Source organism: Rhinoderma darwinii, chromosome 2, assembly GCF_050947455.1.
Source record: "Rhinoderma darwinii isolate aRhiDar2 chromosome 2, aRhiDar2.hap1, whole genome shotgun sequence".
In the NCBI taxonomy this organism is placed as follows: Eukaryota; Metazoa; Chordata; class Amphibia; order Anura; family Rhinodermatidae; genus Rhinoderma; species Rhinoderma darwinii.
In genome coordinates, this window is record NC_134688.1 from 378467535 (window position 1) to 378755892 (window position 288358).

At 43.2% G+C, this 288358-nt stretch overlaps 1 protein-coding gene, 5 non-coding genes and 1 pseudogene across 8 annotated transcripts; all 7 read right to left on the reverse strand.

Annotated features, from left to right (window-relative positions):
* Positions 1-17055: 17055 nt before the first annotated feature.
* Positions 17056-146550, reverse strand: LOC142743296 (amine oxidase [flavin-containing] A-like). 3 transcript variants are annotated; one of them, XM_075853916.1, is made up of 15 exons: positions 146340-146549; positions 116863-116957; positions 98813-98950; positions 91102-91206; positions 77813-77904; positions 75948-76089; positions 74544-74693; positions 72441-72600; positions 71589-71685; positions 64376-64429; positions 41641-41698; positions 40625-40722; positions 34374-34485; positions 28781-28843; positions 17056-19296 (listed from the first exon to the last, which is right to left on the reverse strand). In XM_075853916.1, exons 1-15 carry the CDS (start codon positions 146383-146385, stop codon positions 19141-19143), a joined length of 1566 nt encoding a protein of 521 aa, XP_075710031.1. In that variant the 5' UTR covers positions 146386-146549; the 3' UTR covers positions 17056-19140. The 3 variants fall into 3 exon arrangements, 2 of the variants coding, with proteins under 2 accessions (XP_075710031.1, XP_075710032.1); XR_012881538.1 differs by lacking the exon at positions 17056-19296 and adding an exon at positions 32998-33120 and having other exon boundaries at positions 28792-28843; positions 146340-146550; XM_075853917.1 differs by lacking the exon at positions 116863-116957 and having other exon boundaries at positions 146340-146550.
* A 96643-nt stretch (positions 146551-243193) lies between these two features.
* On the reverse strand, positions 243194-243408 carry LOC142747788 (small nucleolar RNA U3). Its single transcript, XR_012882032.1, has one exon. It is a non-coding gene; the product is annotated as a small nucleolar RNA U3 (small nucleolar RNA).
* Positions 243409-243996: 588 nt separating this feature from the next.
* On the reverse strand, positions 243997-244209 carry LOC142747790 (small nucleolar RNA U3). The gene has a single exon (XR_012882033.1). It is a non-coding gene; the product is annotated as a small nucleolar RNA U3 (small nucleolar RNA).
* A 585-nt stretch (positions 244210-244794) lies between these two features.
* LOC142747785 (small nucleolar RNA U3) lies at positions 244795-245008 on the reverse strand. The gene has a single exon (XR_012882031.1). It is a non-coding gene; the product is annotated as a small nucleolar RNA U3 (small nucleolar RNA).
* A 586-nt stretch (positions 245009-245594) lies between these two features.
* Positions 245595-245785, reverse strand: LOC142747794 (small nucleolar RNA U3; annotated as a pseudogene).
* Positions 245786-251433: 5648 nt separating this feature from the next.
* LOC142747784 (small nucleolar RNA U3) lies at positions 251434-251647 on the reverse strand. The gene has a single exon (XR_012882030.1). It is a non-coding gene; the product is annotated as a small nucleolar RNA U3 (small nucleolar RNA).
* A 3135-nt stretch (positions 251648-254782) lies between these two features.
* Positions 254783-254993, reverse strand: LOC142747795 (small nucleolar RNA U3). The gene has a single exon (XR_012882034.1). It is a non-coding gene; the product is annotated as a small nucleolar RNA U3 (small nucleolar RNA).
* Between the last annotated feature and the right edge of the window lie 33365 nt (positions 254994-288358).

Below are 288358 nucleotides of genomic sequence, written 5' to 3' on the forward strand. Positions count from 1 at the left end.
CAAACCCCACTTGGTCGGGCATAATTAAAGATGGCAGAATAGGTGCAAGTCTATTTGCTAGGAGTTTCGCATATATTTTTAGGTCCGAGTTCAGTAAGGAAATAAGTCTGAAATTTTGAGGGGAGTCCAGAGTTTTATCTGGTTTAGGTATGGTGACAATTAATGCGGAAAGCATTTCTGGCGGGAAGGGGGTACCTTGCATAGCCCATTGAAAAATTGTTGTAAGGTGGTGAAGCAGTATTGTATTATAAAGTTTAAAGTAATCATTCGAGAATCCGTCAGGCACAGGTGCTTTATCCTTAGGTAGGGAATTAATGATAGCAGAAATCTCCTGAGAAGAGATAGGTTTGTTAAGGGCTGATAAGTGCTCAGAGGTAAGAGAAGGTAGGGAGATATGCTCCATGAAGGCGTTAAATAAGGTCGAGAAGTTTTGATTCGGAGGAGTTTGGTCTTCCAAATTGTAAAGCACAGCGTAGTAGTCTTTAAATTTATTTGCTATCTCCCTCGGATCTATTATTTTTGAGGAATTGGAGGGATCCACCCAATAAGGGATTCTGGACTTGCTTTGTTGTACTTTAAGCCTATGGGCTAATAGCTTACCTGCTTTATTATTCTGAGAGTAAAATGTGGCTTTGTTTTTTTTTAATGCTTTTTCATAATCTAGTAGCAAAAGGTTTTTCAAGCGGTTTCTAAGGGTGGAGAGTGTGGAGGAATGGGCGAGGGAGGGGTGGGCTTTATTTAGGGTTTCTAGGGCCTGAATCTCCGCAAGTGTCTCAGAAACTTTCATTTCTCTTTGCTTTTTATCTCTATGACCTATTTTTTTGAATCAAACCAATTTTATTGATACGAACACATAAAAGAAATAACATAGTAACATTCACATTACAATTTTCCAGCATCGTATACAATAATGACAGCATATCAGGAAATCCCCAACTTCCCCCCTGTCCCCCCTCCCCGCACGGCCCCCCACTATATCTCTGCCCGTTTCTAGCACCAATCCTGGCCAGAGCACATTTCTCTTATCAAGTTTCCCCACCACCCCTTTTTGCTCCAGACTCTACCTTCTCCAGTTCCTCAGACAACTCTCGCCCTTATTCTGTTTAGTTCAGGTGACAGCACCTCAGGGCAGGCCATCCATCTGCTCCATTGTTTCTCAAATTTTTTTTCCGTGCCCCTTTTAGAAAATATCTTATGCTCCATCAGGATATTATAGTTCACCATTCCTACAATTTCCCTCATCCCTGGTGGCTCCTCATCCAGCCAGTGTTTAGCAATACATTTCCTTGTTTGATATAATATCTTGGCAATTGCCATGCTTGCCATTCTGTCACTCTCCAATTCTCCCACTACTCCCAACAACATAACTTTAGGGTCTGCCGCCAATTCCCGACCATATACCTGTTTTATCAGATCCAATATTTCCCCCCATAGGGTCCTCAGAGCCTCACATGACCAAAACATATGCAGTATATCTGCTTTCTCTTCCGTGCACCTAGGACATTTAGCATCCGCTCTAATACCCATCTGCTTTAATACCCACGGGGTTCGATACACTCTATGTATCAGGAAGAGTTGTGATCTCCTCTGCGCCAGACTGAGCGATAAGTGACATGTGGATGCTAATATCTCCTCCCACTCCTCCTCAGTCAATGGACCAACATCCCGTTCCCATTTCGCTTTTACCAGCATCATTGGGTTTCCCAGGTGTTTGGACAGCAAGCTCCTGTACGCCATTGAGATCAGGCCTTTGGTCGTGTCAGCCCTTCCCACATACTCCAGGACCCCAAGAGCACAAACCGTTAGGTCCACTACCTGCGCCTGCGCCTGTAGGGCATGACGGATCTGCAAATATTGATAAAACATATTGTGCTCTAGTGGAAATAGGTCCTTCAACTGCTGAAATGATCTCAGCCCGTTATCATCATATAAGTGTTGTATTCGTCTAACCCCTGCCAACTCCCATTTTTGCATGCCCTCTAATTGGTATAATTCCCACAGGACCAGATTATGCCATAGGGGAGTATATTTGGTGCACATTCCCACTCCCAGGATCTGTTTGCATTGCCACCATACTTTATGTATCAGGAGTAACGTTGGTTTAGCACTCGCCAATCTCTTAAAGGTATGCGCTTCCAGACTCTCTAGTGGATTATGTCCTCCCCCCATGTATGACAATAAACGTGCACTGGCACCCCAAGTCTCTGTGTCCTCCCATCCCTTAAATTGTTGGCTCTGGGCAGCCAGGTAATATATCCAGGCATTTGGCAGCGCGACCCCCCCTTCATCTTTGGGCAATTGCAATTTCTCCAATTTAATCCTTGGAACCCCTTTTTTCCATACCAGATCCCGAAAGAGATTGTGCAATCGTCTGAACCATTGCTTAGGTATCCATACTGGGGAGTTATGAAGAATGTATAAAACTTGAGGCATAAGGATCATCTTGATTAAGTTAGTCCTCCCCAGAGCAGAGAGCGGGAGCCTGTTCCAGGCATCCACCTTTTGTTTCACTTTAAGCAGCAGTGGTGAGACATTCAAAGACATATAGTCTTGGACCCTAGCTGTCACCTTAACCCCTAGATACGTAAATTCAGAAACTATCGGAATCCGAATCCCCCCTCCAGTATCTACAATATTCACTGTATCAAGTGGCATCAAAGCAGACTTGGTCCAGTTAATATTTAATCCCGAGAACTCCCCAAACCTTGTGATCGTATCCATTACTACCTGCAGTGTATTCTCCGTGTCCGTCATATATATTAAAATGTCGTCTGCATATAATGAAATTTTTTCCTCCATTTCCCCATATTGCAAGCCTCTTATACGTTCCTCCTGTCTTATGAGGCACGCCAGTGGCTCCACCGCCAAGGCGAATAGTAATGGTGACAATGGGCACCCCTGTCGTGTACCCCGGGCCAGTGAAAATTTCTCAGACATTGTACCATTCACCCGTATGCGGGCTGTAGGGGCCACATATAGCAACTGTACCCACTTTACGAAGTTAGGGCCGAATCCCATCTTTTCTATTACCCGCCATAAATACCCCCATTCTACGCAGTCGAACGCTTTTGCAGCATCTAACGTTAGCACCGCCCTTCCTCCTTGCTCATCCGGTGCCGCCTGAAGATTTAAAAACAGCCGCCTGAGGTTGACCGCTGTCGATTTGGAGGGCATGAACCCCGATTGGTCTTCATGCACAACATGCTGTACCACCCTGTTCAGCCTCAGTGCCAATATCTTTGCCAAGATCTTGACATCCGATGTCAACAAGGATATTGGTCTGTAGGACTCCGGTAATTGACTGTCTTTCCCCTCTTTTGGGAGAACCACTATCGTAGCCTCATATAGGGAGTCTGGTAGTTTACCTCTGACAAAACTATCCTGCAAAGTACTCAAATATTCTGGCGCTAGTTCCGTCCCATATTCCTTATAGATTTCCCCCGGTAACCCATCTGGACCCGGAGCTTTCTCATTTGCCATATGTCTTATCGCCTGTTCCAACTCCTCTAGTGAAATAGGGGTCTCCAAACTTTCACGGTCCTCCCGGCCCAAGGTAGGCAAATTAATGTTTCCCAGGTACTCGTCCAATTGCTGTGTGTTGTAATGCACTTTGGATGTATATAGGTCAGTATAAAACCGCTGGAATATTTGCAGGATTTGCCCCGTGTCTGTCTCCACCCTCCCCCCCTCCCCCCTAATGCCATGAATGAAATTATTGCCCCCATGCGGTTTTGCCATCCTAGCAAGTAATCTCCCCGCCATTTCCCCTTCCTCATAATATTGCTGTTTAAGGAATAGTCGTTTATTATCCGCCATTGTTAGTTGGTGATTTTTTAACAGCGTCTGCGCCTCCACCCAATGTCGAAGTGTCTCCTCGGTTCCCTCTTCTACATGTCTCCCTTCTGTTTCTGTCACCCGCTCCTCTAAACTTTCTCCCAACTGCCTGGATTTAGTTTTAATTCGTTTAATATTTTGAATGAATACTCCTCTCAACCAGGCTTTCATGGCATCCCACAACACTCCCCGCGGCACCGACTCAGTATTAAAATTAAAATATTCTTTTATCAGGTTCCGTATTTCCCCTCCATCCATCAATCTTAACCAAAACGCATTCAGCTTCCAATTCCCGGGGTTCCTGGTGTGCCTTACACCCACTTCCAGCGTCACCGCCATCGGAGAGTGGTCTGACAACGCCCTCTGTAGGTATTCTATTTGCGCTATGTACGGCACCGCTGAAGCTGAGCATGCCACCATGTCTATTCGGGAAAGTGACTGAAATGTGGATGATGCACACGAGTATTGCCTCACCCCTGGATGTTTATCTCTCCAAATATCCCGCAGACCCAATTCCTCCATTAGTCTTCCAAAGGCGGTCAGATCTCTTCTTTGCCCTCCTCCTCCTCTATGAAACCTGTCCAACCCTTCAGACATCACAGCATTAAAATCCCCCATCACAATTAGCGGTACCTCAGGCCACCTGGAGAGTTTCTCCGTAACTCGTTTCAGTACAGTGCTAGAATAAGGCGGAGGGATATACAGCACTACCAGAATACACTCCCAGTGATATATAGTACAATGCACTCCCACATACCTCCCCTCCTCATCAGAAAAGGACGAATGACAGACAAAGGGAAGACTCCTGTGTATCAGCAAACTCACCCCCCTGGAATAAGTCGTGTGAAATGAGTGAAACCCCTGTGCGATCCACACTCTCTGCAATAATGATACAGACTCTCTAGTCAGATGCGTTTCTTGCAGCCCCACTATCAGGGCATTTTGTTGTTTAACCCAGTTAAAGATTGCCTGCCGTTTCCTAGCTTCCCGTATTCCCCGGACGTTCCAGGATAGACATTTAACCGATCCCATCAGGCGTCATATCTTTAAGAAATCTGTTACTCCTCCAGCCTGCTCCAGTCAAGATATTAGGCCGTGCGTTCCCTCCCTCCTCCCCTCCCCCCCCAACAAAACCTCCCCTCCGAAAAGGGTCAGAGCGACATGTACTGTCTCTCCTATCCAGCAGAAACGCACCATAGTGCGAACTTTTAACATGCCCTACTGGCATCTCTCTTTGAACCATTTAACTTTCTCACCACTTCCAGTGAGCGCTGGCTCCCACTGCTATTCGCATGTATTAAACAATCCCACACAATCAGCAGAGTTTACAGATACATTAGGTACCCAGTAACATTCCCTCCATAACATTGCCGTCAGGTGCGGCCATTTTGTTAAAAGGATACCACCCTGCGGTGTTTCAGACAAGGGTGTTCACACACCAGAGAACTGCATAATAACATATAATATGCTACGGTCCCATAAACGCCAACATGGCTCCAGACTTCACCGCCCAGGCGGGCTTTCACGCATCCTCTTCTCCAGCCGGTCTCCGCAACCGTGCCTCATTGCTATCCAGCCATCTTGCAGCCTCTCTGGGGTTCTCAAAGAATGAAGCAGTCCCAAAAGCAACCACCCGCAATTTGGCCGGATACATCATGGAGTACGGTATGGACAAGTTCCTCAGACGGTTCTTTACATCCCAATATGGCAGCCGCTTCTTCTGCACCTCCGCGGAGAAATCCGGATAAAAGGATATTTTGGCGCCATTGATGGAGATATCCTGCCGTTCCCTTGCCTTCCTCAGGCTCTTATCTCTGTCCTTGTAATGCAACAGCTTCACTAAGACCGGCCTCGGGGGCCTCCCCGGTGGTCCCGGTCTGGTAGGCACTCTGTGCGCTCTTTCAACCGCATATAAAGGAGACAATTCATCCCGGCCAAACTGCTCCAGCAGCCATTTTTCAAAAAACTCATCCGAGTTATTGCCCTCCGTTTTTTCCGGCACTCCGACCAAACGCACGTTGTTTCTGCGTAGCCGATTCTCTAAATCATCCGCCTTAGCCTGCAGGGCCACCACCGCCAAGGACTGAGACTGCACATCCCGCCTGAGCTCCGGCAGAACATCCTCCACTTCAGACACTCTCCCCTCAATAACTGTGGTTCTTTCTGCCACTTTCTGTAAGTCATTACGTAACAGCAGTATATCTTCCTTCAGGCTTCCCACCTGCCCGGTCAGCACAGATAAAATTGAGGAGTTCTGCTTTACCGCAGCGAATATATCCGCAAGGGAAGGCTCCTTCACCTGGTCTCTCCTGCTATGCGTTCTGCCGCCATCTTCCTCCACATGCCTGTCCCGCCGCTGACTCCCCAGCTCTTCCTCCTCCTCACTCACCGTGTCCTCTCCCAGCACGGAGTATCTGGAACCGGAGGCCAAGTTGTCTGCCTTCCCACTGCCAGCCATCGGCGTCTTGCCTGCTGCAGATCCGCTCGCACGAGGGGTTCTTGCAAATCTCTCCAGCCTGTCTGCCGCCTCAGACCGCATGTGCCTGCTCCTGCATTCAGTCTCCTCGGCGCCATCTTGCCTCCTCGGCCCCGGACTCGCCGGCGGCGTTTTTTGCTTCTTAGAACGAGTCATTGTAGCTGTATTAAGCGGTACCGACTCCTCCAGCCTCCCAGCTTCCAGATCGGTGAATATTACCGGGTAATTCAGGGATAATCTGTACTTTCAGGATGAATACAGCAGGAGCTCCAGCCACACACGTCCTCTTACATCTGCTGCTAGGCCACGCCCCCCTCTATGACCTATTTTAATCAGAACACCCCTCAGAAAGGTGTAAAGGATCTGCCAGGCACAGCTTCTGTGTCAACGCCCATAGGTAATCAGTCTGCACCTGCTTCTATGTCTGTGAGACTGACTCCATCTTCCACCACTCAGGATGGCAGGCTTAGGAGTGGGAGAGCCTATCACAGCCTGGCCAGACGGAGCTAGCTCCCGCCCTCTGTCTATTTATACCTGCCTTTCCTGTTCCTCCTTGATTGTGATTCTTCTCGTTTGGTTTCCTGGCCCTGCTGCAGCTTCTTGTACTATTTGACCCTGCTTCATATTGACCCTGGCTTACTGACTACTCTCCTGCTCTGCGTTTGGTACCTCGTATACTCCTGGTTTGACTCGGCTTGTTCACTACTCTCCTGCTCTGCGTTTGTTCACCACTCTTGTTGCTCACGGTGTTGCCGTGGGCAACTGCCCCTTTTCCCTTGCTTCTGTGTACCCTTGTCTGTTTGTCTGTCGTGCACTTATTGAGCGTAGGGACCGTCGCCCAGTTGTACCCCGTCGCCTAGGGCGGGTCGTTGCAAGTAGGCAGGGACTGAGTGGCGGGTAGATTAGGGCACACTTGTCTGTTTCCCTACCCCCATCATTACTTAATCACAAACCCATATACCTTGTCTACCCTGGTCCCTCACACTACTATGGACCCCCTTGAGACCCTGGCTCAGCAAATGAAGGGTCTCTCCCTACAGGTCCAGGCCCTGGCTTAGAGGGTCAACCAGCCTGATGCTACCATGGTAGTGCCCCTCACCTCACCTCTTGAACCCCACCTCAAGTTGCCTGACCAGTTCTCAGGGGACCGGAAGACTTTTCTCTCCTTTCGGGAGAGTTGTAGGCTCTATTTTCGCTTAAAGCCCCACTCCTCAGGTTCTGATAGCCAGCGGGTGGGTATAATTATGTCCCGGCTCCAGGAAGGGCCCCAAGAATGGGCCTTCTCCTTGCCTCCTGACGCCCCTGAACTTTCCTCCGTTGATATTTTCTTTTCTGCTCTCGGACTCATTTATGACGAGACTGACAGGACTGACTTTGCCGAGAGTCAGCTGGTGACCTTACGTCAGGGTAAGAGACCTGTTGAGGAGTATTGCTCTGACTTTAGGAAGTGGTGCGTAGCTTCTTGGTGGAATGACCCTGCCTTAAGGTGCCAGTTTAGGTTGGGTCTGTCGAACGCCCTGAAAGACCTGCTAGTTAGCTATCCCTCTTCTGACTCCCTAGACCAGGTTATGGCTTTAGCGGTACGACTTGACCGACGTCTCAGGGAACGACAACTTGAACGTTTTTGTGTTTTCTCCTCTGACTCCCCCATGATGCCTCCCGAGGTTCCGTTGCTTCGTTCTTCCACGGAAGACTCGGAGGTACCTATGCAACTCGGGGCCTCCGTGTCCCCCCAACAACGTAGAGAGTTCCGCAGGAAGAATGGTCTCTGCTTCTATTGTGGGGATGACAATCATCAAGTGAACACCTGTCCTAGGCGTAAGAATAAGCAGACGGAAAACTTCCGCGCCTAAGTGATCATCGGGGAGGTCACTTGGGCGCACAGGTATTTCCCGTAAATATGAAACGTAATAAAATCTTGCTTCCCTTTCAGGTCTCATTTGGTGGTAGGTCTGCTACCGGCAGTGCCTTCGTGGATTCAGGGTCTTCTGCTAATATCATGTCTGTGGAATTTGCTATGTCTCTAGCTATGCCTTTGATTGATTTGCCTAAACCTGTACCGGTAGTGGGTATCGACTCCACTCCTCTTGCTAATGGTTATTTTACACAGCATACCCCTGTTTTTGAACTCCTTGTTGGCTCCATGCATTTGGAGCAGTGCTCTGTACTGTTGATGCAGGGATTATCATCCGATTTGGTTTTAGGCCTTCCCTGGTTGCAGTTGCATAATCCCACGTTTGACTGGAATACTGGGGATCTTACCAAATGGGGTAATGAATGCTTGACGTCATGTTTTTCTGTTAATTCTATTTCTCCCCCTGAGAAGGTGAACACGCTACATGAGTTTGTTCAGGACTTCGCTGATGTTTTCTCTAAGGAGGCCTCCGAAGTGTTACCTCCTCATAGAGAATACGATTGCGCTATCGATTTGGTACCAGGAGCTAAGCTCCCTAAGGGTAGGATATTTAATCTCTCTTGTCCCGAACGTGAAGCCATGAGAAAGTATATCCAGGAATGCCTGGCCAAGTGTTACATTCGCCCCTCTACTTCTCCGGTAGGTGCTGGCTTCTTCTTCGTAGGGAAGAAGGATGGTGGTCTTAGGCCATGCATTGACTACCGTAACTTGAATAAGGTCACTGTAAGGAACCAGTATCCCCTTCCTTTGATTCCTGATCTCTTTAATCAGGTTCAGGGGGCCCAATGGTTCTCTAAGTTTGATCTACGGGGGGCGTATAACCTTATCCGCATCAAAGAGGGGGATGAGTGGAAGACTGCGTTTAACACGCCCGAAGGTCCTTTCGAATACCTCGTAATGCCCTTTGGGTTGTGTAATGTTCCCGCGGTCTTCCAGAATTTCATAAATGAGATTTTAAGAGATTACCTGGGGGTATTTCTTGTAGTGTACCTTGATGACATACTTGTGTTTTCCAAGGACTGGTCCTCCCACATTGAGCATGTCAGGAAGGTGCTCCAGGTCCTTCGGGAAAACAAACTGTTTGCGAAGACCGAAAAATGTGTGTTTGGGGTGCAGGAGATACCATTTTTGGGTCAAATCCTCACTCCTCATGAATTCCGCATGGACCCCGCCAAGGTCCAGGCTGTGGCGGAATGGGTCCAACCTGCCTCCCTGAAGGCGTTACAGTGCTTCTTGGGGTTCGCTAATTATTAAAGGAGATTTATTTCTAACTTCTCGGTCATCGCTAAGCCTCTTACGGATCTCACTCGCAAAGGTGCTGATCTCCTCCGCTGGCCTTCTGAGGCTGTCCAGGCTTTTGAGGTCCTTAAGAAGTGCTTTATATCGGCCCCGGTGCTGGTTCAGCCCAACCAAATGGAGCCATTTATCGTGGAGGTTGACGCGTCCGAGGTGGGAGTGGGGGCTGTCTTGTCCCAGGGTACCAGGTCCCTCACCCATCTCCGTCCCTGTGCCTACTTCTCCAGGAAGTTTTCGCCCACTGAGAGCAATTATGATATTGGAAACTGCGAACTCTTAGCCATTAAATGGGCATTTGAAGAGTGGCGCCACTTCCTGGAGGGGGCTAGGCACCAGGTAACGGTCCTTACCGACCACAAGAATCTGGTTTTCCTAGAATCTGCCCAGAGGCTAAACCCGAGACAAGCTCGATGGGCGTTATTTTTTACCAGATTCAACTTTTTGGTTACCTATAGTGCTGGGTCTAAAAATGCTGATGCACTGTCGGGTAGCTTCATGGCCAGCCCTCCTTCGGAGGAAGATCCTGCTTGTATTTTGCCTCCAGGTATAATCATTTCCTCTATTGATTCTGATTTAGTCTCTGAAATTGCGGCTGATCAAGGTTCAGCTCCCGGGAACCTTCCTGAGAACAAGCTGTTTGTTCCCCTGCAATTCGGGCTAAGGGTACATAGGCAAAATCATGACTCCGCACTATCTGGTCATCCAGGGTACCAAGCACCTCATTGCCAGAAACGATTGGTGGCCTGGGTTGCCTAAAGACGTTAAGGCCTACGTCGCCGCTTGTGAGGTTTGTGCTAGGTCCAAGACTCCCAGGTCCCGACCAGCGGGCTTACTACGTTCTTTGCCCATTGCCCAGAGACCTTGGACCCATATCTCCATGGATTTTATCACTGATTTGCCTCCATCTCAAGGCAAGTCTGTGGTGTGGGTTGTAGTAGACCGCTTCAGTAAGATGTGCCACTTTGTGCCCCTCAAGAAACTACCCAATTCTAAGACGTTAGCTACCTTGTTTGTCAAACACATCCTGCGTCTCCATGGGGTCCCTGTCAATATTGTTTCTGACAGAGGGGTACAATTTGTTTCTTTGTTTTGCAGAGCCTTCTGTAAAAAGTTGGAGATTGATCTGTCCTTCTCCTCTGCCTTCCATCCTGAAACTAATGGCCAAACTGAGAGGACTAATCAGTCTCTAGAACAATATTTAAGGTGTTTTATCTCTGACAGTCAATATGATTGGGTCTCATTCATCCCCCTCGCCGAATTTTCCCTTAATAACCGGGTCAGTAACTCATCAGGGGTCTCCCCCTTTTTCTGTAATTTTGGGTTTAATCCACGGTTCTCCTCCGTTTCACCTGGTAGTTCCAACAATCCCGAGGTAGAGGTCGTTCATCGGGAACTGTGCACAGTCTGGGCCCAGGTTCAGAAGAACCTAGAGGCGTCCCAGAGCATACAAAAAACTCAGGCAGATAGAAGACGTTCTGCTAACCCCTTGTTTATGGTCGGGGATGTGGTGTGGCTATCGTCAAAGAACTTGCGCCTTAAAGTCCCGTCCAAGAAGTTTGCTCCCCGGTTTATAGGGCCGTACAAGGTCATTGAAGTCCTCAATCCTGTCTCCTTCCGACTGGAGTTGCCCCCATCTTTTCGAGTACACGACGTGTTTCATGCCTCCCTCCTTAAACGCTGCTCCCCGTCCTTGGCTCCCTCAAGGAAACCTCCTGTCCCCGTTCTCACCCCTGAGGGGGTAGAATTTGAGGTGGCCAAGATTGTGGACAGCAAGATGGTCCAAGGCTCCCTCCAGTACCTGGTCCATTGGAGAGGATACGTGCCTGAGGAGAGGACTTGGGTACCCGCCCGGGATGTTCACGCTGGAGTATTGGTCAGGAGGTTCCACCTTCGTTTCCCCAATAAACCAGGTCCATCTAGAAAGGGTCCGGTGGCCCCTCATAAAAGGGGGGGTACTGTAAAGGATCTGCCAGGCACAGCTTCTGTGTCAACGCCCATAGGTAATGAGTCTGCACCTGCTTCTATGTCTGTGAGACTGACTCCATCTTTCACCACTCAGGATGGCAGGCTTAGGAGTGGGAGAGCCTATCACAGCCTGGCCAGACGGAGCTAGTTCCCGCCCTCTGTCTATTTATACCTGCCTTTCCTGTTCCTCCTTGCTTGTGATTCTTCTCGTTTGGTTTCCTGGCCCTGCTGCAGCTTCTTGTACTATTTGACCCTGCTTCATATTGACCCTGGCTTACTGACTACTCTCCTGCTCTGCGTTTGGTACCTCGTACACTCCTGGTTTGACTCGGCTTGTTCACTACTCTCCTGCTCTGCGTTTGGTACCTCGTACACTCCTGGTTTGACTCGGCTCGTTCACCACTCTTGTTGCTCACGGTGTTGCCGAGGGCAACTGCCCCTTTTCCCTTGCTTCTGTGTACCCTTGTCTGTTTGTCTGTCGTGCACTTATTGAGCGTAGGGACCGTCGCCCAGTTGTACCCCGTCGCCTAGGGCGGGTCGTTGCAAGTAGGCAGGGACTGAGAGGCGGGTAGATTAGAGCTCACTTGTCTGTTTCCCTACCCCCATCATTACAAAAGGCCTTATGTGCATTCCATATGACATATGGATCGTCTACAGAAGAGGCATTGAAATGAAAGTATTCAGTTAGTTCCCTTTCAATCTCCTTTCTATAAGTGGAATGTCCCAAAATATAAGTGTTATTCCTCCATAACCTATTAGTGTCTCTATTGAATTGCTCTTCAATAGTGAGTGTAATAGCCGCGAGGTTTGACCATTTAATAAGTTCAATCGTGTATTTTTTAGCTTGAAACAAAAGATGTCTATCCAGTAAAAACATGTCAATACGTGAATAAGAGCGGTGTACATTAGAAAAGGTGAAGTCCCTCTCAGCCCCATGTTGTGCTCTCCAGACATCATACAATTCCTCTTTATGGATGAAAGCTGAAAGAATAGAGGAACGTGACCTGTTCACGTTAGTGGTGTCCATTCTGTCATCCATAATGTTATTAAAATCTCCGCTAAGTAAGAGTGATCCCCGTTTCACCTTTGCTATCAACCGGGAAAACGTATGTAGAAAACTCAATGATGTCGAGTTCGGGGCATAAAGATTCACAATTGTGTATGTAACATTATTTAGAGAGCAGACTAGGATCAGAAACCTCCCTTTGTCATCAGTAGTTGTGGAGATCATCTTAAACGCTATGGAGTTACGAATAGCAATCATCACCCCCCATCTCTTTCATATGTCATGGGCTTGATAAACAATGGGGAATAAGCGGTGTTTAAGTCTATGGGAGTCTTTTTCTATAAGATGCGTTTCCTGAGCACATAGGACAGCGGAATGTAGAGACAGTGCCTCTTTCCATAGGAAAGAGCGTTTTTGTGGACAATTCAGTTCCTTTACATTAAGTGAGGTAAAGTGTATTGCCATTTTGATACAGCAGAGCATAAAAGCATTTCACCAATCGCGTAATGTGTGTATAGAAAACATTGGAAAGAAAGAAAACAAAAAGAAAACATATATAACAGTAAACATGCAAATTCGATAAGAAAAATGCACATAGGTGAATTACCCAAAACAATTGTGTCGGTTTACCAGTAGGGTGAGAGTCTGGTCTGAGGCCGACTTATATCGGAGTGCGTCCGGTGAAGCACACCAGAACATATAGCCTTCAGGGACTTGGTTTTTTTCTTGAAGGGGTCATCCTCCATTCCGTCTGCAAGTGTTGAGGAGGTGTGTTATCTGGTAGTTGTACATTTACAGGTATATTCCATGACTCAAGCAGTTCCTCCCCTTCTTCTACCGACCTAATAATGTGGGTGGTGCCTTCTCGGGTGAGAAGGATTTTTACCGGGAAACCCCATCTGTACAATATCTTAGCATTTCGCAGTGCCTGCGTTATAGGAGTGAGCAATTTGCGTTGTCTCAGCGTGACTGCCAAGAGATCTGTGAATAATTTCAGTGTGGAATGGGTCAGGCAATATTTTACACCGACGGGCACCATCCATCAATTGCTCTTTAATGTGAAAGAAGTGGAGTCTAGCGATGACATCCCGTGGTACATTCTCTGATAGATGTTTCGGGAGCCTGTGGGCTCTGTCAATGATTAAATCAGCAGAGGTACAGGTTGGAATCAGGGCCTTGATAAGATCTTTAAGATAGTGTTGTAGATCCGATTGCGCAATCGACTCAGGGATCCTCCGAAAATTTACATTGTTGCGACGGGACCTGTCTTCGATGTCAGCCATTTTAGCTTTGAGCACATCAAAGTCGTCGGCAAGTGCATTATGAGCGTCAATAACACGATTGTGCGAAGAGGCAAAATCCCCCAGCTTCGTCTCAATATGTTGTACTCTATCCTCCAATTCTCGAACTGAAGTCTGAAGAGATAGCAATAGCTGAGTAATGCACATATGTATGGAATTTCTGAGAATTAAAAGCATTTCCTTTAAGGTGTGAGCTGATGCAGGGGAGTCAGAAGTATGCACATCATTAAATAAGTAATTTCCGTCACTGCCCAAGTCAGACATATGGTCTGAGAAGTGATCCTCACTCACCCTTGCAGAAGCAGGAGCTAGTATCCTCGGTGTCTGTTTGGCGGGACTGGCAGAAAGAGAGTCAGAGGGAGAGTGCGGCGGTGTGTGCATGCGGCCAGGCGAGGAATCCGCCATTTTTGCCTCCAGTTTCCATGACAACCATCGGCAGCCCCCGCGATTGCATGTGGGGGTGGCCGATCTGCTCTAAACCCCTTAAATGCGGCGATCGCAATCGACCGCCGCATCTAAAGGGATAATTGCTGAAATTAGCAGCGCGTGGTGGTTAATTGTTAAAAGTCCTGACTTTAACTGCACGTCAGGGTGCGCAAAGTTAATGCTCACCTTGACATGCAGTTACGTCAAAGTACAGGAAGGGGTTAAGATTTCTCTTCACTGGAACTGTGGGGCTTAGGACAACCCCTGAAAAACAACCCCATAGCATTTCTCCTCCACCAAAATTTATAGTTGGCACAATGCAGTCAGGCAGGTTATATTCTCCTGGCATTCGCCAAACCTAGACTTGTCCATCAGACTGCCACAAAAAGAATGGTGATTTGTCACTCCACAGAACACGTTTTTACTGCTCCTGAGTCCAGTGGCGGCGTCCTTGACACCACTCTATAATACACTTGTAATGGTGCTGTCATATAAGGCTTGCATGCAACTGCATGGCCATGAAAACCCATGAGATAAAGCTCCTGGCGTGCAGTTTATGTGCGAATGTTAATGCCAGAGTAGGTTTGGGACTCTGCAGAGCGTTGGTGAATTTTATGCACTATGCGCCTTAGCACTCGGTGACCTCGCTTTGTAACCTTACGTGGTCGTGGCTGAGCTGCTGTGGTTCCTAAACTCTTCCACTGCAATAATTCATCTCACAATTGATCGTGGAATATTTAGAAGGGAAAAAATTTATAGAACTGACTTGTTGCAACGGTGACATCGTATTACAGTACCACACTCGAATTCAGTAAGTAAACTCATTAGAACGAATCATTCTCTCACAACTGCTTGTAAAGGCAGACTGCATGGCTAGGTGATTGATTTTATATACCTGTGGAAATGAGACTGAATAAGACGCCTGAATTCAATGATTTAGAGGTGTGCCCCAATATTTGTGACCATATAGTATGTTATACATTTTTCTATCACTTAAAATGGTGCCCCTATCCTCGCCTCACATATGCTACTATAACAGCTTCTACTCATATAAGAAGGTCCTCCAAAAAGATTACAGCCCTAAAAATGGAGAGATGTGGAAATATATCATCATTGCTTAGCATACATCTTCTCTTCCTTTACATCTCTAGCAGCAGCACAACAATGGGGTAATTCTACCCCACTGAACTAATAGGACAGATGGATTTTTTTTAAATGTAATAATTAATTAGCCCCCTCTATACTATAAAGGCTCAGCCCTTCCTCTAGTGTATTTTTTCTGTCCTGTTGGACTTGGACAGTTGGTGTGTCGGAGTGTTCCTGTTACCCCCCTTTTTTGTGCTCATGTCTATTGAGCCTAACTGCACTGCAGCATGCACCTTTTTGTAGAAGGGGGATGGCGTGCTTTAAATTATGCGTTGGTTCAGCGAGTTATTGCTGTGCATTTCAGTGATCGCTGGTTCAAGTCCCCTAGGGGAACTAATAAAATGTGTAAAAAATAAAAAAAAAGTTAGATACATTTTCAGGAGTGTCATAAAATATTAAAAGTTTTTAAAAAAAACTTTTCCCATTTTTCCCCAAGCACAATGTAAAAAATAAAAAAAAAGGAATGAAATAAAAAGTGATAAAAAAAATCGTATGTACCAAAAAATGGCTCTCAGAAGGTGGTGAAACGGAACAAATTATTTTTTTTAACAAATAGTTTTTGCTTTGTCAATGTAGTAAAAGATGAATTTTCCCCCAATATTTTGTGGTCTAAAACCTGGGTGCGTCTTATAGTCAGGTGCGTCTTATAGTCCAAAAAATACGGTAATCCTTCGTTTTAGTATGTGTTTGAATTCTGCAGGTTCTTTCTAAGGGCATGGCCACACGTGGCGGATTTCCTCCGCAACTGTCCGCATCAATGCCGCACAGAATCTGCGTTGCAGATTCTGCTGCGGATCTGCCCAAAAAGTGCAGTAAATTGATGCAGACTAGCTGCTGCGGACTGCGGTAAAAGTACTTCCCTTCTCCCTATCAGTGCAGGATAGAGAGAAGGGACAGCACTTTCCCTTGTGAAAGTCAAAGAAATTCATACTTACCGGCCGTTGTCTTGGTGACGCGTCCCTCCTTCGGCATCCAGCCCGACCTCCCTGGATGACGCGGCAGTCCATGTGACCGCTGCAGCCTGTTATTGGCCTGTGATTGGCTGCAGCCGTCACTTAGACTGAAACGTCATCCTGGGAGGCCGGACTGGAGACAGAAGCAGGGAGTTCTCGGTAAGTATGAACTTCAATTTTTTTTACAGGTAGCTGTATATTGGGATCGGTAGTCACTGTCCCGGGTGCAGAAACAGTTACTGCCGATCGCTTAACTCTTTCAGCACCCTGGACAGTGACTATTTACTGACGTCTCCTAGCAATGCTCCCGTCATTACGGGAGCCCCATTGACTTCCTCAGTCTGGCTGTAGACCTAGAAATACATAGGTCCAGCCAGAATGAAGAAATGTCAAGTTAAAAAAGCAAAACGCATCCGCAGCACACATAACATGTGCATGACAGCTGCGGACTTCATTGCGGAAATTAGAATCTCCATTGAAGTCAATGGAGAAATTCCGCCATGAGTCCGCCACTGCTCCGCAACAGACAGAGCATGCTGCGGACACCAAATTCCGCTCCGCAGCCTCTGCTCCGCAGCGGAATTTTACGCATCGTCTAAACGAACACTGCTAAATTAAAGTGGAAGTCAATGGAGAAACGGCTCCGCTGCGGATTAACGCTGCGGAGTGTCCGCAGCGGAATTTAAGTGAAATTCCGCCACGTGTGAACCCAGCCTAAGAAAACAGATACGACTTAATTTCATAATACTATTTTTTTTATTGAAATTCATTTGTTCATAATACTGTGAAGTATATATTGATTGTCAATGTGAGACTATAACACAATATATTTAATATAGTAAAAAAATTATATCTCTATTATGTTTAAAACCTCTATTAAACACAAACAACAAATACTAGTAGTAAGAATGAAACCTTGAGTCATCATTATCTTCAAGTAAACTTAGTTGACCTCCTGGTGGAAGCATTGATTATCTGTTCCTATTCTGAAAGATCACATACATTAAAAAAAATAAAGCAACGTATTCCAAACTATAAACGTATAAAAGGACACATGGGTTAAATCACTGCTGAAATTATTGATAAACTGGAAATCACATTTAAAATGAAACTGCACACAAATTTCTTACTGAATAGTTCTACACCACAGCTATAAGCAAATGTATTATCAATACAAAAATAACAAGGTATAGTTGTGCTTTTTGTCCCCTAAACTCTTTGATGGCCTGGAAAATTCAAATGATGAGTGATTTAAAGAAAATACAAATTTTTATATATATATATATATATATATATATATATATGTTAATGGAGGGACATTTACTAATCAAATGTGCTAAATTATGTCTTTTAGACACTTTTTGTGCCTAGCTCGACAGTTTTGAAAACATTCTAGAAAAGAATGTTTGGCTAAGAAAAATCGTAACATGAACAAAAATTCATGAAAGACGTGCGCGTTTGCATGAACAAAACACTAGCATACTAATACAACCGTCATGATGGCATAAATAGGAGAAGCGTATCTAACACGCTTTAGCAAGCTGTGCCAGTTTTATCATGCCATGTGTGCCATTTTGATAAATTTGTCAGGCACCTGCAACTGTTGTAACCTAATACTGTTGCTTAAGATATAATGATATATCAGGAGAAAAAGGCCTAGCTCTTGTGGAATGTACATATGGTATTGATGACTGCTGTGAGCGTTATCCACAGTACTGATGTCATTTTGTTTTAGTTATACATTATATTACACATTAAAAAAACAAGTAAAATAAACGTTAAAGAGGCTCTGTCACCAGATTCTCAAATCCCTATCTCCTATTGCATGTGATCGGCGCTGCAATGTAGATAACAGTAACGTTTTTTTTTTTTTTTTAAAACGTTCATTTTTGGCCAAGTTATGACCTATTTTATATATATGCAAATGAGGTTTCAAATGGACAACTGGGCGTTTTTTTTCCGTTATGTCCAACTGGGCGTGTATCACATGCAATAGGAGATAGGGATTTGAGAATCTGGTGACAGAGCCTCTTTAAAATATACTTCAAGGAGACAAACAAACTCTTCAAAAGACTACAGTCTGTTTTGTACAATAATTAGCCTGTGCTCTGTACGTGGTCTATATTTTTTTTTATGAGAGGTTCCAGAGTAAAATGTGGGGAATTTAATTAATCAGGGACATCCTTTTTCTATATTCAGTCTAGTGCTGGGTCTGAGGGGGCGGTGCATGACAAGGAATTCAAAGAGCACCAAAGAGAGACTCATGCACCGCCTCCTCGCACTGCATTAGGCTGAACACAGTATCAGTTTTGTCTGGAATTTTTTTTTTTATAAAATCATTGCTCATCACTGTGGGTAGGCTCATCACGCTACCGTAAAGAACTATGGTAATGTGTGTGACCAAACATTCCTGGTACATAGTAACTATTCTAGCTTCTGGTTGAAGGGCCGGGAATTAAACATATATATATATATATGCACAGAACCTAATCCCTTGTCAATCTTGAATTTATGTATCATGCTTCAGAGTTCCCAGTATTTCTGAATTTAGTACATAAACCTGAGGCAATGTCACAACAACTGGAAGAAGCATGGGTATAGCTTATATTAAAAATGTAAAAATATAATTACCTATTTTTACATTTTTTAGAAAATATTACTTTCACAATCAGTATTAATCAACTCTCTATAAGAGGTTGAAGAGGCGTGCGGCTTTTAGTTAGTTTAACAAAAAGATAATAATAATCAGTATGCCAAATAACACAACAGAAACAGCTGATTGTCATCATTCAAAGAAAAATGAGAACAGCATCGTGAACTGATTAAACACGAGCGATGAAGCCTTTCTTGTATGCGAAGAGCCCAAGAGCAGCTGCAGAAGCAATGAATGTAGAGCAGCCAATGAACATAACAAATCCTTTAGCTGATGGCAGATTTCTTTCCAAGAAGGATCTTTTAAATGGTAGTGCAGGAACATCCTGAAAGGGAAAGATCACAGTGTTAGATGACAAGGCACCCCCCAGGACTTCATAAAATGTTATTGATTGTTAGGCTACGTTCACACCGCCTTTTTGTATCCTGCCTTTGGCTCAAAAAAACTGCATCCCAATCTGCACCAAAATCCGCAACAAAAACTCAATGTGTGTTTCCAACCGAAAGGTTATGTTTATTTTTTTAAGCTTAAAAAAAGGTACTTTTAAACATGGATAACTAAGGGCTCATGCATTAACAGATTGCACACTGACGTATTCATTTCTATGGTCCCATTCACACGATTGGTTTTCAAGGATCCATGTGGGGACCGTGGGAGCGAGCTGCAAAACTCAAAACAGGTCCTATTCCTGTCCGTGTTTGCGGCTCTGTCTAATCCATTCAAGTGCATGGCGATGTGAAATCCATGGACAGAACACGGATGCCATTCGTGTGCTGTCCATGTTTTGCAGATGCGTTGTTTACGGACCAAAAAATACAAACGGCCTTTACTCTGTTACGGTTTTGGCTTAAAAAAAAATCTTTCAACTGTTGGTTTTACAGTATGGCAACGTCTATGAAGGGATATAAAACAGATTAACAAATTTGTCCAATATTTTCTGTTTTGTCAGTATGTAAGCTCGCTTGCTTTGTTTGTTGCTTCTATGCTGAACTTTGACTTTATTATTAATGAGAATGTGTTATACTGTACTATTTGCATTTGCTTGTTTATAGTTTTTTTACTAGATGAATTTTGTGGATATTTGGCCATACACAGTACAAGTGTTTAGAAAGATTCAATATTTTCATACATTGGAACTATGGTAACCAGCATGATAATCATGCCAAAAACTACTGAGATGTTTTGGAAGTTTTATTTAAAATCCCAAAAAAAACACCATACCTAGTGAATGCTGAACCCCCCCCCAAAAAAAAAACCTTAAAAGCTACAAGAACTAAAAAATATAATGCTAAGTATGTAGTCATTGTCATATTTCAATATAGACTTTAAACTAACATCTGGCTGGAGCGTTTTAGACCAAAGAAGAAAACACGTGCATTTTCCCCCCCCAAAAAAAAATAATGACATTGTGTATGAAACAAGTCTAAAAGGCATGAATAAGCTGTGATAGTTTTCTTTCATGGTCTATATTGCTTAAAAGCACCATTGGTTTGTATGTTTTACCCTTTACCACATAAGGATTACATTAAAGCTTGAAGTGTATGTCTACCTTTTAACAATCTGTTGTTTTTCGGTCAAATAATGGCGCCATTAAAAAATACAACTCATCCTGCAAAAACAAGCACCTTATACAACTACATTGATGGAAAAATAAAAAGGATTCTTGGAATGCGACGATGAAAAAACAAAAAAAACAAGAAGTCCCAAAGGCCCAAAATAGATGGTACTGTAAGGAGTTAAACAGTATCCAGTGTGCTCCCTCTAGTGGTGGCTACAGGCAGCCAGAATTTTATAATTTAACGCGACCCGTCAGTTCCAGGGCAACATTTGTGAGCAGTTCCATCCAATCCGTAAACACGGGGAGTGCCTTAGACAGCGCTGCAGCCATTTTGAGGCAAAACAGATGGAACCCTAAAACAGCAGATCCATGGCAGAGGAGGGGGGGGGGTGCAATTGGAGGGCACCAGGTAATATTACTCCATGTACCCCATCACATTTAGAATTGTGTCCTGAAACCGGAGGGCCACTTTAACTCCATGTCTATGTAGATTATTTGGTGCTCTGCATCAGAAAAACAAAACTCTGACTGCTTTAAATGCTATATACACCTATGAAATATATATATATATATATATATATATATATATATATATATACACTACCGTTCAAAAGTTTGGAGTCACCCAGACAATTTTGTGTTTTCCATGAAAACTCATACATATATTTATCAAATGAGTTGCAAAATGACTAGAAAATATAGTCAAGACATTGACAAGGTTAGAAATAATGATTTTTATTACAAATAATAATTTTCTCCTTCAAACTTTGCTTTCGTCAAAGAATGCTCCATTTGCAGCAATTACAGCATTGCAGACCTTTGGCATTCTAGCTGTTAATTTGCTGAGGTAATTGGGAGAAATTTCACCCCATGCTTCCAGAAGCCCTTCCCACAAGTTGGATTGACTTGATGGGCACTTCTTGCGTACCATACGGTCAAGCTGCTCCCACAACAGCTCTATGCGGTTGAGATCTGGTGACTGCGCTGGCCACTCCATTACAGATAGAATACCAGCTGCCTGCTTCTTCCCTAAATAGTTCTTGCATAATTTGGAGGTGTGCTTTGGGTCATTGCCCTGTTGTAGGATGAAATTGGCTCCAATCAAGAGCTGTCCACAGGGTATGGCATGGCGTTGCAAAATGGAGTGATAGCCTTCCTTAGTCAAAATCCCTTTTACCTTGTACAAATCTCCCACTTTACCAGCACCAAAGCAACCCCAGACGATCACATTACCTCCACCATGCTTGACAGATGGCGTCAGGCACTCTTCCAGTATCTTTTCAGTTGTTCTGCGTCTCACAAATGTTCTTCTGTGTGATCCAAACACCTCAAACTTTGATTCGTCTGTCCATAACACTTTTTTCCAATCTTCCTCTGTCCAATGTCTGTGTGCTTTTACCCATATTAATCTTTTCCTTTTATTAGCCAGTCTCAGATATGGCTTTTTCTTGCCACTCTGCCCTGAAGGCCAGCATCCCGGAGTCGCCTCTTCACTGTAGACGTTGACACTGGCGTTTTGTGTGTACTATTTAATGAAGCTGCCAGTTGAGGACCTGTGAGGCGTCTATTTCTCAAACTAGAGACTCTAATGTACTTGTCTTGTTGCTCAGTTGTGCAGCGGGGCCTCCCACTTCTCTTTCCACTCTGGTTAGAGCCTGTTTGTGCTGTCCTCTGAAGGGAGTAGTACACACTGTTGTAGGAAATCTTCAGTTTCTTGGCAATTTCTCGCATGGAATAGCCTTCATTTCTAAGAACAAGAATAGACTGTCGAGTATCACATGAAAGCTCTCTTTTTCTAGCCATTTTGAGAGTTTAATCGAACCCACAAATGTAATGCTCCAGATTCTCAACGAGCTCAAAGGAAGGTCAGTTTTATAGCTCCTCTAAACAGCAAAACTGTTTACAGCGGTGCTAACATAATTGCACAAGGGTTTTCAAGTGTTTTCTAATCATCTATTAGCCTTCTAACACAGTTAGCAAACACAATGTACCATTAGAACACTGGAGTGATGGTTGCTGGAAATGGGCCTCTATACACCTATGTAGATATTGCATTAAAAACCAGACGTTTTCAGCTGGAATAGTCATTCAGCACATTAACAATGTATAGAGTGTATTTCTGATTAATTTAATGTTATCTTCATTGAAAAAAACTGTGCTTTTCTTGCAAAAATAAGGAAATTTCTAAGTGACCCTAAGCTTTTGAACGGTAGTGTATATATATATATATATATATATATATATATATTTATTTTAAATCAGTGTGTTTTGTGCAACTTTCTAAATACTTTTTGAGATACAGTTGCTTTATATCCTACCCACATTCCAAAAGTCATAACTTTTTTTTATTTTTCGATCGATATAGCCATTTGTGGGCTTGTTTTTTGTGGGACAAGTTGTAGTTTTTCACGGCACAATTTATTGTACCATATACTGTACTGGGATATTGGAAAAAAATCTTTGCTGGGTGGAATGGGAAAATGAGCTTTGTTTTTACGGCGTTCACCGTGCGTTAAAAATGACATGTTAACTTTATTCTTTGGGTCACTACGATTACAGAGATATGTTTTTTATTTTTTTTACGTTTTATTACCTTTACAAGGAAAAAAAGAATTATTAAAAATAAAAATTGATTTGTGTCACTATATTCTGAGAGCCATAACTTTTTATTTTTTCCGATGATTGAACAGTGTGAGGGCTTGTTTTGTGTGGGGCGAGCTGTGGTTTTTAATGGTACCATTTTGGGGTACATAAGACTTTTTGATAACTTTTTATTGCATTTTTTGTGAGACGAGGTGATCAAAAACAGTGATTCTGGCGTATTTTTTATTTACTGCGCTCACTGTGGGGGTTAAATAATGTTATATTTCTCTCAAACAGCTTCATGCGGTAGTCACCTGGAAGGGTTTGCCAACAGTCTTGAAGGAGTTTCCAGAGGTGATGAGCACTTGTCAGCTGCTTTTCCTTCACTCTGAGGTCCAACTCCTCCTACAAACCATCTTAATTAGGTTTAAAGGGGTTGTCCGAGATACCAACATTTTTTCAAAAACTCTGTCATACATTACCCCTTATACAGACAACCTAAATAAAGCATTATTTGAAAAAAAAATTCTACTTAGCACATTTCTTCTTTGAATTTAGCACGGTTTGTTTACATGCAGTTCAGGTCTGGTTTGTTGATCTTTCCTTGTTATGAAACTTTTTTCCCGTGCACGCTCATTGCAGGCTGCAATGAGCGTGCACGTACCTTCCAAGAGTTCACGTGAGCTGTCCTTGCTCCTCCCCGCTGACCTCCTTCACTGGACTTGTCTTCTTGCTGACATTCTTGAAGGATGATGAGCAAATGTTCTCCCCCCATTATGTTTTTCACATTTATGTTTTCTTTCTCTTTTCAGGGCTATAAACCTCTTCGTGTCTCCCTCACCCTCGTCCACCCTCTTCTATCTCATGTCTCTCTCCACTAAGGCTATGTTCACACAGAGTTTTTTTGCCGGAGGAATATCTGCCTCAAAATTCCGTCTTGAAGTTTGCGGCAGATATTCCTCTCCCTGCACGTTGATTTTTGCGTCATTATTCCCGGAGTTTTTTGTGCGCTGTTTGCGGCTTTGGTTGCGGTTTTGTTTGCCGCTTTGTTCGGGCCGGTTTTCGCTTAGTTTATCTTGGCGTTTTTTGCTTGTTTGTTTGCGTCTTTTTTTGCTGTGTTTTCCGTTGCGTTTATCGTAGCCTTTTTCGTATCGTTTCTTTTTTTGCATCGTTGTTTGCGGCTATTTTTGCTGCGTTTTTCGTTGCGTCTTTCGTGGCGTTTTCCCAGTAGTTTTTCGCGGCGTTCTTTGCCTCTTTGTTTGCGGCTTTTTCCGCGATGTTTTCCGTGGCGTTTATCGTAGCCTTTTTTGCGTCCTTTTTCGCCTCTTTTTTTTGCGTCGCTGTTTGCGTTTTTTTTTCTGCGTTTTTCGTTGCGTCTTTCGTGGCGTTTTTCGCCTCTTTTTTCGCGGCTTTATTTGCGATGTTTTTCGCGGCGTTTATCGTAGCCTTTTTGGCCTTGTTTTTGCGGCTTTTTTTGCTGCGTTTTTCGCGTCGTTTTCCGTCATGTTTTTCGCCCACGGCAATTGAGTGCCGCGGGCATAAAACAACGGAAATACACTTTCTCTGCCTCCCATTGAATTCAATGGGAGGTCAGAGGCGTAAACGCCCGAAGATGGAGCATGTCGCTTCTTTTTCCCACGAGGCAGTTTTACTGCTCGCGGGAAAAAGATGCCGACGCCTCCCATTGAAATCAATGGTACGCATTTTCGGGCCGTTTTTTACAAGTTTTGCTACGCTGTTTCCGCTTAAAAAAAAACAGGCGGAAACATCCCCGTAATTTCAGCAGTTATGGACACCCTCGTGTGAACATACCCTAACAATGTAGGCTTAGATACAGGACCCCAGAAGATCTTATCCAGTTCAGGACCGGGCTATTTTGCGCCTTCAGGACCAGATACCGTTTAGCCATTTTTAGCACGTGTTCGTTAAATGGCTATAACTTTTTTATTTGTTGGGCTAACGACGTGATTTTTGCGACGTTTTTTCCGTAGACAATACAGGTTTCATTTTTTATCGTTTTTATACACACCTTTTTTGCCATTTTAGAATTTTCTTTCATAAAGTTTGAAAATAATAGTAAAAAAAAAAGCTTTTTTACGTTTCAGCTATTTTTTTTTTTGCGTAATAACATAGTTTTACCCTAAAATAGACCTTTTATTTGTGATCGTCATTGTCTACCGTAAATTTTTATATATTACATGTCTATATTAGGGTAATTGGGTCAGCGCTAGCGTTACAACAATGATTGGCGGGGGGAACGGTATTTTATGTGTATTTATTATTGTATTTTTTTTTGCACTTTACTTTACTATTTTTTTTTTACTATGGTCTGTCCCCCAAAGGTCAGAAAAGACCTTTGGGGAACTTTATATATTTTTTTTCTTTCTTTTACATGTTTTTCCACTGTAACTGGAGCTGCACAGCAGCCCCAGTTACAGGGGAAATCAGCCCTCTCATAGTGACCATTGTCACTAATAGGGCTGTGCTGGGTCTAGTAAGACCCAGCAGCAGTCTGTCAGTAACGGCACCCGGTGATCATGTGACCACATGTGATCACATGATCACCGGGAGGAATAGAGACAGCGCCGCTGCTGCTGTCTCTATTCCTATACACAGCGTTCATTGAGCGCTGTGTAAAAAGACATCGGAGAAGACAGAAGCAGCTAAAGCTGCTTCTATCCTCTCCTCAGGGTCCCCGGCAGTCACTGACAGCCGGAGACCCGACATTCAGCTGCCCGATCGCGCGGGCAGCAAGTTAAAACCCGAGCCGTAGAAAGTCTATGGCTCGGGTTTTAAGGACCCGTCCCTGACTGCTGGCCGTAAAAATACAGCCAGCGGTCGGGAACCAGTTGTTAAACAGTGCACGGTGTCCCGCGGGCCGCAGATAACAGCCTCAAGGGCTGCATGCGACCCGTGTGCTGCATAGTGTTGTATAATTCCCTATCAAAGCCTACTATGTGTAGGCTTTGATAGGGGAAGAACTAAAAGTACAGATGCCACTGTACCTCTCTAGTCCGCGGGTGCCGTCCCTCTTCACTTTTTTCACTGTGAACACGCATAGGCGCGTTCACAGTGAAAAGATGCATAGGCTGGGCGGGCGGGCACGCGCAGAAATGTCACGTCTCCAGTGACGTGTCGTGTCCCATCCGAGGTCTCGCTGGGGCGAGACCATGTGATCGGGACACGACACGACAGTGGAGGAGGAAGAAAACGTGACGTCAGAAGACATGTGATCGGCAGAAAAGAGCTGCCAGAACGGAGAACAGAAGCAAGATTGCACAGGTAAGTATATTAGGGAATACTTAATGTGTGCATTGTGTGTTTAACTTTAAAATAAAAATATATCTCGGACAACCCCTTTAAGTCAGGTGATTGTGGAGGCCATGTCATCTGACATAGCACTGCATCACTCTCATTCTTGGTCAAAAAGCTCTTACATAGCCTGGAGGTTTGTTTGGGGTCATTGTCCTGTTGAAAAACAAGCGATGGTCCCACTAAACGCAAACCAGATGGGATGGCATGTCGTTGCAGAATGCTGTGGTATTCATGCTAGTAAAGTGTTCCTTGAATTTTGAATAAATCACCAACAGTGTCACCAAGAAAGCACCCCCACACCATCTCCATGCTTCACGGTGGGAATCACGCATGTAGAAACCGTCGGCTCACCTTTTCTGCATCTGACAAAAACATTGCGGTTGGAACCAACAATCCAAAATTTTGACTCATGAGACCAAATTATTGATTTCCACTAGTCTAATGTCCATTCCTTGTGTTTCTCAGTCTAAGCAATTCTTTCTTCTTGTTGCGAAGTGGTGGCTTCATTGCAGAAATTCGACCATAAAGTCCTTATTCTCGCAGTCTCCTCTGAAGAGTCGATGTTGAGATGTGTCTGGTACTTGATCTCTGTTAAGCATTTATGTGGCTCTAATCTGAGGCTCTGTTAATTTGCGATTTCTGAGACTGGTAACTCTAATAAACTTCTCCTCTGCAGCAAAGGTAACACTTGGTCTTCCTTTTCTGGGGCGGTCCTCATGAGAGACAGTTTCATCGTAGCGTTTGATGGTTTTCATGACTGCACTTGAGGATACCTTTAAAGTTCTTGACATTTTCTGGATTGATTGACCTTCATATCTGAAAGTAATGATGGACTGTTGTTTTCCTTTACTTAGTTGAATAGTTCTTGCCATAATGTGGATTAGAACAGTAGTTGAATAGGGATAAACACTATATATATAAGTGTATACCAATCCTACCACTGAAGGCAAGAAATTCAACAAATGAACTCTTGACAAGCCATACCTGTTCATTGAGAATTATTCCAGGTGACTACCTCATAAAGCTGATTGAGAGAATGCCAAGAGTGTGCAAAGCGGTCATCAAAGCAAAAGGGGGCTACTTTGAAGAATCTAAAATAAAAAACTAATTCGGATTTGTTTCAAAGTTATTTTTGAAAGGTGTGTCCAAACGTTTGACTGGTACTATATGTCCTATCTATTCCTGTGTCTGTCTGAGTCTCTCTCTCTTGTCTATATCTCTGTGTCCACTTCCCGAGTGCAACAGTATAGAACTGGAATACTGATTTTGCTTCCGTATTGCTGGCTTGCTTTACTTGCTGAGCTAAACAAATACTTCTGAAGGCCCTTTCATACATCATAGTTGTGCTCCCCTCCAGATCAACATAATAGAAGTTTGCCAGAAGAGGAGTATGAGATTTCATAGGTCTGTTCAGCCACCTCCACATTACAGAGTTTAACGTTATCTCGTCCTGTCTCCGAGATCTGACTAGTAATGCTCCGTTTTCCGGTCAGTAAAAGAGTCATATGCTTACAGAAGAGAAAAGAATGCTACTAGTCAGAGACAGTACGAGATAACGTTACACTCTGTGATGCGAAGTTGGCTGAACAGACCTGATACTCTTCCTCTGGCAAAATTATTTTATGTTGCTCAGGGAGATCACCTGTACATGAATTACAATACCTTGATGTGTGACAGGATTGTCAGAGCTACTTGCTTAGCTCTGGCAGTCACACACCACGCCAGCAGCAGTATAGGACAGCTCCACGGCTAATACACATGCCTGAGAGCTGTCCTATTCATTTCAATTGAGCACCCGAGAGGCGACCGGGCCAGTAGCTACTGTGCATGCTCCACAAATGTGCACTTCTGGCCAAACTCAGCAAAAAAGAGCAAGGAGCATCCGCGCAAGCATCTGGGGATAGGGGATACATGTGTTTGTGGGAAAACCCCTTTAAGCATTATTCTTGCCATCAAAAATACCAGAACCCCAACGATTCCCATTATAAGTCAATAGGGTCAGCTAGTGCTAATCTTGAGTCAGAAAGAAAGTAGGAAGCTTAAATGTGGGGCATTGCATCCTGGGTAAAGTTGGCCATGTCAGAATATCTGAAACTGAAAAGGGATCAGCTGCTAAGTGTTTGTAATACGGACTCGCGTGCTCATGATAAAGTCATATCTTATTTACAAATGATAATCATTAGCCCAATTTCCCTACAGCTGCATCCCACCAGCTTCTATTTTCATCAGCTGTCCCTGCAGAGCGCAGCTTATATTGTTCAGCTAGAGGGAATCTGTAGATAATGAATTTTTTTTTTCTCTTGAGTTAAGCACAGTCATTAATTATATGAATTGTAGGCAATGCAGAACTTACCACAGATTCTGGTTCAGGCAACCATATTTCATTTTCCGGAATGAGTCCCATTTTGCACATTATCTGTAAGTATTAGTAATGCATTTTACCGTTTTATAATTTCACAGTATGAAAGCACATAATGATTTCAATAGAACAGTTTTTACTAAATGTTGATTAGGGTTGAAAATGTAAATGATAGATTAGCAGAATAAAAAAATAACTTTTTGGAGAATATTTAAAAAAAGAGTTTTAAGCTTAGCATATAAAACAAATCATCCTTCCTTTCCCAATTAAAATTAAGATCCACCTTTGCAGCAACTTAAAAGAATATATTAGGGAATTACTTCTACCGCAATTCCTTAATAAAATGTTAGTACTGGAAATGCTCTCCAAGGCGTGGAATGTGAAATAAAGACAGCTATTTATGTTCTGTGAATAGACAACAGACATATAGGTGTAAAACAGATTAAAATCTGCTGATTGTCCTGCAGGCATAAGATGGCCGGGTTCAGATGGAGCGGATACGCTGCGTAAAAATCATGCAGCATGTCCAACCTGGAACCCGAGGTACATTCCGCACAATGTGGTGCGGTTTTTTTCAAACGGAATATCCGCTGTGGAAGAAAGCCGTTCATACTTACTCCCCCCTCCCTCCTCTGACGTCCGCTCCGGCCTCCCTGGATGACATTGCAGGCCATGTGACGCTGCAGCCTGTGATTAGCTGCAGCAGTCACATGGGATGCAACGTCATACTAGGAGGCCGGACTACAGGAAGAAGGAGGGTGTTCTGGATAAGTATGATTTTTTTTCCCCCAGTAGTTGTGGTTTTTGCAGCGTAATCGCTGTGAATTTGCTGCAAAAGTCGCAACACTTGACTTTCTGTTGTGGGTTTTGCATCGCCATTGAATTCAATGGGGAAAACCTGCAACGGATAATCGGCAAAAACACATCCTAAATGGACATGCTGCGTAATTAAATTCTGCACCACAGGTCAATTTATTAACGTTTACGGTGCGTTTTGTTTCCACAGCGTGGGCATGAGACTTTCTGAATCTCATCCACTTTGCTGCTACTGTAAATGCTGCGGAATTTCCGCACACAATTCCGTTGCGGAAATTCCGCAGCATTTACTCTACGTGGAAATCCGGCCTAAGAGCTTGTCCACACGTAACGGAATTGCTGCAGAAAATTTCTGAATCATTTCAGTTGAAACTAGCAGACAAAGGGGTGGATTTCAGCCATTCAGTCCACTTTCCACAGCAGGAATTGTCTTGCTGTGGTACGAAATATATGCACCGCAGGTGAATTTCTGGATGGAAATTTTATGCAGTATTGTGGATGACATATGTTAAATCTCACCCACTTTGCTGCTACTGTATTCTGCTGCGTGTTTTCCGCCCGCAATTCCGTATGGAAAAAACGCAGTAATTCCGTTACGTGTAAACAAGCCGTAAGAGGAATTTTCATGCATTTTTAAAATTAGCTTTGTGTTCAGGTCTGGGCATTTTTTTTTAAATCGCTTGTATCTGTAGAAACTAGAAAAAACGAAAGTATTCAATTTTCCATAAATAGTTATGTAAAGTCACGCGACAGCTGTCCGATGATTTCTGAGGGAAGTTACGTCACTATAGATGCAAGGTCACCATAGCCTAGTCAGCACATGGCTTAAACGGAAACAAGCCGCAGGGGAAAAAAAGAAGAAGTATATTACAAAGTTTTTTATTTTTCTATTTTTTACACGTAAAAGGTTTTTGAAAAATGCCCGAACCCTGGACAAACCTTTTCAGTTTTAGTACACAAATATAGAAAGAGATGCACCCTAGTTAATTCCTTAATATATTGCTCTGACCCGGAGGTCTGTATGGGAGCTGTAAGATATGGGTATGGGTTCAGCTATCTTGACTTTGTTGTATAGGAAAGCAAATTGTGAGAGAAACTGAGCTCTGATCCTTATAACAAATTTGAAATAAACATACATTTAGTTAACACTGGCCTATATCTAGGATTAAAAAAATCTGTTATAGATACACATGAAGCACAAGATCAGTGTTACTCCATTGTGAATACTTCACATGTATACTTCATCTATAAAATTATTACTTTACTCTACCTGTTAGGCTTCATTCACATCTGCGTTGAAGGCTCCGTTAGGGGCCTCCATCACAATTCTGGTCAAAAATGGCAAACAAAATAGTGCAGAATGCAGAGTTCAGTAAAACAGCAGACACCATGGAGGAAACTCGACGAAACCGATTAAAGTCAACGGGTTCCCTTGGGCGCCGATGGTGTCAACAGATACAGTGCTTCCGTTTTTTGTTGCTCTGCTCCCATGACGGAGTAGAGCAACTGAAATACTGAATGCAGATGTGAGCGAGGCCTTAGGCCGCGTTCCCACGTAGCGTAAAAACACTGCAGAATTTCCGCAAAGGAATTGTGTACGGAAATTCTGCAGCATTTACAGTAGCAGCAAAGTGGATGAGATTTAGTAAATGTCACGCCCACGCTGCAGAAAAAAACAGCAGCGTAAATGTTTATAAATTGAGCTACGGTGCGGAATTGAAATCCACAGCATGTCAATTTGTGCTTTGTTGTCGTTGATTTTCTGTTGCGGGTTTTCCCTATTGAAGTCAATGTGGATGCAAAACCTGCAACATAAGGGCAGATTCAGACGAACGGTGCGTTTTTGCGCGCGCAAACAACGCAGCGTTTTGCGCGCGCAAAAACGATTTGACAGCTGCGTGTGTCATCCGTGTATGATGCGCGGCTGCGTGATTTTCGCGCAGCCGCCATCATAGAGATGAGGCTAGTCGACGGCCGTCACTGTCCAAGGTGCTGAAAGAGCTAACTGATCGGCAGTAACTCTTTCAGCACCCTCGACAGTGAATGCCGAACACAGTATCGAGAAACCTGTTAAAAAAAAAAGAAAAAGTTCGTACTTACCGAGAACTTCCCTCCCGGCCGTTGCCTTGGTGACGCGTCCTTGGTGACGCGCCTCTCTTGACATCGGGCCCCACCTCCCTGGATGACGCCGCAGTCCATGTGACCGCTGCAGCCTGTGCTTGGCCTGTGATTGGCTGGAGCTGTCACTTGGATTGTCATCCCGGGAGGTCAGACTGGAGGAAGAAGCCGGGAGTTATCGGTAAGTCAGAACTTCGTTTTTTTGTACAGGTTCATGTTTATTGGGATCGGTAGTCACTGTCCATGGTGCTGAAACAGTTTAACTCTTTCAGCACCCTGGACAGTGACTATCTCCTGACGTCGCGTACCGGAAATTTTGCCGGGTTCGGCCAAAACGAGTTCGACCGAACCCGGTGAAGTTCGGTTCGATTGTCCGTGTTCGCTCATCTCAAAGACACTCCATTTGGATGTTTGGAAACAGAAAAGCACGTGGTGCTTTTCTGGTTACATTCATCCTTTTGACAGCTGGTGCGCTGTTTCAGTCGGTTCGCACGGAAGTGCTTCCGTGCGACCTGCGTGGTTTTCACGCACCCATTGACTTCAATGGGTGCGTGATGCGCGAAATACGCGGAGATATTGAATCTGTCGCGTTTTGTACGCAGCGAACAAACGCTGCGCACAAATCACGCACTGTTTGAACTGCCCCATTGACTTCTATAGGGCTGTGCGTGGCGCGCGAAAAATACGCGGCCTGCACGCACGAAAATCACGCTCGTGTGAATCCCCCCTAAAGCCAAGTGTTGTGATTACGCCGTAAAAATCACAACTCTGGAAAAAAACAAATACATACTTAGCCAGAACGCTCTCCTTCTTCCTGTAGTCTGGCCTCCTGGGATGACGTTTCATCCTATGTGACCGCTGCAGCCAATCACAGGCTGCAGCGTCACATGGCCTGCAACTTCATCGTAGGAGGCCGGAGCGGACGTGTAATGAAGGAGGGGGTAAGTATGAGCCCTTTTTTTACGCAGCGGAAATTCCGTCCGAAATACAGAACCAAAATTTAGTGCGTTTTTTCGGACGGAAGGTGCTACAGGTCGGATACACTGCGGAACCCGAACTTAGAAGTGTTAATAAATGGTGTATTCAGATTATCAATAGACATAAGAAAACATTTATCATCCCTGTGACATTAAAGTTTTCATGTTTTACGTAAATAAAATGTATTCCCTGTATAACAAAAACTTTACACAAGTTTCTAATAAACTTCAGGAATCAACACCTCACAGGTCTCAATTATTGAAAACATTTCTGTATTCTACATTCAGAGGTTGAAATACCTGTCCTGAAAATATGTTGCTCACACAGGAGCCAATCTTGTTACAGTACAGGTGAGCTGTGTGAGCAGGACAGGGTCAGGACACCTTTCCAGGGACTGAATAAGACTTGAAAACTGTGAGAAACTGATACAAAAAGTATAATAGATAGTTGCATAAAGTTATACAACAAATAAGCTTTAGTTACATAAAACCTTAAATAATTGAAGTGAGAGAGGAACAATGAAGATATAAGAAAAATAAAAGTAACAGGGTACAAGTCGGCAAAAGAAAAATAACAATAACGGATACAATAAAGTGACCATAAGTTCAAAGTGTGAACAGTATGAGGCCTCATTCACATCAGTGTATTTCGTGTCTACATTCATTCTGTATTTGGAAGATCCTAAAAAAGGAGATAAATACGCGGCATGTTCTATGGTTAAAGGCGCTGTCTTCTACAGACAATCCCTGTCTATATATTCCGCATTCATGTATTACCTGGACAGCCTTTCATTTGAGCAAATGTATAGCCTGACGTGACTTTGCCTTAGGATAACAGCTGATTGCGGCTGACAGAGAAGCCATGGCTTCTTTTTAAAAATAGGGTCGTCTTTCTGTGACAACCCTCCCAATGTATTGATACTCCCCACAGAAGTAAATAGACATAAAAAATATGGCTTAACATTATGTATTTAGATTTTTCTGTCTCCATTGACTTCTATGGAATGAATATAGTCATAATACGGCATCTAATGGAGCAGGCCGCATATAGAAAAATACAGAAAGCATGTAGAAATATTGCCGTATAGAAATATTGATGTGTGAACTGCTTCATAAAAGAACTTGGGCTCTGTATATGACAAATATTCTGTATGGAAAAGAATAAGCAGTAGATTCCAAATAAACAAGTGTGATTGAGGTCATGCAAATTTGTAATGTGCAATTGGCTGCAACCTCCACTAGAGGGCTCTAAAGCATTAAACGGTCATGATAATTGCAATGGTATGAAGTTAGCTGAGAAGTTTAACCAGAATAAAACACCATCTAAATGGAATCACATCCTCATTAAAACATTTGATTTAGATAATGAGAACAATGTCTGTAGATTCATGCGTTTCATTTAATTTTAATCAACATCTTCAATATTCTACAAGATGTTCCTTTCATACCATAAGGTCAGAAGAGCAGCAGAAATGCATGTTGAGATCTTCTGTGGATGATGGTCTTTTAACGATAATTAGAGAGACACGCACATTACACCACTCACCTCTAGGAATATCTATTACAACTTTCTGCTGCTGTTGTAATTGTAGGTGTCTCCGCCACAGCAAACATTTCTTCTTTTATTTTCAATTACTTCTATAATTATTTTACAAAAAAATGTGGAGTAATTGTACCTCTCTGGCTGCTCTCTCCCCAGCTTGCACTGCTCCTTCCATGTATCCACTCCACTGAGTAGCAGTTTCTGTTCCAGCAAAGAAAAGCTTCCCAACGGGCTGCCGAATGACACTTTAGACAAAGGAGAGGCTTTATTGTATTGCTACTCAATCCCTGATTATCTCAAACACCATGTTTTACATTGTATTTCTACACATTAAGTATTTTAACCCCTTCCCTCTTTAGCCACTTTTGACCTTCCTGACCGAGCCTCATTTTTCAAATCTGACATGTGTCACTTTATGTGGTAATAACTCCGGAATGCTTTCACCTATCCAAGCGATTCTGAGATTGTTTTCTCGTGACACATTGGACTTTAAGTTACTGGCAAAATTTGCTCGATATGTTCAGTATTTAATTGTGAAAAACACCAAAATTTAGCGAAAAATTGCAAAAATTAGCATTTTTCTCAATTTAAATGTATCTGCTTGTAAGACAGGCAGTAATACCACACAAAATTGTTGCTAATTAACATCCCCCATATGTCTACTTTAGATTGGCATCGTTTTTTGAACATCCTTTTATTTTTCTATGACGTTACAAGGCTTAGAACTTTAGCAGCAGTTTCTCACATTTTCAAGAAAATTTCAAAAGGCCATTTTTACAGGGGCCAGTTCAGTTGTGAAGTGGCTTTGAGGGCCTTATATATTAGAAACCCCCAAAAAGTCACCCCATTTTAAAAACTTCACCCCTCAAAGTATTCAAAACAGCATTTAGAAAATGTCTTAACCCTTTACACATGTCACAGGAATTAAAGCAAAGTAGAGGTGAAATTTACAAATTTCATATTTTTTTGCAGAAATAAATTTTTAGTACAATTTTTTTTATAACACAGAATGTTTTACCAGAGAAATGCAACTCAATATTTGTTGCCCAGTTTCTGCAGTTTTAGGAAATATCCCACATGTGGCCGTAGCGTACTACTGGACTGAAGCACCGGCCTCAGAAGCAAAGGAACACCTAGTGGATTTTGGGGCCTTATTTTTGTTAAAATAAATTTTAGGCACCATGTCAGGTTTGAAGGGCTCTTGCGGTGCCAAAACAGTCAAAATCCCCCAAAAGTGACCCCATCTGGGAAACTACACACCTCAAGGAAATTATCTAGGGGTACAGTGAGCATTTTGACCGCACAGGTTTTTTACAGAAATTATTGGAAGTAGGCCGTGAAAATTAAAATCAACATTTCTTCAAAGAAAATGTAGGTTTAGCGATTTTTTTTCTCATTTCCACATGGACTAAAGGAGAAAAAGCACCGTAAAATTTGTAAAGCAATTTCTCCCGAGTAAAACAATACCCCACATGTAGTAATAAACGGTTGTTTGGAGACACGGCAGGGCTGAGAAGGGAAAGAGCGCTATTTGGCTTTTGGAGCTCAAGTTTAGCAGGAATGGTTTGCGGAGGCCATGTCACATTTACGAAGTCCCTGAGGACACAAAACAGTGGAAACCCCCCACAAGTGGCCCCATTTTGGAGACTACACCCATTGAGGAAATTATCTAGGAGTATAGTGAGCGATTTGACCCCACAGGTTTTTTGCAGAAATTATTGGAAGTAGGCCCTGAAAATAAAAATCAACATTTTTTCAAAGAAAATGTAGGTTTAGCTTATTTTTACTAATTTCCACAAGGACTGAAGGAGAAAAAGCACCACAAAATTTGTAAAGCAATTTCTCCCGAGTAAAACAATGCCACACATGTGGTAATAAACGGCTGTTTGGAGACACGGCTTGGCTTAGAAGGGAAAGAGCGCTATTTGGCTTTTGGAGATCACATTGAGCAGGAATGGTTTGCGGCGGCCATGTCACATTTGCAAAGCCCCTGAGGGGAAAAAACAATGAAAACGCCCAAAAAGTGACACCATTTAGGAAACTACACCTCTTGAGGAATTCATCTAGGGGTGTAGTGAGCATTTTGACCCCACAGATGTTTCATAGAATTTATTAGAATTGGGCAGTGAAAATAAAAACGATCCTTTTTCTTCAATAAGACGTAGCTTTAGCGCAAATTTTTTAATTTTCGCAACAAATAAAGGAAAAAAATGAACCCAACATTTGTAAAGCAATTTCTACCGAGTACGGCAATACCCCATATGTGGTCATAAACTGCTGTTTGGGCACACGGCAGGGCTCAGAAGGGAAGGACCGCCATTTGGAGTGCAGATGTTGCTGGATTGGTTTCTGGGCGCCTGTGGGCCCAAAACAGTGGAAACCCCCCAGAAGTGACCCAATTTTGGAAACTACACCCCTCAATGCATTTACCTAGGGGTGTGGTGAGCATGTTAACCCTGCAGGTGTTTTGTAGAAATTAGTGTGAACTCGATGTTGCAGAGTGAAAATTGGATTTTTTCCACAGATATGTGGACAATATGTGGTGCCCGGCTTGTGCCACCATAACAAGACAGCTCTCTAATTATTATGCTGGGTTTCCTGGTTTTAGAAACACCCTACATGTGGCCCTAATCTTTTGCTTGGACAGTCGACCAGGCTCAGGAGTGAAAGCGTACCATGTAAAATTGAGGCCTAATTTGGCGATTTACAAAGTATTGGTTCACAACTGCAGAGGCTCAGATGTGAAATAATAAAAATAAACCCCTGGGAAGTGACCCCATTATGGAAACTGCACCCCTCAAGGCATTTATTAAGGGGTGTAGTGAGCATTTTCACCCCACAGGTCTTTTCCATAAATGAATGTGCTGTGGATGGTGCAAATTAAAAATTTATATTTTTCCCTAGATATTGTAAAGGATCTGCCAGGCACAGCTTCGGGGTTAACTCCCAGAACTAATCAGTCAGCACCTGAGAATACATCCCTGAGACTGACTCCTGCTTCCACCATTCAGGCTGGCAGGCTTAGGAGTGGGAGAGCCTATCGTAACCTGGCCAGACTCAGCTAGCTCCCGCCCTCGGTCTATTTAAGCCTGCACTTCCTGTCCCTCGGTGCTTGTGATTCTTTCCTTGTGGTTTCCTGGCCCAGCTACAGCTCCTGCTATTTTTGATCCTGCTCCATACAGACCCTGGCTTACCGACTACTCTTCTGCTTTTCGTTTTGTACCTCGCACACTCCTGGCTTGACTCGGCTCGTTCACCACTCTGGTTGCTCACGGTGTTGCCGTGGGCAACGGCCCCTTTTCCTTGCTTGTGTTCCTTTGTATGTTTGTCGTGCACTTACTGAGCGCAGGGACCGCCGCCCAGTTGTATCCCGTCGCCTTGGGCGGGTCGTTGCAAGTAGGCAGGGACAGAGTGGCGGGAAGATTAGGGCTCACTTGTCCGTCTCCCTACCCCCTGCCATTACAGATATGCCATTCAGTGGCAAATATGTCTTGCCTAGCTTATGCCACTGGAGACACACACCCCGAAAATTGCTAAAAGGGTATGACGGTGCCATATATGTGGAAGGAAACTGCTGTTTGGGGACGCTGTAGGGTTCAGATGGGAGGAAATGCCATTTGGCTTTTGGAGCGTGGATTTTGCTTGGTAGTAGTTTTGTTTGGAGTCTTACTGTTGTTTCCGTTTATAATGTAGGGCATATGTAAGCCGGGCGGAGTATATAAGGGGCATAGTCAGGGGGTATAATAATGGGGTAAAAAAAAACAATAAAATAATCCATAGATGTGTGTTACGCTGTGAAGCAATCCTTTCTGCACAGGCCGGTGTCGCACTGATATATGGCGTCCTTTATTATCCCCCTTTTGATCCACACTCCGCGCCTTTGTAGTTTGGGGAATTTTGCTAGGAAGTGTTGTCCTGGTATAATACGGGCACCGTCGCTTCCAGCGGATATGTTTGGGCCCTCCCTTTCCTGGTTCCCTAATTTTAGGTCCTTGATAAATCGCCTCTTCAAACAGAAGAAATGTTCCCCTCGGGCACAACTGCATATTTTTTTATTTCCTGACTTATTGGAGCCATAACTAATTTTATTTTTCATAGACGTAGTGGTATGAGGGCTGGTTTGTTGCGGGACGAGCTGTAGTTATTATTGGTACCATTTTGGGGTACATGCAACTTTTTGATCACCTTTTATCCTATTTTTTGGGATGCCAGGTAAACAAAAAAGCGCAATTCTGGCACAGCTTTTTTCGGTTTTTTTTATACAGCGTTCACCACGCATTATAAACTACATGTTAACTTTATTCTGCGGGTCAGTACGATTCCGGCGATACCTAATTTATAGCACTTTTTTATGTTTTACAACTTTTTGCACAATAAAATTACTTTTGTAAAAAGAATGTATTTTTTCTGTCGCCAAGTTGTGAGAACCATAACTTTTTAATTTTTTTGTCGACGGAGGTGTATGATGGCTTGTTTTTTGCGGGACGAGCTATAGTTTTTATAGGTACCATTTTTGGATACGTGCAACTTTTTGATCTCTTTTTATTCTAATATTTGTAGGGCAAAGTGACTAAAAAACAGAAACTCTGGTAACGTTTTTTACGGTTTTTTTTACGCTGTTCACCGCGTGCAATAAATAATATAATATTTTGATACCTCAGGTCGTTACGGTCGCGGCGATACCAAATACATATGGTTTATTATTATTTTTCAATAATAAAGGACTTGATAAGAGTAAAAGGGGGATTGTGTTTTATTTGATTACTTGAAACTTTTATTGTTTTCAAACTTTTATTATTTGCACTTTTTTTTACACTTTTTTATACTTTTTTTACACTTTATCTCAAGTCCCACTAGGGAACTTGAAGGTCCAACAGTCAGATTTTTTTTTTTCTAATACATTGCACTACCTATGTAGTGCAATGTATTAGATCTGTCAGTCATTCACTGACAGCAAGCCGATTAGGCTTCGCCTCCCGGCGGGGCCTAAATCGGCTTCCGTAATGGCAGAGCAGGAGACCATTGTGTCTCCTGTTGCCATAACAGCAGTCGCCAGTCCTGATTGCCTGTCAGGGCTGGCGATCTGCTAGTAACCGCTACGATGCAGCAATCGCTTTCGATTGCTGCATCGAAGGGGTTAATGGCAGGGATCGGAGCTAGCTCCGGTTCCTGCCGTTACAGGTGGATGTCAGCTGTACAGTACAGCTGACTTCCACCGCTGATGACGCCGGATCAGCTCCTGACCCGGCGCCATCTTGCCGGCAGCTACGGAAGCCGATCAGGCTCCGCCGCCGGGCGGATTTTGACCGGCTTCGGTGCTAGGCAGACCGGGAGGCCAGTATTAGGCCTCCGGTTGCCATTGCAGCCACCGGAACCCTAGCAATTTCATTACTGGGGTTCCGATGAGCTGCAAACACCGTAAGTGCAGCGATCGCGTTTGAGCGCTGCACTTAAGGGGTTAATGGCGGGGATCGAAGGTAATTTCGGTCCCCGCCGTTACAGCCGGATGTCAGCTGTAAGATACAGCTGAGATCCGGTGATGATGGCACCGGCTCAGCTTTTGAGCCGGTCCCAAACATTCGGCGTACATGTACGGCAAGATGCGGGAAGTCAATGCTTTCCATGACGTACATGTACGGCAAATGTCGGGAAGGGGTTAAAGACAATTTGTCAGCAGTTTTGAGCCCTGTTGTGTCGATAATGCGAGTGACATGACTGAGAAGTCGATGATTTCATTCCCCCGGCGCCACTATTGGGACTAAGTCAGCCCCTTGATGTTAAAGTGCTCCTGGCTCTCCTCAGGGAATTCTGCCAGCCCCTCCCCTCTGCTCTGAGTGACAGCTCTGGCGGTCCCTTGATTTGGCGGAAACGGCGTAAAAAAGAGAGCTATGATGTTTCCGAAACTCCCATAGAAGGAAATTGGAGTTACAGAAACAGCCTAGTTCACGTCCCAACCTGTGTCAAATGTAGAATGTCAAAACCTAATGACATTGCGTGGTAACAGAATTACTTTTTTGATAATACACACCGTCATGGTTCCCTTATGAATTGGTTAGCCAACCAAAATTAAACAGCACTTCCACATAGAAAAAAATAGATCACCAGTAAATATAAACTTATGAGATATTCTTTCACTCAAGCTTTTTAAACAGTCTACACTAGATAAGCTTTCCAAAAGTAATGTCAGGAAATGGCAGCCATTACAGACCCCATGGAGGCTGTCTCCTGGAACGGTATAAGGTTCCATGCACAGGACATGGAGTCACTACAGACCCATGTAAATATTTTTGCACACTGTCAACCTCTTCTGCGGTATTTTTCTCAGTGTAGTCTCACTCAAGAGGAAAAAATTATCTGATTTCATCCTGTTTTGCTCTGCCTTACCTCCCATACTGTGTCATGACTCCTGGTGGGAAATAGGCGGTGTAACAGCCACCAGAATACTGTTCTTCACACCAGTTCTTCTCCTCATAATGTACAGGCTATGAGATAACAAAGAAGTCAAAAGATTATAAACATAAAGAACTACGTAGACAAAAATTTAGATCACTATAGAACCCTATGTTGTTCAATAGAAATGTGGAGGAGGCCAGATACTGCGACTGTGCATTGTATGACAGCTTACTACAGCTTTGTTTTATTCAAGTGAATGGGACTGAGCTGTAATACCATGCACAGCCACTACTAAAAGTACGGAACTGTGTAAACTATGAAGGGGACCTGTTGCTCTCTAAAGCGCCGCAGCCACTTCAAACAGCAAATCGGCAGGGATACTTAGAGTCGGACCCCCCACCGATCTAATATTGATGGCCTATCTTAAAGAGGACCTGTCACCTCTCCAGAAATAAAAATTCTGAAGCACCTTTTCCTAGAACTCTACATTGTGCTGTCCCTCTTTATTCCTCCCAGAAATGTATTAATAAATTAAAAACTAAGTGTTACCTGTTGGGAGATGTGTCACTAAAGAGACTGACAATGTCCAATCAGTGCTGACAGAGTGAGACTGTAGGGACACACCCCTTTCACAAGGAGAATGGTAACAGCCAGTTGGCAATTTATTTATAAATCTCTAGGAGGAACAACAGAGGAATGGCACAATGCCAAATATATGTTCCGTAATTTTTATTTCATGGAGAAAACAAGTATTTACTGAAATAGACATGTTAGGAGAGGGCACAGGTCCTCTTTAACTATAGGCCATCAATTTTAAAGAACCTAATAACCCCTTTAACATCTAGAAAACTGTTCTTAAGCATAGACGTATGCGACTGCATCGACAGATAGTGTCACACTTTAAGAAGTAAAAAATAAATACATTTTATGATCATCTTATTTTCAATATATTTTTTCTTATACTGAAGCATTATTCAAATTTTGTGTAGTAATAATTAATAACTTACATGCAATGCTTTTTCAGTGCCCATTGCCTTGGCATAGTACTCACATATTCTTTTCTTCCTAAGTATAGTAAAACAAATAAATCAAGAACATAATACTTAGTCCTACCCCACATTCATATAAATACAACTTATTATTTAAGAAGGTTTTCCAATGTTAAGGCCATTTAAGTGGGAAATCCACCATGGATTAACCCCTTAACGACCGATGTATAGTGTTTTAACGGTGGCTGTTAGGGGTAGTTCTTCTGAAGTGCCGCCTTTTCACGTCGGCACTTAGGAAGTTTTCCCGCATCGGGAAGTGTGATACTGAAGCCCAGGCTGTTGCTAACAGCCTCAGACTTCAGGGCATCGATCGGAGACCACTAGCAGTGGTCTCCGATCATGTTAAACCCCTCAGATGCGGTTGTCAATAGCGACTGCCGCATCGGAGTGGTTTTAGAGGGAGGGTGCTCCCTCTCTCATTCCACTGGTACCCCGCGATGTGATCGCGGAGTGCCGCTGGTTTCTATGGCAGCCAGGGGCCTAACAAAGGCCCCTAGATTTGCTTTTAGTAAATGCCTGCTAACAGATGCCTGTCCGCTTTACACTGACTGGCAATAATACACTGCAAGGAAGAATACCTATAAACATATATGTAGACATGTTTATATCCAAATCAAAAAATAACTAATACCACACAATTTGTACCATAGAAAAATTGAATACTTTATTAGAAGTAGAATAAAAATATGTTGGCCATCAAGGCCTAAAATAACACAATTAAAAACATAAATGTAGGGGTAGTTAGGGGAACACAGTATACACAATAACAAAACACTGTGAAAATAAAGTATGGTACAATATTATACACTCCAAGGGAAGGTAAGGGTACACACTCAGTATAACTCTATATACCAGTGTGCTTCCGAAATAGAAAGATATATGTATATCGGAGGCCCAAACCCTGAGTCCTAAAGTAAATACCAACCAGTATGCTGCATGTTGTCCACTATTGCACACAAGACCACCACACTGAGAACCACGACACACGTTTCGCCGTCAGCTTTTTCAAGAAGTGCTCCCGCATCGGATGGGTTGCTCCTGAGGCCCAGGCTGTTGCTAACAGACATAGGCTTCAGGGCATCGATCGGAGACCACTAGCAGTTTCTTTGATAGCTGGGGACCAGGCCTGCCTTTAGTAAATGCCTGTGTCATGGTCTGTGGGTATGTGGACCCACTAGGCCGCACCGAGGTAGGGAGGAGGCAGCTGGCCACAGAGCACCCAAGCAATACAAAGTCCCGCACTAGGGTACCTGAATAGTCCAGACAGTGGCCGAGGCTTTAGCACGGATGGAGGTGGGTGCAGCAGGTTGCGCCAGACGTGGCGGATGACACTGGACGTGGTAGATGACACGGGACGTGGCAGAAGACAGCAGGTGCAGTAGGACACGACTCCAACACTAACAGGCTCAGGAACAAGGACACAGCACGGGATACAGGTAGCAGGGTACGGGAAACAATGGGAACAAAATAACGCTAGGGACCATTTGCAAGACTGACATGGGAATACTAACAACACTCAGGCAATGAGCAAAGGGGCAGGGCCCTTTTTATAGTCCAGGGGAATAATGGGCTAATTGATGATGATTCCCATGTGCACGCACTGTCCCTTTAAAGCATGAGCGTGTGCGCGCAACCTACAGGACACAGCGGAAGTGAGAACTGATGTCTCCTGGGAAGGAGATGCGAGCCAGCGCTCACAGATCCATGGCTGCGACCGCCAGGGGGTGAGTAATCCCGATGGTCCACTGCCAAGGACGTTACAGCCTGTTTGGCCAATATAAAACTATTACATTATTTAACCCACATGGTGAACGACGTAATGCTAGAATTGCAGTTTTCTTTTCATCCTGCCTTCGAAAAAATGTGATAAAAAGTGATTACAAATTTGCCTGTACTCCAAAATGGTACCAATGGTACCAATAAAAACTACAAGTCGTCCTGCAAAAAAAAGCCCTAATACAGCTAAGTCAGCAGAAAAATAATAAAGTTATTCAAAATATAGCGACACAAAAACAAATAATTTAGAAAAAAAAGTGTTTTAACTGTGTAAATGTAGTAAAACATAAAAAACAAGATAAATTTGATATCGCCGCAATCGTAACGACCCGCTGAATAAAGTTATTATGATATTTATACCACACGGTAAATGGCGTAAATTTAAGACACAAAAAAAGAGTGGAGAAATTTCAGGGTTTTTTCCTATTACCCCACCAAAAATGGTAATAAAAGTCAATCAATACATTATAAGTACCCCAAAATGGTGCTATTAAAAAATACAACTTGTCCCGCAAAAAAAAGTTATTATACAGTTATGTCAAATAAAAAAGTTATATTTGTAGCTCTTTGAATGCGACGATGGAAAAACGTAAAAAAATTGCTTGGTCATTAAAGGAACAGTGTCACGAAAAAAAATTTTTTAACATCAGTTTGATTTTAGTCTTTTATTAAAAACTTTTATATTTATTTGTGTTTGTTTTACTTTTTTTTATCTTTACACTTTTTCTTCCCTATGGGGGCTGCCATTTTTTTACTCCATTTCTGTATGTGTCGATTAACGACACATACAGACATGGAGTACGGCAGCTACAGTCCCATAGTGAATGCGAACGGGGCCCGTTCCATCCACTATGGTGTACGCCGTCTGTGTGGGAACGGCGCATGCGCCGCTCCCACACAGTCAAAGTTGAACTGTGCGCCGTCCGGCGCCATTTTTCTGTGGACCGGAAGTCGCGGCCGGATAGTAGGATTACTACTTCCGGCCGCGGCTTCCGGACTTGTGCACTTGGAGCAGCGGCAGCAGACGGAGCGGACGGACCGGAGGGAGCGGCGGCGACTGGAGCAGGTAAGTGATTTCTATGTATGTTCGTGTTTCAGTGTGTGTTTACTACTGTATGTAAACCTACTACACTGTGTGTTAGCTCAAAAAATGGCGACACACAGTGTAGGAGGTTTGACCGTTCAATCCCCTCGTTTCTAGCCAGGATAAAGGAGGGGGGATTCTGAGAGCTCACTAGAGCGAGTGAGTTTTTCCCAATTTTGCAGCATAAAGCAATGCACATGCAATGCTGCAATTTTGGGAATTGCTCCATCTAGTGACCAGCACTGGGAAATATTATAAATTAGAATCTAATTTATAATATTTCCTTACTCGTGAAAAAAATAAAAAAAATTAGAACAATGTTTAATCACCTATACACTAATTGTTTAACTAAAAAAAAAAAATACCTTCAGTATTAAGGGGTTAAAGTGGAACATTCCTAGTCCACCCAGCCTCCAGAAATCAGTAAGCAAAAACAAAACTGAAAATACATTCACCTTATAACATCAACTGATGCACGTTAACCCCTTAATGACCAGCCTATTTTAGACCTTAATGACCAAGCTATTTTTTACGTTTTTCCATCATCTCATTCAAAGAGCTATAACTTTTTTATTTTTGCGTCGACATAGCTGTATAAGGTCTTGCTTTTTGCGGGACAAGTTGTGATTTTTAATAGCACCATTTTCGGCTACATAGAGTTTATTACTTAACTTTTATTAACTTTTTTTTGGGTGGGGGGGGGGGGGTTAGAAAAAAATCCAGCAATTTAGCCACACCTTTTTGCATCCTAAATTTACGCCATTTACCGTGTGGTATAAATAACACAATAACTTTATTCAGCGGGTTGTTGCTTTTGCAACGAGAACAAATTTATATAGATTTTGTATGTTTTACTACTTTTACACAGTAAAATCCCTTTTTTTTCCAAAATTATTTGTTTTTGTGTCTATTTGAAGAGTCATAACTTTTTCGCCGATGCAGTTGCATGAGGGCTTTTTTTTTTTTGCAGAACGACTTGTAGTTTTTATTGGTTCCATTTTGGAGTAGATGCGACTTTTTGATCACTTTTTATCACATTTTTTTTAAGGCAGGATTCAAAGAAAACAGCAATTTTTGTATTGTTTTTATTTGATTTTTTACGACGTTCACCGTGCGGGTTAAATAATGTAATAACTTTACAGTTGGGGTTGTTACGGACACGGTGATACTTAATATGTGTAATTTTTTTACTTTATTTTGTCTTTTAATAATAATAAAGCAGTTTTTTTAAATTTGATTAAACTTTTTTTTTTTTACTTTTTTACTAGTCCCACTAGGGGACTTCACTATGCGATCCTCCGATCGCATTTATAATGCGCTGCAATACTTTTGTATTGCAGTGTATTAGTGCCTGTCCGTTTAAAATAGGAATGGCCTAGCAGGCATAACTAGGGGCGGTCACTAACAGGTCAAAGCATTATAAGGTTGTCACGATACCAGAATTTGGACTCCGATACCGATACTTTGTGTAGTATTACGATTCTCGATACTTTGCCAACAATAAAAAAAACAAAGTTCTTCCATTTTCTGATGTGAGGCACGAGGTGTGATGAATTTTGACCCTCCATGTGCCTCACATTAATAATAATTAACCCCATCATGTACCTCACAGTCATAATGAACAACATTGGGTTAATGTGCGAGGTACATGATAGGGTTACTATTAATGTGAGACACATGGAGGTACTAAATTCATAACACCTCGTGCCTCACATTAATAAGTGAAAGAAAGCAGTTTTTATTTTATTTTTTACAGTGTACACATAAATGACGCAATAAATTTGTTGTGCAGGTTATTACAGTCGCGACAATACTGAATATGTATATTTTATGTATTGAGACTTTAATGTTTATTGTAAAAAATGTGTATGTGTATTTTTTTAATTTAACATTACTATATATTTTTTTATTTTAAGTTACGTTTATTTTTAAACTTTAATGTACTGGTATATATCTATATGCCAGTGCCTTAGCCTGTGTACTGATAGTACAAAGGCAGTTGTTAGGACACACCTAAGTATGCCCTAACAACAGGAAATATGGTCAGACAGCCCTGGGGTCCTTCAATGGACCCTGAGCTGTCTGCCCAAATATGGTATGTCCCTTGATCACATCACAGGGATTCCCTGTGATGCCATCCAAGGGGCATCCCCTTTCTAATTTTCCCCTTGAATGCTGCGATTATCACGATTTAGGCGTATGTGGACCCACTAGGCCGCTCCGCCGTAGCGGAGAGGTAGTCGACCAATTCACAGTCTATGCAAAAGTCTATGGAAGGAGTGTAGCACAAGGGTACCTGGGATAGTCCAGACGGCAGCAAGGGCTCTGGCACAGATGGGGCTAGATGTGGCAGGTTGCGCCAGACGTGGCGGATGGTATCTGGGATGGCACGTGACACCAGACGTGGTGTATTTCAGCAGACGTGGCAGGTTGAGCCAGATATGGCGAATGGTATCCAGGATGGCAGCGGACACCAGACGTTGTGTATTCCAGCAGGCAAGGCACGGCTCAGGTACTAAACGGGCTCGGGAACAAGACACAGCACGGGATACAGGATCGGATAGAAAGTCTATGAGCCCGCACACCACTTGCTCGGCTTTCCAAGAAAAGCTGATCAGAAACTAAGAAGCACAGTGCAGTGCTTCTGCTGCTTCATTTTAGCGATCGGTGGGGGTCTCAGTCACTATGACATGTCAGAAGTTTTTTAAACGTTTATTTACCCTTTAAGCAACAAGAACTGTAAGGCCACCTGCAAACATTGCAGATTCTGTTGCAGAAATTTCTGTGACTGAAACTTAGTTCCATTCATCTGAATAGGGTAGTTTCTGCAGCAATCACAAAATCTGAAACAAAATCAGCAATCTGTGCAGCAGCATAAACATCCATCTTGGTTCTATGTGTTCTTTTTATCATTCATTCACAAAAGTTAGGTGCCACATAAAATTTTACTTTGCCTATTTACTAAGTAATGAACAATAATTATGTTTGCCTTATTCCGACCATTATTTTTTCTAACAACTCTTTTTATTTTTCATTTTCAAGTAACAAAAGAAAGCATGAAACAGATGACACTCAACCATTGCCAAGTATAGAAACAAATTCTGCCTGTTAACCCGTATCCGCACGAGTCAGTAACTATACGTAGTCGCGGGGGGTTACTTCCCGCACGAGGACGTATAGTTACTGAGTTGGCTTGGCCTCCGTGTCTGCCATGGACGGAAGCCAATCAGGACCAACCTCCGGCTGGTCCTGATAGGCTTCCTGTCAAAGTGACAGGAAGTCACTGTGTCGTTTCCGATGCACACTGTCGGCGACAAGGGGGGTTTGTAGCACATCGGCAGCCCCCATGCAATTGTGGGGGTTGCTAATGCTTGTGATGGCATCCGGAGGCCAGGCAACGGCCTCCGAGTCTGCCATGTATTGAAGTCTATGGGGACCAGCCTCATGGACTATGGGTATGTTCACACGTCTTAACAAATTACGTCTGAAATTAAGGAGCTGTTTTCAGGCGAAAACAGCTCCTAAATTTCAGACGTTTTTGCAAGTACTCGCGTTTTTTGCGGCGTCCATTACGGACGTAACTGGAGCTGTTTTTCAATGTAGTCAATGAAAAACGGCTCCAAAAACGTCCAAAGAAGTGACATGCACTTCTTTGACGCGGGCGTCTTTTTACGCACCGTCTTTTGACAGCGACGCGTAATATTACACCTCGTCTGAACAGAACATTGTAAAACCCATTGCAAGCAATGGGCAGATGTTTGCAGGTGTAATAGAGCTGTCTTTTCAGGCGTAAATCAAGGCGTAAAACGCCCGAATTACGTCTGAAAATAGGCCGTGTGAACATACCCTTACTGTCAGAGTGACTGTGACGTCACACTGACAGTTGGAATATATTACACTACCTAGGTAGTTTAATGTATTCTAGCATCGATCAGCGCTGCAGGTAAAAAAATAAAGTGTAAAAAGTAAAGAAAAAGTAGAAAAAAAATTATAAAAATGTTTTATAAAAGTGTAAAAAGAAAAGTTTTTTTTCCCTATAATAAGTTGATTATTATAGGGAAAAAATTAAAACGTTCAAAAAATACACTTATTTGGTATCACCGCGTTCACAACGACCCAAACTACAAAACGATAATGTTGTTTTTCCCGCACTGTGAATGCCGCAAACAAAATAAATGAAAAACGATGCCAGCATCACTATTTTTTGGTCACCACCCCTCCCAAGATATAGAATAAAAAGTGATCAAAAAGTCGCATGTACCCCAAAATAGTACCAATAAAAACTACAACCCATCCTGCAGAAAACAAGACCTCCCACAGCTTTTTTGATTCAAAAATAAAAACGTTATGGCTCTCAGAATATGGTGACACAGAAAATAAATTAATAAAGTTATTTTATTGTCCAAACGCTGCAAAACGTTAAAAAAACACGATATACATATGGTATCGCCGTAATCGTACTGACCCGCAGAATAAAGTAAAACATAATTTATTGCACACGGTGAACGCCGTAAGAAATAAAGAATTTAAAAATCGCAGTTTTTTTGGTCAACTTCGCGCTAAATTTTTTTTTAATAAAGTGATCAGGAAGATGTATGTACCATAAAATGGTACCAATAAAAGCTACAGCTCGACCCGCCAAATATAAGCCCTCGCACCACTCAATCGACCAAAAAATAAAAAAGGTTATGGATCTTAGAATGTGATGATAAAAAACTATTTTTTGTTTTTAACAAATAGTCTTTTCTTTCTAAAAGTAGTAAAATATAAAAAAACCTATATAACTTTGGAATCACCGTAATCGTATTGAATAAAACTAAAGTTGTCGTTTTTACCGCACAGTGAAAGACGTAAAAACAAAACCCCAAAGACAATGGAGGAATCAGTTTTTTCCAATTTCAGACCGCAAATTATTTTTGTTCAGTTTCCCAGTACATTTTATGGTACTTCAAATGGTGTCCCTAGAAACTACAACTCCTCCCGCAAACAATAAGCCCTCACACCGCTCTATTGATGGAAAATAAAAAAGTTATGGCTCTTGGAAGGCTGGGAGTGAAAAACGAAAATGAAAAAGCAAAAAAGGATCAGTCCTGAAAGGGTTAATTAATTTCTAATAAAAAAACCATTTATGACCACTTGTGGGTACACAGGAGAAGTTGCTTTACAAATGTTGGATGGCTTTTTCTCTTTTATCCCTTGTGAAAATTAAAAAATTCAACACTTTAGTAGACAAAAATGTTGATATTAATTTTCATCGCCTAATTCCACTAAATTCTACAAAAAAAACCTGTGGGGTCAAAGTGCTAACTATACACCGAGAAAAATTCCTTGAGGGGTGTAGTTTCCAAAATGGGGTCACTTTTGGGGGGTTTCCACTGTTTTGGTCCCTCCAGGGCATTGGAAACGCGACATGGCACTGAAAACCAATCCAGCAAAATGTGTGCTGCAAAATCCAAAAGGCGCCCCTTGCCTTCTGAGCCCTGCTGTGAGTCCAGACATCAGTTTATGACCACATATGGGATATTGCTGTAATCGTGAGAAATTGCTTTACAAATGTTGGAGTGCTTTGTCTCCTTTATTCCTTGTAAAAATGAAAAAATGCTATGTTTTCGCAGAAAAAAAAGGTGATTTTCATCTTCACAGACTAATTCCACTAAATTCTGCAAAAAAAGTGTTGGGTCAAAATGATAACTATACCCCTAGAAAAACGCCTTGAGGGGTGTAGTTTCCAAAATGGGATCACTTTTGGGGGGTTTCGACTGTTTAGGTACCACAAGACTTCTTCAGACCTGACATGGTGCCTAAAATATATTTCTAAAAAAAAGAGGCCCCAAATACTTTCTGAATGATGTTTTGAATAATTTGAGGGGTGTCGTTTTCAAAATGGGGTGATTTATGGGGACTTTTGTAATATATAAGGCCCTCAAAGCCACTTCACAACTGAACTGGTCCCTGAAAAACTTTTTAAACTTCCTTGAAAATATGAGAAATTGCTGCTAAAGTTCTAAGCCTTGTAACGTCCTAGAAAAATAAAAGCACGTTCAAAAAATGATGCAAACATAAAGTAGACATATGGGAAATGTTAACTAGTAACTATTTTGTGTGGTATTACTATCTGTCTTAGGCCTCATTTACACGAGCGTATTATACGCGCGTGCGACGCGCGTGCTTTTCACGCGTGTCGTATGCACCTATAATAGTCTATGGGGCTGTTTAGACGATGCGTGAATTTTGCGCTGCGTGAGTGCGTTGCGTAAAACTCACGACATGTTCTATATTCTTGCGTTTTTCACGCAACACGCACCCATTGACTTCAATGGGTGCGTGAAAACAAAGCATGCCACACGGACGGTCCTGCGTTGCATGCGCGAAAATCACGCAAGAGCTGTCAAACTCCTGAATGTAAACAGAAAAGCACCACGTGCTTTTCTGGTTACAAACATCCAAACGGAGTGTCAAATTCGAGATGAGCGCACCGAACTTTACCGGGTTCGGCCAAACTCGTTTTGACCGAAACCGGTAAAAAATGTTCGGGAACGCGACGTCAGGAGACAGTCACTGTCCACGGTGCTGAAAGCGTTAAACTGGTTCAGCACCATGGACAGTGACTTCCGCTCCGAAAATCCATGAACCTGTAAAAAAAAAGACGTTCTGACTTACCGATAACTCCGGTCCGACCTCCCGGGATGACAGTAAAGTCCAAGTGACAGCTGCAGCCAATCACAGGCCAAGCACAGGCTGCAGCCAATCACAGGCTGCAGCGGTCTCATGGACTGCGGCGTCATCCTGGGAGGTGGGGCCGGATGACAAGAGAGGGACGCGTCACCAAGGCAACGGCCGGGAGCCCGGACTGGGGGAAGCAGGAAGTTCTTGGTAAGTATGAAAGTCTTTTTTTATTCACAGGTTGGTGTATATTGTGATCGGAACTCACTGTCGAGGGTGCTGAAAGAGTTACTGCCGATCAGTTAGCTCTTTCAGCACCTTGGACAGTGACGGGCGTCGACTAGCCTCATCTCTATGATGGCGGCTGCGCGAAAATCACGCAGCCGCGCATCATACACGGATGACACACGGACCTGCCAAGTGCCTTTTGCGCGCGCAAAACGCAGCGTTTTTTGCGCGCGCAAAACGCACACGCTCGTGTAAATGAGGCCTTACAAGTAGATACATTTAAATTTAGAAAAATGCTAATTTTCGCTAAAATTTGAAGTTTTTCACAAATAAATATTGAATTTCTCTTTTATCGTCCAAATTCTTTCACTAACATAAAATACAATATGTCACGAGAAAACAATCTCAGAATCTCTTGGATAGGTTAATGCATTCCAAAGTTATTACCACATAAAGCGACACATGTCAGATTTGAAAAAATCATCTTTGTCCACAAGGCCAAAACAGGCTGTGTCCTGAAGTAGTTAAAGGGGTTTTCCCATAGTTATTATTTATTACCTATCCACAGGATAGGTGATAAATATCTGATCAGTGGGGTTCGTGACCACTAGGACCACCACCGATCACGAGAATGGCTTACCTTGCTATTCCTGGAAGCCCCATAGAAGTGGAGCGGTAGTGCGCATGCTCGGCCACTGATCCATTGATTTCTAAGGGGCTCCTGAAGATAGCGCTCCATAGCCTTATAGAAATGAATGAATGACACTACTGCATCCCATTTTTGTGATCGTATGGGTCCCAGTGGTCGGACCCCCACCGATCAGATATTTTTTACTCATTCTGTGGACAGGTGATAAATAATGAATATGGGAAAACCCCCTTAAGGTTCCTATATACATTACATGAAACTCATCGGAACCTGCCGATTTTGATGGGACTTGTGGACTAACTAATGTGTATGGGAGTCTCCCCACTTTCCCTCAACAGCAGATTAAGGGAAAGAAGGATGGGGTATGTTGTATTTAGAATGCCTAATCCTTTGTTCCCGCAAGAGATAAGCCGCTGCAGGGGTCTGGTAGCAGCTTATTTTTTTTTTACCATTGAAATAAACATGCACGCTCAGAGTTTGGCCAAAAGCTGTCTGAGGTGTTCGTGCACCTGTTCACATGTGGCAAATTTGTTGCTTAAATATCTGAGACTGTCCAATAAATCTGAAAAAGGTTTGCAAAAGTCCACGCACATGCTGCAGAAAAAAACCCCATTGAGTTGTAGAAATTTCTGCAACAAATCTACCACATGTGAACATACCTTTAGGGTGTATTCAGACGTTGTACAGTGGAGGTGTGGTAAAAACCGCATAAAAAACCACATGCATTTTTACCGTGATTTGATGCCTTTTTCATTGTGGTTGCGTTTTTACTGCAGCGAAAAAACATCAAATCACTGTAAAAATGCATGGAGTTTTCTGATACTTTTTGTTTCATGTGACTCATGTGGTTCTGACTGCAGCTCAAACGCAATATCTGAATACACACTTAGGCCTGATTTACACGAGCGTGTGTGTTTTGCGCGCGTAAAACACACAGCGTATTGCTTGCGTTGCCATTGCGTTTGGCATGCGTATATGCAGCATTGTTGCGTTTTTAACGCGTGCGCGACCTGCGTTTAAAATGCGTGTAAAAAACGCAGGGGTAGTTAATGCGAGGCCAGCCTACAAATAGGCAGGCTGGCCCAACCCCTGCTTGCTGGGTGAACAGGTTGTGCGCCTTATTGTAGCCTCTGCAGAAACCCCAGTGTGTGTTTAACCCGTTAGTGACCGGCCCATCGTGTTTCTACGTCGGTCACTAACGGGCCTTATTCCGATGCCATAGACTTTTTACGTCGCGGCATCGGAATAAGTTTACAGAGCAGGGAGCTGTCAAATCTCCCTGCTCTCAGCTGCTAGAGGCAGCTGAGGGCTGGGAGCGTCCCTGCTCTGTCGTGTGAGATCGATATTAGTATCGATCTCACACGTTTAACCCCTCAGATGCGGTGCTCAATAGCGAGCACCGCATCTGAGTGGTTTTGGAGATCTCCCCCACCGACACCCGGCGATACGATTGCCGAGTGTCTGTGTCTGCGATGGCAGCCAGGGGCCTAATAAAGGCCCCCAGGTCTGCCTGTAGTGTATGCCTGCTAGGTCATGCCTCTGGCATGACCTAGCAGATGCCTGTCCGTTTTAAACGGACAGGCATAATACACTGCAATACAAAAGTATTGCAGTGTATTATAATAGCGATCGCAGAATCACATATTATAGTCCCCTAATGGGACTAGTAAAAAAAGTTAAAAAAAAGTTTAATAAAGTTAATTAAAAAAAAAATGTGAAAAAAAATGAAAAACCCAGCTTTTCCCCTTACACAATGCTTTACTATTAAAACAACAAAATAAAGTTAAAAAGTTCCACATATTTGGTATCGCCGCGTCCGTAACGACCCCGACTATAAATCTATTACATTATTTAACCCGCACGGTGAACGCCGTAAAAAAATTAATAAAAAACTATGGAAAAATTGCTGTTTTCTGTGAATCCTGACTTTAAAAAAATGTGATAAAAAGTGATCAAAAAGTCGCATCTACTCCAAAATGGTACCATTAAAAACTACAAGTCTTCCCGCAAAAAAAAAGCCCTCATACAACCGCATCGGCGAAAAAATAAAAACGTTACGGCTCTTCAAATATGGAGATACAAAAACTAATAATTTAGAAATAAAAGCATTTTTACTGTGTAAAAGTAGTAAAACATACAAAAACTATACAAATTTGGTATCGTTGCAATCGTAACAACCCGCTGAATAAAGTTATTGTGTTATTTATACCACACGGTAAACGGCGTAGATTTAGGACGCAACAAAGAGTGGCGAAATTTCAGATTTTTTTCTATTCCCCCCAAAGAAAAGTTAATAAAAGTTAATCAATAAATAATATGTACCTAAAAATGGTGCTATTAAAAAATACAACTTGTCCCGCAAAAAACAAGACCTTATACAGCTATGTCGACGCAAAAATGAAAGAGTTATAGCTCTTGGAATGCGACGATTGAAAAACTTAAAAAATAGCTTGGTCATTAAGGTCCAAAATAGGCTGGTCATTAAGGGGTTAAACAGTTGACACATGTTTTGACTTGCAAGCCACATTTATGCCTTCTTAGTCGCTGGCACGTGGGCTGCTTGCGTGGATGATTTTGCGTCGTTTTGGCGAACGGCGACCCATGCTGCAGCACCAGACGCGTAGAAGAAGTCGCATTTGGGTTCATCCACTTGTCGCCCAACGAACCTCCAAAGGGCACTTTCATACTCTCTATGAAAACTTACGTCGTCACCCTGAAAAATGTAGAGGGTTCTGCCGCATGTCTGTGTCCACCTTTGATCTTCTGCTTGCGCAGATTCGCCCTGGAATCACCTACCAGAATACCAACATGAGACGCTGCATTTCCCCAGAGGAACGCCTGCTTGTGACCTTGAGGTATGTGTGCAGTTGCAATTAGTTCTTCGAGGAAGCTGTATGTTTTTTTACAAGTCCGCCCTAACATGTGTTGTTTATTGTTTCGGTTTTATCTTGCCTTTAGATTTTTGGCCACAGGCAATAGTTACCATTCGTTAAATTTCTTTTGGGAGTGACCACCATTTCCTTCATTGCGACATCCAGCTGTGCTGTGCTGTGGCAGAGATTAAAGACCACGGTCATGCCTCAGCCCACGACAGAACAGTGGCTCCGAATTTCGGAGGGATTTCTTCGAGCAACTCAATTTCCGAATTGTATTGGTGCCCTAGACGGCAAGCACATTCGTGTGAAGAAGCCCCCACGCAGTGGCTTGCGATAATATAACTACAAACAGTTTTTTTCAATGGTATTGTTGGCCTTGGCGGACACTAATTATTGTTTCACATATTGGTTCACATATTCCGTTCATCAAGAATGGGTAAACGACTTTGGAATAATCAACTGGCGGTGCCGGAACCTTCCATCCTCCCTGGCTCCAGCGGCCCACCAATCCCATATGTCATAGTTGCAGATGAGGGGTTTGCCCTGACAAGGCAAGTATTGCAGCCTTTTGCAAGAAGGGGCTTGGATGAGCGTCGCCGCATGTTCAATCTCCGCCTATGCCGAGCTCGAAGATGTGTGGAATGTGCCTTTGGCATTATGTCGAACAGGTGGCGGGTGTTTCTGTCTACAATGCAATTGGCCCCGCAGAATGTGACACGTGTCATACAAGCGTGTGTAGTTCTGCATAACTTCTGACGAATTCATGATGCTACGTTTGATGCTGAATATATACTAAGACATGCACCCACCAGCGACACTGACCCGGCAATTCCACTAGGGAGATCTCTCACATCCGGTCTCCGAGTGCGGGAAAGTTTGGCGGCATATTTTGAGAGCCCATCAGGAGCCGCACCATGGGGGCTTGATGTCATTTAAAGGGTCGCATATTTCTTTGTTTTTCTGTCCACAGGTCCCAAGTGGCCAGTGTTTGTTGTTTTAGGTTAGGGGCTTGTAGTGTTAGGGACTCACAATACATGAGGACCCTTGACGTGGGTTGCGAGCTTACATCTGTTGGGGTTTGTACTTGCCATTTGCCATTCCTGAAACAGTTTGCATGAGAAGGAATTATGGTCGCCAAAATTTTAGTCTCCTCCAATCGCGACTGTCCTTTCTGTGGCTATTGTCACATGACAGCACGCCAACATTCACATCTCTTACAAACAATGGCAAACCCCTAAGGATGAACTAATACCTAATAAGTGATGGTATTGGTGACCCGGGGAAGCGTATGCGGGCATTTCAGCACCACTATGCTGGCCATGGAGCTGCTGAGGATGTTCCTCTCCAGCATAGTGGTGCTGATGATGAGCCTGGTAACTGGGTCCAGGGAAAGGGGGAGCGAAGGGTTCTGGACCTCTGCTGTATTGCGGCAAATACTGCTCGCGGGCAGGCAAAGGACCAGGGGAAAAACTTCAATAGGTGCGTGATGCGCGAACAACGCACGAATACAGGACATGTCGTGAGTTTTACGCAACTCATTCACGCTGCGCAAAATTCACGCACTGTCTGCACTGCCCCATAGACTAATATAGGTGCGTACGACACGCGTGAAAAGCACGCGCGTATATCACGCTCGTCTAAATGATGCCTAAAGGGATTGCATAACATTGCAAAAAAATTGGTGTTCCAGATGTTCCTAACTTTTATTTTAAATAGGGGTAAACATTATCATGTGTATGTGTGGACCTATATGACAATCTCTTCTCTAGTAACAAAGCTATTATAATATACTTTATTTATTTGATTTCTGAATGTATCATTCCAAAATCATCCCAAAGGCAAATTAGATTGCGGACACACATGGCTGAACTGAAATATTTATCACAATTAATTTGTGGACAGCAGCACAATCTTAACTGAAACAGAAGGCTGAGAAATCTGTCTGCTATTTAAGAATGCAGTTATTAAACACTAAAAATCCCATACATAAGCGTAATATTATAGTAATTATATGACAGATACTCAGTGATTACCAAAAATAATTAGCTCTAATATATCTTATATTATGTGTATTTTGCTTTTGTTTACAATATTTCTCTGTAAAGTAAACTCATCATACGGGTAGATGACTCAAACGTGTAATTCTCCAATATACTGTACTTCCATAAGCAACATTGTCTCAATGGAAGAAAAGAATCCGAGCATGGAGAAGGACAGTGCAGGGAACTGTCCTGAGGCCCTTTTCCCCAAACAGTATTCTGACGAATTTTCAGTGGTGTTTTTCGCTGATTTTTTTAACATTTCGAGTCACAGGCGTTCTTGCAGCTGTATAAACAGCAGCTGTATAAACGTTTTGTGTCATTTTGTTGGAATGTGCTGTTCAAATTATTGTGTTGTTTATGTGATTCATATATGTGGGGTTAGTGACTGCCTCCATTTTTTGTTCTTGCACTCCTCCCAATCTGCCCTGGGTGATTTTAATTAGTTTAATGCTGGTTCCTACCATCCAAGTATATGTAGGCTTAGTCCCAGTTCTGGGTGTATGTGCAGCATGGGTTCCCATCTCATAGAGGTTGCCTTGGCGTGGCAGGTGCGCTCACATAATTTGATCAAAATGTGCACTAAGAACACCCCTATTGTAAGTAGATTTAGCAGTAATGCACATTTATTTATATTTAGTAGCTTAGGTGGCATTAGTGTGCGTAGAGTGCTGTAGCCATTTTCCTGTGTGCTATATATCTACATATATCTATATATAGATATATACAGATATATATAGATATATATGTAATCATTTTGTTTATTTAAAACTCAACCCCTTGAGGACAGCCAATTTATGAGACTTTATTTTTTTGCGGGATGAGTTGTACTTTATGTAGGTGCCATTTTTTGGTACATTTATATTATGGTTTAATTCATATTAATTTTTATCTTGTCAAAAATGCAGTTCCGCTGCAGTTTTTATTAAAAAAATTGAAAGCACACACCAATCATTAATGATGCCATCAATTTGTTGTCCAGGTTTTCACGTTCGTGACGATACCAAATATGTAATTATTATTATACATTTTGGGACTTATATTTAATTAAGTTTAATTTTTGTAAAAAATGTGAATTTGTGTGTTTTTTTAATTTAATAGTAATTTTTGCATTTTCTTTAATCCCATAGGGGGGTTCCATTTAGATTTTCTACCTTTAATGTACTGGCATACATCTATATGCCAGTACATTAGCCTGTGTACACTGGCAGTTGTTAGGGCATACCTAAGTGTGCTTAGGGCCGCACCTTCCATGAGGCGAGATGAGCATCTTGCCTCAGGTGGCGACCTGCTGCCTCTCTGAGGGGGCGACGGCACCACTGAAACCAGCCGCCGCCACCCCCTCCTGCACTATAATTGTACCTGCGTCTATAGGATTTAGATCCAATTACATCCATAGGCGCTGAATGGTGGGACATGTTCCGTGTCCCGCTATTCAGCGCCTTTCACTAACGTAAGCGACGCGATGTCGACATCGCGTCGCTTGCGTCGTTGAATGACAGGGCAAGGCAGCCTGCCAATCAGCGCCTTTCAACGCAACGTTGAAAGACACTGATTGGCCGGACAGAATGACTTGCCCTGCCACTCAGCGCCGCGTCGATCATCCCCAGCAGACCTGCATTGGAAGAAGACTGCACGGGAACAGGGGTAGGGCTGTATGTGGGGGGCTATATGTGCAGCATTATCTACAGGGGATAGGGCTGTTTGTGGGGGCTATATGTGCAGCACTATCTACAGGGTGGTAGGGCTGTATGTGGGGGGCTATATTTGCAGCACTATCTACAGGGGGTAGGGCTGTATGTGGGGGCTATATGTGCAGCACTATCTACAGGGGATGGGGCTGTATGTGTGGGCTATATGTGCAGCACTATCTACAGGGGGTTAGGGCTGTATGTGGGGGGCTATATGTGCAGCACTATTTACAGGGGGTAGGGCTGTATGTGGGGGGCTATATGTGCAGCACTATTTACAGGGGGTAGGGCTGTATGTGGGGGCTATAGGTGCAGCACTATCTACAGGTGGTTAGGGCTGTATGTGGGGGGCTATATGTGCAGCACTATTTACAGGGGGTAGGACTGTATGTGTGGGGGGGCTATATGTGCAGCACTATTTACCGGGGGTAGGGCTGCATGTGGGGCTATATGTGCAGAACTATCTACAGGGGTTAGGGCTGTATGTGGGGGCTATATGTGCAGCACTATCTACAGGGGGTAGGGCTGTATGTGGGGGCTATATGTGCAGCACTGTTTATAGGGGGATAGGGCGGTATGTGGGGGCTATATGTGCAGCACTATTTACAGGCTGTAGGGCTGTATGTGGGGGCTATATGTGCAGCACTATCTACAGGGTGTATGGCTGTATGTGTGGGCTATATGTGCAGCACTATCTACAGGGTGTATGGCTGTATGTGTGGGCTATATGTGCAGCACTATCTACAGGGGATAGGGCTGTATGTGTGGGCTATATGTGCAGCACTATCTACAGGTGGTTAGGGCTGTATGTGGGGGGCTATATGTGCAGCACTATTTACAGGGGGTAGGGCTGTATGTGAGGGGGGGGGAGCTATATGTGCAGCACTATTTACCGGGGGTAGGGCTGTATGTGGGGGCTATATGTGCAGAACTATCTACAGGGGGTAGGGCTGTATGTGGGGGCTATATGTGCAGCACTATCTACAGGGGGTAGGGATGTATGTGGGGGGTATATGTGAAGCACTGTTTATAGGGGGATAGGGCGGTATGTGGGGGCTATATGTGCAGCACTATCTACAGGGTGTAGTGCTGTATGTGGGGGCTATATGTGCAGCACTATCTACAGGGTGTATGGCTGTATGTGTGGGCTATATGTGCAGCACTATCTACAGGGGGTAAGGGCTGTATGTGGGGGGCTATATGTGAAGAACTATTTACAGGGAGTAGGGCTGTATGTGGGGGGCTATATGTGCAGCACTATTTACAGGGGATAGGGCTGTATGTGGGGGCTATATGTGCAGCACTATCTACAGGGGGCTATATGCACAGAACTATCTACAGGGGTTGGGGCAATATGTGGAGCACTATCTACAGGGGGTGGGGGCTTTATGTGGAGCACTATCTACAGGCGCCTATCTACAGGGGGCTCTATGTGGGGCACTATCTACAGGGGGCACTGTGTGTGTGTATGGGATGCAGTGCATGGAACTATTATATTTAGGGGCATAGTGTGTGGCACTATAAGAATTGTATCTTCGTTTATAGGTGCAGAAATGTTTGAAAAGTGAGAAGTTGACGACAACTGAGTGGAAAACTGCAGAAATGGGCTGTGGCCGGGATAAGTCCTCATAGAGGTCTGGACCGGATGGAGAAGAAAAGAGAAAAAGAACAACTAGAATCTGAGACATCACCAGTGAGTCACTTAATGTAAATGTTTATGCCTCTAATCAGTACTGTAGTCACTGTATGATCTGCAGCGAGATGATGGGCGGTATGATTTTTTTTGTTTTGTGAGGCTGCTAGTGATGTAGAACAGGTGGGGGGGGACAGGACATTTCAATTTTCACCTCAACAGCAAAAAAGCTAGAATCTTCACTGAGTATGCTCTAACAGGAAATATGGTGGTCCTTTAATGGACCCTGGGTTGTCTGCCCATGAAAGGCATGTTCCTCGTTCGCGTCACAGGAATTCCTTGTGACGCGATGAAAGGGGGTGCCCCCATCTAATTTTTCCTTTGAATGCCACAATCAACTTTGAGCTAAAGGTTTCTCTCATCTCTGCCGTTTGAGTGGGGCTGTGGCTGTGTATTGTAGCCGTTGCCCCACTCCTAAGAACATGGGCACACTTACTGTGCCAGTGCAATCAGCATAACGAGTATGCTCATCATGATGCAGCAACATCCTACCGCTTATGACGAGCACACATGTCATACATCGTCAAGCGTTTGAAAACAAGAGGCATTTTCTATTCCATTCACCAATAAGGCAGCTGGCAATTATGTATCATAAAGCACAAAGAACAACATTATTTATAGTTGTACAAGCAAGTCATTAACCCAAATTTATTAATAGCATATTTTGCACCAATTGAATTGGAAAGGGCAGTTGGCCCATGTTTCTTAAAAAAATCTGGTGCATTTGGTCTGACTATTGAATTTCTCTTTATACCTGCTATGAGTAGCTGTACTTTTGTGCCACTAATTTGAATCTTTTTCAACCTTTTCCTTTACTAAATTAGTCTCAAAGTACATTTACAGCATGACCACTTTTTGCGCCTGTTTTGTTTTTTAAAAAATGTTTGCGCAATTTTAGATGAAACTTTTTAACCTGTACAATTTCCATCAAAATCAGGTGTAAACTAAATATTAAATGTGGGGCACTGATTTGATACCATCCTAAAGAAAAATGTATGGCACGAATACATAGTTTACATGAATCAAAAGATATATTTTTTAGCTCAAAATAATAAAAGTTATTTTAACAAATCTATTCTCACAAACATGAAAGCAACAATTGTATGTAACACTTCATCGAGTGGGTCAGAATGGTTTACAACAAAAGGAGGGGAAAAATATATAACGTCAGAATGACAGAAGGGTATCCACCAGTTCCTTTAGTAGTAATGTCAGATTTGGAGGATGGCAGTGAGAGTAAGAGTATGTTCACACGCAGTGTTTTCAGATGTAATTTGGGCGTTTTACGCCTCGAATTACGCTGAAAAAACGCCCCTAATACGCCTACAAACATCTGCCCATTGCTTTCAATGGGAATTACGATGTTCTGTTCCCACGAGCCTTTATTTTACGCGTCGCTATCAAAATACGGCGCATAAAATGACGGCTCATCAAAAGAAGTACAGGACACTTCTTGGGACCTTTTTGGAGGCGTTTTTCATTGACTCCAAAATCGGCCGTAAAAAACGCTGCGAAAAACGTGAGTTGTTAAAAAAACGTCTGAAGATCAGGAGCTATTTTCGCCTGAAAACAACTGCGTATTTTCATACGTTTCTGGTCATTGCGTGTGAACATACCCTAAGGCTGGATTCACACGAGCATGTTCGGTCCGTAAAGGACGGAACATATTTCGGCCACAAGTCCCGGACCGAACACACTGCAGGGAGCCGGGCTCCTAGCATCATAGTTAGGTACGACGCTAGGAGTCCCTGACTCTCCGTGGAACTACTCTCCCGTACCGAAAACATGATTACAGTACGGGACAGTTGTCCCGCAGCGAGGCAGGGACTCCTAGCGTCGTACATAACTATGATTCTAGGAGCCCGGCTCCCTGCAGTGTGTTCGGTCCGGGAAATGTGGCCGAAATACGTTCCGTCCATTACGGACTGAACATGCTCGAGTGAATCCAGCCTTAGAAGAGACAGAAACCAGTCTGTCATGCAGTACAAGGAAGTGTAGAAACGACTGATCTATCATCATATAGTGTATTGTCTTTTTTTCTAGATGCTTTTCACATTTTTAAATTTGTTCGGGACATCTTCTGTTTTAACATACTTCTGTCTTGGGATCATGCTATTGACTAACTGATTCAAAATCCTTAGTGTGCGTGACTCATACAATGTATCGCTATTGTCTTGTTAGCCATACATAATGCTATGTAGCTTGTTCAATATCCAAAAGAGACCAACTGTAGGCTTTTCTGATAAAGAAGTATGCAGTAGATCTGACAAAAAGGCAAAACCAACATGCCAAAAATGGAGGACACGGCCATATCAGATGCGAAAAGTCAGCATTCATCCAGAATGGATACATGGTAATGATAGGAGAAAATTCAAGTAAGGGGTGTATCATAAAGGCATTTCTACTATTTCCACCTTACTAAGATACTGAGTGAGACAATCTGTATACCAAGGTTGAGCTGAAGAACAGTTCTCCAGGTACCCAAACAGACAATTCCCATTAACTAAATGAGCCAGATGTTACTTACTGACCCACCAAATAACCAACCAAATCAGGTAAAGCTATACCTGCTATATTTTTTGGGCTTTAGCGTGGATAGCTTAGGACTTGAGTTTCTTCAATTGAAGGGTGCCCTATGTCTTTTCCTGCCCGCTAAGTTGTTCACTGCTCAGCGGGCATCTGTGTAATCGTTGCCTGATTGTTATTGTTTTTTCTTTCCAGACTCTAATAGCTAAACTTTAAACTATGCCCATTATCTGGTATCCCTGACTGCTTGCTTCCTCCCCGATTCCGGACTTGTCTCTTCCCTTGGCAGCAAAGGAGAACGCAGGTTGGAAGCAATAAAACCACATGATTCCTTATCATGGCCTGTTATTGATCAGATGTATCTAAACATATTGGTGGATATATATATATATATATACGCAGTCGAGTCACATTATTATGACTGCCAGCTAATATCCAGAGTAACCGCCGTGTGCAGAACAGACAGCAGCTAGATGGGCTGGGAGTGACTCAATAAGGTGCTGGTAGGTTGTCTCTGGTATCTGGAGCCATGCTGACTGCAGTGCATTCCACATTTGCTGGAGGATGCGTGGGGGAGGATCCAAAGTGTGAACAAGACGATCGAGGTGAACCCCACAGATGCTCAATTGGGTTCACGTCCGGCGAATTAGGGGGCCAGGGAAGTACTTGAAGGTCTTCATCGTGCTCTTCCAAACACTGTCGGACATTTCTAGCCATGTGACATGTCGCATTGTCTTGCTGTCAGATGCCATCTTCCCCAGGAAAGATAAACAGCATGTATGGGTGGACGTGATCTCAACGATGGATTCATACCCAAATTGGTTCAAAATGCCTTCCACATGGATGAGTGGGCCCAGAGAACGCCATGAAAAAATTCCCCAGACCATAACACTGCCACCACCAGCTTGTGTTCTTCCAGCAATGGTTGCAGGGTGTTTATTCTCTGATGTAGCTCGCCTGACATGCCAACGTCCATCCGTTTGATGAAGCAGAAAATGTGACTCATCGGCGAAAGTAACCCTTTGCCAATTATCGGTGGTCCAAATCCGTTACTGCCGTGCAAATTGAAGCCTTTTTTTCCGATGCACCTTTGTTAGAATAGGAGCAGTGACCATCCGTCTGCTTCGGTGCCCCATACACAGTAGGGTTCGGTGAACTGTTGTTTTAGACACACGTCTGGGAGTCCCCTGGTTAATTTTCACAGTGAGCTGCTCCACTGCAGCGTGTTGTTTGGCCCTCGCACACATTCGTAACCGACGTTCATCTCTCACATCAATTGCACGTGGTCCTCCACAGTTTCTTTTTTTTTCTTTATCAAAGTGCTCCACAGTTTCCACGTCGGTTATTCCCATAAATATATATATACACACACACACACACACACACACACACACACACACACACACACACACACACACACACACTCATCAGTAAAGTATATGATGACACAGTGAAAACACAATTTTACCTTTCTTCCTTAGTAAGATTTGTAAGTGCAGATGCTCGTCTCGATAAAATAAAACTAAAATAAAGAAAAATATTTGAGGTCACAGAATATCTGTACAAGCTTAACATTGGATAAATGTTCAGATTTTTTTATTCTTTTACATAGTACATTCCATTTGAGCAACATTTTACAGATGCCAGAAAGAAAGATAATACAAAAACCCAAGAGGTAGCATGGGATTTGAACAAACTGCATCAAGACTAAAAGGTTCTGCCGCAGGTCAAAGAGTGGAGCATGGCAAAAAGTGTATAAAGAGTATAAAGCAGATATGAGGCAGTGATTAAACACACTTGAATATAAAATTTATCTTAAAACCTTTGAACAATTTCTAATATGTATGCACAATGGTAACAATTGGTATGCATCAAATAACAGTATTTAGGTAGTGGCATCACATGACTGGATCAGGAATACACTAAGGCAGGTACCATGAATACTACTAAATGTATGTGAATTTCAAGAGCCAAGCTGAGAAACAAAATGGGAAGGGCTATTTTCCATAAGTGACTCATCAATTAAGGAAGCGCTCCCATGAAAATTTTATTGCTTTGCCCGTTTGTAATGGGCATGTTGTACATGTATATGCTATGTATTTGCTCACTGAGCGTCATGTTTTCAAAGCACATGCTCCGTTCGGCTCCCCCGTGCGGTCACAAGATCTCTAATCTGGCTGGCCGATTCACACGTTGTCTTATGTGTGGACTGGAAGCAGGTTTCTCTATGTAAGTCTATGAGACTCAGAATGTCTCATAGACTTACATAGAAAAACTAGCTTCCGATCCACACATAAGACGCTGTGTGAATCGGTCAGCCAGATTAGAGATCACGTGACTGCACGGGAAAGCCGAACGGAGCATGTGTTTTGAAAACTAGACACTCTAAAGCTTTTTTTCACTAGAAGATCGGAAAGGATGTAAGTGTTAGGGCAGTTGTTGATGCTAAACAAGAGTAGATCCTAAACAGGAAATCTTTTAATTATAGACTGACACTCTTTTCTCCTAACTTTGGCTTAAAAACACAAGCAAGAACTACAACAAATCTGCACTGTGTGAACAAAGCCTTGAAGGGGTTGTCTCACGAAGGCAACCCTGGTCTATATACTCTTTTATCATCTGGTTTTGTAATGATGGGGGTAGGGAAACGGACAAGTGAGACCCTAATCTACCCGCCACTCTGTCCCTGCCTACTTGCAACGACCCGCCCTAGGCGACGGGGTACAACTGGGCGGCGGTCCCTACGCTCAGTAAGTGAACGAGACAAACACACAAAGGGTACACAAAGCTAAGGGAAATGGGGCAGTTGCCCACGGCAACACCGTGAGCAACAAGAGTGGTGAACGAGCCGAGTCAAACCAGGAGTGAACGAGGTACCAAACGCAGAGCAGGAGAGTAGTCAGTAAGCCAGGGTCAGTATGGAGCAGGATCAAATAGTCAGAAGCTGTAGCTGGGCCAGGAAACCACACGAGAAGAATCACAAGCAAAGGAGGAACAGGAAAGGCAGGTATAAATAGACAGAGGGCGGGAGCTAGCTCCGTCTGGCCAGGCTGCGATAGGCTCTCCCACTCCTAAGCCTGCCATCCTGAGTGGTGGAAGATGGAGTCAGTCTCAGAGACATAGACTCAGGTGCAGACTGATTACCTATGGGCGTATACACAGAAGTTGTGCCTGGCAGATCCTTTACAGTACCCCCCCTTTTATGAGGGGCCACCGGACCCTTTCTAAGTGGACCTGGTTTATTGGGGAAACGAAGGTGGAACTTCCTGACCAATACCCCAGCGTGAACATCCCGGGCGGGTACCCAAATCCTCTCCTCAAGCCCGTATCCTCTCCAATGGACCAGAGACTGAAGGGAGCCTTGGACCATCTTGCTGTCCACAATCTTGGCCACCTCGAATTCCACCCCCTCAGGGTTGAGAACAGGAACAGGAGGTTTCCTCGAGGGAGCCAAGGACGGGGAGCAGTGTTTAAGGAGGGAGGCATGAAACACGTCGTGTATTCGAAAAGATGGGGGCAACTCCAGTCGGAAGGAAACAGGATTGAGGACTTCAATGACCTTATACGGCCCAATAAACCGGGGAGCAAACTTCTTGGACGGGACTTTAAGGCGCAAGTTCCTAGACGATAACCACACCAGATCCCCGACCATAAACAAGGGGTTAGCAGAACGTCTTCTATCTGCCTGAGTTTTTTGTATGCTCTGGGACGCCTCTAGGTTCTTCTGAACCTGGGCCCAGACTGTGCACAGTTCCCGATGAACGACCTCTACCTCGGGATTGTTGGAACTACCAGGTGAAACGGAGGAGAACCGTGGATTAAACCCAAAATTACAGAAAAAGGGGGAGACCCCTGACGAGTTACTGACCCGGTTATTAAGGGAAAATTCGGCGAGGGGAATGAATGAGACCCAATCATATTGACAGTCAGAGACAAAACACCTTAAATATTGTTCTAGAGACTGATTAGTCCTCTCCGTTTGGCCATTAGTTTCAGGATGGAAGGCAGAGGAGAAGGACAGATCAATCTCCAACTTTTTACAGAAGGCTCTCCAAAACAATGAAACAAATTGTACCCCTCTGTCCGAAACAATATTGACAGGGGCCCCATGGAGACGCAGGATGTGTTTGACAAACAAGGTAGATAACGTCTTGGCATTGGGTCGTTTCTTGAGGGGCACAAAGTGGCACATCTTACTGAAGCGGTCTACTACAACCCACACCACCGACTTGCCTTGAGATGGAGGCAAATTGGTGATAAAATCCATGGAGATATGGGTCCAAGGTCTCTGGGGAATGGGCAAAGAACGTAGTAAGCCCGCTGGTCGGGACCTGGGAGTCTTGGACCTAGCACAAACCTCACAAGCCGCGACGTAAGCCTTAACGTCTTTAGGCAACCCAGGCCACCAATAGTTTCTGGCAATGAGGTGTTTGGTACCCAGGACGCCTGGATGACCAGATAGTGCGGAGTCATGATTCTCCCTAAGTACCCTTAGCCGGAATTGCAGGGGAACAAACAGCTTGTCCTCAGGAAGGTTCCCGGGAGCTGAACCTTGATCGGCCGAAATTTCAGAGACTAAATCAGAATCAATAGAAGAATTGATTATACCAGGAGGCAAAATACAAGCAGGATCTTCCTCCAAAGGAGGGCTGTCCATGAAGCTACGCGACAGAGCATCGGCCTTAATATTTTTAGACCCAGCCCTATAGGTAACCAAAAAGTTGAATCTGGTAAAAAATAGCACCCATCGAGCTTGTCTCGGGTTTAGATTCCGGGCAGATTCTAGGAAAACCAGATTCGTGTGGTCGGTAAGGACCGTTACCTGGTGCCTAGCCCCCTCCAGGAAGTGGCGCCACTCTTCAAATGCCCATTTAATGGCTAAGAGTTCGCGGTTGCCAATATCATAGTTACTCTCAGTGGGCGAAAACTTCCTGGAGAAGTAGGCACAGGGACGGAGATGGGTGAGGGACCTGGTACCCTGGGAAAAGACAGCCCTCACTCCCACCTCGGATGCGTCAACTTCCACGATAAATGGCTCCAATTGGTTGGGCTGAACCAGCACCGGGGCCGAGATAAAGCACTTCTTAAGGACCTCAAAAGCCTGGATAGCCTCAGGAGGCCAGTGGAGGAGATCAGCACCTTTGCGAGTGAGGTCCGTAAGAGGCTTAGCGATGACCGAGAAGTTAGCAATAAATCTCCTGTAATAATTAGCGAACCCCAAGAAACACTGTAACGCCTTCAGGGAGGCAGGTTGGACCCCCATTCCGCCACAGCCTGGACCTTGGCGGGGTCCATGCGGAATTCATGAGGAGTGAGGATTTGACCCAAAAATGGTATCTCCTGTACCCCAAACACACATTTTTCGGTTTTCGCAAACAGTTTGTTTTCCCGAAGGACCTGGAGCACCTTCCTGACATGCTCAATGTGGGAAGACAAGTCCTTGGAAAACACAAGTATGTCATCAAGGTACACTACAAGAAATAACCCCAGGTAATCTCTTAAAATCTCATTTATGAAATTCTGGAAGACCGCAGGAGCATTACACAACCCAAAGGGCATGACGAGGTATTCGAAATGACCTTCGGGCGTGTTAAACACAGTCTTCCACTCATCCCCCGCTTTGATGCGGATAAGGTTATACGCCCCCCGTAGATCAAACTTAGAGAACCATTGGGCCCCCTGAACCTGATTAAAGAGATCAGGAATCAAAGGAAGGGGATACTGGTCCCTTACAGTGACCTTATTCAAGTTACGGTAGTCAATGCATGGCCTAAGACCACCATCCTTCTTCCCTACGAAGAAGCCAGCACCTACCGGGGAAGTAGAGGGGCGAATGTAGCCCTTGGCCAGGCATTCCTGGATATACTCTCTCATGGCTTCACGTTCGGGACAAGAAAGATTAAATATCCTACCCTTAGGGAGCTTAGCTCCTGGTACCAATTCGATAGCGCAATTGTATTTTCTATGAGGAGGTAACACTTCGGAGGCCTCCTTAGAGAAAACATCAGCGAAGTCCTGAACAAACTCAGGTAGCGTGTTCACCTCCTCAGGGGGAGAAATAGAATTAACAGAAAAACATGACGTCAAGCATTCATTACCCCATTTGGTAAGCTCCCCAGTATTCCAGTCAAACGTGGGATTATGCAACTGCAACCAGGGAAGGCCTAAAACCAAATTGGACGATAATCCCTGCATCAACAGTACATAGCACTGCTCCAAATGCATGGAGCCAACAAGGAGTTCAAAAACAGGGGTATGCTGTGTAAAATAACCATTAGCAAGAGGCGTGGAGTCGATGCCCACTACAGGGACAGGTTTAGGCAAATCAATCAAAGGCATAGCTAGAGACATAGCAAATTCCACAGACATGATATTAGAAGAAGACCCTGAATCCACGAAGGCACTGCCGGTAGCAGACCTACCACCAAAAGAGACCTGAAAGGGAAGCAAGATTTTATTACGTTTCATATTTACGGGAAATACCTGTGCGCCCAAGTGACCTCCCCGATGATCAATTAGGCGCGGAAGTTTTCCGGCTGCTTATTCTTACGCCTAGGACAGGTGTTCACTTGATGCTTGTCATCCCCACAATAGAAGCAGAGACCATTCTTCCTGCGGAACTCCCTACGTTGTCGGGGGGACACGGAGGCCCCGAGTTGCATAGGTACCTCCGAGTCTTCCGTGGAAGAGCGAAGCAACGGGACCTCGGGAGGCATCATGGGGGAGTCAGAGGGGAAAACACAAAAACTTTCAAGTTGTCGTTCCCTGAGACGTCGGTCAAGTCGTACCGCTAAAGCCATAACCTGGTCAAGGGAGTCAGAAGAGGGATAGCTAACTAGCAGGTCTTTCAGGGCGTTCGACAGGCCCAACCTAAACTGGCACCTTAAGGCAGGGTCATTCCACCGAGAAGCTACGCACCACTTCCTAAAGTCAGCACAATACTCCTCAACAGGTCTCTTACCCTGACGTAAGGTCACCAGCTGATTCTCGGCAAAGGCAGTCCTGTCAGTCTCGTCATAAATGAGTCAGAGAGCAGAAAAGAAACGATCAACGGAGGAAAGTTCAGGGGCGTCAGGAGCCAAGGAGGAGGCCCACTCTTGGGGCCCTTCCTGGAGCCGGGACATAATTATACCCACCCGCTGGCTCTCAGAACCTGAGGAGTGAGGCTTTAAGCGAAAGTAGAGCCTACAACTCTCCCGAAAGGAGAGAAAAGTCCTCCGGTCCCCTGAGAACCGGTCAGGCAACTTGAGGTGGGGTTCAAGAGGTGAGGGGCACTACCATGGTAGCGTCAGGCTGGTTGACCCTCTGAGCCAGGGCCCGGACCTGTAGGGAGAGACCCTGCATTTGCTGGGCCAGGGTCTCAAGGGGGTCCATAGTAGTGTCAGGGACCAGGGTAGACTAGGTATAGGGCTTGTGATTATGTAATGATGGGGGTAGGGAAACGGACAAGTGAGCCCTAATCTACCCGCCACTCTGTCCCCGCCTACTTGCAACGACCCGCCCTAGGCGACGGGGTACAACTGGGCGGCGGTCCCTACGCTCAGTAAGTGCACGAGACAAACAGACAAGGGTACACAAAGCTAAGGGAAATGGGGCAGTTGCCCACGGCAACACCGTGAGCAACAAGAGTGGTGAACGAGCCGAGTCAAACCAGGAGTGAACGAGGTACCAAACGCAGAGCAGGAGAGTAGTCAGTAAGCCAGGGTCAGTATGGAGCAGGATCAAATAGTCAGAAGCTGTAGCTGGGCCAGGAAACCACACGAGAAGAATCACAAGCAAAGGAGGAACAGGAAAGGCAGGTATAAATAGACAGAGGGCGGGAGCTAGCTCCGTCTGGCCAGGCTGCGATAGGCTCTCCCGCTCCTAAGCCTGCCATCCTGAGTAGTGGAAGATGGAGTGAGTCTCAGAGGCATAGACTCAGGTGCAGACTGATTACCTATGGGCGTATACACAGAAGTTGTGCCTGGCAGATCCTTTACTGGTTTACTTATTTATCCTTTTACTATATCTGCATTCGGGAAAGACCAATACAGAAAAACAAATACAGTAAAATGCGTGAGTGTTCTTTACCTCTATCTGGCTTTTAAAAATATATGTAAAAGTTTATTTTAATGGTATGTGCACACAGAGCGGATTAGCGGCGGATTTTCCACAACAGATTTCATTGCTGTGTATTACAGTAGCAGCAAAGTGGATGCGATTTCAACAAATTTCAATCACACGTTGTAGAAAAAAAAATACCGAAATGAAGTGCGGAAATTGACTTGCAGTGCGGATTCCAAATTTGCAGCGTGTCAATTTCTCTTGCGAAAACGCGGCGGAATTTCCACACAGAAAAATCTGGTAGGTAATTCTGCAGTGTTTCCGCAGTCTGTGGATGTTCCCTAAAGGGGTTTTCTCGCCAAAGAAAATGATGGCATATTTATAGGATATGCCATTACTGTCTGACCAGTGTGGGCTGTGGCCGCCTCCGTTTTGAGACAGTTCCACTCCCAAACTGGTGCTGTGTTGGAACTGCAACTCCATTCATTTGAATATGGCTTTGTTGCAATTCTCTATACACCGCCTTAGACAAATTATTAGGATCCAGAGCGATGCTAAATGAAATGTTCAGTCATGTGAAGGGGACGTCATAAACCATAAACAATCTGCAATATGTTAGATTATTAAAATTTTCTTACCCCATGAGAGCTGGGGATGAACCATCAGGCTTAGTATCATCTAATGCAATCTCAACAGGGGTGTTTTCATCATCAATAAACATAGCTCCGCAGTAATCTTTTGAGAAAAACAAGGAGGGAAATTTTAGTGAGAGACAAACACTTAGTTAACAACTAATGTAAATACTGGGAACTGTTGAGTCTTTCTTGCCATTTCTACCAGGTTTAAAAAGCATCAACATCCCAAAGCAAAAGGATTCAGCCCCAGTAAAATGTTGGATTACTGCTGCAGTATTGCCAGCAAATAACATACAGCTTCATGTGCAATTGCCCTCAAACTGCCAATAGCGCTCCTATAGTAACCCTACACCACCTCAGTCACTTTTACTAATAAATAAGGGAACTGACCAATTCACTTCTGTATATAATTCAAAAATAGTAGAGATATATTACAATGCCATCAGCAGAATAAGGCCTCATGCACACGACCGTGCAGTATTTACGGTCCGTAAGCACTGCACGGACAGGCCTCGGGCGGTCCACGGAGTGTCACCCGCATTTGCAGACCATGCTCACATTAAAAAGTATAGGAGCACAGTCCATAAATGCAAAAAATAGGACATGTCCACTACGCTATTTATTCTGCCGGAAAAACTGAAACCTTACAGAACGGAGATGAACGGAGACAAACGGAATCCATTAGCAAAGGAAGCGTTACCATTGAAAACAATGGTAATGCAAACACAGAGCTCTTGTTTCCCTTCATGGGTTCCCCTGACGAAAAGGTCTGACGGAACCCATGAACGGAACCCCAATGAAGATGTGAACGAAGCCTACAGCATATAAACATAAAGCAAATATTTGTATATTTACCCATTTTTTTCCAAAACGCTTCCTTGTAATACATCATGGTCTTTATTACGGATCCCATTGGAAGCCTCTGAATTAACTGATTTCTAATAGGTGGCAGCTCAGGATTAAAATGAATCTTTGTAGTTAAACCTGGTGGTATAGCGCTTATAACATACTTGGCCTGAAAAGAACATATTAAAAAAAGATGAAAACTACTAGTAGTGCTATTATTAATAAGATACAGTGAAGGAAATAAATATTTGATCCCTTGCTGATTTTGTAAGTTTGCCCACTGTCAAAGTCATGAACAGTCTAGAATTTTTAGGCTAGGTTAATTTTACCAGTGAGAGATAGATTATATTTAAAAAAAAACAGAAAATCACATAGTCAAAATTATATATATTTATTTGCATTGTGCACAGAGAAATAAGTATTTGATCCCCTACCAACCATTAAGAGTTCAGCCTCCTCCAGACCAGTTACATGCTCCAAATCAACTTGGTGCCTGCATTAAAGACAGCTGTCTTACATGGTCACCTGTATAAAAGACTCCTGTCCACAGACTCAATTAATCAGTCTGACTCTAACCTCTACAACATGGGCAAGACCAAAGAGCTTTCTAAGGATGTCAGGGACAAGATCATAGACCTTCACAAGGCTGGAATGGGCTACAAAACCATAAGTAAGACGCTGGGTGAGAAGGAGACGACTGTTGGTGCAATAGTAAGAAAATGGAAGACATACAAAATGACTGTCAACCGACATCGATCTGGGGCTCCATGCAAAATCTCACCTTGTGGGGTATCCTTGATCCTGAGGAAGGTGAGAGCTCAGCCGAAAACTACACGGGGGGAACTTGTTAATGATCTCAAGGCAGCTGGGACCACAGTCACCAAGAAAACCATTGGTAACACATTACGCCGTAATGGATTAAAATCCTGCAGTGCCCGCAAGGTCCCCCTGCTCAAGAAGGCACATGTACAGGCCCATCTGAAGTTTGCAAATGAACATCTGGATGATTCTGAGAGTGATTGGGAGAAGGTGCTGTGGTCAGATGAGACTAAAATTGAGCTCTTTGGCATTAACTCAATTCGCCGTGTTTGGAGGAAGAGAAATGCTGCCTATGACCCAAAGAACACCGTCCCCACTGTCAAGCATGGAGGTGGAAACATTATGTTTTGGGGGTGTTTCTCTGCTAAGGGCACATGACTACTTTACCGCATCAATGGGAGAATGGATGGAGCCATGTACCGTCAAATCCTGAGTGACAACCTCCTTCCCTCCACCAGGACATTAAAAATGGCTCGTGGCTTGGTCTTCCAGCACGACAATGACCCGAAACATACAGCCAAGGCAACAAAAGAGTGGCTCAAAAAGAAACACATTAAGGTCATGGAGTGGCCTATACAGTGTCCAGACCTTAATCCCATCGACAGCCTCGAAATCTTAATGATTTACAGATGATCTGCAAAGGGGAGTGGGCCAAAATGCCATCTAACATGTGTGCAAACCTCATCATCAACTACAAAAAACGTCTGACTGCTCTGCTTGCCAACAAGGGTTTTGCCACCAAGTATTAAGTCTTGTTTGCCAAAGGGATCAAATACTTATTTTTCTGTGCACAATGCAAATAAATATATATAATTTTGACAATGTGATTTCCTGTTTTTTTTTTTTATATATAATCTATCTCTCACTGGTAAAATTAACCTAGCCTAAAAATTCTAGATTGTTCATGACTGTGACAGTGGGCAAACTTACAAAATCAGCAAGGGATCAAATACTTATTTCCTTCACTGTATGTGCCACTGCTGTGTTTAGCTCGCAGACGATTGCCTAGACTGATATATTGTAACAAACCCATTAGGACTACATCAGGATAATTTTTAGCCTCAATTCACTGACAGCAAGCAGAGAACTTGAAAACAGATAGAAACTGACACACAGCTCATATTAGTAAGTTGAATAACTTCATTATACAAACATTTACTTCTTCTATATATAGTAGGCACAATAATAAAAAAAGAATCTGTCATTGACAACCTGCACTTAGTCCACAGTTCGGGTCACTTTATCAAGAGATTATGCTATATATTAGCCCAAAATGAAATCTTGTTTACTTACATGATAGACTTCATGATTTAAGGTCTCCACAATGACATTTTCACCGGTCTGATCAAGCCTGACCACTGGTCTCTGTAATTTTACTTGATCCTTAAGAAGCTCCATTATCTTCTCACTAACCTGGCCAGCACCTCCGACAAATTTTCTCTCCTTAAAAAATAAAATATATAAAATAAATAAATAAAAGCTAGAATTGCTGATTTTCGGTCACCTTAGTCCCCCAAAAATTTAATTTAAAGAGGCTCTGTCACCACATTATAAATGCCCTATCTTCTACATAATGTGATTGGCGCTGTAATGTAGATTACAGCAGTGTTTCTTATTTAGAAAAACGATCATTTTTGACGGAGTTATGACCTATTTTTAGCTTTATGCTAATTAGTTTCTTAATGGACAACTGGGCGTGTTTTACTTTTTGACCAAGAGGGCGTTGTAAAGAGAAGTGTATGATGCTGACCAATCAGCGCCAGACACATCTCTCCGTTGATTTACACAGCACATAGTGATCTAACTAGATCACTATGTGCAGTCACTTACTCACACATTAAAGTTAGCGTCATACACTTCTCTCCACAACGCCCACTTGGTCAAAAACTAAAACACGCCCAGTTGTCCTTTAAGAAAGTAATTAGCATACAGCTAAAATAGGTCATAACTCCGTCAAAAATTATCGTTTTTCTAAATGAAAAACACTGCTGTAATCTATATTACAGCGCCGATCACATCATGTACAAGATAGGGCACTTATAATGTGGTGACAGAGCCTCTTTAAAGTGTTTCTAAAGTCAGACATACTCCAAAATGGTATTAAAAAAACTACAACTCGCCCCGCTAAAATTAAGCCTTCACACAGCTCCATCGACCGGACTGGTCTCAGAATATGGTGACAGAAAACACTTTTTTTTCTAACAATTTATTTTTATTTTGTAAAACAAGTAAAGCATAAAAAAAATACACAAAATACACAAATTTAATTTGGTATTGCTGTAATCGTATTGACCCACGGAAGAAAGTTAACATGTCACTTTTACCGCACGGTAAACGCCATAAAATAAACCCAAAAAACAATGAAGGAATATCTGGTGGGATTTTTCATTCCACCCCACAAAATATTTTTTTTTTTCAAGTTTCCCAGTACATTTTATGGTACAGTAAATGGTGCATTCAAAAACTACAACTTGTCCCACTAAACAAAAAAGCCCTCATACTGCGGTGTCAAAGGAAATGTAAAAAGCGTTTGGAAGGGGGGGTTGACGGGACAAAAATGAGAAAAAAAAATGGCTGGGCGGGAAGGAGTCAAACTGTGACATGGTTTCAAAGCAATGACTCCTGTCATTGCCATTTTTTTTATTTTGTTTGTTTTAGGCATTTAATCTGTTATTTAAATAATAAAACATTCATTACCTGTCCTCCATTCTCCACTGAAAACATTCGTTGTGTTCCGCCACAAAGTTTTGTATACCAGAGAAACCATAGAGCAGAAACATGCTGCGTTTCCGAAGTGACATTCACGTTCACAAAAAGCTGAGCAAATCTTTTAGCTGTCCTGTTAAAAATATAGGCATGTTTACATTTACAAATAGTCTTAATAAAATAATAATTCTTCATCTCCAAATATTAAGGCCCTGAGGCCACTGCCCTGTCAGAGAACTACATGATAGATTAATCTGATAAGTGTAAAGTTGACCACAGTTGGGTGGATATCTCACCAACAGCAAAGGAAAAATCTACCTTCTCAGGCCCCATGCACACGAACATAAAAACGCCCGTAATCACGGGCCGTAATTACGGGCCCATAGACTTCTATTGGCCACAGGTACCTCCCCGTATGCTTACGGGAAGGTGCCCGGGCCGTTGAAAAATATAGAACATGTCCTATTTTAGGCCGTAATTACGGCACGGGTAGGCCCATAGAAGTCTATGGGGCTCCCGTAATTACAGGTGACTACGTGTGTCCCCCGTAATTACGGGAGCGTTGCTAGGCGACGTCAGTGGATAGTCAGTGTGCTGAAAGAGTTAACTGATCGGCAGTAACTCTTTCAGCACCAGGGACAGTGACTACCGATCACAATATAAATCAACGTGTAAGTTCATACTTACCCAGAACTCTTGCTTCTTCCTCCAGTCCGGCCTCCCGGGATGACGTTTCAGCCCATGTGACCGTTGCAGCCAATCACAGGCTGCAGCGGTCACATGGACTGCCGCGTAATCCAGGGAGGTCGGACTGGATGTCAAGAGAGGGAAGCGTCACCAAGACAACGGCCGGGTAAGTATGAATTTCTTTTACTTTTTCTGCGGAAAGGGCTGCCCCTTCTCTTTATCCTGCACTGATAGAGAGAAGGGCTGCCGATTACTGCAGTGCAATTTTGCAGCGAAAACGTAAATACGGGTGGAATACTGGTGACACTGGACCCGTATTTACTGGCACGGGTCCGTAAATACTGGTGCAATACGGGTCGAATACGTGTGACCAAAGACACGTATTTACGCCAGTATTTACGGGAGGACAAAAATACGTTCATGTGCATGAGGCCTCAGAGCAGGATCAAGTAGTCACACAGATTTTACATCTACATCAAGAGTCTAATTTAAAGGGTTTTCCCACTAAAGACATTTATCGCATACCAACTGGAGATGTTAGTGAAGGATCTGACTACTGGGACTCTAACCGATAAGATATTTACAGTATGTCATATTTAAGGCCGTCCACATTCTTGATCCCACCTGCAGACTACAGACTGCTCTATGTAGAAAATGTAAGGGTATGTTCACACTGAGTTTTGTGCAGGCTGAAAATTCAGGCTCAAAATTCCGTTGGCTGCGTTTTTCGCACGAGGCCATTGAGCACCACGCGGGCAAAAACGCTTTCTCTACCACCCATTGGGAGGTCTGAGACGTAAACGCCCAAAGATAGGGCTAGCCGCTTCGTTTTCCCCCGAGCCGGTTTTACCGCTCGCGGGAAAAAATTTAAATGGGCAGCGCTTTCGGACGTTTTTTGGCGTGTCAACGTGTCAAAAATCTCGGTGTGAACAGGGCCTAAAGATTAGTGCCATTAACCGTTTTTTGGTGTCAACTCCTAGAAAGAACATCCGAGTTTTCACCAATTATAATTGTTGTGTTTTTAGATTTACTTGATTGACAGAATCAGAATTGACAAAATACATTCTCTGTTGTTAAATAATACAGATATCGGGCCTTCATATAAACCGGAAACAGCTTCTACATTTTTCAACTATTGTGTTACAATATACTAAACACTTAAATATTACTTTGTCCAACAAACTTTGTCTATAAACTCCTTCATTGTCATTTTGTCCCATTCTTCTGCATGTGGTGCTTTCCATGGAGCGTCAGCTGGAATCTGATGAAAAAAATGTAAACAAATAATATAAGATAGAAAAACTTTCTATATCAAGGAAGCATGATAGTTAAAATTTCCTCTACCATGGTTTACAATTCTGGTTATTAATAGCGGCTGGCAATCTAATTGCTTGTTTTTTACCGTGTATCGTTGATACTTTGCATGCGAATGCCGTTGAACTTTATAGCGTTCCAGTGCAAATTAGTAGCACTTTTTACCTGTAGTCATTTGATAAGTAGCAACTGGGAGATTGTTAAATACGACAGCAAGGAAAAGGTTGGAGATTTACTAGATTTTATTACCAGATTTTTTTAACAGGTTCACAGAAAAATATTGACTTTTGTTGAAATGAAAAAATATTCTCTAAGTTTACATCATTTTTTTACATACATATGTATTAAAATGGGAATATTTGTTTTGCCTTTTTTCTAAATGCAAAAAAAATTCTGTGCTGATTAAATTATATATCTAGCAGCCATCAGCGGGAGCTTACTAAAGATGTATTATTATGAGTGCAATATACATGTACATCAGTCTTCAGTAAGCTCCCTCTAGTGGTGGCCGCAACCAGTCAGAATTTATATTACATATTTCTCTGCTCTCCAGCGCTGTCCTCCTGCGTCCTGTGATGTTACCAGTCAGGGATTTTGGTTGCCAGGGTAACCGGATACAATTCACTCTTGGTGGCCTATTTAAACAAGCAAGGACCTACCTACCTATTGCCAGACTATCAATTGCTCTTCTTGTCACTGGCTGTAAAGGATCTGCCAGGCACAGCTTCGGGGTTAACTCCCATAATTAATCAGTCAGCACCTGAATCTACATCCCTGAGACTGACTCCAGCTTCCACCACTCAGGCTGGCAGGCTTAGGAGTGGGAGAGCCTATCGCAACCTGGCCAGACTCAGCTAGCTCCCGCCCTCGGTCTATTTATGCCTGTCCTTCCTGTCCCTCGGTGCTTGTGATTCTTTTCGTGTGGTTTCCTGGCCCAGCTACAGCTCCTTCTATTTTGATCCTGCTCCATACAGACCCTGGCTTACTGACTACTCTTCTGCTCTGCGTTTGGTACCTCGCACACTCCTGGCTTGACTCGGCTCGTTCACCACTCTGGTTGCTCACGGTGTTGCCGTGGGCAACTGCCCCTTTCCCTTGCTTGTATTCCCTTGTATGTTTGTCGTGTTGTCGTGCACTTACTGAGCGCAGGGACCGCCGCCCAGTTGTACCCCGTCGCCTAGGGCGGGTCAGTGCAAGTAGGCAGGGACAGAGTGGCGGGTAGACTAGGGCTCACTTGTCCGTTTCCCTACCCCCCGTCATTACATAATCACAAGCCCATACCTAGTCTACCCTGGTCCCTGACACCACTATGGACCCCCGTGAGACCCTGGCTCAGCAAATGCAGGGTCTCTCCCTACAGGTCCAGGCCCTGGCTCAGAGGGTCAACCAGCCTGATGCTACCTTGGTAGTTCCCCTCACCTCACCTCTTGAACCCCACCTCAAGTTGCCCGACCGGTTCTCAGGGGACCGGAGGGCTTTTCTCTCCTTTCGGGAGAGTTGTAGGCTTTACTTTCGTTTAAAGCCCCATTCCTCAGGTTCTGAGATCCAGCGGGTGGGTATAATTATGTCCCGGCTCCAGGTAGGGCCCCAAGAGTGGGCCTTCTCCTTGGCTCCTGACGCCCCTGAACTTTCCTCCGTTGATTGTTTCTTTTCTGCTCTCGGACTTATTTATGACGAGACTGACAGGACTGCCTTTGCCGAGAGACAGCTGGTGACCTTATGTCAGGGTAAGAGACCTGTTGAGGAGTATTGTTCTGACTTTAGGAAGTGGTGCGTAGCTTCTCGGTGGAATGACCCTGCCTTAAGGTGCCAGTTTAGGTTGGGTCTGTCGAATGCCCTGAAAGACCTGCTAGTTAGCTATCCCTCTTCTGACTCCCTAGACCAGGTTATGGCTTTAGCGGTACGACTTGACCGACGTCTCAGGGAACGACAACGTGAACGTTTATGTGTTTTCTCCTCCGACTCCCCCATGATGCCTCCCGAAGTTCCGTTGCTTCGTTCCTCCCCAAAAGACTCAGAGATACCTATGCAACTCGGGGCCTCCGTGTCCCCCCAACAACGTAGAGAATTCCGCAGGAAGAATGGTCTCTGCTTCTACTGTGGGGATGACAAGCATCAAGTGAACAACTGTCCTAAGCGTAAGAATGCAGCCAGAGAACTTCCGCGCCTAAGTGATCATCGGGGAGGTCACTTGGGCGCACAGGTATTTCCCGTAAATAGGAAACCTACTAAGATCTTGCTTCCCTTTCAGGTCTCTTTTGGTGGTAGGTCTGCTACCGGCAGTGCCTTCGTGGATTCAGGGTCCTCTACTAATATCATGTCTGTGGAATTTGCTATGTCTCTTGCTATGCCTCTGATTGATTTGCCTAAACCTGTCCCGGTAGTGGGTATCGACTCCACTCCTCTTGCTAATGGTTATTTTACACAGCATACCCCTGTTTTTGAACTCCTTGTTGGCTCCATGCATTTGGAGCAGTGCTCTGTACTGTTGATGCAGGGATTATCGTACGATTTGGTTCTAGGCCTTCCCTGGTTGCAGTTGCATAATCCCACGTTTGACTGGAATACTGGGGAGCTAACCAAATGGGGTAATGAATGTTTTACGTCATGTTTTTCTGTTAATTCTATTTCTCCCCCTGAGGAGGCGAACACGCTACCCGAGTTTGTTCAGGACTTTGCTGATGTTTTCTCTAAGGAGGCCTCCGAAGTGTTACCTCCTCATAGAGAATACGATTGCGCTATCGAATTGGTACCAGGAGCTAAGCTTCCTAAGGGTAGGATATTTCATCTTTCTTGTCCCGAACGTGAAGCCATGAGAGAGTATATCCAGGAATGCCTGGCCAAGGGTTACATTCGTCCCTCTACTTCTCCGGTAGGTGCTGACTTCTTCTTCGTAGGGAAGAAGGATGGTGGTCTTAGGCCATGCATTGACTACCGTAGCCTGAATAAGGTCACGGTAAGGAACCAGTATCCCCTTCCTTTGATTCCTGATCTCTTCAATCAGGTTCAGGGGGCCCAATGGTTCTCTAAGTTGGATCTACGGGGGGCGTATAACCTTATCCGCATCAAAGAGGGGAATGAGTGGAAGACTGCGTTTAACACGCCCGAAGGCCATTTCGAATACCTCGTCATGCCCTTTGGGTTGTGTAATGCCCCTGCGGTCTTCCAGAATTTCATAAATGAGATTTTGAGAAATTACCTGTAATGGCAGGAAGGAGGTGAAGGGAAAGTGAGCCCTAATCTACCCACCGCCCTGTCCCTGCCTACTTGCAACGACCCGCCCTAGGTGACGAGGTACAACTGGGCGGCGGTCCCTACGCTGGCTAAGTGCACAGGAAGACAAACAGGGAACACGCAAGGGAAGGGGCTGTAGCCACGGAACGCCACGAGGAAACGGGGCGGCGAACGAACAGTCAGGACCAGGACGAAGTGAGTACACCCGAGCGGGCACGGAGACAGAAGCAAGCCAGGGGCAAAGCAAAGCAGGTCAAGAAACTGCAGCAAGGCAGAAGCACGGCAGAAGCAGGCTGGAGCAAGCAGCAGTGGGGCCAGGAATCCAAAAGAATTACAAGCACTGAGGGAGAGCACAGGGCAGGTAATAAAGGGCAGGGGGCGGAGCTAACTCCGACAGACCAGGCCGCGATAGGCTCTCCCACTCCTGAGCCTGCCACCCTGGTTGGTGGGAGATGGTGTCAGTCGAACAGGTCTGGCCTCAGGTGTGGATAGATTAATCCCAGGAGTATAGCTAGATGAAGTACCTGGCAGATCCCTAACAGTACTCCCCCTTTTATGAGGGGCCACCGGACCCTTACTAAGGGGACCCGGTTTAGTGGGGAAGAGGAGGTGGAACCTCCTGATCAATACCCCAGCGTGAACATCACGGGCAGGTACCCAAGTCCTCTCCTCCGGCCCGTATCCTCTCCAATGGACCAGGTACTGGAGGGAGCCCTGGACCATCCTACTGTCCATAATCTTGGCCACCTCGAATTCCACCCCCTCAGGGGTGAGAACGGGAACAGGAGGTATCCTCGAGGGGGACCAGGACGGGGAGCAGCGTTTAAGGAGGGAGGCATGGAAGACGTCATGTATGCGAAAGGATGGGGGGAGCTCCAGACGGAAGGATACAGGGTTGAGGACTTCAATGATCTTATAAGGTCCAATAAATCGGGGAGCAAACTTCCTGGACGGAACCTTAAGGCGCAAGTTCCTGGACGACAACCAGACCAGATCCCCGACGACAAACCGGGGGTTAGCAGAACGTCTACTATCCGCCTGAATCTTTTGTGCGCTCTGGGACGCCTCTAGGTTCTTCTGAACCTGGGCCCAGACAGTGCACAGTTCCCGATGAACCTCCTCTACCTCAGGATTATTGGAACAACCAGGGGAGACGGAGGAGAACCTTGGGTTAAACCCGAAATTACAGAAAAACGGGGAGACCCCTGACGAGTTACTGACCCGGTTATTCAGGGAAAATTCAGCAAGGGGAAGGAATGAGACCCAATCGAATTGACAGTCAGAGATGAAACACCTTAAATATTGTTCCAGGGATTGGTTGGTCCTTTCCGTTTGGCCATTAGTTTCGGGGTGGAAGGCGGAGGAGAAGGACAGATCAATCTCCAACTTTTTACAAAAAGCTCTCCAAAATAAGGAAACAAATTGTACCCCTCTGTCAGAAACGATATTGACTGGGGCCCCATGGAGACGCAGGATGTGTTTCACAAACAAAGAAGCTAACGTCTTGGCGTTAGGTAGCTTCTTAAGGGGCACAAAGTGGCACATCTTGCTGAAGCGGTCGACTACCACCCACACCACCGACTTGCCCTGAGATGGAGGCAAATCGGTGATAAAATCCATGGAGATATGGGTCCAAGGTCTCTGGGGAATGGGCAAGGAACGTAGTAGGCCCGCAGGTCGGGACCTAGGGGTTTTGGACCTAGCGCAAACCTCACAAGCGGCGACGTAAGCCCTAACATCTTTAGGCAACCCAGGCCACCAATAGTTTCTGGTAATGAGGTGTTTGGTGCCCAAGATGCCAGGATGACCAGACAGAGCGGAGTCATGGTTTTCCCTGAGTACCCTCAGCCGGTATTGCAGGGGAACAAACAGTTTGTCCCCAGGGACGTTCCCGGGAGCTGCACCCTGATCAGCCGCGATATCAGAAGCTAAATCAGAATCCGTGGCAGAGACGATTATACCAGGGGGTAAAATACAAGCAGGATCCTTCTCGGAAGGAGGATTGGCCATGAAACTACGTGACAGAGCGTCAGCCTTAATATTCTTGGACCCAGCCCTATAGGTAACCAAGAAATTAAATCTGGTAAAGAATAGTGCCCACCGAGCTTGTCTAGGATTAAGCCTCCGGGCCGATTCTAGGAAAACCAGATTCTTGTGATCCGTAAGGACCGTTACCTGGTGTCTGGCCCCCTCCAGGAAGTGCCGCCACTCCTCAAAAGCCCATTTAATGGCTAGAAGTTCGCGGTTGCCAATATCATAGTTACTCTCCGTGGGCGAAAACTTCCTAGAGAAGTAAGCACAGGGGCGGAGATGGGTGAGGGAGCTGGTACCCTGGGACAAGACGGCCCCCACTCCCACCTCGGAAGCGTCAACCTCCACAATAAATGGCTCCCCTTGGTTGGGCTGAATCAGCACGGGGGCCGAGATAAAGCACTTCTTGAGAGTCTCAAAGGCCTGGACGGCCTCAGGGGGCCAATGGAGGACATCGGCACCCTTGCGGGTAAGGTCCGTAAGAGGCTTAGCGACGACCGAGAAGTTGGCAATAAATCTCCTGTAATAGTTGGCGAACCCTAAAAAACACTGTAACGCCTTAAGGGAGGCAGGTTGGACCCATTCCGCCACAGCTTGAACCTTGGCAGGGTCTATGCGGAATTCATGAGGAGTGAGGATTTGCCCTAAAAATGGTATCTCCTGTACCCCAAAGACACATTTTTCAGTCTTAGCAAACAGATTATTCTCCCGAAGGACCTGGAGCACCTTCCTGACATGCTCCACGTGGGAGGACCAGTCCTTGGAAAACACCAGTATGTCATCAAGGTACACAACAAGAAAATTACCCAGGTACTCTCTCAGGATTTCATTAATAAAATTCTGGAAGACAGCAGGGGCATTACACAACCCAAAGGGCATGACCAGGTATTCGAAATGACCCTCGGGTGTGTTGAACGCAGTTTTCCACTCATCCCCCTCTTTGATGCGGATAAGGTTATATGCCCCCCGTAGATCGAACTTAGAAAACCATTGGGCTCCCTGAACCTGATTAAAAAGATCCGGAATCAAAGGAAGTGGGTACTGGTTCCTTACGGTGACCTTATTCAGGTTACGATAATCAATGCACGGCCTAAGACCACCATCCTTCTTCCCCACGAAGAAGAAGCCAGCACCTACAGGAGAAGTCGAGGGGCGAATGAAACCCTTGGCCAGGCATTCTTGGATATACACCCTCATCGCTTCACGCTCAGGACATGAAAGATTAAATATCCTACCCTTAGGAAGCTTGGCACCAGGCACCAAATCGATAGCGCAATCGTAATCTCTATGGGGGGGCAACACCTCGGAGGCCTCCTTAGAAAACACATCGGCGAAGTCCTGAACAAACTCAGGAAGCGTGTTTACCTCCTCCCGGGGAGAAATAGAGTTAACAGAAAGACATGACATAAGACATTCATTACCCCATTTGGTGAGATCCCCAGTATTCCAATCAAATGTGGGATTATGCAACTGCAACCAGGGAAGACCTAAAACCAGATCAGACGATAATCCCTGCATCAACAGTACAGAGCACTGCTCCAAATGCAAGGAGCCAACCAGGAGTTCAAAAACAGGAGTATGCTGAGTAAAATAACCATTAGCAAGGGGGGTTGAGTCGATTCCTACTACAGGGATAGGATAAGGTAAATCAATACCAGGCATCTTTAGAGACATAGCAAATTCCACAGACATGATATTAGCAGATGAGCCAGAATCCACGAAAGCACTGCCCGTGGCAGACCGGCCAGCAAACGAGACCTGAAAGGGAAGCAAAATTTTATTGCGTTTCACATTAACGGGAAATACCTGTGCGCCCAAGTGACCTCCCCGATGATCACTTAGGCGCGGAAGTTTTCCGGCTTCTTATTCTTGCGCCTGGGACAGGTGTTCAGTAGATGCTTGTCGTCCCCACAGTAGAAGCAGAGCCCATTCATTCTGCGAAACTCCCTACGTTGTCGAGGGGACATGGAGGCCCCGAGTTGCATAGGTACCTCCGAGTCCTCCGTGGAGGGGCGAGGAGACGGGACCTCGGGGGGGATCGCAGAAAAGTCAGAGGGGAGCAGACTGAAGCGTTCTAGCTGACGTTCCCTGAGACGTCGGTCAAGTCGTACTGCTAGGGCCATAAGCTGGTCAAGGGAGTCAGGCGAGGGGTAGCTAACCAGCAGATCCTTCAGGGCGTCAGATAATCCTAACCTAAACTGGCACCTTAGGGCCGGATCGTTCCACTGAGAAGCTACGCACCACTTCCTAAAATCAGAACAGTATTCCTCAACCGGTCTCCTACCCTGACGTAAGGTCACCAGCTGACTCTCGGCAAAAGCAGTCCTGTCAGTCTCGTCGTAAATGAGTCCGAGGGCAGAGAAAAAACGATCAACAGAGGAAAGTTCAGGGGCGTCAGGAGCCAAGGAGAAGGCCCACTCTTGGGGCCCTTCCTGGAGTCGGGATATGATGATACCCACCCGCTGGTTCTCGGAACCTGAGGAGTGGGGCTTTAGGCGGAAATACAGTCTGCAACTCTCCCGGAAGGAGAGAAACGTCTTGCGGTCCCCTGAAAACCGGTCAGGTAGCTTGAGGTCGGGTTCTAGAGGTGAGGTGAGGGGTACTACTAAAGCAGCGTCACCCTGATTGACCCTTTGGGCCAGGGCCTGGACCTGTAGGGAGAGGCCCTGCATCTGCTGGGTCAGGGTCTCAAGGGGGTCCATGATAGCGTCAGCGTAGGAGAAATGGTAGACTAGGTAAGGGCTTGTAATTATGTAATGGCAGGAAGGAGGTGAAGGGAAAGTGAGCCCTAATCTACCCACCGCCCTGTCCCTGCCTACTTGCAACGACCCGCCCTAGGCGACGAGGTACAACTGGGCGGCGGTCCCTACGCTGGCTAAGTGCACAGGAAGACAAACAGGGAACACGCAAGGGAAGGGGCTGTAGCCACGGAACGCCACAAGGAAACGGGGCGGCGAGCGAACAGTCAAGACCAGGACGAAGTGAGTACACCCGAGCGGGCACGGAGACAGAAGCAAGCCAGGGGCAAAGCAAAGCAGGTCAAGAAACTGCAGCAAGGCAGAAGCACGGCAGAAGCAGGCTGGAGCAAGCAGCAGTGGGGCCAGGAATCCAAAAGAATTACAAGCACTGAGGGAGAGCACAGGGCAGGTAATAAAGGGCAGGGGGCGGAGCTAACTCCGACAGACCAGGCCGCGATAGGCTCTCCCACTCCTGAGCCTGCCACCCTGGTTGGTGGGAGATGGTGTCAGTCGAACAGGTCTGGCCTCAGGTGTGGATAGATTAATCCCAGGAGTATAGCTAGATGAAGTACCTGGCAGATCCCTAACATTACCTGGGGATATTTCTTGTAGTGTACCTTGATGACATACTGGTGTTTTCCAAGGACTGGTCCTCCCACATTGAGCATGTCAGGAAGGTGCTCCAGGTCCTTCGGGAAAACAAACTGTTTGCCAAAACCGAAAAATGTGTGTTTGGGGTACAGGAAATACCATTTTTGGGTCAAATCCTCACTCCTCATGAATTCCGCATGGACCCCGCCAAGGTTCAGGCTGTGGCGGAATGGGTCCAACCTGCCTCCCTGAAGGCGTTACAGTGTTTTTTGGGGTTCGCTAATTATTACAGGAGATTTATTGCTAACTTCTCGGTCATCGCTAAGCCTCTTACGGACCTCACTCGCAAAGGAGCTGATCTCCTCCACTGGCCTCCTGAGGCTGTCCAGGCTTTTGAGGTCCTTAAGAGGTGCTTTATCTCGGCCCCGGTGCTGGTTCAGCCCAACCAAATGGAGCCATTTATCGTGGAAGTTGACGCATCTGAGGTGGGAGTGGGGGCTGTCTTGTCCCAGGGTACAAGGTCCCTCACCCATCTCCGCCCCTGTGCCTACTTCTCCAGGAAGTTTTCACCAACTGAGAGTAACTATGATATTGGCAACCGCGAACTCTTAGCCATTAAATGGGCATTTGAAGAGTGGCGCCACTTCCTGGAGGGGGCTAGGCACCAGGTAACGGTCCTTACCGACCACAAGAATCTGTTTTTCCTAGAATCTGCCCGGAGGCTAAACCCGAGACAAGCTCGATGGGCGTTATTTTTTTTACCAGATTCAATTTTTTGGTTACCTATAGGGCTGGGTCTAAAAATATTAAGGCTGATGCACTGTCGCGTAGCTTCATGGCCAGCCCTCCTTCGGAGGAAGATCCTGCTTGTATTTTGCCTCCAGGTATAATCATTTCCTCGATCGATTCTGATTTAGTCTCTGAAATTGCTGCTGATCAAGGTTCAGCTCCCGGGAACCTTCCTGAGAACAAGCTGTTTGTTCCCCTGCAATTCCGGCTAAGGGTACTTAGGGAAAATCATGACTCCGCACTATCTGGTCATCCAGGAATCCTGGGTACCAAACACCTCATTACTAGAAACTATTGGTGGCCTGGGTTGCCTAAAGACGTTAAGGCCTACGTCGCCGCTTGTGAGGTTTGTGCTAGGTCCAAGACTCCCAGGTCCCGACCAGCGGGCTTACTGCGTTCGTTGCCCATTCCCCAGAGACCTTGGACACATATCTCCATGGATTTTATCACCGATTTGCCTCCATCCCAAGGCAAGTCGGTGGTGTGGGTGGTAGTAGACCGCTTCAGTAAGATGTGCCACTTTGTGCCCCTCAAGAAACTACCCAACGCCAAGATGTTGGCTACCTTGTTTGTCAAACACATCCTGCGTCTCCATGGGGTCCCTGTCAATATTGTTTCGGACAGAGGGGTACAATTTGTTTCATTGTTTTGGAGAGCCTTCTGTATGAAGTTGGAGATTGATCTGTCCTTCTCCTCTGCCTTCCATCCTGAAACCAATGGCCAAACTGAGAGGACTAATCAATCTCTAGAACAATATTTAAGGTGTTTTGTCTCTGACTGTCAATATGATTGGGTCTCATTCATTCCCCTCGCCGAATTTTCCCTTAATAACCGGGTCAGTAACTCGTCAGGGGTCTCCCCCTTTTTCTGTAATTTTGGGTTTAATCCACGGTTCTCCTCCGTTTCACCTGGTAGTTCCAACAATCCCGAGGTAGAGGTCGTTCATCGGGAACTGTGCACAGTCTGGGCCCAGGTTCAGAAGAACCTAGAGGCGTCCCAGAGCGTACAAAAAACTCAGGCTGATAGAAAACGTTCTGCTAACCCCCTGTTTATGGTCGGGGATCTGGTGTGGTTGTCGTCTAGGAACTTGCGTCTCAAGGTTCCGTCCAAGAAGTTTGCTCCCCGGTTTATTGGGCCGTATAAGGTCATTGAGGTCCTCAACCCTGTCTCCTTCCGGCTGGAGTTACCCCCGTCTTTTCGTATACACGACGTGTTTCATGCCTCCCTCCTTAAACGCTGCTCCCCGTCCTTGGCTCCCTCGAGGAGACCTGCTGTTCCCGTCCTCACCCCTGAGGGGGTGGAATTCGAGGTGGCCAAGATTGTGGACAGCAAGATGGTCCAAGGCTCCCTCCAGTACCTGGTCCATTGGAGAGGATACGGGCCCGAGGAGAGGACTTGGGTACCCACCCAGGATGTTCACGCTGGAGTATTGGTCAGGAGGTTCCACCTGCGTTTCCCCAGCAAGCCAGGTCCACTTAGAAAGGGTCCGGTGGCCCCTCATAAAAGGGGGGGGTACTGTAAAGGATCTGCCAGGCACAGCTTCGGGGTTAACTCCCATAATTAATCAGTCAGCACCTGAATCTACATCCCTGAGACTGACTCCAGCTTCCACCACTCAGGCTGGCAGGCTTAGGAGTGGGAGAGCCTATCGCAACCTGGCCAGACTCAGCTAGCTCCCGCCCTCGGTCTATTTAAGCCTGCATTTCCTGTCCCTCGGTGCTTGTGATTCTTTTTGTGTGGTTTCCTGGCCCAGCTACAGCTCCTTCTATTTTGATCCTGCTCCATACAGACCCTGGCTTACTGACTACTCTTCTGCTCTTCGTTTGGTACCTCGCACACTCCTCGCTTGACTCGGCTCGTTCACCACTCTGGTTGCTCACGGTGTTGCCGTGGGCAACTGCCCCTTTCCCTTGCTTGTATTCCCTTGTATGTTTGTCGTGTTGTCATGCACTTACTGAGCGCAGGGACCGCCGCCCAGTTGTACCCCGTCGCCTAGGGCGGGTCGTTGCAAGTAGGCAGGGACAGAGTGGCGGGTAGACTAGGGCTCACTTGTCCGTTTCCCTACCCCCCGTCATTACACTGGCTCTAGCCTTTTATATTATCAGTCAGCCTGTGTTATCGGTGACAACTCAGAGACCCACGATCAGTGGATCCAACCGGTGAAGCCCAAACTTCATTGCGGGGGACCCATGTGAAGAACGGAAGGATCCCTTAGACTCAGCACCGCGGTTTAGTCAGCATCAGACTGATTGTAGTTCCCAGATTCCACTTTCCAAGCTACGCCAGTTTAACAGTATACTAAGGCCATGTACTGCCCTGCCAGTACATGTCTATGACCTATCTGATCAAGTAGTGAAAGAAGAGAAGTGTCAGCAAGAGATTATCCAGTTCCTTCAGTGAATTTCCTCCCACCTAGATGCCCTTCAGATTGCACCTGGTCCTGCTGTATCCGCACCTGCACCAGCAGTTTCTCCAGCTTCTGCCACGGGACCTGTTGCACGTCTTCCAGCTCCTCAGTTATACGATAGTCAATAGCGACTGCGGCACACCTAAGTGGTTTTACGGAGAGCTATCTCTGTAAGCCCATTGCCGCCCACCAAAACAAAGGCCCCCAGGCCCGCCATGTATGTGAGCCAATTAGGACCTGCCTAAGCAGCTGTCCTTGAATAGTATTTTATTATGGAAAACCATAATTTTATTTCCCACTCTACTAATTCTAAGCAACATTAGAAACCATGAAAACCCTTGTTTGCTCTAAGGTCTATGAGGACTAAAAAATGAAATCATGTGGAGAACAATAACCTGAGTTAATTCAGCACTGCCAAGAGCCAAGTAAAATATTACCCTCTAAGGGAGTTTTATCAATGTATTTACGTCAGTTTCCTGGCATAAACATGTTGAAAAACATGGCGTTTGGACCAAATTACATATTTACGAAGTCCCTGTGCCACTTTTTCCAACGAGTGTGTCTGTGTCTGGAAACGTAGGTGGGACTTTAGAGTCACACTTGAGGCTGGGTTCACATGACCTATTTTCAGACGTAAACGAGGCGTATTATGCCTCGTTTTACGTCTGAAAATACGGCTACAATACGTCAGCAAACATCTGCCCATTCATTTGAATGGGTTTGCCGACGTACTGTGCCGACGACCTGTCATTTACGCGTCGTCGTTTGACAGCTGCCAAACGACGACGCGTAAAATGACTGCCTCGTCAAAGAAGTGCAGGACACTTCTTTGCAACGTAATTGGAGCCGTTCTTCATTGCATTCAATGAAGAGCAGCTCAAGATTACGGGCGTCAAAGACGCCTCGCATAATGCGAGGAGGAGCTTTTACGTCTGAAACGACGCAGCTGTTTTCTCCTGAAAACAGTCTGTCTTTTCAGACGTAAAAGACAGTCCTTGTGTGCACATACCCTAACATGACACAACACATTCTTTTGCCTTTTTTCTTATCAGAAAATTTAGGCTTGATGTTATTTTAAGCCTGCACTATATAATTAAACAGGCCATGCACTATGCATTAGGTTAATAGAGTGGTGCACAGCAGCATTGACTTCTACCCATAAAACTAGACAGATAACAGGCACATGTAAGCAATACAGAAAATAATTGTGGTGCCCTTAAATGAATGTAAATTAATCCCTCATCCAAAAAAAAAACAAAAAGAAAACAACAGCTTTAAATTAGCATTTTAAGTGCTTATTGCTATGATGCATATATCTTGCATTCGTAAAATATAAATTTGCTAGAATCTTTACCTCTTTTCCCCATTTATCAATTGTCCTCCATAGATGGTTGTAATCCATAATCACTAAAAAGTTCCATGATGGAGGAAAAGCTCCATGAAATGCATAGGTTTTTCCCTTGAAAATAAAAGTCAGAATAATTAATTAAGAGACATATATAATGGAAAATACTTTTTTAAAGTTAATAAAGAGATGTTACTATTTTTATGCAGAAAAGATAGCAGAACAAAAATATTCCTAAAGTTAAAGGCTATATAAACCTTTGAAAACTTTTTTTTTAACAAAACAATGTATTATGCTGTTTTAAGCAACTTTTTAATTGTTTTTATTTAAAAAAAATATATATATATTTTTGAGATACAGATTCTATGTATCCTGGATACATAGAAGCTGTATCTTGCGCTCAAAGCCGAATCCGTCAGGTCAGTTTTTTTCGATCACATCTACCTGACAGATTCCGGGTTGTGCGCAAGATACAGCTTCTATATATCCAGGATACATAGACACCGTATCCAAAAAAGTAAAACAAAGTAAAACATTTTTTTAATAAAAACCAATTAAAAAGTTGTGTAAAACACCATAATACATTGTTTTATTGTAGAAAAAAAAAAAGTGTTTAAATGTTTACATAGGCTTTTAAGCAAAAAATGGATCAAATGGGAAGTGTGCTTGTCAAAGTTTCAATGGCAATGACAATTCAATGTTCGTCATTGCACACAGGAACTAGGGCCTCTTTCACACTTGCATATTTAGGTCAGTATTTTGCATCAATATTTGTAAGCCAAAACCAGGAGTGGGACATTAGCAGAGAAAGAAAATATGGAAACATTTGTACAATATTATTTGGTTTTGGCTTACAAATACTGATGCAAAATACTGACGTAAATCCGCAAGTGTGAATGAGGCCTAAGATCAATGTGAAAATCACTGCCTATTGAAGGATTGTGTAAAGGATCTGCCAGGCACAACTTCTGTGTATACGCCCATAGGTAATCAGTCTGCACCTGAGTCTATGTCTCTGAGACTCACTCCAGCTTCCACCACTCAGGATGGCAGGCTTAGGAGTGGGAGAGCCTATCGCAGCCTGGCCAGACGGAGCTAGCTCCCGCCCTCTGTCTATTTATACCTGCCTTTCCTGTTCCTCCTTTGCTTGTGATTCTTCTCGTGTGGTTTCCTGGCCCAGCTACAGCTTCTAACTATTTGATCCTCCTTCATACTGACGCTGGCTTACTGACTACTCTTCTGCTCTGCGTTTGGTACCTCGTGCACTCCTGGTTTGACTCGGCTCGTTCGCCACTCTTGTTGCTCACGGTGTTGCCGTGGGCAACTGCCCCATTTCCCTTAGCTTTGTGTGCCCTTGTCTGTTTGTCTCGTGCACTTGCTGAGCGTAGGGACCGCCGCCCAGTTGTACCCCGTCGCCTAAGGCGGGTCGTTGCAAGTAGGCAGGGACAGAGTGGCGAGTAGATTAGGGCTCACTTGTCCGTTTACCTACCCCCAACATTACAGATTGGTGAAATAAAAAAAAAAGAGACAAAGACAACTGAATCTTAAGCTGGTCAATATCAAGCAAAATTCCATCCCTACATAATGTGTCCTAAGATTTACAATGTATTAATCTTCCCTGCTAGTTGAGGGTATGTTCACATGCAAACGTAAAATACGTCTGAAATTACGGAGCTGTTTTCAGGCGAAAACAGCTCCTGAATTTCAGACGTTTTTGCAAGTGCACGCGTTTTTCGCGGCGTCCATTACGGACGTAATTGGAGTTGTTTTTCAATGAAAAACGGCTCCAATTACTTCCCAAGAAGTGACATGCACTTCTTTGAGGGTATGTTCACACGAGGGCGTCCGTTACGGCTGAAATTACGGGGATGTTTCAGCCTGAAAACATCCCCGTAATTTCAGCCGTAGCGGCATGTGCAGGCGCTTGAACGCCGCGTCAATTACGGACGTAATTGGCGCTGCTATTCATTAGAGTCAATGAATAACGGCTCCAATTACGGCCAAAGAAGTGACAGGTCACTTCTTTGACGCGGGCGTCTATTTACGCGCCGTCATTTTACAGCGGCGCGTAAATTACGCCTCGTGTGAACAGACAAACGTCTGCCCATTGCTTTCAATGGGCAGATGTTTGTCAGCGCTATTGAGGCGCTATTTTCGGACGTAATTCGGGGCAAAAACGCCCGAATTATGTCCGTAAATAGGCCGTGTGAACATACCCTGAGGCGGGCGTCTTTTTGACAGCGGCGGTTTGACAGCGGTTTGGAGCCGTATTTTCGGCCGTAATTCGAGGCGTAAAATGCCTGAATTACGTCCGTAAATCGGGCGTGTGAACATACCCTTACTGTTCTTCTTTACAACTTCTGCCAGCTTTACACATGCATGTCTACTTTTAAAAATAGCTTTTAGAGAAACTTGAGAATATTTTTTATATGTAAATCCCGGCAAAGTCCCCATAACAACAGCCAACGAGCTTCATCAGAGTGACTCTTAATAGCGCCTGTAGAGTGCCCCAAATAACCTGTGCCTCCAGACTGCCCCTCATAAACAATAGTGTCAGTAAAGAGTCCCCAATATGGCTAGTAAAGTGCTTCCTTTCACACACCCATAGACTTAAATAGTAAAAATGATCTGCCTGCAGCCTCCACAAGGGGCATCTCACTATAGACATATTTATAGAACTCATTAAGTGATAGGAGCAATAAAAAAAAACATATGCTGCAAGAGCCCCTAGTGGCTCCCAGATGCTTTCGCGCTTTCTAGTTAAGGAGACTCCCACACAATCTGGGAGAGTAGGCAAAAACGGCAGGTTAATGGGCATGTTCAGACGTGGCGGAATTGCTGTTAAATTCTGCTGCGGACAGTCCGCAGTGGAAATCTGTAGCAGATGTTTTTTTCATTGGTTTCTATACCTTTTTAGGTAACTTAGTTCAGACGTTGTGGAAAATAACTGCAGAATTTCCCCTCCGCAGCATGCACTGTCTGTTGCGGAGAAGCAGCAGAATTTCACTGCAGATTTCAGCCTTTGCAATGCAAAGGCTGAAATCTGCGGCAAGTCCACTGTGATATCTGCAACATCTGAATTATCTGTCAAACATGAAAATGTTGCTGCAGATTTGATGTGTATTGACGCACAGAACGGCATCAGGCCTAGGGTTCCGCCACGTCTAAATCTGCCCTAAGGCCGGATTCCCATGTAGTGTAAACGCTGCGGAATTTCCGCAACGGAATTCTGTTCGGAAATTCCGCAGAGTTTACAGTAGCATCAAAGTGGATGAGATTTAGAAAATCTCATGCCCACGCTGCGAAAAAAAACCGCAATTTAATTCCGCAGCATGTCAATTTATGCTGCGTTTTTTTTTTCATTTTCCATTGCGGGCTTTCCCAATTGAATTCAATGGGAATGCAAAACCCACAACAGAAAGCCAAGCGTTGCGGTTTTTGCAACGTAATCACAGCGTTTACGCCGTAAAAATCTCAACGACGGTAGAAAAAAAACCTAACATACTTACCCAGAACGCCCTCCTTCTTCATGCAGTCCGGCCTCCTGGGATGACGTTGCGTCCCATGTGACCGCTGCAGCCAATAGCAGGCTGCAGCGTCACATGGCCTGAAATGTCATCCAGGGAGCGGACGTCAGAGGAGGGAATTATGAACGGCTTTCTCCGGCAGCGGAATTTCTGTATGAAAGATTGCACCACAATGTGGTGCGATTTTTTTGGATGGAATGTCCTGCGGGTTCCAGGTCGGACACGCTGCGTGATTTTTTTCGGAGCGTATCCGTCCCGTGGGAACCCAGCCTTAGGCCTTATTCACACGAACGTGTCAGTTTTGCACGCGTAAACAACGCAGTTCCGTGTGGCATCAGTGTACGGTGCGCGTCTGCGTTTTTTACGCTTGTAAAAACCAATCACTGCAGTAACGTTAATCTCTGTGTATGTGGCTGCACATCGCTGCTGTGTAAATCAATGGAGAGGAGTGTATGACGCTGACTGGTCACTGATTGGTCAGCGTCATACACGTAAACACGCCCAGTTAAAAACACAATACACGCCCAGTTGGACATAACAAAAAAAAAACGCCCAGTTGTCCATTTCAAACCTCATTTGCATATATATAAAATAGCTCATAACTTGGCCAAAAATGAACGTTTTAAAAAAAACAAAACATTACTGTTATCTACATTGCCGCGCCGATCACATGCAATAGGAGATAGGGACTTGAGAATCTGGTGACAGAGCCTCTTTAAATAAACGTGCATTTCTGTCCTTTACAAACATTCCTCATTTAAAGTAGCTTACGTTTTATACATTGCACTTTAGCAAATAGAATAAAAATATAAAGACATAAAATGCTCAATAAATCCCTTTTTAAGATGCAACTTTGTTTCCCGATATGAACAATATACTGTAATTTGTATCACTGTGCCAAATGTCTCATGTCTAGTTCCAGCTCAAATGCTTTTTGTGATTGATTAAAAACGCTGCAAATGTCAATGAAGTTCTACAGGAAAGACGACTTAGCGACAGCCAGAGATCAATGTGCAGTATACTGACTATCTTACGAAAGGGTTAATTATTATTGAATGTTGAAATCTAAGCAGCGAAAGAAAAGATAGATGACAGGCTGGTTAGATCTGCAGTGTACGTGACAGAGCAGAAGTACAACAGTGCATATATAATAAACCGCCTGTGCTTGTTGTTTCCATAAAAGCGTTGGCTGCATATTGGAGCCATTAATCATTATATCTTGGAAAACTTGCTGTGAACTATAATGCTTCACATCACAATCTTTTCTTCTTATCTTTCTCACAAAAAGCTCTAGAGGAAAGGTTATAAAAGGGAGAGAATATGAAAAATGAACTTTTTCAACCTCTTTATAAAATCGATTGCACTTCTATAAAATCACGAGAAGAAGGAAACAACTTGTATGTTGCGTTTAAAGAGAAACCACTTGTTAAAGGAAGAAGACAAAAAAGGTTAGCAAAAAATGATGTTTGCACAGACTTAGTTCCCCATCTCTATCGTTCAGCCTAGACGGCGGTTATTTTATGTTTAAGATTTAAAGTGATACCGCAGTTCTGATGGTTCCTATTTACGTGCCTTGAGTCTTTTTTAATGCTAATACTTAGGAGATATATAGGCAGTCCTAACTGTGCACCTCTGTGGCACAACCCTAGGCCTGATGCCGTTCTGTGTGGCCCACAATCACCGCGCAGGCATGCTTGTTTCACGAATACACACAAACAGCTGTCCGCCGCAGGTCCGGCTTCTGTAACCCTCAGCGATTAGTGGGTTCTGGAGTTGGCCGTGTCTGGACATAAAATTCCCCTGCATGGGGATAATGTAACATTACACACTAGCCATTCAAATGATTGTGCTTGTACATTGCAGCTCTAAGTCCGGACCCATAGATGAGGTCCTAAGCTGGGGACCCCCCTCTATGACGTGCATATGCCCTATTATGACGTACATATGGCTTCTCCACGTGAGACAACCCCTTTAACCCCTTGATACAACATGACGTGCCGGTACGTCACGGTGCAGGGGGAGAAGTCTGGAACAGGCTCACGCGCTGACCCTGCTCCATGCACTGCGGGTGTCAGCTGTGTATTACATCTGACGCCCTGCACTAACAGCCATGGACAGTGATTGCGCTGTTTCTGGCAGTTTAACAACTTAGATGCCGCAGGCAATAGCGTCCATAGCATCTAAGCCGATAGAAAGATGGGGGCGGTCCCCAAAGGCAGTCCAACGGCCCCACCGCGTCTTGATCTCTAGGTGCTGATGGTTGTCATGGCAGCCCGAAGGACTAAAGAAGGCCCCCAGGTCTGCCCTTCTCTGCCTCTGTTAAGCCTTGCCTCAGGGCTTTACAGAAGTCTGTAAAAATTACAATATGGTGCAGTGACGACCATTAGTTCAACTCCCCTAGGGAGACTAATAAAAAGTGTAAAAAAAAGTTTTCAATAGTAAAAAATAAAAAAATAAAAAGTTCAAGAAACATCACTTTCCCCATTTTTCCTCTAAAGTAACATAAAAAATAAACAAACTTGGTATGTCTGCGTTCGTAAAAGCCAGATCTATCACAATATAACATTATTGAACTCGCACGCTGAACGCTGTAAAAAAAAGAAAAAATATGAAAACGCCAGAACCGCTGTTTTTTTTTTTTGTCATCTTAGCGCTACATTTTTTTTAAATAAAAAGTGATCAAAAAGTCAAATGTACCAAAAAATAAAAACTACAGCTCGTCCCACAAAAAAAAAAAAATCTTCACACAGCTGAATCGCTGAAAGTTACGGCTTTCAGAACCTGGCGACACCAAATTTATAAAAATTTTAACAAATTGTTTTTTTCTTTGTAAAAGTAGTAAAACATTGAAGAAACCTATATAAATCTGGTATCGCCGTAATCGTATTGACCAGCAGAATAAAGTTAATTTGTCGTTTTTACTGCAGGGTGAAAGACGGAAAAACGAAACAAATGGAGGAATCAGTTTTTCCCCAAAAATGTTTTGTTTCCTAGTACATTATATGGTACTTTAAATAGTGCCAATAGCAACTTCAACTCATTCCGCAATAAATAAGCCTTCACACCACTCCATTGGCGGAAAAATAAAACAGTTATGGCTCATGGAATGTGGGGAGTGAAAAACGAAATAAGGCCTCCTTCACACAGAAAATTTCTTGCATCAAAAATTGCTAGCGTTATTAAAATGAAACATGCGTTTTTAGTGGCATGTTTGTGACTTTTTCATTTAGTACATGCTCGGCGCACGGAAACGGAAACACGGAGTGCACACGGCCGCTAAAACGGTCACACGGATCCGTCACAAACGGCTGTGAAAACTGTGGCGGTAGTGTGCACGAGGCCTAAATATCTGACCTGCAGTTTTAACTGAGGGCAAGTTTTTTTCCCCAATGTTTCTACGAAAACCTGCAGGACGCTTCGTTCACATCTGCGTCAGGGCACCGTTCAGGCGTTCCGTCTGAGCTTTCCGTCGGAACGGAACCCCGACTGAAACAAACGGAAACCATAGGTTTCCGTTTGCATTACCATTGATTTTAATGGTAACGTATCCGGTACAAATGGTTTCCGTTTGTCTCAGTTATGCAACGGTGCTGTCGTTTTGACGAAAGCAATACCGTAGTCGACTGCGCTGTTCGTTCTGTCAAAACGACGGAGCCCTTGCACAACGGAGACAAACGGAATCCATTTGCACCGGATCTGTCACCATTGAACCATTGATGTGAACGAAGCCTTAGTCAAATGGGAAAATATGTCACACATCTATAATGCGTTCTAGAAGCTCTTGGATATGGCACTTTAAAAATATTGTTTCATAATAACATATAATTATTTTTCCTATTTACAACATTTGCTCCCTGCCAGATACATGTAAAAAATAAAAAAGTCCCCCAAATGCTCTACGTGAGCCTAGCCCATATACACTCTTGATAGCCCTGACGCCCTTATGAATAAACATGCTAGAAAATGTTCCCCATTATCGGTTTTAACACAGCAGAGGAAATGAACACTTCCACCATTTGTGTTTAAACGCTCTCTAGATATATTTCTGCTAGGGGCTGGCAGCCAAAGCTTTTACTCCTAATAATCTTTCAAACACCACTCCACAGATACAGGTTTTGAGACTGAAAATAATGTGATGTGATTGGAAAACTAACGAAAAGAATAAATACATGAAACTTGTAATGCCTACTTACCCTGACATGATGGATAACCCGTTGGGACACATTCACTTTGTAGGTCTCTATACCCAGCTCTTTTGCCACCCGTAGAATGCGATTTTGTGTTGGTCCCACATATGCTCCGCCAACATCCACATACTGAACTTCTTTGTTCTGTGCAAAAAACATGTACAGCAAAACTATTATATGATATACTGTCTGCCATTAACAAGACCAACTCCATAATGAGTGACCATTAATAGTTTTAAAAGCTAGGATCAGAGTGGCAGTGGTAATAGGAATTAAATGAATAATATTAAATAACATAGAAAAAAATTCTGGCGCATCTTTACGTAGAACTCTGCGGTGTGTTCCTCTGTTATTCCTCCTGAAAATGTTTAAATAAATTGACAATTAGTTGTTGTCCATACTCCTTGTCATTGGGGATTGTTCCTACAAACCCTGACACTGCCCAATCAGTGCTGACCACATTAGGGACGAGAAGAATGGTAAGGCCCAGCTGTTAATTTATTCATACATTTCCAGGAGGAATATCAAAGAAAATGACACAAAAGTTCTATGCAATGATGCTCCAGAATTGTTATTAAATGAGGAATATCGGTATGTACTAAAAGAGACAAGTCAGGAGAGCTGGCAGGTCCTCTTTAATAAAGCGCACGATATGCAATGATTCTTCAGTGGCTTCAGTGTATGGGACCTCGCAGGAGAGATCTTTAACATGTATTTATCTTCTGTACATCGCTACATACATATATTATTCTTGCAAACAACTTGATGATTTAGGGCCAGTTCACACTGAGATTTAATTACACGTTTTTGCACGTGGAATCCGCGTCGGAAAATGTGCCAAAAAACGGCCGAAAATGGCTCCAATTGATTTCAATGGGAGGCGGAGGCGTTTTTCCCGCGAGCGGAAAAACCGGCTCGCGGGAAAAAGAAGGGACATGCCCTATTTTCGGGCGTTTACGCCTCTGACCTCCCATTGACATCAATGGGAGGCAGAGAAAGCTTATTTCGTGGTGTTTTTTGCCTGCGGTGCTCAATGGCCGCGGGCGAAAAACGCTGCAAACAACACAGCGAAAATCGGTGTTCAGTCAGAGCAAAATCTGCCTCAAACTTCCAAACTGAATTTTGAGGCAGATTTTCCTCCTGCAAAAAACTCAGTGTGAACCCAGCCTAATATTGTTTTTCTTACACACAATAATTCCTCAGCAATGCACCGGAACTCACAGTAATGATAAATGCTACAGATTATACAGAGTTTACATTAATATACAAAAAAAGTGACAGGAAAGATTCCCTACATACTTAAAATCTTCTCTGTACAGTTTATATTATTATCAAAAACCAAAAAAAATTATGAAAGACTGGAAAAACTTTTCACATCAACGTCGGCCTTCCGTTCATGGGTTCCGTCAACCTTTCCATCGGAGGAACCGATGAATGGAAAGCCAAACGGAAACCATAGCTTCCGTTTGCATTACCATTGATTCCATTGCAAATGGTTTCCATTTGTTTCTGTTCTGTAAAGTTGTAATTTTTTTCACAGAAGCAATAGCGCAGTCGACTACGCTATTGTTTCCAATGAAAATCAATGGTAATGAAAACGGAAGCTATGGTTTCCGTTTGCCTTTCCGTTCATATGTTCCTACGATGCTGATGTGAACAGGCCCTAAGAGAGTAGTAATCTTACAAAAAAACAATCTTAGCTCCAATAAGTAGGGCCAACCCCAGACTTTACTTCCATTCTACAGGAGCCCCACCATCTGTTATCGGAGCCCAATATGTGCTGTGCAGCATGACATTAGCCTACCCAAACACCTCTCTCTATGGTGCTCGTGCATACTGAATCTCTTGTCATGAGCTACAAATTACTGCGCACTTACAATGAAGATGGGGGCCCCATATGAAATAACATGATCTCAACAACAGTACCCTGGCTGCTGCCCCCCCCCCCCCCCCCCGGCTGCAGCCAGGGTACTGATGTTGAGATTATGTTATTATTTCTGTACTCTACCTTTTAAGGCCTCATGCACACGACCATAAGGGTTTTTACTGTCCACAAATACGGATCCATATGGTTACATATCTGCAGCCGTCAGCAATTGCGGAGGCGACCATAGAACAAGAATAGGACATGTTCTATATTTTGCGGATCATTTCTACGGCCTGGACACACATCTGTAAATATACAGAAAAGTGTCCCTGGCCAAAATAAATGAATGGGTCCGCAATTTCATCCGTAATTACGGTCATGTGCATTGGGTCTAAGCCCTCAACGAAATTCCTGCTGGTAGATATCAGGCGGTTTTCACCTAGTGTCATATCCCTAAGCATTTAATCTATATTCATTTAAGACGCCTCAAGGGGCTACACCATAAGCCTTGCTGCCAACGCCAGGCAACACCGTGCATCTGATAAGTAGCAATCTTTCTCACGCTGCTTAAAGGGGTTTTCCACCTTCTGACAATTGATGACCTATCAACCGGATAGGTCATCAGTACATGATCTATGGGCGTCCAACACCCGGAACCTGCACAGATCAGCTGGTCCGGTACCCACGTACATGCCGGAAGCAGTTGGCTCCGGCCACGGAATAATGAAGGAGCAATGAATAGGAGCAGACCTGCAGCACGGCCGCTATGCTATGTACGGAGCCAACTGCTTTCGGGCTCCGCACATAGCATTATGTGCCATAACATCCAGTGCTGGCAGGCCACCGAAGCGGCTTAGCGGTGTGGTGTCCGGGTGTCGGATCCACACGGATGATATACCGGTGGATAGGTCATCAGTTGTCAGAAGGTGGAAAACCCCTTTAATCCCCCTTAAAAGACTTAACTTGAATGCAGAGGAAGTGCAAAGGGATAGGGGCCTCCAAACTGTTCCGCAATGGTAATTACTCAGGGAAATAAAGATTAGTTATGTTGCATTTCATGATGTGTCTGGCAGCGGTTTATTTCCCTCTCCCCATTGAAACAAGCATGCGTGCTGAACTAAGCGTACATGTTTATGGTAAAGTCGGGAAAGATAGCTATTGGACCAATGAGCATTCATGCAACGTCTATTTTATGTGTATGGGTGGCTTAAATGTTGGAGCTTTATGACAATTGATGATCAAGGCAAATTGCTACTTCCCAGGAGAATGGGCATCCTTACTGAGAGATAGCCTTTAACAAAAACTTGCTTGTATCGCTACTGTGAATTATAACTACATGTCCTGAGAGGTTGTATGAGATATGAGAGAATATATAGCTATTTTATAAATTGTTTATCCAAGCAGAGCCGGTGGCTGATCCAAACATATTTCTTACATAGTGAATGAAGCTAAAGGAAATCAGACAAGTTATAATAAATCTGTATTCATGAGCTGCATGAATAGCTGAATGTGAGAATGTATCCTCCTGATCTTCCTGAGCAAATGTTTCAAGTGCCATTGAAATGATACCCGCTAGATCTACACAGTTATCTCGAGTTCAAAGATATAGTGCAAGAGCTCTTCATCAAGTTCTATTTGCTGCTGAATGGTATAACTGTGTGTCGCAGAAGTGGCCTGTGCCCTAATTTGTGTCATTATCTATATAACCAATGGATGTATTGTGGATTCATGTGTTTCTATTTCCAAATATGTTTTTTTATGGATCTCAGACTCAATGGTAACAAATTGAGAACGTGGAAAATACAGAGAATACAGATCAGAATTTTTTTGGCATCATCAGCAGCGTTCAGAGAAATAAATGGATCATTCAACAGATACAGTACATTCATTTCTTTTTTCCTCCACAACCATTTTTTGTACCATATAATGTAATGTACTGAGAAATTGTACTGAGAAATTGTGCGGTGGAATGGTGAAAAAAACAGTGATTCCTCCATTATGGCGGTTACATTTTTTTTTACTGCGTCTATCGTGCGGGTTAAATAATGTTATATTGTAATAGTTTGGACTTTTACAAATGCGGTAATACCAGTTATGTCAAAAAATTTCACAGCTTTTGGGATAAAATCTGAAAAAAAAACGTATTTAACTATATTTAATTATTTTTATTAGTCGCCCTAGGGGACTTGAACCAGCGATGCAAGATATACTGCAATACTAATGTATTGTGATTTTTACAGGCTTCATTAGGCCCCCAGGCTGCCGTGACGACAATCAGCATCGTGTTGCGAGGGGTCAATGGGACGTGAGAGGGGGCTGCCCTCCTCTTTCTAGCAGCTTATATGCCGCAGTCACTATTGAGTGCGGCATTGGAGAGGGTTAAACAATAGGATTACGCTCGTTGCGGGGAAGTGACGGCTGTAACATACAGCCGACATGTTCAACTTATGGAGAGGGCTCAACCGGTAAATTCCATACTTTTCATCCTCCGCTATATACATATATATATATATATATATATATATATATATATATATATATATATATATATATATATATCAGGAATAAAGAGCAAGTAACGGCACCAGGACTCCAATGTTGGGGAGATGTTGGTTTATTCACCACCAGGTGGAAAGAATGAGCGACGTTTCGGTTCACACCTGAACCTTTCTCAAGCTAATTACAACAGTGCATAGTGCCACATATAAATAGGGATACAAAGAATGTACATTCAACAGTGCAATTAATAATATATATGTAAAAAATCCATTAATATGCAACATATAAGTTATACACAAGTAGACATATACCAATATGTGTGTCCAATAAATGTGTTTAGGAAACAACATCTCATAATATATGAAAAATAATGCAGGGAAAATAAGGTAGTATTATAATTACCCTAATCAAAAGCACCAGCTCATAATGAAGGGGGAGGAGCAGAGGGAATGTTCCAACGCAATTATAGTGGAAAAGAAGTAATATTATATCATAAAACTTACAGTGTCAGCTCTCGGTGATGCATGGAATAAACCATGGCGTCCCGCGGTCGATAATGCGCATGCGCAAATTGGCGAACTGCCGGAAATGCGTCATGTGGAACGCATATCTGAAACGCAGTATAGCCGCGCATGCGCAGACAGTGAACTCTGTCCCGACGTATGTTTACATCAATATGGAAAAGAACTCAAAAGAGTATATAACCAGCAATCTATAGTTTTTTATATATAGATAGCCCATATTAGATATATATATATATGGGGGATATATTTAAATGTCTATAACAAAAAGACTCATTTATGTAGTCTAAAGGGAATGGCCACGGATCACAACATAAATGGAGAGAACGGCTATACCTACAAATAGGTGGCCGTATCTCACAGAGACAACATAGTCTCAACCACCCACTCATGTCTTTTTGAATTAAGGACCATGTTATAGACATAAATAGAAAAGTAATGATTTATTACATATATTGATTATAATTTATTCCACATGATTTCCACAGAGAGCATATAATACACATAGAAAGTTTCTGATATACATCAAAGAAAATCTGTATATAATCCTTGGAACAAAAATTGATTAGGAAACGTGACCTCTGCTCCCATGATGTACATCCCTTCACATAAGTTGGTATCTGTGAATAGAAAAAATATTTTATATAAAGTGAGAAAATATGTAAAAATTAGTATACATAAAAATACATCTGTATTTATATAAATTTAAAAACAATGTAAAAAAGATCCCACCTACACTCAAAAGAATGGATCGTATACAAATATATCGGACTCATAATAGATCATGTCATATATACATGAGCTTTCAGATATGTGGGAAATATGTATATTCTACATTAAGTCCCTTTGGGGACATGGTTTCAAGAGTAAAAATCCACTCAAGTTCTTTACGTTTGAGGGCCAGCTCTCTATCACCTCCTCGTCTGTTTAGGGGTACTGAATCAATAATTTTAAAGCGCATTTGGGATACATTATGTCTACAGTCTACAAAATGTCTAGAGACTGGTAGATCTCGTCTCTTGGTGTTAATGCTAGATTTGTGGTTCCTCATTCTAAGCGTTACTTCCGTAGTGGTCTCACCCATACATGGTGAATGTCGGGATGGGTTTAAAGGAATATATTATCAGAAAATGACATAATGTTTAATTTATTCATAGCCAGGACAATTTTTAAACCATTGACATGCAAAAATAAAACTGAATGCTAAAATAAAAAAATTATATTATACCCCCATACCCATATATTTTCTGAAAGTAGACACCTAGCACATAGTAAAAATGTCACCCTGTATTTACATTCATGGGCGCAGAAACATAGATGCACAACACAAGTTAACGTCCAGGTGCTGTCCGTGTGTATAACGGACAGCGCCCGGACCGAACAATGAAAGTCAATAGGCTCATTGTTCACATGTGCAAGAAAATCGCAGCATGCACCCTGTGGTCCGATTCTCACGTTAGACTTGCCCATTCAAGTTAACGGGTCAGTCAAAGAATCGGACTGCACACTGACATCAAGATCCGTTTTTCACTGATGGCTTGATAGGAGGTGCTGAAAAAAAAAACAGTCACTTATTTTTCATAGACCTGAAAAACGAATGTACACTGGTGCTCCACGAATGTTAAAAGCTGACAGAAGGAACGCACTATGATACAATACTGATTCAACTCTGATGTAAAATGGTCCGTTTTTCCCTGATGAATAAACTGACGAGTTTTACAACACTCCTCTGAATAAAGCCTTAGGCCTCATGCACACGACCGTAGCCATGTGCACGGCCGTGATTTTCGGTGGCAAATCGCGGACCGTGCACATGGCCATGTCCATTTTTTTCTATGAGCCTGGACCGCAGAACACGGCCGTAATAAGACATGTCCGTTCTTTCTGCAGTCCAGGCTCCTGGGCCATGCACGGGCTGTGGAAACCACGGTCGTGTGTGTGGGCCCATAGAAATGAATGAGGCCACAATTCTCCCATGGATTTTCGGGGAAATTGTGCCCGCAAAAGCACGTTCATGTGCATGGGGCCTAAGGCTATGTTCATATCTGCATCAGGGCTCCGTTCCGACTGAGCTTTCTATCAGAATGGAGCCCTGACTAACACTTTCTGTTTGTCTCAGTTGTGCAAGGGTTCCGTCATTTTGACGGAATCAATACCGTAGTCGACTACGGTATTGCTTCCGTCAAAACGACAGAACCCTTGCACAACGGAAACAAACCTATGGTTTCTGTTTGTGTCAGTCAGGGCTCCATTCTGACGGAAAGCTCAGACGGAACGGAGCCCTGACGCAGATGTGAATGAAGCCTAACAATAAAAGTTCATACATACAACCTATGTCTATGTCTACTTTCACATACAGTATCTTCACAAAATCACCAGAGCCGAAGAAATAAAAATAATCTCCATGATCCTGATGGCAGTAAATATTTGAATCGTGGACTAAAAAAATAATTGTCTGATTATGCGCAAAGGGTGATTAGATGAGCAACTTCAATAGAAAAAAAAAGACCCCCCTAAATCTCACATTTCTAGAACAAATATCCTTTCTTATTGGTAATGGGAAGGGAATGATAACATGAAGTCCGTGTATTACCTCCTGAGGTCACTGGTAGGCTGTACAGGGGGAGAGATGACCGTAACAGACTGAGATCTTTCTTCCTGCTGTCACTTGCAGTTCCTGCCTCCCATCCCTCACTTTACAGAGCCACAAAACCAGTAAGTAAGTAAAACTTTTTATCCTGCGCCATGAATATTGCCGCTAGAACTTTCTGATCCTAGCATTTGGAAGCTAAGATTCTGGTTGCGGCAGGCGTTTAAACTCATGAAGTATTACATACCTCAGTTTTTTCTTATAAATTCTGATTTTTTTTACTTGACTATCCAGGATTTTACACCAGCCACTAAAGCAGTCACAATATGCTGACACTTACTGTTTTCTGTAGCTCACTTGTCAGATTTGCTGAATAGATTAGGACAGAATCAGCAGAGTCATCTCAATATCATTAAAAAGTGGGCAAGTTAATGGCAGCTCTATAGTACTGCTGGAGGCTTATATAAGGCAGGACAACAACACTATATACTACATACACAGATAAAGGCTTTGTATGCATCTCCCCTGACACTGTCTAGTCTCTGGGGAGGAAGCTTTACTTGATACAGTGTATAATAATCTGACATACTGTATTTCTGTCAATTGACTCCCATTTATTTCAGCACCCATAAATACATGACACATTCTCTTTTAAACACAATTAATGAACCCCTTTTTGAGTCTCTAGTCAGACCTCACATGGAATATTGTGTACTTTTTTTGAGCGCCAGTGCACAAGAAATAGTAGAGCTATAGCGGGTTCAAAGATGGACAACCAAAGTAATAAATGACTGGGTAGACTACAGAAAGATTATCAAAATGAGGGTTTCCTAGTTTTTAGGTCACCTCTCAGACTTTGTTTTTTACTATGTATAAATATATTAACTCCTTCCCGCTGTGGCCAGTTTTGACCTTTCTGACAGAGCCTTATTTTTCAAATCTGATGTGTCACTTTATGTGGTAATAACTTAGAAAAGCTTTTACCTATTCAAGTGACTGAGATGGTTTTCTCGTGACATATTGGACTTTATGTTAGTGGAAAAATTTTGTAGATAAATTCAATATTTAATTGTGCAAAACACCAAAATTTTGAGAAAATTAGCAAAGATTTGCATTTTTCTCAATTTAAATGTATCTGCTTGTAAAACAAATAGTTATACCACACAAAATAGTTGCTAATTATCATTTACCATATGTCTACTTTAGATTGGCATCGTTTTTTGAACATCCTTTTATTTTTCTAAGACGTTACAAGGCTTCGAATTTTAGCAAAAAATTCTCACATTTCCAAGAATATTTCAAAAGGATATTTTTTTTATTGAGTTGGATCAGGAAAGGAAAAGGGGAGAAGCATGTGGTCTGTGAGTAAATTAATAAATAACTTTTATTGTTTTTACATTAAAAGGAACAAATGGTTAAAAGGTCCAGTGGTGCAATTGGTATGTGTGAGTGACCCCTCAATTCACATACCCTTGGCCATAAATTAATTGATAAGGTAATATGTAATGTTGCTGTCAGTGTGCTCCGTTAGCAATACTTGGTAATTAGACTGTAACTACCACAAGTTGTATTGCAAATAAATGAAGCTATTGAGCTATACATTTGCCGATCACTCTGTCTTGAATTAATACTGGCTGTGTTACTTAGGTTGAGGTTATGTTTATTGCACTTTGCAGCAATAAGCGCAGCTGGGCCAGTGTTGGTATGCCCTGCTGCTTATTGAGAAGGAAAATTGTGATGTTATTGAAATAAGCGAGGTGAAACCCCGCAAACCTCACTCCCCTGCGTTAATGTTGGTGTAACGAGTGAACAGTCACTTAACTGCACCCTCACGCTGGTGTCCCTGCAGATCAGAGCAGCAGCGTGGGGAACAGTCGTATGTGAGAATAGGAACACTCTCAGCTGTCAGCTGAGAGGCAATGTAAAGGAGTCATAACTGGAGTCACTCTGCTATAGAACGGCCGTGAACAGTGATGGCCGTACTAAGCCGTCAGCTGAGAGACAGTATCAAATTGTCAGCCTGCACATTGCCAATATATTGTAGCAAGGTATGCCTGTATGGCAACCTGGGCAAGAGCAGAACGGCAAGGGTTACGGTTCGAGACCGAACCTCACCCCAGGAGCGACTGTATGTGTGCGGCGGGGCTGCTCTCAGTACCCGCAAGTGAATGTGAATCACCAAGGGAGCCGGCACAGAGCCAGACGGAGTGCAGACACCCAGCTGATAGAGAATAACAGCAGGGCGCACTGCAGCCACGAGCACGGACACCAGCAGGCAGCTAGCAGCCGTGAGCGCAGTGAGAGGATCGTGAAGTAAGATTGGAGCCTTGACAGCTGGTGCCAAGGTGTGCACCAGAGGATTGGTTAAAATTATTGCTAAGCACCCGACGCGCGTTTCGCCAGAATTCTGGCTTCTTCTAGGGGTGAAAAGCCGCCATTAAACCGCCCTATAAATAGGGTTCTTGGTTGATTGGCAGCCCCACTAGCCAATCAGAGACCTAAGTCTCGATTGGTATGGAATACATGTATTTGTCATTAGGAATTGGAAAAGAACATATGGCAGCAGCTATAATACACCATAGAAATGTGTCTGAGTTCAAATTACGTTGCAGGCATGTCCTGAGCCTTGCAAATATACAGATGTCAAATAACACTAGAACATGAAGGAGGAAGATTGGGGGGGTTTTTATCATCCTTAGTCCCCCATGTGTTTTAAGGAGCAGCATTTTTGAAAGATTTTATGGGAGGATTTTCATATATAGTTTTGACTTATATTTTTTAAAATTTTACTTTATTCTCTTAATATTATAAGAAGCAGCCGAGATGTTTATTTGTTATAAAAAGCATCCAAAGCCAAAATTTTCATTTAGTCCCATGGGACTTACTGTCCGCATGTGGAAGATCCATTCACTCTCCTTTTTAAGGAGTGCCTGATCTAGGTTGCCCCTTCTGATGCCCAGATGTATTTGGCACAGGGCCCAGCCCTTCAAGGAAGTCCAATCAGAGTTGTGTGCGTCCCCAAAGTGTCTAGCTATTGGGGTCGGGTTAAAAGGCTTGTTTTTGGTCTTACAATCCTTCATATTTTTTTCAAAGTTGATTATTGAGTTAATATGCTCGCGAATTCGTATACGCAATTCTCTCTTGGTTTTCCCAATATATTTCAGACCACACGGGCATTCGAGGCAATAAATCACACCGGGAGTTGAGCATCTTATGTGATCTGTAATCCGATGGAGATTACCAAGGGCATCCACAAATTCTTTTTTATCCACTAATACCCGACAGGCTCTGCACATTCTACACGGATGGAAACCAGGACTGAGTACCTTATTAGCTTTGTTCTTTCTTGAGAAGTGACTTTGTACCAAGATATTTGAAATGGTTTTACACTTTCTGTATCCCAAGGAGACTTTGTTGCCAAGAAGGTTTTTAAGTACTGGATCACTGAGTAAGATGTTCCAATGGCGGTTCAGGATATGCGTCATTTCATCCCAGTTTTCATTGTAGTCTGTAATGAATCGTGGTTGTGGTTGTGCTGTGTTGGCCCTAATTTTTGGGGTCAGCAAGCTATCACGATCGGTCCTCAGCGCCCAGTTATAGGCTTTCTTAATATTTCTGTTGCTGTAATTCCTGTTTAACAGCCTGTTTTTTAATTCTGTTGCCCGAGTTTTGAAGAGCTGGAAGGTGGAGCAATTCCGTCTGAGGCGTAGAAACTCTCCCTTTGGTATGCCTCTAATAGTGTTGACAGAATGTGCACTTGTTGCATCCAAAAGGCTATTCGTAGCTGTTTTCTTGCGGTAGAGGTCTGTCTCAATTGTGCCTTGCTCATTGGTAAACAGCCTCACATCCAAGAAAGGGATTGAATGCTGGTCATATGTGAGGGTTAATCTAAGATTGAGATTGTTGGTATTCAAAACCCTTATGAACTCTTCCAGTTCTATAGAGGGGCCATTCCAGATGAGTAATATGTCATCTATGAATCTTCGCCAAATGTTGATCCTGGATGTGAATTTGTCCATTTCAGGACAGAAGACATGGCATTCTTCCCACCAGCCCAAGTATAAATTGGCGAAGGTGGGTGCCACTGCCGCTCCCATGGCTGTTCCACGTAGCTGCAGGTAGAATCTACCATCAAAAAGGAAGTAGTTATGCTTCAAAATGAACATAAGTGCACGTAAGACAAAGTCTCTACGGGATAAATTGTAACCTTCCCTTCTCTGCAGGAAGAATTCCACCGCTGTACAGCCTACTTTATGGTCTATGCTCGTGTAGAGGGACTCCACATCGCATGTTGTGAGCCATTCATTATCTTCCAGGGAGCTACCATTAAGGTCTTTGAGGACCTGCATGGTATCCCTGGTGTGGGAGGGCAACTGGTATACCAATTCGCGTAGTTCTTCATCTAACCAGTGGTTACATTTCTCAGTCAGATTCCCCACACCAGAGACGATAGGCCTCCCTGGAGGATTAGTAGAGTGTTTATGCACTTTTGGAAGGAGATAGAACGTGGCAATTCTAGGGTATTGTACCCTCATATAATCTCTCTCTTTGGCGGTAATGGCCCCTCCTTCAAAACCATCCTGTATCATGTTATTGTATTCCGTAAGGAATTGTTCTGTTGGGTCTCCCCAAAGTGGCCGATAACAAGCTTTGTCCAATAATTGCTTTTTTGCCTCCTGTACATATTTTTCTTTGGACCAGATGACAACATTACCCCCCTTATCAGAATTTTTAAAAACAACGTCATCCCATTTCCGCATTTCATGAAGTGCCCGTTCTTCATCTGGATTAAGGTTGTGGGGTAGCCATTGGCCAGAGAGTGACAATAGTTCCTGCGACACAAGGTCAATGAAGACTTTGATTGCCGGGCATCCATCCAAAGATGGCATAATTGAGGTCTTGGATTTGACTTTGGATTTTTTATGAGAGGTTGTAATAAGGGTGCCAGGACCAGGCTCAACAGGCTGTGTAGAATTTTCAGACAAGAGTTCCTCCAGGTCTTCCAGTGTATTGAGTTCTATTTCTGAAAGGCACTCCATGTCGACAGTATTGGGCTGTTCGTTGTTAGCGTTTTTAATTTGTCTATTGTACATTTTCTGATAGAACAATTTGCGTCCAAAGAGATGGAGATCTTTGATGACGGTGAATTTGTTTAATTTAGTTGTTAGGCAGAAGTTATTTTTTTTATTGACCAGTTCAGTTCTGAAGTGGTTTTGAGGGCCCTATATATTAGAAATCCCCCATAAATCACCCTATTTTAAAAACTGTACCCCTCAAAGTATTCAAAACAGCATTTAGAAAGTTTCTTAACCCTTTAGGCATTTCACAAGAATTAAAGCAAAGTAGAGGTGAAATTTAGACATTTAATTTTTTTGCAGAAATTCATATTGAATTCATTTTTTTTCTGTAACACAGAAGGTTTTAGAGAGAAACGCGACTCAATATTTATTTCCCAGATTCCACAGATTTTAGAAATATCCCATATGTGGCCCTAGTGTGCTAATGTACTGAAGTACAGGCCTCAGAAGCAAAGGAGCACCTAGTGGATTTTGGGGCCTTCTTTTTATTATAATATATTTTAGGCACCATGTCAGGTTTGAAGAGGTCTTGTAATGCCAAAACAAAGGAAACACCCCCAAAAAAAGACCCCATTTTGGAAACTACGCCCCACAAAGAATTAATCTAGGGGTGTAGTGCACATTTTGACCCAACAGCTGTTTCATAGATTTTATTAGAATTTAGACGTGAAAATTAAATTTTTTAGTTCGTTTAGCTAAAAAAAATCTATTTCCACAAGGAATAAAGAATAAAAAGCCCCCCAACATTTGCAAAACAACTTCTCCAGAGTATGTAAATACCACATATGTGGTCATAAACTGCTGTTTGGCACACGGCAGAGCTTAGAAGGGAGGGGGGGCCATTTAGCTTTTGGAGCGCAGATTTTGCTGGATTGGTTTCTCGGCACCCATGTCGCATTTGCAAAGCCCATGGGGGACCTGTACAGTGGAAACTCCCCAAAAGTGACCCCATTTAGGAAACTACACCCCTTGAGGAATTAATCTAGGGGTGTAGTGAGCATTTTGACCCCACAGGTGTTTCATAGTTTTTATTAGAATTGGGCAGTAAAAATTAAAATTCATTTTCTTTTTAATAAGATGTAGCTTTAGCTCAAAATTTTTCATTTTTTAAACAAATAAATAAAACAAACACACCAACATTAGTAAAGCAACTTCTCGAGAGTACAGAAATACCTTATATGTTGTCATAAACTGCTGTTTGGGCACACGATAGAGCTCAGGAGAGGAGTGCAATTTGGAGCAGATTTTGCTGAATTTGTTTCTTGGCACCATGTCACTTTTGCAAAGCCCCTGTGGGACCAAAACAGTGAATACTTCCCCAAAGTGACTCAATTTGGCAAACTACATACCTTGAGGAATTCATCTAGGGGTGTAGTGAGCATTCTGACTCCACAGGTGTTTCATAGATTTTATTAGAATTTGTCAGTTAAAATAAAAATGCTTTTTTTTCCCAATAAGACGTAGCTTTAGCTCAAAATTTTTCATTTTCTCAACAAATAAAGGGAGAAAAAGCACCCTCAACATTTGTAAAGCAATTTCTCCCGAGTACGGCAATACCCTATATGTGGTCATAAACTGCTGTTTGGGCACACGGTAAGGCTCAGAATGGAAGGAGTGCCATTTGGCTTTTGGAGTGCAGATTTTGCTGGATTGGTTTCTGGGCGCTATGTCGCATTTGCAAAGCCCCTCAGATGTGACCCCATTTTGAAACTACACCCCTCAAGATATTCAGCTAGGGGTGTAGTGAGAATGTCAACCCCGCTGGTGTTTTACAGAAATTAGTGTACCCTCGATGTTGCAGAGTGAAAATGGAAATTTTTCCATACATATGCCAATATGTGGTGCCCAGCTTGTACCACCATGAAAAGACAGCTCTCTTAATTATTATGCTGTGTTTCCCAGTTTTAGAAACACCCTACATGTGGCCCTAATCTTTTGCCTGGACGATCGACAGGGCTCAGGACGAAAGAGTACTATGCGAAATTGAGGCCTAATTTGGCGACTTACAAAAGTATTGGTTCACAATTCTCGGGCTCTGATGTGAAATAATAAAAGAAACCCCAGAGAAGTGACCCCATTTTGGAACTACACCCCTCAAGGTATTTATTAAGGGGTCTAGTGAGCATTTTCACCCCACAGGTCTTTTCCATAAATGATTGCGCTGCGGATGGTGCAAAGTAAAAATTGCTATTTTTCCCAAGATATGCAATTTCAGTGGCAAATATGTAATGCCCAGCTTGTGCGACTGGAGACACACACCCCAAAAATTGTTAAAACGGTTCTGCCTGGTTTGGTGATGCCATATATGTGGAAGTAAACTGCTGTTTGGGCACAGTGTAGGGCTCAGTAGGGAGGCAGCGCCATTTGGCTTTTGGAGCATGGATTTTGCTTGGTAGTAGTTTTGTTTGGCGTTTTATTGGTATTTTAGTTCATAATGTGGGGGCATATGTAAGCTGGGCGGAGTACATCAGGGGCATAGTCAGGTGGTATAATAATGGGGTAAAAAAAACCAATAAAATAATCCATAGATGTGTGTTACGCTGGGAAGCAATCCTTTATGAACATACCAGTGTCGCACTAATAAATGGTGTCGTTTCTTATCCCCATTTTGGTCCACACTACGCACCTTTGCAGTTTGGGGAATTTAGCTAGGAAGGTGTTGTCCTGGTATAATATGGGCACCCTCGGTCCCAGCAGATACGTTTGAGTCCTCCCCTTCCTGGTTCCCTAATTTTAGGGCCTTCATAAATCGCCTATTGAAACAGAAGAAATGTTCACCTTGGGCCTGCACAACTTCATATTCTTTCTTTCCTGACTTATTGGAGCCTTAACTAATTTTATTTTTTCATAGAGGTAGTGGTAAGAGGGCTGTTTTTTTGCGGGACGAACTGTAGTTATTATTGGTACCATTTTGGGGTACACGTGACTTTTTGATTACCTTTTTATCCTTTTTTTGGAGGCAAGGTGACCAAAAAAACAGCAATTCTGGCATCTTTTTTTATATACCGTTCACCACGCCTTATAAATTACACGTTAACTGTATTCTGCTGGTCAGTACGATTCCGGCGATACCAAATTTATAGCACTTTTTTATGTTTTACAACTTTTTGCACAATAAAATTACTTTTGTAAAAGGAATGTATTTTTTTTGTCGCCATGTTGTAAGAACTATAACTTTTTAATTTTTTAGTCGACGGAGCTGTATGAGGGCTTGTTTTTTGCGAGACGAGCTATAGTTTTTATAGGTATCATTTTTGGATACGTGCGACTCTTTGGTCACTTTTTATTTAAATTTTTGGAAGACAGTTCCCAAAAAACAGCAATTCTGGCAATGTTTTTCAGTTTTGTTTTTTTTATGGCATTTTATTTTTACACTTTTTTTTTTAGTCCCACTTGGGGACTTGAAGGTCCAAATGTCTGACTTATTTTCTAATACATTGCAAGTAGTGCAATGTATCAGAACTGTCAGTTGTTTACTGACAGCAAGCCGATTAGTAACCAGACCAGGTAATGGCAGACCAGGAGGCCATTGTTAGGCCTCCTGTTGCCATGGTAGCAGTTGAAAGCCCTGCCATCGCATGGCAGGGCTGCCGATTTGCTACAAACCACTAAGATGCAGCGATCTCTTTCGATCGCTGCATCTAAGGGGTTAATGGCAGGGATAGGAGCTAGTTCCGGTTCCTGCTGTTACAGCCAGGTGTCCGTTGTAACATACAGCAGACATCCACTGCTGATGACACCGGCTCAGCTTCTGAGCCAGCGCATTCTTGCTATTGGTACCGGAAGCCTTTCAGGCCCGCCTCCGAGCTGGGCATAGAAGACTTCCGTAGCTGGCAGACCTGGAGGCCAGTATTAAGCCTCCGGTTGCCATTGCAGCCACCGGCAGCCCAACGATCACGTTGCTGTGGTACCGGTGGCTAAAAACCCCTCAGATGCTGCGATCTCTATTGAACGCAGCATCTGAGGGGTTAATCCGTCGGATCGGAGGCTAGCTCTGGTCCTAACCGTTAGAGCAGGGTGTCAGCTGTAACATACAGCTGCTATCCAGTGGTGATGGTGCAGGCTCAGCTACTGAGCCCGCACTATCACCGCGACGTAACTGTACTGCGGTTTGCGGGAACCGATAGCGCTCTCTCATGATCTATATATATCAGGACTGTAACTATAAAAAGGGGACATCCTCTACGTCTAGAGGAAAGAAGGTTCAAACAAACATAGAAGGTGATTCTTTACTGTAAGAGCAATGAGACTACGAATCTCTCTGCCAGAGGAGCTGGGGAATTTACTAAAAGAGTGCAAAAGGGATTATTAAACCGAAACAAAGAATATTATGAACATTAATAAGGTCTATCTAATAAATCATAATTCTTGCATATGGGAACCAATAACATACAGAAAACCGATACTATTTCCCTCAATGCTATACAATAAGCACAATCAATCATGTAATTTCATTTATTTTACACAACTAGTTGTACCAATAAAACACATTGTGCAAAACATTGCACACAAAACAGGACAGTGTGTTTACATAAGGCAAGACAAGAATGGTGGTGATATCATAATATCTATATACAAAAAATATATCATGCCAACTGTCAAATATAACATCTATAAAGTATACCAGGATGCATCATAATAGCTAAACAGAAGCAAATCCAAATCTGAATTTTACCATAAAAGTTAACCTCACCCACCATATGCCATATTAACTGCCTTCACACTGCCAGCACCCCAACGCGCGTTTCGCACCTGGCTTCGTCAGAGGGTGCTGAATCAATATGTGGTAGGAGTTGAAATACCAAAGTCGGTCCGGAAGTCGGTACTGCACAGAAGTGCAACACCCAGTCCCACAGTGAGCCTGGAGCGACGTGACGGATCACTTTTGGGGAGTTTCCACAGAGCCCGTGAGCCGGCCGTAGCCATATTGGATATTGGCACATATATTGCTAAGACATACCTTACATAGAAAAAGAGATTTAGGATATTAACAATATAAAAACCTATCTTAGACATTATGCAATCTTACGTTGAGTAAACATAAAGCGAATAAGACAAAACGACCACCTGTTTATAAATGCATAATAGGTATTAGGATATTTTCACATATAGCGGCCCCTACTAGAGTTCAAAAGGGGCCTGGAAGTCTTTCTTGAGTGTAATACTATTAAAAGCTATTGTTACTAGATTTCTGGAGATAGGTTGTTAATCTGGTAATGTATTCTTATTTCCACATTTGCCATTTTTTCCCCTAAGATGAAGAAAATAACTTTTGCCTCATGGGGATTCTTGCCTTTTTCTGGATCAACATTGCAGGATAATAGGCTGAACTGGATGGACTTTTTTCATCCTTACAAACCATGTTACTATGATGTTTAATGGCCATAAACAAAATCTGTATAGTGAACAAAGGCGCGTCACTAGGGGCAGTCTGTATGTGGCTGCTATTTAACTGGAATCCATTGTGTATATAGCTGAGATATGTTCAATTGCATACTTACTCTTATAGTATGAGTTCTGCCTCCAACTCTGTCTCTTGCCTCAAGCACCACAACATTCAGTCCGGATTCCTCAAGTAGTTTAGCAGCTGTAAGACCTAAAATAGTAGTAGTACAGTTGTTAAAGCAGTTTACATATAAGTAGAATGGCAACAGACTATAAATAAGGGTATGTGCTCACGTAACGTTTTCAGCCGTTTTTGGGGCCGTAAACGTCCCGAAAACCGGCTACATCTGCCCATAGATTTCAATGGGAAAAATGGCGTTCTGTTCCGACAGGGCTTTTTTTACGCGGCCTTTTTTCAAAATGGCCGTGTGAAAAAACAGTCGCGAAAAAGAAGTGCATGTCACTTCTTTAGCCTTTTTTTCATAGACTCCATAGAAAAACAGCTCCAAAAACGGCCGTAAAAAACGCCACGAAAATCGCAAATGGCTTCAAAAACGTCTGAAAATCAGGAGCTTGAAAACAGCTCCGTATTTTCAGACGTTTTTGAGTTTGTGCGTGCACATACATAAAAAAAATGAAACCCCAATTTAGATGCTGCAGGACATGCTGGTAATAGAACAGCATAGTCAGCCGAATTGTTAATTAAAATGGCTTGGAGTTCCTAACTGGCATTTTGGAAAGAGATATAGAAGTTTCCACGTTCAGCGCATAGAAAAATGTGTGAATTTTTTAAATATGGATGGAATGTTTGGACTGAAGAAACATCACCATGACACGGCTTATTTTCGGACATTTTTCGGGCCGTAAACAGCCGAAAAATCAGAATCAGAACGCCTCCAAACATCTGCCTATTAATTTCAATGGGAAAACGGTGTTCTGCTCCGACGGGGCCTTTTTTTACGCAGCTGTTTTTAAAAACGGGCGCGTAAAAAAACGCCTGCGAAAAAGAAGTGCATGTCACTTCTTGAGACGTTTTTGGAGCAGTTTTTCATTGGGGCTATAGAAAAACAGCTCCAAAAACGGCCGTAAAAAACGCAGCAAAATATGCGAGTTGCTAAAAAACCAGCTGAAAATCAGGAGCTGTTTTCCCTTGAAAACAGCTCCGCATTTTCAGAAGTTTTTTAGTAAGCATGTGAACATACCCTCATTGTCTCTTATTTCCAAACAAGAGCTCTACAATTTGTTGAAAGCTCAGGATACCAAGAAAGTGTTTTACAAAATACAGAAACACTATGACAAAGGACATAAACTTTAAAACCAGGTAAAAGTATACCATTAAAAATAAATAAATAAACAGGACAGGTCAAAAAAGTCAAATATTTTAAATCTAATAAAATGAATCAAGTCCCTTTCTGCTAAAAAACTTAATTTGGTAAATTAAAAATACACGTGTCTATGGTGATAGAATTAAATCTCCCATCGCCAAAAAAATCACCCGGAGTCCTAAGGGTATGTTCACACGGCGGGGGTCCGTAACGGCTGAAATTACGGGGATGTTTCAGCCTGAAAACATCCCCGTAATTTCAGCCGTACCGGCATGCTCTTGAACGCCGCGTCAATTACGGCCGTAATTAGCGCTGCTATTCATTGGAGTCAATGAATAGCGGCTCCAATTACGGCCAAAGAAGTGACAGGTCACTTCTTCTACGCGGGCGTCTATTTACGCGCCGTCATTTGACAGCGGCGCGTAAATATACGCCTCGTGTGAACAGACAAACGTCTGCCCATTGCTTTCAATGGGCAGATGTTTGTCAGCGCTATTGAGGCGCTATTTTCGGGCGTAATACGGGGCAAAAACGCCCGATTTACGTCCGTAAATAGGCCGTGTGAACATACCCTTACACGTCAAGATCTCAAGGGTTCTACGTTCTTTTTCAACTAAAGAGAGTTCTCCTGACACACCAGGTGGATATCCTCCACATACAAGGCGATTTATTATGCACATTGGATTTAAGTGTCATAAACATTTAATTATTCATTTTTAAATTAAACTCATGGATGGTATTGTGTCTTAGGGTTTGTTCACACGGCCTATTTACGGACGTAATTCGGGCGTTTTTGTCCCGAATTACGTCTGAAAATAGCGCCTCAATAGCGTTGACGAACATCTGCCCATTGAAAGCAATGGGCAGACGTTTGTCTGTTCACACGAGGCGTAATTTACGAGCCGCTGTCAAATGACGGCGCGTAAATAGACGCCCGCGTCAAAGAAGTGTCCTGTCACTTCTTTGGGCGTAATTGGAGCCGTTATTCATTGACTTCAATGAATAGCAGCGCCAATTACGTCCGTAATGGACGCGGCGTTCAAGCGCCTGCACATGCCGTTACGGCTGAAATTACAGGGATAGTTTCAGGCTGAAACATCCCCGTAATTTCAGCCGTAACGGACGCCCTTGTGTGAACATACCCTTAGGCTGGGTTCACACGACCTATTTTCAGACGTAAACGAGGCGTATTATGCCTTGTTTTACGTCTGACAATACGGCTCCAATACGTCGGCAAACATCTGCCCATTCATTTGAATGGGTTTGCCGACGTACTGTGCAGACAACCTGTAATTTACGCGTCGTCGTTTGACAGCTGTCAAAAGATGACGCGTTAAAATTACAGCCTCGTCAAAAGAAGTGCAGCACACTTCTTGGGACATTTTGGAGCCGTTTTCTCATAGACTCTATTGAAAACAGCTCCAAAAACGGCCGGAAAAACGGCACGAAAACGCAGTGAAAACGGCGCGAAAAACGCTGCGAAAAACGTGAGTTGCTCAAAAAACGTCTGAAAATCAGGTGCTGTTTTCCCTTGAAAACAGCTCCGTATTTTCAGACGTTTTTGGCTCAGCGTGTGAACATACCCTTAGGGCTCTTTGGATCATTGTAATCAATCTCAGACACCTGTGAGGCTGGATTCACACGACCATGTTACGTCCGTAATGGACGGAACGTATTTCGGCCGGAAGTCCCGGACCGAATACAGTGCAGGGAGCCGGGCTCCTAGCATCATAGTTATGTACGATGCTAGGAGTCCCTGCCTCGCTGCAGGACAACTGTCCCGTACTGAAAACATGATTACAGGATAGGGGATACATGTGTGATCACTGGCAGCGATAAGGAGAACGGGGGACTGAAAGTCCCCTGAAGTTCTCCATGACTAACCTCTGACTTCCGGCGTCTGCGCAGCTCAATAAAAATGAAAGGAGCTTTGGTCACGCATGCGCACAAGCGCGACCGGCGCTCCATTCATTTCTACGGAGCTGCCGACACAGACCCCAGAAGTCCGAGGTTTGTGATGGAGAACTTCAGGGGACTTTCAGTCCCCCGTTCTCCCTATCGCTGCCAGCGATCACACATGTATCCCCTATCCTGTGGATAGGGAATACATGTATTTTGTTTAATGGCAGAGCGGGGAGATAACTCCCTGCTCTGCCGTAGTCGTGTTCAGTGGCGTCGCGCTGTAGCAGCCATAGCGGCTGCAAGCGGAGCCTCTAGCCATGGTGGGGGCCCGTGCCGGTGGGCGACACGGGCCCCCTCATGCCGCGGGCCCCGTAGCAGCCGCTACGGCTGCTACGGTGGTAGTTACGCCACTGTGTAGGATCCTCCAGAGGTTTGCAAGTGGGCATAAAGCTATTAACCCCTTCGCGCTCAGCGACGTAATAATCCGTCGCGCTAACTGTATCTTTAGCGCTCAGCGACGGATTATTACGTCGCGGGGATAACGGCCATTTCGGCCGTCTTCCCGACACATACAGGAGCTGTGACAGCTGCTGTCTCGTACAGCAGCTGTCACAGCTCCTACAGCGGGGACCGATCGCTGTGTCCCCGCTGATTAACCCCTTAAAAGCCGTGTTCAATAGTGATCACGGCTTTTTAGGGGTTAAGCTACAATCGCCAGCCTGCTACGCGATAGCGGCTGGCGATGGTGGCTATGGCAACCGGACACCAAACAATGGCGTCCGGCTCTGCCATCGACGGAAGCCTAGTGGGTCCTGACGAAGTCAGGACCCACTATGCTTGCTGTCAGTGAGTAGCTGACAGTTCTAATACACTGCACTACGCATGTAGTGCAGTGTATTAGAATAGCGATCAGGGCCTCCTGCCCTCAAGTCCCCTAATGGGACAAAGTAATAAAGTAAAAAAAAAGTTAAAAAAAGATGTGTAAAAATAAGAAAATAAAAGTTTTAAAAGTATTAAAAGTAAAAATCCCCCTTTTTCCCTTATCAGTCATTTATTATTAATAAAAATATATAAACAAACAAATAAACTATACATAATTGGTATCGCCGCGTCCATAACGGCCTGAACTACAAAATTATTTCGTTATTTATCACGCGCAGTGAACGCCGTAAAAGAAAATAATAATAAACCGTACCACAATAACAATTGTTTGGTCACTTCACCTCCCAAAAAATTGAATAAAAAGAGATCAAAAAGTCGCATGTCCCTAAAAATGGTACTGATGGAAACTACAGTTCGTTACGTAAAAAATAAGTCCTCGCACGGCTTTATTGATGGAAAAATAAAACCGTTATGGCTCTTAGAATAAGGTAACACAAAAAGTGAATGATTGTTTACAAAACGTATTTTATTGTGCAAACGCCATAAGACATAAAAAAAACCTATAAACATCTGGTATCGCCATAATCGTATCGCCCCGCAGAATAAAGTGCACCCCAAGAAAATTACAATGGATTCCTCAAGGGGTCTAGTTTTCAAAATGGGGTCACTTTTGGGGTCACTTTTGGTGGTTTTCCACTGTTTTGGCAGCACAAGACCTCTTCAAACCGGACATGGTGCCTAATAAAAAGGATGCCTCAAAATCCACTAGGTGCTCCTTTGCTTCGGAGGCCGGTGCTTCAGTCCATTACCGCACTAGGGCCACATGTGGGATATTTCTCAAAACTGCAGAATCTGGGCAATACGTATTAAGTTGCGTTTCTCTGGTAAAACCTTTTGTGTTATAAAAAAAATGGTATAAAGTGGATTTTCTGACAAAATTTTTTTTTTAATTTCACCTCTACTTTGCTCTAAATTCCTGTGAAACACCTAAAGGGTTCATAAACTTTCTAAATGCTGTTGTGAATACTTTGAGGGGTCTAGTTTCTAAAATGGGGTGTTTCATAGGGGTTTCTAATATATAGGTCCATCAAAGCAACTTCAGAACTGAACTGTAACCTAAAAAAAATAAAAAAAAATTAGGCAATACTTGGCTTCTTACATCATACTGATAATGAGACATGCTCACCCCGAGATGACCCCAGTTTTGACCGTTTGTATAAACGGAGACCCCTATTAGACCGTTTCAGTGCCCGGTTTTCCCAAGCATTCACCCCCGAGAAGTGTATTTCTATTGATGAGTCCTTGGTGGATTTTAAAGGGAGGCTTCAATTCCGCGAGTACCTGCCGGGTAAGAAGGCAAGGTATGGCGTGAAGATGTATGAGCTGTGCGAGAGTGTATCAGGGTATACCTACAGGTTTAGGATATATGAAGGGAAGGACACCAGTGCTCAGCCCCCAGAATGCCCCCCCTTACTGGGAGTTAATGCAAAAATTGTGTGGGATTTGGTACACCCACTGCTGGACCAGGGTTACCACCTCTACCTGGATAATTTTTATACCGGCGTCCCACTCTTCAACTGCCTCGCTTCCAGTCCTGTGGCATGCGGCACTGCTAGAAGAAATCTGAGAGGCCTCCCTAAGACTCTGCAGGGCAAACAAGAAGGGGTGAGCGCAGGGCAACATTCTAGCAGCAACATATTGTGTGTCAAGTACAAGGACAAGAGAGATGTCACACCAGTACCCATGTACCTGTACGAGGTACCAGTACAGAGACCCCTAAACCAGACTGCATCCTGGACTACAATAGGTACATGGGAGGGGTGGACTTGTCAGATCAAGTCCCGAAGCCCTACAGCGCCATGCGGTGTGGTATAAGAAGCTGGCCGGGCACATCATACAGATGGCATTGTACAATGTGTACGTGCTACGTCGATGTACAGGCCAGAGGGGAACTTTCCTGGAATTTCAAGAGGTGATTATCAAGAACCTAATCTTTAGGGACCAGGAACGGGGGGGGGGGACCCAGTACTTCTGGAAGCGGGGCCACACGCATCGTACCAGGGCAACACTTTCCAGGAGAAGTTCCCCAAACTGGCAAGAAGGGAAAAAGTCAAAAGAGGTGCAAAGTCTGCTATAAGAGGGGTATAAGGGAGGACACAATATATCAATGTAACGCGTGTCCCGAAAAACCAGAGCTCTGTATGAAAGAGTGTTTTAAAATTTATCATACATCCCTTGTTTTATAATTTACCCCAATTTTACTTACCCTGATGCACTCCGCACAGCTTATCCCCCCTCGTCTTTCCCCTCTGAGCCCTGCTGTGTGCCCAGGCAGCTGATAACAGCCACATGTAGGGTATTGCCATACCCGGGAGAACCCACATTACAGTTTATGGGGTGTATCTCTCCGGTCAAAATGCTCACTACACCTCTAGATGAATGCCTTAAGGGTGTAGTTTTTAAAACGGGGTCACTTCTTGCGGGTTTCAACTGTACTGGTACCTCAGGGGCTTCTGCACACATGACTTTGCACGAGAAAATCCCCAGTAGGCCAAATGGTGGTCCTTTCGTTCTGAGCCCTCCCATGGGCCCAAACGGCAGTTTATCACAACAAATGGGGTATTGCTGCACTCAGGACAAATTGCGCAACAGAATGGGGTTTTTATTTCTTGTGAAAATAAGAAATTTCCAGCCAAAACTACATATTATTGGAAAAAATTAATTTTGTTTTAATTCCAAGCCCAATTCAAATAAGTTCTGTGAAAAAACTATGGGGTCAAAATGGTCACAACACCCATAAATTAATTCTTTGAGGGGTGTAGTTTCCAAAATGGGGTCACTTCTGGTGGGTTTCTATTGCTTTGATACCTCTGGGGCTCAGCAAATGCGACATGGCACCCGAAAACCAAACCAGCAAAATCTGTACTCCAAAAAACACATAGCGCTCCTTTCCTTCTGAGCCCTCCTATGGGCCCAAACAGCAGTTTATCATCACAAATGGGATATTGCCGCACTCAGGACAAATTGGGCAACAAAATGTAGTATTTTATTTCTTGTAAAAATAAGAATTTTTGAGCTAAAACGACATATTATTGGAAAATATATTATTTTTTTTAATTCCCAGCCCAATTCAAATAAGTTCTGTGAAGAAACTATGGAGTCTAAATGGTCACAACACCCATAAATGAATTCCTTGAGGGGTGTAGTTTCCAAAATGGGGTCAGTTCTAGTGGGTTTCCATTGCTTTGATACCTCTGGGGCTCTGCAAATGCGAGATGGTACCCGAAAACCAAACCAGCAAAATCTGCACTCCAAAGAACACACAGCGCTACTTCACTTCTGAGGCCTCCCATGGGCCCAAACTGCAGTTTATCGCCACAAATGTGGTATTGCTGCACTCAGGAGAAATTGGGCAACAAAATGGGGTATTTTGTTCCCTGTGAAAATAAGAAATTTTGATAAAAAATTACATCTTATTGGAAAAAATTTAATTTTTTTCATTTCACAGCCCAATTCAAATAGGTGCTGTGAAAAAACTGTGCGGTCAAAATTGTAACAACAACCATATTTGAATTCCTTGAGGGGTGTAGTTTCCAAAATGGGGTCACTTCTGTGGGTTTCCATTGCTTTGATACCTCTGGGGCTCTGCAAATGCAACATGGCACCCGAAAACCAATCCAGCAAAATCTGGACTCCAACAAACACATAGCGCTCCTTTCATTCTGAGCCCTCCCATGGGCCCAAACGGCAGTTTATCACCACAAATGGGGTATTGCCGCACTAAGGACAAATTGGGCAACAAAATGGGGTATTTTGTTCCCTGTGAAAATAATAAATTTTGATCACAAATGACATCTTATTGGAAAAAATGACATTTTTTTAATTTCACAGCCCAATTCAAATATGTGCTGTGAAAAAACTGTGCGGTCAAAATGGTAACAACAACCATAAATGAATTCCTTGAGGGGTGTAGTTTCCAAAATGGGGTCACTATTCGGGGATTCCTACTGTTTTGGCACCTCAACACCTCTTCAAACCTGGCATGCTGCCTAAAATATATTCTAATAAAAAAGAGGACTCAAAATGCACTAGGTGCTTCTTTGCTTCTAGGGCTTGTGTTTTAGTCCATGAGCGCAGTAGGGCCACATGTGGGACATTTCTAAAAACTGCAGAATCTGGACAATACATATTTAGTAGTGTTTCTCTGGTAAAACCTTCTGTGTTACAGAAAAAAAATGAATAAAATTGAAATTCAGCAAGAAAAATTAAATTTGCAAATTTCACCTCCACTTTGCTTTAATTCTTGTGAAATGCCTGAAGGGTTAAAAAACTTTCTAAATGCTGTTTTGAATACTTTGAGGGGTCTAGTTTTTAAAATGGGGTGTTTTATCAGGGTTTCTAATACATAGGCCCCTCAAAGCCTCTTCAGAACTGAAGAAGTGCCTTAAAAAAAAGGATTTTGAAATTTTCTTAAAAATATGAGAAATTGCTGTTTATGTTCTAAGCCTTGTAACGTCGAAGAAAAATAAAAGAATGTTAAAAAAACGATGCCAATCTAAAGTAGACATATGGGAAGTGTGAACTAGTAACTATTTTTGGTGGTATAACCGTCTGTTTTACAAGCAGATGCATTAAAATTCTGAAAAATGCTATTTTTTCCAAATTTTCACTACATTTTGCAATTTTTCACCAATAAACACTGAATATATCGACCAAATTTTACCACGAATATGAAGCCCGATGTGTCACGAGAAAACAGTCTCAGAATCGCTTGGATAGGTTTAAGCATTCGGACGTTATTACCACATAAAGTGAAATATTTCAGATTTGAAAAATGGGCTCTGAGCCTTAAGGCCAAAACTAGGCTGCGTCCTTAAGGGGTTAATTGGCCACCCCTAAACAATGCTCAAAAGCAGAAACGGTTGTAGTGGACTCAGAAATACATGAAGACTAATTTTCAAACTGTGTTGTTTAATGATGAGCGCCGTGCAACCCTGGATGGTCCAGATGGATGGAGTAGTGGATGGTTGGTGAATGGCCACCATGTCCCAACAAGGCTGCGACGTCAGCAAGGAGGTGGCGGAGTCATGTTTTGGGCTAGAATCATGGGGAGAGAGCTGGTAGGCCCCTTTAGGGTCCCTGACGGTGTGAAAATGACCTCTGCAAAGTACGTAGAGTTTATGACTGACCACTTTCTTCCGTGGTACAAAAAGAAGAACCGTGCCTTCTGTAGCAAAATTATCTTCATGCATGACAATGCACCATCTCATGCTGCAAATAATACCTCTGTGTCATTGACTGCTATGGGCATAAAAGGAGAGAAACTCATGGTGTGGCCCCCATGTTCCCCTGACCTCAACCCTATTGAGAACCTTTGGAGCATCCTCAAGCAAAATATCTATGAGGGTGGGAGGCAGTTCACATCAAAACAGAAGCTCTGGGAGGCTATTCTGACATCCTGCAAAGATATTCAAGCAGAAACTGTCCAAATACTCACAAATTCAATGGATGCAAGAATTGTGAAGGTGATATCAAAGAAGGGGTCCTATGTTAACATGTAACTTGGCCTGCTAAGTTTCTTTTGCTTGCGCCGTCTGTTTGGGAACGGCGCATGCGCCGCTCCCACACAGACCACAACGAAGCACGTTCGTAGAGTGAAATCCGGCTCCATTTTCATGTGGACCGGAAGCCACTGCTGGACTGTAAGATGACGACTTCCGGCTGCGGCTTCCGGCCATATGTTCAACGAAGCGAAGCGCAAGGCAGAGAAGCGTAGACCAGCGGTGGCAGGAGCAGGTACTTTATGTTCGTGTGTATTATGTTTGTGTGTATTATGTTCGTGGATTACTGTCTGCTGAGCCCTGTATCTAATCCTCCTACACTGTGCAGTCGCTCAGAAAATGGCGGTACACAGTGTAGGAGGTTTGAAGACATTCAAACACTTCCTTCTCCTAGCACTAGCCAGAAGAAGGGAGGGGGGATTGTGTGAGGACACTAGAGGAGAGTGTGTCCACCCCAAATTTGCAGCATACATCAATAAGGTTGCTTTACGACAGTGACCATGCTGCAATTTTGGGAACTGCTCCCTCTAGTGGCCAACACATGGAAATGTTATAAATTAGAATCTAATTTATAATATTTCCTAACTTTTGAAAAAATTAAAACAATGTGTAATCACTTAAATACTAATTGTTTAAGTGAAAAAAAAAATTCTGGCGACACATTCCCTTTAAATATATAGCAGGTGTTGTAAACCCCCATGTTCTATCCATACATCAAATACACCAGTACACATGCGTCAGCAAAACATGCAAATATATTTCTATATAAGTGTCTTGGTGCAAAAAATAACCACAAAGCAACAGGTAACTGTAGAAAGTAAATAATGTATTGCATAGTTCTACTTGTATTAAAGTGGATCTGTCATATATATTTATGCTGCCCTGTGTGAGGGCAGCAAAATGAAAAGAGACACGCTGATTTCAAAGGTCTGTTACTTATTAGGTGAATCGCCATAGTTTAGGAGATTCCAGATGCTATACTTGCAGCGTGCCGGACTCAATGAGGGGCTTGAGTCCAATGATATTCATGCTGCCCCCATCTTCCAGCCACTGATTGCCACTTTTCTTCCTATGTATAACAATAGGGAGAAAATTCTCAATAGGCGCTGGGGGGCAGGGGCAGCATGAATACATGAATATCATTGGACTCAAGCCCTGCATATCTTCCAGCACGCCGCAACTAAAAAGTGTACGTTTTCTTAAACCTTGGCAATTTACCTAATGAGTGACACACTGATTTCATTAGTCTATCTGTCCCTTTTTTATGCGGTCCTCAGACAGAGGTATGTTCACACGGCCTGTTCTAATGGGCTGTTTTTTTACGCGGCCGGTTTGAAAAACAGCTGCGTAAAAAAACGGACGTGAAAAAGAAGTGCAGGTGACTTCTTGGGACGTTTTTTGACTCTATAGAAAACAGCTAAAAAAACGGCAGTAAAAAATGCATCGAAAAATGCCGCAAAAAATCTTCTGAAAATCAGGAGCAGTTTTCCCTTGAAAACAGCTCCGTATTTTCAGACGTTTTTGGTTAAGCGTGTGAATATGGGTATGTTCACACGTAGTCAACAAAAACGTCTGAAAATCCAGAGCTGTTTTCAAGGGAAAACAGACCCTGCTTTTCAGACGTTTTTTTACCAACTCGCATTTTTCGCGGCGTTTTCGCGGCGTTTTTTACGTCCCTTTTTGGAGCTGTTTTCATTGGAGTCTATGAGAAAACAGCTCCAAAAACGTCCAAAGAAGTGTCCTGCACTTCTTTTGACGAGGCTGTATTTTTACGCATCGTCGTTTGACAGCTGTCAAACGACGATGCGTAAATAACAGGTCGTCTGCACAGTACGTCGGCAAACCCATTCAAATGAATGGGCAGATGTTTGCCGACGTATTGGAGCCGTATTTTCAGACGTAAAACGAGGCATAATACGCCTCGTATACGTCTGAAATTTGGCCGTGTGAACATACCCTATACCCTAAGTCTGTGACAGATTATTTTGAAGACCCACAAAATTGATTTGTTGTTTCATTGCCCGCTTCTTAAGTTTATTTGTAGAAAAATGCGAAGTGACTATAAGCAGGGTTTAGCAATGATTGGCTGTGTTTGCTGCTGTTGTCCTAATACTTTCACGGAGTTTCCAGGACAGTTCTGAGAGGCTGGAATGCATTGTTCATTAGATTGGTTACAGGAAATCCAGAACATTTAGAGGGGCATGCACAGTTTGCTCTTTGATACTGGTCAACACTGGGTAATGATTGTTAAAGTGTTTTTCCGCAGAACGAAAAAAAAGTATTATTTAACTCCTTAACGCCGAAGGACGGATATATCCGTCCTCAGCAGCTGCTAGTTCGCGCAGGAGGACGGATATATCCGTCCTGTGATGGCGCGGGTACTGCCAGTGTACCCACGCAATCAGCGGCAGGAGCACGGCTGTTCTACTCAGCCTGGCTCCTGCTGCAACTGCCGGAATCGAAGCGCGCTCTGATTCCGGCAGTTTAACCCATTAAATGCCGCTGTCAATAGTGACAGCGGCATCTAATGTGTTTGACAGAGGGAGGGAGCTCCCTCTGTCACCCGATCGGCGCCCCCGCAAACAAATCGCGGGTCGCCGTCGGGTTTCCATGACAGCCGGGGGTCTAACAAAGACCCCCAGGTCTGTCTTCCGTAACTGCCTGTTAGGCGATGCCGGAGGCATGACCTAACAGGTTGCCTGTCAGTTTTACACTGACAGGCAATAATGCTTTGGTATACTAAGTATACCAAAGCATTATATATGCGATCGGCACATCGCATAGTGAAGTCCCCTGGTGGGACTTAAAGAGGCTCTGTCACCAGATTTTGCAATCCCTATCTGCTATTGCAGCAGATCGGCGCTGAAATGTAGATTACAGTAACGTTTTTATTTTTTAAAAACGAGCATTTTTGGCCAAGTTATGACCATTTTCGTATTTATGCAAATGAGGCTTGCAAATGTACAACTGGGCGTGTTGAAAAGTAAAAGTACAACTAGGCGTGTATTATGTGCGTACATCGGGGCGTGTTTACTTCTTTTACTAGCTGGGCGTTCTGATGAGAAGTATCATCCACTTCTCTTCAGAACGCCCAGCTTCTGGCAGTGCAGACACAGTGTGTTCTCGAGAGATCACGCTGTGACGTCACTCACAGGTCCTGCATCGTGTCAGACGAGCGAGGACACCGGCACCAGAGGCTACATTTGATTCTGCAGCAGCATCAGCATTTGCAGGTAAGTAGCTACATCAATTTACCTGCAAACGCCGATGCTGCTGCAGAATAATCTGTAGCCTCTGGTGCCGATGTGTCCTCGCTCGTCTGACACGATGCAGGACCTGTGAGTGACGACACAGCGTGATCTCTGGAGAACACGGCTGTGTCTGCACTGCCAGAAGCTGGGCGTTGTGAAGAGAAGTGGATGATACTTCTATACACAACGCCCAGCTAGTAAAAGTAGTAAACACGCCCCGATGTACGCACATAATACACGCCCAGTTGTACTTTTACTTTTCAACACGCCCACTTGGACTTTTGCAAGCCTTATTTGCATAAATACGAAAATGGTCATAACTTGGCCAAAAATGCTCGTTTTTTAAAAATAAAAACGTTACTGTAATCTACATTGCAGCGCCTATCTGCGGCCAAAGGCAGATAGGGGTTGCAAAATCTGGTGACAGAGCCTCTTTAAAAAAAAAAAATGTCAATCAGTTAAATAAAGTTTGTGGAAAAAAATAAATAATAATTACAGTCAAAATCAAATAAAACTACTTTTTTTGCCCAAAAAGTGGTTTTATTCAGTAAAAGTGTCAAAACAAATAACACATACACATATATGGTATCCCCGCGATCGTAACAACTTGACCAATAAAATTAACACATTAATTAAACCGCCGGATAAACGGCGTCCAAAAAAAACGCAAAAAAACAACGGCAAAATTCTCTCTTTTCTCCCATTCCCCCCATAAAAAATAAAATAAAAGTTAATCTATAAGTCCTATGTACCCAAAAATAGTACTAATGAAAACTACACATTGGCCCGCAAAAATGAAGCCCACATATGGCCACATCGACGGAAAAATAAAAAAATGACGGCTCTTGGAACGCGGCGATGGAAAAACAAGTAATTTTTTTCTAAAAGGGTTTTTATTGTGCAAACGTAGGAAAACATATAAAACCCTTACATATTTGGTATCGCCGTAATCGTGCTGACCCATAGAATAAAGTTAACATGTTATTTACGCTGCATAGTAAACGACGTAAACTTATAACGTGAAAATCAATGCTGGAATAGCTGCTTATTTTCAATTCTCTCCTAAAATAAAGTTAATAAAAGTTAATCAATATATTGTAAGCATCTAAAAATGGTACAATTACAAAATACAACTCGTTCCGCAAAAAACAAGCCCTTATATGGCTATGTTGACGGAATTTAAAAAAAGTTACGACTCTTGGTATGCGACCATGAAAAAACAAAAAATAATCCTTGGTCATTAACGTGCAAAATGGACCGGTCATTAACCCCTTCAGTACGCCTTTTTACGTTCCTCACTAATGGGCTTTAGGCTAAGGCGACGCCTTTTCACATGATCGCTTTAGCCTAAAGTAGCGCCGAAACGAAAGATCAGAGCTCCGTTCTCTCAGCTACCGGAGGTAGCTGAGAGTTCGGAGCAACGACCAGAGACCATAACGAGTGGTCTCTGGTCACGTGATCGCCGTGAATCGCTATTTCACGGCGTTCACGCTAAAGCGGCAGATCATCGCCATTTCTCTCTCCTCTCATGGAATAACTCCTTAGAGAGGAGAGAGAACGGGTAATTAGTGCGGCCCCCCCTCCCACGTCCGATCCCCCCCCCCGTCCGATTCCCCTTCATGTCCGATTCCCCCCCCCTGGTCCGACCCCCCCCCCTGGTCCGATTCCCCCCCCCCCCAAAATGGCGCCCGCATGCGCAGTGCAAAGCTTACCCATGTTGGTAGCTAGCACAGCAACAGTCAGGGACCGTTGTGACTGGTCCCTGATCAGGTGATCTCTGTGATAAAACTTATCACATAGATCACTGACAGTTATTTTCATAACACAGCCAGGACATGGGCTGTGTTTCTCTCTCCTCCCATTGTAGTTGTTCTGAGAGGAGAGAGAAATCAGTCTGCGTCCTGTTCTGTGAAGAAAGAAAAAGTGATAAAAAATCATCGTTCTAATATATACATATATATATATAATATATAAAATCTATATTAGCATCAGCGGCAGTTTAGCGTTAGTGCTAGTTTAGCGTTAGTTCTAGTTTAGCGTTAGTGCTAGTTTAGCGTTACTTTAGGTTTAGTGCTAGTTTAGCGTTACTTTAGGGTTAGGGCTAGTTTAGCGTTCGTGTTTAGGGCCGTTAGAATTTATTTTACGTCTGTTATATAAAAAAAAAAAATTGTGTCGTTTTTAGGATTTTAGGTTTACTTTAGGGTTAGGACTTATAGGACATATATATATATACATACACATATCTAGAAATATGTCTCAGCGTATGTACAGCGCAGAGCAAGCCTACGCCTTGCTATGTTCCGACACTTCTGAAAGCGAAACAGACACCGCTTCAGAATTTGTTCCCGACAGTGACGATTCTAATTCTACCGCTGAACCCCATAGTCCTATGGTGGTGGATACGTCAGTCGCTGTAGAGGTGTCAAGTGCAGGGCTGAGTGTTGCAGTCCCTCCAGTGATGTGGGATCCTGCACTATCATTTTCCCCCCAAGTACCCCAATTTGAAGCGACCCCAGGAATTAGTGTTGACGTCCAAAATTTTACCCCCTATAATTTTTTTAATTTATTTATATGTGATACGGTCCTAGACTTGATAGTCCAGCAGACTAATCTGTATGCTAGGCAGTTTGTTCTACAAAAGCCTGCGTCTATGTACTCCAGAATGTGGAGGCCCACAAGTGTCCCAGAAATAAAAAAAAATTTAGGCATTACCCTCAATATGGGTTTGGTTAAAAAAAAACTCTGTCCGGTCCTACTGGACTTCTAGTGCTGTCCACGCTACCCCTGTATTTGCAGCAGTGATGTCCAGAAACCACTATGAGGCCCTAATGCGATTCATGCATTTTACTGACAATTCCCAAGTCCCCCCAAGAAGTGACCCAGCCTATGATCGGCTTAAAGAGGCTCTGTCACCAGATTTTGCAACCCCTATCTGCTATTGCAGCAGATAGGCGCTGCAATGTAGATTACAGTAACGTTTTTATTTTTTTTAAAACGAGCATTTTTGGCCAAGTTATGACCATTTTTGTAGTTATGCAAATGAGGCTTGCAAAAGTCCAAGTGGGTGTGTTTAAAAGTAAAAGTCCAAGTGGGCGTGTATTATGTGCGTACATCGGGGCGTTTTTACTTCTTTTACTAGCTGGCCGTTCTGAAGAGAAGTATCATCCACTTCTCTTCAGAACGCCCAGCTTCTGCCAGATCACGCGGTGACGTCACTCACAGGTCCTGCATCGTGTCAGACGAGCGAGGACACATCGGCACCAGAGGCTACAGTTGATTCTGCAGCAGCATCAGCGTTTGCAGGTAAGTAGCTACATCGACTTACCTGCTAACGCCCATGCTGCTGCAGAATCAACTGAAGCCTCTGGTGCCGATGTGTCCTCGCTCGTCTGACACGCTGCAGGACCTGTGAGTGACGTCACAGCGTGATCTGGCAGAAGCTGGGCGTTCTGAAGAGAAGTGGATGATACTTCTCTTCAAAACGCCCAGCTAGTAAAAGTAGTTTAAACGCCCCGATGTACGCACATAATACACGCCCACTTGGACTTTTACTTTTAAACACACCCACTTGGACTTTTGCAAGCCTCATTTGCATAACTACAAAAATGGTCATAACTTGGCCAAAAATGCTCGTTTTTTAAAAATAAAAACGTTACTGTAATCTACATTGCAGCGCCGATCTGCTGCAATAGCAGATAGGGGTTGCAAAATCTGGTGACAGAGCCTCTTTAATAAATGAAGGCCATTAATCACCCTTCTAAGTGATTTATTTCTAAAGTTGTATACCCCTGATAAAAATTTGTCTGTAGATGAATCGCTCATGAGCTTCAAAGGGCGTCTTTCCTTTCGTCAATTCATCCCTTCCAAACGAGCCAGATATGGGGTGAAATTGTACAAAGTGTGTGAGAGCACAACGGGTTACACCTGCGGTTTCAAAATCTATGAAGGCAGGGACTGCCAAATTCATACCCCAGGCTGCCCAGAAACTATTGGCACCTCTGGCAAAATTGTGTGGAACCTAATGGAGCCATTTCTGCACAAGGGGTACCACGTCTATACAGACAATTTTTATACAAGCGTTGCCCTTTATAAAGCCCTCCATGCTGCAAATACAGGGGCCTGTGGGACAGTACGGAAGAACAGAGTGGGACTCCCACAACAGTTGGTGTCCAGGCGTTTGGGAAAAGGAACATACATGGCCCTTGCAAGTCAGGAATTGCTTGCAGTGAAGTGGGCCGACAAGAAGGATGTCTACATGCTGTCCACCGTACACACGGACACCACTGTGGCAATTACGGAGAGGGGGGCTACCACTGCAAAGCAGAAACCTGTCTGTTTAACAGACTACAACAAATTTATGGGGGTGTAGACCTTTCCGACCAGGTGCTTCAGCCTTACCTGGTGAAGCGCAAAAATAAGGCCTGGTACAAAAAGGTAGCAATCTACCTCATCCAGGTTGCTACCTATAACAGTTTTGTTATTTTCAAAAAAGCCGAAGGAACGCTCACTTTCCTTCAATTTCAGGAGAAGGTCATTGAGCATCTCCTTTTTGAGTCCACTATACCAGCACAATCCTGCGAATCTGAGGATGTGCGCAGGCTTTCAGAGCGCCACTTTTTACACCCTATTCCTTCCACTGAGACCCAAAAATATCCCCAAAGAAGGTGTCGGGTATGTAGCAAGCATGGCAGGAGGAGGGATACCCGCTTTTATTGCCCCATGTGTCCATCAAACCCAGCCTTTTGTAACTACCCCTGTTTCGAAACCTTTCACACGGTTGCAAATTACTAGAATTTAACACAAAAAAAAAAAATGGGTTGGGGGTCTTTTTAGGGAGTCAATTTCTTTATATTTTCTTTTTAGTTCGTGGGCTTTCCAAGTAGGGATTATTTCTTGTGGGAGAGGTTGTAGAGCACATTTTTTTCAGACCGTGAAACTAATTTTACCCCTTATGATTTTTTTTATTTATTTGTGGGTGATCAAGTGCTGGAATTAATTGTCCAGTACAAAATCCCACATCCACAATTTTTTTATTTTGACTGTTCTTATGACTATGTCCTGCTACATACAGCTGTTACATTCCTAATTCTGTACCGTGATACGGGCATGATCTTTTTTTTTTATTTGGAGGATCTCTAATAATCGAGCTGTTCCTTATCAATACACCATGGGCTTTGTTACAGTTCTTCTGGAAATACTGACATCATTTTGGGGATTAGTAATCCTTTACTGTTCCTATAGATGGTTTTGGACACTGTCCCTTTATATATTCTGTAGGTGATTGGTTGTTTTGTGCACATAGCGGTTCCGACCTTGCCGGGCAGGGGCCTGTTAAGTTACCGCGTCACTTGGCACATTCGTCCCTCATAAGGATTGATGGAGCTAAAGAGACGTTGTACAACCAGTCACTGAAAAAAAAAACCTTGTCATGGCAGCCCTGCAGGTGTTCTTCTATCTAGTGAACAGACTCGAGTTTGCAACATAGTTGGATACATTTTCCTCCATTTGTTTGAAGATATTGCCCGTCACTCCAGTACAGTTTATTTTTTCCTCTCTGACTGATTTTATATTAGGACAGAATTCTGTCCACAATGACATCATAATCGCACCAACTGCTTCTTCAGCAAGACATAGTCATAAGTACAGGCAAATACGTCTATAGCGACATGTATCCGTTATGAATACACGGCTTCACTTCTCTTCTGTATGCCGCACAAATTTATTAATGTGGCATATTTCTAACAAAATAACTTTCTACCACGTCTCCTCTATTTCATGTGGAAACGTAATAAGAGTTTGAAGAAAACATTATATACCCATAGTGTCTGAAATAATACCCATTATTTCCTTCTTTAAAAATTTTTGGTCCGCATGCCCACTACACCACTAGATGAATACCTTTAGGGGTTTAGTTTTTAAAATGGGGTCATTTCTGCATGTTTTTTTTTTTGTTCAGGCAGCTCAATGCCTCTAAATTCATGAGATGGGGCCTAGAATTTATTCAATTGTGCCCTGAAAGCCAAAGGGTACTTCCCTCTCTTTTTGGCCCAGCCACACGTCTAATAAGCAGATTGGGGCAACAATGAGAGTATTTTTGAAAACAGGAGAAACCGGGTGATAGATTTTGGGGTGTGTTTCTTCATTCTCATGGTCGCTTTACAAAGAAATCGGTCTTCAAACTGACACTTTTATGAAAAAAGTGAAATTAAATTTTTTTTCACCTGCTATTTATTCAATTTAGCAAAAAACTGTGGGGTCAAAATACTTACTACACCCCTAGATAAATACCTTAAGGGGTCTAGTTTTCTAAATGGGGTCGTTTATGGGGAATTTCTATCGTTCTGGTAGTTCAAAACCTCTCCAAATGTACAGTGGGGTCTAAAACATTTTCAAGCAAAATATGAGTCCTGAAAGCCTCTGGGTGCTCCCTCCCTTTCGGGCCCTGCCGTGTGTCCAGGCAACGCGTTAGGGTCACAATGGGGGCATTTTTGAAAACAGGAGAAACAGGGTGATAGATTTTGGGGTGTGTTCCTTCATTCTCATGGTCGCTTTACAAAGAAATCGGTCTTCAAAGTGATACTTTTATATAAAAAGTGTTGTTTTTTTTTATTTCACCAGCTATGCATTAAATTTAGCAAAAAACTGTGGGGTCAAAATACTCACTACACCCCTAGATAAATACCTTAAGGGGTCTAGTTTTCTAAATGGGGTCGTTTATGGGGAATTTCTATCGTTCTGGTAGTTCAAAACCTCTCCAAATGTACAGTGGGGTCTAAAACGTTTTCAATCAAAATATGAGTCCTGAAAGCCTCCGGGTGCTCCCTCCCTTTCGGGCCCTGCCGTGTGTCCAGGCAACGCATTAGGGTCACAATGGGGGCATTTTTGAAAACAAGAGAAACAGGGTGATAGATTTTGGGGTGTGTTTCTTCATTCTCATGGTGGCTTTACAAAGAAATCGGTCTTCAAAGTGATACTTTTATATAAAAAGTGATTTTTTTTTTAAATTTCACCAGCTATGCATTAAATTTAGCAAAAAACTGTGGGGTCAAAATACTCACTACACCCCTAGATAAATACCTTAAGGGGTCTAGTTTTCTAAATGGGGTCATTTATGGGGAGTTTCTATCGTTCTGGTAGTTCAAAACCTCCCCAAATGTACAGTGGGGTCTAAAACATTTTCAAGCAAAATATGAGTCCTGAAAGCCTCCGGGTGCTCCCTCCCTTTCGGGCCCTGCCGTGTGTCCAGGCAACGCAATAGGGTGACAATGGGGGCATTTTTGAAAACAGGAGAAACAGGGTGATAGATTTTGGGGTGTGTTTCTTCATTCTCATGGTCGCTTTACAAAGAAATCGGTCTTCAAAGTGATACTTTTATATAAAAAGTGATTTTTTTTTTAAATTTCACCAGCTATGCATTAAATTTAGCAAAAAACTGTGGGGTCAAAATGCTCACTACACCCCTAGATAAATACCTTAAGGGGTCTAGTTTTCTAAATGGGGTCGTTTATGGGGAGTTTCTATCGTTCTGGTAGTTCAAAACCTCTCCAAATGTACAGTGGGGTCTAAAACATTTTCAAGCAAAATATGAGTCCTGAAAGCCTCTGGGTGCTCCCTCCCTTTCGGGCCCTGCCGTGTGTCCAGGCAACGCATTAGGGTCACAATGGGGCATTTTTGAAAACAGGAGAAACTTTTGGGGTGTGTTTCTTCATTCTCATGATCGTTTTACAAAGAAATCGGTCTTCAAAGTGATACTTTTATGAAAAAAGTTATATTATATTTTTTTATGCCTGCTTTGCATGAATTCTTACAAAAAAACTGTGGGGTCAAAATACTTACAACACCCCTTAATAAATACCTTAAGGGGTCTAGTTTTCAAAATGGGGTCAATTGTGGGGGTTTCCACCATTCTGACACCTATGAGCCTATGAAAACCTGGCTTGATGCAGGAAAACAAAATGTACTACAAAATTTATAAAATTGTTACTTAACTTGTAAGTCTTCTAAATTGCTCAAAAATTATTATTTTTTTTCAAAAGTGCTGCCAAAATAGAGTAAAGAGATGGAAATATATATTTAATAATAAAAAATTGTACAGTATGTATGTACATATGTGACATATTGCAGTTAAAAATAGGGAAAAATTATAATTTTTACAAAATTTCTTCAATTTTTCTATTTTTTAAGTTATTTCCGCAAATCGTATCAGTCTACTTTTACCACTAAAATAAAGTACAACATGTGACGAAAAAACAATGTCAGAATTACTTGGATATTCAAAACTTTCACAGAGTAATTCTCTGATAAAGTCACACATACCAGATTTGACAAATTTGGCTTTGTCATTAAGGTCCAAACAAGCTTGGTCACTAAGGGGTTACGCCTAAAATTGTAAAATAATAATGCAATGATATGTTGTCTATAGTGACGTCACATTGGTAGATGGTGACCGGCCCTATGGATGATGATGTCATTATGTAGCAATGTACAGACAGCAGCAGAAATGATGGGAAAACAGAAAGGTAAGTATATTGAAAAGCCATTAGAAAACTTGTTTTTATTCCCTGTAAAAACCCTTTAACTATTATAAAAACTAGCCTACCTGCACATAAATTAATTCTTCAGGTTATTACGGTCGTGTAGATACCTAATATGTGTAGGTTTTTTGTTTTTATGTAATGTGGGGGCAATAAAATATATTTCATGCAAAATAATGACTTTTTTATTTATTAATTTTTTTGTTACTTTTTTTTTTTAAATCCCATTAAGGGATAACTTTATTTATAACTTGTAATGTATTAGCATACTCCTGTATGCTAATACATTACACTGTGTCACTATGACACAGGCTGCTGTTAGGGCAGCACATAGTGTGCCCGAACAGCAGGCAAACGGAAAAGGACAGCCCTGGGGTCCTTTGTAGGTCCCCAGGGCTGACTGCAGAGGGATTCCCTGGTGTTTGATTGCATCACCGGAATCCCGGACCGCGGTAAACAAAGGGTTAAACAGCTGGGGTCTGAAAGTTTTCCAACCCCAGCTGTATTCAGCAGGCTCCTCCAAGATCAGGAGCTGTTAGTTACAGCTCCTGCTTAGAGGATGAGCGCTCACACGAGCGCTCATCAGCCTCATCTACAGCTACGCCAAAAGACGTTGTTGTAGGCTGGGGACCTGCACCGCCTGACGTCAAATGACTGGGCGCAGTAGGGAAGGAGTTAACGCAATAAACCGTCCTATGATCTCTGCCTTGCTCTATAACCTGGGCTGACCTAGGTTGGGCTTCTATTGATAGGGTACACATCTGTCGTTTTTGGCATGAATGACTTTACAAGTATTGCCAACAGCTTCATATGACAAAAAACAAACAAAAAAAATTAAATCACATCATATTAGCTTTTCCACAGATATCTGCCTTTGGTTGGCATCTATCAAACTCCTTAATGTCACAAAAAGACGCCGACCGGTTTTATGGCATGCTGTACAAAATGAAGAGAAACCAAATCTATTTAAAGGAAAGGAGTCATGAATTTTTTTTTTATTATTAATTTGTGTTTTTATTTAATAACATTTTATATGTACTTTATTTATTTTTTCACAAGAAATGTTTTTTTTTTATTAACACTTTTCATTTACTGGGCGCTGCCATGTTTTATTTAATCTGTGTATGTGTCTCTTAACGACACATACACAGATGGAATACAGCAGCTACAGGCCATAGTACATAACGAATGGGAGTCGTTTGTTACATCCTCTGCCGTCTAGCGCTGTACTGCGCAGTTTAGAGTGACCCAGCACAGAAGCTGGTTCGTAAGGGGGAGGCCGGCGCCATTTTGGAGAAGACCGGCTGCAGGTAAGGTGTGTGAATGTGTGGGCGGTGGGATTGTGTGTGTCTGTCTGTGGCGCTGTTGCATGTTTGGGGGGGGGGTTTGTGTGTGTGGGGGGGGCGCTTGACGGAGCAGTGGTATTCGCCACTGTTCCTTCCAAACAGCTGATTGGCGGCTATGAAGGATCAGTGGCATACGCACTGTTTTGAAGGATCAGCGGCGAGCACCGCTGCTCCGTCGTTCCCTGCTCCTACTGTGAACCGCCATGTAACTACATGGCGATTCACAGTAGGAATAAGGATTGAAGAAGCAGCAGCATATTACTAACTTTTACTTTTTTTGGTGTGCAGGTTCCACTGGACCGTTTGGACTATGTCGTAGCGTCATTGGACTACTTCGATGATCTTTTTATTTTTTTTAAGTAAAATGGTGAAAGAGGGTTGTGTGGGGGAGTTTTTATTTCAATACAAAATTATTTTCTTATGTCTCTGTGTTTTGTTAATACTTTATTACCACCTTAGTAATGGCAGTTGTCTGTTTGACGACGTCCATTAATAAGGCAGAGCTTAGTGTTAGCTAGCAAAAAAGCTGCAACTAACCCACATTATTACCCCGGTACCCACCGCCAGCAGGGTTATCGGGAAGAGCCAGGTATGATCCAGTACCCGATCATCTGTAGTGATGGTCGGGCACTGGGGCTGCCACAGGCTGATATTACTAGGCTGGGAAGGGCCAAAAACAGTGGCCCTTCCCACCCTGGTAATGCTAGGTTGCGGCTGTTTTATTGTATCTGACTGGTTATTTAAAAAAATAATAATAAATTGTTGAAAACTTCATGGGCCCCCCCCCCGTTTTCATGACCAGCCAGATACAAGAAAACAGCCACAGCCTAGCATTACCAGGGTGGGAAGGGCCAGTTTTTGGCCCTTCCCAGCCTAATAATACCAGACTGCGGCTGCCACAGTCGCCCGATCATCACTACTGGATTGTACCCGGCTCTTCCCGATACCCCTGGTGGCAGTGGGTACCAGGGTAATAATGGGGGGTTAGTTGCAGCCTTTTTACTGGCTAACACTAAGCCCCGCCTTAGTAATGGTTGTCATCAATGAGACAACTGCCATTACCTAGTTGGTAGTAAAGTATTAAAAAAACAGAGATATAACTCCCTGTTCACATAGAGCTTGCTGACGCTGATTTTGATGCGGAAATCACGTCGGAATCAGCGCTAGATAACCCCCCGAAATCTCCCCGCATTGATTTCAATGGGAGGCAGAGGCGTTTTTTTCCCGGGTGGCTTTTGACCGCTCATGGGGGGAAAAAAAAGCAGTGTTTCCTTTCTTGCGGCTTCCGCCTCTGACCACCCATTAAAATCTTTTCGGAGACGTTTTTGCCCATGGTTCTTGCATTAGCTTCAATGGCCGTGGACGACGGCTGCAAAAACAGTGGAAAAAAAGTGCAGGCAGTTTAAAATCGTCTTCAAAATTCCAGAAGGAATTCTGAGGCATATTTTTTTTTCTGCCTGCAAAAAACTCTGTGTGAAGTGTGTATTCACATAGTGCAGTTTTGCCACGTCTTTCCTTGCGGCCGAAAACCACATCGAATAGCGCATGCGTTTTTACCACAATTTTTTCAATGTTTTCGGCTGCATGGCAAAACCGCAGTTTGAATACATCCTAAGAAAATATATTTTTATTCAAATAAAAATTCCCCCGCACAACCCTCGTTAACCATTTTATTTTATTTTTAAAAAAACGTAATCTAAGTAGTCCAGCGTATCTACGAAGTAGTCTAAACGGTTGAGCAGAACCTGCAAAATAAAAAAATAAAGTTAGTAATATAAAAAATATCTTCTCACCTCTAGCGACTTCTGTCTTCTCCCTGCACCGCAATATAAACATGTTCACACGACACTCAAAAAAAAAATGGACGTGTAGACGCGTAAAATACAGTAGAGTTTCTTGCGAAGCGCCTTTTAAAATACAAAAGTTTTTGACGCATTTTGCGTCATTAGGACACCCATTGTCTATGGGAACATTTGGCGCACTTTACGTGCCAAAGAATGGACAAGAAGCTTTTTTGCTTCCGCAATGCGTTTTTTAAAAACGCTCGCGTAGAAAATCGTGTTGTATGTACGAACGACGCGCTTTCCCATTGATGTAAATGGGAAGCTTAATCAAGTCTTTATAACATTGGACTCTACCCAGAGACAACGGCAATTGTCTGGAGTTTTATTATCTACTACACGGCTAGCTCTGACCTACTATGCCACACATTATTGAACTTTGTCTGGCCATTTTGACAAGAAATAGCTTTGTTGATAAGCTGTGTAAAAACATAAAAACTCCAGCGATCATTGTCCAAGGTTTCTAAAGGAGATAAAATCTGAAACATTTGTCATGTAAAAGCTTCAAGCCAAGGTTCCAACATAAAATGTCATAGAACTCCAGGTTAAAGGATATGCCTTCCTTCGCAACCAATATATATATATATATATATATATATATATATATATATATATATATATATATATATATATATATATATATATTTAATATGGCTCCAATGTATCTAAAATTAAAAACAAAGCAACTTTACAAATAGTCTTCTTTAAAAATCTCCAGACGTGTTGTTTTTCACGAAGCGTGTGTCCATTGCGTGAAACTCACTGCATGTCCTATTCTGGTTCGTTTTTGCGGATCACGCACCCATTGAATGCGTAAAAATCACGGACAGCACACGCACCTGATCCGTGTGCTGTCCATGATTCACGCACCAGTTGCTAAAGAAAGGCTGAGAAAAAAATTAAAATATGTGCACCAACACTGACCTCAAAAACCGGGACACACACTGATGGCAAACGGAATAGCAACGCAGGAAAAAACGCTGCGTTTTTTGGGGACTCAAAACGGACAAGTTCGTGTGAATCTAACCTCATGGTGAGCTTCTCCATCGACCTCTGTTAGCAGAAACTGATGCAGGAACAAGCAGCTAGACGCAGCAGCCAGAAATACGGTGCTGCATGTAGCTGCCAGCAGTGGGCACATTGTGGGCGTGTGTGAGAGGTAAGTATTGATGAGGTGTGAGCTTACTGCTGTGAGGAACTACTACTGAAGGAAAAGTAGGGGGTATGCTGCAGTTATTACTTCTACTACTACTACTACTACTACTGTGGAAAGCGGGTAGACGGTAACGAAGGGTATTTCTACGTGAGTCTTTTTTGTGTCGATTCTTGTGCAATCACAGTAAAAAGGCGGCAGTTTTGACAAAGACCTCCACAATTGTAAAACAATTATTGTAAAGGATCTGCCAGGCACAACTTCTGCGTCAACGCCCATAGGTAATCAGTCTGCACCTGCTTCCATGTCTGTGAGACTGACTCCATCTTCCATCACTCAGGATGGCAGGATTAGGAGTGGGAGAGCCTATCACAGCCTGTCCAGACGGAGCTCGCTCCCGCCCTCTGTCTATTTATACCTGCCTTTCCTGTTCCTCCTTGCTTGTGATTCTTCTCGTTTGGTTTCCTGGCCCTGCTGCAGCTTCTTGAACTATTTGACCCTGCTTCATACTGACCCTGGCTTACTGACTACTCTCCTGCTCTGCGTTTGGTACCTCGTACACTCCTGGTTTGACTCCGCTCGTTCACCACTCTTGTTGCTCACGGTGTTGCCGTGCGCAACTGCCCCATTTCCGTTAGCTTCTGTGTACCCTTGTCTGTTTGTCTGTCGTGCACTTATTGAGCGTAGGGACCGTCGCCCAGTTGTACCCCGTCGCCTAGGGAGGGTCGTTGCAAGTAGGCAGGGACTGAGTGGTGGGTAGATTAGGGCTCACTTGTCTATTTCCCTACCCCCGTCATTACAATTATGTAAACATATCCTAATTCAGAGGAAAGTTGAAACCACGCAGCTGCTGCTACTACTACGGTAGGGGGAAAGAGGGAGGATCCTTCTGCTGCTACCACTGGGAGAAAAAAGTGGGACCCTACTGCTGCTGTTGCTACTACTGAGAGAAAAAGGGGGACACAAATACTGCTGCTACTACTACTGGTGGATAGAGGGGACCCTGCTGCTGCTGCTACTACTGAGAGAAAAAGGGGGACACAAATATTGCTGCTACTACTACTGGTGGATAGAGGGGACCCTGCTGCTGCTACTACTGAGAGAAAAAGGGGGACACAAATAATGCTGCTACTGCTACTGGTGGATAGAGGGGACCCTGCTGCTGCTGGTACTACTGAGAGAAAAGGGGGGGGGGACACAAATAATGCTGCTGCTACTGGTGGATGGGGGACCCTGCTGCTGCTACTACTGAGAGAAAAGGGTGGACAAAACTGCTGCTGCTACTACTACTGAAAAGGGTGGACAAAACTGCTGCTCCTACTACTGGTGGATAGAGGGAACCCTGCTGCTGCTGCTGCTGCTGCTACTACTGAGAGAAAAGGGGGGTCCCAACTTCTGCTGCTATTACTGGTGGATCAGGGGGACCCCACTGCTGCTACTACTGAGAAAAGGGTGGACAAAACTGCTGCTGCTACTACTGGTGGATATGGGGGACCCTGCTGCTACCACTGGGGGGAAAAGGGGGGGACCCAAAAGCTGCTGCTACTACTAGTGGATAGGGGTGACACTGCTACTTCTACAACTGGGACAGGATTGGGGGAGACCCTGATGCTGCTTCTACTGGCTAAACAGGGGAAGATACTCTGTTGTTGCTGCTATTACTGGGGAAATCGGGGGTGACCATGTTTCTCCTACTACAGGGAGTAGGGGAAGCACTGATTTGTATAGCAGGGTTCTTACAATACTCAGAACAGGTCCAACAAGGAGAAGTAAAGCTGGGCTTTAGGCCGGATTCACACGAGCGTTGCACATCTCGGACTGGCGTTTTTCACATCCGAGGAGCATCCGTGCTCTGCGCTGCGGGATGCAATATCACGCATTCCCCATAGAATAGAGTCTATGGAGGGATGCGTGAAGCGTGAAAAAAAATAGGACAGGTCCTATTTTCTCACGGACCCTTGAAACAACGGCCGCGTGAACGGCCACATTGAATTATATAGATCCGTGTGACGGACGCTGTTTCAACGGCCTACACACGGACGTTTTAACACGTCCGTGTAAATAAGGCCTTAGGGTGTATATTCGGGAAACCCCTTTAAAGGTACACAAGCCACAATAAGGGTATGTTCACACGGCGGGGGTCCGTAACGGCTGAAATTACGGGGATGTTTCAGCCTGAAAACATCCCCGTAATTTCAGCCGTACCGGCATGTGCAGGCGCTTGAACGCCGCGTCCATTACGGCCGTAATTAGCGCTGCTATTCATTGGAGTCAATGAATAACGGCTCCAATTACGGCCAAAGAAGTGACAGGTCACTTCTTTGACGCGGGCGTCTATTTACGCGCCGTCATTTGACAGCGGCGCGTAAATATACGCCTCGTGTGAACAGACAAACGTCTGCCCATTGCTTTCAATGGGCAGATGTTTGTCAGCGCTATTGAGGCGCTATTTTCAGACGTAATTCGGGGCAAAAACGCCCGAATTACGTCCGTAAATAGGCCGTGTGAACATACCCTTAGAATAAAAGTAATGTCATAGTAGGCAATGTTCATTTAGACAATATGCTGTGGGTAAATCGGCATCAAATCCACAATGAAAAACGGCTACATACTCGTGCACATTTTGTGGATTTAACACTTTGTAATGCCAACCATTTACTTATCATGCCTGATAGTCTGCTGCAAATTCGGCTATGTAAAGTGATTGTTTGTATAGGCAAAAAAATAAATGAAAACCGCAAACCCCGTAATTAGACCAGGATCACACACGCAGTTTTGATGCGGTTTTTGCCTCAGTTATTTGAGCCAAACAAAACAGTGGACACAAAAGAAGGCCGATGCATCAGTCTTTCCCTTATATCTCTCCTGGGATGATGTTTCAACCCACGTGACCGCGGCAGCTTGTGAAACATCATCCCTTGTGCCGTATTCTTCAATGCGGTGCACACGGATTGATGAACATGGCACAGCTACTGAGCTATGCCAGGCTACACCTAAGTATTAGAAAATGTGGTGGGGGGCCTGATAAATATGGCGTACAGCCTAAACAATTTTTTTCAATGCAATTATGACAGAAAACTGGCACAATGGCATTGATAAATAAGCGCTAATGCCACTCTAAGGGGCAGCTTCATTTTTAAGGCCAGGTTCCATTTCACTTGACTTTCCCCACATCTCATCAGCTGAACTGTGAAAAGTTAGTAAAGTTATTCAGAAGAGCCAAAGCAATGCCACACGTGCCCAATACCATCATCTCCGAGTGATTTGAGTGCATCTATTTACATGGGTCATATCTTGATGTGTCTCTAGGGTATATATCAGCCTTATGCAACGTGCTGGGCATCATGCCAGGTGTCAGACTGTAACCAAAAACAGATGCAAATATTTCAGTTACTAGATATGTTCCTTCCTAAAAGCCAAGCACTAAAGCAAGCCTTAAACCCCATATGCATCCATACATTCTCATGACAGCTACTAGCACTATATAAAGTAGCAGAAGAGACTTAAATGCAGCTATATTTTCATCATAACCCCCCAAAAATACACAATTCATTACAATGGCTTTTTAATAATAATATCGCTGCAATCAGATTGCACCGACGAGGTTCTGGCTCCGATATTTGCACTATAAGGTTGTGAATAACATTGCCATAGACTTTCTATGACTGCTGGGCACACAGGAGTCGCTGCTCTGTTGCATGGCACCACATGCGTCAAACCCTAAAATAGTCGTAAACAGAGGGCGCGGCAAAACTGGTACTCTAGGTGGCAAGTAAACCGCGGGGAGATTGATCTGACCTGAGATGCCTCCGCCGATGACAATGACATCATAAACGGTGCTCATGGCTGCTGTGCCGCCTCAGTCACTGGTAGAACTGGCACATCAGGCTGAATACAGACGAGCCAGCGTGGCCCCTCCCTCTCCCCGTAGCTCCCAGTGTTTGCATTGGTCTGGCTCCAGTCAGGGACTGTCCCGCCTTCCCTCCCTGTGTGCTGGAAGGTCGGGCTGGCGGCCACGACGTGGACGTGATCCTATCAAAAAGTTTGCTACAGGGCAATTGTGAAAGCAGCAGGGAGGGGAGTCCCCTATCGTCAACTACAGACACTGCAGCGCCATGTAATCCCCATGTGCTGCCCAATGGAAAACACCCGGGCTGTCCTCTTCTGTTTGGCCCGTTCGTTCTTGTCTAGGAAAGTTGGGTGACAATATGGCAGCTATTACACACAGTTGTCACTCAGCATTTCTAGAAGCCTGAAAATCAAAAGTGGTAGTGAATGAAGCGCCTCTCGTTCTGGATGGGAGCAATTCTATTGTCTAGCAGTACTAAAGTATACTGACATAATATAAATATATTTGCATCTTGGGCCGTCATTTGTATAAGGTCACCTGCAGGATTTCTGAAGCTAAATCTACACGTGTTACGTGCGAATTTTGCTACGGATTTAATCCCTTCTACGTTGGACTGAAATTTACGAGCGGACTGTGCTGCAGATTTGAAAATTCCCAGCATGCTCTGATTTCTGTGTGGAAAATGTTCAGCAGCATGTGAGTGAGATTTTATAAATTTTAGGGCCTGTTCACATCAGCGTTCGCTTTCCGTTGAGGGGTTCCGTCGGAGGTTTCCGTCGGAGAACCCCGCAACGGAAAGTCAAACAGAATCCATAGCTTCCATTTGCATCACCATTGATATCAATGGTGACGGAAACACTGCTAATGGTTTCCGTTTGTCACCGTTGCGGCACGTTTCCGTTTTTTTCGACGGAATCAATAGCGCAGTCGAACGCTGATGTGAACCGGCCCTTATCTATTGCCAACTTCAGTCTTCCGCCGCAAATTTGTATGGAAAATCCACAACTAATCCGCTAATAGTCCGGTATGTGTGCCGGGGCCTCCGCATACACTTTTTGTGTAGAGTATTTGGGAGCGCTCGTAAACATCACCATTAATCTCATGCATTTTTTTTTTTACAAATGCTTAAAAAGAATAAACTTTTTTTGTCATATAAATCTTTATTTTTTTTCTCAACAAAACTGACCAAACAGATTGGCCCATGAATATAAAATATTAATATATTTTATCCCACCCACTCCCCATACCTTAAACCTACTCATACGTGACCACCATAGAACTACAGAAATAGAAAAAGGCGCCTTTGGTTCCCTAATCTCATTCAGGCACACAGATAGTGATGACGCGCATCTAATTTAATTCAGTCCAGGACGCCCCAAAGTGTTTTTAGGCATTACCATTGGCCTCGAAGTGGGCAGACAGCTACTTTTTACTGATTTGAATAAGTAACAGGTGTTTTCAAAAGTTTAACGGCGTTATCCGGGTTATTAAAATAGGCCATCAATATTAGATCGTGGGGGTCCGACTGTCGGCACCCCTGCCAATCAGCTGTTTGAAGGGGCCGCGGGCTGGTGCAATACCTTGCAAGGCCACTACAAATGTAATGGCGCGTGCAAGTACGAACAGAAAGAAGAACCATGTGAACAATGAAGAGGCTGCAGCACTCGTATGAGCGCCGCGGCCCTACAAACAGCTGATCGGCGGTGGTGCTTGCAGTTGGACCCCCACCGATCTAATATTGATGGAATATCCCAAGTATAGGGCTCCAACTTTAGTAACCCGGATAACCCCTTTTTAAATACCTCTGAGCCACTGATCCCACACTGCTAGCATATTTAGAGCGATGCCCTGCATTCAATTCAGTCGAGGTCCAGGTTGCTGGCTGAAAGTGGTTCTGGGCATGAAATATGGTAATTTTTACTATTTTGAATAAGTGAGGTGTGCTGAAATGACTTTGGGCCACTGATAACACACTGCCAACATGTTGGACATCTTTGCAGCATTTCTTTTTATAGAATTAAATGTATAAGGCTTCGTTCACATCTGTGTCAGGGCTCCGTTCTGACGTTCCGTCTGAGCTTTCCGTCAGAACGGAGCCCTGACTGACACAAACATAAGCCATAGGTTTCCAATTGCATCACCATTGATTTCAATGGTGACGGATCCGGTGCAAATGGTTTCTGTTTCTCTCAGTTGTGCAAGGGTTCCGTCGTTTTGACGGAATGAATAGCATAATGGACTACGAGATGAAAGGAAACCGTTTGCACCGGATCCGATCACCATCATCATTGGTGATGCAAATGGAAACCTATGGATTAGATTTGTTTCAGTCAGGGCTCCGTTCTGACGGAAAGCTGCAACAGAACGTCAGAACGGAGCTCTGACACAGATGTGAACAAAGCCTTATCTGAATTTTTTTTTTAACCGTTTTGCTTCCGCAGTTTTAATGTATTACAATACATTGCAAACTGCAGGATGCCATTCAGTATTAATCCCGACCGCTGGGCTCTGTCGGATCACTCTCCAGCTTCTCCTATCTTCTGAAAACGAATGTAAGTCAAATTCTAATCATATTTGACTTGATATGTTTCGAACAGCTTGGATTTGCGCTTACAATCTAAAAGAAAGCGCAAAAAGCAATGGCAAAATTGCTTTTTTATTACATTCCCCCCCAAACACATTATAAAAGTTGATTCATAATTTAATATACCCCCAGATCAAATGACACATCCTGCAAAAAGCATGCCCAGATACAGCTACATCAAAGGAAAAGCAAAAAGAAGTTATGGCTATTTGAAGGCGTCGACATAAAAACTTTTTTATGAAAAGTGCTATTATTGTACAAAAATAATAAAACATAAAAAAAATTATACATATTTGGTATCTCCAGAATTGTATCGACCCATAGAATAAAGGTATCATGTTATTTATGGCGCACAGTGAATAACGTAAATTTTAAATGGCAAAAAAACAATGGCGGAATTGTACCCCAAAGTTATATGTACCCCAAAATGATGCAAAATAAAATTCCTGCGGTCCCTAACTCCAAAATATCCTTGTTAATTAAGGGGATAAAGACTATGCAACCAATTTTTTTTATTATTATTCGACTACATCGAAAATAAAAAATTGCAATTAGTCATTAATAAAAATGTCCTATTATTTTGTGTCTACATACAAACAAACTTATGCATTCCTAATTCAATAAACAACAAACAAATCCTGGATAGTCTAAGGGTATGTTCACACGATGTGTTTTCAGACGTAATTCAGGCCGTTCAAGCCTAAAAAAAACAGCACCATTACGCCTCCAAACATCTGCCCACTGCTTGCAATGGGATTTACGGTGTTCTGTTCCCACAAGGCGTAATTTTACGCATCGTTTTCAAAATACATTGCGTGAAAAGACGCCGCGTAAAAAGAAGTGCAGGTCATTTCTTGGGACGTTTTTGGAGTTGATTTTCATTGACTCCATTGAAAAACAGCTCCAAAAACGGCCGTAAAATACGCCACGAAAAACGCGAGTTGCTACAAAAACGTCTGAAAATCAGGAGCTGTTTTCGCTTGAAAACAGCTCTGTATTTTCAGACGTATTTTGCTAAGCCGTGTAAACATACCCTTATCCTTCAATCATACTCTTTTAAATCTGTCCACTACTTCTTGCTAACCTACCAAATGTAAGTTAGCAAAACATAGGGGACAAATGGAAGAGAATATGACTGCAGGATCTGACTGCATTGGGTTTGTTGTCCGTTACCATGGAGACACATTTGAAAAATGCAGTTATCGCGGCAATCGATTGCAATTTGACCTCAGCGTGTGAAAAAGTGAAAAATAGTCATAATCATTACTGCTATGACTAAAGCGTGTAACAGATATTGCTAAAGACGTGGTCATCAGATTTCACGTTCAAGACAGTATAGGGACATTGTAAATTGTGTAAACTTTATTGATGTTTGTGTGTGTGTATATTTGATGCTGCTTTCTGGCGCTAGTAAATGTCCAGGTCATGGAGTCAATAAACAGCCTAATTAGGTGCAGAGAGGTGATTAGATGAGAAAGTGTGTATCTTCTTATTCCTTTTCTTGAAAATAACACCTCCATATGTGACAATCAGAGAGCAAATATGCTTTGATTGATAAGGGGAGTGATAACATTAACAAAAGTTCATGTTATTCCTCTCCCAGGGTTCATCTGAACCCATACAGGGACAAGAGGAGGATCATAGATTCTTCTCCTTTACCTGCATGCTGCTTCCCCCACTCTGCTCTTAACATGGGCTGAAGTTAAAGCTGCAAGTATATGCAGATCTCACTTCGACCTGCTCTAGCTCGCGTGGTTTGAGCTAGGCCTTAGTAGTAAAAATGTATCAGATATGTCCTTGGCTACTAAAGTGCCTCCAAGCAAGGACATATGAGATGCGACCTTGGCAAAGAAAGGGTTTAACAGATAGAAACAGGTGTGGTGTATTGACTTGTGGGACTCCGAGTTGAAAGGTTTAGCATAGCAGTATGAACTTTATGCAGCAGATTTATCAAAACTATCTAACAGTAAAACTATCCTTGCAGCTTTAATCTTTCCAGTTATGAAATTAAAGCTTAGTTCTGATTGGTTGCTATAGGCAACAAGGACAGCTTTAACCCCTAGGCGCACCACGACGCAACTGTACGTCCTGGGGGCCAGTGTCTTAGCGCACGAGGACGTACAGTTACTGCGCGGTTCCCGGTGCACACTGTCAGTGACATTGTGCACCGGGAGGCGAGCTGTCCCCGACAGCTAACACTCCACTGTTGCCGTTCAGTGGCTCATTTCCGCTGATTTCGGCAATTAAATCCTTAGACGCGGCGATCGATTGCAATCGCCGCAATTTAGGGGTTTCTAATACATCGGCAGACAATGAAATTGCGAGGTTTGCCAACGGCTATCATAGTGACCGGAGGCCAAACAATGGCCTCCGCGTCTGCCATGTACGGAAGCCTATCAGGACCAGCCTCCTGATAGGCGTCACTGTGTCGTTCCCGTTGCACACTCTCGGTGTCAGTGTGCATTGAGAACCGGGAGGTCAGCTGTCCACGACAGTTGACGTTCCACTGTTGCCGATCAGCGTTTCATCGCCGCTGATTTTGGCAATTAACCCCTTAAATGCGGCGCTCGATTGCGATCGCCGCATTTAGGGGGTTTGTAGCACATGAGCAGCCCCCATGCAATTGTGGGGGTTGCTGATGCTTGTGATGGCATCCAGAGGCCATACAACAGCCTCCGGGTCTGCCATGTATGGAAGCCTATGAGGACCAGCCTCTGGTTGGTCCTCGTAGACTTAGGCCTCATGCAAACGACCGTGGTGTTTTTCTGGTCCGCAAATTCCAGGACCGTGTTCCGTGGAATGTCATCCGCAGTTCATCCGTATGTAATCCGCAGTTCATCCGTATGTAATCCGCAAAAATGCGGATGAAAAAAAAAAAAAAAAAAAAGGACTTTTAAACAGGATGCCAAAAGCTTGGTCAAACCCCCTTTAGAAGGTCACATGATCGCTCTGGAGCCATTTCCTGCTGCATTTTTCCTGATCTTTGCTTTGTGCGAGTTCAGTGAGATTGCGCTGCTGATATAGCTGTGGTTTTTGTCAGTTACTCACTGCGAACATGTCTTCTGATGATGTGGATGATGTACTCCTGCACTGGCTCCTCTCCAGGCGATTTGGACAGCAACCACCAATGCTGGACGAAGAACCGAGGAGGAGGAGGAGATATTGGGTTCACCCCATTATCTCACAACGGCTTAGGAAGGGGCATTTTAACATGCTGTACTCAGACCTGCGGCAGCACCCGGACAAGTTCCTCAGCTACTGCCGTATGTCCGTGCAAACTTTTGACTGTCTGCTGGCGGACCTTCGTCCTGGACTGATCTTCCAGGACACCACCATGAGACGTTGCATTTCTCCAGAGGAACGCCTGATGGTCACTCTGAGGTAAGAAAACCTAAATCCCCTTCTACGACATGTCTCTACCCTGCAAACAATATTAGTATACTTGTCCCCTGTTCATATTGCCGCCTTGCCACCGTGTTGCAGATATTTTTCCTGTATGTGCATATTTTGTTATATATGTTTTTTTTTTTTTTTACAGATTTCTTGCTACCAGCAACTCCTTTGCATCGCTACATTTCCAGTTTCTGCTGGGGTGCTCCACTATTTCGAAGATTGTCAAGCTTACCTGCGAAGTCATCTGGCAGCAACTTCGAGCAGCAGTTATGCCAAAGCCCAAGCCAGAGGACTGGATTCGGATTGCCGATGGCTTCTTCCAATCAGCACAGTTTCCCAACTGTGTTGGTGCGCTAGATGGTAAGCACATCCGCGTAAAAAAGCCTGCTCACTCAGGGTCTCAGTATTTCAATTATAAGCAGTTTTTCTCGGTGGTGCTGTTGGCCTTGGCTGACAGTGAATATCGGTTTATAATTGTCGATATTGGGGCCTATGGAAGCTCTGCGGATGCTGGCATCTTCAGGGCTTCCAGAATGGGTGAACGTCTAGCATCTAACCAGCTCGACCTTCCGGAACCTAGACAGCTTCCAGGATCTACAGGACCACCAGCACCCTTTGTCATTGTGGGTGATGAAGGTTTCGGACTGTCCCCTCACCTGATGCGTCCATTCCCTAGGCGTGGCTTAGATGAACAGAGGCGCATTTTTAACTACCGCCTTACACGTGCAAGACGGTATGTGGAGTGCGCCTTCGGAATTCTAAGCAGCAAGTGGCGTGTGTTCCAGAGCTCCATTCAGATGAATCCTGAAAATGTGACAAAGGCTATACAAGCGTGTGTTGTCCTCCACAATTTTCTGAGGATTCATGAGTCGGCAGTGGACGCAGAGCTGAACCATTTCTCTACTAATTACATCCCTTTGGACTACACACCACATGGAAGACCTGGAGTGTCTGGACTGGCAGTCCGTAATTTGTATACAGACTATTTTGTATCACCTGAGGGAGCAGTTCCTTGGCAAAGGGATGTGCTTCGTCTGCCAAATTAAAATTTGAGAGGGACTGTTGTATTTCCGGTTTATGTTACAAATGTTAGTTGTTAAAGTTGCAGTAGTAGAGTAGGGACTCGCAAGAGAATGAGGACCCTTGACGCGGGTTGCGAGCTAATGTATTTCTGTTTTTTTTTTTTTAATTCTTTATTAATTAAAAAAAAAAAAAAGCGATTATTTGCATTTGGCAGAAATGCAGACCAATACCTCATTATGTTTTGCAATAATAATAAAAAAGACAAACACATAATTAACTATAAACTTATTTTATTTCTTGCATAAAATAGTGTCAACAAACATAAACAAAACTATGTTATATAACTAAATTATAAATTGTAAAAGGATTGCGAAGGTGCAGGTTCATGATGTGGTCGTGGAACTGACTCCCCCTGCTGCATGTGCCCATACTGTTGCTGAGAAGGTCCTGGCATGCCATAAACTGAACGATCGTCACTAAATAGCGGCATTGAGTCTACATATGACGGATGCTGGATGCCTTGCGCGGTTGCTGCAGGTGCTGGAGGGACAGAGTTGAAGGTGCTTGCATCACACCCCCGTCTATGAAACTCGATGGCCTGATGCATTGCACGTGGGTCAGGATGTGTCGCAAATATTTCCACGACTTCCATTAGTGCTGTTTGGCACCTTATCTGTCTGGAAATTGGCACTCTTTTAAGAATATTAGAGAGAGCGCGACAGAAGGTGCCCTCTTCAGTTTCAGTAGCTCTTTTCTCCAAGTGCTCTAATACACGCAAGTCGACTTCCTGCCTTGGCTCTGTACGTGTTGGACCTTTGGCAGAACGTCGACGTTTACCTCGGGGTATAATTTCTTCGTCCGCGGCACAGACTGGATTATCCACTGTTGTTGGTTCCGCTGTCACAGGAGTGGAAGTGGACCTAGCAGTCCCCAAAGCTACGTCAGGCTCTTCAATTTGAGTCTCATCAGAGTCTTCTTCTTCCTCCAGATTATCCTTGGTTCTGTTTGAAAATGAAAACATAATGTTAGGGAATTTTTGTAGTAATTTAACGTCATGTCTACAGCTGGGCAAATACACTATGTATGCATCACTACATGCAGAGCCCTAACTAGGAAAGACAGGGCCGCATAGCAAACTTTTGACTGGGGCCATCCCTCCACTGGGTGTCACCCCCCCCCCTTGTAGATAGTGCCTTTTTTGCTGCCCCCACCCCTGTAGATAACGCCATACAGCCCCACACTGTACACTGTATGGCATTATCTACCGGGGTACTATATGGCGTTATCTATAGGGGGACTGTACGGCGTTATCTAGTGAGGGGGCTGTATGCCGCTAACGCCATACAGGCCCCCCTCCCCGCCCCCCGGACAAATGCCACCTATAGTGTGTCCTACAAATACATGCCTTATCGCTGGCAGCGATAGGGTGAAGGGGGGACTGAAAGTCCCCTTAAGTTCTGCCGTCTGCACATCTCCCAAAAATTGAAAGGAGCGCTGGTTATGTATGCGCACAAGCACGACTTTGGCTCCATTCATTTTGACGGAGCTGGCGAAAGTACGAGGTTTGGGATGGAGAAGTTCAGGGTACTTTCTGTCCCCCGTTCTCCCTGTCAATGCCAGCGATCACACATGTATCCCCTATTCAGTGGTTAGGGGATACATGTCTGTTGTTTAATGTCAGAGCGGGGAGATACCTCCCTGCTCAGCCGTAGTGTTCAGTTGCGTCCCGCTGTAGCCGTCATAGCGGCTGCTAGCGGAGCCTCCGGACATGGTGGAGTCCCCTCATGCCGCGGTCCCCGTAGCAGTCGCTACGGCTGCTACAGCGGTACTTACACAACTGGCTACATGGGCAGACTACAATGATCAAAGTATATAAGCAATACTTACGGGCCAACCTGCATTACATCAAGAAGAAACGAAAGTTGTTTGGTGTACATGTATGGCTTTTTTTTCAGACGTCCGTCTCCGCTCTTCCCCTTGTCATTTATCTCACGCTTTAATTGGTCTCGGCACGTGTTCCAGCGTGTTTTGACGTTTTCGACTATGATATAAAATAAACCAATCACAGATCAACATTTTAGAAGAGTACATTACTAGATATTAGGAAATGTTGTTTATTATATGAAAATGATGCTGCAAACAAATCTGCACCTACATTTGCATATTTGACAGGTAATTCCGACGTTGCAGAAACTACAGCAGACTTGCCACGTTTTCCATGTGCCCACACGACAGCGTCCGTAACGGCTGTAATGACGTTGCTGGTTTCAGGAGAAAACATCACCCGTAATTTCAGCCGTAAAGGCATGTGCTGGCGCTTTAACGCAGCGTCCTTTACGGACGTAATTGATTTTCATAGGAGCCCATGAATAACGGCTCCAATTATGGCACAAGAAGTGACAGGTCACTTCTTTGACGCGGGCGTCTATTGACGCGTAAATATACACGCCGCTTGAACACACAAACGTCAGCCCATTGCTTTCACTGGGCAGATGTTTGTCAACGCTATTGCGGCGTATTTAGCGTGCGTAATAGAGGTCAAACACCCCCGAATTACGTCCGTAATTAGTGTGTGGGAACATACCCTCATAGTGACATGTCACGTTTTGATCGGTGCTGTTCAGAGCCATGAGACCCCCACAATCTCACGTGCACTTCTGCAGCTTCATTTCAGCGATTGGTGGGTGTTTCAGTGATCCAACTGCCAACAATCAAAACGTCAGGCATGTCATTATGACATGACAGGAGTACTCAGAAACCGCATCAAGGTGTGAAACTTACCCATGCGCTTCTTTTGCACTTTAGTTGCCTTCTCCCACTCGGTAAGATGCACCTCACTGCAGACCTCCTGCCAGGCAAGATCTTTCAGATTCCTGTCTGCATATTCTTCCACCCGCTTATTCCACAGACAGGGCTTGTGCTGGACCAGGATGATTAGTTTCTCAACGTTTATTGAAGCCATGCTGCTCTCTGCTGCTCTCTGCTGCTCTCATGCACTGTCTCCAGACTTCACGACGACAGAAGTCATTCCCGGTCGTCGCCTAGCAACACTTCCGCAAATCCGCAAACTGCGGATGACACACGGCGGTGTATCCGCAATTTCCACGGGCCCATTGACTTCTATTGGCATGTCCGCACCGCATTTGCGGCCCATAATAAGACATGTCCGGAGTTTCTGCGGCACGGATGTGCGGACATGCGGAGAGCCGTGAAAACACGGATAGTGGGTATGGCCACATAGAAATGAATGGGTCCGCAATTAACCCGTGGATTTGCGGTTGAATTGCGGACGCAAAAACACGGTCGTGTGCATGAGGCCTTAGGGTATGTTCACACACTAGACTAAAAACGTCTGAATATACGGAGCTGTTTTTAAGGGAAAACAGCTCCTGATTTTCAGAAGATTTTTAAGCCACTCACGATTTTCGCTGCGTTTTATCGGCCGTTTTTGGAGCTGTTTTCAATAGAATCTATGAAAAACAGCTCCAAAAACATCCCTAGAAGTTACCTGCACCTCTTTTTCGCGGCCGTTTTTTTACGCGGCCGTTTTTCAAACGTTTTTTGTAAAAAAATGGCCCATCGGAACAGAACGCCGTTTTTCCCATTGCAATCAATGGGCAGATGTTTGGAGGTGTTCTGCTTCCAATTTTTCGGCCGTCAGAAAACAGTGACGTCACACTGACAGTTGGAATACATTACACTACTAGGTAGTGTAATGTATTCTAGCAGCGATAAGTGCTGCCGATAAAAAAAGAAAGTGTAAAAAGTAAAAAAAAGTTAATAAATGTTTTACAAAAGTGTAAAAATAAACGTTTTTTTTTCCTATGATGTCTTTTATTATAGGAAAAAAACGATAAAAAACAGTACACATATTTGGTATCACCGCGTTCGTAAAGACCCAAACTATAAAACTATAACGTTATTTTTCCCGCTCGGTGAACACCGAAAAAAAATAAAACGAAAAACAATGCAAGATCCACTATTTCTTGGTCACCACCCCTCCCAAAAAAATAGAATAAAAAGTGATCAAAAAGTTGCATGTACCCCAAAATAGTACCAATAAAACACCCGTCCCACAAAAAACAAGCCCTTACACAGCTTTTTTGACTGAAAAATAAAAAAGTTATGGCTTTCAGAATATGGTGATACAGAAAATACATTATTTTATAAACAAGTGATTTTATTGTGCAAATGCTGCAAAACATAAAAAAACTAGATACATATGGTATCGCCGTAATCGTACCGACCCGCAGAATAAAGTAAAACTGTCATTTATAGCGCATAATGACACAGTAAGAAATAAAGAATTTAAGATGCCAAAATCACAGTTTTTTGGCCACCTTAGCTCTAAATAAAATGTGATCAAACAGTTGTATGTACCAAAAAATGGTTCCAATAAAAACTACAGCTCATCCTGCCAAAAATAAGCCCTCACACTGCTCAATAGACCAAAAAATAAAAACGTTCTGGCTCTCAGAATGTGATGATACAAAACAATTCATTTTTTTTTAACAAATAGTTTTTTCTTTGTAAAAGTAGTAAAATATAAAAGAAACTATATACACTTGGTATCACCGTAATCGTATTGACCCGCAGAATAAAGTTAAGTCGTCATTTTTACCGCACGGTGAGAGCGGTAAAAACAAAAACAAAACAATGGAGGAATCACAGTTTTTTCCAATTTCACCCCATTTCAGCTTCCCAGTACATTATATGGTACTTTAAATGGTGTTAATAGAAACTAAAACTCTTCCCGCAAAAAATAAACCCTCACACCGCTCTATTGATGGAAAAATAAAAAAGTTATGGTGTTTGGAAGGCGGGGAGTGGAAAAACTACAATGGAAAAGCAAAAAAGGATCAGTCCTGCAAAGGTTAATTAATTTCTAATAAAAAAAAAACAATTATTACCACATGTGAGGTATTGTTATACTCGGGAGGGATTGCGTTACAAATTTTGGGTGGGATTTTCTCCTTTATCCCTTGTGAAAATGTAAAAAAATTCAACATTTTAGTGGACAAAAATGTTGATATTCATTTTCACGGACTAATTCCACTAAATTCTGCAAAAAACCTGTGAGGTCAAAATGCTCATTATACCCCTAGAAAAATTCTTTCAGGGGTGTAGTTTCCCAAATAGGATCACTTTTGGGGGTGTTTCCACTGTTTTGGTCCCTCCAGGGCCGCTGTAAACGCGACATGGCACTGAAAACCAATCCAGCAAAAGCTGCGCTCCAAAATCCAAATTGCACTCCTTCCCTTCTGAGCACTGTTGTGAGTCCAAACATCAGTTTATTACCACATATGGTGTATTTCCGTAATCAAGAGAAGATGCTTTACAAATGGGGTGCGTTTTCTTCTTTATTCCTTGTAAATATTACAAATGTCTAAGTTTATTCAGAAAAAAAGTAGACTTTCATTTTCACAGACTAACTCCAATAAATATAGCAAAATACCTGTGGGGTCAAAATGCTAACTATACCCCTAGATAAATTCCTTGAGGGGTGTAGTTTCCAAAATGGGGTAACTTTTGGGGAGTTTCTAATGTTTTGGTACCAGAAAACCTCTTCAAACCTGACATGGTGCCTAAAATCTAAAGAAAAGCAGTCCCCAAAATCCTGTAGGTGCTCCTTTGCTTCTGAGGCCTGTGTTTCGGTCCATTAGGACACTAAGGCCACATGTGGAATATTTCTAAAAGCGGAAGAATCTGGGCAATAAATATTGATTGTGTTTCTTTGGTAAAACCTGTGTTAAAGAAAAAAATTTATTACACATTAATTTCGCCAAAAAAAAAAATGAAATTTGTAAATTTACCCTCTACTTTGCTTTATTTCCTGTGAAACGCCTAAAGTGTCACGAAATATTATGAATGCTGTTTTGAATACTTTGAGGCGTGCAGTTTCTAAAATGGGGTGATTTATTGGGGGATTCTAATATATAAGGCCATCAAAACCGCTTCAGAACTAAACTGGTACCTGTAAAATTAGCGTTTTTAAATTTTCTTGAAAATTTGAGAAATTGCAAACATACAGTAGACATATGGGAAATGTTAACTAGTGACTATTTTGTGTGGTATTCCTATCTGTTTTACAAGTAGATCCATTTAAATTTAGAAAACTGCATATTTTTGCAAATTTTCTCCAAAGTTTGGTGTTTGTTCAAATCTGACATGTGTTACTTTATGTTTCAATAACTTTGGAATTCTTTTACCTATCCAATTGATTCTGGGATAGTTTTCTCGTGACATATTGTACTTTATGTTAGTGAAAAAAATTTGGTCGATGAATTCAATATTTATTTGTGAAAAGCACCAAAATGTAGAGAAAATTTGCAAATATTAGCATTTCTAAATCTAAATCCAAATGTATCTGCTTGTAAAACAGATAGTAATAGCACACAAAATAGTTATTAGTTAACATTTGCCATATGTCTACTTTATATTTGCATCGTTTTTTGAACGTCCTTTTATTTTTATAGGACGTTACAAGGCTTAGAACTTTAGCAGAAATTTCTCATATTTTCAATAAAATTTCAAAAGGTTATTTTTTCAGGGACCAGTTCAGTTCTGAAGTGGCTTTGAGAGCCTTATATATTAGAAAGTCTGCATAAATCACCCCATTTTAAGAGCTGCACCCCTCAAAGTATTCAAAACAGCATTAAGAAAGTTTCTTAACCATTTAGGCATTTCACAGGAAATAAAGAAAATTTCCTTTTTTTTTGCTGAAATGCTTTTGTAATATTTATTTTTCTGTAACACAGTAGGTTTTATCAGAGAAACGTAACTCAATATTTATTGCCCATATTCTGAAGTTTTTAGTAATATCCCACATATGGCCCTAGTGTGCTAATGGACTGAAACACATTGTCTTGTGGTGCCAAAACAATGGAAACCCCCCAAAAGTGACCCCATTTTGGAAACTACACCCCTCAAGGATTTTTTATAGGTGTACAGTTAGCATTTTGGCCGAACAGTTTGTTTTGCTGAATTTATTGGAATTAGTCTGTGAAGATGAAAATCTACTTTTTTTCTGAAAAAACAGGATTTTTTAATTTTTAGGAAGACTAAAGGAGAAAAAGCACCCCAACATTTGTAAAGCAATTTCTCCGGATTACGGCAATACCCCAAATGTGGTAATGAAATGCTGTTTGTAGCCACGGCAGGGCTCAGAAGCGAAGGAGCGCTATTTGGAGCACAGATTTTGCTAGAATGATTTTTGTGTGCCGTGTAGCGTTTGCAGAACTACTGAGGCACCTCTACAGTGTAGATCCGCAAGAAGTGACCCCATTTTGGAAACTCAACCCCTCAAAGAATTTATCTAGGGGTGTCAACACTTTTATGACCCGATAGTTTTTTTTTGCTGAATTTTGTGAAAATCTGGCATGAAAAATAAAATGTTACATTTTTCACAAATGCGTCATTTATTGGACAGATTTTTCAGGCACAGAGCATGTAAGTGAAGGAGAGCACCTCAACGTTTATTGGGCTATTTATTCTGAGTTCAGAAATAGGCCCAAAGTAGTCTAAATATGTTGTCTGGACACATATTAGTGCCTGGAAGTGAAGGAGCACCACAATGATTTTTGCACCTTCTTTTACTTGGATGATTTTTGGCCACAAGCATAGGCCTAAAAGAATTGTGCAGATCATAGACATTTGTTAAAGTATTAGGTGTTTATCTAGGGCAGGGGTCTCAAACTCGGCCAGGTAAATAGGCCGCACATAAATGTAAAATTGACGGGTCGCATTACTTTCAAAATTATTGTTAATCAATTAGTTATTTGAACTACTATAGCAAAACTACATTTCTATAATAATGCTACATTACTATAACAATACTACATTACTATAATAATAAAGCTAGGTTTAAATTTATCGGAAATTTGCGAGTTTACTCCACGTGCGTATTTTAACAGTTTTTCCGTTTAAGTGACGCTAAATGCAGTCTGGCGGCTCAGTTGGCAGCGTTTGGCAGACACAAGAATGTCAGGATTGGGCAGCCTCTTCTTAGATAGTGCCACAATGCCCTCTGTAGATATTGCCACAGTGCCCTCTGTAGTAGGGTTGTCACGATACCAGAATTTTGACTTCGATACCGATACCTTGTGTATGCAATGTTAAATACCTTTGTGTCAAAAAAGACAAAAGTATAGAAGGTATGATACCTTTATTGGCTAACCATAAAAGTTCTATATGCAAGCTTTCAGAGCCAGTGGCGGATTAAGTAGACCATGGGCCCTGGGCTGTTATCCAAACTTGGGCCCCCCTTCCCCACCGCCGCCCTGCCGCATCGTAACTATTTTTAACACTACCTTTTTGGGCAAGCATTAACAGTGTTACGATTTCCCTTGTCACAGCGCGGTGTCCCTACATACTGACAGTATCACACTGTGCAGGGACACGTCCTCCTGACAAGGGGAATTGTCTATCAGTCCTGGACTGCAGAAAGACTTTTTGTGAAATACAAGGATTTCCTATAATAAACATGTCAGGAGAGGTGACAGATTCTTTATAAATCTAGTGACTCACAGGTGACGACGTCTCAGATTCTAGTAGTTTTTTTCCTCTTTTCTTCTCCATCCGGTCCAGCGCTCATGACGACTTCTCCCGGCCATGACTCATTTCTGCAGAATTTGCCACTCAGACGTCTCCTCACTTTTCCAACATTTCCACACCTATAAACGAAAATAAAGTTATTATGGTGCCACATACTGTACCCCTAAATATAATAGCACCAAACACTGCGCGCCTGAATATAATACCACATATTGTAAAACGCCACATACACACAGCCCCCTGTACATAGTGCCACACACAGCCCCTGTAGATATTACACACCCCCATAGATATCGCCATACACAGCCCCCTCTATATATCACACATCCCCCTCGTAGAGAGCATTACACACAGCCCCCTATAGATAGTGCCATACAGCCCCCCTGTAGAGAGCGCCACACAGCCCTCCCCCTCTTGTAAATAGCACCAAAAAGCACCCCCTATAAAGAGCGCCACACACATACCACTGTGGATAGCACTACACAGCCCCCCCTTGTATATAGTGCCACACAGCGCTCCCCCTTGTATATAGTGCCTCACAGCGTTCCCCCTTGTATATAGTACCTCACAGCGCTCACTCTTGTATATAGTACCTCACAGCGCTCACTGTTGTATATAGTGCCACTCTTGTATATAGTGCCACACAGCGCTCCCCCTTGTATATAGTGCCTCACAGCGCTCCCCCTTGTATATAGTACCTCACAGCGCTCACTCTTGTATATAGTGCCACTCTTGTATATAGTGCCACACAGCGCTCCCCCTTGTATATAGTGTCTCACAGCGCTCCCCCTTGTATATAGTGCCTCACAGCGCTCCCCCTTGTATATTGCCACAAGGTTATGTACACATTTAAAAACTTTATATTATAATTATATATATATATATATATATATATATATATATATATATATATATATATATATAATGTATGTGTGTGTATCAGTGTGATTGATTGATTTTATTAAAAAATATTTTTACTTTTTGAGATACGGCTGCTTTGTATCCTGTATCCGTCAGGTCAGCAGGACTGACAGGATCAGTGACACGCAGGATCCACCTCAAATCTATCACATCTAAGATTATAATTTAGCGCAGGGCCCGTTTCACTGATCCCGTCAGTCCTGCTGACCTGACGGATACAGGATACAAAGCAGCCGTATCTCAAAAAGCGAAAATATTTTTTAATAAAACGTAAATACAAAGTTGCACCAAACACACATTTTTATTAAAAAAAAATAAAACCGACGTGATTTTTGCGACGTTTTTTCCGTAGACAATGCAGGTTTCGTTTTTATACACACCTTTTTTGCTATTTTAGAATTTTTATTCATAAAGTTTGAAAATAATAGTAAAAAAATAAGCTTTTTTACATTTCAGCTATTTTTTTTTTGGTAATAACATAGTTTTACCCTAAAATAGACCTTTTATTTGTGATTGTCATTGTCTACCGTAAATTTTAATATATTACATGTCTATATTAGGGTAATTGGGTCAGCGCTAGCGTTACAACAATGATTGGCGGGGGGAACGTTTTTTTTTGGGGGTGGGTATTTTATGTGTATTTATTATTGAATTTTTTTTTGCACTTTACTTTAATATTTTTTTATTACTATGGTCTGTTCCTCAAAGGTCAAAAAGGACCTTTGGGGAAGTTTATACATTTTTTTCTTTCTTTTACACCATGTTTTTCCACTGTAACTGGGGCTGCACAGCAGCCCCAGTTACAGGGGAAATCAGCCCTCTCATAGTGACGATTGTCACTAATAGGGCTGTGCTGGGTCTAGTAAGACCCAACAGCAGCCTGCCACTAACGGCACCCGGCGATCATGTGACCAGTCACATGATCACCGGGAGGAATAGAGACAGCGCCGCTGCTGCTGTCTCTATTCCTTTACACAGCGTTCATTGAGCGCTGTGTAAAAAGACATCAGAGAAGACAGAAGCAGCGAAATCTGCTTCTATCTTCTCCTCAGGGTCCCCGGCAGTCACTGACAGCCGGAGACCCGACATTCAGCTGCCCGATCGCGCGGGCAGCAAGTTAAAACCCGAGCCGTAGAAAGTCTATGGCTCGGGTTTTAAGGATCCGTCCCTGACCGCTGGCCGTAAAAATACAGCCAGCGGTCGGGAACCAGTTGGGCAGGATAAGTCAACTAACCTAAGTGCCGGTGACCGACCGCCCGGCTCTTCTCTTACAGCTTTGGAGTAACAGAACAGCCGTCCGTCACTGTTCTGTTACTCAATGGCGGCGCCCGCACTGTCAGGGAGGTGTGTCCTACCCCTGGATCCCGGCCAATTCCCTGCTTCTCCCAATCTTCGGAAGTTAGCAGCGCTAGCGCGCTGAATAGATTTACAGGACGATGTGCGGTTTGGGCTGCCATGGGCCCCCTGGGAGCCTCGGGCCCCGGGCGGCCGCCCGAATCGCCCATATGATAATCCGCCACTGTTCAGAGCACAGAAGCTCCTTCTTCAGGCAGTTTACAAATGAATGACTTAGAAAAAAGCACAACATTAAGATGTTACACAAAGACAATTAGTACATGAGGTGATACATCATTAAGATAAGCTGGGGCAATAAAACTGAGGTTATACGGGTGATGACTTAGGAGTTAAGGCATCTGGAGTCAGTCTGATGGGGGATGTGACGTGTGTCCATGTAGTGGCTCATAAATCCTGGTGTTAGATTGAGGCCTTGTGTCAATGACTGGAATTTTATCATCATCTTGAATTCCCAAATTTTTCTCTCTCTGTTGTTTTTAAAATGACCCTTTAGTATTAGGTCCAGAGAAGTGTTTTCCTACGGGTGTATCCACCTCCTGTTTTATTGTATGTCTGTGAAGATTCATCCTGGTTTGTCGTTTTTGTATGGTTTCTCCAATGAAGATTCCTTTATTGATGCACCTTGTACACAGGATCATGTACACTACATTGGAGGATGTACAGAAGAACGTGCCAGTGATTTTTGATACCTTGTGTAGTATTGCGACGGTTGGGTGGTATGGCCCGGGGGGAATGTAGTGCTATCTACAGGGGTGTGTGTATGGGGAGATATCTACAGGGGTCTGTGTGGCCATTGCTCACCCACCACCAACGCACTGCACATTCCTCCTTCGGCCTGCTCTCTCCTCTCCAGAAGGCGCTACGGTGCTTCGTGGGCCACAGATGACAGCATTAGGGGTCGCATTCGGCCCGTAGGCCACTTGTTTGAGACCCCTGATCTAGGGATAATTTGTTGTACTTTTTTTTAGAGTGTCCAATTTTAAAAATGGTATCTAAATGAGAAAAAGGAGAGAGGGGGACAACGGTGCTCCTCTAAGGTAATATTGTAAGGAACGGGGGACAGTGTAAGCAAAGTGGTGAGCTGGTACACTAACCTGGCAGTGTTGTGCTGAGATAGGCAATTTTAAAAATGGGTGGGGATGGATGGGGGTTTAAAAAGTATAACATTTTTAATCCATGGCGGTGTAGAAGATGCGGTAGCAGTTCGTTATGCAGAGTCCGGGTTTGGATGGACAAGTGTCGCACTGATATATGGTATCATTTCGGATACCCCTTTTTGCGCAGACACGACACCCTTTTTGTGCCCTGTGTTTTTCGTGTTACGCATGTGAAAATAACGCAAGTCATACGGACCTATGCAAGTCAATGGGGCCATTCAGACAGTCAGTGTTTCCACTCAGCGTGTGTGCGCTGTGTGAAACTCACTGCATGTCCTATACTTGTGCGTTTTTTGCGCATCACCCACACATTGAAGTTAATAGGTGCGTGAAAATCACGGACAGCACACGGACGCACATTCGTGTGCTGTGCGTGACTCACGCAGCAGTTGCTAAAGAAATGATGAGAAAAAGAAAACCACCTCCTTCAGTTTATTTTGCTGATGTAAAAAACGCATGACATACAGATGACATACGCGTGTAAAAAACGCTGACAATCACCATACACCGATGTCACGTGGAACCTCAACGCAGGAAAAACACTGCATTTTTTATGCGCGCAAAACTGACACTTTCGTGTGAATAAGGCCTAACACTGAAACACTAAGTTTTTTATTTTTTTATTTTTTTCACTTAAAACACTAAACACTGACAAACACAAATTAGAATTTTTTTTTAACAGTCCAGATTCACATGAACGTAGAGGAAGTCCATGTGATGGCCGTTAAAACAACAGCCGTCACATGGACGCATGTATTTCAATGGGATGTTTCAACGGACCGTGTGAAGGGTCCGTTGCAAAATAGAACATTACCTATTTTGTTCCGTGAAAACGGAACCCGCACGAGGTCACCTCAAAATGAAAAACGTCACCATTTTCACGTCCGAGTTTCCCCACATTTGTGTGAATCTGGCCTAAGTAACATTTACTAACTGACACTTAGGGTATGTGCACACGGCAGCGTCCGATACAGCTGAAATTACGGAGCTGTTTTCAGGAGAAAACAGCTCCGTAATTTCAGACGTAATTGCTCGTCCTCGCATTTTGCGAGGCGTCATTGACGGCCGTAAGTTAGAGCTGTTCTTCATTGAATTCAATGAAAAATGGCTCAAATTACGTCCAAAGAAGTGTCCTGCACTTTGACGAGGCAGTCATTTTGCGCGTCGTCGTTTGACAGCTGTCAAACGACGACGCGTAATTACAGGTCGTCGGCACAGTACGTCGGCAAACCCATTCAAATGAATGGGCAGATGTTTGCCGACGTATTGGAGCCGTATTTTCAGGCTTAAATCGAGGCATAGTACACCTCGTTTACGCCTGAAAATAGGTCGTGTGAACCCAGCCTTACTGATGCTGACTAACTGACAAGTGACGCATCTGACAGTGACGAATTGACACTAACTGACAAGTCACGCGACTGACATTGACGGGTTGACGCTGACTAAGGGCCTGTTCACATCACCGTTCGCTTCCGTCGGGTGACCTGTTGCGGGGTTCACCCGACGGAAACGTCCGATGGAACCCTGGAACGGAAAGCGAACGGTAATGTGAACAGGCCCTAACTGACAAGTGACATGACGGACGCTACGGATTGACACTGACAACTGACACAACGGATTGACGCTGACAAACTGGCGTGACGGATTGACGCTGACTAACTCATGTGACGAATTGATGTAGATGAGCTAGACAACTACCTAACAACTATCTAATTATTATTTTTAGTGAATTATGTTTGAAAAACATGTGTCCGTGTGACAGCCGTTCTTTTAACGGCCATCACATAGACGTATTCAACAATCGTGTGAATAAGGCCTTAGGGACATTTATGACATATCCACAGGATATATCATAAATGTCAGATAGGTGCAGGTCCCACCTCTGGGACCCGCACCTATCTCTGGAACGGGGCCCCTAAACCACATTCTACCGCTCTGTGTTGCGGCTGAAGTGTGTGATTTCCAACCATAATGAAGGAAACAGCGGAAACATTCATAGTAGTGAATGGCAGTTACGGAAACAGCACAGCATGTGAGCAACGCTGTTTTTGTAACTACCACTCAGTTCTATGGGAGTTACGGAAACAGTGTAGCTTAGCGACCTTCACGCTTCAGCCACAACACAGAGTGGTTGAACGAGGTTTAGGGGGCCCTGTTCTAGAGATAGGTGCGGGTCCCAGAGGTGGGACTCGCAAACTATCTGACATTTATGACATATCCTGTGGATATGTCATAAATATCTCTGATGGGAAAACCCCTTTGAGATAGAGTATTCACTACTAGGTAGACTTGCTCTGTATTACTGTGGGGCCAGCTGGTGGCCACATCTTTAATAGCTTGACTGACACACAACGCGACACAGGCTCTGATCTCTTATACTTCTCTTCACCAACAAAGAGATCAGAGCCTGTGTCCGGTATTTTTTTACCCGACATGTGTAAAAACGCACTGTGATTGGTGGGTTTGAACAGACCCACCAATCACAGCAATCGCCAGCAATGGACCACTGCTATTGGTCCATTGCCGGTCACATGGGACCATAGTAATGGTTCTCGGACTTAAAGGGAATGTGTCGCTAGAATTTTTTTTTGGGGTTAAACAGTTAGTATATACATGATTACACATTATTCTAATTGTTTTAATTTTTTCACAAGTCAGGAAATATTATAAATTAGATTCTAATTTATAACATTTCCATGTGCTGGTCACTAGAGGGAGCAATTCCCAAAATTGCTGCATTGGCATGTGGTAAAGCAACCTCATTGCTTTATGCTGCAAAATTGGAGAAGACACACTCGCTCTAGTGTGCTCAAACAATCCCCCTCCTTTATCCTGGCTAGTGCCAGGAGAAAGGAGGGGATTGAATGTTCAAACCTCCTACACTATGTGCCGCCATTTTTTGAGCGAATGCACAGTGTAGTAGGCTTAGATACAGTGGTAATCACACAGTAAAACACGAACATACACAAACATAACTTACCTGCTCCTGCCGCCGCTCCCTCCACTCCTAGTCCGGAAGTAGTCATCTTACTGTCCGGCCGCGGCTTCCGGTCCACATGTGTGGGAGCGGCGCATGCATACAAGTCCCAGGATCGGTTTTTAAAACTTTTTCTGTAGAAACAATGCGATGGGTGGATCTGTACAGATGCACCGATCACATCGATCGCCGGCATTGAACAGTGTGCATCGGGAACGTCTCAGTAACTGTACGTCCTGGTGCGCAAAGTAACCTCTCACCAGAACGTACAGTTGTGTCCTGGCGCTAAGCATATTTTGTAAGAATTTTTGGTGAGTTTTGTAATTTTGCTATGTCATTAGCTATATTAAAATATAGTTGTAGCGTCCATGGCCGCGGGCCGTCGGGTTTACTCACCTCCCGACGCCCGCAGCGATGGATCCGTGAGCGCTGGCCCCCATCTCCTTCCTAGGAGACGCCAGCGCTCACTTCCGCGCTGGTCTGCTGGGTCCCATAGGAAATCATCATCATTATCAACTGCCTTCAGATCGTTGCCTGAGCGTTGTTAGTTTTCCCAGTCCGTCTTGCAAATGGTCCCTTAGTGTTTCCCGTTCCAGTTGTTACCCGTGCCTTGTTACCTGTTCCTGTTTCCCGTGCTGTGCCTTTCGTATTCAGTCTGCCACGTCCTGTGTCATCTGCCACGTCCGGAGGAATCCGCCATGTCCTGTGTCATCTGCCACGTCTGGAGGAATCCGCCACGTCCTGTGTCATCTGCCACGTCCGGAGGAATCCGCCACATCTGGCGCAACCTGCAGCTCCTGTGTCATCCGCCACGTTTGGCGTTATATGCTGCACCCATCTCCATCAGGGCCAGAGCTGCGGCCACCGTCTGGACTATCCAGGTACCCTTGTGCGGGACATTGTATTACTGGGGTTTCCTGTTGTTTGGCCAGCTGCCTCCCAGCTACGGCGGTACGGCCTAGTGGGTCCACTAACCCGCTTCGTGACAATAGTGTTGAACTTTTTCACTCTGGCCACTGAGGCTAAAGCTGTGTTCACGTCAGCATTGCCCTTCCGTTGAGGGGTTGTATCAGAGGTTGCCGTTGGGTTAACCCTTCAACGGAAAGGCAAACTGAAACCTTAGCTTCCGTCTTCCTCACCATTGATTTCAATGGTGACGGAAAAGTTGCTAAAGGTTTCCTCTTGTCACCGTTGTGACAGGGTTCCGTTGTTTTGACGGAATCAATAACGCAGTCGACTGTGTGAACATACCCTTAACCCCTTCTCGTCATTTTTGCATACGTAATGGAAACCTAGTGCATGACGCAATTTGACGTATACTTACGACAAATGCATGACAGGGGCTCAGAAGCTGAGTCTGTGTCACCATCCCCGGGTGTCAGCTGTATGTTACAGCTGACACCCTTCTGTAATAGCGGGGACCAAAATTAGCTCCAATCCCCGCCAATTAACGACTTAAATGCAGTGGTCAAAAGCGATCGCTTCAATTAAGGTGTTTGCAGCTTATCGCCACCCCAGCAATGAAATTGTCGAGGTGCCGGTGGCTGCAAAGGCAACCAGAGGCCTAATACTACCCTACCGGTCTGCCTAGTATGGAAGCCTTCCAAGCCCAACGCAGAAACCAGCCCAGCAAAATCTGCACTCCTAAAGCCAAATGGCGCTCCTTCCATTCTGAGCCCTACTGTGTGCCCAAACAGCAGTTTATGACCACATATGGGGTATTAGCGTACTCAGGAGAAATTGCTTTACAAATGTTGGGGTGCTTTTTCTCCTTTATTTGTTAAGAAAATAAAAAATATTGAGCTAAAGCTACGTCTTAATGTAATTTTTATTTTCACTGCCCAATAAATAAAATCTATGGAACACCTGTGGGGACAAATGCTCACTACACCCCTAGATTAATTCTTCAAGGGGTGTAGTATCCCAAATGGAGTAACTTTTGGGTAATTTCCACTGTTTTAGTCCAACAGGGGCTTTGCAAATGCGACATGGTGCCAAGAAACCAATCCAGCAAAATCTGTGTGCTCTCTTCTAAGCCCTGCCATGTGCCTAAACAGCAGTTTCTGACCACATATGGGGTATTTCCGTACTCTTGAGAAGTTGCTTTAAAAATGTTAGGGAGCTTTATTTTTTTTATTCCTTGTGGACATTGTTGTTGTTTTAGCTAAAACTACATATTGGAAAAAAGATTTGATTTTTCATTTTCACGTCCAAATTCTAATAAAATCTATGAAACACCTGTAGGGTCAAAATGCACACTACACCCCTAGATTAATTTTTTGTGGTGTGTAGTTTCCGAAATGGGGTCTTTTTTGGGGTGTTTCCTTTGTTTTGGCATCACAACACCTCTTCAAACTTGATATGGTGCCTAAAATATATTCTAATAAAAAGAAGGCCCCAAAATTGCGTCTGAGGCCTGTGCTTCAGTCCATTAGCACACTAGGGCCACATGTGGGATATTTCTAAAAACCGCAGAATCTGGGCAATAAATATTGAGTTGCGTTTCACTGGTAAAACCTTCTGTGTTACATAAAAAAATTATGAAATATTTTTTTGTAAATGTCACCTCTACTTTGCTTTAATTCTTGTGCCTAAAGGGTTAAGAAACTTTCTAAATGCTGTTTTGAATACTTTGAGGGGTGCAGTTGTAAAATTGGGTGACTAATGGGGGTTTGTATTGTGTAGGCCCCTCAAAGCCACTTCTCAACTGAACTGGTCCCTGTAAATATAGCCTTTTGACATTTTCTTGACAATGTGAGAAATTTCTGCTAATGTTCTAAGCCTTGTAACGTCCTAGAAAAATAAAAGGAATTTTCAAAAAACGATGCCAATCTAAAGTAGACATATGGGAAATATTAATTAGCAACTATTTTGTGTGGTATTATCATCTGTTTTACAAGCAGATACATTTAAATTTAGATAAATGCACATTTTTTAAATTTTTTGCTAAAGTTTAGTGTTTTTCACAATTAAATACTGAATGTATCGACCAAATTTTACCGCTTACTTAAAGTACAATGTGTCACGAGAAAACAATCTCAGAATCTCTTGGATAGGTAAAAGCATTCCCAAGTTATTACCACATAAACTGACACATATCAGATTTGAAAAATGGGGCTCTGGCAGGAAGGTCAAAAGTGGCTGCAGCGGGAAGGGGTTAAAATGGCAGCAGCGTATACAAAGCTCCGTAAGCCCCAAATCACATTGTGATTCGGTTTCGTCCTCAACGCCCTGTGGATACACTCAATAACAGATTTTTCTTGCGTGCATATCTCCCTTCAAGAAAGCGAATATTTGTTTGTAAACTGAGGGAAGTGTCTTGTTGGGGACACTTTCTGGGACGCCTCGTAGTCATATATTGTGTCTTCTGCTGCAGTTATCTTGGTTCTCCATCATTAGACAAGTGTTGTTAAGGTGTTATTGGTGGGATCGGACAATTCTAGATTGGAAATGCACTAAGGTCCGCACTTTATGGCCAATATATTTTATGTCAGCATTTATGTCCGCTAGTTCTTCGAAGACTAGAGACTGTGATCTTGCCAACAGCTTTTTAAGTAATGAGCATTAAATATTTGTGGTACTAAGCTTAAGATCTCAGCGGCATGGTGATCGGCGCAGAGGTTATTCTGTCATCAGCTTTTGCAGAAAGTAAGTCAAGCACCTTCATTTATTGTAGTCTGAGCTGTAGATAAATAAAAGGGTTACCCACCGCCCCATTCAAATTTTTTTTTTAATTAAAATCATTTTGGAATGATGCAGACTGCAATGGTGCATTTCTAAAAAAAAAAAAAGGGTCATCGTCCCATTGTTTTTTAAATGTAAGCATAAGCTTTTTATGTCGTTTCTGGTGCTCTTTTTTTATTCAGTGTACATGCGTTTTTCAAAGAAGCCTATGATAAAAAACACCAGAAAAAGACAGCATACGCAGAGTATGCAGTCTTTGGAAAAAATTGCTACTGAACCCAAAGACGCCACAAACCAAAACTCTCATTCTTGTGTGAAAAAGCTGCGGATTTTCACAGCAGATTTCACCCTTTGCAATGCATTGGGTGAAACCTGCAGCTGAGGATTTTACTGTAGAATCATCAAAAATTTGCAGCGAAATGCACGGCGGATTTGTTCTACTATGTTTTGACCCAGCCGGGTCACATACCTTTTTTTAGAACTCCATCCTCTTAAGAGCAGAAGGGACCACTCAGGCCACCATTTTGGTCACGATTTGTTGCTGATTATCGTTGCAGATTACAATGTGTATGAATGGCGTCTTCAAAATCCATTTGACATGTAGCAAATTTTTCCAGTGTGGATTTGAGGGCATACTGCCTAATTTTACATTCACATCATGCCTATTTTATCATGGGTCTGTTGCTACCGTAACTTTGGAACGCAAAGGGTGAAATCAGCTGCAATTCCACAGCAAAATCTGCATGCAGATTTTTCAGAAGATTCGTTTAAAAATCTGTGACAGATTTTGTTTCTGCTGCGTCTTAACTCATCTTTGTAGTTATAGCATTAAAGGGGTTTTCCCATAAGGCTAGATTCACATGAGCCTGGGTAAACTCGGACGTGAAAAGCGTAATGTTTTTCACTTCCGACATGCTCCCGTGCGGGTTCCGTTTTCACGGATCCCCATAGACTTGATCCTATAGAGGGATCAATGAAAACAGAAGATAATAGGACAGGTTCTATTTTTCAACGGACCCTTCACACGACACGTTGAACGGCCCCTTTGAAAAACATGTGTCCGTGTGACAGCCGTTGTTGCCATAACATAGACGTATTCAACAATCATGTGAATAAGGCCTTAGGGACATTTATAACATATCCACAGGATATGTCATAAATGTCAGAAAGGTGCAGGTCCCACCTCTGGGACACGCACCTATCTCTGGAACGGGGCCCCCTAAACCTCATTCTACCGCTTTGTGTTGCGGCTGAAGTGTGTGATTTTCGACCATAAAGAAGGAAACAGCGTACGCTGTTTTCATAAGTCCCATATTAGTTAATGGCAGTTACGGAAGCAGCACAGCATGTGAGCAACGCTGTTTTCGTAACTACCACTCAGTTCTATGGGAGTTACGGAAACAGAGTAGCTCAGCGACCCACGATGTTTTCTTCTTCACGACACAGAGTGGTTGAACGGGGTTTAGGGGGCCCTGTTCTAGAGATAGGTGCGGGTCCCAGAGGTGGGACTCGCAATCTATCTGACATTTATGACATATCCTGTGGATATGTCATTAATGTCTCTGATGGGAAAACTCCTTTAAGATACAGTATTCACTACTAGGTAGACTTGCTCTGTACCACTGTGGTGCCACCTGGTGGCCACATCTTTAATAGCAAAGTATTTAAAAAAAATTCTGTTAGCATTAATTTTATAAATGTGATCTAATGTTAAACCTTGATTGACAGCCTATTTTAGGCCTTAACCCCTTACAGACGCAGCCTAGTTTTGGCCTTAAGGCTCAGAGCCCATTTTTCAAATCTGACATATTTCCCTTTATGTGGTAATAACGTCGGAATGCTTAAACCTATCCAAGCGATTCTGAGATTGTTTTCTCGTCACACATTGGGCTTCATGTACGTGGTAAAATTTGATTGATATATTCAATGTTTATTGGTGAAAAATTGCAAAATTTAGAGAAAATTTAAAAAAAGTAGCATTTTTCCGAATTTAAATGCATCTGCTTGTAAAACAGACCGTTATACCACCCAAAATAGTTACTAGTTCACATTTACCATATGTCTACTTTAGATTGGCATCGTTTGAACATTCTTTTATTTGTCTTGGACGTTGCAAGACTTAGAACATAAACAGCAATTTCTCATATTTTTAAGAAAATTTCAAAAGCCTTTTTTTTAAGGTACTTTGTCAGTTCTGAGTGGCTTTGAGGGGCCTATGTATTAGAAACCCTGATAAAACACCCTATTTTAAAAACTAGACCCGTCAAAGTATTCAAAACAGCATTTAGAAAGTTTTATAACCCTTCAGGCATTTCACAAGAATTAAAGCAATGTGGAGGTGAAATTTGCAAATGTAATTTTTCTTGCTGAATTTCAATTTTATTTAAAGAAAATTCTGTAACACAGAAGGTTTTACCAGAGAAATACTACTAAATATGTATTGTCCAGATTCTGCAGTTTTTAGAAATGTCCCACATGTGGCTCTAGTGCGCTCGTGGACTAAAACACAAGCCCCAGAAGCAAAGAAGCACCTAGTGCATTTTGAGGCCTCTTTTTTATTAGAATATATTTTAGGCAGCATGCCAGGTTTGAAGAGGTGTTGAGGTGCCAAAACAGTAGGAATCCCCGAATAGTGACCCCATTTTGGAAACTACACCTCAAGGAATTCATTTATGGTTGTTGTTACCATTTTGACCGCATAGTTTTTTCACAGCACCTATTTAAATTGGGCTGTGAAATTAAAAAAAATGTCTTTTTTTCCAATAAGATGTAATTTCTTATCAAAATTTCTTATTTTCACAGGGAACGAAATACCCCATTTTGTTGCCCAATTTCTCCTGAGTGCAGCAATACCCCATTTGTGGCGATAAACTGCCGTTTGGGCCCATGGGAGGCCTCAGAAGTGAAGGCGCGCTGTGTGTTCTTTGGAGTGCAGATTTTGCTGGTTTGGTTTTCGGGTGCCATGTCGCATTTGCAGAGCCCCAGAGGTATCAAAGCAATGGAAACCCACCAGAAGTGACCCCATTTTGGAAACTACACCCCTCAAGGAATTCATTTATGGGTAATGTGACCATTTAGACACCAAAGTTTCTTCACAGAACTTATTTGAATTGGGCTGGGAATTAAAACAAAATTAATTTTTTCCAATAATATGTCGTTTTGGCTGAAAATTTCTTATTTTCACAAGAAATAAAATACCCCATTCTGTTGCGCAATTAGTTCTGAGTGCCACAATACCCCATTTGTGGTGATAAACTGCCGTTTGGGCCCATGGGAGGGCTCAGAACGAAAAGACCACCATTTGGCCTACTGGGGATTTTCTGGTGCGAAGTCATGTATGCAGAAGCCCCTGAGGTACCAGTACAGTTGAAACCCGCAAGAAGTGACCCCGTTTTAAAAACTACACCCTTAAAACATTCATCTAGAGGTGTAGTGAGCATTTTGACCGGACACATACAACCCATAAACTGTAATGTGGGTTCTCCCGGGTACGGCAATACCCTACATGTGGCTGTTATCTGCTGCCTGGGCACACAGCAGGGCGCAGAAGGGAAAGACGAGGGGGGATAAGCTGTGCGGAGTACATCAGGGTAAGTAAAATTGGGGTAAATTATAAACCAAGGGATGTATGATAAATTTTAAAACATTCTTTCATACAGAGCTCTGGTTTTTCGGGACACGTGTCACATAGATATATTGTGTCCTTCCTTATCCCCCTCTTATAGCAGACTTTGCACCTCTTTTGACTTTTTCCCTTCTTGCCAGTTTGGGGAACTTCTCCTGGAAAGTTTTACCCTTGTACGATGCGTGTGGCCCTGCTTCCAGAAGTACTGGGTGCCCCCCCCTTCCTGGTCCCTAAAGATTAGGTTCTTGATAACCACCTCTTGAAATTCTAGGAAAGTTCCCCTCTGACCTGTACATCGACGTAGCAAGTACGCATTGTACAATGCCATCTGTATGATGTGCATGGCCAGCTTCTTATACCACACCGCATGGCACTGTAGGGCTTCAGGACTTGATCTGACAAGTCCACCCCTCCCATGTACCTATTGTAGCCCAAGATGCAGTCTGGTTTGGGGTTCTCTGTACTGGTACCTCGTACAGGTACATGGGTACTGGTGTGACATCTCTCTTGTCTTGTACTTGACACACAATATGTTGCTGCTAGAATGTGCCCTGCGCTCACCCCTTCTTGTTTGCCCAAGCAGAGTCTTAGGGAGGCCTCTCAGGTTTTTTCTAGCAGTGCCGCATGCCACAGGACTGGAAGCGAGGCAGTTGAAGAGTGGGACGCCGGTATAAAAATTATCCAGGTAGAGGTGGTAACCCTGGTCCAGCGGTTGGTGCACCAAATCCCACACAATTTTTGCATTAACTCCCAGTAAGGGGGGGGGGGGCATTATGGGGGTTGAATACTGGTGTCCTTCCCTTTATATATCCTAAATTTGTAGGTATACTCTGATGCACTCTCGCACAGCTTATACATCTTCACGCCATACCTTGCCTTCTTACCTGGCAGGTACTCGCGGAATTGAACCCTCCCTTTAAAATCTACCAAGGACTCATCAATAGAAATACACTTCTCGGGGGTGAATGCTTGGGAAAACCGGGCACTGAAACGGTCTAATAGGGGTCTCCGTTTATACAAACGGTCAAAACTGGGGTCATCTCGGGGTGGGCACGGCTCATTATCAGTATAATGTAAGATATGTCATAAATGTCTCTCGTGGGAAATCCTCTTTAACCCCCTCCCGCAAATTGACGGGTCTGGTACGTCGGCATTGCAAGTAACTTACCGCAATCTGACGTACCAGACCCATCATGTAGATGAAGTGGGCACTGGAGCTGTGCTCGCTTCATCTTCAGTGGGTGTTAGCTGCCCAAGGCAGGACCTAATAAGCTTAACTATCAGTTGTAAAATGACAGTTACAATACACTGCACTACATACGTAGTGTAGTGTATTGTACAGGGGATCAGAAGATCAGATCTTCAAGTCTCTTAGGGCCTGTTCACATCAGCGTTGGTTTGAGTTTGACTTTCCATTGCGGGGTTCATCCGACGGAAACCCCCTGACGGAACCCCGGAACGGAAAGCCAACGCTGATGTGAACAGGCCCTTAGTAAGTGTAAAAAAAACTAAGTAAAAAAAAATGTTTAAGAAAAATAAATATATAAAAGTTTTAAGTAATAAAAACAATAATTGCCCTGTTTCCCTGAGCAAGTCCTTTATAATTAGAAAAGAAAAACAAACTATACGTAATAGGTATCGCCGCGTTCGGAACGAACTGAACTATAAAAATATCACATTATTTTTATCACACGGTGAACACCGTAAAAAAAATGAAATAGAAAACAATGACAGAATTTCTTTTTTTGGTCACCTTGTCTCAGAAAAAATTTAAGAAAAAGTGATCAAAAAGTCGAAAGTAACCCAAACTGTTACCCACAAAAACTACAGTTCGTTACGCAAAAAACAATCTATCCCACAGTGATATCAATTCAAAAATATAAGTTATGGCTGTCAGAAAAATATTTTTTTTTAGAAAAGTTTATTTTTATTGAGGGAAATGTAGCAGTGCAGCTACTGGACAGTGCAGAAACTCAGGTTTTAAGAAACCAGGGAGCATGTACAGCTTTTCTCTGCTGTTGCTTGGGTGTAAAGCCCGGAATAGAGCCTGGTTTGCTGGAGTGTGAAGAAGGGCGGGATTCCACTCCATACAAGACAGTCCATGTCTTGGGCTTCCACTCCATACAGACAGTCCGTGTCTTGGGCTGTCTGATGAGCTTAGTTAGGCTTCACCTGAGACGGCTCTTTAATTCAGGTGCGTACAGTTCACACAGGGCTCTCAGTCTGGGGAAGACAGGCATGCTAGCCTGTGAGAGTCACCACCGTGTGAGGTAATGCTTTGAAGGTTTTGAGGTGCTGGGCACAAGGCTCAGTGTCTCGTAGTGAGGGACACTGAATGTGTTAGTTAGAGGCTGGACGGCCTAGGGTTTATTTTGTATGTTTTTTGTTGTAACACTGCTTGCTGTGTTGAAGACAATGAAGCTAGCTGCGGCTGGTTTTAACTTTTATTCCATGAGTTGGGGTGAACTTTCTATGTGTGCCAACCATCTCACCCGGGAGATGGCGATCCTGTGAGCTAAGTGGTCCCCAGGTTGTCACAGAAAGTAAAAAAAAACAATATAAATTTGGTATCGCTGTAATCGTATCGACCCATAGAATTAAGTTAATATGTTGTTTACACTGCACGGTGAACACTGTAAAAAAGAAAAAACAAAACAGTGCTAGAATTGCTGTTTTTTGGCTTCCTCGTTTCCCAAAAAAATTAATAAATAGTGTTAAAAAAATCTCATGTACCCCAAAATGGAACCAATAAAAATTACAGCTCGTTCCACAAAAACCAAGCCCTCACACAGCTCCCGTTGACGGAAAAATAACAAGTTATGACTCTCAGAACGCAATGAAGTCATGCTAAATGATGGGCCACTTTTTTTTTTCCACTAAAAACCCCACATCATCATTTGCTAGACCCCACAGGTGGAGATGCAGCAGAGATGAGGAAACTTTAGGACCTTGTGCTTCTTAGGGTATGTTCACACGCAGTGGTTTCAGATGTAATTCGGGGCGTTTACGCCTCGAATTAAGCCTGAATAAACGGCACCATTACACCTCCAAACATCTGCTTGCAATGGGATTTACGTGTTCTGTTCCCACGAGGCTTAATTTTACGCGTCTCTGTCAAAATACGGCGCGCAAAAAGACACCCGCGAAAAAGAAGTGCATGTCACTTCTTGGGACGTTTTTGGAGGCGTTTTTCTTTGACTCCATTGAAAAACAGCTCCAATAACGGCCGTAAAATACGCCGCGGAAAACGCGAGTTGTTACAAAAACGTCTGAAAATCAGGAGCTGTTTTCGTTTGAAAACAGCTCTGGATTTTCAGACATATTTTTCTAAGCGTGTGAACATACCCTTATAGGGCTAGTGAAGAAGTCAAAGATTAGGCAATGCTGGAGCGCAGATATTTTGTACAATACCCCATAAACCTGGCCTGTGCATAAAGGATTGGTTGAAAAGCGTACCACACCAATTCATGGATTATTAATTTTATTATTCATTTACCCCATTATTGCATCATCCTATTATGCCCTGATGCACTCCGCCAGCTTACATATACCCTGACGTACTCCACCCATCTTACGTGTACCCTGATGTACTCCGCCCATGTTACATATATCCTGATGTACTCCGCCCATCTTACAAATACCCAGATGTACTCCGCCCAGCTTACATATACCCTGATGTTCTCCTCATAGCTTAAATATACCCTGATGTACTCCTCACAACTTACATATACCCTGATGTACTCTGCACAGCTTACATATACCCTGATGTACTCCGCTCAGCTTGCATATACCCTGATGTACTCCGCTCAGCTTGCATATACCCTGATGTACTCCGCTCAGCTTGCATATACCCGGATGTACTCCTCACAGCTTGCATATACCCTTACATATACCCTGATTTACTCGGCATTAGATTACATATACCCTGATGTACTGCGCCCAGCTTACATATACCCTGATGTACTCCACCCAGCTTACATATATCCTGATGTTCTCCTCATAGCTTAAATATACCCTGATGTACTCCTCACAACTTACATATACACTGATGTACTCTGCACAGCTTACATATACCCTGATGTACTCCGCTCAGCTTGCATATACCCTGATGTACTCCGCTCAGCTTGCATATACCCTGATGTACTCCGCTCAGCTTGCATATACCCGGATGTACTCCTCACAGCTTGCATATACCCTGATTTACTCCACACAGCTTATATATACCAATGTACTTCGCACAGCTTACATATACCCTGATGTACTACGCACAGATTACATATGCCCCCACATTATAAGCTGAAATACCAGTTAAACCCCAAACAAAACTACTACCAAGCAAAATCTGCACTCCAAAAGCCAAATGGCGGTCCTTCTGAGCCTCGCGGTGTGCCCAAACAGCAGTTTATGACCACATATCGGGTATTACTGCATTCTGGAGAACCCACTTAACAATTTATGGGGTGTGTGTCTCCAGTGGCACAAGCTGGGTAAAACAGATTGGTCACTGAAATGGCATATCAGTGGAAAAATGGCAGTGTTCAATCTGCAACATCCACAGTGCACTAATTTCTGCAAAACAATTGTGGGGTCAAAATTCTCATAATGCCTCTTGATGAATTTCTTTAGGGATGTAGTTTCCAAGATAGGGGAATTTTTCGGGGCTTTCCAATGTACGGGTACCTTAGCTCACTGCAACATGGTGTCAGAAAACTAATTTGGTAAAATGTCCACTCCAAAAACCAAATTGCACTCCTTCTCTTTAGAGCGTTGCTGTGTATCCAAATAGCAGTTTATGACCACATATCGGGTATTGCCGTACTCGGGAGCAATTGCTTTACAAATGCTTTTCTCTTTTTTCGGCTTTTTCTCCTTTATCCCTTGTGAAAATGAAAAAATTAAACATTTTAGTGGAAAAATTGTTGATATAAATTTTTGCGGCCTAATTCCAATAAATTCTGCAAAAGATCTCTGGGGTCTAAATGCTCACTATACTTACTTTGCTCACTATTAGATTGCTTAGGGTGTGTAGTTTCCCAAATGGGGTCACTTTTGGGGGGCTCCTACTGTTTTGGCCCTGCAGGGGTTTTTGAAATATGGTGTGGCACCTAAAAACCATTCCAGCTAAATTTGAGCTCCAAATGGTGCCCCTTCCCTTTTGAGCCCTGCAGTGTGTCCAAACAAAATTTATGACCACTTATGGGGTATTGCCATAATTGGGAGAAATTGCTTTTCAAATGTTGTGGTGCATTTTCCCTTTATTCCTTGTAAAAATGTAAAATCTCCACGTTTTATCGGAAAAAATGTAGCTTTTCAATTTAATGGCCTAATTCCACTAAATTCGGCAAAAAAGCTGTGCGGTCAAAATGCTCACTATACCTCTCGGTAAATTGCTACAGGGGTGTAGTTTCCCAAATGGGGTCACTTTTGGGGGGTTTCCACTGACTTGGTCCCGCAAGGGCTTTGCAAATGTGATATGGCACCACTAACCGTTCCAGCAAAATTTGAGCTCCAAATGGCAAATGTTGCTCCTTCCCTTCTAAGCCCTGCCTTGGGTCCAAACAGCAGTTTATTGCAACATATGGGGTATTGCTGGGCTCAGAAGAGGTTGCTTTACAACTTTTGGGCTGCTTTTTCTCCTTTATTTATTGTTAAAGTTGAAAAATCTGAGCTAAAACGACATTTAATTAGAAAAAAACTTAGATTTTCATTTTAATGGCCCAATTCCACTAAAATCTTAAAAAACAAATGTGAGGTCAAAATGCTTACTACACCCCTCGATAAATTCCTTGAGGGGTGCAGTTTCCTGAATGGTGTACTTTTGGGGGTTTTCCATTGTTTTGGTCCCGGGGGCTTTGCAAATGCGACATGGCACCCCGAAAACCATTGCAGCGAAAATTGATCTCCAAAAGCCAAATGGCACTCCTTCCATTCTGAGCTCTGCCGTGTGTCCAAACAGCAGTTTATTACCACATATGCGGTATTGCCGTAATCGGGAGAAATTGTTTTTCATATGTTGGGGTGTTTTTTGTCCTTTATGCTTAGTAAAAATTCAAAATTTCTACATTTTATTGGAATAAAATTAGATTTTCATTTTCACGACCTCATTCCATTAAGTTTAGCAAAAAAACTGTAGGGTCAAAATGCTCACAATACCCCTTGATAAATTCCTTGAGAGGTGTAGTTTGCCAAATGATGTCTTTTTGGGTGTGTTTCCACTGTTTTGGCCCCATAAGACCTCTTCAAACCTGACATGGTGCCTAAAATATATTCTAATAAAAAGAAGAGCCCAAAATTTTCTAGGTGTTCCTTTGCTTCTGAAGCCTGTGTTTCAGTCCATAAGCACTCTAGGGCCACATGTGGGATATTTCTACAAACTGCAGAATCTGGGCAATAAATATTGTGTTGTGTATCTCTGGTAAAACCCTCTGTGTTACAGAAAAAAGGATTAAATATGAATTTCTGCAAAAAAAATGACATTTGTCAATTTCACCCCCACTTTGCTTTAATTCTTGTGAAACGCCTAAAGAGTTAAGAAACTTTCTTAATGCTGTTTTGAGTACGTTGAGGGGTGCCGTTTTTAAAATGGGGTGATTTATGCGGGTTTTTATTGTATAGGACCCTCAAAGCCACTTCACTGGTCCCTGAAAAAATAACCTTTTGAAATTTCTTGAATATGTGAGAAATTGCTGCTAAAGTTCTAAGCCTCGTAACGTCCCAGAAAAAGAAAAGAATGTTCAAAAAACCGATGCAAACATAAAGTAGACATATGGGATATGTGAAATAGTAACTATTTTGTGTGCCATTTGTAAAGGATTTGCCAGACACAGCTTCTGTGTCGACGCCCGTGGTTAATCAGTCTGCATTTGCTCCTAGGTCTGATAGATTGACTCGATCTGCTACCACTCAGGCTGGTCAGATGGTTCTAGCTCCCGCCCTCGGTCTATGTATACCTTTATTTGCTTCTTGTCTTTGCCTGTAATTCTATCTTGTTTCCTGGCTCTACTGCTCCAGCTATTACTATTGACCTCTGCTTCATTTTGACGCTGGCTTTACTGACTACGCTCCTGCTCTGCGTTTGGTACCTCGTACACGCCTGGTTTGACTCGGCTCGTTCACTACTCTTGTTGCTCACGGTGTTGCCGTGGGCAACTGCCCCATTTCGCTTAGCTTCTGTGTACCCATGTCTGTTTGTCTTTCGCGCACGTATTAAGCGTAGGGACCGTCGCCCAGTTGTACGCCGTCGCCTAGGACGGGCTGTGCAAGTAGGCAGGGACTGAGTGGCGGGTAGATTAGGGCTCACCTGTCTGTCTCCCTATCCTGACATTACATAAGACCGCTTCAGTAAGATGTGCCACTTTGTGCCCCTCAAGAATCTACCCAATGCTAAGACGTTAGCTACCTTGTTCGTCAAACACATCCTGCGTCTCCATGGGGTTCCTGTCAATATTGTTTGTGACAGAGGGGTACAATTTGTTTCATTGTTTTGGAGAGCCTTCTGTAAGAAGTTGGAGATTGATCTGTCCTTCTCCTCGGCCTTCCATCCTGAAACTAATGGCCAAACTGAGAGGACTAATCAGTCTCTAGAACTGTAACGGCAGGGGGTAGGGAGACGGACAAGTGAGCCCTAATCTACCCGCCACTCTGTCCCTGCCTACTTGCAACGACCCGCCCTAGGCGACGGGGTACAACTGGGCGGCGGTCCCTGCGCTCAGTAAGTGCACGACAAACACGACAAACATACAAGGAACACAAGCAAGGAAAAGGGGCCGTTGCCCACGGCAACACCGTGAGCAACCAGAGTGGTGAACGAGCCGAGTCAAGCCAGGAGTGTGCGAGGTACAAAACGAAACGCAGAAGAGTAGTCGGTAAGCCAGGGTCGGTATGGAGCAGGATCAAAAATAGCAGGAGCTGTAGCTGGGCCAGGAACCACAAGGAAGGAAACAAAAGCAATAACAAGCACCGAGGGACAGGAAGTGCAGGCTTAAATAGACCGAGGGCGGGAGCTAGCTGAGTCTGGCCAGGTTACGATAGGCTCTCCCACTCCTAAGCCTGCCAGCCTGAATGGTGGAAGCAGGAGTCAGTCTCAGGGATGTATTCTCAGGTGCTGACTGATTAGTTCTGGGAGTTAACCCCGCAGTGCCTGGCAGATCCTTTACAGTACCCCCCCTTTTATGAGGGGCCACCGGACCCTTTCTAAGTGGACCTGGCTTACTGGGGAAACGCAGGTGGAACCTCCTGACCAATACCCCAGCGTGAACATCCCGGGCGGGTACCCAAGTCCTCTCCTCGGGCCCGTATCCTCTCCAATGGACCAGGTACTGGAGGGAGCCTTGGACCATCTTGCTGTCCACAATCCTGGCCACCTCGAATTCCACCCCCTCCGGGGTGAGGATGGGAACAGGAGGTCTCCTCGAGGGAGCCAAGGACGGGGAGCAGCGTTTGAGGAGGGAGGCATGAAACACGTCGTGTATCCGAAAAGACGGGGGTAACTCCAGCCGGAAGGAGACAGGATTGAGGACCTCAATGACCTTATACGGCCCAATAAACCGGGGAGCAAACTTCTTGGACGGAACCTTGAGACGCAAGTTCCTAGACGACAACCACACCAGATCCCCGACCATAAACAGGGGGTTAGCAGAACGTTTTTTATCAGCCTGAGTTTTTTGTACGCTCTGGGACACCTCTAGGTTTTTCTGAACCTGGGCCCAGACTGTGCACAGTTCCCGATGAACGACCTCTACCTCAGGATTGTTGGAACTACCAGGTGAAACGGAGGAGAACCGTGGATTAAACCCAAAATTACAAAAAAAAGGAGAGACCCCAGACGAGTTACTGACCCGGTTATTAAGGGAAAATTCGGCGAGGGGAATGAAAGAGACCCAATCAAATTGACAGTCAGAGACAAAACACCTTAAGTATTGTTCTAGAGACTGATTAGTCCTCTCCGTTTGGCCATTGGTTTCAGGATGGAAGGCAGAGGAGAAGGACAGATCAATCCCCAACTTCATACAGAAGGCTCTCCAAAACAATGAAACAAATTGTACCCCTCTGTCCGAAACAATATTGACAGGGACCCCATGGAGACGCAGGATGTGTTTGACAAACAAGGTAGCCAACGTTTTGGCGTTGGGTAGTTTCTTGAGGGGCACAAAGTGGCACATCTTACTGAAGCGGTCCACCACCACCCACACCACCGACTTGCCTTGGGATGGAGGCAAATCGGTGATAAAATCCATGGAGATATGTGTCCAAGGTCTCTGGGGAATGGGCAACGAACGCAGTAAGCCCGCTGGTCGGGACCTGGGAGTCTTGGACCTAGCACAAACCTCACAAGAGGCGACGTAGGCCTTAACGTCTTTAGGCAACCCAGGCCACCAATAATTTCTGGTAATGAGGTGTTTGGTACCCAGGATGCCTGGATGGCCAGATAGTGCGGAGTCATGATTTTCCCTAAGTACCCTTAGCCGGAATTGCAGGGGAACAAACAGCTTGTTCTCAGGAAGGTTCCCGGGAGCTGCACCTTGATCAGCAGCAATTTCAGAGACTAAATCAGAATCGATCGAGGAAATGATTATACCTGGAGGCAAAATACAAGCAGGATCTTCCTCCGAAGGAGGGCTGGCCATGAAGCTACGCGACAGTGCATCAGCCTTAATATTTTTAGACCCAGCCCTATAGGTAACCAAAAAATTGAATCTGGTAAAAAATAACGCCCATCGAGCTTGTCTCGGGTTTAGCCTCCGGGCAGATTCTAGGAACACCAGATTCTTGTGGTCGGTAAGGACCGTTACCTGGTGCCTAGCCCCCTCCAGGAAGTGGCGCCACTCTTCAAATGCCCATTTAATGGCTAAGAGTTCGCGGTTGCCAATATCATAGTTACTTTCAGTTGGCGAAAACTTCCGGGAGAAGTAGGCACAGGGGCGGAGATGGGTGAGGGACCTGGTACCCTGGGACAAGACAGCCCCCACTCCCACCTCAGATGCGTCAACTTCCACGATAAATGGCTCCATTTGGTTGGGCTGAACCAGCACCGGGGCCGAGACAAAGCACTTCTTAAGGACCTCAAAAGCCTGGACAGCCTCAGGAGGCCAGTGGAGGAGATCAGCACCTTTGCGAGTGAGGTCCGTAAGGGGCTTAGCGATGACCGAGAAGTTAGCAATAAATCTCCTGTAATAATTAGCAAACCCCAAAAAACACTGTAACGCCTTCAGGGAGGCAGGTTGGACCCATTCCGCCACAGCCTGAACCTTGGCTGGGTCCATGCGGAATTCATGAGGAGTGAGGATTTGACCCAAAAATGGAATCTCCTGTACCCCAAACACACATTTTTCGGTTTTGGCAAACAGTTTATTTTCCCGAAGGACCTGGAGCACCTTCCTGACATGCTCCACGTGGGAGGACCAGTCCTTGGAAAACACCAGTATGTCATCAAGGTACACTACCAGAAAAATCCCCAGGTAATTTCTCAAAATCTCATTTATGAAATTCTGGAAGACCGCAGGGGCATTACACAACCCAAAGGGCATGACGAGGTATTCGAAATGGCCTTCGGGCGTGTTAAACGCAGTCTTCCACTCATCCCCCTCTTTGATGCGAATAAGGTTATACGCCCCCCGTAGATCCAATTTAGAAAACCATTGGGCCCCCTGAACCTGATTAAAGAGATCAGGAATCAAAGGAAGGGGATACTGGTTCCTTACCGTGACCTTATTCAGTCTACGGTAGTCAATGCATGGCCTAAGACCACCATCCTTCTTCCCCACGAAGAAGAAGCCAGCACCTACCGGAGAAGAAGAGGGACGAATGTAACCCTTGGCCAGGGATTCCTGGATATACACTCTCATAGCTTCACGTTCGGGACAAGAAAGATTAAATATCCTACCCTTAGGAAGCTTAGCTCCTGGTACCAATTCGATGGCGCAATCGTATTCTCTATGAGGAGGTAACACTTCGGAGGCCTCCCTAGAGAAAACATCAGCGAAGTCCTGAACAAACTCGGGTAGCGTATTCGCCTCCTTAGGGGGAGAAATAGAATTAACAGAAAAACATGACATACAACATTCATTACCCCATTTGGTTAGCTCCCCAGTATTCCAGTCAAACGTAGGATTATGCAACTGCAACCAGGGAAGACCTAGCACCAAATCGTACGATAATCCCTGCATCAACAGTACAGAGCATTGCTCCAAATGCATGGAGCCAACAAGGAGTTCAAAAACAGGGGTATGCTGTGTAAAATAACCATTAGCAAGAGGAGTGGCATCGATACCCACTACCGGGACAGGTTTAGGCAAATCAATAAGAGGCATAGCAAGGGACATAGCAAATTCCACAGACATGATATTAGTAGAGGACCCTGAATCCACGAAAGCACTGCCGGTAGCAGACCTACCACCAAAAGAGACCTGAAAGGGAAGCAAGATCTTAGTACGTTTCATATTTACGGGAAATACCTGTGCGCCCAAGTGACCTCCCCGATGATCACTTAGACGCGAAAGTTCTCTGGCTGCAACCTTACGCTTAGGACAGTTGTTCACTTGATGCTTGTCGTCCCCACAGTAGAAGCAGAGACCATTCTTCCTGCGGAATTCTCTACGTTGTTGGGGGGACACGGAGGCCCCGAGTTGCATAGGTATCTCTGAATCTTTCGGGGAGGAACGAAGCAACGGAGCTTCGGGAGGCATCATGGGGGAGTCGGAGGAGAAAACACATAAACGTTCACGTTGTCGTTCCCTGAGACGTCGGTCAAGTCGTATCGCTAAAGCCATAACCTGGTCTAGGGAGTCAGAAGAGGGATAGCTAACTAGCAGGTCTTTCAGGGCATTCGACAGACCCAACCTAAACTGGCACCTTAAGGCAGGGTCATTCCACCGAGAAGCTACGCACCACTTCCGAAAGTCAGAGCAATACTCCTCAACAGGTCTCTTACCCTGACTTAAGGTCACCAGCTGACTCTCGGCAAAGGCAGTCCTGTCAGTCTCGTCATAAATAAGTCCGAGAGCAGAAAAGAAACAATCAACGGAGGAAAGTTCAGGGGCGTCAGGAGCCAAGGAGAAGGCCCACTCTTGGGGCCCTTCCTGGAGCCGGGACATAATTATACCCACCCGCTGGCTCTCAGAACCTGAGGAATGAGGCTTTAAACGAAAGTAAAGCCTACAACTCTCCCGAAAGGAGAGAAAAGTCCTCCGGTCCCCTGAGAACCGGTCGGGCAACTTGAGGTGGGGTTCAAGAGGTGCGGTGCGGGGAACTACCAGGGTAGCATCAGGCTGGTTGACCCTCTGAGCCAGGGCCTGGACCTGTAGGGAGAGACCCTGCATTTGCTGAGCCAGGGTCTCACGGGGATCCATAGTGGTGTCAGGGACCAGGGGTAGACTAGGTATGGGCTTGTTATTATGTAACGGCAGGGGGTAGGGAGACGGACAAGTGAGCCCTAATCTACCCGCCACTCTGTCCCTGCCTACTTGCAACGACCCGCCCTAGGCGACGGGGTACAACTGCGCGGCGGTCCCTGCGCTCAGTAAGTGCACGACAAACACGACAAACATACAAGGAACACAAGCAAGGAAAAGGGGCCGTTGCCCACGGCAACACCGTGAGCAACCAGAGTGGTGAACGAGCCGAGTCAAGCCAGGAGTGTGCGAGGTACAAAACGAAAAGCAGAAGAGTAGTCGGTAAGCCAGGGTCGGTATGGAGCAGGATCAAAAATAGCAGGAGCTGTAGCTGGGCCAGGAACCACAAGGAAGGAAACAAAAGCAATAACAAGCACCGAGGGACAGGAAGTGCAGGCTTAAATAGACCGAGGGCGGGAGCTAGCTGAGTCTGGCCAGGTTACGATAGGCTCTCCCACTCCTAAGCCTGCCAGCCTGAATGGTGGAAGCAGGAGTCAGTCTCAGGGATGTATTCTCAGGTGCTGACTGATTAGTTCTGGGAGTTAACCCCGCAGTGCCTGGCAGATCCTTTACAAGAACAATATTTAAGGTGTTTTATCTCTGACTGTCAAGATGATTGGGTCTCCTTCATTCCCCTCGCCGAATTTTCCCTCAATAACCGGGTTAGTAACTCATCAGGGGTGTCCCCCTTTTTCTGTAATTTTGGATTTAATCCACGGTTCTCCTTCGTTTCACCTGGTCGTTCCAACAATCCCGAGGTAGACGTCGTTCATCGGGAACTGTGCACAGTCTGGGCCCAGGTTCAGAAGAACCTTGAGGCGTCCCAGAGCATACAAAAGAGTCAGGCAGATAGAAGACGTTCTGGTAATGCCTTGTTTGTGGTCGGGGATCTGGTGTGGCTGTCTTCAAGAAATTTGCGCCTTAAATGGAACTTGTCACCAGCATTTTAGCTATAAAGCCAGCAATACCTTATGAAAGTGGGTGAAAAATCATTGTCATCTAAGCTATAAATATGTTCTAAGTAAGCTCTGTACCTTTAGTATTCCGTTTTTCAGTGGTCCCACGCCGTATGCAAATGAGCAGAAAAGAGTCAAATCTTCATCTGAAAAGAGTCAGATTTTCATTCCTCCAGCGTCTCAGAGTGGATTCCACCTCCTTCTTTTTGATTGACAGCTCCTTAGCCAGTCAGGACCAGACAGGTGGCAACGGTGGGTGGGGTTAAGAAGCTGCATCCCAGAGGGAAAAATAATTACCATAAAAGGCGGGAAGAGTTTAAACGACGATATTTACAGACAGAGGAGGACTTCAGGAAAGAAGAGAACAGGAACGAACTCTGGACAGCTGCGGCCATTGAGGGGTCAGGCGAGTTTAACAGGTAAGATGTTGATGACAGGATCCCTTTAAAGTTCCATCCAAAAACTTTGCTCCCCGGTATATAGGGCGGTACAAGGTCATTGGGGTCCTTAACCCTGTCTCCATTCGGCTGTAGTTACCCCCGTCTTTTCAAATACACAACGTGTTCCATGCCTCCCTCCTGAAACGCTGCTCCCCGTCCTTGGCTACCTCGAAGAAACCTCCTGTTCCTGTTCTCACCACTGAAGGGGTAGAATTTGAGGTAGCCAAGATTGTGGACAGCAGGATGGTCCAAGGCTCCCTTCAGTACCTGGTCCATTGGAGAGGATACGGGCCTGAGGAGAGGACTTGGATACCCGCCGGGATGTTCACACCAGGTTATTGCTCAGGAAGTTCCATCTTCGGTTCCCCAACAAGCCAGGTCCACCTAGGAAGGGTCCAGTGGCCCCTCATAAAAGGGGGGGGGGGGTACTGTGTCGACGCCCGTGGTTAATCAGCCTGCATCTGTTCCTAGGTCTGCTAGAGTGACTCAATCTACTACCACTCAGGCTGGTAGGCTGAGGAGTGGTAGAGCCTATCGCAGCCTGGCCAGACGGTTCTAGCTCCCGCCTTTGGTCTACTTATACCTTCATTTGCTGCTAGTTCATTGCCTGTGATTCTCTTGCTTCCTGGCTCTGCTGTTTCTGCTGTTACCATTGACCTCTGCTTCATATTGACCCTGGATTGACTGACTATTCTCCTGCTTTGCATTTGTTACCTCGTACACTCCTGGTTTGATTCGGCTCGTCCACTACTATGTTGCTCACGGTGTTGCCGTGGGCAACTGCTCTTCTTCCCTTGCTTAAGTGTACCCTTGTCTTGTTTTGTCTGTCGTGCACATATTGAGCGTAGGGACCATCGCCTATCCTGACATTACACTATCACAGCCTGATAGAACGATTAAAATATATCTTTATTGAAATAGTAATAATAAAACAGGCTTATTAGCCAATAATCTAAACAGGCATAAGCTGGAGGTCAAAGACGAGAGGGGAGTCTTAGGGTATGTTCACATGCAGTGAGCAAAAACGTCTGAAAATACGGCCATTTTTGGAGCTGTTTTTCAATGGAGTCAATGAAAAACGCCTCCAAAAACATCCCAAGAAGTGTCCTGCACTTCTTTTGACGAGCCGTCCTTTTACGCGCTGTATTTTGACAGTGACGCATAAAATAAAGGCTCATGGGAACAGAACATCGTAATTTCCATTGAAAGCAATGGGCAGATGTTTGTAGGCGTATTAGGGGCGTTTTTTCAGTCGTAATTCGAGGCATAAAACACCTGAATTACGTCTGAAAACACTGCGTGTGAACATACCCTTAGGATATATGGAAATGCATCCACCCGCAGACAATAGTCTCACCTACTTATAATAATACTCTGACCACCTGTCACAGAATTGATATCCCAAAGCAGTCATATGGGATGAAATGTCACCCCAGGAGGTCGGGCTGCTTACAGAACAGAGGAACACGTCGCTGCGACAACGCCCGGGGGCTAAGTATTGTTTTTTTTTTATTAACTTAAAGCAAAAAAAGGGATTATTTTTCTGCCGCAAAATCGTAACATTTGCCACTTGCTGTGGATTTGAACTCTTCATTTGATCAAGCATCCATTTTGCTGCTACTTATTATGTATGTAATTAAAAAAACTTTAAGGAAATGTGTTGAGAATTCAAAGTTTTTTTTCGGTAAGTTACTTATTTTTATTGTATTTTAATTTTTTTTTTTGCTGTACTTTTCCCCCACAAAGTAAGTATTAAAAATTAAATAATAATTTGACGTTTTCCTATGTTGGCCACCAGACGGAACACTTCCCATAATTACAGCAAGGTGAATAAGGCAAAGCAACCTGACTCACAGCTGTTATAAATGTGAGGGTATGTTCACACGCTTAACCAAAAACGTCTGAAAATACGGAGCTGTTTTCAAGGGAAAACCGCTCCTGATTTTCAGATGTTTTTTAAGCCACTCGCGGTTTTCGCGACGTCCCAAGAAGTGACCTGCACTTCTTTTTCGCGGCCGTTTTTTTACGCGGCCGTTTTTCAAAATGGCCGTGTAAAAAAAAGGACCATAGGAACAGAACGCTGTTTTTCCCATTGAAATCAATGGGCAGATGTTTGGAGGCGTTCTGCTTCAGATTTTTCGGCCGTTTATGCACCTGAAAAACGGCTGAAAATAGGCCGTGTGAACATACCCTGAGAGGAACACTCTCCCTACTAGGGACAACACTCAACACCCCTCCGTATTTTTGGCTACAAAAGGTGTCTTCAAATTGCCAAGAATAGTACAGCTCCATTTTGCGAGTGATTGTACAATGGTAGAATGTGTTGATCACAGCGGCAGCAGCTACAGGATGCACCAAAAGGCTGAGAAGGATGAAAGTCAAGAGGGAATACCCTGTGGAAAATTACTTTTCAGTTGACAGGTTCACACGGTGAGTATTTAATGCATTTTTTTACCAACGGTTTTTCAAAAAACGCATTTTGTAAAAGTGTCAGGGCAATTTTTGGGCACGTAAAACGTGCAAAAACCGCGCACCTAAACGCACCAAAAACACATGCATAAAATGTGTAAAAAGCACTTCACAAGAAACGCTAGTGCAGGGGTCTCAAACTCGGCCGGGTAAGTTTAGAAAAAATGGCAGTTGACGGGCCGTATTACTTTCAAATTTGATGCAATACAAAATTATTAATAAATTAGTTATTTGAACTACTATAACACTATATTACTATAATAATAATAATACTACATTACTATAATAATACCGCTAGGTTTAAAATTTTAGATATTTCTCCACGTGCTTATTTCAACAATCCAGCTTTCCAGTTTAAGTGTCGCTAAATGCAGTCCGGCGGCTCAGTTAGCAGACATGTCAAGATTGGGCAGCCCCTTTTTAAATAGTGCCGCAGTGCCCTCTGTGGATGCTGCCACAGAGTCCTCTGTGGATGCTGCCACAGAGTGCTCCGTGGATGCTGCAACAGAGTCCTCCTTAGATGCTGCCACAGAGTCCTCCGTAGATGCTGCCACAGAGTCGTCCGTAGATGCTGCCACAGAGTCGTCCGTAGATGCTGCCACAGAGTCGTCCGTAGATGCTGCCACAGAGTCGTCCGTAGATGCTGCCACAGAGTCGTCCGTAGATGCTGCCACAGAGTCGTCCGTAGATGCTGCCACAGAGTCCTCTGTAGATGCTGCCACAGAGTCCTCTGTAGATGCTGCCACAGAGTCCTCTCTAGATGCTGCCACAGAGTCGTCTGTAGATGCTGCCACAGTGTCGTCTGTAGATGCTGCCACAGAGTCGTCTGTAGTTGCTGCCACAGAGTCGTCTGTAGATGCTGCCACAGTGCCCTCTGTAGATGCTGCCACAGTGTCCTCTGTAGATGCTGCTACAATGCCCTCTGTAGATAATGCAACACACCCCTAGACAAGGCCACAGTGTCCTGTACATACTGCCACAGTGTCCTCTGTAGATGCTGCCACAGTGCCCTCTGTAGATGCTGCCCCAGTGCCCTCTGTATATGCTGCCGCAGTGCCCTCTGTTGATACTGCCACAATACCCTCTGTTGATGCTGCCAAAGTGCCCTCTGTTGATGCTGCCACAGTGCCCTCTGTAGATGCTGCCACAGTGCCCTCTGTATATGCTGCCACAGTGCCCTCCGCAGATGCTACCACAGTGATGTCAGGGGCTTGCCCAGAGCTGGAGTCCCGGAGCAGAGCCGCTTCTGGCACTCTGCCTGGGATTCCAGCTCTGCTTCTGACATCACTGTCCATATATGGACAGAGATGTCAGGGGCAACCCCAGAGCTGGAGTCCCGGGCAGAGCACTAGTAGGCTCTTCCTGGGACTCCAGCTGTGCTCCTGACATCACTGGGACTCCTGCTCTGGGGAAGCCCCTGACATCATTGTTGATGTATGGACAGCAATGTCAGAGGCTTCCCCAGAGCCCCGGAGCAGAGCCGATAATAGCGCACTGCCCGGCACTCCGCTCTGGGGAAGACCCTGACACACTGTCCATATATGGGCAACGATGTCAGTGAATTCCACAGAGTCCCGGAGCAGAGCCTGTACTAGCGCTCTGCCCGGGACTCCGCTCTGGGGAAGACCCTGACACACTGTCCATATATGGGCAGCTATGTCAGGGAGTTCCGCAGCGTCCCAGAGCAGAGCCGATACTAGCGCTCTGCCCGGGACTCCGCTCTGGGGAAGACCCTGACACACTGTCCATATATGGGCAGCGATGTCAGGGAATTCCGCAGAGTCCCGGAGCAGAGCCAATACTAGCGCTCTGTCCGGGACTCCGCTCTGGGGAAGACCCTGACACACTGTCCATATATGGGCAGCTATGTCAGGGAATTCCGCAGCGTCCCGGAGTAGAGCCGATACTAGCGCTCTGCCCGGGACTCTGCTCTGGGGAAGACCCTGACACACTGTCCATATATGGGCAGCGATGTCAGGGAATTCCACAAAGTCCCGGAGCAGAGCCTGTACTAGCGCTCTGCCCGGGACTTCGGCTCTGGGGAAGCCCCAGACATCGCTGTTCATATGTGGACAGCGATGTCAGGGAATTCCAGAGTCTCGGAGCAGAGCCGATACTAGCGGCTCCGTGTCCCGCGGCCCGCAGATGACAGCCCCTGGGGCCGTGTGCTTGAGACCCCTGCGCTAGTGCATTTGACACGTTTACTGTAGGTTTTTATTGTGCCGTGTGAACATGCCTTAAGGGAATTATTTTTCATTGACCTTTAGTTTGTGTATAGACCTCAGCTGGTGGTTATGAAAATGGGGAGACCCCACGTTGTTTTCTTCAATTATTTATTGTTTTTTTTTTTTACAAAATGTAACGTGGGGTCCTCTCCATTTCATAGCCAGTCAGATACAATAAAGCAGCCGCAGCCTAGTATTACCAGGGTGGGAAGGGCCTGTTTTTGGCTCTTCCCAGCCTCATAATACCATCCTGTGGCCGCCCCAGTGCCCAACCATCACTCCAGATACCCGGTTCTCCCTGGTACCCCTGGTGGCGGTAGGTACCAGGGTAATAATGGGAAGTTAGTGCTAGCCTTTTTACTGGTTAATGCTAAGCCCCGTCTTAGTAATGGACGTCGTCAAACAGACAACTCCCATTACTAAGGCACTAATAAAGTATTAAAAAATGCACAGAGACATAAGAATATATTTTTTTATTGAAATAAAAACTCCCCCACACAACACTCGTTAACTGTTTTTTCTAAAAAAAAAAAAATTCAAACCGTAGATCATCGAAGTAGTTCAATGAATCTACGATATGTAGTCCAAACGATCCAGTGGAACCTGCAAAACAGAAAAAATAAGGTTAGTATTATGAAAAATAAAAAAACTCACTTACAGCTGACTTCTGTCTTTTCCCCTGCACCGCAATAGAAACTAGAGGTCAATGAACTAGAGATGCGCCAGAAATATTAATAGTTATTAATAATTATGGCGCATCATGGAGGTCCCATGCGCCAGAAAAAGCTAATGCAGGAAATCCCAAAGTGACAGAGTCCCTACATTAGCTATGTGACCGCAGTTACTAGCGGTCATATTGATATCAGGTCCATGTCCTACATTCATAAGTAATTGATGGCCTATTCTAAGGATAGGCAATCAATATCTGATCGGTGCTGGTCCAATTCCCGGCACCCCCGCCGATCAGATACTTTGAAGGAACAGCAGCGCTCATAAGCCGCTGACCCTTCATTCCCTTCTCCTACTGTAAATCGCCGTTATGCTTGTAGCGGCAGTTCACAGTATTGCAGCCTTCTCCAATTCACTTGAATGGAAGAAGGCTGTAATACTGTGAAGCGCCGCAGCAAGAATAACGGGGATTCACAATAGGAGCAGGGAATGATGGGAAGTAGCGGCGTATGAGCACCGCTGTTCCTTCAAAACAGCTGATCGGCGGGAGTGTCGGGAGTCGGACCCGCACTAATCGAGGGTCGCTGTGTACTGCACATGCCACAGAGCATGTGCAGTTCACAGCTAGAACGGCACCAGCCTAGGAGATAGTGTCAGCTCCCGTCCCTAGTCTCCTATTCTCTGGGTGTGCCGTATAGCACCTGTATATGTGTTGTGCAGAGACACATACACAGATGCTAATAAAGAAGGCTCCCCCACACAAATAAATTAAGTTACATTAGGGAACACATTAAAATAATTTAAAAAAAATAGACCCATAACTTAAAACCCATCAAATTAAAAGAAATTGTGACACCTTTCCTTTAACATACTGTAATTGGTATTGCCATGTCTGAAAAAGGCCACACTATTAAAATATCATGTTATTTAAGCCGCCGGGTGAACACTATAGGAGAAAATAAATTAATTCAAGATATAAAAAGTCAGGTGTACCCTAAAATCAAGCCAATAAAAACGACATCTCACCCTACAAAAATCAAGCCCTCACATTGGTCAATCGACAAAAAAATAAAAAAGTTATGTTGAGAATTACCAAATATTTTATTTTTTTTTTAAAAGTAGTAAAACATAAAATAACCCTCTATATAAATTTTGTGTCGTCGTAATTATATTGACTCACATAATAATGGTAATAGGTCGTTTTTACTGCACGGGGAACCTTGTAAAAAAAACGAAAAAACCATGGAGGATTTGCTGGTTTTTTTTCCCCCTTACATACCACAAATATTTTTTGTTTCAGTTTCCCAGTACATTATATTGTACATTAAGTGATGCCATTGAAAAATAGAACTTGTCCCGCAAAAAACAAGCCTTCATGTGGCTATGTTGAGAATGAAAAAAATTATAATTTGATGGTGTTTCCTTCACGTCCTACAGCAGCAGCAAAAATGGGGAGATTTTGGCTCCCTGGAATGATAGGACAGGTGGTAACAATTAACAAATTAATTACATGTCCACATATAGCACATTCAGCGCTAACCCTATTGTCTTTTTTTCTGTCCTTCCTGGAAGGATCAGGTGGAGTCACGTTGGGAAGTATCTTTTTATTTATTTAATTAATTATTTATTCATTTGTTTGTTTATCTTTCCTTCCTGGTGGAGATTCCGCATGTAGGTTCTTACTGGTGGGATCTCTTACTGGGTTTCCTATGAATCTCAGTATTTTGTATTCACTTACTGGAGAGAAGATCTATGCCCTTGTGTCCATGTATCCAGGGGTAGTTTTGTATTCATTTTGCCTCCCTTCTCTCTCTCTGCAGTCTATACTGGGTGGCGTAATCTATACTGGGTGGCGTCACCACAATCCAGTTTTTTTCTCTGCACATGCTGTTTAGGTTTAATTTCGTCATTGCGACCGGAAATTCAGTGAGGGAGAGTGTAATGAGGCTTAGTGAGTCTATTGGGGCAGAAGTAGGCTTGTGATTTTGGTCATAACCTCCTCCCCCGCCGACGGCTCGATATTTGAGGAGGCCTGGCAGACAGTTCTTAGCCGATCTACCAGGCTAGATACTTGTTATCAGGCTAACCAAGATAATCCTGGGTGCAGTTTGATAGTGTTAAACTGTGTTTATTATAGAGTATCTTTATTGAAGCTTAGAAATTTTTTCCTGTTTACAGATGTCTCAAGGCTCTGGTAAGAGAGTGACCACAGCTCTATCTTTCATAGAGGAAGGAGATTTCTTAGCTATGATCAACTTAAAGGTTGCGTATTTGCATATCCCTATTTATATGGATCATCGAAAATACCTATGCATCGCGGTATGGTTGGAAGGAAACATTCGTCATCTACAGTTTACTTCCCTCCCATTCAGCATTTCTTCTGCCCCGCAAACCTTCACCAAGGTGATTGTGACAGTAATGGCCGGCCTAAGAGAAAGGGGAATGACGACAATTCCTTACTTAGATGATTGGCTAATAAAGGCCAGCTCCGCAGAAACTCTCCAGAGACATCTGGATCTGTTATGCACTCACATCCTGGGATGGATTATCCATTGGGAGAAGTTCCATGTTAATACTACTGAGGAAAAACAATTTCTAGGATTTATTCTGAACACCAGACGCATGATTGTCTCTCTTCCTATGAAGAGGTTGCACAATATCCTAAAAGCTGTGAATCGTCTAAGGCAACCCAGACCTATTTCACTTCATCACATGTTGAAGGTGTTAGGTCTCATGACATAGGCCATAGAGTGGGCAAGATGGCACATGTGTCCACTACAGCAGGAGAACACGACAACAGCTCAGCACGGCAGTAGACCAGGATTGTACTGGATAGCACAGGAAACAGGATACAGGTACGGGGAACACAGGGAAGCTGGAAGACAGTTAGGAGACCATTTGCAAGACAGACTTTGGAAACAACAACAACACGCTCAGGCGAGGATAAGAAGGGTGGTGACCTTCTTATAGTCCAGGAAATCATGAGTTGATGATGATGATTTTCATGTGCGTGCGCTGGCCCTTTAAGAGCGGGCACGAGCGCACCCTCCGGGAGACAGGCTCGATGCCCGGAAGTGAGTGCCGGCGCCTTACAGGGGGACGACGCAGCACAGCGTCCATGGCCGCGGTCGTCGAGGGGTAAGTTAGAACGACCGACCGTGACCATAGACGTTACAATCAGATCTGCAGTATGGCCTAGTGGGCTTCCTCTCACACGTTTGTGAAACATTACAGATTGGACATCCGCGGGCCAGGACTTCGGCAGAGCAGTTCTACAGTCCGCGTTCCAAAATAACCCTCCCTAAGAAATGGTTAATTGCTATATCCCCATTTGTGCTTCTGCTGTAGGACGTCAAGAAAAGTGTAATTTCTACTTACTGTAAATTCTCTTTCCTTTAGTCCAAAGCATCAGCACAGCTTTCCCTCCCATTAAACTTTGTTAATTTGTGTGCAGCAGACCTTGAGTGGATTGTTTTACTGTTAGGGTATGTTCACACAGCTTATTTTCAGACGTTTTTTTGTCCGTAAACAGCCAAAAAATCGGAAGCAGAACGCCTCCAAACATCTGCCCATTGATTTCAATGGGCAAAACGGTGTTCTGTTCTGACGGGGCTTTTTTTACGCTCCCGTTCTATTTTTGGAGCTGTTTTTCATTGACTCCATAGAAAAACAAGTCCAAGAACGGCCGTAAAAACACCTAAAAAAATGTGAGTTGCTTAAAAAACGGCTGAAAATGTACGGCTGTACATTGCTTTGATTTATTTGATTGATTTATCCTCGTCTGTATAACAAAGTGAAGAAGAAGCTGCATTATTTCTGTCAAAACTGAAGTTTTAAATTAATCACATTACCATTTCATTCTGGATAGGTCTTCCTGATCTAAAGCAGTTCTTTTCTATTCATGGAAATTTAGATGTGAGCATCTTTGATTTTTAAGAGGTTTTATGCTAGCTTTATTTAAAGGTTGCTGTAAAGCACAGGGGAAAGCATTTACACATAAACTTTGAAAAAGACAGACTTCTGAATATGTGAACAGCTGGAAGTTAATCTGACTGAATTTCGGGATAGATACTCTTTAAGGCACTACCACTTCTAACATTTTTTGCGCATTAAAGATAATGCATTTCCATTTTTGCAAAAGATGAAATTAGATATTTTATTATCTGTTCCTCCTCAGCTGAGAAACTGGTGTTTTAGGAGTACTGTAACTAAGGGACCATTATAACAAAGTAGAAAAGTTTAGTAGTTGTGGATTTTGCAGTGAATCTGCAGGTTTTCACCCTATGTGGTGAGAATCTGCAACATTTCCACAACAGAATGGGCATCCTGTGGGTTTGAAAATCCCTGCATTTCGTGTCGATTTTTTTCTGAATTACATGTGAATGGGGATTTGAAAACCCCTTCCACATGTATTGTACTATAAATGAATTGTTGTTTTTTTATCTTTAGTGTATGTTCACACGCTTACTAAAAAAACTTCTGAAAATACAGAGCTGTTTTGAAGGGAAAACAGCTCCTGATTTTCAGAAGTTTTCTAAGCAAACTCTCGTATTTCGCTTCATTTTTTTAAAGCCGTTTTTGGAGCTGTTTTTCTATAGAGTCAATGAAAAACGACTGCAAAAATGGCTCAAGAAGTGACATGCACTTCTTTTTCGCTGGCATTTTTTTACGCAGACGTTTTTCAAAACAGCCGCGTAAAAAAATGGCTCGTCGGAACAGAATGCCGTTTTTCCAATTGAAATCAATGGGCAGAAGTTTGAAGGCGCTCTACTCCCGGTTTTTCGGCCGTTTAGGGGCCGAAAAACAGGCGATAATATGCCGTGTTAACATACCCTTAGGGCACGTTCAGACGTGGGGAAATTTTACCGCTACAAATGTTGGTGCAGATTTGGGGCAATTACGCAATGAATCTGCACCAACATTTGCATTTTTGACAGGTAATTTAGACGTTGCAGATATCACAGCGGACTTGCCACAGATTTCAGTTTTTGCATTGCAAATGCTGAAATCCGCAGTGAAATTCCGCTTCTTCTCCGCAACGTCATGAGCATGCTGCAGAGGAAAAATTCTGCACCGCAGCCTGATTTCCCCAGTTATTTTCTGCAACGTCTGAACTAACTTTTCTAGAAATGTATAAAAACAAATGTAAAAAACAGCTGCTGCAGAATTCCACTGCGGACTGTCAGCAGCGGAATTTAACAGCAATTCCACCACGTGTGAATATGCCCTTATAGTCAGAGCTGTCTTTTTTTATACGGAGCTTCACGTCAAAGAGAAAGATCATAAGGTTCTGGTTGCCTGCAGCCGCCACTATAGGGAGCTTACTACATACTGTTTTACATTGAACTCAATGATGAGACGTATGCTGTAAGCTCCTTTTAATGGCGGCTACTGACAGCCAGAATGTTATGTTTTAAATCTATATCTGTGCAGAGGATTTGGAGCTCTGTATAAGGAAAATAGAGCTCCTAACACTAAAAAGATATATTAACCCCGACCACATGTGGGGTATTTTTTTACTTTGGAGAAATTGCTTTACAAATGTTGTGGAGCTTTTTCTCCTTTAGTCCTTGTGGAAATGAGAAAACATTAGCTAAACCTACATTTTCTTTGAAAAAAAATTTATATTTTCATTTTCACAACCTACTTCCAATAATTTCTGCAAAAAACCTGTGGGGTCAAAATGCTCACTATACCCCTAGATAATTTCCTCAAGGGGTGTAGTTTCCAAAATAGGGTCACTTGTGGCTGGTTTCCACTGTTTAGGCACCGCAAGAGCCCTGCAAACCTGACAAGGTGCCTAAAATATTTTCTAATAAAAAGGAGGCCCCAAAATCCACTAGGTGCTCCTTTGCTTCTGAGGCCGGTGCTTCAGTCCATAAGCACACTAGGGCCACATCTGGGATATTTCCTAAAACTGCAGAATCTGGGCAATAAATATTGAGTGCATTTATCTGGTAAAACCTTCTGTGTTACAAAACAAATGGATTAAAAATGAATTTCTACAAAAAAAAAATATTTGTAAATTTCACCTCTACTTTGCTTTAATTCCTGTGAAACGTATTAAGGGTTAATAAACTTTCCAAATGCTGTTTTGAATACTTTGAGGGTGCAGTTTTTAAAATGTGGTGACATGTGGGGGTTTGTATTGTGTAGGCCCCTCAAAACCACTTCACAACTGAACTGGTCCCTGTAAAAATAGCCTTTTGACATTTTCTTGAAAATGTGAGAAATTGCTGCTAAAGTTCTAAGGGTATGTGCACACGACCTCTTTTCAGACGTAATGGAGGCGTTTTATGCCTCGAATTACGCCTGAAAAAACGCCCATAATACGCCTACAAACATCTTCCCATTGCTTTCAATGGGAATTACGATGTTCTGTTCCCACGAGCCTTTATTTTATGCTTCGCTATAAAAAAACGGAGCGTAAAAAGACGCTCTGTAAAAAGAAGTAGCATGTCATTTCTTGAGCCGTTTTTTGGAGCTGATTTTCCATTGGACACTATGAAAAACGCCTCAAAAAACGTCTGAAAAGAAGCCTCAAAAGAAGCTCCAAATTTCATTCTCAGCTTCAAAAACGCCTGAAAATCAGAGGCTGTTTTCTTTGAAATCAGCTCCATATTTTTCAGACTTTTTTGTTAAGCGTGTGAACATAGCCTAAGGGTATGTTCACACGGCAGCGTCCGTAACGGCTGAAATTACGGGGCTGTTTTCAGGAGAAAACAGCACCGTAATTTCAGCCGTAATGGCATGTTGAGGCGGTATTTCGCTGCGTCCATTACGGACGTAAATGGAGCTGTTTTTCCATGGAGTCAATGGAAAACGGCTCCATTTACGTCTGAAGAAGTGACAGGCGTCTTTTTTACGCCCCGCCTTTTGACAGCAGGGCGTAAAAAAAATGACCGTCTGCACAGAATATCATAAGACCCATTCTAATGAATGGGCAGATGTTTGCCGATGCTATTGAGCCGCTATTTCTGACGTAATTCGGTACAAAAACGCCCGAATTACGTCCGTAAATAAGCCGTGTAAACATACACTAAGCCTTGTAACGTCCTAGAAAACGAAAAGGATGTTCAAAAAACGATGCCAATCTAAAGTAAACATATGGGGGATGTTAATTAGCAACAATTTTGTGTGGTATAACTGCCTGCCTTACAAGCAGATACATTTAAATTGATAAAAATGCAAATTTTTGCAACTTTTAACTAAATTTTGGTGTTTTTAACAATTAAATACTGAATGTATCGACCAAATTTTACCACTATCTTAAAGTCCAATGTGTCACGAGAAAACAGTCTCAGAATCGCTTGGATAGGTAAAAGTATTCAGACGTTATTACCACATAAAGTTAAACATGTCAGATTTGAAAAATGAGGCTCTGTCAGGAAGGTCAAAAGTGGCCAAAGAGGGAAGGGGTTAATAGGTAAGGTCAATATAGTGAAGATTTCTATTTTTCCCGAATTTTGGTTTAGATTTCTGCCAATAAGGGTAAAGTACTCCCTTGCAGACTTTTTTTTTATTGCATTGTATGTATTTTATTAAATAAAACATATTTACAATTGGTTTTAATTAAAATGTTGAACCTTTTCTGCAGCTTATATGTCTTACAATTCAGTACAAGCTGCTGGATGTTCAGTGCTCTTTCTGTCAGACAAGCTTACTGTCATCTCGTCTCCATCCCCTCTCTCTGCAATGCAAAAACTGAAATCCGTGGCAAGTCCGCTGTGATATCTGCAGCATCTGAATTACCTGTCAAATATGCAAATGTTGGTGCAGATTCGTTGCGTAATTGCCCCAAATCTGCATCAACATTTGCAGCTGAAAAATTCTGCCACTTCTGAACATGCCCTTAATGTCTGCTGGGGCCCGGGTTGTCCAGTCCCTAAAAATGTATGGCCTATCCTCAGGATAGGCCATCATTAGCTGATGGGTCGGGGACCAACTGCCGGGACCCCCGCCAATCAGCTGTCTTGAAGGGGGTGCTGCGCTTGTACAAGCATTCATTCCCTTCATTCCGGTCACTTGTTCACACTTTGAATCGTGAAGAAATATTTTATTGAAATAAAAATAAAAAATACACAACTCTCGTTAACCATTTTATTGAGAATAAAAAAAAAACGCCATCATCGAAGTAGTCCTCTATTCCAACGTAGTCCAACAACCGAACCTGTAAAAAAACACAAACCGCAAAGAAAATTAGTAACACATAAAAAAACAAAACACTTATTATACTTACCTTTCCTGGGTCCAGCGCTGGAGCCGCATTGTCAGCAAGCTTGGCCCTATATCTAAGCCTATCATATGTGATAAAGTCTGCTGAGCCACTGTATCTAATCCTATCCATAGCTATAGCGTCTTAGTGCTATAGATATGCTGACTCCTATATACACATACACGCACACACATTTTTTGGGTGGGTGGGACATATGTATTGGGGCTATTGCCCCTGACATTTTAAAACATTAGTGACGCCCCTGGCTGCTAGTGCTGCATTGTTGGGTCATTTAGGAGACGCAGCAATGCAGCTGAAAGCTGCATGCCGTTGGCCTTGAGAAGAAGTTGGGAGTGGGGGCCCAAGAAGAACTTTTGCAGCGGGTTTGTGATCCTTTAGCCACGCCCTTGAATGTTAATGTGAAGAATAATTCTTATAGTGGCTATGGTGAGGTTTGGCATTATGATTCATATGCAGTAAATCTTTTCAGTAGTAAAAAAAAATTTTTTAGAGAAATTTCAGATTTTATTTATAAGGTATTTATGAAAACAACTACACCGTTATTTCTCTGTTGGAGGATAAATGCAAAGGGTGGTAAAATAAGAATTACATAATACTCCAATTAGTGGAATGACTCAAGTTTATTTAGCTCAAAATTTAAAAAACAATATATTGAGAGTTGATCAAGTTTTAAAAAGGATAAAAAAATGTATTATGTGGAGGAAATATCGATGTTATATAGTTTGATAGGAGAGAAACATTTGCTAAAATATGTGACCCATGTGTGTGCATGCTTGTGTGTGTTAAATTTGTCAAAACCATATAAAATAAACAAAAATACCATAAAAATGTTTTAAAAACATGTTTAGAATAAAAACCTGATCTAAATAAGTTCATTTTGTGATGATGATTTTTTCATTTGCCCTTTAAATGCAGTTTTGCATCTTCATTTTTAATATTTAGTTTAGTTGAAACAAACTATTCATAAATATGATGTCCTGTAGCTAGAGAGAGTTCATAGAAGATCATATATGTACTGATTTTGCATTGCTAATGGATAATTTCATTGACAAATAAAGTTCAGAGCAAAGATAAAAGAAGGTGAAAGCATTCAACAAATACCAGAATGTATAGTTCAAGACATATCTATTGAACAATAGGATCTCACACTTAAATGGTATTACATGGGTTTACCACTTTTAAAACGAGCGCCGATCGACAATACAGCTAGTTTCTCCCTTAAAACAGAGCAATGATTATTTAGTATGGGGACGAACAATCGTTACTATGATTGCTCATCTCTATGCATCTGCATGATGTCATCATCACATCTATCTGTTTGCACAGCTGCCAACAACAATGATATTTTTCGCTGCATAAAAGATGCGATCAGCCGATGAACAAGCGTTTCCTCGTTCATCAGTTGATAGTTGCCTTGTTTACGCAGGACAATGATCGGGAACGGGCGTTAATAGGAACGCTAATTTGTCCGATCATTGGCCTATGTAAAAGGGCCTTTAGAACATTTCAGAAGATAAAACGCTAAACATGTTAGTTGTTGGAGAGTAAGGCTGAGTTCACACGACCTATTTTCAGGCGTAATGTAGACGTTTTATGCCTCGAATTACGGCTGAAAAAACGCATCCAATACATCGATAAACATCTGCCCATTACTTTCAATGGGCTTTTCGATGTACTGTGCCGACGACCTGTCATTTTACGCGTCGCTGTCAAAAGACGGCGCGTAAAATAACAGCCACGTCAAAGAAGTGCAGGACACTTCTTGGGACGTAATTGGAGCCGTTTTTCATTGACTTCAATGAAGAACCGCTCCAAATTACGTCCGTAAAAGACGGGGCGAAAAATTACAGTACATGCAATTACGTCTTAAATTCAGGAGCTGTTTTCTCCTGAAAACAGCTCCATAATTTCAGACATAAATGCAGTTATCGTGTGCACATACCCTAAGGATATGTGCACACGATGAGAGGCTTTTACGTCTGAAAAGACAGAATGTTTTCAGGAGAAAACAGCTGCCTCGTTTCAGACGTAAAAGCTCCTCCTCGCATTATGCGAGGCGTCTTTGACGCTCGTAAATCTTGAGCTGCTCTTCATTGACTTCAATGAAGAACGGCTCAAATTACGTTGCAAAGAAGTGTCCTGCACTTCTTTGCCGAGGCAGTCATTTTACGCGTCGTCGTTTGACAGATGTCAAACGACAACGCGTAAATGACAGGTCGTCTGCACAGTACGTCGGCAAACCCATTCAAATGAATGGGCAGATGTTTGCGGACGTATTGTAGCCCTATTTTCAGACGTAAAACGAGGCATAATACGCCTCGTTTACGTCTGAAAATAGGTAGTGTGAACCCAGCCTAAGGGTATGTGCACACGAGAAGTGCCTTTTACGTCTGAAAAGACAGACTGTTTTCAGGAGAAAACAGCTGCGTCGTTTCAGGGGTAAATGCTGCTCCTCGTATTATGCGAGGCGTCTGTGACGCTCGTAAATCTTGAGCTGTTCTTCATTGACTTCAATGAAGAACGGCTCAAATTACGTTGCAAAGAAGTGCCCTGCACTTCTTTGCCGAGGCAGTCAATTTACGAGTCGTGTTTTGACAGCTGTCAAATGACGACGCGTAAATTACAGGTCGTCTGCACAGTACGTCGGCAAACCCATTCAAATGAATGGGCAGATGTTTGCCGACGCATTGTAGCCCTATTTTCAGACGTAAAACGAGGCATAATACGCCTCGTTTACGTCTGAAAATAGGTCGTGTGAACCCAGCCTTACAGTTTAAGACAAAAACAGGGACAGAACACAAAACCTATGGTGGTAAATGGCTTGAAATAGAATTAAACAAGGCAAACAAACATGAAACAGCACTGCATCAAATAACAGATAAGGCTTCGTTCACATCTGCGCTACGGCTCAGTTCCTACGTTCCGTCGGAGCTTTCCTTCGGAACGGAGCCCTGACAGACACAAACGGAAATCCTAGGTTTCCGTTTCCATCACCATTGATTTCAATGCTGACGGATCCAGTGCCAATGGTTTCCGTTTGTCTCCCTTGTGCAAGGGTTCCGTCGTTTTGACGTAATCAGTAGCGTAGTCGACTACAGTATTGATTCCGTCAAAACGACGGGATCCTTGCACAATGGAGACAAACGGAAACCATTGGCACCGGATCCGTCACCATTGAAATCAATGGTGATGGAAATGGAAACCTATGATTTCCGTTTGTGTCTGTCAGGGCTCTGTCCCGACGGAAAGCTCAGACGGAACGGATCCCTAGCCCAGATGTGAACGAAGCCCAACCTCTCAATGTACAGTGCAGTGCGGATATAGACAAAAGGTGGCTCAATAGTGAGTGGCCATAATAAATGAATCACTGAGTGTATAACATATATAAACATTGGCACTATCATAGAGAAGCGGATAAATCTTAGTGATGCTATCATTTCTTTTATTTTAGTTATCATATTGAAAAGCTAGATAACTATAGAATCAAGAATGAAGTATTCAGTAAAATATATACAATTCTATGTATTTGAGTAGAATGTTTATCTCTTGTAGCTTGATAAACTAGACAAAAAGAAGCACTAATGATAGATGGAACCACAGTTGCTGGACATGGTGCTAAAAAAAATAGTATAATAATAATAATACTGTACAGTTAACCATGAGGGAGAAAGATTAAAGCTTGGGAATAATGGCAACTGCCCAGGGGACTCTGCCACTTGGAATCCTCTAAAATGCCACCTCCACCACATGGGCAACAAGGCATAATTTGTGCCCCATAAAGTACTATTATTTGGGCACTATTATGGCAGTATTATGTGACTACTGTATGGCTCTGTTATCTAAATACTCTTTGTCATTATTATTATTAGTGAGATTTATAACAATATAATGTGGCCATTGTGTAATGGCAGAACCGTGGAAGGGCATTATGAGGGCACTGTATCACTGTATGATTATTTGGTCCGTTTTATTTGACCATTGTACAGCAAGGAAAAGAGGGACCCTTGTGGAATGTTTTGTCTGAAAGCCTCTACAGATCTTGATCAAGACTAAATATCGAAATACTGTTTGTTCACCGTATGAATCTAGCTGGAAATTTAGTTTGCTTGCACAAATTGTAATTGTTTTGAGCATATTGTTAGTCATTTCTATGGCAGTGTTACCTTTAACTTACTGTTATGATTCAGTTAATATATGGGAATACATAATATAATAGATCTTTCATTTTACAAATAAGTAATAATAAATAATTGATATTGTTTTGTGCACAGATGCCATGTGAAATGATTTAATCATTAAATAAACCCTTCAAGGCTGCAAAAGGGAATGCTATGAATCTAGACAAAATCCATACAGAATTTTCTTCATATTGTGATTTTCTCCCAGGGAGATAGCACTCTCATACTGTGCAGCATGTACTATTTATCTGTTCATAGCTCTATTTTCAACAGTAATTTTTTTTCTGATGTTCCCTACACAGTTTCGCCTGAATGTATTATATAGTTATGTCATTGTCACTCTTAAATCCATTTCTTTCTTCATTTCTGTAATCTGACAAAAAAGAAAAATAAATAAATAGCAAAAAATACTAATTGTTCTCATATATCTTTTGTTTTATCATTATCTGAGCGCAAAACCTGTAATAAACCTCCCGCTGTGCAAAAATGGAACTGCCTTTGTGTCCATAACAACAGCAGATCTCTTGTTGTTATTTGTCTCATGCCATTATCTAAAATTGAGGTAACAAAAATCTGGCATAACACTCACTTGACAAATTCTGTGCAATGGGAAATGATAAGGGATTAGGCACTAGGGGAATGTAAACTGTTATAATAATATAAAATTGAAATGTTATGATGTAGTTAGTTGTATAATTACCATAATTACAGAGGTTATACAAAAGTCCACCAAGCTCACATAACCGTTAAAGGGAATGTGTCACAAATTAAATATTTTTTTTTAAGTAAGTTACTTATTTTTATTATATTTTTATGGTTTTTTTCTGTATTTTTTGTGGAAAATATTAAAAATAATAATTTGACATGTTTTTCTATGTTGGCCACCAGAGGGAGCACTTCCCAGAATTACAGCATAGTGAATCAGACAGAGCAGCCTGACCTACAGCTGTTGTAAATGTGGGTGGGAATCACACCCCCTGTCCCTTTTTTTGTCTACAAGCCAGGAAAAGGTGTCTTCATATTGCTAAGCATTGTCCGACTCCCATTTTCGGAGTGTTTTTACAAATGCTAGCTGGCAGAAGCTATAGGACACACCAAATGGCTAAGAATGATGAAATTCAAGAGGGAGTCCCTGTGGTGAATGACTTTTCAGTTGACAGGTTCACACGGCATGTATTTGCCGCAGGTTTTTTTGGGTGCATTTTACGTGCCGAAAACCGCATAATGCTTGGTTCCGCTTTTTATTTACATAAATGGTAAAGCCGGCTGTTAGTAAATACAATGCACTTTTTTACACACTCGTTTTTAAAAACGCATTGTGTAAATAAAGAAGTGTTGAGTCAATTCCTTTGCACGTAAAACACGCCAAATGTTCCCATAGTCAATGGGAGTCCTAATTATGCTCCAAAAAACATGCAAAAAGCGCACACAAAATGCGTTAAAAAACATTTTTAAAAAAAGCGTCAAACGCTTGATTAAGCTTTACATCAATGGGAAAGCGAGCTGTTAGTTTTTCACGCAAGCGTTTTAAAAATGTGTGGCTTATAAAAGAAGCGTTTGATCAATTCTTTCGTGCATAAAATGCACCAAATGTTCCCAGAGTCAGTGGGAGTTCTAACTATGCGCCCAAAAAGCGCACACAAAAAAAACGCCGAAAAAGCCAACAAAAGAAAAAGGAATTGTGTATGGCCCCATAGAAATAAATGGGTCAGTGTGCTATCTGTTAAAAAAACGGATAGCACATTGAAGCATTTCACTGAAGTGTGCTTGAGGCCAAACTTTATTTTTTTTGTTGGTTCTGCTGGAACTATTGGACTATGTCGTAGATTCAGTGGACTACTGCGAGGATCTATGTTTTTTGTTTACATAAAATGGTTAGTGAGGATTGTGTGGGGGAGTTTTTATTTCAATAAAAATATTTTCTTATGTCTGTGTTTTTTTAATACTTTATTAGCGCCTGGATAATGGCAGTTGTCTGTTTGACAACATCCATTACTAAGGCGGGGCTTAGTGTTAGCCAGTAAAAAGGCTAGCACTAATCCCCATTATTAACACGGTACCCACCGCCACCAGGGGTATCAGGGAAGAGCCGGATACGATTCAGTACCCGACCATCTGTAGTGATGGTCGGGCACTGGGGCGGCCGCAGGCTGGTATTATTAGGCTGGGAAAGGCCAAAAACAGTGGCCCTTCTCAACCTGGTAATGCCAGGCTGCTGCTGTGTTGTATCTGGCTGGTTATGAAAATGGGGGGACCCCATGTCATTTTTTAATACATTTTTTTAAAAAATAACGTGGGGTTCCCCCATTTTCATAACCAGCCAGATACAACACAGCAGCAGCAGCCTAGCATTACAAGGGTGGGAAAGGCCACGGTTTTTGGCTCTTCCCAGCCTAATAATATCAGCCTGCGGCTGCCCCAGTGCCCTACCATCACAACAGATGATCGGGTACTGGATCATACCAACCTCTTCCCGATACCCCAGCTGATAAGCGGCTATAAAGGATCAGCGGTACCCATGCATACTCCGCTGCACAAAAATAGGACAAAGCTCTGCTGCACACACACTATGCAGACACAGCTCTGCTACACGCGCGCGCGCGCACACACACACAGCTCTGCTGCGTGCATGCACAAACACACATCTATGCTGCACGCACACAAAGCTCTGCTGCACGCACACACACACACACACACATCATAGATAGATAGATATTTTGGGAAAAAAAAAGTGTTTTATTATTACTATTATCCCTCCTGACAGCCTGCCAGGAGAGGGAGAAGTTACAGCGGTTGGGGGGGGGGGGGCGCAGCACCCCCGCCACAAACATGCAAAGAACACACACACACTTACCTGCACTGCGGCCGGTCTCCAAAATGGCGCAGGCTTTCCATTTATAAACCAGCTTCTGCGCAGTACAGAGCTAGACAGCAGAAGCAGAGGAAATGCGAACAAATGGGAGCATTCGTATGTCCTATGGCCTGTAGCTGCCATATTCCATCTGTGTGTGTGTCGTGAACAAATAAAATATGGCAGCCCCCAGTTTAGTAAATAAGTTTACATTTAAAAATAAAAATAAAGTATATATAACATTTTATTGAATAAAAACACATAAATTAATTTAAAAAAATCATGACACCTTTCCTTCAAGTTAAATTTAAAAAAAAAACTGTATCATTGATATAATACTCTAAGGCTAATTTTGCAATTTTTATAGATTCGTTTTGAAAAAATATTTTGACTTTCACTATATTACTATATATTTTGTCTTATACAGTTGTTTACTGTTAATTTGTGTTATGTTTTACTGTGAAAACAATATCCTGTGTTTAAAAATAGAATTTTTTTTATCTCATGGGATGCCCTTGAGTAACCTGCAATGCTCTTGGCAATTATATTTTCCTTACTATTGAATACACTGTAGGCAAAATATGAATAAAATACAGAGGTAAATATAGATAAGAAATATGTGGATATGTATTTTTTCATGCTCTATTGACTTCTATGTAGGGAATACTGATATGGAACAAATGGAAACGGGCACATTGTAAAATATGAACTGCATATTCAAATACTTACAATCAGTTCCGGACTGGGGTGTCTAGGGCCCACCAGTGGATTTGATTCTGGGGGCCCACACTACAGTTATATAGATATATTAGGCTAAGTTCACATCGGCATCGCAGATCTGGTCAAAAATGGCAGGAAATATAGCGCAAAACCCGCTTGTTTTTTTTCAATGGCTTAATTTGTGTGCTACATATTATTGATTGATTAATATTTATTAAAAACATTTTTCGTGGGGAATAGGGGAAAAAAGTATAATCACTATTGTTTTTTGGCTTTTTTTTTAATGGTATACATTGTTTGGTATAAGTAAAATAATAACTTCTAATCTACAGGCCATTATGGGTGTGGTGATACCAAATATGTTTAGTTTATTACATTTTTTACTACTTTTGCACTCATGGGGTGTAACTTGAGTCCTGTGGGCCCCAGGACAAATTTTGAACTTTGCCCCCCCCCCCAACACTCCCACACCATGACCACCTATTACCACCACAGAGTGACTGATTAATAACTCCAGACCATGACTACATATTACCACCACATAGTGACTGAATGATATTACTGTACTGTTACTGAATAAAAACCACTATACAAAGACCAGTATTACCAGTATACAGTAACCATTAAGTGGTAGATAACAATTTTACAAAGGGACTCTGTAGACCATATAAGTGAATACAGTACAGTTACATCCAGTGATTTACAGGTGACGTCTTTTCAAATTGGAGTTGTTCTACTTTCCTTTTCTTCCCACCTGGCCCAGACTGCCATGACCACTTTTTCCTGCCACCACCAATCTTTGCAAAATTTAAAGCACAGACATTTTTGACTACCTGATTTTCCAGCACTCTCCCCACCTATTCCCAACCCTCGGCACTAACTCTCCATCCATAGTGACCAAGATGGTAATAATGTCCATTTTGGTGCCCCCCACAGTAATAGTACTCACATTTTGTTATCCACACAGTAATAATGCCCCCCAAACAGTAATAGTTCCCCCTTTGGGCCCCAAACAGTAAAAGTGCCCTCACACAGTAGTAATGTCCCCCGTTGTGTACCCACATAATAGTTAGGTCCCCCATATAGTATTTAGGCCCTCAAACAGTAGTTAGGTGCCCAATACAGTAGTTAGGTACCCCCATGCAGTAGTTAAAACCACAATCCAAAAAAAGAGGCAGCACTCCAGTAGTATAGAAAAATCCAAAATTTATTCACCCAACATATTTAGGCCCCATATAGTAGTTAGGCTCACATAAGGTTAGACCCCCATACAGTAGTTGTCCTCCATATAAAAATCAGGCCCCTTTCCTTGCGCCAATAAAAAAAATAAAAAATGAAATTAACCTAACCGTGTTCCCACAGCGAAATGCTGTGTCTTCTGCCTGCTGCCCTACGAAGGGGAAGGCGATGCAGTGACGTTATCGCACCGCCTGCATCGGGTTGTCAGGCTGATGTCCTCCTGACCTCTAGTAGGCCACAGGCCAAATACTACCTGGGACTTTCTGCTCCACCACAGTAAGTGGCGCTCGCCCGAGGCTCCTGGTGGGCCACCCTGTCTGTCGGAAGGCTGCCAGAGCAATCAGCTGTTCTCTTTCACTAACTAGTGGAAGAGTACAGCTGATTGCTGAGACAGCCGTCCGATGTGTGTGCCACCAGGGGATTCACAAGCAACCCGGTGGACCAGTCCTAGCCTGCTTACAATTATTTTTAAATTTTCAAATGAAGCATTATGACCTTTAAGATTTGATTTTCTTTTGTAGGTAATTTATTATAATTTTGTTTTTACTATATTAAAGCTGAATTCCGAAAAATTGCTGTTTTTATCCTTTTCGCTGCCATGGGTTTTAAAACTATTTTCGTACTTTTGACATTTATAAATAAAACCTGAATTATAAAACTAGACACCTGGCACATTGTGAAAATGCCTTTCAGCATTCATGTAATTTTACCTATGGGTGAGGTAATGGTGGTTTAACCCCTTAGTGTCTAAGCCTGTTTTGAGGACCAGACCATTTTTTTCAAATCTGACATGTATCACTTGTAGTGGTAATAACTTTGAAATACTTTTACTTTTTCAAGCGATTCTGAGATTATTTTCTCGTGACACATTGGACTTTAGTGGTAAAATTTAGTCGACACATTCAGTGTTTATTTATAAAAAACACCAAAATTGTAAGAAAAATTGCAAAAATTAGAGTTTTTAAAAATGTCAATGTATTTGCTTGTAAGACGGATAATAATATCACACAAAAAGCTACTATTTCCCATTTCCCATAAGTCTACTTTATGTTTGCATTGTTTTTTGAATGTCCTTTTATTTTTCTAGGCCGTTACAAGGCTTAGAACTTTAGCAGCAATTTCTCATATTTTGAAGAAAATTTCAAAAGCCTTATTTTAGGGACCGGTTCCATTCTGAACTGGTTTTGAGGGCCTTGAATACTATAAACCCCCTATAAATCACCCTATTTTAAAAACGGAACCCCTCAAAGTATTCAAACCAGCATTTAGAAATTTTCTGAACCCTTTAGGCGTTTCACAAGAATTAAAGCAAATTAAAGGTGAAATTTACAAATGTCATTTTTGATGCAGAAAAAAATCAGTTTTAATCCATTTCTTTTTGTAACACAGAAGGCTTTACCAGAGAAACGCAACTCAATATTTATTGCCCAGATTCTGCCGTTTTTAGAAAGATTCCACATGTGGCCCTAGCGTGCTACTGGACGAAAACACAGGCCTCAGAAACAAAGGAGCACCTAGTGAATATTGGGGCCTTATTTGTATTAGAATATATTTTAGGCACCATGTCGGGTTTGAAGAGGTCTTGTGGGGGCAAAACAAAGAAAACACCCCAAAAAAGACACCATTTGGCAGACTACAGCCCTCAGGGAATTTATTAAGGGGTATAGTGGGCATTTTGACCCCACAAGTATTTCGTGTAATTAGGCTCTGAAAGTGAAAATCTACGTTTTTCTAATTAAATTTCGTTTTACCTCAGATTTGACCATTTTCACAATAGCTAAAGGAGAAAAAGAACCCCAACATTTGTAAAGCAAACTCTTCTGAGTATGGCAATCAGGGCCGCCATCAGGAATTTCTGGGCCCCATACAGCTAAGATGTCTGGGCCCCCCTCCATTACCAGGGGTGGACAACGGAAAGCGTGGAGCTCATGTTTGTACGTTATACGCGTTAACCGATTTTGGTGCTGACGTCAATTACAGTGAACGAAACCATGGGGCAGGCAGTGACCGGTTGATGCCCTGGATTTTGTTCAACTTAGTCAAAACAGGATTGAGCTGTTAGGCCGGGTTCCCATGGGCCGAATACGCTGCATAAAACTCACGCAGCGCGTCCAACCTGGAGCCCGCAGGACATTCCGTCCGGAAAATCGCATCACGATGTGGTGCGGTTTTTTGGACGGAAATTCCTCTGCACAAAAAAACGCTCATATTTACCCCCTTCTCTGACGTCCGCTTCGGCCTCACTGGATTACCTTGCAGGCCATGTGACGCTGCAGCCTGTGATTGAATGCAGCGGTCACATGGGATGCAACGTCATCCCAGGAGGCCGGACTGCAGGAAGAAGGACATGATTTAAATTCCGCACCGCAGGTCAATTTATTAACGTTTATGCTACAGGTTTTTTTCCGCATCGTGAGCATGAGATTTACAAAATCTCATCTTCTTTGCTGCTAATGTAAATCCTGCGGAATTTCTGCACAGAATTGTGGAAATTCCGCAGCGTTTAGCTACATGGGAACCCGGCCTTACCGATCACATCTAAATTATAAACAAAGATGTGATCGATAACAGCTTGATCCAACCACTGTCAATGAACATGTCAGTCTCACTGACATGACGGATTCAGGTCTCAGAACTAGATACAGCTGCTCTGTATACAGGATATAAAGCAGCTGTATCTCAAATAACAAAAATTATTTTTAATAAAATGTAATTGCACAGTTGCACCAAACACACTGATAGACATTTTTATTTAAAAAACAGTTTTCAAAGGTTTACATAGCTTTTAAACAGAATCCCCCGATATGTAAGACCACATGTCGGCCGCATTTCCGGGACCGAACACAGTGCAGGGAGCTGGGCTCCTAGCATCATAGTTATGTACGATGCCAAGAGTCCCTGCCTTGCTGCAGGAAAACGGTCCTGTACTGTAATCATGTTTTCAGCAAGGGACAGGGGAGGAAGGGACACCTGGCATCGTACATAACTATGATGCTAGGAGCCCGGCTCCCTGCACTGTGTTCGGTCCGGGAAATGCAGCCGAAATGCGGTCCGTATATCACGGACCGAACACGGTCGTGTGAATTAGGCCTTAGGATCAGTTCACACGTAGCGTAAATACTGCAGTTTTTCCGCAATAGAATTCATTGCAAAAAATCTGCAGTAAATACAGTAGCAGCAGAGTGGATGAGATAGAACAAATGTCATCCACACGCTGCGTAAATACTGAGCGGTAAAAACGCTCAGAAATTGACTTGCGGTGCGTAATTTTATTCCGCAGCATGTCAATTGTATTTGCGGAATGGCTGCCTATTTATTGCGGGTTTTCTCCATGGTATTGAAAAAATGCAACTCATAAAATTTTTTTTAAAATCTTATACTTACACAGGAATCTGGTTTTCCTACTCCCTCCAGTGCGGCCTCCTGGGTTGACGTTTCATCCCATGTGACTACTAGCAGGCCGGCTAAATGCTTCAATTTCCGCAGCTGACATTCCGGGCAAAAAACTGTATCACAGTTTGGTGTGGAATTTCGGCCGGGAATTCCCTGCGGCGCACAGGGCGGATACGCTGCGTGCTTTTACGCAGCATATCTGCCCCGTGTGAACTTAGCCTAACAGTTAAGTTCCCCCTCCCCAAGAAAAATGTATAATGAATCCCTTCCCCCACAGCATTCACAGCCAAGTCCCACCATCCCCCACATATAGCATTTGACACAAAATCCCATCCCCCACATATAGCATTCACAGCCAAGTTCCACCCTCCCCACAAAAAAACGTTTTACACAAAATCCCCTCCCCCATATATAGCATTTACAGTTAAGTCCCCCATCCCCCAAAAAAACGATTTGTAAAGAATACCCCACACATAACATTACAGCTCCCTCTTACCTGTCCTGGAGGAATCTTCCTCAGCAGTTACAAGTTGCAGGCAGGAGGGGTGGGGAGCTGCATGGCACTGCTCCTCTACAGCTCTTCCTTCTTCCTCCCTCCCCTGGACCTTTCTTGTGGGCGGCTCCCTCCACACGTGACACAGAGCTTCTGTTTCCTGCTCAGGCAGAATCTTCCTTTCAGGGCCCCAGCGCATGTTACTTCAGAGTACAGAACGGGCCGTTACGTTGCAGTGTCCGTTCCTTTCTCCAAGTAACTAACGCTGGGGCCCTGAATAAAATGTTTAAAGTAGCTGACAAGCCTCTTCTTTACATCCTTGTTGCCAGGCCCCTGACTCAAGTACCAGCAGTACTGCCCTGACGGCAATATCCCATATGTGGTAATAAACTGCTGTTTGACCCATGGCAGGGCTCAGAAGGGAAGGAGCACCATTTGGCTTTTGGAGCTCAAATTTTGCTTGATAGTTTTTCAGGTGCCATGTTTCATTTACAAAGCCAATGAGAGGCCAAAACAGTGGAAACCCCCCAAAAGTGACCCCATTTGAGAAACTACACCCCTCAAGGAATCTATCTAGGGGTATAGTGAGCATTTAGACACCATAGGTATTTTGTAGAATTTATTGGAATTAGGCTGTGAAAATAAAAATCTACAATTTGTTCCAGTAAATTGTAGAATGTCTTCATTTTCATAAGGGATACTGGAGAAAAAATACACCACCATTTGTAAAGCAATTTCTCACAATTACGGCAATACCCCACATGTGGTCATAAACTGCTCTTTGGACACACGGCAGGGCTCAGAATGGCAGGAGCACTATTTGGAATGCAGATTTTGCTGTATTGGTTTTTGGCCACCACATCGCATATACAAAACCCCTGAGGTACCAGAGTACAGTGGAAGCCCCAAGAAGTGACCTTATTTTGGAAATGGCACCCCTCAAGGCATTTCTCAGTTGCCTGGACATATGACAGGGCTCAGAAGTGAAGAGCATCATCCACATTTGAGGTCTATTTTGGTGATTTTCACAGCATTGGCCCACAATTGCAGGGCCCTGAAGTCAAATAGTAAAACAAACCCCCAAGTAGTGACCCCCATATTGGAAACTACACCCCTTAGGGCATTTTAAGCAGTGTAGTGAGCATTTTGACCCCACAGGTGATTCTATATTAGAAATTAGTGCTCAGCGGATGGTGCAAAGTGAAAATTGCAATTTTCCACTGATATGCCATTTTAGTGCACAATATGTTGTGCCCAGTTTGTGCCACTGAAGACAAATATCTCATAAACTGTTAAGCCAGTTCTCCTGGGTAGGGCAATGCCATATCTGTGCACGTAAACTGCTGTTTGGGCACGCTGCAGGGTTCAGAAGGGAGGGAGCGACATTTGGCATTTGGAGCGCAGATTTAGCTTGGCAGTTGTTCTGTTTGGGGTTTTGCTGGTATTTCAGTTTATAATGTGGGGGCATATGTAATCTGTGCAGGGTATAATAATTCATAGATATGTGGCCACTGTCGCACTGATAAATGGTGCCCAATCTTATCCGCTTTTGGAACACACTGCATATTTTTCGTCGCCATATTCTGAGAGACAGAACTTTTTTATTTTTTCTCCACCGGAGCTGTGTGAGGGCTTATTTGTTGTGGGACAATCTGTAGTTTTCATTGGTACCAGTTTGGGGTACACACAGGTTTTTGATCACTTTTTATTAATTTTTTTGGCAAGAGAGGTGACCAAACACCAGGAATTCTGACAAGGTTTTTTTTTTTGCTTTTTTTACGGTGTTCACCATGTGCTATAAATGACATTTTGCTTTATTCTGCGGGTTGATACCATTACGGCGATACCATATGTATATCTTTTTTTATGTTTTACAGCGTTTGCACAATAACCACTTTTTTGAAAAATTATTTATTTTTTGTGTCCCCATATTCTGAGAGCCATAACTTTTTTATTTTTGTGTTGGCAAGGCTTTGTCAGGACTTTTTTTTTGCAGGACGGGATGTAGTTTGTATTGGTACTATTTTGGGGTACGTGCGACTTTTTGATCACTTTTTATTCTATACGTTAGAAGGGATGGTGACAAAAAAATAGCGATTCTGGCATTATTTTTTTGCGGTGTTCACCGTGTGTGAAAAATAACATTATAGTTTTATCGTTTGGGTCGTTACGGACGTGGCGATACCAAATATGTGTACTTTTTTAACGGTATCATTTTTTTCCTATAATAAAAGACTTATTCTAGGAAAAAAGGCAGTTTTTAATTTTTTTTACTTTTTTATTACTTGTTTTTGTCCCACTAGGGGACTTGAAGACCTGCACCTCTCATCTTTATTCTAATACATTGCACTATCCACGTAATGCAATGAATTAGAGCTGTCAGCTATTCACTGACAGCAAGCCTATTAGGCTCTGCCTCCGGGCGGGGCATAATAGGCTTCCTTGTTGGCCATAGTAACGAGCGGCATCCGTGCGACCACATCGCAGCAATGCCGGTCTCCTGTAAAAAACTAAGATGCCGCGATCGGTTTTGATCGTGGCATCTAAGGTGTTAATGGCAGGGATCGGAGCTAGATCCGTTCCCTGCCATTACAGCAGGATGTCAGCTGTAACATACAGCTGACATCCTTTAAGCTGAATTGCGCAGGCTTAGCTTCTGAGCCCGCCGCCATTTTTCATCTGCGACCGGAAGCATTTTAAGCCCTGCCTCCGGGCGGGGCCTAACAGGCCGCCATACTTGGCAGACAGGGGGCCATTGTTAGGCCTCCTGTTGCCAACAGCCGAATGGTTAGCGTGGCTACCCAGCTCTTTTAGCTGGGTAACCATGCTGCAATACTGTGATTGGTCAGACACTACTGACTGACAAATCACAGTGATCGCTGGCGGCGCTGTGCCGCGATTGTTCCCCCGACGAGTCACAGTGCCTAACGGCTGTCTATGACAGCCGATGTCACTGTTCAGTCACCATGTGTTTTCACATGGTGACAGAAAAGCACCATGACGTAACTGTACTTCATGGTGCCTTAATGCAGGGCAAACCAGGACGTACAGTTGCGTCAAGGTGCATTAAGGGGTTAAACACCAAAGCATATATCCAACCAAATTACACCAATATTAGAGCAAGGAAACACAAAAGTCTTCATTAATGTATTTAAAAGGTAATAATTTTATTTCCACATCTTTAAAAACAAAATAAATACACGACACTATAAAAAGTAAGTAACAAAGATACCGTCGACACGAAAAAAGTACATCACTGCAATTGGCAATAAGTAAAGCAAAGTGAGACTGACTCAAAAAATGCACAATGAGATCCTAGTACAATACTACTTTGCAAATAATTTTTGTTGCCCAAAAGAAGCAGCCATCAAGCACTGTGAAACAATAGCTCTATGTGTCAATAGCCTATGTTTAAATGCAGATGTAACTATAGGTTAATATAAGTACAAGAGAAAGATATCATCCCAAATGTGAAGGGTAACCGTTCAATAAGGTAAGAGAAGCATTTTGTGCCAAACAAAAAGCATGTGGCTTTGCATCATTCAATAATAAGGAGGAGTGCAGAATAGAAAAAACAGTTTGGTAATAAATAGGAGTCAGGTAATATGAGAATTTACTTATCTACATTTCTAAGTAGTATTTGCATGTGTACTGCGCCAGCTCCTTGCCAGCAAAGGGCGTATCTCAGAAGCATTTGAGAGATGAATATATGGGGTAGACTTGCTGTTACTAAGTGCTGAAGAAAAGTGTTGGCCTCCTGTGATCACTAAGAAGGGGAGGCCTGCTGTCAAAAGTGGGAAAGTGAGAAGCGGCCTGCTGTGACTACTAGGCAGGTGGGGCACTATGTGACTACTGGGGATGTGGGTGAGGCTATTTTGAGCCATGGGGAAGACTTTTTACTACTACAGTGGAAAAGGAAAACTATTTTTACTATTAGATGGGAGAGGGGATCACACATTTTTAAAGAGGAAGAAGGCACTGCTGTAACTTCAATAGGAGCTGTATTCTGACTGTTGGGGGAGAAAACCCTCAAGAGTAGTGTAAGAACAAACTCACACATCTCTGGTTGTAGTGCTGACCTGGCCCTGCAGCATGTTATTGCTGGCGCCTAAACCTGGATAAGATTTGTCCAAGCCACCTTACAGAGGTGTATTTTCTATTTACCACTCCACTAGTAGGGGTGCACATTTCCCTCTGGTAAGGACTTTAGGAGCTGTATCCACTGTTTGTACAGTTGTAACAGGTGTGAGGTGGTTTAGGATGATTACTGCCCTTCAGAGGAAATTGCACAGCAAGAACTTAAGATGACACAAGTATAAGATGCTAAACAGAACTTATCTTCACAGTTACAACATTTGATACGTAAGTAAGCTTGATGCTTTCACTAATAAAGAGGCACTATACTTATCGGTTTCTGATTTAACTGGTGAGAACGGGACACTGTGTTAACTATGGTTCAGTCTCAAGTTAAAATTGTGGGGCAGGGGATCTTTGTTCTGTCATATGAAGTGCTGAACTAGATATACGCCATTCAGCCTGGCAATACAAAGTCTTTTTGGTGGATTAGTCACTAGGTAGCTTGCACCCTAGCTGGCAATCTCAACTGGCAACTCTCGCTTTGCCCAGCTATACAATCTGGCAGTTTTCACCCTGCCCGCTTATACAATCTGGAAGTTCTCGCCCTGCCCGGCTATCCCAAAGCCGCTCACGCCCCGCTCGTCAAATCCACCCACTTTGTACTGACTTCTTTCTTCCTCTCCTGCTTATCCCACATGCATCACTCTTTCTGTCTCTCTCCTACATCACTCATTGTTGTGCCCGCGGTCGCTGACCGCCGGCACATCCCACTTACCGGCAGCCGTGATCACAGGACTGTTTCTTTATGCCGGCGTCTCCCTCCCCAGAGACCCCGGCCCACGTAGCTGCAGCTCTTCTCTGTGTTCAGTAGGGTGTGCGCATGCTAACTCCCGGCCTTAAACGGCCAGCGCGCGCACCTGTGTAAATTTCCTAGCCAATCCCCTTACACCCTGGACTTTAAAAAGGGCTCTGCCCTTCCTTTTCTTGCATGAGCGTTGCTGTCTTCCCATGTTAGTTAAGCAAATGATCCCTTAGTTTTATCCTGTTCCCAGTGTTCCCGTATCCTGCTTCCTGTATCCAGTACCTGTGTTTGTTACTCAGCTGAAGTCTAGTGTTGGAGTCGTGTTGGTGTCATCTGCCACGTCCTGTGTCATCTGCCACGTCCAGTTTTAGCTGCCACACCAAGCATCAGCTGCCACGCCTTACATCATTGGTGCCACGAATAATCTGTGCCAAAGCATCTGCTACAACTCGTGTCTGTCTGGACTCTCATACAGTTACTCTTGTGCTTAGACTTTCCATTGACTGTTGTTTGGTCAGCTGCCACACCACTACGCCTAGTGGGTCCACATACAGTGGAATTGCGACAGTACACCCAGGCCATGGAACCTGCTGGCCAACACAAGTCTGCCGTTCAAATTATGCAAACGGACATGCGTGACCTACAACCACGTCAGGATCAACTACTATAGGTGGTAAACTCCAGCTTAACTCGTTTGGATCATCCTCCTGCACCTGCCCGGACTGTTCCCGCTGCTCCACTACCTGCTATCCCTCCTGCCTACCCTGGCCCTGCCATTTTGTTACCTCTACCTTCTCGCTATGACGGGGATCCCAAGACCTGCAGAGGGTTCATCAATAAGTGTAGTATTCATTTCAGGTTACGTGCTCACCTCTTCCCCTCTGATGAGACCAAAGTAGCTTTTATTATGTCTCTCCTCTCCAGCAAAGCCCTGGCATGGGCAAACACCATCTTGGAACGAGAAGACCTGGAATTTTCTGATCTGTCGCTATTTCTAGAGACTTTTAGTACGGTGTTCGAGGAACCGTTTCGAACATCTTCTGCCGCTGCCTCACTGCTGACCCTCAAGCAAAGGGAATTGACTGTGGGGGAGTATGCCATCTCCTTCCATACACTGACGGTGGAGCTGGCGTGGAATAATGAGGCCTTGGTGGCGACTTTCTGTCAGGGACTGTCTCCACGCATCAAGGATGATCTTGCAGCTTGCGACCTTCCTTCCACCCTGGATGCCCTTATCCTGTTGGCGACCCAGGTTGACATGAGGATCCAGGAACGTGTTGAGGAGGTTTGCTGGGATAGACGGCCCTATAGATTGGCGCTCACGTTCCAGAGACCACTACTGCCATCTTCAGTTGCTCCACCTGAAGAACCAATGCAGGTGGACAGACTCGCAAAGACCATTTTTTGCGTCAATGTCCACAAAAGCCGGAAAACTCCAGCACCTAGGGTTGGAGAGAAAAACCTAGGTGGAACGACGACAAATGCCAAATCCTCTCTCAAATTATACATTCCTGTAACCATTGTCTCTGGTGAGAAATCACAAACTGTTTTTGCTTATCTGGACTCTGGAGCGGGTGCAAATTTTATTCAGCAGACTTAGTGTATCGTCTCCATCTGGCCATGGTTCCTCTGGAGAGACCCCTGGCAGTCGCCTCTGTGAATGGGCAACCACTGGCCGATCCTATATGGTTCATGACTAAACCACTGAGACTACAAGTCGAAATCCTCCATGCACAACAGATTGTTTTCTTCGTGTTGTCCAAAGCTATCCACCCTATTCTGCTGGGTCTGCCTTGGCTTCGTCTACATGCTGTAGCGCCCATGGCCGCGGGCCGTCGGGTTCACTCACCTCCCGACGCTCGCAGCCATGGATCTGTGAGCGCTGGCCTCCGTCTCCCTCCTAGGAGATGCCAGCGCTCACTTCCGCTCCGTCCGGCCGGGTCCCGTAAGGTGCGTGCGCACGCTCGCGCCCGCTCTTAAAGGGCCAGCGCGCGCACATGAAAACAATGTTCATTAACCCACATCCTGCCCTATAAGAATGCCCCAGCCCTTCTGATCCTTGCCTGAGCGTTGTTAGTCTTTCCCTGTCTGTCTCGCAAATGGTCCCTTAGTGTCTCCCGTTCCAGCTGTTACCCGTGCCCTGTTAGGGTATGTTCACACGTAGTCAACAAAAACGTCTGAAAATCCAGAGCTGTTTTCAAGGGAAAACAGACCCTGCTTATCAGACTTTTTTTACCAACTCGCATTTTTCGCGGCGTTTTCACGCCGTTTTCGCTGCGTTTTTTACGTCCGTTTTTGGAGCTGTTTTCATTGGAGTCTATGAGAAAACAGCTCCAAAAACGTCCAAAGAAGTGTCCTGCACTTCTTTTGCCGAGGCTGTATTTTTACGCGTCGTCGTTTGACAGCTGTCAAACGACGATGCGTAAATTACAGGTTGTCTGCACAGTACGTCGGCAAACCCATTCAAATGAATGGGCAGATGTTTGCCGACGTATTGGAGCCGTATTTTCAGACGTAAAACGAGGCAAAATACGCCTCGTATACGTCTGAAATTTGGCCGTGTGAACATACCCTAACCGTTCCTGTATTCCGCATTGTTCCTGTGCCTACCCGTGTTCAAGTGTCATCTGCCACGTCAAGTGTCATCTGCCACGTCAAGTGCCATCTGCCACGTCAAGTGCCATCTGCCGCGTCAAGTGTCATCTGCCACGTCAAGTGCCATCTGCCACGTCAAGTGTCATCTGCCACGTCAAGTGCCATCTGCCACGTCAAGTGCCATCTGCTCATCGGATACTGCCCGCCACGTCTGGCGCCACTTTCCGCACCTGCCTCCATCCGTGCTGAAGCCACAGTCACCGTCCGGACTATTTCAGGTACCTAAGCATTACTGTCTGCTATCTTACTTTCACATAGACTGTGACCTGGTCAACTGCCTCCCCGCTACGGCGGAGCGGCCTAGTGGGTCCACAAACCCAGTGTCCGTGACACATGCTCCGGTTCTCGACTGGAACTCCAGAGAGATCCTCCAATGGGGATCCAAGTATCTTCACCACTGCCTGCCACAGATTCCTCCTATTCTGCCTCCACTGCTTCATTCACTCCCTGGACTACCCACACATTATGCCTACTTTGCAGACATCTTTAGTAAAAAGGAGTTAGAAGTTCTTTCTCCTCATCGTTCCTACAATTGCCCTATCAAACTGCTCCTAGACGTCTCACTACCTCGTGGACAGGTCTATCTTCTCTCCTTGCCAGGGACCCAGGCCATGTCAGCTTATGTTATGGAGAACCTTGAGGGGGGGTTTATCCAGAAATCTTCCCCGATCGGAGCCGGGTTCTTTTTAGTTAAAAAAGAAAACAGATCTCTTCGACCCTGTATCGATTACCATGGTCTAAACCAGATCATGGTCAAGAACAAGTATCCCTTGCCGCTAATCTCGGAGTTCTTTGATCGTATTCGTGGAGCCAAGATTTTTTCTAATCTGCATTTACGCAGAGCTTATAACCTGTGCCGGATCCGTCAAGGTGACCAATGGAAGACCGCATTCAATACCCATGACGGACACTACGAGTATCTCATGATACCCTTTGGTCTGTGTAACGCTCCAGCGATATTTAAGGAATTCGTGAATAACATCTTCCGGGATCTCCTGTATGTCTGTGTGGTGGTATATTTGGACAGCATCCTGATCTACTCACCAGATCTGACAACGTATTGAAGCATGTTCGCCAAGCCCTGTTGCGGTTAAGGGGGATCGTCTATACGCTAAACTTGAGTGAATGTACGAACACCTGTGTAGGTTTCCCAGACAATCCTCTTACACCGTGGACTTTAATCAGGGCTCTGCCCTTCCTCTCCTTGTCTGAGCATTGTTGTTGTCTTCCCATTTTAGTTAAGCAAATGGTCCCTTAGTTGTTTCCTGTTCCCAGTGTTTCCGTATCATGTATCCAGTAACTGTGTTTGTTCCTGAGCTGAAGTCTAGTGTTGGAGTCGTGTTGGTTTCATCTGTCACGTCCAGTGTCATCTGCCACGTCCGGTGTCATCTGTCACGTCCTGTGTCATCTGCCACGCCAAACATCAGCCGCCACGCCAAGCTTCATCAGTGCAATGAATCATCTGTGCCAAAGTATCTACTACACCTCGTGTCTGTCTGGACTCTCATACAGGTACTCTTGTGCTTAGACTTTCCATTGACTGTTGTTTGGTCAGCTGCCACTCCGCTATGGCGGAGCGGCCTAGTGGGTCCACATATCCCGGAATCGTGACACTCACCAACTGTCACTATAGCTCCTCCCTTTTTTTTAAAGTGGCCGCACGCCACAACTGACATCTGACGCTAATGTGCCTTCACAGAGTCCCGTCCGTACAAAATATATAGTGCTCTATGGAAGAGAACCTGTTCTCCTAATACAAATACAGTTGCATTACAAAACATAACATTAGGAGCTTAACATATATACATAAGTGGTTTCGGGGCACATCCTATACAATGCCTTCAATCTGCAAATTTAGGCACTTTCTCTAGGGCTTTCCTCCCACAGCATAATGGCCCCTTTAGTTTTGCTGATCGGTTGGGGTCCTGAGGGTCTGTTTACTTTTATTATTCCTTTTTTGATTTAGTTTTCCCTTGAGTGTTTCTGCCTTGAAAATGTTGATGTTTTTGAACATCAGCAACCTTTAAATCAATACCATAATTGTGACTGAACATAAAAGATTTGGGTTGTGAAATAAACATGAAAAATGTTTCATCTATGACAAGAAAATTGCCCCACATTTGAAGGTTCAGGAACAGAGCAAGATATGCTGGACTGCAATGGCTAACTGGAGCAACCACCAAAAGCTGCAGTGTAAGCTATTACACATACACACACACGCAAAACATTATGCTAACAACGTTTTTTATGCTGCCTCTGTATTCAGGTTTTTATCTGCATTCTGCCTAAGAGAATTGTTTTTATGATCTTGATCGCCTTATGAATATTTTGCAAACTTCAAATCTCTTATACAACCATTTCAGTCATCATATAACAAACTTGCTTGTATTATTAGAATATGTGCAAGTTATGACGCTTAACTCGGTTTTCATTATTTTATAAACACATTTGTAGTTTCTAAAGTCAGCACTATTTTTTTACCATGTTTGCACACATATAGATCTTTAACTCTCCTGCCAAGATGTACCTTGACAGAACAGGAATGTTTCTAGGAATCCTGGGGATATTCAGACCTCTCACAGCATTTGTTTAGAGTTCTTCTCTCTACCCTAAGGCCTCATTTACACGAGCGTGTGCGTTTTGCGCAGGCAAAAAAACGCAGCGTTTTGCGTGCGCAAAAGGCACTTGACAGCTCCATGTGTCATCAGTGTATGATGCGCGGCTGCGTGATTTTCGCTCAGCCGCCATCATAGAGATGAGGCTAGTCGACGTCAGTCACTATCCAGGGTGCTGAAAGAGTTAACTGATCGGCAGTAACTCTTTCAGCACCCTCGACAGTGAATTCCGATCACCATATCGAGACCTGTTTAAAAAAAAAGAGGTTCGTACTTACCGAGAACTTCCCGGCCGTTGCCTTGGTGACAGGTCCTTGGTGACGCGCCTCTCGACATCTGGCCCCACCTCGCTGGATGACGCGGCAGTCCATGTGACCGCTGCAGCCTGTGATTGGCTGCAGCTGTCACTTGGACTGAATTGTCATCCCGGGAGGTCAGACTGGAGGAAGAAGCCGGGAGTTATCGGTAAGTCAGAACTTTTTTTTTTTTTTACACGTTCATGTATATTGGGATCGGAAGTCACTGTCTAGGGTGCTGAAACAGTTTAACTCTTTCAGCACCCTGGACAGTGACTGTCTCCTGCCGGGTTCGGTCAAAACGAGTTCGGCCGAACCCGGTGAAGTTCGGTTCGGTCATCTCTAAGACACTCCGTTCGGATGTTTGTAAACAGAAAAGCACGTGGTGCTTTTCTGTTTACATTCAGTTTGACAGCTCTTGCGCGAATCACGCAGTTCGCACGGAAGTGCTTCCGTGCAACCTTTGTGGTTTTCACGCACCCATTGACTTCAATGGGTGCGTGATGCGTGAAAAACGCAGATTTTTAGAACATGTCGTGAGTTTTTTTCAGCGCACTCATGCTGAGCAAACCTCGCGGACTGTCTGCATGCCCCCATAGACGTGTATAGGTCCGTGCGACCCGCGTGAAAAGCACGTGAGTCTCACGGACGTATATCACGTTCGTGTAAATGAGGCCTAAGTCTCATCCCTAAATACAATGTCTGTAAAATACATTTGTTGCAGATATTTTTTTTTTTTTGTTGTTTGGCAATTTGGTCAAAAAATAAAATAAAAATAGTATATATATATATATATATATATATATATATATACATTTCAAAGAAGAAAAACCAGCATGCAGTTGAGCTCCAGTGTGCAAGCTGTCAATGCCATAGCTAATCCAGCATCAATATGGTCAAGGAGGACACAGCACCACGAAGAATCTTTAGACACATCAAAAAAGTGTACACAAAGCTGCAACATTTCGGTAGGCAAACCCACCTTTGTCAAGCATACAAGTGATTATACATAGTGGCTTTATATACCCCACCCCCTATGTCCAGCACTCACAACACATGTGCGGATGACTCACCATTGGTATTTTAGCAACCCCAGTAAACATCCCATCCACTGGTGTATGCTTCTTCCATGCTCCACATTTATTCATTTCTATCACATATATAATAAACAATAGTGAATATTGGGCGTCCACAAACCTCATCGCAACCGCTGATTGTATCGATCCATAGCCGCTAAGGATATTCATAAAAATGACATATTTTCTATTTCGCATCTAAACAATACCATTGCACCTGTCCAGAGTACAGAAACAAGAGGGGCTTCAATACCTTAAGAAAATCGCGGCTATCATTCCTAGTGCGCCTGCGCCGGATAACCGTGCATGCGCAATAGCGACTGATTCTGCTAAAGACCCACAGAGCTGGGTGTCATAGCTCCCTGGTTCAATTACCTCGAGTGCGCATGCGCGAGCGTACATCCACCGCTCCACCAATACAGAATACATAATGATGGTATGGTAGTAACATCACAAATAGTCCAAACATGGTCCAGCGCAATAATAGATAAAACTAATATTTTTTGTATACAGTCATAACAGAGAAAATGTGAACAGCAGTCTATGTAGACAGTAACAAGGACATAAAATCCATATAGACAATTTTACCGTGAATAAATGCTCTGGCCGGGGATTCCACTCTTAAAGGCCATTTCTTTTTCACTGTCGTGTGAATATGGCCTAAGTATTTTTGTTATGGAAATTTCCCAGATGCCCACTAGTACACGTTGATGACAAATTACACAAACCATTTGTTATCTAAAAATCATGATCATTTCTTTTTTAACCCCTTCCCGCTGCAGCCACTTTTGACCTTCTTGACAGCCTAATTTTTCAAATCTGACATGTCTCAGATTATGTGGTAATAACTTTGGAATGATTTTACCTATCCAAGCGATTCTGAGTCTGTAAAGGATCTGCCAGGTGGTCTGTGTATACTCCCGGGATTAATCAGTCGACACCTGAGGCCAGACCTCTTAGACTGACACCGGCTCCCACCAACCAGGGTGGCAGGCTCAGGAGTGGGAGAGCCTATCGCGGCCTGGTCAGTCAGAGTTAGCTCCGCCCCCTGTCCATTTATACCTGCCGTGTTCTCTTCCTCAGTGCTTGTTATTCTTCTTGGATTCCTGGCCCCACTGCTGCCTTGCTCCAGCCTGCTTCTGCCGTGCTTCTGCCTTGCTTCAGTTCCGCTTATCCTGCTTCGCTTTGCCCCTGGCTTGCTTCCTGCTCCGTGCTCTCGTTGGTATACTCCACTACATCCTGATCCTGACTGACTCATTCACCGCTCTGTTTCCTCGCGGCGTTCCGTGGGCTACTGCCCCTTCCCTTGCGTGTTCCCTGTTTGTACTCCCTTGCACTTAGACAGCGTAGGGACCGCCGCCAAGTTGTACCCCGTCGCCTAGGGCGGGTCGTTGCAAGTAGGCAGGGACAGGGCGGTGGGTAGATTAGGGCTCACTTGTTCCCTTCACCTCCTTCCTGCCATTACAGAGACTGTTTTCTCGTGACACATTGGACTTTATGTTACTGGTAAAATTTGGTCGATACATTCAGTATTTAATTGTGAAAACCACCAAAATGTAGCAAAAAAATTGCAAAAATTAGCATTTTAAAAAATGTAAATGTATCTGCTTGTAAGACTGATAGTTATACCACACAAAATAGTTGCTAATTAACATTTCCCATATGTCTACTTTAAATTGGCATCGTTTTTTGAACATCCTTTTATTTTCCTAAGTCGTTACAATGCTTAAAACTTTTTTTTTACAGGACCAGTTCAGTTCTGAAGTGGCTTTGAGGGGCCCATACAATGCAAACCACCATAAATCACCCCATTTAAAAAAAACTGCACCCCTAAAAGTATGTATTCAAAACAGCCTTCAGGCGTTTCACAAGAAGTGAAACAAAGTAAGGGTATGTGCACACACACTAATTACGTCCGTAAGTTACGGACGTATTTCGGCCGCAAGTACCGGACCAAACACAGTGCAGGGAGCCGGGCTCCTAGCATCATAGTTATATACGGTGCTAGGAGTCCCTGCCTCTCTGCAGGACAACTGTCCCGTACTGTAATCATGTTTTCAGTACGGGACAGTAGTTCCACGGAGAGGCAGGGACTCCTAGCATCGTACATATGTATGATGCTAGGAGCCCGGCTCCCTGCACTGAGTTCGGTCCACTACTTGCGGCCGAAATACGTCCGTCAATTACGGACGTAATTAGTGTGTGTGCACATACCTTAAGGGTGAAATTTACAAAAGTAATTTTTTTTGCAGAAATTCATTTTTAATCCTTTTTTTTCCGTCACACAAAACGTTTTACCAGAGAAACGCAACTCAATATTTATTTCTCAGATTCTGCAGTTTTTAGAAAGATCCCACATGTGACCCTAGTGTGCTAATTTACTGAAGCGCAGGCCTCAGAAGCAATGGAGAACCTAGAGGATTTTGGGGCCTTCTTTTTATTAGATTATATTTTAATCACCATATCAGGTTTGAAGAGGTCTTGTGATGCTAAAACAAAGGAAACACCCCAAAAAATACCCCATTTTGGAATCTACGCCCACAAGGAATTAATCTATGGGTGTATTAAGCATTTTGACCCAACAGGTGTTTCATAGATTTTATTAGCATTTGGATGTGAAAATTAAGTACATTAAAAAATAGTGTAGTACCGTGTTAGCCAGAAACAATATGCAATGTTAAATACTTTTGTGTCAAAAAAAGACAAAAGTATAGTCGGTATGATACCTTTATTGGCTAACCATAAAAATTATATATGAAGCTTTCAGAGCACACAGGTCCTTCTTCAGGCAAGTTTACAAATGAATGACTTAGAAAAAAGCACAACATTTAAGATGTTGCACAAAGACAAGTAGCCTAGTACATTAGGTGGTATGTCATTAGGATAAGCTGGGCCTATAAAACTAAGGTTATAGAGGTGATGACTTAGGAGATAAGGGATCTGTAGTCAGTGTGATGGGGGATGTGACGTGTGTCAATGTAGTGGCTCAGAAATCCAGGTGTTAGATTGAGTCCTTGTGTCAATGGCTGGAGTCTTATCATCAGCTTGATTAGCATTAAGACTTAGGAATCACTTTATTGGATTATATTTAATAAAGACAATAAAGTGAAGGAAATATTCCTGTATTTACCTCTCCTTGCATACAAACAGCCACCAAACCTAAGGAATCTCCTGGTCAGAAGTGCCCTCTCATCACCATCAGAGACTGGCACCTTTCCCTGCAACAGTAGAAATTGCAAGACCCGTACCAACATCTTGTCATCAAACACCATCCACATACCAAACACGCAACAGGACTATAAAATCACTGGCACGTTCTCCTGTACATCCTCCAATGTAGTATACATGATACTGTGTACAAGGTGCATCAGTAAAAGGAATCTATATTGGGGAAACAATACAAAAATTACTAACCAGGATGAATCACAGACACAATAAAAAAGCAGCTGGATACACCCGTGGGAAAGCACTTCTCTGGACAAGACCACAGTTTGGCAGATTTAAAGGTCCTAATACTGAAGGGACAATTTAAGAATAACAGGGAAAGAAAATTTGGGAATTCAAGCTGATGATAATATTCCAGTCATTGACACAAGAACTCAATCTAACAGTTATGAGCCCGGCTCATCCTTATGATATATCACCTAATGTACTAATTGTCTTTGTGTAACATCTTAAATGTTGTGCTTTTTTCTAAGTCATTCGTTTGTAAACTTGCCTGAAGGGGCCTGTGTGCTCTGAAACTTGCATATATCATTTTTTATGGTTAGCCAATAAAGGTATCATACCTACTATACTTTTGTCTTTTATGACACAAAAGTATTTAACATTACACGATGTGAAAATTAAAACTTTTATTTTTTTTCCAAGAAGATGTCGTTTTAGCTAAAAAGAAAATAATTTCCTCAAGGAATAATGAAGAAAAAGCCCCCAACATTTGTAAAGCAACTTTTCCATAGTACAGAAATTCCCCTAAATGTTGTCATAAACTGCTGTTTGTGCACATGGCAGGGCTCAGAAGGAAAAGAGTGCCATTTGGCTTTTGGAGCGCAGATATTGCTGGTTTGGTTTCTCTGCACTATGTCACATTTGCAAAGCTCCTAAGGTACCAGTACAGTGGAAACTCCACAAAAGTGACTCCATTGAGGAAACTACACCCCTTGAGGAATTCATCTAGGGGTGTAGTGAGAATTTTGACCCCACAGGTGTTTCATAAAATGTATTACAATTTGGATGTAATAATTAAAAATTTAAATTTTGTCCAATAAGAGGTCGTTTTATCTAAAAAAAAACAACAATTTCCAGAAGGAATAAAGAAGAAAAAGCCCCCAATATTTGTAAAGCAACTTCTTCAGAGTATGGAAATACCCCATATGTGGTCAAAAACTGCTGTTTGTGCACATGGCAGGGTTCAGAAGAGAAGGAGCGCCATTTGGCTTTTAGAGCGCAGATTTTGCTGGATTCGTTTCTGGGCACCATATTGCATTTGCAATGCTCCTAAGGTACCAGTACAGTAGAAACTCCCCAAAAGTGACTCCATTTAGGAAACTACATCCCTTGAATTGATCTAGGGGTGTAGTGAGCATTTTGACCCCACAAGTGTTTCATAGTTTTTATTGGAATTGGTCAGAGAAAATAAAAAAAATAATTTTTGCTCAATAAGACGTAGCTTTAGCTCAAGTTTTTTAATTTTCTCAATAAATAAGGGAGATAAAGAACCACAACTCTCGAGAGTATGGAAATACCCCGTATGTGCTCATAAACTGCTTGGGCACACGGCAGGACTCAGAAGGGAAAGTGTGTGATTTGGCTTTTTGAGCACAGATTTTGTTGGTTTGGTTTCTTGGCACCATGTCGCTTTTCCAAAGCCCGTGTGGGACCAAAACAGTGGAAACTCGCCAAAATGACTCCATTTGGGAAACTATACCCCTTGAGGAATTCATCTAGGGGTGTAGTGAGCATTTTGACCCATCAGATGTTTCATAGATTTTATTAGAATTGGGCAGTGCAAATAAAAATTATATTTTTTTCCCAAAAAAATTACCCCATATTTGGTCATAAACTGCTGTTTGGGCACATGGTAGGGCTCAAAAGGGAAGGAACGCCATTTGGCTTTTTGAGTGCAGATTTTGCAGGATTGGTTTCTGGTCGCTATGTCGCATTTGCAAAGCCCCTGTGGGTCCAAAACAGTGGAAACTCCCCAGAAGTGACCTCATGTTGGAAACTACACCCCTCAAGTTATTCACCTAGTGGTGTAGTGAGCATGTTAATGCTGCAGGTGTTTCCCAGAAATTAGTGTACACGCGATGTTGCAGAGTGAAAATGGCAATTTTTCCATAGTTATGCCAATATGTGGTGCCCAGCTTGTGCCACCATGAAAAGACAGCTTTCTAATTATTATGCTGTGATTTCCCGGTTTTAAAAATACCCTACATGTGGCCCTAATCTTTTGCCTGGACATTCGACAGGGCTCAGGAGTGAAAGAGCACCATGCGAAATTAAGGCCTAATTTGGCAACTTACACAGTATTAGTTCACAATTGCAGAGGCTCTGATGTAGAATAATAAAATAAACCCCTGAGAAGTGGCCCCCATTTTGTAAACTACACGCTTCAAGGCATTTATTAAGGGGTGTAGTGAGAATTTTCTCCCCACAGGTCTTTTCCATAAATTAATGCGCTGTGGATGGTGCAAAGTAATTTTTCCCTAGATATGCCTTTTCAGTGGCAAATATGTTGTGCCCAGCTTGTGCCACTGGAGAAACACACCCCAAAAAATGTTAAAAGGGTTCTCCCAGGCATGGCGATTCCATATATGTGCAAGTAAACTGCTGTTTTGGAACAGTGTATGGCTTAGAAGGGAGGCAACGACATTTGGATTTCGAAGTGCGGATTTTGCTTAGTAGTAGTTTTGTTTGGAGTTTTACTGGTATTTCATTTTATAATGTCGGGAATATGTAAACTGAGCAGAGTATATGAGGGCATAATAAGAGGGTATAAAAATGAGGTAAAAAAACCCCCTAATAAAATAATCCATAGATGTGTGGTAGGAAGCAATCCTTTATGCACAGGTTCGTGTCGCACTGATAAATCGTGTTGTTTCGTATTTCCCTTTTGGTACACACTCTGCACCATTTCAGTTTGGGGTATTTTGTTGGGAAAGTGTTGATTAAACAGAATAAATATTTCCCTTGGGCCTGCACAACTGCATATATTTTCTTTCCTGACTTTATTGTAGCCTTAACTTATTTTATCTTTTCATAGACGTAGTAATATGAGGGCTGTTTTTATTTGCAGGATGAGTTGTAGTTTTTATTGGTACCATTTTGGGGTACATGCTACTTTTTGATCACTTTTTATCCCATTTTTGGGGAGGCAAGTTGACCAAAAAACAGCAATTCAGGCATAGATTTTTTTAGTTTTTTTTTTTATACAGCGTTCACCATGCATTATAAATTACATGTTAGCTTTATTCCACGGGTCAGTACCATTCCGGCGATACCAAATTTATATGTTCTTATGCACTTTTTTATGTTTTACAACTTTTTGCACAATAAAATTACTTTTGCAAAAAGAATGTATTTTATTGGTCGCCATGTTGTGAGAACCATAACGTTTTAATTTTTTAGTCGACAGAGCTGTATGAGGGCTTTTTTTTGCAAAACGAGCTATAATTTTTATAGGTACTATTTTTGGATACATGCAACTTTTTGATCACTTTTTATTTCAATCTTTGTAAGGCAAAGTGACCAAAATACAGCAATACTGGCATTGTTTTTTAGGGTTTTTTTCTATGGTGTGCGGGATAAATAACATAATATTTTTATAGCTCAGGTCGTTACGGACGTGGCGATACCAAATATGTATGGGTTATATATATATTTTCAATAATAAATGACTTGATAAGGGAAAAAGGGCGATTATGTTTTATTTTATTACTTGAAACTTTTATTTTATTCTTTACAACTTTTTTTCACTTTCTTTTAAATTCTGAATTTCAATTGGCTACAAACACCGTAAATGCAGCGGTTGCTTTTGACCGCTGCATTTAAGGGGTTAATGGTGGGGATCGGAGCTAACTTCGGTCCTCGCCATTACAGCAGGGTGTCAGCTGTAACATACAGCTAACACCCGGGGATGATGGCACGGATTCAGCTTCTGGGCCCGTGCCATCCATTTGTGGTATGGATACAGCATTTTGCGGGAAGCACTGGCTTTCCATGATGTATCCATACGACAAATCGGGAAGGGGTTAAAATATTCTTGTCTGTATCCACATTGCTTACTTCAGACAAATTGTGTCCAGATATACAGTGCAGTAAGTAAATTTTAAATAGCTTCTTGTAGAAGTTGTAATAAAGCAAGTATATGTATTTTATAAAGTAAAAACACTATGCACCTTGTCATGGAGACAACCCCTGTCCACCTTTCTAAGACCGCCCGTTGTAATTAAGGGCCGCCAGTTGTAAATAAACGTGAACCCAAGCACTCAAAATGTCAGTGTTCACAGTGATTTAAAAAAAAAAGGAGGTGAAGCAGTAAATGGGATGGTGTTATGCATAATGGGTCGAAATGTTGCGTTTTGCTGATGTTTGATGAAGAAATATAATTTATTGAACATTTTTGAGGATGTTTGCTGCTGTCCGAACACTGGAGAATATAGTATTCAGTGACACGATGATCAGCACTGATTGAACTGATAGTGATGCAGGCAGTGGTTAAATCTTATTGCCCATAGCAATCAATTAAAATGTATTTAAAATATTTCCTGGGTAAATTAGGAATGAAAAGCAAGGTTGGCAAGACCACTTTTGCAAAAATTTTATACAAGGCAAACTCAAGGGGCTTTATCAAAACAATCAGATCTCAGCTCTCATGTTCCAAGACTGTTTTGAAAAATAAAAGCAGCAACCTGGGTTACTGTTTTCTCAGTTAAAGGGACACAATTTTTTTTTTTAGCTAGTATATGTTGTTGCTCATAGCAACCAAACTCAGCGCATCTTTAATTTTTCCAGAGCAGTTTAAAGAAATGAAAGCTGAACTCTGATAAGTTGCTTTGAGCAACAAAATTAGTTTTATTAGATATATTTTTTAAAACTATTTATTTTTGTGCCTTGTGGTATAATAGCTCATTGGACCTGTCATTATAATATGCTACTCTTAAATCGGGCTGCTTACAGATGTGTCCTCCCTTATCTCTAAGGCTCTGTTCACATGTGCATCGTAGGGTCGTTAGTGGCTTCTGTCCCAGTTCTGGAGAAAAAGTCTAGAAGAAATAGCACAACATGCTGCCCTATTTCTTCCGGTAAAACGACGAATAACCGGGCGGAAATCTGACGGATCCCATTAAAGTCCATATGTTCTATCGGGCATTGTTAGTGTCTATGATGCGATGACTCCAGCACTTCCGTCATTTAGTTTTTTTGTTCCCATGATGGAACAGAAGAATAGAAAAACTTAGCGCAAATGTATACAAAGCCTAAACCCAACATATTCCGAGATGTGTGGCGCGAGATGTTAAACGATGTTAAACGAACATATAAGCAAATTGATGCCTCTGATACAATTTGTCAGCCATCCATTACCCATAGACTCCCATGTTAAAAACTTCTACATTTAGTGTATACCTTTTTTTCTTGATGTCATCCGTCGACCATCCATCTCTTAATTTCAGGGGCTCAAACATAATTGGACAAGTTAACATTGCCATATGGAGTTCACGAAATCACCAATGAGCTCTTTTTTTTCAAGAATGTACCAAACTGTTGATTTGGCCACTCCTAACATTTGTGCTATCTCTCTGATGGAGAGAAAAGTTCTGCAAACGTCTATATACGTGCTAACTGCACGGGGCATGGGCAGTTCGAACGTATATAGCCTTATGGCAGTCATGAAGGGGTTAATGATAGATCCACTTTAAAATGCTAAATGACTTGTAGATGAATTATACATTTTTAATTAACATAAATCAAATTGTTTCGCTGCCTCACACAATTTTAAAAGTAAAAAAAAAAAAGGTTTTTATTTTGAATGTATATTTGAACAATCATTGCAGCAACAGCGTTGGCACTATACAGATGTGCAGGCTGAACATGCGATTGTAACCAAGAAATTGCGGTTTCTTTATAGAATGGTTTGCAGCTGTGAAATGTTGAAAGAATATACAGTCTAATTGAATTTTTGCTCATTGCAGAAAAAAATGATTGCCTTTTTTTTTTTTACTATGCAAATCTCTCATTAAGAATCAGCAGCTGCCATCTTTATGAAATGGTAAAGTACTTTAAAATCAAACTCTCACTTCCACTACTCATTTGCTGTGTAACACATTTCATTCTCGTTTTTGAAGAACAGATCAAAAGGTTGACTTTGGTACTCTTCATTTATTTTTAATTTGGCTGCAAATAAATACATTTTCATTTTCTAGAAAATGGCTTCATGAAATATATATAAATGAAACACGTTCACATTTTGCATAATGATATAGAGACTGTTGAATCTCTTCCTAACAATAACAAAAATAAATGCATTTTATTCTCAGCAATTCTTGTATACACAATATGTGTACATTTTTAGCTTGTTACAGTGGATTGTGGACATCCATTGGATAAGCTAGGACGTACATACGTCAGAGCCATTACATATTCAAATGTGATTATTCACCTGCATAGACATGCACAGTTAGGGTATGTTCACACGCAGTCGTTTCAGACGTAATTCGGGCCGTTTACGCCTCGAATTACGCCTGAAAAAACTGCACCATTACGCCTCCAAACATCTGCCCATTGCTTGCAATGGGATTTACGGTGTTCTCTTCCCACGAGACTTAATTTTACGCGTCGCTGTCAAAATACGGCGCGTAAAAAGACGTGCATGTCACTTCTTGAGATGTTTTTGGGGGCGTTTTTCATTGACTCCTTTGAAAAACAGCTACAATAACGGCCGTAAAATACGCCGCGAGTTGTTACAAAAACGTCTGAAAATCAGAAGCTGTTTTCGCATGAAAACAGCTCCGTATTTTCTGACTTTTTTGCTAAGTGTACCCTTAGGGTACCCTTAGGGTATGTTCACACGCAGTGTTATCGGGCATATTTCGGGGCATTTACGCCTCGAAAAACCCCTGAAAAAACGGAAGCTGAACGCCTACAAACATCTGCAATTGAAATCAATGGGAAAAACAGCATTTAGTTCATACGGGGCGTCTTTTTACACCGTTAGCTTAAAAAGTTGCTCCATAAAAAGAAGTGCATGTCACTTCTTGAGGCGTTTTTTGGAGCTGATTTTCCATTGAACACTATGAAAAACGCCTCAAAAGAAGCTCCAAACTAAAAGAAGCTTCATTTTCAACTTCAAAAACGCCTGAAAATCAGAGGCTGTTTTCTCACGATCTGCAGTTGTATCACATGGCATGAGAAGTCATAATCACTCCAACTTGTGCATTCATAGATCAATGCTGCTGTCAACTTTATAACCTCAACCTACTGACTCTGCTTATAAATAAACTCAATTGAACCACTATACAGCCCTTTATCTTGTAGCACAGGAATTGATGGTTTCCATTGTAATATAATTGACAGCAGTGCAGCCATAGGCTGCTCCCCATGCTGTTGCTCTGGCCCACAGAGACCTCAACGTGAGGGCGTAGTTGGTAGGCTCATGCTCACATTGTGCCGTAGTAAAGCCGCATGGAAGTGCAATTGGCTATTATTGCCCTGATTTTCTGCACTGTCACAACCTGATATTACATCCTATGGCACGGCAAGTCAAAGTCATTTCAATTGCGCTGTTCCAGTACACAGACAGCGTATATGGTCCTCCTTGTCTGTTTAACTGCGTATTGCTCTTTGTTGCCCACAGAGCAATTCATACTGTCAGTTTTAACTTACAAATGACCGACTTTACTAATATGATTGATTTGATTTGACTGACAGCTTAGCTTGCCACCCTGGCAGCATAGTAGCTCATGCGTTCTCCACTTGAACAGAACTGATAGTATAACAATCCATAATTTATAACATCATTATACCATACATTATATGGCCATAGGTATGTGAGTTTGGGGGTCACTCACACATACCAGATTGCACCATTGGACTTTTAGTGAAATTGTCTATTTTAATGCATATTAATAAAAGTTAATTATTATTAGATCACATACTTTTTTCTTCTTTCCCTTCCCTCATATATATGGCTGTGTAGTGCTATACACAAGGGGGGGGGCTGTGTGGCACTATATACAAGGGAGGGGGCTGTGTGTCACTATATACAAGGGGAGGGCATTGTGGCACTATATACAAGGGGGGCTGTCGTGGCACTATATACAAGGGGGGGCTGTGTGGCACTATATTCAAGATGGGGGCTGTGTGGTGCTATACACAAGGGGTGCTGTGTGGTGCTATACACAAGGGGGGCTGTGTGGCGCTATATAGAAGAGGGGCTGTGTGGCACTATATACAAGGGGGAGGACTAGGAGCACTGTGGCGCTATCTCTAGGGGGCTATGTGTGGCGCTATCTACAGCGGGGCTGTGTGTGGTATCATCTACAGGGGGCATTACTGCAGTGGGGGCACAAAGGGGGAACGGTTACTGATGGGGTACTTTTATTGTGTTGAGCAATAAGGGATCATGGGGTATAGATGTGGAGGATACTGGAAAAGCGACAAACCAACATGACTGTGTGTCAAATTCAGCAGAGATGAGTAGTGGCTGGAATAAGTTGTCACAGTGGTCTGGGCTGGATGGAGAAAAAAAATCGAAAGCGAATGACTCTAATCAGAGAAAACATCACATGTGAGTCACTAGATATAAATGTGCTGTGATCACTTATATCATCTGCAGAGCTTCTGTGTATAACTGGAATCTTCCACTATATTGTCACTACACGGTAGTAATATTGTATAGTGGGTTTTTTTTCAGTAACAGTATGGGGTATTATTCAGTCACTATGTGGTTATGGAGAGACGGTATTATTTAGTAACAATATGGAGGTATTATTCTGTCACTATGTGGTTATGGTGTGGCAGTATTATTCTTAACAGTATGGGGGTATTATGCAGTCACTATTTGGTTATGGCGTGGTGGTATTATTCAGTCACTATGTGGTTATGGTGTGGCGGGTTTATTCAGTAACAGTGTCGGGGTATTATTCAGTCACTATGTGGTTATGGTGTGGAGGTATTATTCAGTAACAGTATGGGGGTATTATTCAGTCAGTATGTGGTTATGGTGTGGGGGGTATTATTCAGTAACATTATGGGGGTATTATTCAGTCACTATAATATTTCATCTGGTATATAGTGGTGTGATTTGATTACTGTATATGTATATAGATCTTTTTTTTTGTTAGAGGGGGGACATATGCTTTGGGTCTTGCAACACTCCTGGACGTGCTAGAAATCAGTGATGCAGTTCTCTGCACACCACCTTTTGAATTGACTGCATTATTGATACAGTAAGGGTGTCTTCACATCAGCGTTTGGTTTTCGTTGATGGGTCCCGTCAGACCTTTCCGTTGGTGGGACCCATCAACGGAAAGGCAAACAGAAACCACAGCTTCCATTTGCATTACCATTGATTTCAATGGTAATGCTTCCGTGGCAAATGATTTCTGATTGTCTCCATTCTGTAAGGTTTCCGTTCTTTTGATGGAACCAATAGCGCAGTCGATTGCGCTGTTGTTTCCGCAAAAAAAAACCAGAAACCTTACAGAACAGAAACAAACAGAAATCATTTGCAACTAAAACATTACCATTGAAATCAATGGTAATGCAAACGTCAAGCTATGGTTTCTGTTTGGCTTGCGTTCATGGGTTCCCCTGACGGAAAGGTCTGACGGCTGCTGCAGCGGTAGTGACGCCACTTTCAATAGTAAATAAGCATAGGTAGCTACCATAAAATATAACCTTTAATAAATACCCCTAAAATCAGGTGTATAGACTCACAGGACAAAAAAAATAAACGGGATGTGGAGACCTCCAGTGTACGATAACTGGAAGAGCCCCTAAAAAATCCTCCAATAGTATGCACAGCAATGAAATAAGATGCATAACAAAATATACCAAAATCAGCAGACCATGAGTTAATGTATACTGAAAAATGGGTGGATCTTACCAGAATCAACGCTGGCTGTCTGTGCTCAAAGCGTTTTAAATGGAGAAAACGCAGACGCTAGGCCAGCGATGGTCTGGGGAAAGAGAAGACAATCGTAGCCATCCCTATCACCCTAAGGCTGAGAAAAAAAACAGGGCAGATATTCAGACCTGTTTATCTGACCCTAAACAGGAAATTAGCCCTTGGGGGCCCTCACCCTATACTACACAATACTAACATATATCTACGCATTATCTATGTTTCATCCCTCATGGGTCTCATCAGTGGATTTCGAAAAAATTGCTAGAAGAATTAGTGAAGATTTTAAATATATAACAATTTAAATAGAAAAGTTTCTGAGGAGTTCAGGCAAAAAAATCCAACACTTCAAATGGATTCCACACAGACAATTTTAGGAACAGCGTGGAATCCTTGTGTTACAAGGGATGATATTCCTCAAGATACAGCCTAACTATAGAATGCTATATATATAATACACAGCGGTATATGTACCTGTTCATACACAAAAGACTAAGGAATCAATACCAGGTGTGTAGTGTTATGCTAATGGAATTTGGTCTACAGTATGGATAACAGAAGACCAGTAGCAAAGCAATAATGGGCCAGGATTCAGTGGAACCACAAGTCCCAGAGGACACAAATAGGCTAAACCATTTACCAGAAAGCCATAGTCCAGCAGGTGAGTTCTGACTCCTGTAGTGACAGGCAGTACTAAATCATTAAAAATGTGCACTAGGACGCAGATACTATTGAACACTATGATAGAGCAGGGAGATATCTCCCTGCTCTGCCATTTACTAGGCTACAGGCCACGTTCGACCTCCGGCCTATCATGCGCATGGACGGGATTGCTCTGCAGGCCGGCATGATGACGTCGCTGGATCACACTGGCCTATGCAAGGGTCCTGTCGGCATTGATTAGCTCCGTTCATTGTGGGAACGGGACCTGGGTGAGTATGAAGTTTTTTTGCTTTATTTGTTTGGGGGTAGCTATATGGCACTATCTATAGGGGGGACTGTATGGTGCTATCTACAGGGGGGCTGTTTGGCGCTATCTACAGGGGTGCTGTATGGCAGTATCAACAGGGGAGATGTATGGTGATATCTACACGGGGGGCTTTATGGCATTATCTACAGGGGGCTGGGCGGAACTACCTGGGAGCGTGGCCGGGTGGCACTACCTGGGAGGGGGGCTGTGTGGCACTACTTGGCAGGTGGGGGCTGGGTGGCATTACCTGGGGGAGGGGCTGGGTGGCACTACGTTAGGGGGGGCTGTGTGGCAACTACATGGGAGGGGGCTGAGTAGGAACTACCTACAGACGGCACTACATTTATGCTGGTGTAAAGGGAAGTGGAAAGGACAAAATGGCTGCATGAAAATCTCCTCCACACATTTGCTAAACCATGTGTTCAAAGATCTGCATTACGAACCACAACTGGTTTGGAGTTCAGCTGTGAATTTTAAGTAGGCCATAATTTACGTATTCACAGTTAGGTGTTATCTTTTTGATGTCTATACAGTGTGTTTATGGTCTTGTGTTTGTTCGCAGTTCTTTTGTCGTCATTTGTGTTTTCTTTTGTGGTTCTTTCACAGATTCTATTGTGGTGTATTCCTGGTTATCAGTAGCTATGAAGTTATACTATATGGGTGTTGCCTGTATTTATAATACATTAGAAAGCCACTCCAGGAAAACAACTGGAGAATCAGCCAATGAATAGTGGTGTATTTGCTTGTTCTGTGAACTAATATTAGGTATAGAGGTGTGGACAGGTTACATAAGTGCACTTGTAGTGTTTTGTTATACTGCGCACCTAGACCTTGAAGTTCAGGATGGTAATGCATTTACATCTTTAATGGCAAAATGTTTTAATTGCTCTCGATTTGGGATAATAATATTGGAATTGTTATTAAACACAATTTCATCTAAGGCCTAATGCGAGTGCAATTAAATACAGCGAATAAAAGTATGGCTGATTCTTTTGTGTTTAACCGGTGTGGTCCTTTAGGAAAGGTTGACAGGGGGAGGTAACCCTGGAATTACACCCATATCTTGATTTTAAGATAATGGGTTTGGTAAGATGGGGATATAGTTCCACAAACATAAGAATTATGAAGATCCACAAAATTGTACTTCATCTACAGCTCCCCTCAGATATCCTAACCTATAAGGGCAGCCATCCATATCTAACTGTACAGATGGATGTTGACAGGAGGAGGATACGATCCTCTGCCAAGGTAGTTAGGACCGGGTGCTTAGAATCAAACATTAATGCTCAAACTTTTTCAAACGTTTTTGAGTTACTGTCAAGAAAACATGCATCACTGATATATTTTAATATGCATCTATCCAGAATATTTTGATCAGAAGGCAAATTTCAACTAGTACTGTCTATGAAGGTGACACAAATTATATTAAGAAATTAGGTTTAATGGTGGTCTTGTTGATTTGTCTGGCAAGAGGGAAGAAACTTTTTTTTCAAAATCAACGTCAAGTTGATAAATATAAATGAGAAGAGGTAAAAATTAGACTATCTGCAGTCCTATTCATAAAATTAATATGAGAAAGAAAATGACATTTAAATACTATTCTACTGCACTCTTTATGATTTGTATGCAACAAATATCTGTTTTTAAAGCAGGTATTACCACTCCGAATAAACTTTCTTCTGCTACTTCTTTTTAAAAGAAGTGCACAGTCATCAAAAGCAGACAAACTCCATATCAAACAGAGTTGTCAACTGCCTTCATGCTCAAAAAAAATCCCCACAAATCTCATCATTATGAAGAGTGAGTTTGGACTGATTCAAGTGCATTTCTCCCTTCAAAGCCTACAGAAATGATCCCCAAAAGTAAAGTCTTAAATAACAAAACTTGCCTTTTTCCCCATCCCTTATTTAGCAATCTTTGAACTGAGCGTGAACTCATTTGTGGAAAACGCAATCTTACATTTAGATACGTGTTTTTTATTAATTCTCAGTGAAAGCAATATTTTTCAATTCACACTTTTGAGAATTTATTTGGAAAGAAATGTAAAACTTGTAAAATGTAATTTTATGAATCAAACATTAATGCTCAAACATTTTCAAAAGTTTTTTGATTTACTGTCTAGAAAACATGCATCACTGATACATTTTAATATGCATCTATGCAGAATATTTTGATCAGAAGGCAAATTCCAACTGTTACTGTCTATGAGAGTGACACAAATTATATTAAGAAATTAGGTTTAATGGTGGCCTTGTTGATTTGTCTGGCAAGATGGAAGAAACTTTTTTTTCAATATCAACGTCAAGCTGATGAATATAAATGAGAAGAGGTAAAATTAGACTATCTGCAGTCTTATTCATAAAATTAATATGAGAAAGAAAATGAAGTTTAAATACTATTCTACTGCCTGCACACTTTACAATTTGTATGCAACAAATATCTGTTTTTAAAGCAGGTATTTTCTCTCCGAAAAAGCTTTCTTCTACTACTTCTTTTAAAAAGAAGTGCACAGTCATCAAAAGCAGACAAACTCCATTTCAAACAGAGTTATCAACTGCCTTCATGATCAAAAAAGCTCCAAAAATCTCATCATCGTGGAAAGTGAGCTTGGACTGATTCAAGTGCATTTCTCCCTTCAAAGCCTATAGAAATAATCCCTGAAAGTAAAGTCCTAAATAACATAACGTGCCTTTTTCCCCATCCCTTTTTTAGCAATCTTTCAACTGAGCGTGAACTCATTTGTGGAAAACGCAAGCTTACATTTAGATACAAGTGTTTTTCATTAATTCTCAATGAAAGCAATGTTTTTCAATTTACACTTTTGAGAATTTATTTGGAAAGAAATGTAAAACTTGTAAAATGTAATTTTATGAATCAAACATTAATGCTCAAACATTTTCAAACGTTTTTGAGTTACTGTCAAGAAAACATGCATCACTGATACATTTTAATATGCATCTATCCAGAATATTTTGATGAGAAGGCAAATTTCAACTGTTACTGTTTATGATGGTGACATAAATTATATTAAGAAATTAGGTTTAATGGTGGCCTTGTTGATTTGTCTGGCAAGAGGGAAGAAACTTTTTTTTCCAAATCAACGTCAAGCTGATAAATATAAATCAGAAGAGGTAAAAATAGACTATCTGCAGTCCTAGTCATAAAATTAATATGAGAAAGAAAATGAAGTTTAAATACTATTCTACTGCACACTTTATGATTTGTATGCAACAAACATCTATTTTTAAAGTAGGCATTACCACTCCAAAGAAGCTTTTTTCTGCTACTTCTTTTAAAAAGAAGTGCACAGTCATCAAAGGCAGACAAACTCCATGTCAAACAGAGTAGTCAACTGCTTTCATGCTCAAAAAAAGCCCCAAAAATCTCATCATCGTAGAGAGTGAGCTTGGACTGATTCAAGTACATTTCTCTCTTCAAAGCCTATTGAAATGATCCCTGAAAGTAAGGTCCTAAATAATATAACTTGCCTTTTTCCCCATCCCTTATTTAGCAATCTTTCAACTGAGCGTGAACTCATTTGTGGAAAACGCAAGCTTACATTTAGATACAAGTGTTTTTCATTAATTCTCAATGAAAGCAATGTTTTTCAATTTACACTTTTGAGAATTTATTTGGAAAGAAATGTAAAACTTGTAAAATGTAATTTTATGAATCAAACATTAATGCTCAAACATTTTCAAAAGTTTTTGAGTTACTGTCAAGAAAACATGCATCACTGATACATTTTAATATGCATCTAGCCAGAATATTTTGATCAGAAGGCAAATTTCAACTGTTACTGTTTATGATGGTGACATAAATTATATTAAGAAATTAGGTTTAATGGTGGCCTTGTTGATTTGTCTGGCAAGAGGAAAGAAACTTTTTTTTTCAAAATCAACATCAAGCTGATAAATATAAATGAGAAGAGTTTAAAATTAGACTATCTGCAGTCCTATTCATAAAACAAATATGAGAAAGAAAATGAAGTTTAAATACTATTCTGCTGCACACTTTACGATTTGTATGCAACAAATATCTGTTTTAAAGCAGGTATTACCACTCCGAAGAAGCTTTCTTTTGCTACTTCTTTTAAAAAGAAGTGCAAAGTCATCAAACACAGTTGTCAACTGCTTTCATGCTCAAAAAAGGCCCAAAAATCTCATCATCGTAAAGAGTGAGTTTGGACTAATTCAAGTACATTTCTCCCTTCAAAGCCTATAGAAATGATCCTTGTCAGTAAAGTCTTAACCCCTTCCCGCTCCTGGACGTACTATTAGGTCATGGCAGCTGTATCGTTCGCGCTCCATGACCTAATAGTACGTCTCGGGAGTAACGGCCGTCCTCCCGACACATACAGGAGCTGTGACAGCTGCTGTCTCGTACAGCAGCTGTCACAGCTCCTACGGCGGGGACCGATCGCTGTGTCCCCGCTGATTAACCCCTTAAAAGCCGCGTTCTATAGAGATCGCGGCTTTTTAGGGGTTAAGCTGCCATCGCCGGCCTGCTACACGATGGTGACTATGGCAACCGGACACCAAACAATGGCATCCGGCTATGCCATAGACGGAAGCCTAGTGGGTCCTGACAACGTCAGGACCCACTATGCTTGCTGTCAGTGAGTAGCTGACAGTTCTAATACACTGCACTACACAAGTAGTGCAGTGTATTAGAATAGCGATCAGGGCCTCCTGCCCTCAAGTCCCCTAGTGGGACAAAGTAATAAAGTAAAAAAAAAGTTAAAAAAAGATGTGTAAAAATAAGAAAATAAAAGTTTTAAAAGTAAAAGTCCCACTTTTTACCTTATCAGTCATTTATTATTAATAAAAATATATAAACAAACAAATAAACTATACATAATTGGTATCGCCGCGTCCGTAACGGCCTGAACTACAAAATTATTTTGTTGTTTATCCCGCACGGTGAACGCCGTAAAAAAAATATTAATAAACCGTACCACAATCACAATTGTTTGGTCACTTCACCTCCCAAAAAATGGAATAAAAAGAGATCAAAAAGTCGCATGTACCGAAAAATGGTACTGATCGAAACTACAGTTCGTTACGCAAAAAATAAGTCCTCGCACGGCTTTATTGATTGAAAAATAAAAACGTTATGGCTCTTAGAATAAGGTAACACAAAAAGTGAATGATTTTTTACCAAAACTTATTTTATTGTGCAAACGCCATAAGACATAAAAAAAACTATAAATATCTGGTATCGCCGTAATCGTATCGCCCCGCAGAATAAAGTGAGTATGTCATTTATAGCGCACGGTGAACGCTGTAAAAAAAATAGAATAAAAAAACAATAGTAGAATTGCTGTTTTTTAGTCACAACGCCACCTAAAAATAGAATAAAAACTGATCAGAAAGCCGCATGCACCCCAAGAAAACTACAATGGATTCCTCAAGGGGTCTAGTTTCCAAATTGGGGTCACTTTTGGGGGGTTTCCAATGTTTTGGCACCACAAGACCTCTTCAAACTGGACATGGTGCCTAATAAAAAAGAGGCCTCAAAATCCACTAGGTGCTCCTTTGCTTCGGAGGCCGGTGCTTCTGTCCATTACCGCACTAGGGCCACATGTGGGATATTTCTCTAAACTGCAGAATTTGAGCAATACGTATTAAGTTGCGTTTCTCTGATAAATCCTTTTGTGTTATAAAAAAAATGGTATAAAGAGGATTTTCTGACAAAATTTTTTTTTTAATTTCACCTCTACTTTGCTCTAAATTTCTGTGAAACACCTAAAGGGTTAATAAACTTTTTAAATGCTGTTGTGAATACTTTGAGGGGTCTAGTTTCTAAAATGGGGTGTTTGATAGGGGTTTCTAATATATGGGCCCCTCAAAGCAACTTCAGAACTGAACTGGAACCTAAAAAAATAAATAAATGAGGCAATACTTCGCTTCTTACATTATACTGATAATGAGCCGTGCCCACCCCGAGATGACCCCAGTTTTGACCGTTTGTATAAACGGAGACCCCTATTAGACCGTTCCAGTGCCCGGTTTTCCCAATCATACACCCCCGAGAAGTGTATTTCTATTGATGAGTCCCTGGTACATTTTAAAGGGAGGGTTCAATTCCGCGAGTACCTGCCGGGTAAGAGGGCAAGGTATGGTGTGAAGATGTATAAGCTGTGCGAGAGTGCATCAGGGTATACCTACAGGTTTAGGATATATGAAGGAAAGGCCACCCCCAAACCAGACTGCATCCTGGACTACAATAAGTACATGGGAGGGGTGGACTTGTCAGATCAAATCCTGAAGCCCTACAGCGCCATGCACTGTGGTATAAGAAGCTGGCCGGGCACATCATACAGATGACATTGTACAATGTGTACGTGATACGTCGATGTGCAGGCCAGACGGGAACTTTCCTGGTATTTCAAGAGGTGATTATCAAGAACCTAATCTTTAGGGACCAAGAAGGGGGGGCACCCAGTACTTCTGGAAGCGGGGCCACACGCATCATACCAGGGTGGCAACACTTTCCAGGAGAAGTTCCCCAAACTGGCAAGAAGGGAAAAAGTCAAAAGAGGTGCAAAGTCTGCTATAAGAGGGCGATAAGGGATGACACAATATATCAATGTGACACGTGTCCCGAATAACCAGAGCTCTGTATGAAAGAGTGTTTTAAGATGTATCATACAGTCCTTGATTTTTAATCTACCCCAGTTTTACTTACCCTGATGCACTCCGCACAGCTTATCCCCTCTCGTCTTTCCCCTCTGGGCCCTGCTGTGTGCCGAGGCAGCTGATAACAGCCACATTGAGGGTATTGCCATACCCGGGAGAACCCACATTACAGTTTATGGGGTGTAGGTCCCCGGTCAAAATGCTCACTACACCTCCTAGATGAATGCCTTAAGGGTGTAGTTTTTAAAACGGGGTCACTTCTTGCGGGTTTCAACTCTACTGGTACCTCAGGTGCTTCTGCATACATGACTTCGCAATAGAAAATCCCCAGTAGGCCAAATGGTGGTCCTTTCCTTCTGAGCCCTCCCATGGGCCCAAACGGCAGTTTTTCACCACAAATGGGGTATTGCGGCACTCAGAACAAATTGCGCAACAGAATGGGGTATTTTGTTTCTTGTGAAAATAAGACATTTTCAGCCAAAACGACATATTATTTGAAAAAAATAATTTTGTTTTCATTCCCAGCCCAATTCAAATAAGTTCTGTGAAAAAACTATGGGGTCAAAATGGTCACAGCACCCATAAATGAATTCCTCGAGGGGTGTAGTTTCCAAAATGGGGTCATTTGTGGTTGGTTTCTATTGCTTTGATACCTCTGGGGCTCTGCAAATGCGACATTGCACCCGAAAACCAATCCAGCAAAATCTGGACTCCAAAGAACAAATAGCGCTCCTTCCCTTCTGAGCCCTCCCATGGGCCCAAACGGCAGTTTATCACCACAAATGGGGTATTGCCGCACTCAGGACAAATTGGGCAACAAAATGCAGTATTTTATTTCTTGTGAAAATAAGAATTTTTGAGCTAAAATGACATATTATTGGAAAATATATATATTTTTTTAATTCCCAGCTCAATTCAAATAAGTTCTGTGAAGAAACTATGGGGTCTAAATGGTCACATTACCCATAAATGAATTCCTTGAGGGATTTAGTTTCCAAAATGGGGTCACTTCTGGCGGGTTTCCATTGCTTTGATACCTCTGGGGCTCTGCAAATGTGACATGGCACCCGAAAACCAAACCAGCAAAATCTGTACTCCAAAGAACACACAGCACTCCTTCCCTTCTGAGGCCTCCCATGGGCCCAAACGGCAGTTTATCGCCACAAATGGGGTATTGCTGCACTCAGGAGAAATTGGGCAACAAAATTGAGTATTTTGTTCCCTGTGAAAATAAGAAATTTTTATAAAAAATTACATCTTATTGGAAAGAATTTCATTTTCTTAATGTCACAGCCCAATTGAAATAGGTGCTGTGAAAAAACTGTGCGGTCAAAATTCTAACAACAACCATAAATGTATTCCTTGAGGGGTGTAGTTTCCAAAATGGGGGTCACTTCTGGTGGGTTTCCATTACTTTGATACCTCTGGGGCTCTGCAAATGCGACATGGCACCCGAAAACCAATCCAGCAAAATCTGGACTCCAACGAACACATAGCACTCCTTTCCTTCTGAGCCCTCCCATGGGCCCAAACGGCAGTTTATCACCACAAATGGGGTATTGCCACACTAAGGACAAATTGGGCAACAAAATGGGGTATTTTGTTCCCTGTGAAAATACGAAATTTTGATCACAAATGGCATTTTATTGGAAAAAATGAATTTTTTTTCATTTCACAGCCCAATTCAAATACGTGCTGTGAAAAACATGTGTGGTCAAAATGGTAACAACAACCATAAATTTATTCCTTGAGGGGTGTAGTTTCCAAAATGGCGTCACTATTGGGGGATTCCTACTGTTTTGGCACCTCAACACCTTTTCAAACCTGGCATGCTGCCTAAAATATATTCTAATAAAAAAGAGGCCTCAAAATGCACTAGTTGCTTCTTTGCTTCTGGGGCTTGTGTTTTATTCCACGAGCGCACTAGAGCCACATGAGGGACATTTCTAAAAACTGCAGAATCTGGACAATACACATTTAGTAGTATTTCTCTGGTAAAACCTTCTGTGTTACACAAAAAAAATTTAATACAATTGAAATTCAGCAAGAAAAATGAAATTTGCAAATTTCACCTCCACTTTGCTTTAATTCCTGTGAAATGCCTGAAGGATTAAAAAATTTTCTAAATGCTGTTTTGAATACTTTGAGGGGTCTAGTTTTTTAAATGGGGTGTTTTATCAGGGTTTCTAATACATAGGCCCCTCAAAGCCACTTTAGAACTCAAGAGGTACCTTAAAAAAAAGGCTTTTGAAATTTTCTTAAAAATATGAGAAATTGCTGTTTATGTTCTAAGCCTTGTAACGTCCAAGAAAAATAAAAGAATGTTCAAAAAACGATGCCAATCTAAAGTAGACATATGGGAAATGTGAACTAGTAACTATTTTGGGTGGTATAACCGTCTGTTTTACAAGCAGATGCATTTAAATTATGAAAAATGCAATTTTTTCAAAATTTTCTCTAAATTTTGCAATATTTCACCAATAAACACTGAATATATCGACCAAATTTTACCACGAACATTAAGCCCAATGTGTCACGAGAAAACAATCTCAGAATCGCTTGGATAGGTTTAAGCATCCCGACGTTATTACTACATAAAGTGAAATATGTCAGATTTGAAAAATGGGCTCTGAGCCTTAAGGCCCAAACTAGGCTGCGTCCTTAAGGGGTTAAACAACATAACTTGCCTTTTTCCCCATCCCTTATTTAGCAATCTTTCAACTGAGCGTGAACTCATTTGTGAAAAATGCAAGCTTACATTTAGATACAAGTGTTTTTCATTAATTCTCAATGAAAGCAATGTTTTTCAATTTACACTTTTGAGAATTTATTTTGAAATTAATGTAAAACTTGTAAAATGTAATTTTATGAATCAAACATTAATGCTCAAACATTTTCAAACATTTTTGAGTTACTGTCAAGAAAACATGCATCACTGATACATTTTAATATGCATCTATCCAGAATATTTTGATAAGAAGGCAAATTCCAACTGTTACTGTCTATGAGTGTGGCACAAATTATATTAAGAAATTAGGTTTAATGGTGGCCTTGTTGATTGGTCTGGCAAGAGGGAAGAAACTTTTTTTTCAAAATCAACGTCAAGTTGATAAATATAAATGAGAAGAGGTAAAAATAGACTATCTGCAGTCCTATTCATAAAATTAATACGAGAAAGAAAATGAAGTTTAAATACTATTCTACTGCACACTTTACAATTTGTATGCAACAAATGTCTGGTTTTAAAGCAGGTATTACAACTCCGAAAAAGCTTTTTTCTGTTACTTCTTTTAAAAAGAAGTGCACAGTCATCAAAGGCAGACAAACTCCATATCAAACAGAGTTGTCAACTGCTTTCATGCTCAAAAAAAGCCCCAAAAATCTCATCATCGTGGAGAGTGAGCTTGGACTGATTCAAGTACATTTCTGCCTGCAAAGCCTATAGAAATGATCCCTGAAAGTAAAGTCCTAAATAGCATAACTTGCCTTTTTCCCCATCCCTTATTTAGCAATCTTTCAACTGAGCGTGAACTCATTTGTGAAAAACGCAAGCTTACATTTAGATACAAGTGTTTTTCATTAATTCTCAACGAAAGCAATGTTTTTTAATTTACACTTTTGAGAATTTATTTGAAAAGAAATGTAAAACTTGTAAAATGTAATTTTATGAATCAAACATTAATGCTCAAACATTTTCAAACGTTTTTGAGTTACTGTCAAGAAAACATGCATCACTGATACATTTTAATATGCATCTATCCAGAATATTTTGATCAGAAGGCAAATTCCAACTGTTACAGTCTATGAGAGTGACACAAATTATATTAAGAAATTAGGTTTAATGGTGGCCTTGTTGATTTGTCTGGCAAGATGGAAGAAACTTTTTTTTCAAAATCAACATCAAGCTGATAAATATAAATGAGAAGAGGTAAAAAAACTAGACTATCTGCAGCCCTAGTCATAAAATTATATATGAAAATAGATTAAATTAGAATTTCTGAAAAACCAAAAATTAAATTTGTTAATTTTACATCCACTATGCTTTAATTCCTGTAAAACGGCTAAAAGTTTTAGAAACTAAATTCTGTTTGAATACTTTAAGGGGTGCAGCTTTTAAATTGGAGTGGTTTATGGAGGTTTCTAATCTATAGACCCCTCAAAGCTACTTAAGGTCTGAACTGTTTAATAAAAAAAAATAGCCTTGTGAAATTTTCTTGAAAATGTGAGACATTGCTGCTAAACTTATAAGCTTTGTTACGTCCTAGGACAATAAAAGGATGTTGAAAAAAATGATGCCAACATAAAGTAGACATATGGGAAATGTAAATTACTAACTCTTCTGTGTTATATAACTATCTGTCTTACAAGCAGATATATTCAAACTTAAAAATGCTAATTTTTCCAAATTTTTGTCTAGAATTTGGTGTTTTTCAAAAATAAATACTATTTGTATCGACCAAATTTTACCTCTAACATAAAGTACAATGTGTAACGAGAAAACAATTTCAGAATAGCTTGGATAGGTCATAGCATTTCAAAGTTTTTACCACATAAAATGAGACGTCATATATGAAAAATGAGGCTCTGTGAGGAAGGTGAGCGGGAAGGGGTCTGGAGTCCTGTTATCACAATAAACATGAGATTTAAATTTCAACTTAAGCAGTACTTTACTGATCACTTTTTATTTTTTACCTGTTAGTGATCGCCGTGAAGGCATATTGGTGGTCACTGACGGGCCTTAGGCTAGGTCGCCGCCTTTTCACAGCAGTCTAGTCTAAGTCCTGCATGGGTGTCCTATTCAGGCTGGAGCAGGTGCTCAGCTTTCTGATGACAGTTAGGCTCCTGCTGTATTGTAGCGATCAAAGTTTCCTTCGATCGCATCCGTTTAACTCCTTAGATGCTGCGGTCATTAGCGACTGTGGCATTTACGTGGTTTACAAAGGAAAGGGGCTCCCTCTGTCACCCATCGGCAGCCCCCAGGCCTGCCCTAGCTATATACCTATTAGGCTGTGCCAGAAGCAAGTGTAATTGATTGCCTGCCAGTTTTACACTGACAGGCAATAATGCTTGGGTATACTAAGTATACCAAACCATTAAATAAGTGATCAAAAGATCGCATAGTGAAGTCCCCTAGTGGGATTAAAAAAAGAATGAATTAATGCGAAATAAAAATTATTATTAAAGGTGAACAGTCATTTTTTTTCATAAAAAGTAGTTTTATTTAGTAAAAGTGTAAAGAATAAATAAAAATGCACATATATGGTATCGCCGCGTAATGACCTGAACAATAAAGTTAAAATTACATTTAAAGCGCAAGGTAAAAGCTGCAAACAAAAAAACAAACGCAAAAAACAATGGCGGAATTGCTATTTTTTTCCAGTGCCCCTCAAAAAAGTAATAATAAAGTTAATCAATAAGTTCCATGTAACCCAAAAATGTACCATTGAAAACTATGCATCGTCCTGCAAAAAACAAGCCATTGCAAAAAGCAACGATACAAAAATAAATAATTTAATTTCAAACGTGATTTTATTGTACAAAGTAGTAAGACATAAAAAACCTGATGACTGGTGTAAATTTAAAATGCATAGAACAATGGGGGAATTGGTGTTTTTTTTCTATTCTCCCCAAAAAAAGTTAATAAAATAGAATTAAAAAATTATATGTACCCCAAAATGTTGTCATTAAAAAATACAACTAATTCTGCAAAAAACAAGTCCTCATACAGCTTTGTCGACAGAAAAAGAAAAAGGTTATAGCTTCAATGCGACGATGGAAAAACAAAAAAAAATTGCTTGGTCATTAAAGAGGCTCTGTCACCAGTTAAATAGTTCTCAATCTCCTACCTAATCTAATAAACGCTATGATGCTGATAACTACTGTGTTGTTTTTTTTTTTTCAAAAACGTTTATTATTGATAAAGTTCTGATCATTTTTAGATTTATGCAAAATTTTTCTAAATGCACACCTGGGTGTTTTTTTTAGTTTAACCAAGTGGGCGTTGTAAACAAAGTGCACTTCTCTTCATTCATGCCCAGCTTTATTCACAGCAAAGCGTGATCTGGCGAGATCACCCTGCGACGTGACTTCCTCCGGAGCGATGGGAGAATGACCAGACATCGCCTCCAGCCGTACCAGGACGATTATCCTTCTCAGCAGCAGTCCTGGTACGGCTGGAGGCGATGTCTGGTAATTCTCCCGTCGCTCCGGTGAAGGACTTGCGGGAGGAAGTCACGTCACAGCGTAATCTCCCAAGATGTGAATAAAGCTGGGCATGAATGAAGAGAAGTGTATGATGCTGATTGATCAGCGTCATACACTTTTCTTTACAATGCCCACTTGGTTAAATGAAAAAAAAACAAAAAACGCCCAGTTGGGCATTTATTAAAAATTAGCATAAATCTAAAAATGATCAGAATTTAATTAACTTTTTTAAAAAAAAAAAAACAACACAGTAGTTATCAGCGTCAAAGCGTTTTTTAGATTAGGTAGAAGAAAGAGAAGTATTATACTGGTGACAGAGTCTTTAAAATAGGCTGCTCACTAACTAACATCTGTTTTTAAACCAAAAGTAAAAAAGAGAGAAGGTTTTTAAATCAGATATTACCACTGAATAAACTTTCTTCAGCTACTTCTTTTAAAAAGCGAATCACAGTCATCAAAAGCAGACAACCTCTACATCAAACAGAGTTATCAACTGCCTTCATACTCAAATAAACCCCAAAAATCTAATCATCGTGGAGAGTGAGCTTGGACTGATTCAAGTACATTTCTCCCTTCAAAGCCTATAGAAACAATCCCTAAAAGTAAAGTCCTAAATAACATAACTTGCCTTTTTCCCCATCCCTTATTTAGCAATCTTTCAACTGAGCGTGAACTCATTTGTGGAAAACGCAAGCTTACATTTAGATACAAGTGTTTTTCATTAATTCTCAATGAAAGCAAATTTATCCTATAAGTCTGAAAAATCTCTGAAGATCCAAATCTAGTCAAAACCAGTCTATGTTGCTTAAGGGGCAGCACCACAGTTCCTTATTTAAGACCTTAGTTTTTTAATTCAGACAGTTTGTAGTACATCCCCCTGGTCAAATACTGGAGATTGAACTTCAGTTAAGGTGTTCTTCCTTTGTGCTTTGAGCTGCTTGGCCCTCCTGTCATCTTTAAGACCCCCCCCCCCCCCAAGTTCCTCTTCTTGCTGTTGGTCCCGAGGTAACTTCTAAAAAAGTAGCAGACTGATCATCAGACAAAGAGATAATCATATTCATGATCGGCCTTAGGGTTGTGCGATCTATGAGGTTGCACAGACCGCATCTGCCACCGCTGCTCAAGGTATGATATCACAAAAAGTCCCAAAAAATTACTCCTTATGCTACATATCAGTAATTGTTAAAATATAACTTTTATTTATGAAAATTATAGTAATAAAGAGCGTGAATCACACTTTTATGTATACCTGTAGAGGAATTAAAAAAAAAAAAAAGCTCTTTGTCTCAGTGGGATTTTATAATAATATTAACGTGCAATTTCATTTGGGACTGAAGTATCAAAAAAAAAAAATCAGCTCCCTCTGCTAAAATGTTGCAATATGTCATGCGTATGCAACACTGTATTAATGTCTGATAGAGCAGACATTTACCTATGGAGACTGCAGGCCTGCAGAAATCTAGGAGAACCTGCTAGACTGTTTAATATCTAATTGGCATTAGTTGACATAATAATAGTTAGTACGCAATGGTATTTAGTTGTATTGAATATCTATTAGCTGTCTGTGCTGTAATTTATTTTTACTAAAACGCACATTAAGGCACTAGGTGACTGCAGATCACACAGTGTTTGAAAGAACAGAGACTCTGACATAACAATGCCTCCCCAACATATTTCTCAGGCAAAAAGCCTCCTCAGAAGTTCCATTTGATTTGTGTAAACTGGAATAGTGCGTTACTTGGTCAACTGAACACAGTGACCCATCTTATAGAGTCTACCAGGGCCGGACTGGGACTTAAAATCAGCCCTCGCTTTTTTAAGCACACAGGCCCACCGCAGGCCATACGCAGCCGCCAGTGTTGGGCTGGAGAACATGGGACCACCTTTCAGCTATACAAGACATGGGGAGATTTATTAAAACAGGTATAAGTGAAAAGAGGAATAGTTCCTGATAGCTCAAACGCCAACAAATCCACTGCTTTTCCACGAGAATAATGAACATGCTTATTATTCTAGAGGATTTTTTATTTTGCGGAGCAGAAAAAAAATTCAAAACACTTATTTCCGTTGCATGTGTATGGGGTATAAAATAGCCCATTCACTTGTAATGGATGCAGAATGTTAGTGGATTTGAAATTAATTTAGCTGTGAAATCAGTGACTTAGTCCTAATCAAATCCTGATTGCGTGATCATGGCCTAATACTGACGTATAAAGAGTGCAAATTATACCATTATACAATGCTAAAATATCCCCATACTGTAACTAAATAGTAGGATTTCAATTTTATATTCAACCGTATACACACACACACACACAAGCTGGACACATGCTGCATTCGTGGCACTGACACCTAGGACACATGCGCACGCACACCACTCACACCTAGGACACATGTGCACGCACACCACTCACACCTAGGAAATGTGCCACACATGCACCACGCACACCTAGGACACATGCACACACACACACCACTCGCACCTAGGATGTATGCTCCACTCTCACCAATCACACCTAAGACATATGCCGCACATTGTCTACCCACACCAAGGGCACATGTTGAACACACACCTGGCACAGATGCTGCACACACCACTCACACACTAGACACATACCACACACTAGAGACATACCACTACGTACACTAGACACATACCGCACACACCACACAAATGCTAAACACATACCTCACATAACACATACATACTAGACCTATACAACACATACCACTCACACTGAAAACAACACACACAAAAATGCCACCAATACATTAGAAGAAGACACAAAACGCGCACAAATTGCATATTTGACATACACTGTTAACACTACATCAACCAGTCACATTACAAAAAGCAATCCAACACTTCACTCACATTGCTATAATTACCTGCTTTCTTTTGTAGACTGCTGATTGTTGGGAACTGGCATGCAGGATGCTGGCAGTACATATACATCTATACCTGAGATGCACCTCCACCACTAAGCCCCACCCCTGTGCCACGAAGCCATGCCCCTTTTACAAAGCTACTCTCATCCGTGGCTCAAATTAACCATAACCTGATGCTCACCCTTTTAACCCTATAGCTCCTCCTATCTACAGTATCTAGACCCCCTCCCCTCCCACAAGCAGGTTGCTTGCAGATACTGGGTCCATCACCCATGTCCTTTACACTCACTTATGCCCCCTACCCCCCTCATTGTAGAAGGCTGCTTGCAGCTTACATGAAGCTGAAGCAAATAAAGAAATAAACCTGCTGGCGCTACAGCCATCAGCAACATACCTGGCAGGGGCTGGAGTCTCCTCCTCGGCAGCCAGACTGAAGGTGTGCTCAAGGGGCAGTAGAAAGAGCAGGCCCATCACTGATTGGCTGATGCTCAGCCAACCCACATTCGGTTTGATTTGTACATGCAGACCGGGCAGGTACTGCTTCTCCTTTTCCTTTACGGAACCAGAGATGTGCGCTAATGAGCGAGGCATCAATGCAGAAAACAAGTCTAGAGCTGATTAGCTGTGGCTCGGCCAACACGCACTATACTTAATTACTGCAGTGCTCCTTCACATCATTGTAGAGTACACAGCAATAAATCTCGGAAAGATATGGTTTTAAACACCAGGAAGCAGCAGTTATTGTAATGTTGGTGCTTGTGTTCACCACTGTTCCGCAGGGCCGATTCTAGGTTTTCTGCTGCCTGAGGCGAAAATTGAAATGGCGCCCCCAGTTTTTGATTGACATCCCCCTGGATGTTCTACATCACTAGCAGCCTGCTCCAACTCTTGCGGAAGCGCCGTTGCCTTGCAATGGCATGTGCGGTGCAGCCTGGCAGAGTACACCTCGCTGTACGGTGTGTACCCAAGTAGTATAAGGCAATGGCGCATCCGAGAAAGTTGGAGGAGACTGGTAGTGATGTATAACAGGTAGAGGGATGTCAATCAAGCATGGAAAATTTGGTTTGGAAGCAGGACTCTATCTCTTCAGGATAGCGGCACCGCCCCATGACCCTTTAATGAGTAATTAGTATATAGTGCCGGTTTAAAAGTTGATATTATAGATTTTTCTGCATCTGAAAACAACATACAGGGGAATGTTTGGAAATATTGTCAGGTCATGTATTATTGCATGGTGGCATTTCAAGGGGTTAAAACTACTTGACAGGTTCCCATTAACCCCTTAGTGACCACCAATATGCCTTTTCACGGTGGCCCAGTCTAATTCCTGCACGGGTGTCCCGAGTAGGCTGGAGCCGGGGCTCGGCTGTCTTATGACAACTGGGCTCCTGCTCCAACGGCAGCGGTTGAAGTTTACTTTGATCACGGCCGTTTAACCCGTTAAATGCCACAGTAAATAGTGACCGCAGCATTTAAATTATTTACAGAGGGAGGAAGCTCCCTCTCTGACCCGTCGGCAACCAGCAAATGCAATCATGCCTTTGATGGGGTGTCATGGCAGCCGGGGGCCTAATAAAGGCCCCCAGGTCTGCCCTGGGTATATATCTATTAGGACGTGCCGGAGATTTACACTAACAGGCAATAATGCTCTGGTATACTAAGTATACCAGAGCATTATTTCTGCAATCAAGAGATCGCATAGTGAAGTCCCCTAGTGGGACTAAAAAAATAAGTAATACATTACTTATGTACCAGAACCAAGCTTAGCATATAAATACAACACCAGAACCAAGCCCAGCACATAAATACAACACCAGAACCAAGCTCAGTAAATATATATAGCTCGAGAACCAAACTCAGTACATATATACAGCACCAGAACCAAGCTCACTACATATATACAACAACAGAACCAAGCTCAGTACATATACACAAAACCGAACCAAGATCAGTACATATATACAGCATCAGAACCAAGCTCAGTGCATAAATACAGCACCAGCACAAATATAGCTTAATTTAGTGCAATCCCTGCCGTATAAGTTTGTTGTACGGCGTAAAACTACAGCTCCCAGCATGGACCGAACAATGGTTAGGATATGCTGGGAGTTGCTGCAAATCATATAGTGACTACAGTACTGATTAGAGGCAGAATAAATATTTATATCATGTTACTCACCGGTGACGATCTCAGATTCTAGTGGTTCCTTTTCTCTTTTCTTCTCCATCCGGTCCAGACCTTTATGATGACTTCTCCCGGCTATGGCCCATTTCTGCAGTGTTTGCCGCTCAGATGTCCTCAGCTTTTCACTATTCAAACATTTCTGCAACTATAAGCGAAGATAAAATTCTCATGGTGACACACACTGTAAATGTGACACACACCCCTAAATATAATAGTTCTATACACTGCGCATCTAATTATAATAGCACCATACACTGTGTCCCTGATTATAATATCACCATACACTGTGTCCCACACAGACACAGTGCTCCCCATATATAGTGCGCCCCATAGAGCCCCTGTAGATAGTGCCCCCCATAGAGCTCCCTGTAGATAGTGACCCACATATAGCCCCCCAGTAGATACCTCCCCACATATAGCGCCTCCTGTATATAGTGCCCCACATATAGCCCCCCTGTAGATAGTGACACACATATAGCCTCCCCTGTAGATTGTGCCCCACATATAGTGCCCCCTGTATATAGTGCCCCATGTATAGCCTCCCCTGTAGATAGTGTCCCACATATAGCCTCCTCTCTAGATTGTGCCCCACATATAACCTTCCCTGTAGATAGTGTCCCACATATAGCCCCCCTTAGTGTCCCACATATAGCCTCCCCTGTAGACTGTGCCCCACATATAGACTCCCCTGTCGATAGTTTCCCATATATAGCCTCCCCTGTAGCTAGTGCCCCACATATAGCCTCCCTTGCAGGTTGTGCCCCACATACAGCTCCCCCTGTATTTAGTGCCCCACATATAGCCCCCCTTAGTGTCCCACATATAGCTACCCTGTAGACTGTGCCCCAAATATATCCTCCTCTGTAGATAGTGTCCCACATATAGCCCCCCCCCCCGGTAGATAATGCCGCTCACACTTTTAAGTGGAAAAAAACGACTTTACATACTCACTTTGATCCTGTTCCCACGCTATCCTGTGTCAATGTCTTTTCTGAGCAGGTCTGCTGGGGCTGAACGACGGCGCTAATCGGCAGGGCAGAATTAATTTCCCCGTCAATCAGCACCTTTCAACAACGGAAGCGGCGCGATGACGTCATCGTGCTGCTAGCGTAGTTGAAAGGCACTGATTGGCAGGGCAGAATGACTTGCCCTGCCAATCAGCACCTTTCAACAATTTGTACAATGTATGACAAAACACCATATGGGGAAGGGGCATGCCAATAGAAGTTATCTCACAGACAAAAGCCAATGTAAAGCCGGCCCTGACTATATTTAATAAAGAACATGGCAACGGGACAGGTGGTTCTCATATAATAGGAGATAACTAAGTTACATAAATTTTTACTAGTCACATGAAATCTTATGAATATTATTTTTTAGATATAAGTGTTGAATTTGGATTGTAATAGCCCAAGTTAATGTGGAGTTTTGGGAGATTTTATGTACAATATAAATTTTATATCCTTATATATTGCTTAATCAACACATCCCAGTTATTGGAGGAAGTAATGGATTGTATGAGGAACTTGATTTCCCACTGGACCCACAGCCATTTAGCTTTGAGGACTTTACAAAGATAATGATGATGTGGCACCTTTACTTCCGTGGGTCTACCATGGGGCTTTCTTGTACATTACTAAGAAGTTGGACAGCACCTCTGGGTAATGGCTGCTCTGCTCCTGCGATCTGCAGACTGTGTGCATTTCAATTGGCAGCTTTTGTTCATGCAAGTTGTCACATGATTGACACCTCCATGGTTATGAACCTTTCAGGCATTTTATAGATCAAAAACCTCCCCGATTTATAGCTAAAAATACACATACAAAATAATTATTGCAGACCATATACTGTGTATCTGTATTAACAACCTCCTATTGATTTCAGTGGGCTAAAGAAATAATGCATAATACACAGTTTATGCAAAATAGAAGATAAAACATGTTTCATATTGGAAAATATAGTGCCCACGCAGAAAAACGCAGCTCCATATTTAGCAACAAATCCATATACACCTAATACGGTGCTGGTATCAGTAATGTAGCCACATTTTTCCATCCATATTATGGCTGCAATACCCGGACATCCTGCAGTTCAATAGAACCGCACGATGTCCAGGTCATATGGATGCTAAAATATGAATCCAGCAACTCTCTGTCATTTTCTCTCATTAATAATAGTAAAACTGTAATGACGGGGGTAGGGAAACGGACAAGTGAGCCCTAATCTACCCGCCACTCTGTCCCTGCCTACTTGCAACGACCCGCCCTAGGCGACGGGGTACAACTGGGCGGCGGTCCCTACGCTCAGTAAGTGCACGAGACAAACAGACAGGGGCAAAGGGAAAGGGGCAGTTGCCCACGGCAACACAGTGAGCAACAAGAGTGGTGAACGAGCCGAGTCAAACCAGGAGTGCACGAGGTACCAAACGCAGAGCAGAAGAGTAGTTAGTAAGCCAGGGTCAGTATGGAGCAGGATTAAATAGTCAGAAGCTGTAGCTGGGCCAGGAAACCACACGAGAAGAATCACAAGCAAAGGAGGAACAGGAAAGGCAGGTATAAATAGACAGAGGGCGGGAGCTAGCTCCATCTGGCCAGGCTGCGATAGGCTCTCCCACTCCTAAGCCTGCCATCCTGAGTGGTGGAAGCTGGAGTCAGTCTCAGAGACATAGACTCAGGTGCAGACTGATTACCTATGGGAGTATACACAGAAGTTGTGCCTGGCAGATCCTTTACAAAAACATGATAAAGGTGCATACCAACAACACAACTAGAGCCTCTTACATGAAATGTCAAGGTGACACAAGGTTGATGCCAGTATTAAAGGATTCAAGCCTGATCGTTAAATTGAAAGAGAAACATCTTCGGCACCTTCTAGCTGTCTAAGTTCTCTGTACCCTCAGTAACTAAGATTACTCCTAGGTGGGGAATGCTAAACCTCCAGAATTTTGTTCCCTAGACAAAGAGGACAGTCCCCTGGTGGTTATGATTGTAATGGCCGATGCTTTCCATCGCCGCTGTATACTTACCGCATCCCGTCATCCACTGGCTCCTGGCCGGCGCCACTCCTCTGTTCTCTGCTTCTGGAGGCCTCTCACACCACCGATGCTTACCTTTTGGTCTAGCTCAAGTGTATTCTGATGCCTTAAAGGGCCAGCGCGCACAAAATTATCTACCCAGCTTTCCCTGGGTATAAAGAGTCCTCCCTTTTGTGGAAAGATTGTCTGAGCAATTAGGTTCATCCTCGCTGAGCTAGGCTGTTTCCATAACTCCCATAGGAGTGAATGGCAGTTACGGAAGTAGTGTAGCACATGAACTATGCTGTTTCCGTAACTGCCATTCACTTCTATGGGAGTTACAAGAACAACGTAGCTTAGCGAACTGCGCTTTTTTCGTGATTTCCGATCATGTAATCAGGCAGCGGGAACCGAGAAAGGTAGAATGGGGTTTAGGGGGCCCTGTTCTAGAGATAGATGCGGATCCCAGAGGTGGGACCCGCATCTATCTGAAATTTATGGCATTTCCTGTGGATATGCCATAAATGTCCCAGATGGACAAATCCCTTTAAGTATCTTTTTCCATACACCACTGAGCAAAACCTGTTGTTATTTGATGTGAATCGTATCAAGGATTCTGCTGGGTCATTTGGTCTTCCGAGAATCAGAGAAGTGCCGGTCTACCTTTTCGTCTATTTGAAATTGCCTTCAAATAATGGGTTGTTTCTTATAGGTTTCTACATATAAGAGAGTACAACTGGTTTTATCTTACTGATCTTGTAGCATATCAACATTGTGACTCTCCAATAGCTACAGTCCCTACCATCTAATATTTGCACTACCTGTTTCAGCCACATCTCTGCCTGGCCTCACAGTATTTTTCCCCTCAAGCAAGCTTGCTGCAGGGGACCCACATTGCAATCTTCGGGTCCTGTTAACATGTAACATGTAACGGATTTTGCTGCCTCCTGAGCCACATGTACAGTAGTTTCTCTGCGTAGATTTCCATTAAAATTTGCGCTATTTAAGAATGAGTCAGCTCAGCGGGAAGAGATTCCGTGGGGAAGTGCTCATAGGTCAGTCTGTCATCACGTCAACAATAAAAAATTATTTGTCGGACCCTGAAATAATGAGGGAAAATGATAATACAGTATCAATGTAATTAGTTATATACATTTATTCCATTGATAAATCTGCGCCACTGAATCAAATCATTGAACAAAAAGGATATATGTCCTGTTAGACACTCGGCATGATTCCCCTAATACACCAACTAGATTTTAAAGACTGAAAAATAGGGACTCCTTTACGAATTATGAATTGAACACCCTGTCCCCTGAGGGAGTGAATTAAATGTTTAAATCCACCACTTGATTTTTTTTAAATCAAATTGTTGTTGTTTATTTGTCTGTTAAATAATTATTGTTAATGTTTCCCCCTTTTTTTTTGATCTGCTTCAGTGCACTACAGTGTTGCTCCCGCAAACATTCTACTCTGTATCAATGGCATCCTTTTTTTGGGCTATACTCAACCCTTTGTATCTTTTGCATCACATTCGGAAAACCATATATATATTATATTTGCTCTTTCTTATTTTCTTTTGTTTGACTTAGCAACTGATTCCATCATTACGTCAGCACCCTGCTTTCATGTTTGACCAAGCAATCCATCTTATGTAGATCCTCTTTTTCGTTGAATCATTTCCTATGATGTGAAAATTAAGTTTTACCTCTATTTTTCTAGAATTAGTAAATGAGCCTTGTTCAGTGTTGCCAACCGTCCATAATTTCCTGGACAGTCTGTAAAAATAAGCCTATTTTTTCGAGTGTCCGAAAAAAAAATTGATGCATCCGTGATTTTTTTGAAGTTTAATGAGTTTGTGCAAATTATTGAAGAAAAATGAAGAAATCCTTCAGAGAGATAGCACAAATGTTAGGAGCGGCCAAATCAACAGTTTGGTACATTCTTGAAAAAAAACGAGCGCATTTGTGATCTCGTGAACTCCAAAAGGCCTGGACGTCCACGGAAGACAACAGTGATGGATGATCGCACTCCTGTATGCTAATACATTACACTGTGTCACTTTCACACAGGCTGCTGTTAGGGCAGCACATAGTGTGCCCGAACAGCAGGCAAATGGAACAGACAGCACTGGGGTCCTCTGTAGGTCCCCAGGGCTGACTACAGATGGATTCCCCGGTGTTTGATCGCATCGGTGTCACGGACCGCGGCAATCAAAGGGTTAAACAGCTGGGGTTGGAGTGTTTCCGACACCAGCTGTGTTCAGGAGGCTGCTCTGAGATCAGGAGCTGTTAGTTACAGCTCCTGCTTAGAGGATGAGCGCTCAGCCTCATCTACAGCTCCAGTCAAAAGACGATGGGCAGTTGCGAAGGAGTTAAGGCAAAGAAGTGGAATATTTTGCAATTGCCAAGTCAATCACCAGATCTTAACTCCATCGAGTTGCATTTCACTTGCTTAAGACAAAACATAAGGCAGAAAGACAAGCAACAACTGTAGACAGCTACAATAAAGGCCTGGCAAAGCATCACAAAGGAGGAAACCCAGCGTTTGGTGATATCCTTGGGTTCCAGACTTCATGGGTTCCAATGTGGTGGCATGCAGAGCCCAAATCATAAAGATTGTGTCACTGTCCAAATAATTCTGAACCTAAATTACTTATAATCTTTATGATTCATTGTGGTTTTCCAAATTGTCTGTAAAAAATGCTTGCTGTCCTGAAAAATCAAACATATCAGGTTGACAACTTTGGTCTTGTTATTAAAAGTTTTGTAAGAATAATATATTTTTATTAACAAACTGTCATTTTATATTATTCCATATGTACAGGTTAAACCCCCTGTGGCTGTAATGTCACTTCCGATTCACCCCTAAGCTTAATCAATTGTTTGGCATATATAAGGGATCTGTTACTATGATAATCTATGTACCTAATAAAAGGATTGGACCAGTCTTAAAAAGTGTTGCATTGTACTACTATTTATAAATAAATTTAAATATATTTTTTTTATTATTCTTTGACAGATGGGACTGGCAGCTCTCCTTTTGATTCCATTTTTGATCTTGAAATTTATTTCTACATTGAGAGCTGTTTATATTGAGGGCTAGTGTAAAGGATCTGCCAGGCACAGCTTCGGGGTTAACGCCCATAGGTAATCAGTCGTCACCTGAGTCTATGTCTCTGAGACTGACTCCAGCTTCCACCACTCAGGCTGGCAGGCTTAGGAGTGGGAGAGCCTATCGCAGCCTGGCCAGACTCAGCTAGCTCCCGCCCTCTGTCTATTTATACCTGCCTTTCCTGTTCCTCCTTGCTTGTGATTCTTCTCGTGTGGTTTCCTGGCCCAGCTACAGCTTCTGACTATTTGATCCTGCTCCATTTTGACCCCGGCTTACTGACTACTCTCCTGCTCTGCGTTTGGTACCTCGTACACTCCTGGTTTGACTCAGCTCGTTCACCTCTCTTGTTGCTCACGGTGTTGCCGTGGGCAACTGCTCCATTTCCCTTATCTTTGTGTACCCTTGTCTGTTTGTCTCGTGCACTTACTGAGCGTAGGGACCGCCGCCCAGTTGTACCCCGTCGCCAAGGGCGGGTCGTTGCAAGTGGGCAGGGACACAGTGGCGGGTAGATTAGGGCTCACTTGTCCGTTTCCCTACCCCTATCATTACATAATCACAAGCCCATTACCTAGTCTACCCTGGTCCCTGTCTCTACTATGGACCCCGTTGAGACCCTGGCCCAGCAAATGCAGGGTCTCTCCCTGCAGGTCCAGGCCCTGGCTCAGAGGGTCAACCAGCCTGACGCTACCATGGTAGTGCCCCTCACCTCACCTCTTGAACCCCACCTCAAGTTGCCTGACCGGTTCTCAGGGGACCGGAGGACTTTTCTCTCCTTTCGGGAGAGTTGTAGGCTTTACTTTCGCTAAAAGCCTCACTCCTCAGGTTCTGAGAGCCAGCGGGTGGGTATAATTATGTCCCGGCTCCAGGAAGGGCCCCAAGAGTGGGCCTTCTCCTTGGCTCCTGACGCCCCTGAACTTTCCTCCGTTGATCGTTTCTTTTCTGCTCTCGGACTCATTTATGACGAGATTGACAGGACTGCCTTTGCCGAGAGTCAGCTGGTGACCTTACGTCAGGGTAAGAGACCTGTTGAGGAGTATTGTTCTGACTTTAGGCAGTGGTGCGTAGCTTCTCAGTGGAATGACCCTGCCTTAAGGTGCCAGTTTAGGTTGGGTCTGTCGAATGCCCTGAAAGACCTGCTAGTTAGCTATCCCTCTTCTGACTCCCTAGACCAGGTTATGGCTTTAGCGGTACGACTTGACCGACGTCTCAGGGAACGACAACGTGAACGTTTATGTGTTTTCTCCTCCGACTCCCCCATGATGCCTCCCGAGGTTCCATTGCTTCGTTCCTCCCCGGAAGACTCAGAGGTACCTATGCAACTCGGGGCCTCCGTGTCCCCCCAACAACGTAGAGATTTCCGCAGGAAGAATGGTCTCTGCTTCTACTGTGGGGATGACAAGCATCAAGTGAACAACTGTCCTAAGCGTAAGAATGCAGCCGGAGAACTTCCGCGCCTAAGTGATCATCGGGGAGGTCACTTGGGCGCACAGGTATTTCCCGTAAATATGAAACTTAATAAAATCTTGCTTCGCTTTCAGGTCTCTTTTGGTGGTAGGTCTGCTACCGGCAGTGCCTTCGTGCATTCAGGGTCTTCTGCTAATATCATGTCTGTGGAATTTGCTATGTCTCTAACTATGCCTTTGATTGATTTGCCTAAACCTGTCCCGGTAGTGGGTATCGACTCCTCTTGCTAATGGTTATTTTACACAGCATACCCCTGTTTTTGAACTCCTTGTTGGCTCCATGCATTTGGAGCAGTGCTCTGTACTGTTGATGCAGGGATTATCGTCCGATTTGGTTTTAGGCCTTCCCTGGTTGCAGTTGCATAATCCCACGTTTGACTGGAATACTGGGGAGCTTTCCAAATGGGGTAATGAATGTTTGACATCATGTTTTTCTGTTAATTCTATTTCTCCCCCTGAGGAGGTGAACACGCTACCTAAGTTTGTTCAGGACTTCGCTGATGTTTTCTCTAAGGAGGCCTCCGAAGTGTTACCTACTCATAGAGAATACGATTGCGCTATCGAATTGGTACCAGGAGCTAAGCTTCCTAAGGGTAGGATATTTAATCTTTCTTGTCCCGAACGTGAAGCCATGAGAGAGTATATCCAGGAATGCCTGGCCAAGGGTTACATTCGCCCCTCTACTTCCCCGGTAGGTGCTGGCTTCTTCTTCGTAGGGAAGAAGGATGGTGGTCTTAGGCCATGCATTGACTACCGTAACCTGAATAAGGTCACTGTAAGGAACCAGTATCCCCTTCCTTTGATTCCTGATCTCTTTAATCAGGTTCAGGGGGCCCAATGGTTCTCTAAGTTTGATCTACGGGGGCGTATAACCTTATCCGCATCAAAGAGGGGGATGAGTGGAAGACTGCGTTTAACACGCCCGAAGGTCATTTCGAATACCTCGTCATGCCCTTTGGGTTGTGTAATGCTCCGGCGGTCTTCCAGAATTTCATAAATTAGATTTTCAGAGATTACCTGGGGATATTTCTTGTAGTGTACCTTGATGACATACTGGTGTTTTCCAAGGACTGGTCCTCCCACATTGAACATGTCAGGAAGGTGCTCCAGGTCCTTCGGGAAAACAAACTGTTTGCAAAAACCGAAAAATGTGTGTTTGGGGTACAGGAGATACCATTTTTGGGTCAAATCCTCACTCCTCATGAATTCCGCATGGACCCCGCCAAGGTTCAGGCTGTGGCAGAATGGGTCCAACCTGCCTCCCTGGAGGCGTTACAGTGTTTTTTGGGGTTCGCTAATTATTACAGGAGATTTATTGCTAACTTCTCGGTCATCGCTAAGCCTCTTACGGACCTCACTCGCAAAGGTGCTGATCTCCTCCACTGGCCTCCTGAGGCTGTCCAGGCTTTTGAGGTCCTTAAGAAGTGCTTTATCTCGGCCCCGGTGCTGGTTCAGGCCAACCAAATGGAGACATTTATCGTGGAAGTTGACGCATCCGAGGTGGGAGTGGGGGCTGTCTTGTCCCAGGGTACCAGGTCCCTCACCCATCTCCGCCCCTGTGCCTACTTCTCCAGGAAGTTTTCGCCCACTGAGAGTAACTATGATATTGGCAACCGCGAACTCTTAGCCATTAAATGGGCATTTGAAGAGTGGCGCCACTTCCTGGAGGGGGCTAGGCACCAGGTAACGGTCCTTACCGACCACAAGAATCTGGTTTTCCTAGAATCTGCCCGGAGGCTAAACCCGAGACAAGCTCGATGGGCGCTATTTTTTACCAGATTCAACTTTTTGGTTACCTATAGGGCTGGGTCTAAAAATATTAAGGCCGATGCACTGTCGCGTAGCTTCATGGCCAGCCCTCCTTCGGAGGAAGATCCTGCTTGTATTTTGCCTCTCGGTATAATCATTTCTTCTATTGATTCTGATTTAGTCTCTGAAATTGCGGCTGATCAAGGTTCAGCTCCCGGGAACCTTCCTGAGGACAAGCTGTTTGTTCCCCTGCAATACCGGCTAAGGGTACTTAGGGAAAATCATGACTCCGCACTATCTGGTCATCCAGGCATCCTGGGTACCAAACACCTCATTGCCAGAAACTATTGGTGGCCTGGGTTGCCTAAAGACGTTAAGGCCTACGTCGCCGCTTGTGAGGTTTGTGCTAGGTCCAAGACTCCCAGGTCCCGACCAGTGGGCTTACTACGTTTGTTGCCCATTCCCCAGAGAACTTGGACACATATCTCCATGGATTTTATCACTGATTTGCCTCCATCTCAATGCAAGTCGGTGGTGTGGGTTGTAGTAGACCGCTTCAGTAAGATGTGCCACTTTGTGCCCCTCAAGAAACTACCCAATGCCAAGACGTTAGCTACCTTGTTTGTCAAACACATCCTGCGTCTCCATGGGGTGCCTGTCAATAATGTTTCGGACAGAGGGGTACAATTTGTTTCATTGTTTTGGAGAGCCTTCTGTAAAAAGTTGGAGATTGATCTGTCCTTCTCCTCTGCCTTCCATCCTGAAACTAATGGCCAAACTGAGAGGACTAATCAATCTCTAGAACAATATTTAAGGTGTTTTATCTCTGACTGTCAATATGATTGGGTCTCATTCATTCCCCTCGCCGAATTTTCCCTCAATAACCGGGTCAGTAACTCGTCAGGGGTCTCCCCCTTTTTCTGTAATTTCGGATTTAATCCACAGTTCTCCTCTGTTTCACCTGGTAGTTCCAACAATCCCGAGGTAGAGGTCATTCATCGGGAACTGTGCACAGTCTGGGCCCAGGTTCAGAAGAACTTAGAGGCGTCCCAGAGCATACAAAAAACTCAGGCTGATAGAAGACGTTCTGCTAACCCCTTGTTTATGGTCGGGGATCTGGTGTGGTTATCGTCTAGGAACTTGCGCCTTAAGGTCCCGTCCAAGAAATTTGTTCCCCGGTTTATTGGGCCATATAAGGTCATTGAAGTCCTCAATCCTGTCTCCTTCTGACTGGAGTTGCCCCCATCTTTTCGAATACACGACGTGTTTCATGCCTCCCTCCTTAAACGCTGCTCCCCGTCCTTGGCTCCCTCAAGGAAACCTCCTGTTCCCGTTCTCACCCCTGAGGGGGTGGAATTCGATGTGGCCAAGATTGTGGACAGCAAGATGGTCCAAGGCTCCCTCCAGTACCTGGTCCATTGGAGAGGATACGGGCCTGAGGAGAGGACTTGGGTACCCGCCCGGGATGTTCACGCTGGGGTATTGGTCAGGAAGATCCACCTTCGTTTTCCCAATAAACCAGGTCCACTTAGAAAGGGTCCGGTGGCCCCTCATAAAAGGGGGGGGGGGTACTGTAAAGGATCTGCCAGGCACAGCTTCGGGGTTAACGCCCATAAGTAATCAGTCGTCACCTGAGTCTATGTCTCTGAGACTGACTCCAGCTTCCACCACTCAGGCTGGCAGGCTTAGGAGTGGGAGAGCCTATCGCAGCCTGGCCAGACTCAGCTAGCTCCCGCCCTCTGTCTATTTATACCTGCCTTTCCTGTTCCTCCTTGCTTGTGATTCTTCTCGTGTGGTTTCCTAGCCCAGCTACAGCTTCTGACTATTTGATCCTGCTCCATATTGACCCCGGCTTACTGACTACTCTCCTGCTCTGCGTTTGGTACCTCGTACACTCCTGGTTTGACTCGGCTCGTTCACCTCTCTTGTTGCTCACGGTGTTGCCGTGGGCAACTGCTCCATTTCCCTTATCTTTGTGTACCCTTGTCTGTTTGTCTCGTGCACTTACTGAGCGTAGGGAACGCCGCCCAGTTGTACCCCGTCGCCTAGGGCGGGTCGTTGCAAGTAGGCAGGGACAGAGTGGCGGGTAGATTAGGGCTCACTTGTCCGTTTCCCTACCCCTATCATTACAGCTAGACTTTGGGAAATGAAAATCAGCCAGTATGTCTACATCAGTGTTGTACCTGTTTTGAGCACAACCTAAAAGGGTGAAAAATAAAATCAGAAGCTCTGATCCTCCAGGTGTTTTGAAGCTTTTATTTTACCATGGATTGTTTCTGGTTTTTATTTAATAGTACCTTCCTCTGAAAATACAGCTATGTGAATGTTTCCTGTTGCAATTATTAATTTGTGACAATTTATTTCATGTCTTTATACATACCAGTTTCTGAACAATTATGTTCATTTACAGAGAGCCTCCTTATAGGTATAATAAGGAATATGCTTTACTCTTTGCTATTATCCTCTGATTAACATTTACATTTATAAATAGTATAAACAATACTGTCTTCACTGTTACTTAATGGTGGCATTCATTGTATAGTACAATGGCTTGCTGACTACTCGGAAATTACTTTACTTGAAGGAATCCACTCTCGTATTCACAAATGCATATAAATTCCCAAAATGGAAAGATGTCAGCAGTAATAAAAATGACTGGTCCTAATTAGTATATCAAATCTAAAGTGTTGCTTGTAGGAACCTGTCTAGGTAGTCATTAGACCTTCTATTTTACCTTACAAATTCTTACAGTAAAACTTCATGCTGTCATTGATGTAAAAATCCTTGTGGTCTTAGTTTTTTCATAAATTGTCAGTACTCATGAACTGATGCCTTAAAGGGGTTGTCCCAAGTTGATAAATGGAGCTATAAAGCTCCCCCATGTAAAAATAAGAAGAATTCTAATTACCTGTCCGTCGTCCAGCGATGTCGTTTTCTTGATATCGTTGATTGAAGTTGCGGTCGGTCCCTCTTTGTATCCTGCTCGTTGCCTAGGTTCCCGGCCACCGCTATTTACCTTTAGCGGTGGCCGCGCATGCGTAATGACATCCTCTGCGTCCGGAGCAGAGGATGTCATTTACTCATGAACGCGCATCTCGGCGCATCTCGGCGCATGCGCAGGAGATGCAAGGAGATGAAGTGGAAGGCACCCGTCGCGAGAAGTCTGCGCTCCGCTAAAGGTAAGTGTGTGTGTGTGTGTGTGTGTGTGTGTGTGTGTGTGTGTCTGTGTATATATGGGTGTGTTTGTGTATATGTGTGTGTTTATGTGTGAGTGTATATATGGGTGTATTTGTGTGTATATGTTTGTGTATATTTTTGTGTTTGTGTATATTTGTGTGTGTGTATATATGGGTGTGTTTGTGTATATGTTTGTGTGTGTGTGTGTGTGTTTTTGTATATGTGTGGGTTTGTGTATGTGTTTGTGTATATATGGGTGTGTTTGTGTACATATGTTTGTGTGTATATGTGTATATGTTTGTGTGTATATGTGTGTGTGCTTTTTTGGTGTGTTTATGTGTGTGTGTTTGTGTATATATGGGTGTGTTTGTGTATATATGTATATGTTTGTGTATATGTGGGTTTGTTTGTGTACATGTGTTTGTGTGTATATGTGTGTTTGTGTATATGTTTGTGTGTGTGTTTATGTGTGTGTGTGTTTGTGTATGTGGGTGTGTTTGTGCATATGTTTGTGTGTATATGTTTGTGTGTTTTTGTATATGTATATGTATATGTGTGTGTGTATATGTGTGTGTTTGTGTATATATGGGTGTTTGTGCATATGTGTATATGTATGCATATGTGTGTGTGTATATGTGTGTGTGTGTTTGTGTATATATGGGTGTGTTTGTGCATATGTGTATAGGTTTGTGTGTATATGTTTGTGTGTGTTTTTGTATACATGTGTGTTTGTGTATATGTGTGTGTGTTTGTGTATATATGTGTGTGTGTGTATATATGTTTGTGTATATGTTTGTGTATATATGGGTGTGTTTGTGTACATGTGTTTGTGTATATGTTTGTGTGTATATGTGTGTGTGTATATGTATGTGTATATGTGTGTGTGTGTATATGTGTTTATGTGTGTGTTTGTGTAATATATGGGTGTGTGTTTATATGTGTTTGTGTATATGTTTGTGTGTGGTTGTTTGTGTGTGTGTGTAGGTGAGCATAAGTATCGGTATTGTTCACATTGCTAACTTTTTTTTAATGTTGTTGCCGATTTTGATGTACCGATTGGACTACGTCTTTCGATTCGTTGGACTACTGCGTAGATCTACGTTTTTTGAAAATTTTAATAAAATGGTTAACGAGGGTTTTGTTGGGGATTTCTTATTTCAATAAAAAAAAATTGTCTTTGTGTTTTTTTTTTCAAACTTTATTAGTGCCTAGATAATGGCAGTTGGCTGATTGACAGCGTCCATTATTAAGGCGGTACTTAGTGTTAGCCGGTGCAGAGGCTAGCACTAACCACCCATTATTACCCCGGTACCCACCACCACCAGGGGTGCCGGGAAGAGCTTGGTACGATCCAGTACCCGACCATCTGTTGTGATGGTCGGGTACTGGGGCGGCCGTAGGCTGGTATTCTGAGGCTGGGAAGGGCCAAAAACAGTGGACCTTCCCACCCTTGTAATGCTAGGCTGCTGCTGCTGTGTTGTATCTGGCTGGTTATAAAAATGGGGGGGACCCCCACGTCGTTTTTTTGTAAAATTTAACAATAGACGGGTCCCCCACATTTTTAATAACCAGCCATATACAAGGCCGCAGCAGCCTGGCATTACACGGGTGGGAAGGGCCACTGGTTTAGTACATTCCCAGGCTAATAACACTGTGTTGTTTGTGGCTGGTTATGATAAATTGGTTGGAACCCCATGTCTTTTTAATAAAAATAATAAATAAATAATAAAAAAAAATGACGTGGGGTCCCCCCCACTTTTATAACCAGCCAGATACAACACAGCAGCAGCAGCCTAGCATTACAAGGGTGGGAAGGTCCACTGTTTTTGGCCCTTCCCAGCCTCATAATACCAGCCTGCGGCCACCCCAGAGCCCTACCATCACAACAGATGGTCGGGTACTGGATCGTACCCAGCTCTTCCCGGCACCCCTGGTGGTGGTGGGTACCGGGGTAATAATGGTGTTTAGTGTTAGCCTCTGTACCGGCTAACACTAAGCCTCCCCTTAGTAATGGACCTTGTCACTCAGACAGCGGCCATTACTAAAGTGGTAGTAATAAAACTTGAAAAGAAAAGACAAAGATATAGATAAAATATTTTATTGAAATAAAGCACCCCCAACACAACCCTCATTAACCATTTTATTGATGAAAAAAAAGCGTCATCTAAGTAGTCCTCGAAACCGACGTAGTCCAAACACCAAACCTGTAAAAAATCAAAAATATATAAAAAAAAAATTAAATAAAACATGTCGTAGGCTTACTTTCACTTTCATGTGTGATACTGACTGTTATACCATGTATAGAAGCCTGCGGCAAAGTTGGCTTAGATACAGGGCGCCAGCAGACAGTATCATACATGGCCATACAGACATATATACAAACAAACATACATACATACATGCAAACATAAATGCACGTATACACATACAAACATGACAACATACATACATGAAAACATACATACAAACATACATACATGCAAACATACCTACATGAAAACACATACATGAAAACATACACACATACAAACATGACAACATACATACATACATGCAAACATACATACATGAAAACATACATACATGCAAACATACATGCACATATACACATACAAACATGACAACATACATACATGAAAACACATACATGAAAACATACAAACATGACAACATACATACAAGAAAACATACATACATACATACAAGAAAACATACATACATGCAAACATACATACATGAAAACATACATACATGAAAACATACATACATGCAAACATACATACATGCAAACATACATGCACATATACACATACATGCACATACAAACATACATACAAGCAAACATACATACAAGCAAACATACATACAAGCAAACATACATACATGCAAACATACATACATACAAGCAAGTAAGCATACATACATACATACATACAAGCAAACATACATACAAGCAAACATACATGCACATATACACATACATGCACATATACACATACAAACATACATACATACAAGCAAACATACATACAAGCAAACATAAGTATATGCAAACATACATACATGCAAACATACATACAAGCAAACATACATACAAGCAAACATACAAGCAAACATACATACAAGCAAACATACATATATGCAAACATACATACATGCAAACATACATACATGAAAACATATACATACATACATACATACATACAAGCAAACATACATACCTACAAGCAAACATACATACAAGCAAACATACATACAAGCAAACATACATACATACATGCAAACATACATACATACATACAAGCAAGCATACATACAAGCAAAAATACATGCACATATACACATACAAATATGCAAACATACATACAAGCAAACATACATACAAGCAAACATACATACAAGCAAACATACATATATGCAAACATACATACATGCAAACATACATACATGCAAACATACATACATGAAAACATACATGCACATATACACATACAAACATGACAACATACATACAAGAAAACATATACATACATACATACATACATACATACCAACATACATAACAACATACATACAAAAATAAACTCACCTAGGACGTTCCCACGAAGAGCTGAACGGTCCCGTCACTTTTCTTCTCCCATTCACAATAACAGAGCGGTGGGCGCAGATGAAGTAATCACGTGGGCCTGATATGATTACGTCATCTGCGCCACAACGCATTGTTACTATGAATGCGAGCGGCGCCAAGAAGAAGGAAGATGGCAAGTGACGGGACTGTTCAGAGCGCCGTTAGAACGTCTTAGGTGATTATTATTTTATTTTATATATTTTTAGTTGTTCGCCGGGTGCTGATGCAGCACCGATGCGGCGGGTACAAAAATGTAGTGACAGGGTGGGGGAGGGAAAAGTGGCTTGCCGAAACGGGGTGAATGTAGTGTAGTGTAGTGTACAGTACATTCACGGTAAGTTCGTCTCAATCGGGCTTACCATGCCCGCTTGAGACGAACATTCTCCCGATGTTGCTAGAACTACAGTATCTAGCAACATCGGGAGCGCGCACACTGCAGAGCGGAGCGGCTTGATTGACATCGAGCCGCTCACGCCCCTTTTTAGAAAAGATAACCAGCACTTGCTGAGTTATCAAGTGTAAAAAAAAGGCACTTAGGAAATGAATTTTACATTTTTTTTAACACCAAATGTTTTAAAATTCATTTCCTGCTTAGAATGTATAAAAAAAAAAATTTGAGTCAACTTGGGACAACCCCTTTAAACATCCAAAGAAAAGTTATTTTCCCATAAGATTGCTTGCCAGTTACCCACAGAGCACTGTCATTTACATTCCAAAGTAATGTTTTTGAAATGACTTGAAAATGACAGAGAAGATGAAGTCTCACTTAAACGCTAGGAGGTCTATGTTACAAAAAAGAAAAAAGTAATACTTAACAAAGATACTGAAAGCACAAAGCATAACTGTGAATGCAGATATTACTGTAAAATAGATAATCCCAAAATAGGGATTTATTCATGTCTGAACTTTTTTTAAAGTATTTATTTAGCATATTTCACAGAATGGTGTTTTATAAATGTTTGATTGAAAAAGCTATTTAGATAATTCCAGGTAGAAGTTGGATTAGGTATGACTAAAATGTTTAAAATTGTCAACCCCTTAAATATACTAAATATACAGTAGAGGGTTACTTATTTTCATACTTAAAGCTATAAAATGTGCAAAAGATTAAAGGAGTTGCCCAGTCCCTAAAAATTAATGTCCTATCCTCAGGATAGGTCATCAATATCTGATCGGTCAGGGCCCGACTCCCGGCCCTCCGCGATCAGATGTTTTGAAGGGGCTGGGGCACACATACAAGCACTGCTCCTCCTTCATTCCCTATCTGTTTGTACTCTGAATCACTGACACACTTGTAGCAGCGGTTCACAGAACTACAGCCTTCTCCCACTGAAGTGAATTGGAGAAGGCTGTAGTATTATGAACCGCTGCTATATGTGTGTCATCAAATCACAGTAAGAGCAGATAAGGAAAGAAGGGGGAGCAGTGCTCGTACGAGCACTGCGGCCCTTTCAAAACAGCTGATCAGTTGGGGGCCTGGGAGTCGGACCAGACTGATCAGATAATGATGGCCTGTTCTGAGGATAGGCCTTAAATTTTTAGGGACTGAACAACCCCTTTAACCCCTTAATGACCAGCCTATTTTAGACGTTAATAACCAAGCCATTTTTTACGTTTTTCCATCGTCTCATTCAAAGAGCTATACACTTTTCATTTTTGCGTCGACATAGCTGTATAAGGTCTTGTTTTTAGCGGGACAAGCTGTAATTTTTAATAGCACCATTTCGGGGTTCATAGAATTTATTGATTAACTTTTATTAACTTTTTTTGGGGGGAATAGAAAAAAAACAGCAATTTCGCCACACTTTTTTGCATACTAAATTTACGCAGTTTACCGTGTGGTATAAATAACACAATAACTTTATTCAGCGGTTTGTTGCGATTACGATACCAAATTTGTATAGTTTTTGTATGTTTTACTACTTTTACACAGTGAAAACACTTTTTTTCAAAATTATTTGTTTTTGTGTCTCCATATTTGAAGAGCCGTAACGTTTTTTTTTTTTTCATCGATGCAATTGTAGGAGGGCCTTTATTTTGCGGGACGACTTGTAGTTTTTATCGGTACCATTTTGGAGTAGATGCGACTTTTTGATCACTTTTTATCCCATTTTTGTTAAGGCTGGATTCAAAGAAAACAGCAATTTTTGCATGTTTTTTTATTTAATTTTTCACAACGTTCACTGTGTGGGTTAAATGATGTAATAAGTTTATAGTTGGGGTTGTTACGGATGCGGCAATACCAAATATGTGTAACTTTTTTACTTTATTTTGTTTGTTAATAATAAAGCAGTTTGTAAGGGGAAAAAGTGGGTTTTTCATTTTATTTTTTTCACTTTTTTTTTCTTTCACTTTTTATTAACCCCTTAGTGACCACCAATACGCCTTTTTACGTCGGTCACTAATGGGCTTTAGGCTAGGCTGACGCCTTTTCACATCAGCCTAGTCTAAGTCCTGCACGGGTCTCCCGTGCAGGCAGGAGCCGGGGCTCTGCTGTCTGATGACAGCTGAGCTCCTGCTCCAATGCCCTGGTCTGGGGTCTGTTAGATTAAGGGGTCTGTATTTAGGGGGTCGGGGGTTCTGTATTAGTTTAAGGGGTCTGGGGTCTGTATTTAGGGTTCTGGTCTGGGGTCTGTATATTTAAGGGGTCTGGTATGGGGTCTGTATTTAGGGGTCTAGTCTGGGGTCTGTATACTTAGGGGGTCTCGTCTGGGGTCTGTATTTAGGGGTCTGGTCTGGGGTCTGTATTTAGGACTTCTGGGGTCTGTATATTTAGGGGGTCTAGTCTGGGCTCTGTATTAGTTTATAGGGGGTCTGTATTTAGTGGGTCGGGTTCTGTATTAGTTTAGAGAGTCAGGTATGGGGTCTGTATTAGTTTATGGGGTCTGTATTTAGGGGGTCTGTATTAGTTTAGGGAGTCAGGTCTGGGGTCATTATTAGTTTAGTTGGTCAGGTCCGGGGTGTGTGTATTTAGAGGTCTGGTCCAAAGCCTGTACTTAGGGTGCTTATTCTGGGGTCTGTATTTGTTTAGGGTGTGTAACGGCTGACGCGCCGTTCCCCGCTGCTTCCGCGGCCTCTGCTGCAGTTCCTGTACCCTCCATTCCCTCATGCTCGTCCCGAGCTCCACTCACCCGATCCGGACGCTCTGCAGGCTCTGGGCATCGTCAGGCAACTGCATCTCTCACCTCCCTCCACGGCCATCATCCCCGATGTGCGGCTGCAGCCACTAGAGGGCGCAAGCGCTGACTCTTCCCTTCTTAAAGGGCCGGCGTGTTCCAAAATCCTAAGACTTTCTATTTAAGGATCCTCAGATCCTTGCTGGTTCAACCAAGTTATCTCTGTGAGCTTCCCTTTACCCAGTTTTCCCTGTTACCTTGCCTTCTGCCTCTGCCTGAACTTGTACTATCCTTGCCTGCCGCCTGCCTTGACCTATTGCTATCCATACCCGTAACGACGTCTGCTGCCTGTCCTGACATCTGGCCTATTCATCTGACTGCCTCTAAACCTGCTGTGCCAAGCGTTGCCCTGGGTTACAAGCACCATCTCCCAGATGACACAGAGGATCCACAAACACATCGGTGAGAACCGTTATAGGGTTCTTGTTCTGGGGTCTGAATTTGCTTAGCGGGGTCTGGTCTGGGGACGGCAATAGTTTAGAAAGTCTGGGGTCTGTATGCATTCTAATTTATTAGTCTGAGTAAAAGGGGTTGTCCGGGCACATCGATAAGTCATCAGTATGAAAAACCGGTCTGTGCCCGGACAACCCCTTTAATTTATGGTACTGAGCTTTGGTGTCTGAATTTTTGTGTTTCTATAGGGGCTAGAAATGGATGCAGAAGTGGGGAGCAAAGATGTCTCATCAGGAGAAGTCGCCATACCGGTTTGTGTCAGATGGAGAAGAAAAGAGAATGACTCCCATCAGAGAAGACATCACTTGTGAGTCACTGGATCTATAGAGGATCTATCCCCTCTCCTGACATGTCTGTTGTAGGAAATCCTTGTATTCCACATAAAGTATTTGTGTACCCAGGACTAATAGACAAATGCGTGTTACCATTCCCATTGTTAGGAGGATGTGTCCCTACACAGTGTTATACTGTCAGCGATGGTTGGAGACTGTCAGTATGTAGGAACACAGTCCTTTGACAAGAGGAATCATAACACCCATTTGTCAATGCTCACACAAAAAGGTGGTGGTGGTGGGGAAGGGGGGCCCAAGTTGTGGAACAGCCCAGGGCCTATGGTCTACGTAATCCGCCAATGGAGTCGCTTCTGTCTAATGGCTTAGATGCTGTGGTCGCTGTTGATCTCTAAGTGGTTAAATGGCCCGGATCAGAATTATCTCCAATACCGTCCTTTAGAGCAGTGTGTCAGTTGTAATACACAGCTGACACCTGTTGTGTATAGAGCAGACTTAGCTCCTGAGTTTGCTTCATACTTCTCCCTCCGACATACGCCTGTAAATGTTGGGAAAGGAATAAAGGGAGTCTGTCAGCAGTTTTGATCCCCCCCCCCCCATAACCACTAACATCGCTAACACCTTTTTGCTGTACTAACTCATCAACTAAAGGAGAGAACCCAAAAGCAGAGGAAGCTGCAGACTTGCTGTGTGGAGGAAGAAGGGAGAGAGAGTTCAAGTTGGATGAAATGGACATGGGCTGCAGCTAGAAAGCAGTAGCACTCAAACAAACAAACAAACAAACAAACAAACAAAGAGGAACGCAGTAGAAACTGGGTGAGATTGCACCAGTCTCAATTATCATCTGGCTGATTTCAATTTCTCGCTATCTCTGAAGCCCATGTGTTAACATCAAGAGGCCGTTTGAGAGGAGATAACAGTGTTTTATTTTGTTTGCTGTATGCAGTCTCAAGTTGAATGAGATCTGTTAAAACAAATGAGCCTGCAAATTGATTACTGGGATCTCTAAGATGTGGGGTTAATGGCGTTGAGACGTTTGAGAGGAACTGTGCTGCTCTGTCATCACATTATAAGTGGCTTATACTGTACATAATGTGATCGCAGTAGATTACAGAAGTTTTTTATTTATTTAGAAAAACGATAATTTTTGACGGAGTTATGACCTATTTTAGCTTTATGCTAATGAGTTTATTAATGAACAACTGGGCGTGTTTTACTTTTTGGCCGAGTGGGCGTTGTACAGAGGAGTGTATGACGCTGATCAATCAGTGTCATACACTTCTCCCCATTCATTTACACAGCACATAGCGATATAGCTATATTTCTATGTGCAGCCACATAAACACACTATAACATTACTGCAGCGTCCTGACAATGAATATACATTACCTCCAGCCAGGACGTGATGTGTATTCAGAATCCTGAACACTTCTGTAGCGTCTGAGGGGGCTGTGTGAAACTATTTACAAGGGTGGGCTGTGTGTAGTTATTTACAAGGGAGGGCAGTGTGGAGCTATTTACAAGGGGGAGCTGTGCAGCACTATTTACAAAGGGGGGAGTTTGGAGCTTTTTACAAGGGGGGCTGTGTGGAGCTATTTACAAGGGGGTGCTGTGCAGCGCTATTTACAAGTGGGCAGTGTGGAGCTATCTACAATTGGGAGCTGTGCGGCGCTATTTACAAGGGGGGCAGCTGTGTGGATCTATTTACAAGGGGAGCTGTGTGGAGCTATTTACAATGGGGATGTGTGGCCTTATCTACAAGGGGGGCTGTGTGGCGCTATCTACAAGTGGGGGCTGTGTGGTGCTATCTACAAGGAGGGCTGTGTGGCGCTATCTACAAGAGGCTGTGTGGCGCTATCTACAAGGGGAAGCTGTGTGGCGCTATCTACAAGGGGGGGTTGTGTGGTTCTATCTACAAGGGGGCTGTGTGGCGCTATCTACAAGGGGGGTTGTGTGGCGCTATTTACAAGGGGAAGCTTTGTAGCGCTATCTACAAGGGGGCTGTGTGACGCTATCTAAAAGTGCGTGCTGTGTGTGGCACTATTTACAGGGGGCACAAAGGGGGCATGGTTACTGATGGGAAACTTTTATTGTGTCGAGCACTGAGGGATCATTATTACCATCTGGGACACTGTAGATTACGAGTTTGTTTAGAGGATGGGTGATAGGCGTGGAAGGTGCTGGAAAAGCGAGAAACCAACATGTCTATGCGTCAAATTCTGCAGAGGCGAGTCATGGCTGAAATAAGTCGTCACAGTGGTCTGGACCGGATGGAGAAAAAAAGGGAAAGTGAACAACTAATCAGAGAAAACATCACCTAAGTTAGCGGGAATTCAACCCATAGAGGAGCCCCTGACATCTCTGTTCATATATGGACAGTGACGTCAGGTGAGAGGAATCCCCTGACAGAGCGGGCCGGGGATTACTCTCATAGACGGAGCCCCTGACGTCTCTGTCCATATATGGGTAGTGACGTCAGGAGAACAGAATCTCCTGCCAGAGTGGGCCGGGGATTCCGCTCCAGCAGTAAACCCTTGACGTCACTGTCCATATATGGATAGTGACGCTGGGGGCTTCTCTAAGAGTGGAATCCCCTGCCAAAGTGGGGTCTGGCTGCCGGGGATTCCGCTCCTACAGGGTGCTACAATGGCGCGATCTATGGGTGAAGGGGGGTTGCTATCTTCAGTCAGGGGGGAGCTATCTACATGGAGGGGTGCGATCTACAAGACTGGAGTCCCTGGCCAAAGATCTTGCGATGCTGTGGTCGGGGATTCTATTGTTGAAAGCCCTGACTTCACTGTCCTTATATGGAAAGTAATGTCAAGGGCTTCCCCAGGCTCAGCGCTCAAAGTAGCCTTCAGAGTCTTTGGCCAGGATCAGTTTTTACAGGCCGTTTCAAGGATTGTTTCCTGAAAAACGGGCGGTAAAAACTGATCCATTGACTTCTATGGGAGCCGTCTGGCCGTGAAAACGGCCAAAAATAGGACATGTCCTATTTTTTGGCAACCAATATTCATGGTCCGTTAAAGCGGCCATGTGAATATACCCATAGAACTCCATTTTTCTGAAAACGGCCGTCACACGGCCATTTTTCACTGTCGTGTGATTCACGCGTGTCGTACGCACCTATATTAGTCTATGGGGCAGTGCAGACAGTGCGTGAATTTTGCACAGCGTGAGTGCGTTGCGTAAAACTCACGACATGTCCTATATTCGTGCATTGTTCGCGCATCACGCACCCATTGAAGTCAATGGGTGCGTGAAAATGACGCATGCCTCACGGAAGCACCTGCGTTGGATGCGCGTTTTTCACACATCACTTGTTATGTCCATGCAAATGACTTTATAATACTGGTCCAAACAAGCACAAACCAGGAAGTGCTTGAGTTTCCTCTGCGTGTTTGCCACTGTCAAAACTCCACCCAGACAACTGCAGGCATGCCGCGTGGGATGGACGTGGAGAGGCTGATCTGCCTTGTGCAGGCACGAAATATGGGACACCCGTGCGGAGTCCTACCATGACCGCTCGGTCAAGGAGGACGCATGGGACCATATAGACCAGGCGCTGTTCAGCAGTGAATGGGAGAGAAGCAGGACCCGCGACCGCACTAGAATGGGTGAGTACATGTCTTTATAAACGATGTAATGTCACCCCTATTGAAGTAGTGTGTCCCTGTCTTGGTCTTTTGCTAAATGCCCAACTTTCGTTTTGTGTCGCTTCCGCATCACCGTGTAGAATGTACTTTGCTGTGTAGGGCCCGTCATGTATTTGAGGGTCGATTTGTTTGTGTGTTACCACAATGTGTGACCATGTTTTTGGTGTTCATCCTACAGTCCAGGATATTAAAACACGCTGGCGGAGCTGCAGGGACCAATTCCGGCGTGAGATGGGCGACAGAGGCCGAAGTGGTGATGGGGCTTCCCAAAAACGGCCCTACCTCTACACAAAGCAGCTCATGTTCCTGAAGGATATCATGGAGATGAGATCGTAAGTAAATGTGCTATTGCCTGCGTAAATGTTTGTTTGCACATGTCATGTTCGCCAAAAAGCATTTTTGGGCAATGATGACTATTGGTTGCTCATTATGTTTTTCGATTACAGAACTACTGACAATTTGAACGACACGGAGGAGGAGAGTGACCATCCCGAGTCCCTGCCACATCCTCCCAGCAATCGACTGGTGCCCCGAGCCCCGGAGCCAACACCCCAGGACCCGGCCCCAGTAGAGTTGGCCCCTGCCGAACTCTCTCCGGCAGAAATCCCCCCCCCCGCGACCACCAGCCAGATGCCGATGCAGTCAGCAGCCAGCCGCTGGGGCGCAGGTTGATTCTCGGGTCCTAAAATTCCTGCGTCGAGCGGCTGACGAAGACGGCCAGGATTTTTTCTCAAGGGGAATAGTGCCACTGCTGCGGAGGGTACCAGAGGATAGGGTGGCACGCCTACACTCTGCCATTATTTCCCTCATTGATAGCGCCACACCCCCCCCCCACAATCCTCACCACTGTATCACTGCTATCGAGCAGTGGCGAGGATTCGCCGTGGCTTCCACAAGCTCAAATTACCCTGCCCCATACCACCCACCCACCCCCAGTGCACGGCCACACCCATATTGAGCTGGGCCTGCCCGTTTTTTCTCCTGGTCCTCTGCCTGCCCGCGAGCACCATTTGCCGCAATACAGCAGAGGTCCAGAACCCTTCGCTCCCCCTTTCCCTGGACCCAGTTACCAGGCCCATCATCAGCACCACTATGCTGGAGACGAACATCTTCAGCAGCTCCATGGACAGCATAGTGGTGCTGAAATGCCCGCGTACACTTCCCCGGGCCACCAATACCACCACTTATAAAAGTGGCTGTGGGCTGAGCCGACCAACGGTCATGTTTGAATGCGTGCATAGTCTGCCCACATATGTTTTGCACCATGTTGGTGTGCCGTTTACTTGTTTTTGTTTGGTTCTTTTGCACCCCGTTTTTGGTGTGCATTAAACATTAAAACAAAGGTGTTTACAGTTGCAATTGCGTGGTGTTATTTTTTCAACCCCCTCACCAAAATGATTACCTAAAATTTATATTACTGTACACTCACACACTGCTGGGCTTGTCCCAAAATAATTGCACACGTTCAATGAGGTATTAGTTCATCTGTAGGGGTTTGCCATTGTTTGTAACAGATGTGAATGTTGGCGTTCTGTCATGTGCCAATAGCCACAGAAAGGACAGTCGCGATTGGAGAATTTAATTTTGCCGAACATAATTCATTCTCATGCAAACAGTTTCAGGACTGGCAAATGGCAAGTACAAACCCCAACAGATGTAAGCTCGCAACCCACGTCAAGGGTCCTCATGTATTGCGAGTCCCTAACACTACAAGCCCCTAACTTAAAACAACAAACACTGGCAACTTCAACAATAATTACTGTCCGCCAAGGCCAACAACACGATGGAAAAAAACTGTTTGTAGTTATAGTATGGCGAGCCACTGCGTGGGGGCTTCTTCACACGAATGTGCTTGCCGTCTAGGGCACCAATACAATTCAGAAATTGAGTTGCTCGAAGAAATCCATCTGAAATTCAAAGCCACTGTTCTGTCGTGGGCTGAGGCATGACCGTGGTCTTTAATCTCTGCCACAGCACAACACAGGTGGATGTCACAATGAAGGAAATGGTGGTCACTCCCAAAACAAATTCAAAATGTAACGAATGGTAACTATTGCCTGTGGCCAGAAATCTAAAGGCAAGATAAAAAAGGAACAATAAACAACACATGTTAGGGCGGACTTGTAAAACATACAGCGTCCTCGAAGAACTAATTGCAACTGCACACATACCTCAAGGTCACAAGCAGTCGTTTCTCAGGGGAAATGCAGCATCTCATGTTGGTATTCTGGTAGGTGATTCCAGGGCGAATCTGCGCAAGCAGAAGATCAAAGGTGGACACAGACATGCGGCAGAACGCACTAAATTTTTTGGGGTGACGCCATATATCCTCATAGAGAGTATGAAAGTGCCCTTTGGAGGTTCGTTGGGCCATAAGTGGATGTACCCAAATCCAACTTCTTCTATGCGGCTGGTGCTGCAGCATGGCTCGCCGTTCGCCAAAACAACGCAAAATCATCCACGCAAGCAGCACACGTGCCAGCGACTGAGAAGGCATAAATGTGGTTTGCAAGTCAAAACACGTGTCAACAGTTTAAACACACACTGGGGTTTCAGCAGAGGCTGCAATAAGGCGCACAGCCTGTTCACCCAGCAAGCAGGGGTTGGGCCAGCCTGCCTATTTGTAGGCTGGCCTCGCATTAACTTCCCCTGCGTTTTTTCCGCGCGTTTAAAACGCAGGTAGCACGCGTTAAAAATGCAGCAACGCAGCGTATACGCATGCCAAACGTACTTGCAACACGCGCAATACGCTGCATTTTTTACGCGTGCAAAACGCACACGCTTGTGTAAATAAGGCCTTATGCTACGATACCCAGCGACGCTAAAAATCTGGAAGAATGATGGAACTTGCTTTTCTTTTCCTAAAAAGGAAAAAGCTAAGTCATTTTTACTAGATACTTATGAACTTGATGGCTAAAGACTGTCCGAGCTAAAAAAGAAAAAGAGGGAGGGGGAAGAAGGGAAAACATTTTTTTATTATTTATTTTTTCTTCCCTCCCATCAATATTAGGTCATTATCACAGTACATGTATTTAAAGTATAATTAAAGTTGTAAAAAGGTAGATAAAATAAAAGCATTTGGAGGAGGTATTTATAGGGTTAACAACACTATCATATTTAAAAGTAAAAGCAATATATATAAGCAGAAGTTTTAAATTTAACAACACAGATATAAGACATGTAATACAGAGAATTTGGAGTAAATAAGAGGGAATGAAGTTCACAGGATTAAGTAGATGTAAGGGCCGGTTCACATCATCGTTGGCTTTCCGTTCAGGGGTTCCGTCTGAGGTTTCCGTCATGGAACCCCTCAATGGAAAGTCAAACGGAAACCTTAGCTTCCGTTTGCATCACCATTGATATCAATGGTGACGGAAACATTGCTTATGGTTTCCATTTTTTCTACGGAATCAATAGCAAAGCCACCGAATGACCCAAGGCCCATCTTCCGGGCATTTGACTTGTGGCGGCTGCACAACGACGAGCAGACGGATGTTGGTGCGCAGCGAGGGCATGAAGCACAACAACACTTGCATCAGCAGCATTTTAGGCCCTATTTGGAGACCTCTCAATCTTTATTCACCCAAGATAGAGGCCTAAACATATGGCCAGATTACTATGGCCCCTCGAGTAGCACGCAAAGCTACCAGGCAAGTAGTGGACCAAGCTACCTGCCAACAAGCGGCCAAAGCTACCAAGGGCACCATCATGGCCCGGAATTACACAAGAGACATGCCCCCGCTCGACCGGCACCCTCTCCTGCAGGACCAATGTAGTGTCTATGACCACAGACCGTCGTCCTGACTTACCCTCTGACGGCCCCCCCCATGAACGAGTGAGTTCCCGGCGGCATCTCCCTCCTTAGAGACGCTGACACTCACTTCCTGGTCCGGACACTGTCTCCCGCAGGGCGCGCGCGCCCGCACGTGCACGGCCTTAAAGGGCCAGTGCACGCACAGTTGCAGAATATCTGCAATTAGCCCAGAATGCTGCTGGACTATAAAAAGGACTCTGCCCTCTTGATCCTTGCCTGAGCGTTGTTGTGTTACCTTTAGTTTGTTATTTAAAATGGTCTCCTAGTGTTTTCCAGTTCCCAGTGTTACCCGTTCCTGCTGCCTGTATCCTGTGCTACTGTGCCCCTGTGCATTCAAGAGTGGAAGTTGTGTTGTGCCCTCAGCTGCATCTATTGTGTCGCACCCCGCCGGGTGTTCGTCTACTGTTGGAGCCTCATCATTGTACCTATTTGGCCAGCTGCTATCCACACCTCGCGCCGTGACAACCAACTGGCCCAGACCTTTTCCAGTTGTAATTCCTGTGTAATATGTTTATGTTGTTATTCACCATGTTGGTGATTATGAACCATGTTGATTTTTATTTTGGTGTTCATCAATAAACCGTTTTGAGTTTACCTACAAATTTTATTAATTTCTAAGACTTTGTATGATCAAATTGTGTGGCATTTTTGGGTAATATAAGCTGCAGAGGGGTCATTCAACACATAATGAGGTATTTGTTTATATTTTTGCAAATTAAATTTTTAACATAGACAATGTTTTTAGCCTTGACCAAATACTATTTTCGGTTAATTTTTAACATTTATGTTCAAAATTAAAAAATGTAATTTGCAAAAATATCTAAGCTCACAAGCACACATCAAGGGTCCTCATTGCCTTGCGAGTCCCTACACTAACTAACCAAACAGGTATACATTTTTAAACTGAGTAAATAAAAGCTAAAACCATTCTATAAATTTTCTTGTTTAACGAGCAGCAGCAATAGAGTCCTGCTGCCAGGGAACTGCTCCCTCAGGGGTCAGGAAATATCCGGCATAAATGTCACGAATAGCCAGGCCAGACGATCTCATCAGATATGTCATCAGATCAAGAGCGACCTCCTCCTCCTCCACCATAGCGGAGAGGCAGCTGGCCAAGTCACAGTCTATGCAAAGTCTATACAAAAAGTACGTAGCACAAGGGTACCTGAGATAGTCCAGACAGTGGCAGAGGTTCTGGCACAGATGTGGTAGGTTGCGCCAGACGTGGCGAATGATACCAGGAGTGGAAGATGACACCAGATGTGGCATATAATACCAGATGTGGCATATAACAGCAGGCGTGGCAGGTTGCACCAGACGTGGCAGATGGCAAGGAGTGAAAGGGCAGGGCCCCTTTTATAGTCCAGCGT

Coding starts and splice junctions, on each gene's coding strand:
- LOC142743296 (XM_075853916.1), bottom strand. CDS start 146,385: ATGAGCACCGTTTATGATGTCATTGTCATCGGCGGAGGCATCTCAG. Junction 116,958..146,339: donor CATCGGCGGAGGCATCTCAG/GTCAGATCAATC, acceptor CTACTATTTTAG/GTCTTACAGCTGCTAAACTA. Junction 77,905..91,101: donor TTGATAAATGGGGAAAAGAG/GTAAAGATTCTA, acceptor TTTTTTCATCAG/ATTCCAGCTGACGCTCCATG.